This window comes from Vitis riparia, chromosome 19 (assembly GCF_004353265.1).
Source record: "Vitis riparia cultivar Riparia Gloire de Montpellier isolate 1030 chromosome 19, EGFV_Vit.rip_1.0, whole genome shotgun sequence".
Lineage (NCBI taxonomy): Eukaryota > Viridiplantae > Streptophyta > Magnoliopsida > Vitales > Vitaceae > Vitis > Vitis riparia.
The window spans coordinates 5,878,218-6,166,575 of record NC_048449.1 but is presented as its reverse complement, the minus strand read 5'-3'; the positions used below and the strand labels follow the sequence as shown (position 1 = coordinate 6,166,575).

At 34.0% G+C, this 288,358-nt stretch overlaps 17 protein-coding genes across 26 annotated transcripts; 11 read left to right on the top strand and 6 right to left on the bottom strand.

Moving 5' to 3' along the window:
* The first annotated feature begins 2,846 nt into the window (after window positions 1–2,846).
* LOC117908103 (protein ACCELERATED CELL DEATH 6-like) lies at window positions 2,847–4,258 on the top strand. Its single transcript, XM_034821778.1, has 2 exons — window positions 2,847–3,489; window positions 3,744–4,258. Exons 1-2 carry the CDS (start codon window positions 2,847–2,849, stop codon window positions 4,256–4,258), a joined length of 1,158 nt encoding a protein of 385 aa, XP_034677669.1.
* An 8,837-nt stretch (window positions 4,259–13,095) lies between these two features.
* LOC117908516 (protein ACCELERATED CELL DEATH 6-like) lies at window positions 13,096–50,500 on the top strand. 2 transcript variants are annotated; one of them, XM_034822146.1, is made up of 5 exons: window positions 13,096–13,791; window positions 14,113–14,618; window positions 15,145–15,306; window positions 48,102–48,170; window positions 49,862–50,500. In XM_034822146.1, the coding sequence occupies exons 1-5, from the start codon at window positions 13,176–13,178 to the stop codon at window positions 50,411–50,413; spliced, it is 1,905 nt and encodes a 634-aa protein (XP_034678037.1). In that variant the 5' UTR covers window positions 13,096–13,175; the 3' UTR covers window positions 50,414–50,500. The 2 variants fall into 2 exon arrangements, with proteins under 2 accessions (XP_034678037.1, XP_034678036.1); XM_034822145.1 differs by having other exon boundaries at window positions 13,099–13,791; window positions 14,119–14,618; window positions 14,971–15,306.
* A 3,419-nt stretch (window positions 50,501–53,919) lies between these two features.
* Window positions 53,920–55,972, top strand: LOC117908102 (protein ACCELERATED CELL DEATH 6-like). Its single transcript, XM_034821777.1, has 3 exons — window positions 53,920–54,541; window positions 54,775–55,193; window positions 55,739–55,972. Exons 1-3 carry the CDS (start codon window positions 53,920–53,922, stop codon window positions 55,970–55,972), a joined length of 1,275 nt encoding a protein of 424 aa, XP_034677668.1.
* Window positions 55,973–56,467: 495 nt separating this feature from the next.
* Window positions 56,468–59,683, top strand: LOC117908101 (protein ACCELERATED CELL DEATH 6-like). The gene is made up of 4 exons (XM_034821776.1): window positions 56,468–56,950; window positions 57,060–57,167; window positions 57,406–57,870; window positions 59,075–59,683. Exons 1-4 carry the CDS (start codon window positions 56,468–56,470, stop codon window positions 59,681–59,683), a joined length of 1,665 nt encoding a protein of 554 aa, XP_034677667.1.
* A 4,544-nt stretch (window positions 59,684–64,227) lies between these two features.
* On the top strand, window positions 64,228–65,936 carry LOC117908100. Its single transcript, XM_034821775.1, has 3 exons — window positions 64,228–64,575; window positions 65,286–65,401; window positions 65,804–65,936. Exons 1-3 carry the CDS (start codon window positions 64,228–64,230, stop codon window positions 65,934–65,936), a joined length of 597 nt encoding a protein of 198 aa, XP_034677666.1.
* A 2,193-nt stretch (window positions 65,937–68,129) lies between these two features.
* LOC117908916 (protein transport protein Sec24-like At4g32640) lies at window positions 68,130–112,476 on the top strand. 2 transcript variants are annotated; one of them, XM_034822766.1, is made up of 25 exons: window positions 68,130–68,270; window positions 68,733–69,764; window positions 77,959–78,189; window positions 78,422–78,496; window positions 78,603–78,701; window positions 80,370–80,481; window positions 81,035–81,162; window positions 84,514–84,633; window positions 90,710–90,790; window positions 92,224–92,301; window positions 92,928–93,020; window positions 101,531–101,585; window positions 103,777–103,853; window positions 104,573–104,644; window positions 104,737–104,820; window positions 106,649–106,768; window positions 106,886–106,954; window positions 108,346–108,423; window positions 108,558–108,696; window positions 108,892–109,056; window positions 109,561–109,706; window positions 109,788–109,967; window positions 110,729–110,817; window positions 110,946–110,977; window positions 111,946–112,476. In XM_034822766.1, exons 2-25 carry the CDS (start codon window positions 68,820–68,822, stop codon window positions 112,050–112,052), a joined length of 3,375 nt encoding a protein of 1,124 aa, XP_034678657.1. In that variant the 5' UTR covers window positions 68,130–68,270; window positions 68,733–68,819; the 3' UTR covers window positions 112,053–112,476. The 2 variants fall into 2 exon arrangements, with proteins under 2 accessions (XP_034678657.1, XP_034678658.1); XM_034822767.1 differs by lacking the exon at window positions 68,130–68,270 and adding an exon at window positions 68,414–68,583.
* A 9,069-nt stretch (window positions 112,477–121,545) lies between these two features.
* On the top strand, window positions 121,546–122,340 carry LOC117908056. The gene is made up of 2 exons (XM_034821708.1): window positions 121,546–121,865; window positions 121,945–122,340. Exons 1-2 carry the CDS (start codon window positions 121,553–121,555, stop codon window positions 122,259–122,261), a joined length of 630 nt encoding a protein of 209 aa, XP_034677599.1. The 5' UTR covers window positions 121,546–121,552; the 3' UTR covers window positions 122,262–122,340.
* Window positions 122,341–125,682: 3,342 nt separating this feature from the next.
* Window positions 125,683–127,240, top strand: LOC117908099 (putative F-box protein At1g32420). The gene is made up of 2 exons (XM_034821774.1): window positions 125,683–125,788; window positions 126,114–127,240. Exons 1-2 carry the CDS (start codon window positions 125,683–125,685, stop codon window positions 127,238–127,240), a joined length of 1,233 nt encoding a protein of 410 aa, XP_034677665.1.
* Window positions 127,241–141,948: 14,708 nt separating this feature from the next.
* Window positions 141,949–144,116, bottom strand: LOC117909593 (putative F-box protein At5g52610). 4 transcript variants are annotated; one of them, XM_034823657.1, is made up of 3 exons: window positions 143,802–144,116; window positions 142,309–143,700; window positions 141,949–142,072 (listed from the first exon to the last, which is right to left on the bottom strand). In XM_034823657.1, exons 2-3 carry the CDS (start codon window positions 143,381–143,383, stop codon window positions 142,050–142,052), a joined length of 1,098 nt encoding a protein of 365 aa, XP_034679548.1. In that variant the 5' UTR covers window positions 143,384–143,700; window positions 143,802–144,116; the 3' UTR covers window positions 141,949–142,049. The 4 variants fall into 4 exon arrangements, with proteins under 4 accessions (XP_034679548.1, XP_034679547.1, XP_034679550.1 ...); XM_034823656.1 differs by having other exon boundaries at window positions 143,894–144,116; XM_034823659.1 differs by having other exon boundaries at window positions 144,024–144,112.
* Window positions 144,117–147,625: 3,509 nt separating this feature from the next.
* On the bottom strand, window positions 147,626–149,395 carry LOC117909604 (F-box protein DOR-like). Its single transcript, XM_034823672.1, has 2 exons — window positions 148,029–149,395; window positions 147,626–147,782 (listed from the first exon to the last, which is right to left on the bottom strand). The coding sequence occupies exons 1-2, from the start codon at window positions 149,116–149,118 to the stop codon at window positions 147,760–147,762; spliced, it is 1,113 nt and encodes a 370-aa protein (XP_034679563.1). The 5' UTR covers window positions 149,119–149,395; the 3' UTR covers window positions 147,626–147,759.
* A 2,267-nt stretch (window positions 149,396–151,662) lies between these two features.
* On the bottom strand, window positions 151,663–159,808 carry LOC117909318 (calcium homeostasis endoplasmic reticulum protein-like). 3 transcript variants are annotated; one of them, XM_034823313.1, is made up of 5 exons: window positions 159,654–159,808; window positions 154,651–155,254; window positions 154,176–154,554; window positions 152,950–153,233; window positions 151,663–152,743 (listed from the first exon to the last, which is right to left on the bottom strand). In XM_034823313.1, exons 2-5 carry the CDS (start codon window positions 155,192–155,194, stop codon window positions 151,974–151,976), a joined length of 1,977 nt encoding a protein of 658 aa, XP_034679204.1. In that variant the 5' UTR covers window positions 155,195–155,254; window positions 159,654–159,808; the 3' UTR covers window positions 151,663–151,973. The 3 variants fall into 3 exon arrangements, with proteins under 3 accessions (XP_034679204.1, XP_034679201.1, XP_034679202.1); XM_034823310.1 differs by having other exon boundaries at window positions 154,176–155,254; window positions 159,654–159,807; XM_034823311.1 differs by having other exon boundaries at window positions 154,176–155,243; window positions 159,654–159,807.
* Window positions 159,809–164,243: 4,435 nt separating this feature from the next.
* LOC117908487 (pentatricopeptide repeat-containing protein At4g04790, mitochondrial-like) lies at window positions 164,244–213,353 on the top strand. Its single transcript, XM_034822093.1, has 16 exons — window positions 164,244–164,494; window positions 164,629–164,676; window positions 165,631–166,245; window positions 181,135–181,314; window positions 181,725–181,789; window positions 185,552–185,659; window positions 185,829–185,942; window positions 198,461–198,556; window positions 198,687–198,785; window positions 207,507–207,626; window positions 207,960–208,064; window positions 211,490–211,654; window positions 211,727–211,854; window positions 211,937–212,015; window positions 212,311–212,528; window positions 212,983–213,353. The coding sequence occupies exons 1-16, from the start codon at window positions 164,290–164,292 to the stop codon at window positions 213,164–213,166; spliced, it is 2,529 nt and encodes an 842-aa protein (XP_034677984.1). The 5' UTR covers window positions 164,244–164,289; the 3' UTR covers window positions 213,167–213,353.
* Window positions 213,354–213,751: 398 nt separating this feature from the next.
* LOC117908488 lies at window positions 213,752–214,678 on the bottom strand. Its single transcript, XM_034822095.1, has one exon. It carries the CDS (start codon window positions 214,599–214,601, stop codon window positions 213,945–213,947), a length of 657 nt encoding a protein of 218 aa, XP_034677986.1. The 5' UTR covers window positions 214,602–214,678; the 3' UTR covers window positions 213,752–213,944.
* Window positions 214,679–215,236: 558 nt separating this feature from the next.
* On the top strand, window positions 215,237–228,520 carry LOC117909504 (polycomb group protein FIE1). The gene is made up of 13 exons (XM_034823545.1): window positions 215,237–215,485; window positions 224,645–224,710; window positions 224,829–224,951; window positions 225,209–225,289; window positions 225,362–225,454; window positions 225,595–225,670; window positions 226,627–226,706; window positions 226,788–226,859; window positions 227,027–227,086; window positions 227,229–227,325; window positions 227,606–227,669; window positions 227,780–227,839; window positions 228,143–228,520. The coding sequence occupies exons 1-13, from the start codon at window positions 215,309–215,311 to the stop codon at window positions 228,204–228,206; spliced, it is 1,113 nt and encodes a 370-aa protein (XP_034679436.1). The 5' UTR covers window positions 215,237–215,308; the 3' UTR covers window positions 228,207–228,520.
* A 1,927-nt stretch (window positions 228,521–230,447) lies between these two features.
* On the bottom strand, window positions 230,448–245,246 carry LOC117909503. The gene is made up of 20 exons (XM_034823543.1): window positions 244,914–245,246; window positions 244,641–244,729; window positions 244,092–244,201; window positions 243,918–243,972; window positions 239,712–239,800; window positions 238,216–238,282; window positions 238,074–238,136; window positions 237,726–237,896; window positions 237,498–237,591; window positions 237,338–237,417; window positions 237,127–237,202; window positions 236,882–236,925; window positions 236,060–236,127; window positions 234,535–234,620; window positions 234,258–234,415; window positions 232,831–234,169; window positions 232,399–232,685; window positions 231,731–231,937; window positions 231,487–231,643; window positions 230,448–231,044 (listed from the first exon to the last, which is right to left on the bottom strand). Exons 1-20 carry the CDS (start codon window positions 245,023–245,025, stop codon window positions 230,749–230,751), a joined length of 3,648 nt encoding a protein of 1,215 aa, XP_034679434.1. The 5' UTR covers window positions 245,026–245,246; the 3' UTR covers window positions 230,448–230,748.
* An 18,653-nt stretch (window positions 245,247–263,899) lies between these two features.
* LOC117908777 (autophagy-related protein 18f) lies at window positions 263,900–273,180 on the top strand. 3 transcript variants are annotated; one of them, XM_034822508.1, is made up of 8 exons: window positions 263,900–264,670; window positions 268,983–269,447; window positions 269,529–269,966; window positions 270,626–270,862; window positions 270,959–271,798; window positions 271,907–272,064; window positions 272,453–272,731; window positions 272,904–273,180. In XM_034822508.1, exons 1-7 carry the CDS (start codon window positions 264,401–264,403, stop codon window positions 272,727–272,729), a joined length of 2,685 nt encoding a protein of 894 aa, XP_034678399.1. In that variant the 5' UTR covers window positions 263,900–264,400; the 3' UTR covers window positions 272,730–272,731; window positions 272,904–273,180. The 3 variants fall into 3 exon arrangements, with proteins under 3 accessions (XP_034678399.1, XP_034678398.1, XP_034678397.1); XM_034822507.1 differs by having other exon boundaries at window positions 272,441–272,731; XM_034822506.1 differs by having other exon boundaries at window positions 272,369–272,731.
* A 2,703-nt stretch (window positions 273,181–275,883) lies between these two features.
* LOC117908454 (disease resistance protein At4g27190-like) lies at window positions 275,884–280,651 on the bottom strand. Its single transcript, XM_034822047.1, has 2 exons — window positions 277,459–280,651; window positions 275,884–276,129 (listed from the first exon to the last, which is right to left on the bottom strand). The coding sequence occupies exon 1, from the start codon at window positions 280,551–280,553 to the stop codon at window positions 277,533–277,535; it is 3,021 nt and encodes a 1,006-aa protein (XP_034677938.1). The 5' UTR covers window positions 280,554–280,651; the 3' UTR covers window positions 275,884–276,129; window positions 277,459–277,532.
* Window positions 280,652–288,358: the final 7,707 nt, after the last annotated feature.

Genomic DNA, 288,358 nt, shown 5'->3' with positions numbered 1-288,358 from the left:
TGAAAAAATAATTCTAATATTTATCTAAAAAAATGATAATTGAAGATTTTTTTATAAAAATAAAATATAAAGAAATGAAAAAAAAAAAAAAAAAAACAAGAATATGAGTGTATTTAACAAGATAAATGAATAGTAAAGATATAAAAACAACAAGAAAATAGTTGTATTTAGTATGATGGATCAATCTGTAAAATAGATAAGAAGGATAACCTTACCCTCTAGGACTTGTAGAATTGATTATTTTTTCAAAACCAATCAAGAGGTAAAAAGTGGGATATCATTTGATCATTATTTGTCTAGAAAAGGTTTGAGGCATAATTTTATGCCTTTGATTCCCCTCTTACCTCCGCGCTAGGAAAATGTTGTTAATGAGATACCAATCATACTTGGAATTGAACAATTGAAAACATAGGGTAAAATTTGTATTATTGAATGAATGTATAATAAGTGAAATCTATATCATTAAACAAATGTATAAACGAATGGGATAAATTATTATCAATCGAGTAATTAAAAATATATGGGGAAATTTACGTCATTAAACAGATATATAAAGAAATGGGACAAAGGTAAAAATAAAGTCAAATCTATTCCATTGAATAAATATTTAAACAAAAGGGATAAGAGTATAAACAATTAAAACTCATCAATCCAATGAGACAATACAAAATATGACAAGTCAATTTAGACCAAGATTCAAACCAATACCACCCATATATAACTAAAAGGAATATTAAATAAGTAATATGATTGATATATAGTAATGACACACTAGAGGTCGAGACCTCCTTAATTGATAGTAATTTTTGGATGTTATTGACATAATACATTTGGATGTTGTAGTAAGACTTCCTCTTTAATCAAAGGTAATATGAATTTATGAGTTGACAACACAAATTGACTCAAACGATGTTTGGTAAAACCTAGTATTTATTACTTAATGACATAAGTTAACTTAAAACTTACTACTTAATTTTTACTTTAAATAGTAAGATTGATTGATAAAGTTAATTAAAATTTATTCTCCATCATCAAAGTGACATAGCTACCTTTGTTAATTTTAATTAATATTTATCCTTTCATTAATCTTAAAAAATAAATTTATTTCTTAAAAATTCTTATTTAAAGTATCATAGATGAATAAGATAACAAACAAAAATATTTATTATAAAAGATAAATTATAACCGTAAAGTTATGGTTGTAAAATATATTTTCACTAAATATGGACAAATGAGACAAAAAAATATTTAAGATTAAAAATAAGTTAATTATTTTAAGTTAATACTTAAAATTATTTTTAACTTTAGGAGAGTGTTTTATAAATTAACTTAATTAAATCATTAAATAAATTAAACATACTTAGTAAAATAACTTAAAATATCACAACTTAAAGTTAAACATAACTTTTAAATATTAAGTCAAAATAGTTACTTTATTTTAATCTTAATATTTTTTTATCTTATTTACCCACATATTATAAGAGTTTATGTTATAACTATGACTCTACACATATGACTAATTTTTTATAGTAAATATTTTGTAACTATTTCATGTATCTATAATATTTTACCTATGAATATTTAATCTTTAATAAATAAATGTCTTATTTAAGATTAAAAAAATCAATATTAGTTAATATCAAAATATTAGTCAAAATATTAGTTAATAAAAATAAATATCTTAATTGGTACAATTGGTTGTTATAAATACTATTTTTGGTGGGTCACAATAAATTTGAAAGCTTAATAAATGAAAATTCATTTGTAATGAGTACAACATCATCCATCATACTATTTTCATTTATATTTTATAGAAATATTGGACAAAATATTTTCACTTACATTTTGTTAATTTTCTTTTGTTTTTTTGTTTTTAAGTTGAAATACGAATAAAATAGTTTACATTTTACATTTTCTATAATTTTAAGATTAATTTTGTAAACTTCAAATACAATATATATATATATATATGTAAATACTATTTTCAATTAGAATTGACATAAATTATGAAAAAAAATAAAATGGAAATAAATTCCCGGAATGATCACCAATTGGAATTCCATATACTTTGGAGTGTCAAATAAGTAAGCATTGGGATATACCTCTTTCTTTTGCTTTAATTTCCTTTCTTTCGATTCTTGTCCGTTTCCTTAAACCACAAGAATTCTGTTCTTTTTTCTAAGATCAATTAAGGTAATAGTACCTAAGGTATAATCAGCAAAATACCAAAGGTGAACCAATTGATTATACTAATTAAATTATTAAGTAAATTAAACATACTTAATAAAATAACTTAAAATATCATAACTTAAAATTAAAAATAACTTTTAAATATTAAGTCAAAATAGTTACTTTATTTTTAATCTTAATAGTTTTTTATCTTATTTACCCATGTATTATAAGAGTGTATGTTATAACTATGACTACATGGATGGCTAATTTTTTATTGTAAATATTTTGTAATTATTTCATGTATCTATAATATTTTACCTACGAAGATTTGATATTTAATAAATAAATAGTTGCAATAATTTCTTTTTTTTCATCGAGATTGGGTTGGTGTTTTTCGTATCGAAATTGGATCGCCCTTTCTCGTACTGTATCGTATCATACGATTCTTTCAGACGAATCTATTCATTTTTTCTAGGTGGAAAACCTTAGACTCTGGCTTCTCCGCCTTCCTTAAGTCAGGAATTGTCTTATTTAAGATTAATAAAAATAAATATTAGTCAAGATTTAACAATGACTTGGTTTTCTACGTCATTCTAAATTTAACAGTGACTTGGTTTTTCTAGGTCATTCTAAACGTATGTGAGAGAGGGCATGTAGCAGAGAGCCCTGAGACAATGGCCGATGCTTTGCTTCCAGTGGCTTTCGACTTGTTGATCCAGAGCGTGGAGTGGGCGATAGCCCGAGCCCGAGCCCGAGCCCTAGCCGTAGATGACGATGAGATCTGTAACCTGAACTTACACGTCGGCTTTGACTCAAGTCACAGGAAGAACACACCGCTTCATATTGCTGCAAGAGTAGGGAACAAGAAAATGCTGGAAGCGTTACTCAGCGAGGGTACGCCAGCTTGGCTTCTCACTGAGAACTCTAAACATGAAACCCCACTTCACATTGCAGCTAGATCTGGCCATGTTCATGTGGTAAAATTTCTTATTAATTGGGCGACCGAGTCCACAGATGTCGAAACTGGAGGGATACAACAGGTACTGAGAAAGAGAAACATGGAAGGCAACACGCCATTACATGAAGCTGTTAGAAATGGTCACCATTCTACTGTGCTAGTATTCATGGAAGCAAAGGACTCAGATCTGTTTGTTTCACTCAACAATGCTGGGGAGTCTCCACTTTTAATGGCTGTTGATACTAGGGCAAGTGAAATTGTGAAAACTATATTACCAAATTCAAAGCCCTTTTCTCTTCTCCATAGAAGTTCAGACGGCCAGACAATTCTCCACAGGGCCATTCTGAGAGCTGATTTGAGTAAGATTCTTTTTCCATTTTTTTTTTTGCCTTTTCCAGGCTTTGATCCTCTTGGTAATTCTAATATTAAAACAACTGCTGATTCGAGTTTGGTTGGCTTCATCCAACGTTTTCATTTATATCACTCAACCACAATTCCCCAATTGTTTGTTAGGACACAAGTAGAAATTTGTGTGATCTAAGAAATTTCTATTTTTCTCTTTATATCTATTTAACACGTGTCTTTCTTTTGTCTCCTAATTGAAACTTTTAAGCGACTATGAAAATTATACTCCAAAATTTGTCGTACCTGGTGAATGAAAAAAATAGCAGCGGAAGAAGTCCTCTTCACTATGCTGCAGCCTCCGGTGCCTTAGCCTTGGTCGATCATTTACTACAACAAAAACCTTCCAATGGATCTTTCCTCGATGGCAATTTAGCAACACCGGCTCATATGGCTGCAGAAAATAGGCATCTGAATGTATTGAAATTGTTTGTCAAGCGCTGCCGCTATTGGGTCGAATTCCTCAACAATCACCACCAAAATATCCTTCATGTAGCAGCCCAAAATGGACATCTTAAAGTTGTTCGATATATTCAAAATATGTTCATGGTGAATGATCTATTGAATGAGACCGATGAGGACGGAAACACCCCTTTGCATCTTGCAGCAGCAAAATTGCACAGCAGCATCGTAAGTACTCTTATCCAAACAGGAAATGTGGATACTACGGCAATCAATAAAAAAGGTGAAACAGCCCTCGATATTGCTAGGAAATTTCAGGTGTGAATAAATGGATAAGCATTCTGCTTTCTCTCAGTCTCACAAATGCCTTCGAATTTTTTCTTTTCTTTTCCATTTCTCAATGCAATCAAATAGTAGAAATTAACATTGTCTCTAACTTTTGGCAGTTTGTTTCACCAAGTAATGAAGGAAATGAAGTCACGGATGGGAATCAAGCCCAAGCAACTCCAAACAAGACTGGTTGTGCCGGTGATGAAAAGATAGAAGCAAAAAAGGTGCATATAATTCTTTTCTATTTTAAAGAAAAGACAAATAAATAAAAATATAGAAAAAGTCATCCCTTCCAAGGGACAGTTTGAGACAATTACATCTTTTAGTTGTTTACTATAAAAATGAAATGTGTTTGATGTGTTAAAAGGTTTTCAAACTACTTTTAGTATACTCTTCTATAATAATAGTTCACTACTAACCTTACCACAAAAGAGCTTTCAGTTATGGCCTCCTCTGTTGCAGCAACGGACCATAGAAATTCTGAAGGCGGTAAGTGCAAAGCAAGCTAAAAAGTTAGAGGGAATCATAGAGCAAGAAGATCTTATAATAGAATCAATACGGGACAAGAGGCGTAAAGAAATGGCTGGCACCCTCATAGTAATGGCAACATTAGTTGCAACAGTCTCATTCACAGCCGCATTCACCCTTCCAGGGGGCGTCCAAAGTGAAGGTCCACATGAAGGGATGGCAGTGCTAACAAGGAAAGCAGCATTCAAAGCTTTTATTGTCACTGATACAGTAGCTATGACTACATCCATGACTGCTGCAGTGATTCTTTTCACATCATCTTGGAATGATGAGAAAAATAAATGGAATTTGCACTTCATTGCCTTGCAGTTGTTATGGATGTCACTTGCCTCAATGGGACTGGCATTCCTTACTGGACTGTTCACTGTTCTATCACACTCAATGGAGCTTGCTATCATGGTTTGTTTTATTGGTTGTCTCTTCCCAAGTCTCCTCTACTTGCTGGGGCCTCTTATTCTCCCAGAGGAATTTGTTTGCTCACTCATGGATATTGTAGAGAAAATCAAAACCAAAATACACTCATTCCGGATATTGCACAACTAATAAATAGGGTGACACAAGAGTGTCCCTTTTCATGGATTTGAACCTATCTAGTGCAAATGGAACTCCAAATTATCACACTAATTTCCTGAGTCTGGAGGAGACAGAATCAGAATTTTAGGTATTTTGGGATATTATTAATCTAGTTGATGTAACATTGGAAGTCCTCTGAGTCAAGGTGGTTATTTATTTTATGGAACTTTACATCATTTCTCACTATTCAGAGATGGCCTTGCTTGACTGACTATGGTTATGTGAAAAAAAGGCTCACTTTTTTTCTTAGTTTGAGCTTTGCTATATGCATTTTAACTCTCACTATGATTGTCATTTACCATTAGTTTATTTATTTAAAGGGTCTTAAAGTAGCATTTACTTTCGTATTAAAAATGTAGTGTGTGGTTTTGGAGCTCATACTGAGGATTGTGGAACACACACATATATATATATATGGGGTGTAACTCTGACAGTTGTTAACTATGGCTTCTGATGGGTATGATCTCATAGAGGTTTTAGAGGTTTCAGAGGCTGATTGAAGCAAAGATTTGATTACTCTGGTTTGCTCTTCCCTGTGTTCAGCTAAAAGGTGGGATGGAGGAACCTCGTTGCTTGGGAATAACAAAGCTTGCAAGGTCATTGGTATTGGGTCAATTAGAATCAGAATGTTTGATGTCTTTGAAAGAGTTCTGCAAGAGGTGAGCTATGCTCCCCAGCTAAAGAGAAACCGTATCTCTCTTGTAATGCTTGATCAAAGGGGTTGTACATTTAAAGCTGAAAATTAATGAAACTTTGGAATAAAAAAAAGGGTTTGCACTCATTGATCGGAGAAACAGCAGTTGGTAAGGTTGATCCCGTAATGAAGAATGATCTTAACAAAATTAAGTTGTAGCATGTGAGTGAAAGAGGATTGTATCAATTACAGAGGCAGGGTTTATTTTGTAGGGAAAGGATTGAAAAACTTGAGTTTTGTGAGCATTGTGTGCTTAGAAAATCATGGAGAATCAAGTTTTACCTGTTTTGGTGCAATAAAATGGATTAGTTCATCATATGAATAGACCAATTTCAGAAAGAGTCAGCTCTCTGTTGTTGAATGCAGGTTTGCCAAGTACTTCCCGGGCGAAAGCAGTGATGGCTTAGTTTACTTGATCAACAGGTGCCCTACATCAGCCATTGGGTTCAAAACACCCCAAGAATTATGGACAGGTACAAAAGTAGACTCTCAATTGAAAGATGTTTTGTTGAATACCTTATGCCCATATTAGGTAAACACAAGACAGAATTGAGAGCCAGAAAATGCATTTTTCTAGGATATCCAGAGAGAATTAAGGGCAGTAGGTTATGGTGTATAGAACCTGGAAATTTGTCACATATGGACAGCTGATCTGTGGCTGTCCAAAATGTCCATATTATATGCCTTTTTTAAAAAAAATTTTGTGGACAAAGATACAATTAAATCATGCCCAACATGGAAATATATCAAATTGATGTTAATACTCTGATTAATGTGAGAAAATTTAAATTATTTGACTAATTAGAATACTTTTCTGGAAAAAAATTCCCAACCAAGGGCTGGACCATGCCCCGCCTTATTCTAAGAATCGGGAGAGTTGGGTCATGCGTGTTTAGGTAATTTAATGGGCTTGGGCTTTATTCCATTCTTAAATGGGGCCTGGCCCTGAACTCAGCCCAAAATATTTTTCTATTAGTGCTTTGGTTTGGAGCAAATGGGGGCTACCTGCTTAAGTCTTTAAAAAGATAGAATAGGCTAGGAAACATGCGATACCCACAGCAGACCCAGTAGCAAGCCCAGAAGTAGGGGTAAGGCCCAATGGCGAGCATGTGGTGGCCGGCCTTCCACTGAACTCTGATGTGCAGCTTATCTGGCACCTTTAGAATCTGTTTGCTAGGGTGATTTTAGGAAGCAATTCTAAAATTCGTGACATTAAAAATTTGTATTTTTCAAGTATTATAAATATTAAAACACTTCTTAAAATTATCATCAAACACATTTTTTTATTTGATTTGACAATATTTTTACTTGAAGTGTTTTTAGTAAAATGTTTTCCATAAAAGTGTTTTCAGAAAAATTATTTATCAAATGTTTCTTTATAAAATACTACAAGTGATTTTTCAAATTTTTAAAAGTACATTTGGTAGTGATTTTAAAAAACATTTCTAACATTTTTAATACTTGAATGATGCAAATTTTTAATTGTTAAAAAAGTTAGAAATACTTCCTAAAATCATTGTCAAACCAACTCAATGGTGCATTGATAGTGTTTTTAAAGCATTTTCTCTAAAAAAAAATGTTTTTAGAAAACCCACCAATCAAATGTTTCTTCAAAAAACATTGCAAGTGATTTTTCATATTTTTAAAAGTGTTTTATAAATTTTGTTAAATATCTAATTCTTTTCCAAAAACAATTTTTAAGTTAAAAAGTGTTTCCTATAATTTGCCAAACAAACTCTAAAAATATTTCCCAAATTTTTTCAAATTCTCATAAAATGTTAAGAAAAGAAAAAAAAAATGTTAAAGAAAATTATTTTTATCATATTTGGTTGTCCCATGAAATTTTTTTTAAAAAAAATCAAATATAATTAAAATTAGTGAACAACTTACACATTTTCAAATTATTTAATATTGATATGGAAGAGTCAAAACAAGTGAAACAAATTTGAAGTAGCGAATAAAAATAATTTATTAATTTAAAATTTTTTTTATTTTTTTTTCTATTTTTTCTTTTCTTTGCATTTTCTCTCAAATTTTATGAAAACTAAATATGGCTATATTTTCTTTTAAAAAAATACTTTTCAACCTAAAAGTATTTCCTATAATTAGGACCAAATGGATTCTTTAATTAATTTAACGTATTTCCATATCCATAGCAAAATTTTTTTATGAGAATAAATTTTTTATAATAATTAATTATGTAATTAATAATAAATTGGTAATGGGTGATTATTAGGATTTTTAATTATGCTTTCTTGTTAAAACTAAGCTAGAAAACCTTTGAATTTATAAATTTGTGATTGAAATATGTGTTCAATTATTGGGATTAATAAATTATTTTTTAAAATTTTAATTTAGGGATGATTATCATATTCTAAATTTTTATTTTTTAAATTAATTAAAATGGTTAATTCGAGTGGATAATTACGTAAATGTAAATTATATTTTGAGGCTCTAATTAAAAATTTTCCATTGAAATTGATTATTATTAGTTTATATTTGTTTTCCTCTATGGTAATAAATTAAAATTTGAAAATTTGTGAAAAATAATATTATTTTTCAAGAAGATCTTATTCAATGCATGACCTCAAAAATTTTACTTTACAGCGAAGTGAATCTTTTCTGCTATTGTTATTCAATGCATGACCTCAAAAATTTTAACTTCACAGCAAAGTGAAATCAATAGGATCACATTTGAAATGACATCGATTTGGACTTGGAATGGTGCCATTTCAAATTTTGTTTCAAATCCTAGGATCACAAGTCCTCTGTAGGGATTTTTAGTTGCTTCTAAACAAATTATTGCATCACTTCTCCATGTTATTCAATGACAATCTGCTTCCAACCATGAAAATATTGTTTACTTTAAATGCAACAGTCACGTACGGTTTTAAAAATACATTTATAAGATTAAACAGAATTCATATATATGGATGGTCCAATAACCCTTGTGAAGGACCCACTCCCAACCGTGTAAATGTTGTTCACTCTGAACCCAATAAGCCCTCACAAGAGAAACTCATATATATATATATATATATATATAGCTCCAGAGAGCAAGCATTTCTTAAAGGGCCTAGCCCACCGATCTTTCTTTTCTCTTTCGTTACAAGGAAAACCAAGAGCAGCTTGCCCTATGTTAATGAACCAACGAGTCCTTGTGTGTTAAAAGAAATGGAGGAAAATGTCAGAACTCTTCAATTCTTAAAGCCCAACACATACCGAAATGCACCAAATGACTGTTGCTCGCTGGGTTAAAATTAAAATTAAAAAAGATATACACGTAATGAAAATATCAATCATTGCTGAAATTATGAGATTTAACACCAGTCCGCAGATTTGCAGGATGAGGAGGGGTCTCTGTGAATGCAAGTGCTCAAGGATATATTCCCCTCAAAACATCACCCAAGTTAAGTACTCTTCAAGTCCGGTTTCACATGTTATAGGCACGTTTCGAAGAGGATAAGTATTTGAAACTTACCTGTTCTACCACCATAATGCAATACGTCTTCCGATCCCTCCTTTTAGGATTAGTCAAGCAAAGACACTGACTTTCAATATGATTTTATGGGCCTCTAAATAGGTCAATTTCCATGAATTTGAATAACATAGTTTCTTCCCTAACTTCGGGCGACTTCATATCAATATATTATACCTACTATTGTTAATTCTCAACCAAGAAAACATAAGAGCAAATTTCTATTAGGCCAAGAGGGCAAATCATAAGGATGAGTCCAGCGTCGGTTGCTTGCTACAAAAGCTTCTGTAGGGGTCCAAGACTATACCAATCTGCAAAAACAACCAATATAAATCTCCCTCAATGAAAATCCAAGCTTCATCCTTAAACTAGCCCTTGCAAGAAATAAGATTTCCATTTAGCTCATCCATGTAGGCACAAAGGCATGCCTGCAGAGGTATGTGGTCAGCTGCAGTTCCTGCTAATATGTTGTTTGTTGTTTTCTTGTTTTTGATTTTTCCTTAGCTGTCCCTGCATACCTTGTTTGTTGTTTTCAATATTGGACTATTGTAGATTGTAGTCTTAAAAGCCTGACAGATTATTAACAGAAAAGAACTGGGATAACACAAAAAGAAGAGAACAAGGAAACTTAATAGAATATTAGTTTATCTGAAACCACAAATAAATCTTACAAACAAAAATTAATCACTAGAAAACAATTACATATTCTTATTTGAGGGTTTGCTTCACCTTAAGTATCAAAACCTTTCAAGTATTGCATATTCATATACATGATGGTAAATGCATCTCTACTATCAATTTGAATTTCAAAATTTCCAATTATTTGTAGTACAAAGCTGCTTAATTAAGGCCCTTAAGTGAAGTTAGGAAAAAGTCGTGGTATAGTGTATTCAACTTTTAACAAATAGAGGAAGGAATAAAAGTTTTAGGAAGGGCCATAGGCTATGGGGTTTTGTCACTTCTATCACCATCAATATGACGTCATCCAACCAAATGCATTTTTGCTTTCACAATAACATTGCCAAAACTTTATCCACAACATTTGAAGAAGCAACATACTATCTTATCCCTAGACTTAATAGTAACATATGTGGCAAAAAAGCCACAACATTTGAAGAAGCCAATCAAAGAGCAAGATGTGAACAATATCTTATCCCTAGAATTAATAGTAACATATGTGATAAAAAAAAACAATCACAACATATAAAGAAGAGCAAGATACAAACAATATCTTATCCCTAGAATTGATAGTAACATATGTGATTAAAATAAGCCACAACATGTCAATCAAAGAGCAAGATGCAAATTAATATCTTATTCCTAGAATTAATAGTAAAATATGTAATGAAAAAGCAGAAAGGTGATGAGTGTAATGACTTATCCTCAACATAAGATAAAAGGTGTCATCCCTTCCAAGGGACAGTTTGAGACAATTACATCTTTCAGTTGTTTACTATAAAAATGAAATGTGTTTGATGTGTTAAAAGGTTTTCAAACTACTTTTAGTATACTCTTCTGTAATAATATTTCACTACTAACCTTACCAGAAAAGAGCTTTCATTTATGGCCTCCTCTGTTGCAGCAACGGACCATAGAAATTCTGAAGGCGGCAAGTGCAAAGCAAGCTAAAAAGTTAGAGGGAATCCTTGAACAAGAAGATTTTATAATAGAATCAATACAGGACAAGAAGCGTAAAGAAATGGTTGGCACCCTTATGGCAACATTAGTTGCAACAGTCGCATTCACCCTTCCAGGGGGCGTCCATAGTGAAAGTTCACATAAACAGATGGTAGTGCTAACAAGGAAAGCAGCATTCAAAGCTTTTATTATCACTAATACAGTAGCTATGACTACATCCATAACTGCTACAATGATTCTTTTCACATCATCTTGGAATGATGAGAAAAATAAATGGAATCTGCACTTGATTGCCTTGCAGATGTTATGGATGTCACTTGCCTCAATGGGATTGGCATTCCTTACTGGACTGTTCACTGTTCTATCACACTCAATGGAGCTTGCTATCATGGTTTCTTTTATTGGCTATCTCTTCCCAAGTCTCCTCTGCTTGTTGGGGCCTCTTATTCTCCCAGAGGAATTTGTTTGGTCACTCGTGGATATCATAGAGAAAATCAAAACCAAAATACACTCATTCTGTATATTGCACAACTAATAAATAGGGTGACAGAAGAGTGTCCCTTTTCATGGATTTGAACCAAGCTGGTGCAAATGGAACTCCAAATTATTACACTAATTTCCCGAGTCTGGGGGAGACAAAACCAGAATTTCAGGTATTTTGGGATATTATTAATATAGTTGATGTACTGTGTGTCATAGATACCATTGGAAGTCCTCTGACTCAAGGTCATTGGTATTGGGTCAATTCTTTGTGTAAACGCATTTCAAAATTTTATTTAAATAAAAAATATATATTTTTAGTTTTTTTTAACAATATATATATACTTTTGAAAAGTTTTTTTTTTCATCATACTATTTTCTTTTTATAATTAAAATTACATGTCTTTTTTGGTAATTTATTAATATTAAAAGTGTTTTTATACTCATACAACATATTATCAAAAACATTATTAAAATCATTTTTTTCTGATTCTTATAAAAGAGTTTTTCTTAAAAACATTACAGAAAGAAACATTTTTATTAAAATCAGTGTCAAATGGGCTCGAGTGTTATACACATTCCTGAAAAGTGTTTTTAGTCTTTTTAACACTTGAAAATTTTTATTTTTCAAGTATTAGAAATATTAAAAACACTTCTCAAAATCACTGTCAAATTTACTATTAATTGAAATGTTTTTCTAAAAGTGTTTTTATGAGAATTACTTATCAAATGCATTTCAAGGAATCACTACAAGTTATTTTCAAATATTCAAAAAAAATTCTAAATTTTGTCAAATTAATGCCTCTCTCCATGAAGACCTTTCACGTTTGAAGTATTTTATAAAAATACTAAAGAAGTGTTTTTTTTACTTAATTCTAAATAGAATTTTAATATTTAATAGTATTAAATATTATATTATTTGTTTTTTTTAATATTTTATTTCTATTAAACATTAAAAAGTAAAGAAAAATCAATATGTTACTTTTTCCATTTAAAAAAAGTCAAATATTTTAATTTTTTCTATTAAGTAAAAAGTTTATGATAAGTTTTGAAAAAATAGAAAAATAAACATTTTAAAGTCTGAAAATAAATTATTTTTAATAAATAGCTGAAAAAACAAATGGAGTCTAAGAAACGGACTTCAGGTTATTAAGTTGATCTACACAAGAAACTCAAATTGAAAATGGGAGTACCATTTGCTGTTTTGATGGTCCCAGACCCATGTCATTCAAAGTTAATATGCTTTTGAATGAGGGTGCAAGAGAGTGACCACTCATTAAAGTTACCGTTGGAGCCATGTGCACGATAGTTACGCACATTGCAAAAAATTTTGTTAGTTTGCATCCGTGCAATTCAGAGCGGATCATCAATAATAGTTCTTTCAAAAATATACACATTCACTCACCTAGTGGTAGATATGTAAGATACAAATAGTTGAAACAGAAACTATATATGATGCTCTCTCTGATTCTCCCGAATCCAATTAAGCATAGATGAAGTATATTACTTGAAAGCTCAATATGGATGCCCTTCCAGGACCGTTAACGACTCTCTTGACGTTGTTTGGATTCCAAATACCAATTGTAAAGCATAGTCTCACGAAATTGGTAAAGGACAGCCATTTCGTTAGTCCCGGGAAGAACACTGCCCTTCATTTGGCTGCAAGAATTGGAGACAAGAGGGCTGTGGAAGAGTTACTGAATCTTGACAGGTCCCTTCTCACTGAAAAGAACATCAAAGGCAACACCCCACTGCACTTGGCAGCTCGTTTTGGCCATGTTGATGTTGTAGAATTTCTCATCTTCCGTGCTCAGAATTTAGACGTGGAAAATGGAGGAGTATATGAGGTAATTAGTATGAGAAATATGAAAGACGACACGCCATTGCATGAAGCTGTTAGAGGTGGTCACCACTCGGTCACCAGACTACTTGTGAAAAAAGTAGTCGAGGCAAATCGCTCTGATTTGTTAGCTTCACGGAACAATGCTGGGGAGTCTCCATTCTCTATGGCCATTGATGTAAATTACTTTGGAGATATTGTGAGAACAATCCTAGATGCAGAGTCCTCCTGTCTTCTGCACAGAGGTCCCAATGACGAGACACCTCTCCACAGGGCCGTTTTAAGGGATGATTTAGGTAAGATTGCATTTTCCATGGTTTCTTTTTCCTCCGCATTGACCATTAGGCAGTCCTGATATGAGAATTGCTGAGGACCTGAATCTGATTTATCCAGGCCAAACCCTTTTTAATGATATAAATTGTGGTCAAATGGCATGCGAATATCCATGAATTGCTATTTTATGCCAATCAAGAATAACTTTTACTGCAATAGTTTCCGATCTGAAACAAGCACATTGTGTATAAATATTTCTAATTTTGTTTCAGGACACCTCTAATTTTCATTGATCTACTTCTATTTTAATTTATATCTGCCTTTTTTTTCTCCCTTAAAATTAGACTTAGGTACTATAGCAATTCTACTGGAGAAAAGGCGAGAACTGATCTCTGAGACAGATGGCTACGGGAGAACTCCCCTTCACTGTGCTGCAGCCTCCGGTGCCCTTCGGGCAGTCGGCCGTTTGCTACAAGAAGACGCCTCCATTGCGCTTCTCCAAGATCGCTATCAAGCAACCCCTGCCCACTTAGCTGCGAAAAGTGACGAAACACATTCTTTGATCACAATTCTCATCGCCTGCCCTAATTCAGTAGAGCTACTCAACCAACACAGCCAAAATATCCTTCATGTAGCAGCTCAAAATGGGTCCGTTAACGTGGTTAATTATATTCTGAGTTTACTGGAGGCGGATGACATGATCAACGAGCCGGATAAGGATGGAAACACACCCTTGCATCTTGCGGTCATGAACTTCCATTCCCGTGTGGTACGTGATCTTGTCAAGACAAATGAGGTGGACATCGGGCCCATCAACAATGATGGTAAAACAGCTCTCGAGATAGCTCAGGTACGAAACATTCCTATAATGTGTTACACAAACTTCTGCTCATGGCTTTCCTCCCTTTTTACTTGACAATAGAAAGTTACTAATTCAATTAAATTTGGTTAAACAATTATCGAGCTTAAAATCTCCTCCCAAGATTGAATTTGAATCATAATAAAATTCCTTGTCATTAGATTGAATAGTTGAAGTAGAGCTTAATTATCAATATCCACTACTTATCATCATATAAATATATAGATAAATTATTCACATCTATTATAATTCAGTACAATTTTTTTTCAAATTCCGTAAGATTATTGGATTTTTTATTCTCTATCCTAATTAATTATTTTTTTACTCCAACAATTCCTCTAAAGACTACAAGAGAAATATGACAACTAAGAAGTCTCTTTTTAAAGTCTTTCAACTCAAAGAAGACAACTTTGAAAATTGGAGCATTCAGATGAAGACTCTGCTTGATTCCAAAAATTTATGGGAAGTCATAGAAAAAGGCTACCAAGTGCCTGAAGATGAATGTAATCTATCGCAGACTCAAAGGGATTATATTAGAGATGCAAGAAAGAAAGATAAGCAAGCTCTCAGCTACATCTATCAAGCTATAGATGAAAATGCTTTTGAGAAGATATCGTGTGCAAATACTGCCAAAGAAGCATGGGAGATACTGAAAGACTCTTACAAAACAGTTGACAAGGTAAGAAAAATTGTCTTCAAATTCTTTTAGAATAATTTTGAAATTTTCTTCTTAAAGAGTTTATATTAATTTCTAAAGTTAGTTTTATAATGACATTGCCCATTAGAAAAGTCATAGCTCATAGCATGTCCAAGGCCAATAGATAACTGTAGGGCTGGAAAGAGAAATTGGATTAGTAGCAAAAGACAAAAATCCAATGGCCTAGACTGTGAGCCAAAATGCTCAACTATTCCCAACGTTGCCTTCGACACTTAAAAAGACTATATTGTCCATTTTGATTTTGCGCCCAATGACTAAGATGATGAAATAAGTACTGACATTGTTAATCCAATTAAATCATTATGAAAGCATAACATAATTAAGAACAATAATTTTCTAACTATATAGTTAAAATAAGTACTTCATGTTATCATAATTCAAATCAAAATCATCATTAAGATTTTTATAGATATTGGTTTGTAAAAAAACAGATTTAGATACGGCAGTTAGTCATAATCCAACTGTCCCAATGCTACATATGTTTCAAGCCCCCTTATCAAAACAATAGTAAATAGAAAATTGTCTTTCCCACATTGAAGACTAATATCTAGAATCAGTAGAGATCGATTATCCAATGGCAACAAGTCATTCCTTCAAGGCATCTTAGTATCATATCAACATTCTACAATATTGGGAGTATACATATTGGAACTCCCAATATCTAGAACCAATGATGTATATGTGTCTAAGTCTTTGAGGTCACTTTTTAAGCAAAGAAAATACAATAGAAGTATTACCACACTTAAATACTAAAATTATGAAGACCCTATTTGATAACTGTTTTCAAGAACAATTTTATATTCTTTAAAATAAAAAAAATAGGAAAACATGTTTGACAACTCAAAAACATTTTTTGTTTTTAATTTTTTATTTTCTGTTCTTAAAAACAAAAAATAGAGTGTTTTTGGATAATATTTTTTAGTTGTTTTCACATGTTTTTTTATGGTTGTTTTAAAAAATACTAATACAAATGTGTTTCATGGTTATGCTCCACACAAAAGGATACAAGTATTATAATCCTCAAACTAGACAAACTCATGTAAGTATGGATGCCTCCTTTTGGGAAAATCAATCTTACTTTAGCATAAGTCATCTTCAGAGAAAGAAAGAAAGAGAAGAAGATAATTTTTAGGACATTTGTGTTTCTCAATATAATATAATTCTTTCCAAATTCCACTTATCTAATTTTTTTTCTCCTATTTTTCCAAAATACTAACTCAAGAAAAATCCATTCAAGATATTATAAATAAAGGAAATCTTAATCAACCATTGCTAAGTATAGATGTATCACAAACATGAGGAGAAACACTACAAAAGGACCAAAACAAACTAAATTCTAAGCTTCTAATTTATACTAGAACTCATGAAAAAGGAAAAATTTTGCTTATTACTCTAGTACAGAATCAACCAAAATCTCTTAGAGATGGTCCTTTCTTCTAGATAGATTTGTCTATCACTCTAGCACAAAAACTACCAAAATCTCCGAGAGACAGTCCTTTGAATATTCCAAGTAATTATGTTCCTATTTTCCCTCTAATTCCCTCTTATATTATGCCATATCTAGCAATGAACTCTTAGATCTTGTTGTTCCTATAGCCATCAAGAAAGGAGTCAAAACATGTACCAATCATCCTATTACTAAGTATTTATCTTATCAAAGACTTTCTAATAACTATAGTGCATTTACCTCTAAAATTTCTCACTTGTTTGTTCCAAGAAACATTGAAGAAGCTCTAAATGATCCACATTGGAAGTTAGCAATTATGAAATAGATGAATGCTCTTAGAAAAAGTGGTGCTTGGGACATAATTGACTTGAAAATTGATAAAAGGACAATAGGGTGCAAATGGGTATTAACTGTAAAGTGCAAGGCTAATGATGGTAGCATAGAAAGGTACAAGGCAAGGCTCATGGCGAAAGGATTTACTTAAACCTACAAGATAATTACTAGGAAACATTAGCATCAATAAATTGGTTTTATTGGCTTTGATAGTGAATTCCAACTAGTCCTTACATCAATTGGATGTAAAAAAAAATGGCTTCTTAAATAGATATTTGGAAGAGGTTTTTTATAGGTCTACCACCTAGCTTCAAGGAAAGGTTTGGTAAAGATAAAGTCTATAGATTAAAGAAGTCTTTGTATGGCCTTAAACACCCTAGAGCATGGTTTGAATGTTTTAGGAAGGTTATAAGAATTCATGGTTACTGTCAAAGTCAAGCAAATCATACTATGTTTCATAACCATTTGACAGACGGGAAAGTTGCAATCTTGATTGTTTACATGGATGATACAATCCTAATAGATAAGGATAATGTTAAACTAGAAAAATTGAATGAGAAACTTGTACATGATTTTGAGATCAAAGACTTGGGTATGTTAAAATATTTCCTTGGGATGGAGTTTGCTAAGTCTAAGGAAGATATATTTGTTAATCCACACAAATATGTACTCAATTTGCTTGGTGAAACAAGTTTGCTTGGTTGCAAAGCGACTAAAACATTTATTGAGCCCAACTTAAATCTATAGTCTACCAAAACTAAAAATGTGGTGAACAAGGAATAATACCAAACGCTTGTTGGAAGACTAATTTATTTGTCTCGTGCATGTTCAAATATAACTTTTTCAATAAGCATAGTAGGCTAATTCATGCATTCACCAGGACTAGAAAACTTTGATGTTGTGTATAGAATCTTGAGATACTTGAAAGAGACTCATGGAAGAGGTCTGTTGTTTAAGAAATATGAACAACTACAAATCAGAGTCTACACTAATGCAAATTGAGCTGAGAATATAAATATAGAAGGTCAACTTGCAACTATTGTACCTTTGCTAGAGGAAACCTTGTTACTTGGTGAAGTAAGAAACAAAATGTTGTGGCTAGGAGTAGTGCAAAAGTTGAATTTAGATCGATTGTTCATGGGATTTGTGAAATGTTGCGGATAAAGAGATTGTTAGAAGAGTTGAAGATTTTTTACCCTTCATTTATGAATGTATATCCAGATAATGGTAACAATCTTAATTGCTCACAATTTGGTCCTTCATGACAAAATAAACATGTGAAAGTAGATAAGTACTTTATTAAAGAAAAAGATGATAATGGACTGATTTTCATGTTATACATTTGAACTACCGGATAGATTGTTGATATATTTACAAAAGGGCTACACAAGAAGCAATTTGACAATTTCATTGGCAAGTTGTCAATGGAAAATATCTTCAAGCCAACTTGAGAGGGAGTATTGGAAAATAGAAAATATAGTTGAGATATTACCGGATCCTTACATATTTTCTAGCTATTAGAGATTTTCTAACTAGCCATTATAGTCAATACCTCTAAACTAGGAAAGCTTGCTAATATACGTAGCTAGATAGTTATTTTGTTCCTATTTTATATCTTATAATTCATATAAGAAGAAAGTGTGTAAAACAGGTAAAGAATGAGTCAATATATAGAATTTCATTTTCTCCACAAGATATATATCTTTGTCTTCATCTACATTATGTCACATGTTAGAACTATTAGCCTTTCCCAAACCTTTCTATGCTTACTTGTGTTATTCTTGGTTGATCATGTCACAGCCTTGAGTCTTTAATGGAGTGTAAAACCCAAAAAACTAAAAATTTCCTAAGCCAAAATAAGTGAAACAAAATCTTCAACTTAAAATAAGCAACCTAATGCACTTACAAGACTAAAAAGCTAGAAATCTTACTCCTCATCTTCTCTTGTTATCATTTCCCATTTTGTTCTTAACTATAGTAGCAGGGACACTAGTTGCAATTATTTGATAGTACTTGGGCATTCCCTTCATTATTAGAACTAATTATTTAATCCAAGAGGATATAATGCTAATTACTTTTTGCATTAAGACATTATGGAATAGAGTAGATTTAGGGTTTCTCCATGATTGAACCAATAAATTGCAAAATGTTTTTAGTTTCAAGATTTTTCCCATTTCTTTTAGTTTAATCAAGGATGATTTCATTTACCACTTTAGACTCTCTAAAGCTTTTATATTCTAATTCTAAATATGACTTAAAGCATGTTAGAAAGTAAGAAAGGGCTAAAAACTATGGGTCAAAGTTATTAGTTTGTGGTTTACTTGTCAAATCTTAATTAAATGTCTAGAGTAAATTATTACAAGAAGCATAAAATTTAAGAAAGCTAGGTATCTTATACTTTTGAGTGTTTAGGATCTTTGCATATGTTCATTTCCTAGAGCAAAAGTAGTTGAAGTGAGATGATAGAGTATATATCGATTATTCATCATCCTACAAAGGTTATCATTTATATGATTGAAGAATTGAAAAAATCATTATTAGACGCAAAGAAAAAAATATTGCTTTTCATGGAAATATTGGTGGTTAAATCTTACGAAAATAATGAAAAATATAGATAGAAAGTTTGATAAAAAAATATTTGTGAAACGAAAATTGTTTAAAACTCATAAAAATATCAAGAAAAACTCTAAAAAGATGATAAAAGAAGCAATAATACACATATTGAAGTTGTTTTATAAAAAATAACATATCTATGATGTAATTTATAATACTCGATAATAATATGCAAAATTTGAAAACATATTAATACTAAAATAATAATGTGTTTAGTTTCAACATTATAATAGATGCATGTATTTTTATATTTAAAAATGTTAATAATTTTATTTACAAGTTTATACTTTTCTCATATTTAATTACTATATAAAATATATTTTTTTTTAAAAAGACTCAATAGAAATATTATTGTGATTTTTTTTTTATATTGTAGATAATATGTTAAATGGAATTTGAAAAATAAAATAATTAAAATCAATTTAATCAAAAATAAAGTTTAGGCGGGACATATAAAAAATATATAATTATATCAACATATATAATAAATTGCCAAGTTGCCTGGTTGGTTAACTACTATTTCATGCACCCTTGAGGCTATGATAATATATATATTAGGTAATTCAATTCAATAATTTAACAAAGAAGCTTAATTTGATTCAAGAGGAAAGCAACACCTATCTATGTATTCCTATAAATCACCATTTACATTAGCAAAAATTATGGTGTTCTATGGATGAAGCAAATGCATCCATAGGTAATATAAATATATTAGAGTATGCACAATAAAAAAGAAGGTGTAGTTGTAATATGTCACAACTTGGGATCAAATTGTCCAAACCTTTATAAAGTCTCTCGAGGGACATGCTCGGAATTAATTGTTATTAATTTAGTTATAACTAGTAAAAAGTTTTATAAATATAGTTAATTTTCATTTGAAATCCTTTTGCCAAGTTATTTAATGTAATTCAAGTTGTTGAAGAAGTAGTCAAATAAAATGAGACAATGGAGGTGAGTCAAGTTTTAGTAATCTTTAATGATTAGATATATAAATCATGATGGTTTTAATAATATAAGAAATTATCATATTATTCTCTTTCAAATTGTTTAATGGATTGTATTTAACGTTCAAAACCAATGCCTATTTCATTCTCTATTTTTAATTGTACTAAACTAATAAAAGTTGATTTTCATTTTTGTTTTTATGCAGTCTCTTTTATCAGATGATGATGATAAGAATGATGAAGAGGATAAAATAAATGAAAATCAGGTACATATCTCTCTGTTTGAATATACATATTTTTTATATATTTTTTAAAATAAAAATAATATTTTTTATATAAAATATAAAAACTCTAACTCTTACTATTAGAAAGGTAATAGTTTTAAAAAACTATTTTAAAATTTGAGCTATCAAAAATTTTTTGCTAAATTCTAAAATTTTTCAAAGCAAATTATAAAAGAGATAAGATAAATCTATACTTTTTTATATAAAAGTTTTTGTTTGTTATATAAGTACTATATTTTGTTTTTAACAACAAATAATAAGAAGTGTATATAAATGGGACTTGTATTTTTTTCTATTTCAAAAAAAAAAAAAAAGATAAAGAGAACATGAAGATAAAGAATTGAATTTTCTATGAGCCCCTATGGTCTTGATGTTATTGCAACTAATTTTGATGAAATTTTTAAAATACTATTATTAACTATGTAGAAAAGCGCTACCTTTAAGAAAAATTTTAAATTCTCAAACTGTTTAGATAACATCATGACGACCTTCAATATGCCTTAAACCAAGCATATTAGGAGGCTTTGTTTAACAGCTAAGAGTGCCTTCTCCAAAAATTTATATAAGAATGGAAGTTGTGTTATTTTGAGGCACAATATACCTATAGGAAGTGAACTTTTGAATATTCATATATGATATATGGTCTTTCTTGCAGTACATTATAGATATTTTGAAGGAGGTCTATGCAAACAAGGATAGAAACCCAGAGGATATCCTGTATAGAAAGAAATATTCTTTTATACATAGCAAAGATTCGCAGACGCGCAAAGAATTGTCCGGCGCCCTTATGTTAATGGCAACCCTGATTACAACGGTCACATTTGCTGCGGCATTCACCATTCCTGGGGGCTTCCAAGCTGAAGATCCACATAAAGGCATGGTGGTGTTAGGTAGTAATCAAGCTTTTAGATCCTTCATCATCGCCGACACAATATCTATGACTTTATCCATGATAGCTGCAGTGATCCTAATCACCACGCCGTTTCAGATTGATACGGAAATTAGAGATCGTTCGCTTGTATGGTCCGCAGTCCTGTTAGCGTACGCACTTATGTTAATGGGAATTGCATTCGCGACGGGTCTCTATGCTGTTTTGTCAGAGCAGTTGCCTCTTGCTATCATAGTTTGTTGCATTGGTAGTAGTTTATCGGTTGTATTCTACTTCTATTCTAGCTTCATTGTGGCTGTTGTGGCTAACTAGGTCTTCCAGGTCAAAGATTTGTTGGCCCCGCTCTTTTGATTTGACCCTTGCTCTTTTCCAAGCTGCAATGAACCCATAACCGAATAAATTAATATCTATTATCAAATAAATTTATTAAGCTCAGATTTTTTATTTTTTCTTATTTTTTCCTTTTGTCCAAAAGTTCACAAATATAATAAATTCATCAATTATGTCACCACCTAATATTTACGATAATCTCAAAGTCAAAAACATTTTCAAAAATATTTTACCAAATAACAAAATATAATTTAAGTTACAAAATTTCATATAACTTAAATTAATACATGTCAAAAAGGTAATATAAATTAAAAACAACCATTATTTTTATTCTTTTATTTTATTGGTCTTTCTAAAACACTTTTTGATATTCATATGATTCCTCATAAGTATAATTGCATCTAAATTTTTTTAAAAATAAAAAGGTAGGCACTTCCACATTACTTAACAGGATGTCTTACACCTAAATGGATTAAAAATTTTAGGTCAATAGAACACAATTATATACCAAAATATAACATTATATTCATTAAATGAAACATCAACCATACAAATTAAATCAATCAAAATTATCATTTTTTTATTCAATTATATATATAGCATATTAAACAATTCTAAATTTACAAAATAAATAAATCATTTTTGCTTCTAATAATATACTCAAAACATATAATGGATGTCATTTAAGTAATTAATCCATATCCTTCTTCCAAATGCAAACATGATGCAAATACTTATATGCAATCAAGTAATGTACTGTTGTTCTTGGGTTTTCATCGAAGATACACGTCTATACTTAAATACACCCCTCATTCGAAGTCTTCTAAAAATAAATTTTTGTTTCTTTCTCACTAGGAATCTAACTCTTTAATTCACCTCTCACATGTCTTTACTTTTCATTAACATTTTTTTTTATATTTTTTTCCTTTTTCCATTTCATGCAACCTTTCATCAATTTTTTTTTCCTTTACATAACCATAATGCAAATGAAACGCAATAAACTCACATGTTATCATCCACAATTTTTCGGGACATAATTTTTATTTACTCCAAATATGCTCAATAATTCCAACAACCTACACAACAATTTTTCTTCCATTAAATCATAACAAATATTTAAGAAAATTCATAATAATTTATATATCATCAAAACATAATTTAAACTCTAAGCATACAAAATTTATTTATTTTCAACATGTTCAATAATTTCCAATAACCAATACAATAATTTTTCTTTCATTAAATCATCACAAACATTAAAAAAATAAAAAATAAAAATATGTACATCACAAATAAATAAATAAATAAATAACCCTAACAATAACCATATTCCAAATAACATGAATAACACAAATTTATCTCACAATTTTTTTAATAATAAAAATATTAAATAAAAGTTTTAGAGTCAAACCATCTACCAAAATCTAAAAATTCAAATGTTGAACTTGAAACATGACTTCGCAGCCAAGTTGATTTCGACGAATTGAACTCCATTCAAAATTTGATATAAATCAGGGCACGTTTAGTGGCTCAAAATGAGGGATTACAGTCATGGAGAACCCACGGCAATGAGGGATTACAGTCATGGAGAGCCCACGGCCCTCCAATGCATCTCCCTCTATTATTCTCTTCTTTTTCTTTTTGTTGTTTTGTGGCAGTGGCTTTTCACCTCACTCTCTCTCTCTCTCTCTCTCTGTCTCTCTCTGTCTCTGACACACACACACACACGTAAAAGTCAAAACCTAATTAGATGTCATATTATAATAAAAATATATTTCCCATCATACTCGCAAGTCACAATTTAATATTTTATTTTTTCAAATATCTCAATTTTACTCCATAAAATTACCACCTCTATTATTTAATTATTCAACTTACAACTATTAATTTTTTTAACCCTTTTTAATTACACTAATAAATCTATTAAATGATAATATTCACATTTAATTAATTTTCATTTTGTATCATTTTAATATTTTATTCATATAAAATATTTGATCTTAACTTAACTTAAGTTCAATTTTGTTTCATATTTTATAATTTTATAGGTCCTAATTATAAAAATTAAATTGATTCGTTATAATATTAAATTCAATTTTTTTAATAATATATTATAACATTTCGATATAATATAAATTTTACCAAGTTTTTGTGACTAAAATTTTCTTAAATTTACCTAGGAATAATTAAATTATTTTTTACAATATATTTAATATTAAAACTTTCAAAATCTTTGACAGTTAAAATTTTCTTCAAATTTAAATTTAATTCCTAGAATTCACACTTTTTGATCTAACGTGGCAAAAATAGCAAGTTATTGACTTTTGATTGATTTTCTAACATTTATTCTAATTAAATATTAATACATATACCTTCACCACTCTTTTTTACCATTTGATCAATAATTTTATGAAAGCTTTTCTATTTCACGAATCTTCCATATCCATAAAAACTCGGGTATCACAGTGGTCATGCTCTCATGAAAGTGGTTCTTCAATCCAAAGAATCTTAGAAATGTTAAATTTTCAAAAAAAGAATAAATCACTTATTTTGCGTATTTTGTTGAAATAGTGAATAAATGACTATATTTTGTTTGTTTCATTTCCTGCAAAAAAAAATTACGTTTTTAAAACTTTTTTCTAGCCAATATTTTTCATTGTTGTTAAATAAATAAAATTTGGGTAGCTGGTCATGAAGCAACACACTAGGCCTATATTATGTTGGGTCTTGTCGCACTAGGAATATTGCTTGGATGGGCCGGCCTGGCTCGGCCCAATTTTTATCTGGGAGGGGACAAAAACAGGATGGGCCACCAAGCCTGCTGAAAATCAAAACACTCCTCTAGGATATAGGCTTTCACTGTTGGATTCACAATATGATATCATAAGATATACAGATCTTATAAACATAATATTTTAAAACAACATATTAAATGGGATAAATTACGTTATATTATGTTTATAATTTATTTGTAAAATGAATAAAAAAAAATATTAAATATAATTTATTTTCAATATTTAAAATAAAAATTATATCATATTTCAATATTTTTTTCATTTAAAAAAATTAAAATTTCTCTTATATTTAACAATATTTATTATTAAATATTTTAAACTTTATAGATAAAAAATTTTATATTATATTATTTAATATATAAAAATATAATATATTGTATATCCGATCATATCCGACTAACCAAATATGGTCTAAAATAATATATTGTACCCCCATACATAGTGAAGCAATATCACATTGGTCCAATAATAAGCTACAAATAAAACAAATGATAAGAGTCCCCAAAGGGGAGTATGTGGGTCTTTAGACAATGTCATTTAACCTAGCTAAAAATGCGAGGGAGCCCTAGCCTCATTTTCTAACATAGAATTTGTCTATATTTCATTAAATGGGCCATTTAAAAAATAAATAAAATATTAATCATATTTAGCAATGGTTTCTAAAATTAGTTTTATGTTCTCTAAAATAAAAATATAAGAAAACATATACGACAGTCAAAAAAACAAAAAATATGGTGTTTTCAAAATATATTTTTAAATTATTTTCAATAATTTATTTATTGTATGGGAGTTGTTTTTAAAAAATAATTATATAAATATAAAAAATAATTAATAAAACAACACTACAACTAAAAATTTGTTTTTAAAACAAATTTAAAAATATAAAAAATAGCTTAAAAACATTCCAAGTTATCAAATAGACTTAAATTATTCTCAAAATATATTTTTAAAAACAAATACAATTTATAATAATATAATTCACACTTTTTTTTTGTTTATTTCATTTTCTATCTCAAAATTTTATCCTTTTTTAAACTTTTTTTCTAAACAATATTTTGTATTGTTTTTAAACAAATAAAAATTGGGTGACTCGACATGACCAGGCACCAGGAATATTTCTTGGATGGGCCAGCCTGGCTTAGCCCACTTTGTAGCTATTAGGGTATAACATAGAAGGGTGGCCCAACATAGAAGGGTGGCCCACCAAGCCCGTTGAAAATTAGGACGGTACTTAAATAGGGTTATACGCTTTTAATATTGAATTTACAATTTAAAATAATTTAATTAGCATCCTCTTGAGTATGTTTGGTTATAGAAAACTTAAAAGAAAATGTAACATAAAATATATATATATAAAAGAAAAGAAAAAATAAAGAAATATAAAAAGATATATTAAAGTTAATAAATTATTTTTATATTATATTTAATTCATTTTACTTATTTTTATTTCTTTATGTAAAGATTAAATAATTTTAATTTTAAAATATATAAATTTTTAACTTATTTTATTTTATTTTATTTTTTTGCTTTTAAAATAAAATCAAATATGAAAAAAAATCATTTTTTTATTTTATTTCCTTATTGTTTTTTAAGATCCAAACATAAACTTAGCATAATATGTCTTGTCACATATACAATCTAACAATATCACATCAATTAAAGCGAAAATAACATATCGTAATAAACTACAAATAAAACAATCCTTAAAAATATAAAAGGGAGTAGGTTGGTCTTTAAATATTGCTATTTGAAAAATACAAAATCTTCTTGACTCCATGATCAAGCTAGCTTTACTTTTTGACTTGATTTGGCAATAGTTTAATGTTATTTGATCAAATTTGTCAAGAAATTCAAGTGTCATTACTCAAATACCAAACTACCTCCATCTTCATTTTGACTTGTATGACTTGTTTTGGTCATAGTTTAATGTTATTTGTTTTTATTATAGTTTAAGTACTACAAATGAAACAATCCATAAGAATACAAAAAGAGAGAAGGTCGGTCTTTAAATATTGCTATTTGAAAAAATCAATATATTCATAGCTCCATGATCAAGCCACCTTTACATTATGACTTATTTTGGTCATAGTTTAATGTTATTTGATCAAATCTATTAAGAAATTCAAGTAGCACTATTTAAAGACTAAACTACCTCCCTTTTGAATTTGTATGACTTGTTTTGGTCAAGGTTTAATGTCATTTGTTTTGGTCATAGTTAGCAAAATAAATAACATTAAACCATGTCCTAAACAAGTGATACTATTTAAACTATGATCAAAACAAGTCATACAATTCAAAACAAAGGTTGTTTGATCTTTGAATAATGCCATTTGAATTTCTTAGTAGATTTAATCAAATAACATTACACTAAAACGAACATAAGTTATACAATTCAAAATAGAGTTAATTCGGTCTTTAAATAATGTCACCTGAATTTCTTGGCAAATTTGATCAAATAATATTAAACTATGACTGAAACCAAGTCATACAATTCAAAATGAAGCTAGTTTGATCTCTGAATAATGTCATGTGAATTTTTAGCAAATTTGTTCAAATAACATTAAACTATAACCAAAACAAGTTATACAATTCAAAATGGAGGTAGTTTGGTCTTTGAATAATGTCACGTGAATTTTTAGCAAAATTGTTCAAATAACATTAAACTATGACCAAAACAAGTTATACAATTCAAAATGCAGGTAGTTTGGTCTTTGAATAATGTCACCAAAGGTTTCCTAGTAAATTTGATCAAATAACATTAAATTATGACCAAAACAAGTCAAACAATGCAAAATGGAGGTAGTTTGATCTTTGAATAATGCCACTTGAATTTCTTGGAGATTTGTTTACATTTCCTAACCTAGCTAATATTGCAATTGTGGGACCCCTACCGACTTTCTTAATATGGAATTTGCCTACATTTCATTAAATGGGTTAATCTAAAAAACTAAAATGCTACTTTCCATGTTTTCAAAAATCCAAATATTTCCATAATTGATTTCCATCTATACATGGATTGGATAATTTTAGCGAAGAAAATGGTAACATCCTAATAATAACGCAGAGACAGAAGAAACGTTTGAGAAATCTTAATATTGGGCAACCCACAATTTAAGTTTGTTCATAATCTTTGCAAATGAGTAATATCTGGGCATCTCTTGAATGGTCGATCAGTAACAAATGATAAGAAGAAGGAGAAGAGAAAACCAAAGAGATATCTGTTTACTTTTTCACCTGATTGTATAACAGCAATTATCATTGTAGAATCTATAAAGTTGACATTTACGAAACAAACACACAAAAGAAAGGATCAAGGCTCAAGCACAAAGATTAATCATGCCATCTCGTAAGGAAACAACACATCGGTTCACAAACAAGACAATGAATACCACCAAAGTATACTAGGAGAAAGGCATGGTTGTCCCTGTCCTAGAGATGTTGTCCTCCATTTGAGAGTCCAGTGTGTGTCAATGAAAGGGAAAACTTCTTTCAAAAACCATGAGGTGAACTCAAATATCTTCTTACCATTAAAGATTTTTCTGGAATTGACAATGAGTGATGCAGTCACCACTTTCTGTTTCACTTTCCAATCCTTGTGGAGAAAGTTTTTACAAGGAATATTGTGCGAGAAGAAGGGATATTGGCCATATGGCTAAGGTGCTCTTTGTGAAGTGAAACTACTTTGAATTCCCTTGCCCACCCAATATAAGAAGTTGTTTTCTAACCAATATTTTATATTGTTTTTAAATAAATAAAACAAAGTATTTTTGGACACTCTCTTTTAATCGTTTTCACTTTTTTTTTAAAGATTGTTTTTAAAAAATAATTATTTAAATACAAAAAATGATTAAAAATAAAATATCACAGATATAAGTTATTTTGACAACATATAGAAAATAAGTTAAAAAAATTTCAATTTTTAAAACAAACTTTTGTTCTACAAAAACTAGAAGCTTTGTTTAAGAAGTGTTTTCGAAAGTAGGTCTCAAAAGCAATTTTTAATAATAATTTAAATTTGTTTTAAATTTTGAAATTCTTCTAACCTGTTTTTTATATGTTTTAAAAATAACTTTTATTTTTAATCATTCTTCATGTTTGTATAATTATTTTTTTAAATGATCCTTAAAAAAAACTTAAAATGATTATAAAATTTTCCCAAAAAATAACATTTTAAAAAATGGAAAATTGTTTTCAATTTTCTAGTTGTAAAATATATATATATCCTAAAGAAGAAAAAACTATTTTAAAAACATATACCAAAGAGGCCTTGGTGCTTAAGCAGTATTTGTTACTTTTAGGATTGAGCAACCCACCAATTAGTTTTTTTTCATAATGTTTTCAAGTGACTAATATCTAAGCATCTTTTGAATGGTTGGTCAGTGACAAACTCAAACTGAAAATGGGAAATATGATTTGCTGGTTTGGTGGTCCCAGAGCCATGTTATCCAAAATTAGTTTGTATCCGTACAATTCAGAGCGAGCCATCAAGTTCCTTCAAATAAAACTAATGTGCATTATTTTGAGCCGCTCTGTGTGAAAGACAAACATGTGATTCCGAGTTCACAGTAGATATGGGACCGAGCCATTGCCAATAGTAGTCTTATCATATAATCTGTCTTGGTAGGCCATATTCATTCACCCAGTAGTCTATATGAATGACATAAACAGCTAAAACACAAACCAAATATGAGCCTCTAATTCTCCCCAGTCCAATTAAACATCGGTGAAGTATTACTGGAAAGCTCAATATGGAAGACGTTGCTCTAGGAACAATGAATCTAGTCCAGAGGAGGTTGGGACTCTATAGGGAAAGGATGGATCTATTATTCTGGTGGAAGTTTGAATTCCCAGAACCAGAAGTAAAGTATAGATTGATTTGGTCTACCGTTGGGATTAGCATTTTAATATTGGTCTTGTAATTATTACTTTATTATAGTATTACACATGACTCTCCTCCATCGTTGTCACTAGTATTTAAAAACCAAAAATAATTAGAATCGGTCTTGCAATGAGAGAGACGAGAAGGGACGGTGTACAGTGACATGTTGAGGTGCTGATAGAATTTAATTTCAATAAATTATGTAAACGGATAATACCACGACTCGTCAGGCTGAGGATGGAACAAGGGTTGATCGGCAAGATTATGAAATATGCTCAACTATTCCTAACTCTAGAAAGATGGTGGATGTTTGGAGTTTTTAGCCTACTTTACTTTAAAAAAAAAAAAAACCAAAGTAGTGCATCTTCCAAAATAATGGTCAAACTAGTCTTTGAATCCACATCAACAAGCTATTTTTGACTTTATTTTCTATTCAATATACTTTTATTCTGAAGACCCATTTTATCTAAACCCAAACTATTATTTCCTCTTCTCACGTCTACTCCCACCATCTGCGGCTTCCACTAACAACTCCCATCAGCAATGTCTTGCAGTGGCTAGGTAAGTTTTTGAAGCATTTTAATTTTTAGTAAAATAATAGGCAAATATTTGGGTAAGTGGGTTTAGGACAGAGAGCTTCATGAGTTTTTCTCTCATCATTTTCCTTAGCTTTCTCACTAACCAAACAGAGGAAAACGAAACATTAAAAACAACCTTTGAAATTTTTAAAAATTTAAGGGCTTGTTTGGTTTCTGTTTCCGAATATTGTTTTTTGTTCTTGAGAAAGTTGTTTTGAAACATTAAAAACAACTTTTGAAATTTTTAAAAAACTCAAGTTGTTTTTCGTGTTTTCTACACTATGAATGGAAGAAAAAAAACACAAAAAAAAATCATGAAGAAAAAAAGAAACACTTGTGGAGAACAAAAAAACTATTCACAAAAAAAAAAAAAAAACCACCTGCAAAGAACAAAAAAAACCAGAGAACAAATCACAAACCTCAAACAATGTATCTTATAACAAATTCAATCAAATCCCAAATCCACAAATAAAGAACAAATCCACAAGCCCTCAAATCAAATTTGTGTTCTCAAAATTTTTTTTTCCAATTTCTTTCTCCAAAAATTGATCAGTTGTGGCAATACTGCAATATGAACGGAGGTAGGTGAATATATGTATGTGAGAGAGATAAGAGCACTGGGGAAATTGAGGTGAAGCTTGAGCTCTGTTTGCATTCGGAGGTTAAGCCTCGCGGCTTGAACCATTTCGCGGTTGGTTTTTATTGGTTTCTGCACTTTGGGGGTTTGGCTAGATTTTGAATTTGGGCGGTGGAATGGTTGGCTTCTGCATTTTGAGGGTTTGGGTAGATTTTGAATTTGGGCGATGGTGGGTTTAGGTTCGGAGTGGACTGATCCAATTAGATGATTTGATGGAACAATGAAAGAGGAAGAGAGGAGTGTGGAACAAGAGGGGGAGATGGTGAGATGAGAGACAAATGAGAGAGATTTGAAGAGAAAGAAGAAGTGCTGGTGAAAAATTAGGGTAAGGGGTTTTTTTTCATAAAAAGAAATAATGATTAATTTTTAATTTTTTTATTAAAAAAGGAAAATAAAAAATGATTAAACAAATAATTTTTATATTAAAAATGCATACAATTTTTAAAATTTTAAAATTATAAAAATTAATTGAAAAATGGATATAATTTATTTTATCTTTAAAATGTTAAGTTAATCAAAGAAAATATATTTTTTTTTAAAAAAATAAATTAACATGTTGAAAAGGCTTTATATTTATAGATTAATTTAATTATCAAATTATTTTTATGTTTAAAACAAATTTATTTTTTTTATTTTAAAAATTAGAATAATTGGAAAGGATGTTGGAGAGATAAGATTTAGTAAAAAATTGGAGATAAAAAAGGCAAATAGTTAAGAAATTTTCAAATAAATATATCTGATTAAGAAATATCCTTATAAATCATAAATCCTTTAATTAATAATATTTTTTACCAATATTTAAATAATAAAATATGTCTGATTTTACATAATTGTCAATATTTCCTGTAAATATTTGTATCCAATGTTTCTATAATCAATTTAGAGTGGTAACAAAAGTTTTAAATTTGAATTATAACATTTTATTTATTTTTATTTTTATTAAAAAATCTAACCATTTATTGAAATTATTACCTTATCGTTAATCCTCATTTAGTATGATATTTACTTTTTTATTATTAAAATATTTCATCTTCTTATTTATTGTAATTAAAATATAAAAAATTATATGACCAAAATTTAAAATAAAATAAAAACTAAAAACATAATTTGATTTCCCATTCAAATCCATCACCCTCTTATTATTATATTTTGTTGAATTTTTTTTATTTATATCTTTTTCTATAAATAGAGAAGAGTTATGAAGAAAACATTAAATTTTAAAAAAAGAAAAAAAAAGAAAAAAAACCAACTTCTAAACATGTTTTTTGTTTTATTTGTTATAAAAAAATTGTTTATTAACTCAACCAAACATGTGTTTTCTATTTTTAAGAACAAAAATTGTTTTCTAGACTTCAGTTTCCAAACACAATTTTATTTCTGAAAAAACCAAAAATTGTTCTTAAAAACTATTTTTCAAAACAGTTTTCAAAAACAGCAACCAAACATGTTGTAAATTTCATTTATTTTCAATCTATAAATGTTATTGCTAAGTATGTGACAAATTTTTTATTTTTTCTTTTAGCACACCCATTATTTAATATGTATATTTCATTAATATTTATTTTAAATTTATTTATATTCCATTAATATTTATTTTAGATTTCTCATTGTGGCCAACTAAATAATTCAAAAGTGAAATTGGTTAAATTACTACTTAATAATGGATAATATATTTGTACATAAATCCTACAAATGTTATAATATTTAATAGGAAGAAGAAATAACTTATTATTTTAATTACTATTTTTGGACTTATTAAATTCTATAAAAGTCAAGGATGTAAATGATAAAAATGTCCTTATTGGGTATATTTGAATTTATTTTTTCAAGTATTTTGAATTTATTAAATTGGTAATAAATCTTAAAAATGGACTTTGGAATGATATTGTATGAAAATGTTAAATATTTGCAAAAAAAAAAAAATCTAAAAAAACACTTAGTCCTCCATTTTAAGCAAATCAAAATTATATTTTAAAAATGTTATTATTAATGTTACATTTTATAAAACTTTCATTAATTACATGTAAAACCATTATCAAAATGTTAAATTATTAACAAAAAGATAAAAATAATAATAATAATAATAACACTAAAAACAAATTTAATATATAGAAAATATTAGTTTTTACTTAAAATTTAACTTATTAAATTATAAATTGTAAAAATTGAATTAAATTAGAAAAATTAAAAAATTAACCAAATATAAGCAAAAATGTATTAATATGTCTATTCCGTATGTACACTTTACATTCATTTTTGAAACTTATAGAGTCTATATCATTGGATGCACCCCCACCTATTACAAAGTCTATTGCAGCCCCACCTGTTACAGAGTCTATTACACCTCCACCTGTTACAAAGTCCATTGTACCTCTACTCTTTCTTCAAAGGATAGGTCACATCGCACGATTACATGTACGGGTACCTAGAGGACATCAAGTTCCACATGTATGTCGAGTTCTACCTCCATCAGTTCCATCTAACTCGAAAACTCATGTAGATGACGTGTCACAATCTATAGAGATGGAGATTTTTAAGATAGCACAGATGGATACAACAAATATGGTCATCTACCGTAGATGTTTACAACGAAAGAGAAAGATTCCATCATATGGGACACATTGAGAGTTTTTTTCATGTTTGTAAAACTATAATACTTTGGTTCACACATTTAGGGGGTGTTTGGTACACGGGAATGGGGAATGGAAATGAATATTTCGTTTCCATTCCTATTTCTTAGTGAATAGAAATGAATTTGATGATTCCATTTCTAGCATTTGGATGAACTTAGGAATGAAAGATTGGAATGATTATTTGTTTCCATTCCAATGTTTGATAATAATAGGAATGAAAATAAAAAAGAAATAAATTTACAATAATATCCTTATATATAATTTAAAATAATTTTTTTATTTAAAAATAAATAAATTTTGAGAATTTTTTTGTTATTAAATAATAAGACTAAAAAAATATATATGCTCAATAAATAAAAAATTAACCATAAAAAATCATATAACCCTAATGTACAAATATTCAATTATTATTTTTATTAAAAAATTGAATAATTTGTCATGCTTATGTAGTTATAAAATTCTATTTTACCAAAAAAAAAAATATTTATTATAATATTTAAATTCTCAAAGCTAGCAAACGTTTTTTCTATTTCCAAAAGAGGAAATAAAAGAATTCAAATTTCATTCTAATTTTCAACAAGTATCATAATCCGTAACATTAAAAAATTTTAAACATTCGTTTTTTTTTAATCAAAATTTTAAATAATTTTTCATGCAAAAAAAAAGCTATAGAATTATATTTTACAAAGAAAAAAATGAGAAAAAAAATATAAGAACATATAAATTGTCAAAGCTACCAAATACTTATTTCTTATTTGCAAAAAAGAAAATAAAAAAAAAAACATAAACTTCATTCTAGTTCTCAATATAAGTACCATATCTACTAAAATCTACAACTAGTATATCCTCCAAAATTAAGCCATCAAATCAATAAAAAAGTTCATGGGAAATTGATGAAACAAAATCCAACCTAAAATTTCTATCAATCCAACCTAAAGACAATAAATCAACAAGGATGCAACATGGAGATTCATGGGGTTTGAAGAAGTTGTTTCACCCATTCGACCTTGAAATCTTCATCTAAATTGAACAAAAGTTTGACTGTCATCGGGTCATTCATAATAATTTGACCTAACTTCAATATGTCCAACCTATTAAGATTAGGAAGTTTCTCCAATTCACCAACCACTCTATTTTCCTTTTTCGTCTGTTGGTTGAAATTACCAACAAGGCTCTCTAATGCATTGCATGTTCTTGTCATCACATTAATTAAAGTTGTGTCATCATTCTTTACTCTTTTCCTACAAGATTGTGATGAACATTCCATTCTACTTGGAATGGATGCAACTATATTAGTATGAGAGGCATCGACTTTGGCTTCTAAGTCATCAACTCCAATGTCATTGCTTGCTTCACCTTGATCTAACTCTTCCAAAATATCAACAACTAACATTGCTCCTTTTCCATTAGCACGATCTTTACCAAAAACAAGACTTAGATCATCAAAATGTGGAAATGGTTTGAGTCTCAAACCATTAGCATCTTTATGCCCCTGTACAATATACAAAAAATAATTAGCATCTTCAAAATAAAAGTTACTAACTTAAAGAAATATTAATCTCATGCCACATTGGTTTGAAAACAAGATAAATGATTAAGAATATATATCATTTCTTTTCTTTGATGAAATGAATTATAAAATAGGGTCTATTTGAATTTTTATGATCACTTCCAACTATAACTTCTAATTATTTTCCTAAAAGCATCAATGGTAGATACTCAAAAAGAAAGAATATATCATGCATTAAAATGTAATTCATATAAAATACATAATATATTGAAAGCAAAAGAATATACCAATGTATCAAATAAATTAACAAGATGTGTGTGGAATAAAAATACAAGATAGGAAGTATTGTAAATATATTTACCTTGACCCAACCTTCAAATACATCTTGATCACATAAAACCATTTTCTTTGCATTGTCCCAAGAAAACCCGCTACCATGGGTTAACATATCCATTTATGGCATTGAATTGTTTTTTTTAAAGTCTTCATACGTGATTCAATATGTGGACTTGCTTTAAGTCCACTGTTTGGAAGGCTTTCCTCTAACATCTTCTCCACTTGTAAAAATACTCTTGGTTTAAACCCATTATCACATTTTACCTTCCCTGAAACACACAACTCAACAAGACACTCAACCAATTTTTCATCCTCACTGGGAGTCCACACTCGTTTGTTTCTTCCACGCCCCCTTATTTGACCACTTGATGTAAAATTCATCCTATGTTTCAAAAATATCAAATTATATAACTATATTTTAAGAAAAAATATAATATGAAGACAATTATAATAAATACATGTCTAACTATATCTCAAATGTAACAATAGAAAAACATTATCAAATTCAATTCAAATTAGTTCATCATATAATAATCCATACAAACCATTCAAAATTTGCAAATGATAAGTTTAAAACATCAAACATAATTTTTCTCCTAAAATAAACAACATACTATAATGTCCTTCATTCATTAAACATTTGAATTGCTAAATTTTTTCGCCAAGCGCTCCATTGATCCGATGGTTCAATTATAGTTATTGGTTCACCTACAACTTGGTGGTCTTGCACATCCAACTCTTGTTCCAATGGGTCCATAGGTATCTCTCTTTTAATGAGATTATGAAAAAGACAACAAGCAAGAATGATTTTGCATTGTGTCTTTATTGGATAGAAACAAGGGCTCCTAAGTATAGCCCAACGTAGTTAAGCAAACCAAAACTTCTCTCGATAACATTTCTTGCTGCAGAATGCTTCATGTTGAAAAACTCTTCATGGGTTGTTGGCATGTGTCCCTCTCTCCAATCATTGAGATGATATCTTTGCCCTCTATATGGGGCAAGAAACCCTTTTCCATTTGTATAACCAGCATCAAAAAGATAGTAATAACCTAAAATGAATATTCCAAAACATATTTTAAAAAATATATCATATATTAAAATGAAATCAATTGTTTCTAAAAACCACATATTTACCATGTGGAACTGTCAATCCATTTCTCCTACTAACTGCATCTCGAAGCACTCGAGAATCAAAGGTCGATCCCTCCCAACCTGGCAATACATAAATAAACCGCATGTCTTGAGAACAAACTCCTAAGACATTTGTTGCAATTTCGTTCTTCCTTGTTCGATATCTAGGCTTGTCTCCCTTATGTACATTCACTCTAATGTAAGTTCCATCTAAAGCTCTTAGACAATTCTATTTAAATAAAAGCGTTAGTATTGCTATAATATGAATTAATTAAACCTATATAAACTTAATTTATAATTTATATACCTTAAACTATTTCCATCTCTCATCTGTGGAGTCCTCAGAGACTGGTTCTAGTTTTTTTAGTAATACTCCTTATAGGCGAATGACTGCATTCAATACTGCATTGAAATGTCTAATAACAGTTTCTCCAGACCTTAAGAATCGAAATTTTATAACTCGATTCTTTACATGATGTGCAAGAATATGCAAGAATAATGCAATCATTTCTTCTACATCAACATATTTTGAATTCTTTAGTTTACCAATAGTACGAAGCATAGAACATAACGTGGTGAAAGTATGTCTATCCATCCTAAGTTGCTCCATACATGCTATATCACTCCCATAAATCAATCGATTAAGATTTTCAACTCGCAAGAATTCTCTATGTACAGGTCGTTCCATCAATGTTTGTCTCTAATAACGTTTCCTTGTAGTCGTACAAAATGCAGTAAGCATATTAAGTATGTTCACTATAATATATAGAATGAGGATAAGTTGTTATCTTCTTTCCATCTCAATAAGGTTCATGGTTGTGCAAGAGTCCTCATCATAAAGGAGGAAAAAAAAAACATTCTGTGTTTTTAATAAGAACAAAAAAAGATTAAATATTTTATGTTTGACCTCATTATTAATTTTCTATAAGCAAAGAAAAAATAATATATGCAAATTCATTTGTACCAAACTAATACTAATTTTCATACCTTTTAAGAAAGTTAGTAGCTTAACAAAATCAAAAGACTAATTTAAATATAAAAATACACTAGGTTCAAGGTAAGGATGTGATAATATAGCAATATCCTTCTAGTGCAAGTGGGGCACATACAAATAGGAAAATTTATCATTACAATACTCTTGCATGGGAAATCTAGAAAAAATTAAATTAATCTGTTTAACATAACCATCTGTTATGTTGACATTTTTGTACATGGTCAGAATCATGGTAGTCCTCACAATCATGGTAGGCATTACTTTTAAATTTATTGTTACTTAAATCATTAATCCCAAATTTTGGTCCGTTTTTTCTGGCTACTGTTTCAATGTAGGCAAATATGTCATTTGTACTAGTGGGCTTAGGTGCATTCTGCAGCAGATTGTTGTAAGTGTTTGCAGTTATTGGGTTTTCTGTAAAGATTAACATGTCTTAAATGGTTATGAAGCATGATGGGAGCCCTTTAATTTATAAAGGTTGTGAGATTGACATTTCCTAATTATTTTATGTTGTATCTTAATATGACTGTTGTATCAGTGTAGTTTTGTTACATGATCTTTAATAGGCTTGTGAGATTGGCATTTCTTGATTTATTTTATGTTGTATCTTAATGTGACTCTGTTTCACTAGTGTAGCTCTGTTACATGATCTTTAATGTTGGTGGTTCAGCTAATCTTGCCATTGTTACTGGATTCAGTGTTATGTTTTCCTTCCCTCGACTTGGGGACCGGTTGCTGCTATTTTTCGCAATATCAGTTGGTGTAGTAGGTGCAGTGTGGATGAAGGAGGTTGGGTCTGATCTCTATGAGTATATTATGTTAGCAAGGTATCTTTTTTTTTTTTTTTTTTTTTTTCCCCCGAAAAAAGGGTTGAAGAGAAAGCACCCATGAGCCCTCTTGCAGGTTGCACAATAGGGTTCAAAGCCTTTTTTTGTTTTTAAAATTTTTTTCCCACTAAAAGAAGATTTCTTTTTGAAGCCCTGGTTCGCTTCTTGGAGTTTCGGACCACGTTGGTTTGATCAAAGAGCAGTGAAGCAGATGAAGCACGTCCACCATTTTCATGGACTGACATCATCCTCGTGGAAGATGAAGTTAAGAATTGGCCCTAACTGGGTCCTTGAACCCCTAACATAGATTGGCCTGATGATGATGTTGAGGAAGAAACAAGCCTGTAAGGTTTCCAAAGTCAGTGCAATTCGGCTCAGATCTTAGACTTTTGGACCAAACCGTGTCGAGATTTAACAAGGAGTTTGCATTTGGGTTTGCTGATGATTGAGAGAAAGCATTCACATAATTTGATCAAGGATCAAACAAAATAGATGGGTGGTTTTGGTGGTGAGGAAAAGGTGGTGGTTGTGGGTTTGATGAGACTGAACCAAAGTGGCCACAAGGATTCAAGAAAGTCGGGATCGACTCGGGCCTTGAATCATACTCTTCATCCCCACTACTCACAGATTGCATACTACTATTGTTGCCAGAATCCATAGCTTTAACTAGGAAAGGAGGACGACGATAATAATAAACAAAAGGGAAAAAAAAAGGGTTAAAGAGAGGATGAAACAAAAATTTCCAATATCACAAATACATGCAATCCAAAAGTTTTGTTTCTGTTTGTTTTTTTCTTTTTCTTTTTTTCTTAACAATTTCAATTTTCCTCTCCAGTCTCCATTCATGTATGAAACAAAAATTTCAATATCGCAAACACATGAAATCAAAAAATCTTTTTCCAATCATTTCAATTTTTCTCTCCAGTTTCCATTAATACAAGATAAAGAAACATTAAATACAAGATTCTAAACACAAATTAATAATAATAAAAAAAAACAATCAATTTATAGAGAAGAAGAAAGACAGATAAAAAAGTAGAAGAAGAAAGAAAGAAGAAAGTAAACCTGATTGGAGACGTAGAAGGGAGTTTTCAGAACCTAGTTGCAGCGAACAATGACGAATCCTGGATCCAACCATCAAAATGAATATCCAAAACCTTAGAAATTAGAAATTGAATTTTTTTTATATATATATAAATGTCGTGAAAGGTTTGATTGATTCAGTTTGAGAGAATCACTTGTTGCAGAAAAGTGGATGATGAATGAATCTCTAGCTTGACAAAGAAGATAAGCATCGGGCTTGAAGAATGAGACAAGAGGGTAAAATAGTAAATTTAGGTTATTTTATATTATCAGATGGGTTTAATGAATCATAATACCACCTACTTTTGATAAATCCAAATCCGACTTATAAGTTGGATTTGATTTCTACCTGAATAATTTTTTTATTTCATTTCTACCTTCTTAACATTTATCCAAACATAGGAATAAGGGAGAAGATGAATGAGATGTCTATTCTCACTCCCCATTCCCATGTACCAAACACCCCCTTAAGGTTATATAAAGTGTTAATTCAAATGAGTGATGTTATGTTATTCACCTATTTCCTTGATAATTTAAACAAATAAAACTCAAATGCATCCTAAAGTATAAATGAAAGAAATTCTAAATAAACAAATTGTTGCAACCATTACCTATTTTTTCTTCATATAATTAAAAATTATACATTTTAACCAAGACATAAGTTCAAATCATACTTAATAAGGAATAACCTAAAATCATAATCATTAGTATTAATTTTCATATGAAAATATAAAATTTTAAACTAATATAAACAATTTTTTTGGTTATTTTAAAATTTTAAAATAATATAAATAAATAATTTTCTTTAATTCATATGTGAAATATTCATAAAACAAATAAATATTTTATTTACCATAAATATATAAATTTGTATGGGAATGCATGTAAGCCAAATTATTTTCTCAAATTTAAGGAAAATATGAAAAAATAAAGATAAAAAATATATGTAATTTTAAAACAGTCATAACGAAAAATTTATTAAGGATAATTTGTAAAAAAATAATAATTTTCAACTGATAATAGAAAATTGTAAGAAATTTTCCCCACTCCGAAAAGAATTTTAAGGAAATTTGGTACAGCGTTAAGAAATTTTTGTACATCTATTATTTACACTAAAATAAAAAATAAAAAAACAAAGTTCTAAAATTTCATATTTTTTTTTAATTATAGTTACATGAGTTCCCCTTAAAAATATTTGTGAAACCACAATTAGTAACTGTAGTTTGAAAGAAAACTATAAAACCATAGTGTATGACTGTGGTTTTAAAGAAAGTTGTAAAACCATAATCCGTGACTGTGGTTTTAAAGAAAATTATAAAACCACCATCTATGGATTTTATGATATTTTTAAAACCACAGTTACTAATTGTGGTTTTATGGTTATTATGATAAAAATATTTTAAAAATAATATTAAAATCACAATACCATTAAAACGAACGTGAATTAAAAATAATTTTAAGAATATATATTTGTAACTTTTAAAATCACAATCATCAACAGTGATTTTTTACACTAAATATATATATATATATATATTTATATATATATATATATATATATATATATATATATATATATATGTGGATACTGTTGGGATACAAAAGATTAATTTTACAAATATTTTGGGTATTAAACGAACGTGAATTAAAAATAATTTTAAGAATATATATTTGTAACTTTTAAAATCATAATCATTAATAGTGATTTTTTACACTAAAAGAAAAAAAAAATATATATATATATATATATATACTTATGGGATACAAAGATTAATTTTACAAATATTTTGAAATTGGTAGTATTCTTACCATTTTTTCAATGGATTATTTTGTACTTAAAACTCTCAATATTACAGTGGTTTGTCTTGTTGCCTCTGAAGGTGTTCAATGTTAGAAATTAGAATATGTGTGGAATCTTTTTATTTGTCTTTGTAATCCTCGATCATGTGTCTCTGAATCTGTGCGGTGATAAAAGTCAGAAGAGTCACATGGGTACAGTATTGTTTTACCTGGTGCCTGTACGGCGGTATCTGTATGTGAGTAATCTGGAGTGAACACATTAAGTTATCATCCACTTGGCCCTATGACGGGTCAAAGACGTGTTTCCAGACCATCCCATCCCAATCTCGATGTGAGAGATGGATGGCCCCAGGCTCTTCGATTATGAAGACAAATCCACAGCTGGGCATCTCCTTGGGGTAAGAAACCTCTCCATAGTCAACAGTATACAACACATGGAAGAAGGGGACTGAGTGGTGGTCTATTCTGTCTTATCATTGAAGCCAAGTGGCGAGCGTGGGTTGCTTCATACCATGGTTAATAATTTTTTTTTCTATCTTTTGAATTATTTTATTCATGTTGACATGATGTAATTTTGTTTGTCCTTTTCATTTCTGAGATAAGAAAGTGATATGTACGTAAGACATAAACTGCTGAAACACAAACCATATATGACGCTCTGATTCTCCCGAATCCAATTAAGCATCGGTGAAGTATTACTTGAAAGCTCAATATGAAAGACGATATTCTAGAACGGAGGAATCTATTGCTGGCAAGGCATGGACTCGCAGAGCCAAAAATAAAGTATAGTCTCAAGGAATTGAACTTAAACAACGACACCAGTTTCCTAAGTCCCGGGAAGAACACAGCCCTTCATTTGGCTGCAAGAATGGGAGACACGAGTGCTGTGGAAGAGTTACTGAATCGAAACACGTCCCTTCTCACTGAGAAGAACATCAAAGGCAACACCCCACTGCACTTGGCAGCTCGTATTGGCCATGTTGATGTTGTAGAATTTCTCATCTGCCATGCTGAGAAGTTAGACGTTGAAAATGGAGGAGTATATGAGGTAATTAGTATGACAAATATGAAAGACGACACGCCATTGCATGAAGCTGTTAGAGGTGGTCACCACTCGGTCACCTGTCTACTTGTGAAAAAAGTAGTCGAGGCAAATCACTCTGATTTGTTAGCTTCACGGAACAAAGCTGGGGAGTCTCCATTCTCTATGGCTATTAATGTAAATATTGTGAGAATGATCCTAGAAGCAGAGCCCTCCTGTCTCCTGTTCAGAGGTCCCAATCACGAGACACCTCTCCACAGGGCCGTTTTTAGGGCTGACTTAGGTAAGATTGCATTTTCCTTGGTTTCTTTTTCCTCCGCATTGACCATTAGGCAGTCCTGATATGAGAATTGCTGAGGCTCTGAATCTGATTTATCGAGGCCAAATCTTTTTCATGATATAAATTATGATCAAATGGCATTCGAATATCCATGTATTGCTTTTTTTATGCCAATCAAAAATAACTTTTACGTCAATAGTTCCTGATCTGAACAAGCATATGGTGGATAAATGTTTCTAATTTTGTTTCAAGACATATCCAATTTTCATTGATCTACTTCTATTTTAATTTATATCTGTCTTTTTTTTTCTCCCTTAACTTAGATACTGTACAAATTCTACTGGAGAAAAAGCCACGACTGATCTTTGAGAAAGACAGCTATGGGAGAACTCCCCTTCACTATGCTGCAGCCTCCTCCGATTTCCTTGTGTGGATAGTCTGCGGTCATTTGCTAAAACGAGACTCTTCCATTGCGCTTCTCCAAGATCACTATCAAGCAACCCCTGCCCACTTGGCTGCGGAATGTGGCAGTAGAAAGGCTTGATCACAATTCTCAACGCCTGCCCTCATTCAGTTGAGCTACTCAACCAACAGAGACAAAATATCCTTCATGTAGCAGCACAAAATGGGTCCGTTATCGTGGTTAAATGTATTCTGAGTTTGCGGGAGGCGGATGACCTGATCAATGAGCCGGATAAGGATGGAAACACACCCTTGCATCTTGCTGCCATGAACTTCCATTCCAGTGTGGTACGTTGTCTTACTTTGACAAGAAAGGTGGACATCAGGGCCATCAACAATGATGGTAAAACCGCTCTCGACGTAGCTCAGGTATGAAAGCATTCCTATTATGTGTTACTTGAAGGTTTGCCCATGGCTTTCCTCCTTTTTACTTGATAATAGATGGCTATTAGTTCAATTAAATTTGGTTAAACAATTATCAAGCTCAAAATCTCCTCCCAAGATTGAATTTGAATCACAATTGTTGAGCCCTTCTTCTGTGTGACCTCCCGGGTAGCTGCTCTAACTTCTCCTCCTTTGAATACCCTTGAACACCCTGCAAAAGAGTGCCCGGATGGGTTTTGGGCAGACTTCTCCGATGGTTAAGTTAGTTGAAGCCATTTTGCCTTAAGAAGAAAGAAATGTAGAAAAACCACTTACCTTCCATTCTCGTCATTTTAAACTTTCCTTTTAATGTAGTAACATCTCATTGATGTTGCATAACAGTAGAGTGAGCATAACGGACGTGTATTTATGGAGCCTACCCGGTTAGGTTTTGTATGTACGGGATTCAGTGCTCGTTTATGGAAGGAGTCCGGATCCCCACAATAATAAAATTCCTTGTCATTAGATTTGATAGTTAAATTAGAGTTAAACCCTTAATTATCAATATCTACTACTTATCATCATATAAATATATATATCAATTATCCACATCTACTATAATTCATTACAATTTTTTTCAAAGTCAGTAAGATTATTGGATTTTTTTTCTCTATCCTTATTAATTATCAATATCTACTACTCATATGTTCACACTCTTGTCAAGTTTCCAAAAGGCTCTCTCTCTCTCTCTCTCTCTCTCTCTCTCTCTCTCTCTCTCTCTCTCAGCACTTGACACTTTCTACCAATTTGAAAATTTCCCTTCTCCAAACTGTTTTATAGGTCATCATATTTCATTAATAATATTCTAATTTACTCCAACAATTCCTATTAGGATTACAAGAGAAATATGACTACTAAGAAGTCTTTTTTTAAAGCCCTTCTACTCAAAGAAGACAACTTCGAAAATTGGAGCATTCAGATGAAGACTTTGCTTGATTCCAAAAGTGTAAGGGAAGTCACAAAAAAAGGCTCTCAAGTGCCTGAAGATGAATGTAAGCCATCGCAGACTCAAAGGGATTATATTAGTGATGCAAGCAAGAAAGATAAGCAAGCTCTTAGCTTCATCTATCAAGCTATAGATGAAAATACTTTTGAGAAGATATCGCGCGCAAATACTGCCAAAGAAGCATGGGAGAAACAGGAAGACAACTCTTACAAAACAGCTGACAAGGTAAGAAAAATGTTGCCTTCAAATTCATTTGGAATAATTTGAAATTTTTCTTCTTAAATAGTTTATATTATTTTTCCTTTTAGGAGTAGAGTAAATTAATTCTTTTCTTTTTTATTTAACATATTTAAACTCTATTTGTCTTGTGCCTTTTTTTTAAGGTGTTTGAATAAGAAACCCTAAATTTTCTTTCCTCTTTCTCTTTATAATTCTTGAATCTCACATGGCATCAAAGCACAATTAATTTTAATGGAACTCCTAATTTATTCTTTCATTGAGGAGAGTTTAATCCCATACATAGTTTCTGCACCAAAAAAATTAAAAAAAAAAAAAATCTTCATTTTTTATTATAGGGTGTTGCATTTGTTTTTCATACCTAATCATGATATTTGATTTTATATTTGTTTTCAATAGTTTTTATTGTTTTCGTTTGTTTAGTGATTATTTGTTGTTTATCCGCCATGGCTATTGAAAGAGATGATTCTCTTCGATCTATTAGTGTGAGATTGGATGGAAAAAATTATTCATAGTGAAGTGTGTGATGAAAAATTTGTTGGAATCAAACGTTATTAATTTAGTTATAATCAGTAAAAGAATTTTATAAACATAGTTAAATTTCATTTGAAATCATTTTATAAGTTATTTAATATAATTCAAACTCTTGAAGAAGCAGTCAAATAAAACGAGACAATGGAAGTCAGTTAGGTTTTAGTACTCTTTAGTGATTAGATATGTTAAATAAAATAAGAAATTATCATAGTATTCTCTTCCACTTGTTTAATGGATTATGTTTAAATTTCAAAACCAATACTTATTACATTCACTATTTTGAATTGTACTTAAATAATAAAAATTGATATTCCTTCTTGTTTTTGTGCAGTCTCTTTTACAAGAGAGAGCAGTGGACACAAGCTCTAACGAGAAAGATGATGATAAAATAAAAGAAAATCAGGTAAATATGCGTGGTTAGGATATACTTTTTTGTTTTCTATTTTTAAAAATAAAAAATAATAATTTTATATAAAATATAAAAACTTTTAAAATTTACATTAGAAAGCTAATAAATTTTTAAAACTACTTAAAATTTTGATGTCTCAATAAATTTGTATTAAATTTTTTTTAAAAAAAAATTGAAATTTAATCTTAAATAGATAAGGTAAGTCTATACTTCTTTGTATAAGAGTTTTTTCTTGTTACATATAAATTATTACTATATTTTGTTTTTGTTTTTTCTTGTTATATATAAATTATTGATATGTTTTATTTTTAAAAACCAAAAACAAGAAGTGTATTCAAACTAGATTTACATTGTTTCTATATCAAAAAAAAAAAAAAAAGTTAAAGGGAACATGAAGATAAAGAATTGAATTTTCTATGAGTGCCTATGGTCTTGGTGTTATTGCAACTAATTATGATGATTTTTTTTTAAAATATTATCATTAACCATGTAGAAAGAAGCTTCCTTTATGAAAAGTTTTAAATTCTTAAACTATTTTGATAACATCATATCACCTGCAATATGCCTTAAACAAGCATATTATGAGGCTTTGTTTAATAACTTAAGTGTCTTCTCCAAAAATTTATATAAGAATGGAAGTAGTATTGTGAAACAAAGCTAATCTAAATAAGCAAATCACCTAAGAAGGAGGGTGCATTGAGTTTTAAAAAATAAAAATTGAAAAACCTTTAAATAAACAAGTAATAGTTCAATAAATGTAAAGAGATTGAGATAGAGAAATGCAAACACTGATTTATAGTGGTTTATTGCCTATCTCTACTCTTCTCAAGTTCCTTCCAAGTGAAAGTTCCACTAATCTGAAGCTTTCACCCAAGTTTTCAAGTCTTTACAATTGGATTCATCGGCTCCATTGGGCTCTACAAATCTTTCTTCAAGTTCAATCCTAACTTGAAACTGTAACACTTAACCTTACTCAAATAAATGAGAGTTTAAGCACACTTAACCTAACTCAATAAATGAAAAAATATAAAGAAGTTATGATGAATCACAAAGGTGCACTAGGATTGAATTTGAAAGTGAATGGTCAATGCACCAAAGAGAGTTTTTAATAAGAGAAGCAGGTAAGTAAAGAGTTTAATATAAGTGTTCTCAGGGTAATAAATAAATGAGAGTTCTCTATTTATAAGTTTACAACCTCGGACACTAAAAATTACACCAAGTGGCATTCTCGATTGAGCTCTAGTTCAATTAGTTGACTAGCTGTTGGACAACTAATGCCCCACAAATGATTGTTAGGGTTTCACTAAACCTCGACCGAGAAAGGCGTACCCTCGACCAGGAAAGGGTTTCTCTCGACCAAGAACACTAACCTTCTAGAAAAGAGAGAAAAACTTTACACCTTTTGACTAGTCCTCAACCAAGAAAAGGTAACCAGTTGAACCGGTTCCCTATTGATTGAGCCGAATTAATCCACCCTTGACTAGCTAGAGAAAGATGAATTTTGTTTGTTTGTTTGTATATAGATGATTTAATTGTCCAAGGAAATAATCTAAATATGTATGGTGTTTGATTTTCTCCATGAGTTCAACAATATTCAAGGGTTTCATAAGTAGCCTACAAAAGTACAGGCCTTATTTTCTCTATGGAGTTTAAGTTGCTGCCTGTTTCATGAAAACCTTAATAGGGACCACCATATGAAGACTGCCAGAAGAAAAACTCGAAAAATGTTATTTTTTATTACATGAAAGATGCAGTATGTTATATATTATTTATCCATCAACAACTCATACTCATTGAATTAAGTGCTAGTTATTGGGTTAAAGAGTTGAATGATGGAAAGAGCACTATTAGGTTCATGATTTTCTAGTGAGGCATCGCATTCACTTAAATCTAAAATAAGTAGCCTATTGTGATACTTTCATCTTGTGAATTTGAGTTCCTTCAAACTTTTTTGTTGATTAAGTATTTAATTTTGTGTTTGTTAGGTAATTCAATTCAATAATTTAACAAGTTTTAAAAACATATTTAAGGGGCATGCTTGGAATTAATGGCTATTAATTTAGTTATAACTAATAAAAGTTTTTATAAATATAGTTAATTTTCATTTGAAATCCTTTTGTAAGTTATTTAATATAATTCAAGCTCTTGAAGAAGTCGTCAAATAAAATGAGACAATGGAGGTGAGTAGGTTTTAGTAGTCTTTAGTGATTAGATATAAAAATTATGATAGTTTAAATAATATAAGAAATTATCATAGTATTCTCTTCCAATTGTTTAATGGATTGTGTTTAACTTTCAAAACCAACAACACCTATTTCATTCTCTATTTTTAATTGTACTTATATTCATTCTTGTTTTTGTGCAACCTCTTTCGCCAAAGAGAGCGATGGACAGAAGTTCTTTGAATGATGATGAGGAAGAGGAGGAGGATAAAATAAATGAAACTCAGGTACATACATGTATATTATGATACATTTTTATATTTCTATTTTATCAATAAATAATAATAACTTTTATATAAAATAGAAGAAAAAAAGGTAATAGTTTTTAAAAACTATTTTAAAATTTAAGCTATCAAAATTTTTTTACTAAATTTTAAATTTTTTTTTAAAATAAATTATAAAAGAGATAAGGTAAGTCTATACTATTTTATATAAAAGTTTTTTTTTTTTTTAATTATATAGAAAAAAAAAAGTTAAAGGGTACATGAAGATAAAGAATTGAATTATTCCTTACGGTCATGGTGTTATTGCAACTAATTTTGATGAATTTTTGTAAATATTATTATTAACTAGGGCTTATTTGCACTGTACCCCCTAACCTATAACATATTTTGCACATTATCCCATCGAGTTTAAAATCAAACATATACCCTCTAAGCTTTATAATTGCATGCAATGTGCATTTTTGGAGTGACAATGTTACATATTTGGACGAAAGACACATGTGCTCCCCACATGACCTATTTAAGTGAGGGCAAAAGGGTAATTTTGCAACCAAAACAAAACCCCTCCAGCCCTGTCCTCTTCCTCGTTCATTCTCCTCTTATTGTTGTTCCTCTTGCTGAATCTCCAAATTGGAGTTGAAACCCTAAAATCTCATGCAAGCATTGAAAAACTAACATTGAAGATAAGACATGGAGTTCAACAATATGTTTTTTGTTTTGTTATCAGTTTGGTGGCTAGAAAAATCTTTGGCAAAGAGGGTTAGGGTTTCATTTTGATGTTTCAGAAAATTTGAAGAAAAATTGGGGAAATTATTTTTTAAAAATCGATGAAGAAGATAGATGAAAATTTTGATATAATGCTTCAGTTTGTTGTTTTAGAATAGGGTTTCGTTTTGATGTTTCAAAAAAGTTAAGGAAATTTTGGGGAAACTTATTTACAGTTTGTTATGGCATTTTTTTCCCCTTTGTTTATGATGGACATCTTTGTTTTTCATTCATTACTTCTCCACAGTCTATTACAATTTTGATATCTCTCAGATTCATTTGGATTTATGCTTGTTTTAATAGAAAATGTTTTTGGACATACATTCCATGGATTTTTCTTCTTTTTTTTTTAGTTTTTTCTTTTTCTTTTTGGTTAAGGGCCCAAGTTCTAGATTGTGAAAGGTTTTCTGAGAAAGTATTTTGGTCAAGCTTGTTTGGTTGCCAAGAAAATGTGGTTTCTGGAAAATGAAGGAAGGAAAAAGGAGGGTTGGGTTAGGGTTTTGGGGTTTTAAAATGAAATGACTTTTTCGCCCTCATTTATTAAAAATTACCATTTTGCCCTTGGTCACAGCACATCGCATGCAATTTTAAAGCTTGGAGGGTACATTGCTCGATTTTAAACTCGATGGGGTAATGTGCAAAACACAATATATATAGGTTGGGGGAAAAGTGTAATAAATCCTATTAACTTTGTAGAAATTAAAAAGCTTCCTCTAAGACAAATTTTAAATTCTCAAACTGTTTAGATAACATCCTCACAACCTTCAATATGCCTTAAACCAAGCATATTAGGAGGCTTTGTTTAACGGCTTAGAGAGCCCTCTGCAAAAATTTATATAAGAATGGAAGTGGTGTTACTTTGAGGCACAATATACCTATAAGAAGTCAACTTTTGAATATTCATACATGATATATGGTCTCTTTTGCAGTTCATTATAGATATTTTGAAGGCGGCCTATGCAAAGAGTGCTAGAAACCCAAAGGATATCCTGGATAGAAAGAAACGTGCTTCTAAACAAATCAACGGTTTCAAGACGCGTAAAGAAATGGCCGGCGCTCTTATCTTAATGGCAACCCTGATTGCAACGGTCACATTTGCTGCGGCATTCACCATTCCTGGGGGCTTCCAAGCTGAAGATCCACATAAAGGCATGGTGGTGTTAGGTAGGAATGTGGCTTTTAGAACCTTCATCATCACCGACACAATAGCTATGACTTCATCCATGATGGCTGCACTGATCCTAATCATCATGCCGTTCCAGACTGATGAGGAAATTATAAAGAGTTTTCTTGGATACTCCTTAGCACTGTTATGGCTGGCACTTATGGCAATGGGAATAGCATTCGTGACAGGGTTGTATGCTGTTTTGTCAGAGCAGTTGCCTCTTGCTATCGTGGTTTGTTGCATTGGCTGTATTTTACCGCTCATAATCTATTATGGCCCTAGTCTTCTTATGGCCCCTCTATTGAAAGAACCTTAGAAATGTTAAATCTTCAGAAGAAGCAAATCACTTACTTTGTGTATTTTATTGAAATATTGAATAAAGGATTATATTTTGTTTGTTTCATTTCCTGCAAAAAAAAAAAAAAAAAAAAAACGTTTTTTAAACTTTTTTCTAACCAATATTTTGTATTGTTTCTAAATAAATAAAATTTGGGTAGCTGGTCATGACGCAACACCCTGGGCCTGTGTCATGCTGGGTCTTGTCGCACTAGGAATATTGCTTGCATGGGCCGGCCTGGCTCGGCCCAGTTCTTAGCTGGTAGAGGATAACCTAACAGGATGGCCTACCAAGCCTGCTGAAAATGGGGACACTACTCTAGGATATAGGCTTTCAATGTTGAATTCACAATATGAAATAATTCAATTGCATACTTTAAGGATCCGTTTGGTTGCCATGATAGGATAAAACATATATATAGAGAAAGAGGGTACATATCATAAGATATTATATCCTTGGATATACATATGTTATAAATAATCTTTTAAGGTAACATATTAAATATAATATGTCATGTTATGTTATGTTATATTATATTTATATTTAATTTTTAAAATAATTTGTTTTTAAAAATAAAATATATATTATTTTTAATATTTTAAATAAAAATTATATCATATTCCAATATTTTTATTTTAAAAAATTGAGATATTTAATAATATTTATGATTAAAATGTTTAAACTTTATAAATAAAATTTTTTTATATTATGTTATTCAATATATAAAAATATTTCATATAAACCCCTTACTTGGTGAAGCGATATCACATCAGTCCAAGGGAATAAAACAAGTAATAAACAAGCCTAGCCACATTTTCTCACATAGAATTTTAAAATATTATTATTTATTTTAATGAAAAAATAATTCTAATATTTATCTAAAAAATTAATAATTGAAGATTTTTTTATAAAAATAAAATATAAAGAAATGAAAAAAAAAAAAAAACAAACAAAAACAAAACAAGAATATGAGTGTATTTAAAAAGATAAATGAATAGTAAAGATATAAAAACAACAAGAAAATAGTTGTATTTAGTATGATGGATCAATTTGTAAAATAGATAAGAAGGATAAACTTACCCTCTAGGACTTGTAGAATTGATTACTTTTTCAAAACCAATCAAGAGGTAAAAAGTGGGATATCATTTGATCATTATTTGTCTAGAAAAGGTTTGAGGCATAAATTTATCCCTTTGATTCCCCTCTTACCTCCTCGCTAGGAAAATGTTATTAATGAGATACCAATATTGAAAACATAGGGTAAAATTTGTATTATTGAATGAATGTATAATAAGTGAAATCTATATCATTAAACAAATGTATAAACGAATGGGATAAATTATTATCAATCGAGTAATTAAAAATATATGGGGAAATTTACGTCACTAAACAAATATATAAAGAAATGGGTCACTAAACAAATATATAAAGAAATGGGGCAAAGGTAAAAATAAAGTCAAATCTATTCCATTGAATAAATATTTAAACAAAAGGGATAAGAGTATAAACAATTAAAACTCATCAATCCAATGAGACAATACAAAATATGACAAGTCAATTTAGACCAAGATTCAAAACAATACCACCCATATATAACTGAAAGGAATATTAGATAAGTAATATGATTGATATATAGTAATGACACACCGGAGGTTGAGACCTCCTTAATTGATAGTAATTTTTGGATGGTATTGACATAATACATTTGGATGTTGTAGTAAGACCTCCTCTTTAATCAAATGTGATATGAACTTATGAGTTGACAACACAAATTGACTCGAACGATGTTTGGTAAAACCTAGTATTTATTATTTAATGATATAAGTTAACTTAAAACTTATTACTTAATTTTTACTTTAAATAGTAAGATTGATTGATAAACTTAATTAAAATTTATTCTCCATCATCAAAGTGACATAGCTACCTTTGTTAATTTTAATTAATATTTATCCTTTCATTAATCTTAAAAAATAAATTTATTTCTTAAAAATTCTTATTTAAAGTATCATAGATGAATAAGATAACAAACAAAAACATTTATTATAAAAGATAAGTTATGACTGTAAAGTCATGATTGTAAAATATATTTTCACTAAATATGGACAAATGAGACAAAAAAAAATATTTAAGATTAAAAATAAGTTAATTATTTTAAGTTAATACTTAAAATTATTTTTAACTTTAGGAGCGTGTTTTATAAATCATTAAATAAATTAAACATACTTAGTAAAATAACTTAAAATATCACAACTTAAAGTTAAAAATAACTTTTAAATATTAAGTCAAAATAGTTACTTTATTTTTAATCTTAATATTTTTTTATCTTATTTACCCACATATTATAAGAGTTTGTATTATAACTATGACTCTACATAGATGGCTAATTTTTTATAGTAAATATTTTGTAACTATTTCATGTATCTATAATATTTTACCTATGAATATTTAACATTTAATAAATAAATGTCTTATTTAAGATTCATAAAAATAAATATTAGTTAATATCAAAATATTAGTCAAAATATTAGTTAATAAAAATAAATATCTTAATTGGTACAATTGGTTGTTATAAATACTATTTTTGGTGGGTCACAATAAATTTGAAAGCTTAATAAATGAAAATTCATTTGTAAGGAGTACAACATCATCCATCATATTATTTTCATTTATATTTTATAGAAATATTGGACAAAATATTTTCACTTACATTTTGTTAATTTTCTTTTGTTTTTTTTTTTTTTAAGTTGAAATACGAATGAAATAGTTTACATTTTACATTTTCTATAATTTTAAGATTAATTTTGTAAACTTCAAATACAAAAAAAAAAAAGTATGTAAATACTATTTTCAATTAGAATTGACATAAATTATGAAAAAAACAATTAAAATGGAAAGAAATTCCCAGAATCATCACCGATCGAAATTCCATGTACTTTGGAGTGTCAAACAAGTAAACATCGGGATAAACCTCTTTCTTTTGCTTTAATTCCCTTTCCTTTGACTCTTATCCATTTCTTTAAACCACAAGAAATTCTTTTTTTTTTTCTAAGGTCAATTAAGGTAATAGTACCTAAGGTATAATCAGCAAAATACCAAAGGTTAACCAATTGATCACACTAATTAAATTATTAAGTAAATTAAACATACTTAATAAAATAACTTAAAATATCACAACTTAAAGTTAAAAATAACTTTTAAATATTAAGTCAAAATAGTTACTTTATTTTTAATCTTAATAGTTTTTTATCTTATTTACCTAGAGTGTATGTTATAACTATGACCCTACATAGATGACTAATTTTTTATAGTAAATATTTTGTAATTATTTTATTTATCTATAATATTTTACCTATGAAGATTTAATATTTAATAAATAAATGTCTTATTTAAGATTAATAAAAATAAGTATTAGTCAAGATTTAACAATGACTTGGTTTTTCTAGGTCATTCTAAATGTATGTGAGAGAGGGCATGTGGTAGAGACAATGACCGATGCTTTGGTTTCAGTGGTTTTCGACATCTTGATCCAGCGCGTGCATCAGGCGATAGCCGTAGCCGTAGCCGTAGATCACGATGAGATCAATAACCTGAACTTACACGTCAGCTTTGACTCAAGTCACAGGAAGAACACAACGCTTCATATTGCTGCAAAAGTAGGGAACAAGAAAATGGTGGAAGCGTTACTCAGTAAGGGTACGCCAGCTTCACTTCTCACTGAGAACTCTAAACATGAAACCCCACTTCACATTGCAGCTAGATCTGGCCATGTTCATGTGGTAAAATTTCTTATTGATTGGGTGACCGAGTCCACAGACGTTGAAACTGGAGGGATACAACAGGTACTGAGAATGAGAAACATGGAAGGCAACACGCCATTACATGAAGCTGTTAGAAATGGTCACCATTCTACTCTGCTTGTATTAGTAGAAGCAAATAACTCAGATCTGCTTGTTTCACTCAACAATGCTGGGGAGTCTCCACTTTTTATGGTTGTTGATGCAAAGGCAAGTGAAATTGTGAAAACTATCTTACCAAATTCAAATCCCTATTCTCTTCTCCATAGAAGTTCCGATGGCCAGACGATTCTCCACAGGGCCATTCTGATAGGTGATTTGAGTAAGATTCTTTCTCTTTTTTTTTTTTTTTTTCCTTTTTTAGGCTTTGATCCTCTTGGTTGGTTTCATCCGACGTTTTCATTTATATCACTCAACCACAATTCCCCAATTGTTTGTTAGCACACAAGTAGAAATTTGTGTGATCTAGGAAATTTCTAATTTTTTTCGTAATATCTATTTAACACGTGTCCTTTTGTCTCCTAATTGAACTTTTTACCTTCTCAGACACTATGAAAATTATACTCGAAGAAATGCAAAAACTGGTGAATGAACAAGATAACTGCGGAAGAAGTCCTCTTCACTATGTTGCAGCCTCCGGTGCCTTAGCCTTGGTCGACCATTTACTACAACTAAAACCTTCCAATGGATCTTTCCTCGATGGTAATTTAGCAACACCGGCTCATATGACTGCAAAAAATGGGCATCTGAATGTATTGAAATTGTTTGTCAAGCGCTGCCGCTATTGGATCAAATTACTCAACAATCACCACCAAAATATCCTTCATGTAGCAGCCCAAAATGGACATCTTAAAGTTGTTCGATATATTCAAAATATGTTCATGGTGAATGATCTATTGAATGAGACCGATGAGGACGGAAACACCCCTTTGCATCTTGCAGCAGCAAAATTACACAGCAGCATCGTAAGTACTCTTATCCAAACAGGAAATATGGATACTACGACAATCAATAAAAAATGTGAAACAGCCCTGGGTATCACTAGGAAATTTCAAGTATGAATAAATGGATAAGCATTCTGCTTTCTCTCCGTCTCACAAATGCCTTTCCATTTCTCATTGCAATCAAATAGTATAAATGAACATTGTCTCTAACTTTTGGCAGCTTGTTTCACCAAGTAATGAAGGAAATGAAGGCACGAATGGGAATCAAGCCTAAGCAACTCCAAACGAGACTGGTTGTGCTTGTGATGAAAAGATAGAAGCAAAAAAGGTACATATAATTCTTTTCTATTTTAAAGGAAATACAAATAACTAAAAATATAGAAAAAGTCATCCCTTCCAAGGGACAGTTTAAGACAATTACATCTTTTAGTTGTTTACTATAAAAATGAAATGTGGTTGATATGTTAAAAGGTTTTCAAACTACTTTTAGTATACTCTTCTGTAATAATAGTTCACTACTAACCTTAACAGAAAAGAGCTTTCATTTATGGCCTCCTCTGTTGCAGCAACGGACCATTGAAATTCTGAAGGCAGCAAGTGCAAGGCAAGCTAAAAAGTTAGAGGGAATCCTAGAACAAGAAGATCTTATAATAGAATCAATACGGGACAAGAGGCGTAAAGAAATGGCCGGCACCCTCATAGTAATGGCAACATTAGTTGCAACAGTCACATTACAGCGGCATTCACCCTTCCAGGGGGAATCCAAAGTGAAGGTCCACATCAAGGGATGGCAGTGCTAACAAGGAAAGCAGCATTCAAAGCTTTTATTGTCACTGATACAGTAGCTATGACTACATCCATGACCGCTGCAGTGGTTCTTTTCACATCATCTTGGAATGATGAGAGAAATAAATGGAATCTGCACTTCATTGCCTTGCAGTTGTTATGGATGTCACTTGCCTCAATGGGACTGGCATTCCTTACTGAACTGTTCACTGTTCTATCAAACTCAATGGAGCTTGCTATCGTGGTTTGTTTTATTGGTTGTCTCTTCCCAAGACTCCTCTACTTGCTGGGGCCTCTTATTCTCCCAGAGGAATTTGTTTGGTCACTCGTGGATATCGTAGAGAAAATCAAAACCAAAATACACTCATTCTGGATATTGCACAACTAATAAATTTGTGTGATCTAGGAAATTTCTAATTTTTTTCTTTATATCTATTTAACACGTGACCTTTTGTCTTCTAATTGAACTTTTTACCTTTTAAGGGACTATGAAAATTATACTCCAAGATATGCCGAAACTGGTGAATGAACAAGATAGCTGCGGAAGAAGTCCTCTTCACTATGTTGCAGCCTCCGGTGCCTTAGCCTTGGTCGATCATTTACTACAACTAAAACCTTCCAATGGATCTTTCCTCGATGGCAATTTAGCAACACCGGCTCATATGGCTGCAGAAAATGGGCATCTGAATGTATTGAAATTGTTTGTCAAGCGCTGCCGCTATTGGATCGAATTACTCAACAATCACCACCAAAATATCCTTCATGTAGCAGCCCAAAATGGACATCTTAAAGTTGTTCGATATATTCAAAATATGTTCATGGTGAATGATCTATTGAATGAGACCGATGAGGACAGAAACACCCCTTTGCATCTTGCAGCAGCAAAATTGCACAGCAGCATCGTAAGTACTCTTGTCCAAACAGGAAATATGGATACTTCGGCAATCAATAAAAAAGGTGAAACATCCCTGGGTGTCGCTAGGAAATTTCAGGTATGAATAAATGGATAAGCATTCTGCTTTCTCTCCGTCTCACAAATGCCTTTCCATTTCTCATTGCAATCAACTAGTAGAAATGAACATTGTCTCTAACTTTTGGCAGCTTGTTTCACCAAGTAATAAACGAAATGAATGCACGAATGGGAATCAAGCCCAAGCAACTCCAAACGAGACTGGTTGTGCTCGTGATGAAAAGATAGAAGCAAAAAAGGTACATATAATTATTTTCTATTTTAAAGGAAATACAAATAACTAAAAATATAGAAAAAGTCATCCCTTCCAAGGGACAGTTTGAGATAATTACATCTTTTAGTTGCTTATTATAAAAATGAAATGTGTTTGATGTGTTAAAAGGTTTTCAAACTACTTTTAGTATACTCTTCTGTAATAATAGTTCACTACTAACCTTAACAGAAAAGAGCTTTCATTTATGGCCTCCTCTGTTGTAGCAACGGACCATTGAAATTCTGAATGCAGCAAGTGCAAGGCAAGCTAAAAAGTTAGAGGGAATCCTAGAACAAAAAGATCTTATAATAGAATCAATACGGTACAAGAGGCGTAAAGAAATGGTCGGCACCCTCATAGTAATGGCAACATTAGTTGCAACAGTCACATTTACAGCGGCATTCACCCTTCCAGGGGGGATCCAAAGTGAAGGTCCACATCAAGGGATGGCAGTGCTAACAAGGAAAGCAGCATTCAAAGCTTTTATTGTCACTGATACAGTAGCTATGACTACATCCATGACCGCTGCAGTGATTCTTTTCACATCATCTTTGAATGATGAGACAAATAAATGGAATCTGCACTTCATTTCCTTGCAGTTGTTATGGATGTCACTTGCCTCAATGGGAATGGCATTCCTTACTGGACTGTTCATTGTTCTATCAAACTCAATGGAGCTTGCTATCGTGGTTTGTTTTATTGGTTGTCTTTTCCCAAGTCTCCTCTACTTGCTGGGGCCGCTTATTCTCCCAAAGGAATTTGTTTGGTCACTCGTGGATATTGTAGAGAAAATCAAAACCAAATTACACTCATTCTGGATATTGCACAACTAATAAATTTGTGTGATCTAGGAAATTTCTAATTTTTTTTCTTAATATCTATTTAACACGTGACCTTTTGTCTCCTAATTGAACTTTTTACCTTTTAAGGGACTATGAAAATTATACTCCAAGATATGTCGAAACTGGTGAATGAACAAGATAGCTGCGAAAGAAGTCTTCTTTACTATGTTGCAGTCTCCGGTGCTTTAGCCTTGGTCGATCATTTACTAACACTAAAACCTTCCAATAGATATTTCCTCGATGGCAATTTAGCAACACCGGCTCATATGGCTGCAGAAAATTGGCATCTGAATGTATTGAAATTGTTTATCAAGTGCTGCCGCTATTGGGTCGAATTACTCAACAATCACCACCAAAATATCCTTCATGTAGCATCCCAAAATGGACATCTTAAAGTTGTTCGATATATTCAAAATATGTTCATGGTGAATGATCTATTGAATGAGACCGATGAGGACGGAAACACCCCTTTGCATCTTGCAGCAGCAAAATTGCACAGCAACATCATAAGTACTATTGTCCAAACAGGAAATATGGATACTACGGCAATCAATAAAAAAGGTGAAACAGCCCTGGGTGTCGCTAGGAAATTTCATGTATGAATAAATGGATAAGCATTCTGCTTTCTCTCAGTCTCACAAATGCCTTTCCATTTCTCATTGCAATCAAATAGTAGAAATGAACATTGTCTCTAACTTTTGGCAGCTTGTTTCACCAAGTAATGAAGGAAATGAAGGCACGAATGGGAATCAAGCCTAAGCAACTCCAAACGAGACTGGTTGTGCTTGTGATGAAAAGATAGAAGCAAAAAAGGTACATATAATTCTTTTCTATTTTAAAGGAAATACAAATAACTAAAAATATAGAAAAAGTCATCCCTTCCAAGGGACAGTTTAAGACAATTACATCTTTTAGTTGTTTACTATAAAAATGAAATGTGGTTGATATGTTAAAAGGTTTTCAAACTACTTTTAGTATACTCTTCTGTAATAATAGTTCACTACTAACCTTAACAGAAAAGAGCTTTCATTTATGGCCTCCTCTGTTGCAGCAACGGACCATTGAAATTCTGAAGGCAGCAAGTGCAAGGCAAGCTAAAAAGTTAGAGGGAATCCTAGAACAAGAAGATCTTATAATAGAATCAATACGGGACAAGAGGCGTAAAGAAATGGCCGGCACCCTCATAGTAATGGCAACATTAGTTGCAACAGTCACATTTACAGCGGCATTCACCCTTCCAGGGGGAATCCAAAGTGAAGGTCCACATCAAGGGATGGCAGTGCTAACAAGGAAAGCAGCATTCAAAGCTTTTATTGTCACTGATACAGTAGCTATGACTACATCCATGACCGCTGCAGTGGTTCTTTTCACATCATCTTGGAATGATGAGAGAAATAAATGGAATCTGCACTTCATTGCCTTGCAGTTGTTATGGATGTCACTTGCCTCAATGGGACTGGCATTCCTTACTGGACTGTTCACTGTTCTATCAAACTCAATGGAGCTTGCTATCGTGGTTTGTTTTATTGGTTGTCTCTTCCCAAGTTTCCTCTACTTGCTGGGGCCTCTTATTCTCCCAGAGGAATTTGTTTGGTCACTCGTGGATATCATAGAGAAAATCAAAACCAAAATACACTCATTCTGGATATTGCACAACTAATAAATTTGTGTGATCTAGGAAATTTCTAATTTTTTTCTTTATATCTATTTAACACGTGTCAACTCTTCTCCTAATTGAACTTTTTACCTTTTAAGAGACTATGAAAATTATACTCCAAGATATGCCGAAACTGGTGAATGAACAAGATAGCTGCGGAAGAAGTCCTCTTCACTATGTTGTAGCCTCCGGTGTCTTAGCCTTGGTCGATCATTTACTACAACTAAAACCTTCCAATGGATCTTTCCTCGATGGCAATTTAGCAACACCGGCTCATATGGCTGCAGAAAATGGGCATCTAAATGTATTGAAATTGTTTGTCAAGCGCTGCCGCTATTGGGTCGAATTACTCAACAATCACCACCAAAATATCCTTCATGTAACAGCCCAAAATGGACATCTTGAAGTTGTTCGATATATTCAAAATATGTTCGTGGTGAATGATCTATTGATTACTACCAAAAAGTGTTATTTTGTAGACCTAATTATAATGGTTTTAAGCACCTTTGAGTAGTAATCATATTCATTTAACCCAATTAATTCATTAAGGTCCTTAGTAAATTGTTTTAACCATTTTGTGGCAAGTTTACATGTTTATATCAGCTTATGAATCAATTCAAGCATGCCAAATGATGGAGGAGCTACTTGGAAAAGTTAAAGCAAGCTTTTAGCTACACCAAAGCAAGCCAACAAAAGGAGAGAAGCAAAGAGAAGCAAAGAGACGCAAAGAGAAGCAAAGAGGAAAATAGAGGACAACAGCTACAGTCTTCTTTCACACTTTTGGAGCACTTCCCGAAGGCCATTTTCTACATGCTATATACCATTTCAAAGCTCAGGAAGTCAAGAATTCAACGCTTCAAACCGTGTACGATTTGGAGCTAAAACAAGGAAGATATGGCCTTCGGAAGACAACTGCTCCAGGTGTGCGAATGGTGTGCGAATGGTGTGCGAAACTCGCACACCACTCGCACACCCCCTCAGCTGTGCGAAAATTTCGCACACCCCTTGCATGGTGCGAATTTTCCCCTGTTTCTGCCGACTCCACACGAGATCTTTTCTTTTGGATATTTTTGTATAAATTTTCATTCTTCTCCTTGTAATCCACCAATCATAAGATTTCTTAGCTAGGAAGGTTGGAAAAACTTCTCTATATATACTCCCTTGCATCCGTTGAAACATATATGTAATATAGATATAGAAATATATAAAGCTTTGTTTTTCTCTCTTCTCTGGTTCTTCCCCATTTCTATTTTCTTAGTAGCCAACATCCTTGGTGGATGAAATCCCCAAGGATGAGAAGCTAAAACCTTTTAAGTTTCTCAAAGTATGGATGTTATGTGATGGCTTGGATGCAATCCCATGGAAATTTCTCACACCCGGAAGGTAAGATAGTCGTTTTTCATTAATGGTTCATTAATGCAAAGTTTGGTTTTTATTTCCTTTGGACAACTTCCAACGGCCAATACTTGATAAGCTTTTGGATTTCTATCCATTAGTTATCTCCTACGAGCTATTGGAAGGTGAGGTTTTCAATTCCAAGTTTTGCATTAATCCGTTAGAACCAATTTCAATGGCCATTGAAAGGTGAGTTTATCACTTGGAATGACTTTGAGTTGCCAATATTTGGTAAGCTTTTGGCTTTAGACCATTAGTTATCTCTTACAAGCCATTCAAAAGAAGTCTAAGGTGAATAACCATTGATGAAATTCACTACCATCTGTTTTGCCATTTTAAAGGATTAAAACTTGATTTGCTAAATCCATACCGGTTCGGGAAGCAAGCATCACCATAGTTGCAACCCCAACGCGAGGAGCCTATCCTGAGATTTCCAATTTGCATAAGAGCCAGAGCATAGCTATCCTATCTTTGAGAAACTTGTTTTTACACCCTTTCATTTTAGTCTTTAATGTTAGCTTAAATTAGTTTAAATCTTTTTAAAACATTTACATCTTCTTTTAAAGCTAACATCCATAAAAAAATCACCTATTTTCCTAATTTGAATATCACTTGTGTTTGCGAAAACCCTTCCCAGTGAACGATCCTAGAACCACTATGCTATAGTAGCTTGGCTACTTTAGTAATAGTATCTAAGGTATAAATTTTGTTGATACGCCTTTAAAGCTAAGCTACCATGAGTCGCATCATCTATTGAATGAGACCGATGAGGACGGAAACACCCCTTTGCATCTTGCAGCAGCAAAATTGCACAGCAGCATCGTAAGTACTCTTGTCCAAACAGGAAATATGGATACTACGACAATCAATAAAAAATGTGAAACAACCCTGGGTATCGCTAGGAAATTTCAGGTATGAATAAATGGATAAGCATTCTGCTTTCTCTCAGTCTCACAAATGCCTTTCCATTTCTCATTGCAATCAAATAGTAGAAATGAACACTGTCTCTAACTTTTGGCAGCTTGTTTCACCAAGTAATGAAGGAAATGAAGGCACGGATGGGAATCAAGCCCAAGCAACTCCAAACGAGACTGGTTGTGCTCGTGATGAAAAGATAGAAGCAAAAAAGGTACATATAATTCTTTTCTATTTTAAAGGAAAGACAAATAACTAAAAATATAGAAAAAGTCATCCCTTCCAAGGGACAGTTTGAGACAATTACATCTTTTAGTTGTTTACTATAAAAATGAAATGTGTTTGATGTGTTAAAAGGTTTTCAAACTACTTTTAGTATACTCTTCTGTAATAATAGTTCACTACTAACCTTACCAGAAAAGAGCTTTCATTTATGGCCTCCTCTGTTGCAGCAACGGACCATTGAAATTCTGAAGGCAGCAAGTGCAAGGCAAGCTAAAAAGTTAGAGGGAATCCTATAACAAGAAGATCTTATAATAGAATCAATACGGGAAAAGAGGCGTAAAGAAATGGTCGGCACCCTCATAGTAATGGCAACATTAGTTGCAACAGTCACATTTACAGCGGCATTCACCCTTCTAGGGGGATCTAAAGTGAAGGTCCACATCAAGGGATGGCAGTGCTAACAAGGAAAGCAGCATTCAAAGCTTTTATTGTCACTGATACAGTAGCTATGACTACATCCATGACCGCTGCAGTGATTCTTTTCACATCATCTTTGAATGATGAGAAAAATAAATGGAATCTGCACTTCATTGCCTTGCAATTGTTATGGATGTCACTTGCCTCAATGGGACTGGCATTCCTTACTGGACTGTTCACTGTTCTATCAAACTCAATGGAGCTTGCTATCGTGGTTTGTTTTATTGGTTGTCTCTTCCCAAGTCTCCTCTACTTGCTGGGGCCTCTTATTCTCCCAAAGGAATTTGTTTGGTCACTCGTGGATATCATAGAGAAAATCAAAACCAAAATACACTCATTCTGGATATTGCACAACTAATAAATTTGTGTGATCTAGGAAATTTCTAATTTTTTTCTTTATATCTATTTAACACGTGACCTTTTGTCTCCTAATTGAACTTTTTACCTTTTAAGGGACTATGAAAATTATACTCCAAGATATGCCGAAACTGGTGAATGAACAAGATAGCTGCGGAAGAAGTCCTCTTCACTATGTTGCAGCCTCCGGTGCCTTAGCCTTGGTCGATCATTTACTACAACTAAAACCTTCCAATGGATCTTTCCTCGATGGCAATTTAGCAACACCGGCTCATATGGCTGCAGAAAATGTGCATCTGAATGTATTGAAATTGTTTGTCAAGCGCTGCCGCTATTGGGTCGAATTACTCAACAATCACCACCAAAATATCCTTCATGTAGCAGCCCAAAATGGACATCTTAAAGTTGTTTGATATATTCAAAATATGTGTCATGGTGAATGATCTATTGAATGAGACCGATGAGGATGGAAACACCCCTTTGCATCTTGCAGCAGCAAAATTGCACAGCAGCATCGTAAGTACTCTTGTCCAAACAGGAAATATGGATACTACGACAATCAATAAAAAAGGTGAAACAGCCCTGGGTATCGCTAGGAAATTTCAGGTATGAATAAATGGATAAGCATTCTGCTTTCTCTCAGTCTCACAAATGCCTTTCCATTTCTCATTGCAATCAAATAGTAGAAATGAACATTGTCTCTAACTTTTGGCAACTTGTTTCACCAAGTAATGAAGGAAATGAAGGCACGGATGGGAATCAAGCCCAAGCAACTCCAAACGAGACTAGTTGTGCTCGTGATGAAAAGATAGAAGCAAAAAAGGTACATATAATTCTTTTCTATTTCAAAGGAAAGACAAATAACTAAAAATATAGAAAAAGTCATCCCTTCCAAGGGACAATTTGAGACAATTACATCTTTTAGTTGTTTACTATAAAAAGGAAATGTGTTTGATGTGTTAAAAGGTTTTCAAACTACTTTTAGTATACTCTTCTGTAATAATAGTTCACTACTAACCTTACCAGAAAAGAGCTTTCATTTATGGCCTCCTCTGTTGCAGCAACGGACCATTGAAATTCTGAAGGCGGTTAGTGCAAAGCAAGCTAAAAAGTTAGAGGGAATCCTATAACAAGAAGATCTTATAATAGAATCAATACGGGACAAAAGGCGTAAAGAAATGGTCGGCACCCTCATAGTAATGGCAACATTAGTTGCAACAGTCACATTTATAGCGACATTCACCCTTCTAGGGGGGATCCAAAGTGAAGGTCCACATCAAGGGATGGTAGTGCTAACAAGGAAAGCAGCATTCAAAGCTTTTATTGTCACTGATGCAGTAGCTATGACTACATCCATGACTGCTGCAGTGATTCTTTTCACATCATCTTGGAATGATGAGAAAAGTAAATGGAATCTGCACTTCATTGCCTTGCAGTTGTTATGGATGTCACTTGCCTCAATGGGACTGGCATTCCTTACTGGATTGTTCACTGTTCTATCACACTCAATGGAGCTTGCTATCATGGTTTGTTTTATTGGCTGTCTCTTCCCAAGTCTCCTCTACTTGTTGGGGCCTCTTATTCTCCCAGAGGAATTTGTTTGGTCACTCGTGGATATCGTGGAGAAAATCAAAACCAGAATACACTCATTCTGGATATTGCACAACTAATAAATAGGGTGACACAAGAGTGTCCCTTTTCATGGATTTGAACCTAGCTAGTGCAAATGGAACTCCAAATTATCACACTAATTTCCCGAGTCTGGAGGAGACAGAACCAGAATTTTAGGTATTTTGAAATATTATTAATCTAGTTGATGTAACATTGGAAGTCCTCTAAGTCAAGGTGGTTATTTATTTTATGGAACTTTACATCATTTCTCACTATTCAGAGATGGCCTTGCTTGACTGACTATGGTTATGTGAAAAAAAGGCTCACTTTTTTTCTTAGTTTGAGCTTTGCTATATGCATTTTAACTCTCACTATGATTGTCATTTACCATTAGTTTATTTATTTAAAGGGTCTTAAAGTAGCATTTACTTTCGTATTAAAAATGTAGTGTGGTTTTGGAGCTCATACTGAGGATTGTGGAACACATGTATATATATATGGGGTGTAACTCTGACAGTTGTTAACTATGGCTTTTGATGGGTATGATCTCATAGAGGTTTTAGAGGTTTCAGAGGTTGATTGAAGCAAAGATTTGATTACTCTGGTTGCTTTTCCCTGTGTTCAGCTAAAAGGTGGGATGGAGGAACCTCGTTGCTTGGGAATAACAAAGCTTGCAAGGTCATTGGTATTGGGTCAATTAGAATCAGAATATTTGATGTCTTTGAAAGAGTTCTGCAAGAGGTGAGCTATGTTCCCCAGCTAAAGAGAAACGTTCTCTCTTGTAATGCTTGATCAAAGTGGTTGTACATTTAAAGCTGAAAATTAATGAAACTTTGGAATAAAAAAAAAAAGGGTTTGCACTCATTGATCGGAGAAACAGCAGTTGGTAAGGTTGATCCCGTAATGAAGAATGATCTTAACAAAATTAAGTTGTAGCATGTGAGTGAAAGGGGATTGTATCAATTACAGAGGCAGGGTTTATTTTGTAGGGAAAGGATTGAAAAACTTGAGTTTTGTGAGCATTGTGTGCTTAGAAAATCAAGGAGAATCAAGTTTTACCTGTTTTGGCGCAATAAAATGGATTAGTTCATGATATGAATAGACCAATTTCAGAAAGAGTCAGCTCTCTGTTGTTGAATGCAGGTTTGCCAAGTACTTCCCGGGCGAAAGCAGTGATGACTTAGTTTACTTGATCAACAGGTGCCCTACATCAGCCATTGGGTTCAAAACACCCCAAGAATTACGGACAGATACAAAAGTAGACTGTAGCAATTGAAAGATGCTTCGTTGTACACCTTATGCCCACATTAGGTAAAGACAAGACAGAATTGAGAGCTAGAAAATACATTTTTCTAGGATATCCAGAGAGAATTAAGGGCAGTAGGTTATGGTGTATAGAACCTGGAAATTTGTCACATATGGACAGCTGATCTGTGGCTGTCCAAAATGTCCATATTATATGCCTTTGTTAAAAAAAAATTTGTGGACAAAGATACAATTACATCATGCCCAACATGGAAATATATCAAATTGATGTTAATACTCTGATTAATGTGAGAAAATTTAAATTATTTGACTAATTAGAATACTTTTCTGGAAAAAATTTCCCAACCAAGGGCTGGACCATGCCCCATCTTATTCTAAGAATCGGGAGAGTTGGGTCAGGCGTGTTTAAGTAATTTAATGGGCTTCGGCTTTAATCCATTCGTAAATGGGGCTTGGCCCTGAACTCAGCCCAAAATATTTTTCTATTAGTGTTTGGGTTTGGAGCAAATGGGGGCTACTTGTTTAAGTCTTTAAAAAGTTAGTATAGGCTAGGAAAACATGCGATCCCCACAGCAGACCCAGTAGCAAGCCCAGAAGCAGTGGTAAGGCCCAATGGCGAGCATGTGGTGGCCGGCCTTCCACTGAACTCTGATGTGCAGCTTATCTGGCACCTTTAAAATCCGTTTGGTAAAGCGATTTTAGGAAGCAATTCTAAAATTCGTAACATTAATAAATTGTATTTTTTAAATATTAAAAAAATTAAAAACATTTCTTATAATTATTATCAAACACATTTTTTTGAATGAATTTGATAGTATTTTTACTTGAAGTATTTTTAGTAAAATGTTTTCTATAAAAGTGTTTTTAGAAAAATCATTTACAAGTGATTTTTCAAATTTTTAAAAGTTTATTTCGTAGTAATTTAAAAAAATGTTTATAGTCTTTCTAATACTTTAATGATACAAAATTTTAATTGTTAAAAAAGTTAAAAACTCTTCTTAAAATCACCGTCAAACGGGCTCAAGAGTGCATTGATAGTGTTTTTATTTGAAATGTTTTTAAAATATTTTCTTTAAAAGTGTTTTTATAAAAAGCACCAATCAACTGTTTCTCCAAAAAATATTGTAAGTGTTTTTTTTACTATTTCAAGTGATTTTTTTTATATTTTTAAAAGTATTTTATAAATTAGGTTAAATATATAATTATTTTTTAAAACATTTTTTAAGTTAAAAAGTGTTTTCTATAATTTGCCAAATGGACTCTAAAAAATTTTATAAATTTTTTCAAATTCCCGGAAAATATTAAAAAGAGAAAATGATTTTATTATAATTGGTTATCCCATGGATTTTTTTTTTTTAAATCAAATATAATTAAAATTAGTGAGCAACTTACATATTTTCAAATTATTTAATATTAATACGAAAGATTCAAAACAAGTGAAATAAATTTGAAGTAGCGAATAAAAATACTTTATTAATTTAAAATTTATTTTTAATTTTTTTCTACTTTTTATTTTCTTTACATTTTCTCTTTGATTTTATGAAAACCAAATATCACTATTATTATTATTTTAAAAAAAAAACTCTTTTCAACCTAAAATATTTCCTATAATTACTATCAAATATATTCTTTAATTAATTTAATATGTTTCCATATCCATAGCAATTTTTTTTTATGAGAATAAATTTTTTATAATAATTAATTATGTAATTAATAATAAATTGATAATGGATAATAATTAAGATTTCTAATTATGTTTTCTTGTTAAAACTATGTTTGAAAACCTTTGAATTTATAAATTTGTGATTGAAATATGTGTTCGATTAATCAATTATTTTCTAAAATTTTAATTTAGGGATGATTATCATATTCTAATTTTTTATTTTTTAAATTAATTAAAATGGTTAATTCGAGTGGATATTTAGGTAAGTGTAAATTATATTTCGAGGCTCTAATTAAAAATTTTCAATTTTCAATTGATTATTATTAGTTTATATTTGTTTTCCTCTATGGTAATAAATTAAAATTTGAAAATTTATGAAAAATAATTTTTCTAATATTAATTGTTTTTCGGTAAAAAATTGAAATTTTAAATTTAAAAATAAATAAATTTAATATTAATTTTATAATTTTGAGTAACAATTATTAAAAAATATATATAAATATAATATATATTTTTTTTGGAAAAAAAGAGAAACGGAGAAAGACACAGTTATGTCAGTAATGTCTGGAGAGAGAAGGGAGAGTTTTTCTGGACCTATTTGAAGTCTGATCGTAACTCTCAAGCGGCAAAGAGATTTCCAGAGTTAGCAATCAGATTTTCTCTTTTTTCTATCGTTATTAGGTAATTTTCCGTTAATTGGGATTTTATTCTGTTATGTATTTTTTTTTTTTTGCCTGTTTGATTCCTTAGAAAATGCAGGGAGAAACCATTCGTTCTGTACTTTTATATACATACATATAGATATCTACATAACCCCCTGCCATCTTCTTCTTTCTTCCCCGATCTCATTTCCGCACTCTTCCCCTCTCCTGCAAAACCCTAATTTATTCGGAGATCTCCCTCCGCAAAACCCTTATCGCGATCGGCCCCGATCCAAACCCTAATTGTTGTTGGATTGATGTTCGATTGACAGATCCGATCTGTCCGATTCTAGGTTCTTTTTTCTGATTTTATTTAAATTCGTTTATTGATTTGATTGTACATGGGGATGAAATCTTGATGGTATCTATATTGTTTGTTTATTGATTGTGATTTTTGTTAGGTTTATTGGAAATTTTATTTGTTTTGTTTCTCGATTTGTAGATTTGGATCGCATGTTGTTAGAGTCTTTTCGGCGAATTTAGTGTGATTTATTGAAGAAGGAATCTGTTGGTTCGATTTGATTTAACAATGGCAGCTCCTGTCCCCCCAGGGGCACCTAGAGCCACGAATACACCGCCACCACCACCTAATTACAATCCTAATTATCAAAGAACCCCTGATTTGTTAGCTGAAAATATGCAAAACCTGCAAATTAATCGGCCACCTTCTGTGCCCAATTCTACCCCTAGACCTCCTCCCTCTTATATTCAATCCCCACCTTCCCATTCATCAGCCCCTTATTCAGCTCCTCAGCACTCTGCTCCTTTTCCTAGAGGGGCGCCTGTTTCTAGGCCCGGGCCATCTCCAGGGCCACAGTCAGGTGTTCTGGCAAGGCCAGGAATGGCTCCATCTGGACCTCCACAATCCACATTCCCTCCGAATATGGCTCCAGGAAGGCCCTCTGGTTATCCTATCAGTCAGGCTCTGCCCTTTGGGTCGAGACCGTCTACTGGGTCCTTTCCCTCTCCTATGGGTGGTCAAGTTACCACCTCTTCTGGGGCACCTCCCAGCGCATTCGCTTCCTCTTCTGCCGCACCTCCTAGTGCATTCCCAGCTTCTGGTTTCTCAGCTGGCCCAGTTATTCCCCCGGTGGCTGCCCGACCTGGTGTGTTTGCATCTTCTCCTTTGTCCACAGGTCCGATAATTCCCCCTTCAAGTGCACCTGGTGGGCCCACTAGTAATGGGCCACCTATGTTTGCATCAGCAGCATTGCAAGGTGGACCTCGGTATCCCTCGGCTGACAATACAATGCAAACACCAGTTGGCCCTCCCCCTACAATGATGTCAACTCAGGCACCTTCCCAGCCTCCAACCATGCGAACTCTCCTTGGAAGTACAGCTCCCAATGTTCCACCAGGTCCTCCAGTGCAAACGGCCCCAACAGCCATGCCATTTTCAGCTGCACCCCAAGGTGTGCCACCGCCTTCTGGTTCTCCATATGGCCTGCAGACATGGCCAATGCAACCTCGGCAGGTAAGCTTTGAGTGTTTTTTTCTTTCACAAGGATGATTGTGAATTTATGTTTCTTTGAATTGTATGGCGAAATAGTTCATTTTTATAAACATGCTGCAACCTAGGATGCAGAAAGCATACAATGTATGCCAAGGCCAACCAAAGGTCAAAATATATATATATATATATATATATATATATATATATATATATATATATATATATATATATAATTGACTGACCCAACATTTCGGACTTCTTTCCTTCAAAATATGGAGCAATCCAAAGTATAGAAAACCGATTTGCAGAAAAAAATGGGTGAGAGAGAGAGAGCGAGAGGAGGCGAGAGAGACTGCGTAGGAGAGTGCGATGGTGAGGAGGGGGAGGAGGGGCCGGCGCCGCGAAGCAGACGGAAGGAGTATAGCTTCACGGTGGAATCAAAGGCTTTTGAGATTATCGGGGAAGATAGAAAAGGAAAAATCCAGGTTATCATTGTGGAGAAGAAGGGAGGGGTTTCGTCATGGGTGCGTTTGGGAGCGCACGGACTAGGGCTTTTCCTGGAAGGCCTGAATCTATGTATAATGGATGAGAAAGAAGCAAGATGGGGAAGGGAATGGAAGGAGCAGGGCCGACTGTACTCCATGTCGCGAGGAAAAAACGAAGCGGGGGGATTTATCCGGCTAGGGGTCTCTGACCTAGAGAAGAAATGGTTCTGCGTCTTCATCCCGAGAGGCAAAAGGGATAAAAGGGGATGGGTGACCATGGCGGAGAAGCTTACCCAGATGGTAGGCTCCTTTGGTAGTAGTTCAAATACCCAGGTTGTAAAGGATACGGGTAAGATTGTTGGGGGGAGTTCGTATGCTTCAATAGCAAAACGAGCTCTTTTGGGTAAAACAAACGTAATCACAGTGAAGGCGAAAAGGGAGGAATCAGTGGATCTGCTCAAGAAGTTGGAGTATTGTGTGGTGGCGAGTAAAATAGACAACTCAGGGGAAGACGATGACCTTGAGAAGGTGGGACGACGCTGGGCAGAATCGTGGGAGCTTAAGGGTAGTTTAGGGCTGGCTAGGTTGGGTAAGGGAAGGGTTTTGCTGGACTTTGAAGACTTGGAAGAGGCCCGTCGTGTGGTATCCTCTGGAAATCGCAGGATGGATGGGATTCAGTTAGGGCTGGATTTTTGGAGTCCAAGGAGTGGATGTTGGACAGAGGAGGAAGAGCCCGAGGATATTTGGGTGAGATTATTTGGTCTCCCTGTCTCGCTTTGGAGTTCGGAGATCTTCAAGAAGGTGGGGGATGAATGTGGGGGCTTTATCACAGTCGACGACCAAACGAGAACGATGGGCGAGCTCCAGTGGGCTAGAATATTGGTGAGAGGAAGAGGCGAAGCTAAACCGAACGTCCTAGAAGTTGAAGTGGAGGACGAGGTCTATGCTGTATCGTTGTGGTGGGAATGTCGGCCGGTGATAAGGAGGAGTTGCAGACATAGTGATGGTCGTCACAGCAGTGAGGACAGGGGTAAGGAGATCTCACGCGCGGAGAAGCGAGTGAGGAAGGGGTGGGTGAGTGTGGGTCTCGAGACCCTGCAGACGTCAGAAGATGGGACGGGTGGGCAGAGGAGTGGTTCGGGTCGGGTTTCTCAAAGCCCGACTTCCAGCTCTTGGGCCCCAAATGGAGCTTCCTTAAGCCCATCTGTCAACCCAAAGCAGCTAAGAGGGGGAGAAGGGCCTGGGCTGAAGAGTGGTGTGTTGGGCCTGAAGCTGAAAGGTGTGGCGGTTAGCCCAGAAGCTGGCCCATCCCATAGACGTGATGAAGTGGGCTGCTCTTATGAAGGCCCAATGTCGCCAAAGGCCCAGTTTCCTCAGTTAGTTATAAAGCAAAGGGAAGGCCCAAATTCCTCAGCAGTCCAAGACCGAAATAGCCCTCAGAAGAAGGATCCTCTGCAGAAGGGAACAGCTCCAGGTAATCCTCATGTGCCTGAACCTTTTGTTGCACGGGAGACTGAAGATTTGAGGAAACTATATGGCGTGGCTGGGATTTCAGAAACGGATAAGGCGCTTAAAGAGGAGGCAATGAGGTATGGAATGGGATTGTGCTCTTGGGGGAAAAGGGATTTGGGGACCTCTCTTCTCAACTCTTCTAATTTTGATCGGACTCCCGGGGGGGAGTTTTTCGATCATTCTGGGGACTGGAATGAGGAGGATCGGGATGATAATACCATGTGGCTAACGGTGTATGAGGGCTGTAATGAAGGAAGAAGTGGGGGTAAGGAACTGGGAGCAAAGATAAGCCACAGTGATAAGGGCAAGGGGATTGCTGGGATAGGAGATATTTGTGATTCCCAAACAGAGAGAGGTGAGCAGGAGGATAAATGGGAGGAGAATGGCTTGGTGAAATTCAGCCAATTCCTGGGCTTCTCCACGGAGGGGTTGGAGAAGGAAATTCTGAATTTCCTGACCAAAATCAGAAAAAGAAGGGAGAAAATCCATAGTAAAGAGCTACTGGACAAATCTAAATTTGAAAGGGAGTTAAAAAGATTGGAATGCTCCATTAATTATGAGGGAGGAATTAAACAGAAAGGCTCGGTACAGGGCAAAGGGCGTCAGATTGTGATTGCCCAATGAAGTTGAAAATTCTGAGTTGGAATGTGAGGGGAGCAAATGATAGCTCTAAACGGAAAGTTATTAAGACGTTCATAAGGAACCAGAGGGTGGATGTAATTTGTATTCAGGAGACAAAAATCCAAGCTATGTCGGACAGCATTGCAAGAAGCCTAGGATCCGGAAGATTCCTAGCTTGGAAAGCTGTGAATGCGGAAGGGGCTTCAGGAGGAATCTTGATATGTTGGGATACAAGGACCTTGAATATGATAGATTGGGAAGAGGGTCAGTTCACGCTATCTTGCAGATTTCGGAACGTAGAGAATGGGGCTATATGGACTTTTACGGGAGTGTATGGTTTGTTTTCCAAAGTGGAAAGGGATGCCTTATGGGATGAGCTTGGGGCGATAAGAGGGCTGTGGGAAGACCCCTGGTGTATAGGGGGGGATTTTAATATTACCCTGTTTCCACGGGAAAGGAGTAGTCAGAGGGGAATAAATTCAGCAATGAGGAAATTTGCTGAAATTGTTGATGAGCTGGGGCTGGTGGACCTTCCTCTTCAGGGGGGTGATTTCACTTGGAGTGGGGGACTGAACAATCAGGCCTGGGCAAGATTGGACAGGTTCCTAGTATCCCCTTGTTGGATAGATCAATTCAATGGGATTAATCAGTGTAGGCTGCCCCGTCCGGTGTCCGATCATTTTCCAATTTCGTTAGTGGGGGGGGGATAAGACGGGGCCCAACCCCCTTCAGATTTGAAAATATGTGGCTGAAGGTAGAGGGCTTCAATGATCTAGTTCACAGCTGGTGGCAAGGAATTGAGGTTAGGGGCAGTGCTAGCTACAGATTGGCTACCAAGATGAAGGAAATAAAACAGAAATTGAAAGTCTGGAATAGAGAAGTTTTTGGGCAGCTGGAGAGCAACAAATCCTTAGCCTTACAGCAGGTGGAATTCTGGGATAGGGAGGAAAATGAAAGAATTCTGACTGTGGAGGAAATTGAGCTTAAGAAAGAGGCAAAGGATAATTATAGAAAATGGGTGATAATGGAGGAAACGCATTGGAGACAGCTCTCTAGGGAAATATGGCTGAAGGAGGGGGATAGAAACACGGGTTTCTTTCACCGCATGGCAAGTGCTCACCGTAGATATAGCTCTTTGGAGAGAATAAAGATCAATGGAGTGTGGTTGGTGGAGGAGAAGGATATCAGGGAAGGAATTGCTAATGAGTTCCAAAGCTTGCTTTCAGAAGATACGGGGTGGAAGGCGGACATAGGGAATCTTCAATTTGACCAGATCAGTCCACAAGAGGCTGAGTACGTGGAGAGGCCCTTTACAGAAGATGAAATTCATGCGGCCTTGATGGAGATGAATGGGGATAAAGCCCCCGGTCCGGACGGCTTTACTATGGCATTTTGGCAAAGCTGTTGGGAATTCATTAAAGAGGAGCTTTTAGAAATGTTCAAAGACTTTTATGATCACAGCTCTTTCCTTAAGAGCCTCAACAATACCTTCTTGGTATTGATCCCTAAGAAATGTGGGGCTGAGGATCTTAGAGATTTCAGACCTATAAGTCTCTTGGGGGGGCTTTACAAGCTGTTGGCTAAAGTGCTAGCTAATAGACTGAAGAAAGTAGTAGGCAAGGTGGTTTCCATTTCTCAGAATGCCTTTGTGAGGGGAAGACAAATCCTTGATGCGTCTCTAATTGCAAATGAAGTGATAGACACGTGGCAGAAACAAAAAGGAAGGGGTATTATATGCAAATTGGATATAGAGAAAGCCTACGACAGCATTAATTGGAAGTTCTTGTTGAAGGTGTTACAAAAGATGGGCTTTGGGTCTAAGTGGGTGGGGTGGATGTGGAGTTGTATATCCTCAGCTAAATTCTCAGTGTTGGTCAATGGAGTGCCTGCAGGTTTCTTCCCTAGCTCTAAAGGTCTTAGACAAGGGGATCCTTTGTCTCCTTATCTTTTCATTATGGGGATGGAAGTGCTAGATGTTCTTATCAGGAGAGCTGTGGAGGGGGGATTTTTATCAGGATGCAACATCAGGGGTGGAAGTGGTCCTCCAATGAACATTTCTCACTTGTTTTTTGCTGATGACACAATTATATTTTGTGAGGCTAGAAAGGATCACCTCACTCACTTAAGTTGGATTTTATTCTGGTTTGAGGCGGCTTCAGGGCTAAGGATTAATTTAGCCAAGAGCGAAATCATTCCAGTTGGAGAGGTGATGGAGATGGAGGAGTTGGCGGTTGAGCTTGGTTGCAGGGTGGGGGCTTTACCATCTCAGTACTTGGGTCTCCCTCTAGGGGCTCCAAACAGAGCGCCTTATATATGGGATGGGGTGGAGGAGAGAGTTAGGAGGCGACTAGCTCTTTGGAAACGACAATATATTTCTAAAGGTGGAAGAGTCACCTTAATAAAAAGTACTCTGGCTAGCATGCCAATCTACCAAATGTCCCTGTTCAGAATGCCTAAGATAGTGGTTAGAAGGATTGAGAAACTACAAAGGGATTTTTTGTGGGGAGGGGGACATATGGAGGGAAAAGCTCATCTGGTCAAATGGGGGGTGGTTTGTACAGACAAGGATAAAGGTGGGCTAGGTCTTAGAAAGCTAGCTCTGTTGAACAAAGCTTTGCTTGGCAAGTGGATATGGAGGTATGCTTGTGACAAAGATAATTTGTGGAGACAAGTGATCAAGGTGAAGTATGGGCAGGAGGGGCTTGATTGGAGGCCCAAAACGGCAAATGGGGCGGTTGGAGTAGGGGTTTGGAAGGAGATTTGGAAAGAATCAGAGTGGTGTTGGGATAACATGACATTCCGAGTAGGGAAAGGCAACAGGATCAGATTTTGGACAGATGTGTGGTGTTCAGAAGCTCCATTGTCTCAGTGTTTCCCTCATCTCTTTGGTATGGCTGCGCAAAGGAACTCAACGGTTGAGGAAATGTGGGATCAGGAATTGGGTCAAGGAAATTGGAACTTTCACTTTGTGAGGGATTTCAATGATTGGGAGTTGGAGTTGGTGGGGGACTTTCTCCACTCTTTGAGGGGTTTCAAACCCTCCTTGGAGGAAGACTCAGTTATGTGGAGGAAAGGAAAGAGTGTTCAATTCAGGGTAAAGGAAGCTTATAGTTTGTTGGCGAAGTCTGATGATATAGGTTTTCCTGCAAGAAGTATTTGGGTGGCAAGGGTGCCAACTAAGGTTTGTTTTTTTGCCTGGGAGGCGACATGGGAGAAGGTGCTAACATTGGATAGGCTCCAAAGAAGAGGATTTCAACTGCCAAACCGTTGCTTTTTGTGTGGTAGTGAGGAAGAAAGTGTAAATCATATCCTTATACATTGTACAGTGGTTAGAGCATTATGGGAGATTATTTTTGGTTTAGTTGATGTGAATTGGGTTTTCCCAGAAACTGTAAAGGAGGTTTTAGCTAGTTGGAGGGGTCCGTTTGTGGGAAAGAAAAGGAAAAAGATATGGGCTGCCATTCCGTTGTGTATTTTTTGGACGGTGTGGAAGGAGAGGAATAGATTAGCTTTTAGGGGGGGGATATTGAATATTCAAAAGTTAAAGAATTTTTTTGTTTGTAATTTATGGAGTTGGGCCAAATTGTATGTAGGAGAGGAGGCGTTCTCCCTTATAGGCTTTTTAGAGTGGATAGCTTCCACTTAGAGGGAGGTAATCCTTTTGTCTTTGTTTTTTGAGGCTTATGTTGCCTTGTATACTTCCTGTATGCTTTGCGGCGTTTTGCCTTTTTAATGCATATCCTTACTTATCAAAAAAAAAAAAATATAATTGACTGACCCAAAATATTTGGATAATCTGTTAGAAAAATTCATTAACTCTCGTGTTATAAATTTCCATTCTCAATATCTTAAGAGTGAGAAATCAACAAAAAAGAACAGTTGGTTAATCGAAGTTATTGAAAATAATCACGAGCAATATAGTATTTTAGTTTGGTGATAGATTCTATAGCCACATGAGGATAGTGATTTAGAATGAGAACGGGGGACCTTTATTGCCTTTATCATCGAAACCTAATTGATATTAAATATATGAAAAATCATATTCTAATTCATTGCACCAAGGCAAGAGCTTTATGGGAGTTATTGTTTGCTCTTTTTGGAGTGATGTGGGTCCTTCATTATTCGGTTAAAGATACCCTTCTTGGTTGGCATGGTATCAACATGGGCAAGAAGCGTAGTAAGGTGTGGATGACAGCCCCTTTATGTCTTTTTTGTGCGGTTTGAAAGGAAAGAAATAGAATTGCTTTTGAAAATGAGGAGCTTTCGATTCGTAGGATGAAAAATTATTTTGTATGTAATTTTTGGTTTTGGACTAAGTCTATTATAGATGAAAGACCTCTTCCTTTAATAAACTTTTTTGATTGGTTGGGTTCTAGATGAGGGTTGATGATTTTTTGTATCCCCTCTTTTTTTGTTCTTGCTTTTTGGTGCCTTTTGTATACCCCATGTATGATTCGGGTCAGCCTTAAGGTACCCTTTCTTTATATATATATATATATTTTCTATGCGTTTACTTATAAAAAAAAAGAAGAAAAAAAAAAAAAGAAATAACTGTTACTTTGAATGTAAAAATTAAAATATAATGTGTCACGTATTTTGGGATGCAAATGAGGCAAAAACTAACTCTAATTAGTTATTGGGTTACCACTTTTTTTCTTTAAATTTATTTTGAGCTTTTCAGCTAATTTCTAAATCGATGTGAGCAAGTAAGAGACATTTTGGAACTAGAGTGCTTGCATTTATTTAAACACCAACATTTTAAATAAATGCTAGCACTCTTGTTTCAAAATGTCTCTCTCTTGCTTGCATATATGTTTATTTATTTTATTTTATTTTATAGATAAAGAAGTATATATGTTAAAAAGAGTAACCCAAAATATACAGGACGTATACATCAACCACCAAGAGGCACAACCGATAAAAGGGGCTACAAAACAGGAAGGGCTACAACAATACTACCCACCCTCAATGAATGCCCAACCAATCAAAGAAGCTAACTAGAGTAAAAGGACCATCTTCTATAAACATCTTAGTCCGCGACACAAAATACAAACAAAAGAGTTTTTTAACCTTTGGATTGGATATGCTTGATAAGAAATTGAAACAGTGCATAATCTATATTTTAGCATTGCAGATAATCTTTCATTGGTGCCTTTTGTACACTACCTGCAGATGCAGGGTGCGCCCCCTTTTTTTTGTTATAGACTACTTAATATATTCTTTGTTTGCTTATACACGCATGCACATATTTTTGTTTTTTTGAGGATTTTTTTGAATACTTGCCTTCTTATAAATAAAACTCAGATTCTTATTAAACCTGAGTTTGATTTCCAATAACGGTTGAAATTTGAGAAAATTCTTATGGGACTAAAAAATACATTTCAACAAGCACATGGGCATTCAGGGGTAATAGCTTCCCCCATATGATTGTTTGATTTATATTTGCTTTGTAATGTGGGTTGAACTAAACATCTTCTTGTTTGAGGACATGAGTACTATTCGTGGTAATTGTTGAATGAGTCCTCATCACATGCATTGTCTTTCAGTTTCATATTTCTCTGAGAGTCTGGCTTTTGTGATTCTGTGATTTTGTTTAGGTGGCTCCACCACCAACAATTCCTGGTTCTGTGCAACCACCTAGAATGTTTGGAATGCCACCACCACCGCCAAATCAATCTATGGCTGCTATGCCACCTGCTATGAGTCAAACTGGAGCACCGTTGGCAGGTCCATCAAAGATTGATCCTAATCAAATTCCTCGGCCCATTCCAAATACCTCTGTGATTCTGCATGAAACTCGTCAGGGCAATCAGGCTAACCCTCCTCCGGTATTCCACTTAACCAGTGAGCTAAAAATGCTGGAAATTTTTTATTTGATCAGAGATATGTGACATCTAGTTTTATGTTCTGGATCTTTTTATGTTCTAATCTGTTGTTTAACTCCTGGTTTTAGTTGCATTTGTGCCTACCCTGATGTGATGTAGAGTGACAGCTATAGGACTTATTATTGTTGTTTATCTTTGCTCTTTCTGATTCATCATTACTTGTATTTTTGTGAAGCCCGCCACAAGTGATTACATTGTTAGGGATACTGGGAATTGCAGTCCACGATACATGAGGTGCACCATCAATCAGGTAATAATAAACTATTTAAAATGCTCGAATATACTACTGTGATCTGTTTGCTTAAAATGATCGAGACCATTGATATTATTATCAATTTCTTATGTTGCTTCAACAGATCCCATGCACTGCTGATCTTTTGACTACATCAGGAATGCAGTTAGCCTTGTTGGTCCAACCTTTGGCCCTTCCTCATCCATCCGAGGAGCCCATCCAAGTAATGAATTGATTGCTTTATTTTCCTATCTTTCTTTAAGGTTTTGGTGAATGATTTTGTTTTCACTTTCATGTTTGTATATGCTAGGTTTATTTATTCTTATGCCTTTCTCTAAAAATGGGTTTTGGTTGTTCACTAGTTAATGAAGCATGATTTGGAATTTGAAAAGCTTATAAGTGGACCATTACCGTTTGCCTTAGGGATTTGAGCAAGGAGGAATGTAATAGTTTTTTTATTGAGAGGGTGTGTAGATATGTCTAGAAGTAAGCATGGAGAAGAAATAGATCTTCCTTTTTTTTCAATAGGCTTCTTTGTTTGAGGGTTTAGTCATAGTTTTAAAAGGCTTAAGGTGCATCAAGGTGCAAAGTAGTCCCGGAGCCTGAGGCGCACCGTAATTTACATATATTTTTCCTCTATTTTTCTCCTATTTGTCCTCTATTTTTCCTCCTCTTCTTCACTTCTCCACTACACGGCTGAGGCTAAGGCAAAATTTGGCAGAGTTGTCGGGTTGAAAACAACCAGAAAAGGGGGCTGGAAGAGAAAACAGGGCCAAAACGGCGTCGTTTTGGCCTGTTTTTTATTTTAAAGGAACAGGCTTCAAAACGGCGTCGTTTTGGTTCCAAAAAATAAAAAAAGAAATTAGGGCTTCTCTTTGCCCTCTACAACCTGACGCTGGAGAAGAAGAGAAGGAGAAGAAGAAGAATAAGAAGAAGAAGAAGGAGGAGAAGGAGAAGAAGGAGGTAGGGGGTTGAGGCGCACCTGTGGACCGTGTTGCGCCTTGCGCGCCTAAGTGGTGTCTTTGTGAAGGGGCGTCGCGCCACCCAGAGCAAGGCGCGCCTTTCACAACTATGGGTTTAGTGAATTGGTAAAGGTATGTTTCATAATCTAGGAGGGTGTTACTTCAATTTACTTTTGAGTTCCATATGGACGGGAATAAATAACAAGTTTGAAGGAGAAATACAATTGTAGCGATTTTTTCTTTATGGTATTCAAAAAAGTAACTCGCCTGTGAAAAAACAAATAATTGCACACAAATTAAGAATGTTTGAATATTAAGTAGGCTATTCAGTGGCAGAACATGTTACAAATATTCATTTGGCTTTTAGTTTTGAGAAAATGCCTAATTTTCCGATTGAAAGAGGGGATCATTGAGCACTTGGGTTAAAATGAAATCAGATGCTCTTGGGGATACTTGCATACTTGTAGACAGATTGATGACCTGACTTGCTTTTTGGGGGGCGTATTTCACTTCGATCCATGCTGAGGGACATCTAATTCCTTGGATTTTTGTCATGGGACCACCTGTTTGCTTAGTATTGCTTTTCTGGTTGGTTACTCTGTCTTGTTCCTGACTTGCTTGTTTCTAGGTTGAAGACCTTTTCTGGCCCTTTTTGATCTCCTTTTTTGAATTGCTTTACATATTCTTTCTCCTTCAATATGGTTCTACTTATAACATAAAATAATGTCTGAATATGCGATCTTTGCTTCACAGGAAAATGGGAAATTTTCTCTTTTTGTGGGAAGTAGTTCTGAATTTGCCAAAAAATGCACAATGTATTGGGAAGATAAAATCCCAATAGTTTATTGCATTGGCTATATAAAATAAGATATTCAATCATGCAGTGTAGTTCTCATTTGAGTCATTTTACATTAACTTTCTTCTTTTAGGTTGTGGATTTTGGAGAAAGTGGTCCTGTTCGATGCTCCCGTTGCAAAGGTTACATTAATCCCTTCATGAAGTTTATTGATCAGGGAAGGCGTTTCATCTGTAACTTATGTGGTGAGTATAAGCTGTTTCTGTATTCTATTTATTTATTTATTTCTTTTATATTTTATCCATTCTGGAATTTTTTTTTCTTTTATTTCCATTTTTGTAATTTAATCTATTTGATTGTTTTTAAGTTTCCTGAAATATATTACATTTAGGCTTTATTGTTGTCAAGATTTTCTTTTGTTGTTATAGTTACATTTTTTATTTGAAGATTAGTAGCCGTGATCTATTCACCAATCATTGTTAAATTTTGCTTAAAAAGTTATTGGACTTGTCATCTTGATTCAATTGTAGTGATGTGTTATGGAAATGTCTCTAAATCTTGGTTATTTCTTTTGGGAATGCATAGATCCCTATTGTCATATGCACACTGCCATAATTGTGTGGAGCTTTTCCAATTCTATGTTCCTTGTTATTGACATACAAAAAAAGCCCTATATTTTCAAATAAATCCTATCACTCATTAGGATCATTAGAACTTTTCTTTGAAAATAATTTGCACTTCTCTTACTCAACAGTTATTAAGGTTGTATTTTTATGATACCTACCATTTTCTTTGCAGGATTTACTGATGAAACACCTCGTGACTACCATTGCAATTTGGGGCCAGATGGTAGGCGTAGAGATGCTGAGGAAAGGCCTGAGCTATGTAGAGGAACAGTGGAATTTGTTGCTTCAAAGGAATACATGGTTAGTTAAATTTTAAAGTTTGCGGGTTTTATATTAATTACCATTGTCTTTTTCTATCATGTGAAAAGAGAATTTTTCTCTCTGTTGGGTTGGAGGTTGGGGTTTATTGAATGCCAACCATAGTCATGGGAAATAGAGTTTGAGGGTAGAAACCAATGAAACCAAACTACACTGACCCCACAACACTGCACCTGTCTAAATTTTTTAAAAGAAGTCTAATTCCAGACATGTGGCTGAAACTGGTGGGATATATTGTAGACGTATTCTAGGATGGCTTTTTTTTCCTTAGTGTGGAAAGATTAAAACTGTTCAGATAAAATTTAATTTGTAAAAATTGTGAATAAGAAAACCTTGTTTTAGGGTAGCTTTTTGCTTTTGGCTTTCTAGGGGTCAATGGATTCCTTGAGTGGGGCTTAGTGGAAGCTAGGGGAGTAGTTGTTTTATGGGATAGTTGGGTTTTAGAGGTTATCGAGATGGAGAGGTGTGTGCCTTTTCCATTTCTTGCCAATTCATGAGCTATGAGGATAATTTTGTATGGATTTTTACTAAGGTGTATGGGCCTTTTCTTAGGGGGCAGAGAGAGGACTTTTGGGAAGAATTGACTGACATTTGAGGGTTTTGAACTGATCCTTGGTGTGTCCATGAAGCTGTCAATATGCTAAGATTCTGAGGGAAAAGAGGAAGTGTCCCAAGTGTTCATCTACTATGAGGTGATTCTTGGACAGAACTGAGGAGCTTAATTTGCATGATCTATTGTGGAAAGCCTTGCTTTTTTCTAGGCTTTTTCTTTATTTTTTGGTGCTTGGGTTGGTTTTTTTGTGTATACTGCCTGTATACGTTGGGTACGCCCCCTTTTTTTGGTGCTTCTTAATACAAGCTTTTGTCTATATAAAAAAAAGGACTCCATTTCTCCCATCTCCCAATCATTAAGATGTCTTGAGAAGCTAGGACTCCAACTACCCATCTCCCCACCCTCCTCCCAAGCTTTTGACACCCAACCATCTTTATCAACTGCCAAAAGGAATTAATTAGGGAAAGCTTCTTTCAACGTTTGGTCCTCATACCACAAGTCCTTCCAAAACTTAACCCTCGTCTCATTCCCTACTATGAAGCGAGATCTACATCGTATGCCCTCCCATTCACTTCTAATGGTTTTCCACACCCCCACACCATAGCCTCCTCTCACTTCTCTCGGACACCACCCCTCTTCCTTCTAAACCAAACTAGCCGATGATGACTTGTTTCCAAAGGGACTCCTTTTCTTTAGCAAATCTCCAACTCCACTTCCTAAGCAAAGCTTTGTTAAGGGCCACAAGACTACGAATTCCTAGGTCTCTCTCCTTCTTATTAGCACAAACTATTTTCCAATTCACCAAATGAAGCCTTTTCTCTAAGGCACCACTGCCCCATAAATATTCTCTTTGGATCTTTTTGAGTCTTGCACACACTTTTTGAGGAATGATAAAAAGAGACATGAAATAAATCGGAAGACTTGATAGGGTGCTTTTGATCAAGGTAAGCCTTCGGCCCTTAAAGAGATATTGTCTCTTCCACATTGTTAATATTTTGCTTCCTTATTGATAATTAAGCAAAAATTTCTATAAATAAAATTACCTAATTAAATAGAAAAGCTCTTATTTGGCTTAAAAAAGAGCTTTTGATTTCCCATAACTCATTCCAAATGGGACATTTGGGGTTTCCAATTAGTGTAGAGGTTGAAGCATAATTGTGTCCTTCTCCTATTTGTTCTATTTTAATTTTTTTTATTTATTTTGAAGATTTTGCATGCCAACGTGTTCATATTGTGTGAAATCCATTCCCCATATCAATTTAGGTGCAATATAGGCTGTCATACCATTTTCTTGAGGATCATTTTTTTTTTTTTTGGACAGGCAAAGATACAGAAAAAATATATATTAATAAGAAGAGGGCGCCTAACGATTGACCCAAAGCATATAGGAAGTATGCAACAAGTGCCTAAAGGCAAAAGCAAAAGAGAGAGGGGATAAAAAAACACAGCCGCCCTCAACTAGAGCCCAACCAATCAAAAAAGTTGATTAAAGAATTAGACCCTTCATCTATACACGACTTAGCCCACTACCAAAAGTTACTAACTAAAGAATATTTCAACCTTTGAATTGAGAACTCCTCATTTTCAAAAGTAATCCTATTTCTTTCCTTCTAAACCGTCCAAAAGAGACACAAAGGGGCTGCTCTCCAAACCTTTCTTCTCTTCTTGCTCACAAACGAGCCATGCCACCCAAGAAGGACCTCTTTAACTGACGAATGAAGAACCCACGACACACTAAAAAGGGTAAACAACAAGTCCCACAAAACCTTAGCCTTGATGCAGTGAATTAGAAGGTGATCAATGATCTTTTCAGCAGTACAACACAACAAATGAGCCATTTTCTTGAGGATCATGTTCCCCTTTCTAAAAGAAATCAGACAAACGTTAACCCTTTACTGATACTGGCAATAAGATGTGAGAATAATCCTCAGTTACAAGCCAATTCAACATAGAATAAAGACTAACATATACCAAGAATGCTATTTAGTGGGCAATGTTCTGCATTACTTAGATTATTAAAGACAAAAGAATAGAATAAAGAAAATGTTGAGGTTTTCCTTCCTGTTGGTTGGAGATAAGGCTATGGCCTGTAATGAGAGTCCAAAATAATGGTGCAACATGCTGGCCTATGTTTTTGGTTTTTTGTTTTCTATTGTTTAGTGTCCAGAATAATGGGTGCAACATGCTGCCTTATGCTCTTGGATTTTTCTTTGCATTTTGTTACTTATTGAAGGTTGCTTTGTATGATATCACTAGCCCAAAATGAATTGAGGAAATGATTTTCTATTTTGCTCTTTTCTGTCATAGGACATTTTCTGTTTATTTTAACTCTTCCACCTATTTTGGAAGCTATATTGGGTCACCCATATGCAAATCGGTACTCTGTTAAAGAGTTCGAAATGGAAACCAAAAGAATAATATTTTTGGAACTGAACTTGTTGGCAGTGACATGCTGCGTAAATTTTCTATTTAAAACCAGTTTGTTTTTAGGAAGGGAAGCCCCTTGAACATTTTCTCTAACTTGTGGAAAGTTTATATCGTGTTCAAATCTTGTTGTGGGGATTCATTATCACAAGAACATCTATAGCCTAACTTTTATATTCTGTGTTATATGGTCATTCAATCTTACCTAATGTTGTATTAACTGGTGGAGAATGGCTGCCTATTGTTTTGTTGGGAAATCATTCCTCCTGTTCTTGTTTCATTGAAGTTGTTCTTTGGTATGGTGGTTTTTGGGTCTAAAGATAAGTAATTCTTTGCATGCTTTGTCTTATTTCCAGGTGCGTGAGCCAATGCCTGCTGTGTTTTTCTTTCTGATCGATGTATCAATGAATGCAATACAGACTGGTGCAACTGCAGCAGCTTGCAGTGCAATCACTCAAGTTATCACTGATCTTCCTGTGAGTTCTATATCTGTTTGTGGAAATTGTACCGTTTGATTTTGCTTTCTTATAAGTGTGTTAGACAGCCATCATCTATTTAGTGTTCCTGCTCTAAAATTGTCAATTTTTTATTTTGGATCCTTTATTTTTTCTACTCAAGTAATTGTCAGAAAAGTGTTATTTATTTCATTATTGAAGGAAGAAAACCAATTTGAGTTAATTGCAAGGTGAAGGGCTAGCAATTACTCTCTCTTGGGAGCCAAAAACCTGCACAGATGGTGAAACATCTTGTCCTAATATCCTGAATGAAGTATAAGCTAGGTTTTTGAAGTCATACAGGGCAGACAACTGATAGAACAGCAGCTCCTATGTTTCACTGCCAAGTACTCAAATCGTATTTTGCATCTCCCCTTGATTCATCAGTGGATTTGTTAAACAAAAGGACCCTGAATTGATTTAGTATACCACAAAAAGATGGAGAGGGGCAGTATGATCTATTGTACTGTTGGTTAACTAGGTTTCAGTAATGTAATCTCTAGGACTACAACCCCTGCTAGGAAGTGGTTATGGAGATTCCCTAAAGAGCAGCACTTGTTTTAACATACCATGATCCAAAGAAATCATGGTCTAGATAATTATGGTTGGAATGCAAAGAAATGCATAAAGCTAATGTAGACCTTGGAAGTTCATTTGAAATGCTAAAGGGTGTAACGAGTTGTCTCCTTTTGTCTAATTGCTGTGAGCAATGGGTATTGGATTAGATTTGGGGAGCAACCTTAGTGGTAAAGGGGAGGGATGTACCTTTGTCTACCTCTTTTGTCATCTCTATTGTCTATAGATACCATGTCCATACAAGTACTTTAAACCTTAGATATTCAACTTGGATTTAGTTTTCTGCCTTTGAATTCACATCCACTAATTTTACTGAGAATTCTGCTTCTTCCTTTGGGCCAATGCTTTTTCTTCGAGGCATTTATTCCCTCTTATTCTCCATTTGGTTGGTGAAAGATGGATGAAAAGAAAGTCAATTTCAAAGCACCAACGCTACCTTCATTGCTTTGGTGCCAGAAAAGAGTCAAACCAATATAATCTCACACTTTAGAACTATCAATCTGGTTACCAGTCTGTACAAGATCATAGCCGAGGTACTATTAGGGCAGTTGTATAAAGTTCTCCAAGATACCATTTTCATGTCTCAAGGAGCTTTTGTTGAGGGGAGGCAAATTTTGGATGCTGTATTAATCGCAAATGAGTTGGTGTATGAGAAAAGGAGATCAAGAGAGGAAGGGGTAGTTTTCAAAATTGATTTTGAAAAGGCCTATGATCATGTTGATTGGGGCTTTTTGGACCATGTACTTGAAAGAAAAGGTTTCAATTCAAGATGGAGATCTTGGATAAGGGAATGTTTATCTTCAACAACTTTTGTGGTCTTAGTGAATGGAAATGCCAAGGGTTGGGTTAAGGCACATAAAGGCTTAAGACAAGGAGATCCTCTTTCCTCTTTTCTTTTTACCATTGTGGCTGATGTTTTAAGTAGGTTGATAGTGAGAGCGGAGGAGAGAGACTTATTTGAGGGGTTTCTAATGGGCAGAAATAGGACTAGAGGGTCTCATTTACAATTTGTTGACGACACTATCTTTTTTTCTAGAGCTTCCTTGGAAGAGCTACAAACTTTTAAGCTAATTTTGTTTGTTTTTGGGCGCTTGTTAGGGCTAAGAATCAATCTAAATAAGAACACTCTTTCTGGAATCAACATGAGTCAAGATCAAACCTTTAGAATGGCTTTGATGCTTCATTGTGCAATATCTGTTGACCTATAATGTATTTGGGTCTCCCTTTTTTTTTGGGGGGGGGGGTTGGGGGAGGATCCAAAATCAAGCTCATTTTGGGATCCAGTGGTTGATAGAGTCTTTAGGAGGTTGGATGGGTGGAAAAAAGTCTTTTTGTTCTCAGGAAGTAGAATTACCTTAATTTAGTCTTGTTTGTTGCACATCCTAAGCCACTTTTTATCCCTTTTTCAGATTCCAACATCAATAGCTTCAAGGATTTAAAAAATGCAAAGAGATTTCTTATGATTGGGTTTTGGGGAGGGTAAAAGGGATCATTTGGTCGGGTGGGATCTAATGTGTAGGCCTAAGGAGTTTGGTGGTTTAGGATTTGGGAAAATTGCCTTGAGGAATCAAGCTTTATTAGGTAAGTGGCTTTGGAGATATCTTTTTGGGCTTCTTTCATTTCAACTTTCAAGGGCATTCCCCTTAATTTGGTTCAACTAGATTGGCTAGTGGTGTGTAGCTCCAAGGGTGTGGGTTAGTAAGGAGAGGTTGCTTTTTGTAATTACTATATAGCTTTTTACTCTTGGTATTCAATTTGTTTAGCTTTCATTTATGGGAGGATTCCTCATCTATTTTTTTTTTTTTTTGTATTTCTTATTTTCTAATTCAATTTAATTCATTGTTGTTTCCTATTAAAAAAAAAAAGGTGGCTTTGGAGATATCCTAAGGACGGTTTTAGTCTTTTGCATCAAGTTATTTTGAGTATCTACGAGATACATCCTAATGGTTGGGATGCCAATGACATAGTTAGATGGTCATATCGTTTCCCTTAGAAGACTATTGCACTTATTTTCCAAGTCTTTTCTACACACATCGGCTTTGTGGTGGGTGATGAGATCAAATTTTTTTTTTTTTTTGGAAAAATTTATGGTGGGGAGGACCAACCTTTGTGTTCACAATTTCCAAGACTTTTTAGAGTCACCACAAATAGAAATCAATCGATTTAAGCTATTTTAGGTAATGATGCCTTTTTGTTTTGGGATCTTATTTTCTATTGTAACCTAACTGATTTGGAGAGGTTTTTTATTTTTTATTTTTATTTATTTTATAAGTAAGAAATAGAGAGTATTAAAAAATGTAAAGAGCGCACAAAAGTACACAGGTAGTATATAAAGAGCACCAAAAAATGATAAAGAAGGTACAAAAAATACTCCTTTCCTCAACAAATGCCCAACCATTCTAAGAAATCAACCAAAGGCATATAGCCTCCACCAATGTACACCTTAACCCACGTAGAGAAGTTGTTAAGAAAGATGTTTTTTTATCCTTTGAGAAGACAATTCCTCACTTTCAAAACATCTTCTATTCCTTTCCTTCCAGATCGTCCAAAAAATACATGAAGTAGCAACTCTCCAAGTCTTAATATGCCTTTTGCCAACAAAAGAACCATGTTACCCTAGAAGAGTCTCCCTAATCGACTTTTAGATAATCCACTGAATACCGAAAATGGAGAACACCAACTGCCATAAACTCCTCGCCATATCACATGTAGGAGAATAAGATCAATAGACTCTAACTCCTCTTTGCACAAGGCACACCTTGACCAACGTCCACCCTTTTCTTTGTAGTTGATCCAAAGTCAACGCCTTTCCCCAACATGCCTCTCAAGTGAAAAAACTCACATTTGAAGGAATCCAAGAGTTCCAAATAATCTGTAATGGGAAAGGGATGACACATCCTGTCTTCAACAAAGAATAAAGCTCTCTCATAGAAAAGACCCCTTTACTATCTCCTTTCCAAACCATTGTGTCCTCCTCCGCCCTTTTCATTGTTTGTCCTTGGAGTTTGAGTAAAAACTGCTCCATGACAACCAACTCCCAATCATTTAGATTCTTTACAAAACGGATGTTCCAACTACCTCCTTTCCCTATGTGCTCCCACAAATAAGCTACCCATGCCTCTTTCGAATTAGATAAGGCAAACAAGGACGGGAAGGTCTCACATAAGGGTTCCTCGTTGCACCACCTATCTTTCCAAAACTTCACCCTACTCCTGCTTCCCACTGCAAAGGAAGCCTTTGAATTGAACATATCCCATTGCTTCCCTATCGCTTTCCTAACCCTAACCCCATAGGGTTCTCTCAATACACCCAACCTGTAACCCCTTTCTTCCTCCTCAAACTTTCCCTTAATGATATTCTTCCACAAAGGCTCCTTTTCAGTGGAGAACCGCCAACACCACTTGCAAAGGAAGGCCTTATTCAGCAAAGAAAGGGAACGAACACCTAGGCCTCTTTTCAATTTAGCTTTGCAAACTGTTGACCACTTCACTAAGTGTAATTTGTTTTCTAAGGCCTAACCTCCCTATAGAAAATCCCTTTAGATCTGCTCTAATCTTGATCGAACAATTCTTGGGATGGTGAACAGTGACATAAAGTAGATTAGCAAGCTGGCTAGAATATTACAAAGGAAAGTGAGTCTTCCCTTTTTTGAGGTGTTGTCTCTTCCATCACATCCCAAATCACCAAAGACTTGTGCGGGGCCCCTAGGGGAAGCCCTAGGTAAGAAGTCGGCCGTTTTCCCACCTTGCAACCAATATCACAAGTTAACTCTTCCGAATTGTCCACCTCCCCCATTGAGATCATCTCACTCTTTTCCAAATTCATCTTCAACCCTGAAATAGCCTCAAATAACATGAGAAGCCAACTTAAGTGAGTGACCTACTCTTGAGAGGCCTCACCGAAAACAATTGTATCATTAGCAAAAAGGAGGAGAGAGACTTCTTCACCCCCATCCCCTTTTCCCCCAACTTTGAACCCCAAAATAAAACCTTATTCCCAGGCTTTCAAAACCAATCTACTGAGAGCTTCCATAGCAGTCACAAACAAAAAGGGGGAAAGAGGGTCCCCTTGTCTCAATCCCTTAGAGCTTCGAAAGAGTCCAGTAGGAGATCCATTAACCAAAACAAAGAGGGTGGTTGAAGAGATACACCGCTTAATCCATTATATCCATTTTTGACCAAACTCCATTTTGCCAAGAATTGCTACTAAAAAACCTCAATTCACATTATCATAAGCCTTCTTAATGTTGAGTTTACACAACCCACAAGCCCTCTTTTTTAGCATTGAGTCAACAACCTCATTTGCTATCAACATTGCATCCAAAATTTGTCTTCCCTCCACAAGGGATTCTAAAACTTGGAAACCACTTTACCAACCACTCTCTTCAGTCTATTGGGGCCAACACTTTTGCCCACAAATTATAAAGGCTTCCTACTAAACTTATTGGCCTAAAATCTTTAAGCTCATTTGCACCATTCTTCTTTGGTTTAAGCACCAAAAAAGTTGCATTTAGGCTTCAAAAAAACCTACCATGCTCATGGTACTCATTTAAAAAATTTAGCACTTCGGTTTTCACAAACTCCCAAATGAAATGCCAAAAGGCCATAAAAAAACCGTTTGGACCTGGAGCTTTGTCACCATTCGGCTCTGACAACGCGCCCAACACCTCATCCTTTGAGAAGACCCCCTCTAACTTCTTGGCCTCACCCTCCAATAACTCAAAAGGCCAAAGCAACAACTCCAGGCCTCCAATCCCCTTCTTCGGATGGAAGGGTTTGGCAGAACCCTTTGGATCACCCCTCTAAAGTGACTTTCCCTCCCCTGATCTAACCTAGACAAAGAGATTTTTTTTTGCCCTCCACACCAAGTGAATGGGCCCCCTCCCGGTGGGAGATCCCTCAGCTCTAACTCATTAATGATATCAGAAAATCTCCTCATTGGAACATTCAACCTTGAGGCACTGTTACATTCTAAAGGAAATCTTCTCATGTTTCATTTATCTTAATTAGTACATTTTTTGTTTTTGATAAAAAAAAATGTCGCATCTTTATATAGCTTGTTACTTTGTTTACAAGCTTTCATTCCTTTGCTCAATTGTTTCAGTAATGAAATTGAGCACATGAAGAAAACAGTTTTAAGGTGCATTGAGGGTTGTCGTGGAAGACCCCCAATTCTTGAGGTGCATACATCTCTTCTTAGTTCTTAGGGAACTTCCAAATTGATGGAGGTATTTATAATCCAGTTTGTTCTAAAGAGTACAGACGAAAACCTAGCCAAACAGGTATCTTGAGAGGCTGTCTTCAATATGGATGGGTATGTTTTGTATGTTTTTTTCATCCTTTCATGGTATTGATGAAACGACATGCAACTGTACCTATGGCTGGTCCATTACTGTGCTGTATCTAGGGGTTATATACTTGTACATATATAAAATAGAAGGGAGTTTTAATGGCTGACATAGTTATTACTTTTTTTGTTGCAGGAAGGTCCTCGAACAATGGTGGGAATAGCAACATTTGATTCTACAATTCATTTTTATAATCTGAAACGTGCATTACAGCAGGTAAAACGTCAAGTTGCAATTGAATCAGATTATGGCTTTGATAAATAAGGGAAAATTTATTGAATAATTAAAAAGTGAATTCATGCTAATTCTGTTCTAGTTTTTGGTTGCTGGTTAGTTGTGTCATGCATCTGTACACTCTTCAGCAATCGCAAATTATTGGTATCATCAATGGGATGCTGATTTCTGACAGGGAAGTTTGGTGTCTGATGTTAGCTGTCTGATCATGCTATGTGTAAAAATATGTCAAGGATGATAATACGATAATCTAACATTAGGATAGCCAGTGTTCCTCCCCTGACAAGGGGTGATGGTCTTTGGACAGGGGAAGGGCCTTACCTCTTCAAAATCTTTCAGTTCTTCTCCAGGTTAAGTATCCAGAGGTTATATATTTGGATGCTTAGGGGGAGCACTTTCTTGCTGTCATTTCACCTATGTCTTTTATTTATTTATTTTTGATAGGCTTCAGGTATGTCTTTTATATCCTCCTTTGTCATTAGGTTTTTGAGGGTTGAGGGGACACAAATGTTCCTATTGTCTTGAGAATTGGCTCAAGGTGCTTCCCTCTATGGTTGTAAGTGTGTAGCTTCAAGGAAGGATTAATGTTGTTGATTTCTAAAAATAGAGGTGACAATGATGTTAGGGGTAGGGTTGGCAATTGTGTTGTGTTGGGTTCATATTGTATTGAGCTAAAAAATGATAAAATTTGCTCAATGAACACAACTTGTTTAATGGTCGTGGACTTGTCTATTATATAGCTAACACAACGTTACTGTGTGACCCAGTTAGTAAATATGTTGAATTTGATTGAATTGAGTTATATTAAATTAACATGAAATTGGCACACATAATTCATTTACCCATATATTACCCTAACACGATTATGACTCAATATATTCAAGACTTCTAATTTACATAAATTATAAATTAACTTATTTTTTTAAATGATTTATTGAAAATCTGACAGTTTATAAATTAATAAAAGCCCTGTTCTATTTTTTGAAAAGAAAAAAAAATTAAAAATTAAAATCTACAACTATGCAAATAAGTTGGTCATATATAGGTTGGGTCATATTTGTGTTAACATGACATGATAATTAGATGGGTTATTTATGGATCCAATCATGATTGTTAACACGGCACGATAAGTTAATCAGGTCAAGGGTTGTGTTTGGATTGATGACTTCTACTCAAATACGACCCATTTAACAAAGTATGAATATGGCACGGACACTATTCTCTTCAATCCAGAACTATTAATTTTGTGTCATTTTTAAGTTGTATTTGTGGGTAATTCAAAAATTGTCATTTTAATGATCCCATCTTTAGCAATTTAATGATTTGATTATAACTTAACATTAATGTTCTGTGATTGAACGACACAAGCATTCATAAATTTTCTGATCAATTTGTGTTCCAATGTATGTTTGCAGCCTCTAATGCTCATTGTTCCTGATGTACAAGATGTTTACACTCCCCTCCAGACTGATGTAATTGTTCAGCTTTCTGAGGTTAGCTTTACTTTAGACTGCAAGTTTTTCAATTTTTTTTAAAATATATATGTTTCAAGTGTATTAGACTATGTTTTAGCACACACTTATGAATAATTCCCATTGGATGAACATTTGTTTTTTGCTGTTTCTGAAACAGAAAGCACAAACGCTTTTTATTTTATATATATTAGAACACTTTCTATTATATTTTCAAAATTTTGAAACAGGCAAGGCAGTACCACTTATTAACTGTACTTGCAAAACAAAAGACAAGCACGCACATTTCATCATCACATGACAGGAAAATTTTAAGAAATTGTATAAAATTGTCTTTTATAATGTCGAAAAAACATGTGTGAATCACTTTTTCTTTTTTGAAATCTCTCTCTCCTCTCTCTCTCTCTCTCTCTCTCTCTCTCTCTCTCCCAAATATGAGAAAACACCATAATCCAACATCATGTTGCCGAGTTTGACAAATAAAAAGTGAAAATGTAAGAACCAAACAAGGTTCTTTAAGATTTTCTTAAATTCTGTTTTTAAAAACAATAAACAGAAAATAGAACTCTATCCAATAGTCTATTTCCTTTTTTAAGGAAACTGCAAATGGTTCTAATTAAATTTGTTGTTTTGTTTCGAGGATTTAGTGTCGTCAACATTTAGAGCTGTTACTGGAAAACATACCAACCATGTTTCAGAATAATAGAACTGCTGAATCAGCCTTCGGTGCGGCAATCCAGGTATGCTATTCTGTAGTAGGTAATTATATATTCTAGTGGTGCATGATGCATGCAATGCAAATTAAAATGTGAAACATATCATTTTGGGTATAGAAATGTCTTAAAAATGTATCATGGAGTGTAAACCAGATTTGGCATTTAATAATAATCACACTTTCACATAAAATGCAACTGAACCATATACCAAGGTGCAAAAATCTCTGTACAAACTGGTGCGACTCAGTTGAGTCGTATCATTGTATCTTCCTAGGCCATGCTTGGTATTGGACTGATAACTGAGTTCAATATCAGTAGTCTTGGCACGATTCCCTTGAAGATTGGGAGAGCACTCTGAGATGATGCAAAGACTGAGCTATTTGGGCAATGGAGAAGACAATGATGTCAGTGCTCCTGGAGAAATAAACAGTGAAGAAGAGGAGAAGATCAAAAGCCATGAAAATGAAGATTTGAAGGAGAGAGAGTACGTTTGGTACCCTTTGTTTGCATCTTTATCCTTCAATTTAGACTTGAGCTTTTGCATCTTCATGGCTGATTCATCTTCACTGAAGAGCTTTCAGACCTTAGAGAGGAAATTGAGCGTATTTGGAAGTGAAAATGGCTATTTGTGCAGATAATGGGGATGGGTATTTGATGGGCTATTTGAGTTTAAATGGTAACAGGTATTTGATGGGTATTTGGGTTTAAATGGTGAGGGGTATTTGATGGGAATTTGGGTATGGACGATGGATATTTTTTTTTGGATAATTAGTATTTGAAGGTATTTATGATTTAATGGATAATGTCAATTTGATTGAAATTGAGACTAAATAAAATGGATAATGGATGTCTTGGTTTATATGAAAAAAATAGGATATGAATATTGATATAGAAATTGGCAATTAATGGATTGGGGTATTAAAAAATATATTAAATTTTTATGTTTATTCAAATAAAAATAAAATTAATAAAATTCTTAATTTTATAGTTGTTTTATTTTGAATATGGTTGATAAGAAAAATAAAGTTTATTTTTTTAAAGATGATTCATGGTTTTAAAATGGTTGTATTTTTTAATGGTTGAAAATGTATGTTAAAATTTTGAAAATAATTATTTTAAATGAATTTCTTATATTGAAAACAAATTCCTTTTTATTATTTACATCTTTTATTTTTTGAAGATAAGAAAAAAATATTTAGCATGAGGTCACTAAATAAAAAAGTTTGAAATTCTTAATATTGTTATAGATCATTCCAAGGCATTCTGCTATTACCATTTGAATAATGTTACATATAAGAGGAATTTATCTTATTAAATTTTTTGTCTATCTAATTGTATTTATTTTTGTGATAATTTTCGAAACTCTTTTTAGAACTTCTTTGATCTTTTAAATGGTATATTTTGCATATTGCCCAATACCAATTCGAGATGCCAAGACCAATGTGCCTTAGAACTTTCTAACTCAATGATCGATACCATGACTTTGAACCTTGCTGCATACCATCTTGTTGGATACTTGTCAATGTCAATAAAGTATTTAAGATATGCCAGAGTATCTTTGGGAATCCCTATAGTTATATTGATATTTCCACTATGAATTTGAACCTTACCATTCTTGTTAATATCAATATTTTGTTCCTTGGTCCAACTGCTTCGAGTTAGCTTTATGAACCTTTTTTTTAGCTATTCCTTGCTATCTAGGAAATGAATTGTGTAACACTTCTTATATCTGGTGGGTCCAACTCAAGTCAGGAAATCCTGGTAAGCCAATATGTGGAAAAATGAAATCTTAAAAAAAGACAAAAAAAAAAAAGAAAAGAAAAAAAAAAGAAGAAAATAAAAACCTAATGAAAGTATAAAATTCTTTTTTTTTTTATATAAGTGAGCGCAAATATATTAAGAGGCAAAAAGCCACAAAGCATACAGAAAGTATACATAGTAGCCTAAGCAAAAACAAAAGAACAAACACTCACCACCCCTTAAGGAACGGCAAGCCATTCCAAAAAACCTAAAAGTGAAGAGGACTTCTCTCCCATATACACCCTAGCCCAACTCCACAAGTTACAAACAAAAGAATTTTTCAACTTTCGAATAGCTAGAGAGCCCCCTCTGAAAGCTAATCTATTTCTTTCCTTCCAGACCGTTCAAAAAATAAACAACGGAATGGAAGTCCAAATCATTTTCCTCTTTTTCCCCACAAAAGGGCCCTTCCAACTAAATAACATCTCTTTGACCGTCTTTGGGAACACCCAATTAGCCCCAAACAAGGCCAAGACAATCTACCAGAGAACCCTTACAACTATACAGTGTAAAAGAATATGATTTACATTTTCCTCTTCACAACCACACAAAAAACACCGATTTGGAAGATGCCAGCCCCTTCTTTGAAGCCTATCCAAAGTTAGGACCTTCTCCCAAGCAGCCTCCCAAGCAAAAAAAACAACTTTGGTTGGGACCTTGTCCACCCAAATGCTCTTTTTCGGGAAGGTAATGACATTAGGGCCTGTCAACAGCTTGTAAGCATCTCTAATCCGAAAAAGGCCGTGTCCCCCTCCTTTCTATATCATCGAGTCCTCTTCAGGAGAAATCTTCAAATCCCTCAGCATATGAAACAACTCTCCTAAAGCGTCCAGCTCCCAATCATTAGAGTTTCTAGAGAGTCTTATGTTCCAACCTCCTTGGCCAAGGCTAGAATCCCACATCTCATTTACCGAGGCATTTATTTTGGCCGTCAAGGCAAACAACTGGGGAAAAGTTTGGGACAACGCCTCATTGCCGCACCACTGGTTAGTCCAAAAATGAACCTTGGTCCCCTTTCCCACTTTGAACTCTATATTATCCCAACACCAATACGACTCCTTCAAGATATCCTTCCAAACCCCCACCCCAAACGTTCCGCGAGCCTCATTAGTTCTCCAACCAAAACCCTCATGGCCATACTTCACCCCTATCACCTTCTTCCAAAGGATTTCTTTTTCAAAGGCGAATCTCCAAATCCATTTGCCCAACAAGGCCTTATTCAGAAGATCAATCTTCCGAATACCTAGACCCCCTCTCTCTTTTTGGGTGCACACCACCTCCCAATTGATTAAATGGATTTTTCTTTCCAGGCTTCCCCCTCCCCAAAGAAAATTCCTTTGTAATTTTTCGAGCCTTTTTGCAACTAGCTTGGGCATACGAAAGAGAGACAATTGGTAAATAGGTATACTGGCCAGAGTGCTCTTAATGAGAGTAATCCTCCCGCCCTTTGACAAATATTGTCTTTTCCAAAGGGCTAGCCTTCTTCTCATTCTTACTTCAACCCTGTCCCACATAGTCGTGGTCTTGTGATTGGCTCCCAGGGGCAGCCCCAAATAAACAGAAGAAAGGGCCCCCACTTTATGCCCTATCTCCACAGCCAACTCGTCAATGTCTTCAACCTCCCCAATCGGAATTACTTCACTCTTAGCTAGGTTTATTTTAAGACCAGAGGCTGCCTCAAACCACGCCAAAATCCAGCTTAGATAGGTAAGGCGATCTTGCCTTGCTTCACAAAAGATAATAGTGTCATCAGCAAATAATAAGTGGGATACATTCATCTCCATCCGCCCCCCTCCCCTTCTCCCCCCTCGAAGACTACAGTCGGAAATGAATCCCCCATCAACAGCCCTTCTTAAAAGCGCACTTAGCACTTCCATACCCAACACAAAGAGTTAGGGGGAGAGTGGATCTCCTTGGCATAACCCCCTGGAATTGGAAAAATAACCTGCTGGCACCCCATTAGCCAGAATAGAAAAATTTGCAGTTGAAATACACCATCATATCCACTCCATCCACCGAACCCCAAAACCCATCTTGTGCATGACCTTCATGAGGAATTTCCAATTAATGCTATCATAGGCTTTTTCAATATCCAATTTACAAATCAGCCCGTTCTCTTTACGTTTATGCCAAAAGTCAATCACCTCATTGGCTATGAGTGAGGCATCCAAAATCTGTCTTCCCTTCACAAAAGCATTTTGGTCCGCAGAAACCACATTGTCTAAAACCTCCTTAAGTCTATTGGCTAACACTTTGGCCAAGAGCTTATACAATCCCCCAAGCAGACTAATGAGCCTGAAATCCCCCAGGTCATCAGCCCTCCCTTTCTTAGGAATGAGGACTAGGAAAGTAGAATTGAGACTCTTAGCAAAGGACTTCTCATCAAAAAACTCCTTGAACAAATCCACAATCTCCTCCTTCACGAAATCCCAATAAGATTGCTAAAAGGCCATTGTGAATCCATCCGGGCCTGGAGCCTTATCTCCATTCATTCCCATCAGAGCCGCATGAATATCTTCCTCAGTGAATGACTGTCCCAAGCCTTCAGATTCAACATGGTTTAACCTTTGAAGATGCAATCCCCTCAATATCAGCTTTCCAAGTTGGCTCCTCTGACAACAGCTGCTGAAAAGCATTCACAACCCCCTCTCTTACCTCTTGCTCCTCCTCCAGCCACCTCCCATTGATTTTAATCTTTTCCATGGAATTATTTCTTCTATGGGCATTAGCCATCCGGTGAAAGAACCCAGTGTTCTTATCTCCTTCCTTAAGCCACAGCTCCCTAGACAATTGTCTCCAATGCGTTTCTTCCAAAAGCACCCATTTTTTGAAGACATCCTTAGCTTCTTTTTTCAACTCCGTCTCTCTTTCAGTTAGGCTCCTATCACTCTCCACCCCATCCCAAAATTTTACTTGTTGCAGTGCTAAGTTTTTATTGACTTCCAACCTTCCAAACACATCCCTGTTCCATACTTTGATTTTATCCTTCAAGACCTTCAACTTTGTAGCCAATCTAAAGTTGGCCCTCCCTCTCCCCCCCGCCTCCTACCACCAACCCTGAAGAAGCTCCTTAAACCCATCAACTTTGAGCCACATATTTTCGAACCTAAACGGGGAATGGCCCCTTCTGATCCCTCCACTTTTCAGCAAGATGGGAAAATGGTCAGAGGTGGGTTTGGGAAGCCTACATTGTATAACCTCACTGAAGCAGTCAAGCCATTCTTGGGTCACTAGAAAACGGTCCAGTCTAGCCCAAGATTGATTATTCCTGCCCTCACTCCAAGAAGCCACCCCCCCTTGCATAGGAAGATCCAGGAGCTCTAATTCGTCCACCACCTGAGCAAATCTTCTCATGGCGTTAGTCAGCCTCCCCTGATTACTCCTTTCCCATTGGGATAGGGTAACATTGAAATCGCCCCCTAAGCACCAAGGGTCATCCCAGATGCCCCTTATAGCCCCTAGCTCCCCCCAAAGAGTCTCCCTTTCATCTTTGGAAAACGGCCCATACACTCCTGTGAAGATCCAGGCCTTCCCATCTTCTACATTCCTAAGTCTGCAAGAGATTGAGTATTGCCCCATCTCCATCTCAAGGACCTCCAGGGTTCTTTTGTCTCAGCATATCAGAATCCCCCCCGCGGCTCCCTGAGCACCCATGGCACCCCAATCAAGGAACCTCCTCCCGGAGCCCAAACTCCTCACTAGACCCTCTGTCATTGACTGAATTTTCGTTTCCTGGACACAAAACAAATCAACCTTCTGGCTTCTAATCATGGCCTTAATCACTTTCCTTTTAGAGCTATCATTGGCTCCGCGCACGTTCCAACTCAAAAGCCTTATCTTCATTGGACTTCCATAATCTGGCACCCTCTTCCTTGCATAGTACACTTTTTCTTCTTCCCCCCTCATAATTGACTGAACATTCAAGTCTTTTCAACTCTCTTTCAAATCTCGATTTCTCTAACAGGACTTTGCTGTGAACTCTTTCCCTCTTCCTAATTTTAACTAGGAACTCCAAGATATCTTTCTCTAGTCCCTCTGTCGAGAATCCCAGAAACTGACTGAATCTAGCCAAATCACTTTCCTCCCAGCTTGCTTCCACCCATCCTTTCTTCTTGAGGCATAGATCGGGCAAGGCACAAAGCCTCTCTGCTCTCTTCCATACTATCATTACTGATCTCTATCATTTCCCAACACTTCCCTTCGACCTGCTCTGTAGACCCAAATCCATTGCGCGGTATATGAGTAGCCCCCTGGGTTATGTCCAGTAGAGCCCCAGAAGGGTCGAAAAACTCCCCCAAGGGAGTCCAACCAAAAATAGAAGAGGGGAAAGAAGGAGGGTCAAAAACCACCATTCCAGACGAGGAAAGGGCGTTATCATACCTTGCAACTTCCTCCAGCAGGGCACAATCGGTCCTAGAGGTCCCCTCCGGCTAAGTCTCGTCCTCAGAAAGCCCCCACAATCCATCCCTCACCCAGAAAGGGGAAATAGCCGCGTTTGTGCCCCTCATTGGGCTTTGGCCACTCTCCACAACTGAACGGCCCTCCTCTGCCTGGGCCTTAACCATAACTAAAGAAAATGGGGCTTGGTTGTCTAGCCCAGCCGTCTGAAGAAGCCCCGAAGACTTGGCCCGCTCAGTGGGCTTCCAAATCCCAGGATCGACCGGCCCATTAACATTTGGGAGGTTCGATAAAGGAGCGAGCCCAGTGGGTTTAGAAGCCTTAAACCGCCGAGAGGGCTCTGCTTGGCCCAACTATGCAAGCCCACCCGAGACTTGTGGCCCACCTGGAAGCCCGTCGCCGCTCCAAACAGGGTCCGTGACTTGCCCCGACCCGTTGGACTGACCCCGCGTCCCATCGGCAGTCAGCAGGAGGGCCTCGAGCCTCAAGCCTTCCTTCGCCTCCCTCACACGCTCGCTCGCGCGTGTACATGCTTCACCCCCAACCTCCTCTCCCGTTGCGACGACCTTCCCTCTCTTGCCAGTCGTCGTCACTTTCATAACTGGTCTGACTTCCCACCATAGAGTTACCGAATAGCATAACTCTTCAACCCAGACCTCCACTGCATTGGGAAGTGCCTCACCGTTCTGCTTCACCAAAAGCCGAGTCCACTGTAACTCCTCCATTTTCTCCGTTTGAGAGTCAATCGCGAGAAATCCCCCACACGCCTCCCCTATCCTCCTCAAGATGTCCCGCTCCCACAGGGAAACGGGTAAACCTACCACCCACACCCAGGCTTCACTGTTGTTCTCCCCTGCCCTCAGGCATCCCGTCTCTGGCCTCCATTTCTCCAATTGAAGAAATATCCCCCCAACCCAGATACTTCCAAGTTTAGAGGCTTGCTCAGCTTTTGTCAAAAGTTCAAACTCCATTAATACCTTGCCCCTCTCCATTTTTGCTAACCCTAGGTTTCCCTTCAGACTCCAGATTCTCGCTAACTGGATTCCCCACCCTCTGAGATCGTCCCCCTTTGCCGCGCTAGGGTTCCATGTCCCAACCACACAGTGGTCTAGTTTGTTTAAATTCCGACCCACTTCCTTCTTTGTGACCTCTACCCTTACTGCTACTCTCTCTTTGCCCCTCGACATGTTTGTCACTTCCGCAAATGTTTTCGCCATGTTTGGCTTCGAGCGTGGCTCTTCTTCCTTCTGACTTTTCATACCTCTGTCTGCACATCCTGAACACCGTAATGTCTCCACCATTGAGGCCCAACCACCCTTTGCTCCTCTTCCTTTGGGGATGAAGATGCTAAACCTCTTTCTCTCCGAATCCACAACACCCAGATGGAGAAAGCAACCCCCTCTATTATAGTCGCGCATCAGAGAGTAATCCCTCCCATTTTCCTACCACTTTCTTACCCATTTAACCATCCTCACATCCTCACTGCTCAGAATCAGGCACTCGAGGACTATCCCAAGGCTCGCCGGTCCCAGCCTAACCCACGATGAAATCCCTCCTTTCCTTTCCATGATTGTGGCTTGCAATCTACCTCTCCTCTCCTCCACCTCAACCTCGAACGTTTTCAATTCCATTCCGAAGCCACCCTTCCTGACATTCTTCCCAGGCCTCGCATGGCCCTCGCCCTCCACAATCTCGGTCACTCTCAGGGGGTCACGCACTTCGCCGACGCTCTCACTCTCTCTTGCGCTCTCACTCTCTCTAACCCTCTCTCTCTCCTCCATTAAAGTATAAAATTCTTCTAACACAACTAATTCAAATCAATCTTTGAGTTTACTTACTTTGTACTTGGGTACCATTCTCCTTATCTTTGAGCGCCTTCAAACATATTTGCTTTTCCTATGAAAAAAAAAAGAATTGCTGTGCAAGTTAGTATATTAGATGTACATGAGCATTTGAAAATTGATGGTTTCAAAGGCCCAGATAGCTCGATTTGATGATTGATTGACCTCAGTTTTAACACAATGAGCTTTAAAAAATGAGCTGAGATGAAGGCAGTAATGCAGTGTATGGTGCTTGGTGCAGTGAAAAATGCTAAAATGATAGTTTCTGAGGTTTATTATTATCTGATGAAAATGGGCTTGATAAATAAAATATATTTCTTTGCATTCATTCGATTACACGAGTTTCTTCTTGCTGTAGTCTGTAGATGTCAGCCAGTGCAGTGAAAATTGTGAAACTTAGTCAGTATATCTTGTTCGCACGTGCATATAGGTTGATGGATATTTAAATATTCATACATGTTTTTTGATAGTCACATTATTCTGTTCATACTTCAGGCTGCTTTCTTAGCGATGAAGAGTACTGGAGGAAAACTTCTGGTGTTTCAGTCAGGCAAGCTTGCAAACTTATATTAAATCTGTGTCTTGTGTAATTAAATCATAAATTTGTATGCCATACTTATTTTGTGTTGATGAATTAGTATCGGTTACATCTCTAGTTGTCTTTTTTATCAGACATCGAAGTTTTCTATCTAACTTCATTAGGTCTGTAGCTGCAAACATCATATGTTTCAACTAGGTGCCTATCACATTCTGATGTTGCAGTCGCATGCTGAATCAGATACACAAAGATCATGTTGATGGATGGTCTTGGGGGAAAATTTTGAAGGGGTTCAATCTTTGTTGTTGCTGTCTTCCCTCCTAATTCATAGGCAAGAGGTATCAACTAAAATATGTCTAGGGCGAGCAACCATAATGCCTAAAGAGTATACAAAGAACTTCACAAGGCAGAACGAACTCGGGAAAATTGAGAAAAGGAATCTTTTCCACCTTCAATGAATCCATGGACCATGCAAACAAAGAATTTAGACTTTTTTAAAGGCCTGCTTAGAACCTTTATTTTTTATAACTAAAGAACCTTCTAAGGCCAAGCCCTTAGGACTTTCTATGGGGACCCAAATCTTAGGGTACTGACTACGCCAACAACCAACACCAGGTAAATTAGGGTATTTAACCAGTGGCAGGATTCAAACCAGAACCACACGCCTCTACCACACATCTTAGCATTCACCCTAACCAACTGGGCCACCTTGGCGGGCTTTAGAGTTTGTAATATCTTAAAAAATCCTTCTGTTCTGCTTTCCACAAGTCCCACATCAAACATGAAATTGTTGTCCTCCGTGTCATTAAGTGCCTTTTGCTGAAAAAACTGTCATGCCTACTAAACATAAGTTGTAGGCCCTATGATAATGGATGAGAAATGTGGTTGGCTGACTCCTCCATATATACGAACAATACCAATTAGCCAATTGCCAACTCCCTTGGAATTGGACTAGTCATCAAAATCTTCTTCCAAACCCACCCACCACCCCAATCCACCTCTCCTCTCTACAGAAAGCTAGGAGACTGACCTTCAAAGGGCCCTGGAACCCGAAACTTCTTTGTCAGAAAGGTGTTTGATCCTCCTGGAGACAATGGCTTACAAAAGGACTTTGCATAGCTCTGCACCAATCTCTGTTGTTGGTTGTCTTGTTAATGAATTGCTTTGAACTTTACAGCCAAGATCCCTAATGGCAATCTGTTGGTGAACAGATCACCAAATCATATCTTCCAATGTAGAAGAACTAGGCATTGTTTTGGAATTGGAAAATAGTGTGTATATGTTCACACACAGATAAATATTTATAGAGAAGCATCTGACCTAAGAATGCCTTGACACTGACTATTCTCACAGTCCTTCACAACCTTAGACTATTCTCACAGTCCTTCACACCAATCTCTGTTTTTTATGCTTCTGATTAGTTGCTTTTAACCTTAGAACCAAGAAACTAATGGGAATTTGATGGTGAAGAGATCATCAAATCATATCTTTCAAATATTGATCTAGACATTCTTTTGGAATTATAAAACAGCATGTGTATGTGTGTGCATGCATGCATGTATGTATGTATGATACTAAAAGGATTGCATAACCAAGAAAGGTCAGACTTGCTAAAAATTTCTAGATGAAAGGAATAGATTCAACTTAGATGGGTTGTATATTGTTCTCTTAATAATAGATCATCTTCTGGAAATTTAAGCCATGGGATTAATATGAAATAAAATATTATTGAATACACCAACATCACAGGTTTAAATTGATCTAGGAAATCCATATTGGTAGATAAGCTGATTAGCAATGTCATATTTCAAACTTTAATAATGATGTTGTTTTGAGGATATTATCATTACCCGTGTTTTGGATTTTATTTAATGCAACAAAAGTTGCTGTCATTTGAATAGTTCATACTAATTCTACAGTTTCTTCTTTGCAGTATTTTGAGTTATTTATTTGTAACGTATTCTTACTAGATTCCCTAAACTCGAATACTTTCCACATCCCAATAACCAAGGTTCCTTTTGAATTTAAGAACCTAAACAACATCATCTTGAATTTTGACATGTTTTTTCACAGTATTATGTTAAAGCTAGCATTTCAAATGAATTTGTCTGTTCTCTTTTATTTCATCTTTTAGCTCCATAGTATGCTATTGAAATTTATTTATTGAAGTATTCTGATGATTATACCACTATGTTGTGTACAGTCTTGCCTTCAGTTGGCATTGGAGCCCTTTCTGCCAGAGAGGCTGAAGGAAGAACTAATATCACTGCAGGGGAGAAGGTATGCATTTCTTGTATAATCAGTCCCTCCTCCCATCTGTTTCCGTTGGGAATTATGAAACTGCACCAATCCTCATTTTACTGCATGAGATGGTCATTTGCCTACACATCAGTCCCTATACCCTAATTTGTGCACATCTGAGGAAGAGAACTGCTATACTAGATTGGTCCTCACGAAATGTTCTTCTCAAAGGACTTAGTTACTTCACTGTAATGAAGTATAAACTTTGTAAATACCCTGGATGGATCTAACTACCCTAAATTTCGTAAATAAAAAGTGATTTTCCTTCTTATCTAATATTGTTCTGTTTTAAGGAGGCAATGTTTTTAATTTCCACAAACTTCTTCTGTCCATTTCTTTTATCTAGTTTTATGTGTATCTTCTATAATTAGCAGGTTTAATTTTTTCCCTTGTTTTCAGTTGTTGCAGTTCCATGTCAATTTGCTTAGCGCATGGAGGGGCATGATATATTCGTTATGTTATCATGCTGTGTTTTTCCCTGAATATATGTGTGTGTGTTATTAAATTTTATATTTTTAATCTCTATAATCAATTGTTCAGCTGGTTCTTCTTGTTCTTTTGCCTCCACTGTGATAGTTCTCAGTTTCCTATCAAGTTTTGTGGGTTCATTTGTCTCTTTCAACATAAATCATTTGGTATTATGAAAATTTTATATTGTGGTTTCAGAATGAAGTTTTTTGTTTATTACTTTATTTCAGGAGGCCCATAAATTACTCCAACCAGCAGACAAAACTCTGAAAACAATGGCAATTGAATTTGCTGAGTATCAGGTAAAGCAATTAGTTTTATTATGATTCTGATTGGGTTATGATTTGAGTACTCATAGATTTATGTAAATCTTTATGTCTTAAACATTTTTCAGGTCTGTGTTGATGTATTTATTACTACCCAAACCTATGTAGATATTGCATCTATCGCTGTCATCCCAAGAACTACAGGAGGACAGGTACCGTTGAGTGACTCATATCTTATGCCATACTGTGTTGTCAAATAAGTTGATGTAACTGTGGGTACTTGATGGTCCCATGTTTTAACAGATCTTGAGTGCTAGCTAGTTACAGCTGTCTATTTTGTTTCTTGAAAGTGTATATTTCAGATATGTGTTGACAAAAGCAGGACAGATAATTGTAATCGTTCTGTTTTACTCTGTTACACATTTTTTTATTTGTCTTTCTTTGATATGCAAAGAATATGTATCAAACAGGCACCTAAGGAAAAAAGGGGAGGTGCAACTCAATTGCTGAATGTATGCAAAGTATCAATTTTTTTGCACAATTTCTTAGAAGAGTCAGCAAGATGGAATATACCAATTATAATACCTGAACTGAAAACCTATTCCTAGTTAGCTCACTGAATGCTGGAGTAGCCCAGTCTGTTTCAGAACTGGATATAGTCAAAACATGCAACATAGATCATGGTAACTTAGCACTGTTTTCTTCTTGAAAATGTGATTTTGGGGAAGTATGTGCCCTTTAAACGTTGTAAACTTCTTTTCTAGATGCATACATGGTTTTCCAAACTACATGATGACATTGAACATCAAGTTTGCATTTATGATCTGCCTGTCCTATTTCACTTTCTCTGGCCTGGATGTCCTTTCACCTATCTCAAGGCCACAAGTAATTTGCATCCTTCCTTGCCTGTTTATACTCTGCTGGACATCAAAGGAATGATAAACCTTAATATTAAAAGAAGTTCATGGAGCTTGTGTCCTAGATGTGTGGATTCCTAATTTTGAGTATTTGAAGGAAAAAAAGTAAAACATCTAAAGTAAAACATCTCTCTTTGATATTTCAAATCACATATAGGTGGAATTTGGCCATGAACTCCATAAAAGGGGAAAACATTTGCATTCACTTGCACATCCCTAGTCCTTTGGCTCCAAATCCTTTTCTTCCTCCAGCACTCCCTAGTTTTGTGGTTTCCATCTTCCGTATGTGTTATCCTGCTCTGGACTTTTGTCTCATCTCTCAATTTGTGGTTTGCAATTTTCTTGTGCTCTATCTTGCTCTCAACTTCTATCATATCTTAATTCTTGCCTTTGTAGATTGGTTGGGTTCTTGTTGAGGGAGGGAGTAGTTTTTTTTTTTCCCCTCTTTTTTGTTTTGCCTTTTGACACTCATTGTGTATGTCCTGTGTACTCTCTTGCGTTAATTGCTCTTTTAATGCCTTCTTTTATTTATCAAAAAAAAAAAAAAATCATCATCTCTCTCTCTCTCTCTCTCTCTCTCTCTCTCTATATATATATATATATATATATATATATATTTGTGTGTGTGTGTGCGCACACACACACACACACTTGAATTGCCACTTTGAGGGCCCTTTTGGCATTGAATTGGTGCTGAAATACGTTCTTATGGAAAAGGGCAACATATTTTGCCAAAGTTAAGATATTTGTAAAGATGCGAGAAGTACTCTATTCTATCTTGTATGAGAATGTTAATGACAGTTTTCTTAAAACACATGGGGATTCTTCACAGGTCATGTTTGCTCCAAACACTGGTAATCCTCCCAAACCAATCCAATTGGAGTTGTGTATACTTTTTTCTCCATTTCATTTCTTTTTTTGTGGCTCTTTATCATCCATCCATGGTTGAAATTGTACAATCAGATGCAAAATTTTCAACATTCCAATTTTATAGAACTTGGATATATCCAAACCAAGACTTAATCTTTTATGGTCCTAAGGTTCTATTTTTAAGACTTGCTCCATTTTTAGAACTTGCTCTCATAGATAAGAGGTTAATGCAAACTGTTGCCCTCACTTTCAGGTGTATTATTATTACCCCTTCTCAGCCCTTTCTGATCCTGCTAAGCTTTACAATGACCTTAGATGGAACATCACAAAGCCCCAAGGTTTTGAGGCAGTGATGCGTGTCAGATGCAGCCAGGTAATTTCTTTTGTTGTATGAACTTTAGTTGCTTGATTCCTTTCTTTTGTATGATAATTAGCTTTTTTTATCTTTGATCTGAGCTATACAAATTAATTTCTTTTCCATCTTTTACAGGGTCTTCAAGTTCAAGAGTACTCTGGAAACTTTTGCAGACGCATTCCAACAGATGTTGACTTACCTGGGGTTTGTATATCTCTTACAGAATATTTGGTTATTCTTATGCAACCTAGTGGTGCTTTTCATTCTTTTTCATAGTTGAGTTTTATTGAACCATAGTGTAATGTTAGCCAGACTTGAGTGTGATCATGGTTTTATTTTCTAATATAATTTGAGGGGATTTTGTTAGCTGGCGTTTTATTATTGAGCTATGTAACCTTATTCCCCCCATTTCATGGGTTTTAGTATTATATGACATTCGAGGCATGGACACAAGAAGCAATGTGTGCTACTTGCTAAGACACACTGTTTCTTTCTTTTTTTCCTTTTATTTTTTATCCCATAATACACAATAAAGGTAAATTTCACTGACCTCCCCTTTGATTTAAAAATAAGGGAGGTATTCGATAAAATTTCAAACTAATGGTGGCTAGGTGTATTTAGCCCAAACCTCATGGGAGGTGAATGAAATTAGTCTAATATAATAATATATTAGATATAACACACTAACAAAATGTATTAGTGTGACCTATATGATGCATTCACAGTTTGCCAAAATTTATAAAAACATTAGAATATTACTTTAAAGTATGATTGGAATGATATGTTGACTGTGTGAAATCATTAGAGTATTAACCTAAAGCAATATCCTATAAAAAATTTCTCAATCTATGCAACACAATGCATGATACAGAATATAGAGAAATCAGTACAATATGATAATGATACACAACACGATTCAAGACTGAGAGTTAGGATACAATATGATACATGTTTTGATTACCATCTGTGGTTTTCCATTTGAGTTGTCTCAAAATTGTGCTAGACCAAATCTCAAGCCAAAAATGATGGCCCTAATGCCATTGTAGACTAAAACTTTTTCTTAGTGCTTTTGTCAAAGAAGTTTATGTCCACAATAGCTGATTTTATTGAAGAAGTTTCTGCGTCATTCAAGTTAAGATAATATGTATACTACTTGTAGTTTAGCTTTGTCCTTTTGTGTCTTCTTTAGGTGATCCACTGAATGTTTAGTTTGTTATGGTGGTTAACTTTGGTTGATTTGCTGCAGAAATGTCTGAATCCTAGTTTATTGGTCATTTGATTGATTTCATGACCATTCTTGTATATTAAAATTTTCTCCCTTGCATAGCTCAATTTTCAAGTAGGGGCAGCCTATCAAAATGAAAATTTCAATCAGAGATCAGTACAGATCACATTTTCTTTGTTGTAAAGCTTTATGGATGCTTTTTGAGAACAGTTCTGGTGTTGACTTAATTGTTTCTGTGTTACCTTTGCTCTCTTCTTCCATTTTCTTGTTTTCTTCTCCTATTGCTACTAATTTATTTGATTTGAAAAATTGGAGTTTGCTTGTTTATATAGATCTGTGATGTCTCTAACCGAGCCTTCCTGTTGTGCAGATTGACTGTGACAAAGCTATCATGGTAACATTAAAACATGACGATAAGTTGCAGGATGGCTCTGAATGTGCTTTTCAGGTACAAACTACTTTTCTCTGCAATCTCTGCCAAGTTTTGAATCCTCATGTTGCTTATTACCTTGTTAAGCTTGTTAGTATAGAGTAAATTATCACTCTTAACCATTTAATTATATTATGTTTGTCTTTGTCCAGTGTGCCCTTCTTTACACCACTGTTTATGGCCAAAGAAGAATTCGAGTTACTACTCTCTCTCTACCATGTACAAGTATGCTAAGTAATTTGTTCCGCTCAGCCGACTTGGATACTCAATTTGCATGTTTTCTGAAGCAAGGTATCTGATTCTATGTTGTATTTCTGCCCTTGCTCTGTGGATCTTACTGCCTTTATGATGTGCATTTACCCAGTTTATGATGATTAATTTTCTCATTCAACATCCAATGCTAGTGGGAATGATATCTTCTTTCTTCTGTAATTTCAGAATACAATACATAGTTCATAATTCTAATTTTTATGTGAACCTGTGCAGCGGCAAGTGAAATTCCTTCAACACCACTCTCACAAGTTAGGGAGCAAGTGACGAACCTTTGCATCAACATTCTGCATTCATATCGTAAATTTTGTGCAACAGTATCATCATCTGGACAACTAATTCTTCCTGAGGCACTTAAACTTCTGCCTTTATACACCCTTGGTATGTCCCTTGCTGCTTATAATTTTGGTGATAGAACTTCCATTTTAGTCTAAGAAGTGTGTGAAATACATATTCTATTGAAGGCACCTTTTTTAGAGTTGGCTAGGATAACATATTGTCTTAAAAGATGGATCAGTTGGTGATGCTGAACCATCACCACATGTCCTTTAAGTGATCTTAGTGTGACTGAAGCTTAATTCCTTTTTCCCCGTCTTTTGTTACTTCCATACAACATCAAATCTTTGGAGCTTATTTTTAAAATTGCGATGCTTAATTAAATGCTTGTTGACAACCTAAAATTAGATGAGTTTTTTTTTTTTTCTTCTCAGAACTTTATTCCCCTTCCCCTCAACCCCCCTCCCTTTTTTTTCTTTGTAATCATGTTATTTATCAAAGCTTGGCATCGCCCTTTATTGACCAAAAACTGTAGAAGATATATAACATAAGTCTTCTCAGAAAAGATGTTCTACAGGAATTGATTATTATTCTTCTCTCGCTTTTTAGCATTGATCAAAAGTATTGGACTGCGAACTGATGGGAGAATAGATGATCGGTCATTTTGGATCAATTATGTTTCCCCACTTTCTACTCCTCTGGCAATACCTCTGGTGTACCCAAGGATGATGGCTATCCATGACCTTAATTCACATGTAAGGGTGTTGTATCGTTTTATGCTTGTTTCTGTTTTAATATGCTCTAAAACCATTGTCGTCTTTCTTCTGAACTGACAGGAAGGGGACAGGCCTCTTATTCCTCCTACAATTCCACTTTCCAGTGAGCATGTTAGTGATGATGGAATCTATCTACTGGAGAATGGTGATGATTGTTTGATTTATATTGGGAATTCGGTGAATCCAGATATCATGCAACAACTGTTTGGCATTTCCTCGGTTGACGTAATTCCTAGTCAGGTAGTTTATTTCATTTATTTATTTATTTATTTGAAGTAATTGTTGGACAGATATTATTAATTATTGTTTTGAACATTTTGAATATTACCCTAAGAATCATAGCATTGAGCACTTGAACTTGACACATGATGAGGTTCAGGAATTTCTTAAGATGATCTAGAATTTAAATCACTCAATCTAACAATCTTGATTATCAGATGAATTTGTTAACTCTGATCTGAAAACCTCATGTAGCCTTTTACTTTGTCTTTCTGAGAACTTTCCAATCTAAAGGCATGAAATAAGATGGTCCCAGAATCATGTGAGGATTTTGATCCTTTACCGTATCTTTTTTCTTTTTCCTTCAATCGGTAAAATATTTTTTTGCCCTTGGTAGGAGTCAAACTTGAAATCTCCTATAACCCTGCTGCAACCCATACCACAATTGCAGCCGTAAGGATGAACTATTTACTACATTTTAATAATAAATAAGCTACGTTGATTATTGGCTTACAATTTCGATTATTAAGTATACTGCTAAAAGAGTGCTTATGGATGTCCATATTCATATTTTCCTTTCTTCCTAATGATGAAATGTTAAGGTTCCTTCTATGATTTAGCTTAGAATTGTAGAGGATCAGAATTTCTAACAAGTGATAGTATGTAGCCACAAGATTCATTTTCTGGGGGACCTGGCTGTCCAACTTGTCTTTTTTAACTTCCTCATATTCATGTATTGTTGGTGTTGTGTCATTTTTAACCTCTTTTCTTTTCTTGTTTAGTTTGTGCTGCAGCAGTATGACAATCCCTTATCAAAGAAACTAAATGAACTGGTAAATGAGATAAGGCGCCAAAGATGTTCATACCTCCGGTACGAATGATATTGTTTAAAGAAGGATCTTACAGCATTTTCATAATTAAATATAATTTCCTATTTGGTTTAGGTTTGTTGATTGTAAATTATTTATGTTTCTAAATTTTATTTTTATTTTCTTGCAGCATAAAATTATGCAGAAAAGGAGATGCGTCAGGTCAGTCAATTAAAACAACCCTCTACGAAAATTACAATGAAATTAAGACTGGTGTGTTTGTGTGTCTATACACAGTGAACCAAAATATCATCAGATTATTCCACTCAATGTGACCTGTGTCATCCACTATTCTCTTTCATCCAAAATTATTTGAAAAGAAATCTTTAGTGCTGTCTGCATGTCCCATGAAAATTAAACCTTCCCATTTAAATTATGCACATTATTTGAGATGAGTCTGTCATGTTTCTCCGTGGATTTAAAAGGGGAAAAAGCTTTTTCTGTTATTTTATTGTTGATCACAATAGGGTGTTTTAATGATTACAAGGAGGGTCTCAATGTCATTGCACTAGAACAGGCTTCATGCAAACTAGGGCTCAACTGCATTGACAGTTGGACAAAGCACAATAGATTGAACCTGAAGATTCGGTTGTTTTTAAGCATTATTAGCATTACTATGATCATTTAGTGTTTATTCTGGTGATCTAATTTTCACTACCAATTTGAATGTTCAGTTGCCATATGAGGCAGAATGGAAAATTTTCATTTTCATGGATGCCCAGATTCTGACTCCCACTAATAAAAATATAAGGGGGACTTGCAAGACATTCAGATTGTTTTAATTAGCAAATTATAGTCTGGATTGCTTACTTTAGTCACTTGGGACCAACGTCTGGTCTTTCATGGAGCAGTAGGTAGTGGAATTGGGATATGGATCAAACTACCTGATGTTAAAGACACTTTCCTGTTTCATGCCTGCAGAACTTCTCTTACATTATCTTTTTATATGTAAAACTGAAGTGCCTTTTTTATTTTTATTTTTTATTATAGTATATGAACTTGTTTCATATCCAAGTAGGGGTGTGGGAGGTAAATGTGTGATCAAGTGCCATGTCATTTTGAATTGTATGAAAATGTGATTTTGTTATGACTAACTTAATTCAACCTGTGTTTGTCCTTTCTGTACAAAGGGATGCTCTTCTTCTCATTTATGGTCGAAGACAAGACTGCAATTGGACTCTCCTATGTTGAATTTCTAGTACATATCCATCGGCAAATCCAGATCAAAATGTCTTGATCAATTTATGCGTCTTTGGCGGGTTTACAAGCTGTGATGGCCCACACATATAGTTTGAAATGAAAGAGAGAAAAATGAGGCTGTGTTCTAGGAAATGTGCTTGAAGAGTCGACACCTCATCATGCATTGTTTTGTTGTGGAAGCAAAGCTGAGCTTGAGTTTTGATGTAATGGGTTGGAGTTAAATAGGTGTAGCTGTATTTACAGTTGTCAGTGGTGGTTAATAAATAAGTACAGGACATACATTTATCCTTCTAGATTCTGCTGGCTGTTTCTGGCCATTTTTCCCATTTTGTTTTCTTGCCATTGCTTGTGTACTGTTATTCTGTTGAAGACACACAGAAACCATAAACAACAAAAAGAAAAAAATTATAGACCGATTGGGTGTTATTCAAATAGATGGCCTGTAATTTTATTTTATTTTATTCCATTTCTTTTGTAACTGTGGCCTGCAGTCGATATGGTCAACAAATATTTAAATCCTTAAGTCTTAAGTGAAATGCGAAGGCACTAACTAGGAGTAGCAGCTACTACTATTGTAGTGAAAAGATATGGAATGCTACTTTTTACCTGCCGGGCAATTGCAGATGTTTGCAGATGTTGATCCAACAACTGTGAGCCACGGATCTTCCAGGTAATTAGTTCTTGTAACTTCAAATATTAAGCATATGTAGAATTAATTACTACTATATTCCGTTAAAGGTCTACAATTCGACCACTTCTACATCTGAAAGAACACTTTTCAGATTTTGCATTCCTAGAAGGAAGTAATACACTTGTTGATTAATTACCTGACTAAAGGATGATAAAATGTACCAATGGTTTGGTCATTTCTTGTGAAAAAAATAGGCATGTACTTATAGGGGTGAGAAAGTTTGATACGATTGGTTAAAATGCCTCAAATCCTCAAATCCAACACCCTTTTAAAATGTTACTTATCTCTCCCTTAATTTAAACTCCACATTTACCCATTAAGAAAATTTATAAAATTTTAAGTCATGACTATATGTTTAATCAATCTTTTATTTTGTAGTGTTTCGATTAATGGTATATTATTCTTTGTAGTGATTATATATATTTTTTGAGTTTTAAATTATTTTTAAAAATCATTAGTGATAATTTAAAAATTATTAGTCTCACTAATAAATTCTTGATTTAAAATTCATCTGTCTTGTAAAAAAACTTGGAAAAATATGATTTTATGAGAAAGAAAAATAATAAAGTCATTTTAAACTAATTTTTATTCATAATTTTTTTGTATTTATTGGATCCTTATTTAAGTTCTAAATGGGATTAGCCAACCGTTCCTAATATAAATTTTAGTTTTCATAATTTCTACATTAATCTCTTATCAAGCCCTTATATTAAATGATATTTTATTGCTAAATATAAAAAATTTATATACATTTGTTCTTTAATTGCTTATATAATATAGGAATATTATTGCAAACATACATATTAAAATTTTTTAGTTTAAAGTTATAGATGTCAAGAAAAAAAAAAACAAAAAAAAATGTATTTATTTATTTAAAAAATATCACAAGGGACAAATTAATATTTGAAAATAATTAAAATAACTATTCTGATCGGATTTCAAAATTGCAATTCCTTTAGTATTATATTTCTTAATTAAAAAATCTTAAAATTATTTTATATGACAAAATATCTAAGAAGAAGAAAATAAAAGACAAAAAGAAAGGGAAAGTAGATATCTATGGAATAATGGGTTTTTTGTTTTAGTTCTTCCATTTTATTTGATTTTCATATTTGGGATTTATATAATTGTGGATTTTGAATAAAAATCAATAATGTTTATCTTTTTAATTAATTATTTTATTCAACAACCAGACATGATATTAATTCAGAATATTTTGTGCATGAGCACATTTGAGGAATAAAACATAGTAAAAGTTTTCTTTGTGATTTTTTTCTCCACACAACTTTGATTGAGAGTTGATTTTGAAAAATGTGGAGTTATATTCACTGTTAGGAATTTGAGGCTAATCCAAACTATGGTAATCACCCTGGGGGAGTAAATAGGATAATGGTCTCTTTTTACAAATTTAAACTATGCATAAATAAGAGACAATTATATGCAAATATATGATAAACAAAATAAACACAATTGCATATAATTTAAAAGAGTTAGGGAAGAGAGAGTGCAAACACGAGAGTTTATAGTGGTTCGGCACTTCCTTACCTACGTCCACTCTCCTCAACCTCCTAACCGAGTGAGGGTTCCACTATCTTGAATCTTCAACCAAGCTTCCAATCTCTTTACAATTGGATTATGGTTCCAATTCACCCTCTTGGACTTTTGGCTCCAAGCACCCTTTACACTTCTCAAGAGTTATCCCACTCTTGAACAACCTCTCAAGTGATACCCCTCACTTGAGAAAATTCCTCTCAAAGATATATAAAGATTGATCTCACAAAAATCCTAGTAATAGAACTTTAGGCTCAAAGATACAAGAAAAACTAGGATTGAATGGTGCACTAAAGATATGCAAGTTATGAAACAATGGTGCACTCAAAAACACTCTTCCAAGGCTCAAATATAATCAAGAATGATTTGGGAAGGTTAAGCTCATGAAACAATGAAGTTTGGAGCCTTTTTATAAAAGAAAAAAGTCAAACTAGCCGTTGGGGGTTCGTCCGGTCGAGTTAGGGGTCGACCGGTTGACTAGCCATTAGGAAAAGTGACCATTGGGCCTCAACCGAACCTTAACCGGACCTCAACCGGTTGAGGTTCAACCTTGACCAGGAAGAGAAGGCCACTGGGAGAAAGAGAAACTTTTTGGCCTCCCTCAACCGATCCTCGACCGAACGAGCACAACCGGTCGACCGGTTGAGCCATTTTTTTCGGCTTAACACTCAACCTTTTTCAACTTAAAACCTTTTAACACAAGTTTGAAAATCATTTAACACAAGGTTTTAGTTGAAAACATAAAATCATCCAATTCTTAAGATATTTAAAACAATATTACTCTTAGATGATTTTGGTGCGTAAATAAAGAATGAAATGCATGAAAGTACTAGTGCACCAACAACCTTACAAAGAGATCTTAAGAAGCTTTGGTCTTGAAAAACTCTTCTCTTTGAGGTGGTCTTCTTCTTCATGATTTCTCTTTGGCTTGATTTGTCTTTGGATTACCACTTTGGAAGTCGTCTTGCCTAATCATACTTGAAATATGATCATTAGTTCTAAACCTTGTTTTATTATCATCAAAATCAAGATTAACCAAGCCTTGGTTTCACATTCACTAATAGTTTTAAAATCCTACAACCTCATGTGCATCCAATCATATCGAACTTTTGGGAGAATCACAGTTTTCTGGTGGTCATATCTTTCCTTCAAATTACTCCATAAAGTAAAAGGATCTTTTACCGTTAGATACTCATTTTTTAAACGTTCATGGAGGTGATGACGAAGGAAAATCAGTGTTTTTGCACGATCCTACAGGGATGCTTGATTTCCTTCTTTGATCGTAACTCCAAGATTCATTGCATGGATCTAAGATAGATAGTTCTTTCCCGAAATGTCAAGTGCCACAAATTCGAGTTTTGTGAGATTCGACATTGTCAAATAACTTCATACATATGACAAAACAATATTATTAGAATTAGTTATAATAAATAGCATTGGTATCACTTTTGATTATAAACAAAATCAAATAATTTGTTTATTTTAACAATATATAACAAAACAAAATCAACAATAATATAAATATATAAAATTTTATTCTATATAAATAATTTCAAGTTTAAGATATGGGAATTACCTTCAGAGCAATTCATGTTAATAACTTGTTGTAAAACAAGGATAAATGCAATGTAAATAAAATAGTAGAAATCAAATATATCTTACTTTAATAATATATATAATGGGAAGAAGGAATCATATAAGAGGGTTGAGAAAGTCGAGAGAATGAAAGACAGAGAGAATAAGAGTAAATAAAAAAATTCTTTCTTGCTTTGGGATACATATTACAGGGATGGGAAACCTTTTATAGGCTTTCCAAATGGCTTACATTAATATTTTCATTAATGAATATTAATGAAACTCATAAATAATATTAATGATTTCCATTAATGAGTATTAATGGAAGTCATAAATAATACTTAATTAACATTTATTATAATTAATGTGATGACATTCATTACATGTGCTACTTTATTTGCTTTTTATTATTATTTCTAGTTTCTTTAGGTTTTCTTTTTGCTTTTGAAAATAGATGAAACAAAATTTAGTTGTTCTCAAAAAACTTTTTCTATATTTCACTTTATTTTTTAAACTGTGTTTTGGAGAATAACAACCAAATAGTGTTATAAATTTTTAAAAATAATAATTTTTTTATTTTAGAAAATGAAACATTGTTTTTAAATCATATGACCAAATAAGTTTTTATTATTTAGCAAAAAAATCAGAAGATGTTTTATTTAAATGAAAGAAAAAAAATATTTAAAACTATGTATAATTTGAAAGTTTTTTAAAAATAAAAATAAAAATTATTTTAAACTATATATAAAAATATTATCATCCATTTATTACCTTTTTCATTCTTATTTCCATTGTTACAAAATATTGGATAAAAACAAATAATAATTTGAATTTTACATTTTTATATTTATCATAACGTAAAAATTGGTACCACCAAATTGATTTATATTAATGAAAATAAATTTTTATTCCCATTTTTATCACCAAATTCATTCATATTCTAAGAGAAATAATAATAGAAATAAAATATTTATTCTTATTTTTTATAACCAACCTAAATAATTACTTTATTAAATGATATAAGTAATACTGAAAGCAATGTCCATAAATATGGTATCTAAGAAGTCATGTACAAATACGGATTTTACTTTATTTTCATATTTGGGATTTACATAATTATGGATTTTGAATAAAAATAAATAATTTTTATCTTTTTAATTAATTTTTATTTTTAATTTGAAATTTATTTTAAATTTTGATTTTTTTTATATATTATTATTGACCAAATGATTATTTTTAAGTATCCTATTATTATATATAACGGAGCCATCACGGGATGCCCCTCAAATCTAAAAAATAAGAATATTCTTTGATTTATTTAAGAATTTTCAAAAGCAAAAATACAACTTTGTCCCTCTTAAAAAATAATTTTGTGTGAAAAAAAAAAACTTTACATAAATATGTACACAAATTATTTTGTTTGACTTTTATTTTATTTTTTAAATGTTTAGGTTTTAAATTTCATCAAGTAGTTACTAATTTAGAAATGATTAGATATTGCATTAAATATTTTTAAATGGTGGGTTCTCTTTTGTTTGATTTAAAATTTTTTTTAATGTTTAGATTTTTAAATTTCATAAAGTAGTTACTAATTTACAGATAATTATATGAAATATATTCTATTTAATTTTATTTAAATATCTTATATATTATTAAATATTTTTTAGTAATGGGTTATTTTTGTTTAACTTAGTTACAAATTTACAATCAATATCTTTCCATGTTATAAATCAGTTTTAAATATAAAAAATCTCTCAAATAATTTATATTTAGTTATTTCCAAAAATTCTATAAAAAATTAACTTTTTAAAAGTTGTAACAAAAAAATTCTAAAATTATTATTATTTTTTAAAATTCTAGTCAAATTTCTGTTTTGCAAATAGTATTTGAATTTTTTGATAAAATTTTAGTCAAATTCACTTTTTTTTTAATACCATGTTTTTAGTGTTTTTTCCTTTCATAACCAATGTAAATAATTACTTACTTTATTAAATAATACAGGTAATATGGGAAGCAATGTCCATAAATATGGTATCTATGAAGTTGTATGCAAATACAATTATGGTTTCTTTTGGCCTTGGAACTACCTAATATATATAGTGATCTTAATGACTCCCTTCTTGAGATTAAAATTCTATTTGCCATATTTTTGTTTCTCTATTGAATGTTACAGGTGGATACAAGAGAGAAAGAGGTCCAGAAAGATCAAATATTAAAAATGGCTGATTTTGGGAGCAAGTTGATGTGGGTAACCCAGAATGAGAAAGTGTTTGAAGTGGAAGAAATCCTCACCAATATTCTCTCAAGGCTTCCTGTTAAATCCCTCTTGGTATGCAAGTCCGTTTGTAAATACTGGCAAGGTTTGATTTGCAGTCCTAGTTTCATGCATTTGCATCTAATCCAATCTCAAGAAAATCCAAGTTATGTTTTCTATCCTTCCTATGTCTTCTGGGACAACAACATACATAGGGTGATCAAAACTGATGGAGAAACCACTCAAAGTTTCCCTAGTTATGATGGGTTTTACTTTAGAGATATGATTTGTTCCTTCAATGGTTTGATATGTTGCACTACCCCTCGTAAGTCTCGTTCATTTATTATTAGACGTAGTCCCCGTCGTCACATGGACATAATTATCTATAACCCCGCCACTCGAGAAGTCCTATTACTCCCACCAACCCCCAAATCAAAATGTGCACTTAAGCTCGGGGTTTCCTTTGGCCCTACAATCAATGGATATGAAATATTTCAATTTTTCTACATAGAAGAGCAACTTTATGAATGTTTGGTATATTCTTCCATCACTGGATCCTGGAAATTCATAGGTACTGTTGCACACGCACCCTCTACTTCTTTGAACCATGTGTGTATTAATGGAACAGTGTACTGGTTCAGCAGATCAAGAATAGACGGACGGCTGGTTGGCCACATCCTTGCAGTTGATAGGGAGGAAAAATTTAGCATAATTAGGATTCCAGAGGAAGAAACTCTATACCCTCTCTTGGTCAATCTTGAAGGTTGTTTGTGTCTAGTGGCTGAAAATGGAGTTGACGAAAACAGATTTGATATATGGGCTTTACAAAACAGCAAGGAGTCCGTTTGGGTCAAGAGATGGAGTGATTATATACCCATTTGTAAAATTGAACAATTTCAATATGTAGTTGTGCAAAAAAATGAAATTCTGTTTGGAAGTTGGAAACAGTATTTATTCTATAACATCGGGACTAGAACTTGGAGAGAATTTAACTGGGAATATGGTCGTGAAGGCTGGTTTTCTCCTCCATTGGCATACACAGAAAGCCTCCTCCCTTGTAAGTATTGAAATGTAAATTATGTTGTACTTTTCTTGCAAGTATGGAGGGATTTTTCCTGATTAAGAATCATAGAGTGTCTGATATTCTTTCTCTTCTTTTAACAGGCCATGGACTCATTGATTCATAAATGAAGGACAACATGTCTGATGCTGCAGATTGTTGTGATCTTTTTGACTTGTTTTGGAGTATTGTTTTTCATCATTCCTTGCTTCTTGTTTAGTTTATCTCATCAACTTCTTTGTAGACCATCAAAGTATTGTGGCAAATACTAATTGCTTTGCTCATCTATGGATTACAAATATTTTCCTTTGATTTTTTTTTTTTTACTTTAGTTAGAGTGCATTTGATAATGATTTTAGGAAATATTTCTAACATTTTTAATACTTGAATAATAAAACTTTTTAAGTGCTCAAAAAATTAGAAACGCTTCCTAGAATCATTACCAAATGGACTCTTAGTTGTAGACGTTTTTCTTTGATTTTTATTTACTTTAATTAGTTGCCTTTGATTATTCTTCGCTTGAGGCTCCAAAATTTTTACATGCCGTGCTAACCTCTTTTCATCTCAATAGAAGAAAATAAAAGACGAAAAAAAGGAAAGTAGATATCTATCGAATAATGGGCTTTTAGTTTTTTTTTTCTATTTTTATTTTATTTTAATATTTACTATTCCACATAACAATGGATTTGAATTGAAATCAATAGTTTTTATCTTTTCAATTTATTTTTATATTTATTTTCATTTTTTCTAAATTTTATTTTATTTTTATATTTTTGCTATTGATTTAATGATAAAGTTTGGGCAAAAATAAATATTTTATATAGTTTGAATTTATTTTAAATTTATTTTTATATTAATTTTTTAGACATCTTGTTGACCATAAGCTGAAATTTTATTAAATTTTTATATGAAAATATAAGCATTCAAATGGGGGATTCCATCATGGGATGCCCCTGAAATCTTCAAAAAAATAAAAAGATTCTTTCATGTATTTAAGAATTTTATAAATCAAAATTACAAATTTGTCCCTCCTAAAAAAATAATTTTATATGGGAAAACACTTTATATAATTATGGACAGTAAATTAATTTTACAATTTTTTATATTTTAGATTTTATTTAAATTTCATTTTTTTAAAATCGATTTTATTTAAATACTAATATACATTATAAAATAAATTTTGATAATTTTATATTTAATAATTTTCATATATATGTTCGCGGAGCCATCATGGGATGCCCCTCAAATTTCAAAAATATTCTTTGATTTATTTAAGAATTCTAAAAGCGAAAATACAAGTTTGTCACTCCTAAAAAAATAATTGTATGTGAAAAAAAAAAAAACTTTACATTAGTGTGGACGCTGAATAAATTTTATAAAGTTTTTTTGTATTTATTTTAAAATTTATTTCGTGTTGATAAAATTAATTTTATTTAAATACTAATATAAATTATAAAATAGTTATTAATCTTTTTTAAATGTTTAGATTTTTAAATCTCATCAAGTAGTAATTAATTTTAAAATGATTACATAATTATATGATGTATATGCTATTTAATTTTTAATAAAATCTAATATTATTTAAATACCTTATGTTTTATTAAACATTTTTTAAGTAATGGTTTTTTTTTTTTTTGTAACTTTGAGATTTTTAGGTTTAATAAAGCCGTTACAAATTTACAATGAAGTACATCTTTTTATGTTATAAATAAGTTTCAAATAAAATAAAAAATTCACTCTAAAATTATTTATATTTAGGTGGTATTATTTTAACTTTTTCTATTCAATTAAAAGTAACTCATTAATATCCACCAACACAATTAAAATGAACCTATTAATAACAAGTCCACTTTAATTATATTAATCGATATCAACAAGTTACTTGTAGTTGAATAAATAAAATAAAATATTTTTTATTTGTTTTTATTCAACCAAAAAATAAATATGTATTTTCAAAATTTCTAAAATGTTATTATTAAATTTATTAACTTTTTAAAAGGTGTAGCAAAAAACCTCTAAAACTATTAAAAATTTTCTATTTTGAAAATATTATTTGAATTTTTTTTTGATAAAATTTCAATCAAATTTATTTTTTATCAATGTTTTTAGTATTTTTCCGTTAAATTTGATGCATTATTATATATTTTTTTTTCCTTTGATAAGGAATGTAAATAATTACTTCTTTTATTAAATGATATAGATAATACCTAAAGGAAAGTCCATAAATATGGTATCTAAGAAGTCGCCTACAAATTTGGAGTTTCTTTTGGCCTTGGAACTATTGAATATATTACATCTCAAGATAATATAAATTGTATAGTGAAGGTAGGTTTATTGGATTCTTTTATTTTCTGTTGCGATTTGTTTTGCCTCTCTCTGCTGAAGGTGGGGTAGAGGAAGATAAGGATGGATGATTACGGGAGTAAGTTGAAGTATACCCAGAATGAGAATGTGTTTGAAGTGGAAGAAATCTTCACCAACATTCTCTTGAGGCTTCCTGTTAAATCCCTCTTGATATGCAAGTCCGTTTGTAAATATTGGTGGAGTTTAATTTGCAGTCGTAGTTTCATGAATTTGCATCTAATCCAATCTCAAGAAAATCCCACTTATGTTTTCCATCGTTATACCCTCCGAGGCGGCAACATACATTTGTTGACCAAAGCTGATGAAGAAACCACTGAAAGTTTTCTTCCTGCATGTCCTGGGTTTTACTCTAAAGGTATGATCTGTTCCTTTAATGGTTTGATCTGTTGCATTGACATCCAAACCCATTTCTTACGTAAATGGATTCAACGTAGAACCCCGGACACACATATCTACAACCCTGTCATCGGAAAAGGCCTTAGACGTAGTACCTTGGACATACTGGTCTGCAACCCTGCCACCCAACAAGCCTTGTTACTCCCACCAACCCCCGAATCAAAATATCCAGGTGCGGTTGGTGTTTCTTTTGGCCCTACGATCAATGAATATAAGGTATTTCAGTTTTTCTACAGAGAAATGCATCTTTATGAATGTTGGGTATATTCTTCCATCACTGGATCATGGAAATCCATTGGTACTATTGCACACTGTCCCTCTGGTTCTTTCAACCATGTATGTATTAATGGAATAGTGTATTGGTTCAGTATATCAATAATAGACGGACGACTAGTTGGTCACATCCTTGCGGTTGATAGGGAGGAAAAATTTAGCATAATTAGGATTCCGGAGGAAGAAACTCTAAACCCTTTCTTGGTCAATCTTGAAGGTTGTTTGTGTCTAGTGACTCCAGATAAACTTGATCAAAATAGATTTGATATATGGGCTTTACAAGACAGCAAGGAGTCTGTTTGGATCAAGAAATGGAATGATTATATACCCACTATTTTTGATAGTGAACCAGTTAGATCTGTAGCTGTGCGAAAGAATGAAATTCTTTTTGCGAATTCCAAACTTTATGTTTTCTATAACATGAGGACCAAATCTTGGAGAAACTTCAACCGGGATCCGAAACATGGTTTGGAAGAGCTGTTTTCTTTACCAATGGCATACACAGAGAGTCTCCTCCCTTGTAAGTATTGAAACCTATATCATGTTCTACCTCCCCGGCAAGTAGGGAGAGATTTTTCAAGTTGATTAAATTATTACAGTTCTGCTTCATATTTTTAAAAATTAAGAAAATTAATCAGTTTCTGCGTAGTGTTTTAATGAAGGAATCAAAGAGTTGCTGATATACATTGTCCCTTTTCTTTTTACAGGCAATGGACGGATCGATTCTTAAATCAAGGACATCAATCTATTTGACTCTCATGGCCTTCATGTGCTCAATCCTTGCTGCTATTATTATCATCATCTCGGCAGATGAGGAGAACAACGCCATATAATACTAATTGCTTAGGACACCTACAGATTATAGGCAATTTTCTTTGATTTGTTTCTGACTGCTCAAGAGGTGGCTCCAATATTTCTTTGACTTGCTTTTAGACCAGTCTTTTCTACATGGCTTGCTATTGCTAGATGAAATATTTGGTTAGAGAACATCGCTCTCCCTACTGTAAAAGCTATAAAAAGGCTGATTAGGGTATAAGCTTTCTCACATCTTTTAGTTCCTGCTTTGTTATATTGTTGAAGGCTTGGCTTCTTCCTGTGCCATTTTTCTCGATTTTCTCATGGAGGTCTTGGACACCCAATCAAATTAGTAAATTACACATAGCTTTAGATGAATTTTATACAATTTTTTATCATAAATTTTATTTAATGTTTGTAAAATTAATTTTATTTATAATTTCTCATGTTATAAATAGGTTTTAAATAATATTTAAAAAAAAAATCACTCTCAAATGATTTACATTTAGTTATTTCCAAAAAGAGGTAGAGGAAGATAAGAATGGATGATTATGGGAGTAACTCCAAGTGTACCCTGAGAATGTGTTTGAAATGGAAGAAAGAGTCAATTTACTAATTTTAAATAAAATTAAATTAAATTAAAAATACAATCTAAATTTTATAAATAAAAAAAACTAAATTTGATTTTTGTTTATTAAAACTTATCACCAATTTACACTTATCTTGTTTTTTTTTTTTTTTTTTCTAAATCTTAGTTTTAAAAAAAATAAAATCTGAAAACCACTATTTTAATTTAACTCTCATTTTTTTATATTGAAAAAACCATAAAATCAAACCACTATCTTAGTTTGAAGTGGAATAATGAGTTTTAGTTTTTATTTTTCTTATTTTATTTTATTTTCATACTTAGGACTTACATAATGACGGACTTAGATTAGAAATCAATATTTTTTATCCTTTTAATTTATTTTTATTTGTATTTCAAATTTATTTTTAAATTTTCAAATTGTATTTTATATATTTTTTTAATCATCATGGTTAATGAAAGTTCTATTAAACTTTAATATGAAGAGATATATATATATATATATATATATATATATAATGATTTTATGTAAGAAATATCCACACTAAATAAATTTTATAAATTTTTTTGTTATTATTTTAAATCCTATTTAATGTTTAAAAAATTATTTTTATATCAATACCAATATAAATTATAAAATATTTTTTTGATATTTTTTATTTGATATTTTATTAAATATTTTTTTAGTGGCGGGTTACTTTTGTTTGATTTTCATAATTTTAAAATGATTTAAATTAAAAAAATTTATCAAATTGTTATTAATTTACAAATGATTAATTATGAATTATATGCTATTTAATTTTTAATAAAATTTAATGTTATTTAAATATCTAATATTTTCTTAAATAGTATTTTTTAGTATGTAAATCAATTAGTATATTTGGAGTCTTGAAATGAAGAGTTTATTATCATATTAGAACTTAGAAATTATACAAACGTCATATCTGTAACTCCAAACCATTAAAGTAAGGACTGCAAATCAAGCTTAAGCCAAAATTTACAAATTGAATTACATACATTGATGAAAATATTGGTAATTATCGAAGAAATATCTACGGATATTTTGGAAAAAAATTTTGATAAGTAAAAAATTGATCAAAACTCATGGAAATGTAAAAAAAAAAACTCGTGGTAATGTAATTAGAAATATAATAGACAATTTAAAGTTGTTTTATTAAAAATTTGATATATATATATATATATATATATATATATATATATATATATATATATATATATATATATATATATATATATATATTGATCGATAAGAAATATGTATTTTTTAATTGTACACCTATTCTAAAAGCTTAATGAAAGATTTGATTTTATAAAATATCAATAATTTGTACATATTATCACATAGCTTAAGGTTCAATTCTCACTGTTCGATCACATCTAACTTCAATTTGGACCATAAGATGCATAGGAGTCATAATTTGTTTTTGTTTTTTTTTTTTTTTATCTCTACTAAATCTAAAAATCAAAATGGTCACCCTCTTCCACTCTCAATCCTCGCAGGTTCTAATCTAATATTTTTTTTTTTGCAACCCCCGTTTGATTCCCAAGTAAATCCATCCCCCATTCGATTTTCGGGAAAATTCATTCTCGTTTGATTTTCGAGAAAATCCATGCAAAACCCCCAAGAAAACCAAAAAGATTGTTTTTTTTTTTGCTTCCTGTGTTTTCTGGATCTGTTCTAGGGGTCGCTTTGCTTTTGTGCCATTGGATTAAAATTCCACAAACCCTAAATCCACGATTTTTGAGCCAGGCTGAAAAACACAACCTTTGCCTGCAAATCATGATCAGATTACCAAATAACATCTTATATTTAAAAAAATAAAATAAAAAAATTGGACAGATTTTGTATCCTGTGCGTGGGCTGGACTGGTAGGAAATATCGGGAAATTTCCCGAAAAATCGGTAAACAAGTCTACCATGCAAACCGAAATTTCGCCGATAAATTGCAGCGGCCGGCGATGATTTGAAGATTTCGCCGATTTTTCGCCTGCAGCCATTTTTCAGCGATTTTAACCGAAATTTGGCTAAATTTCTCCCGTCGACATTTCGCCCCCCCTCTTTCGTATAGCAGGCCACCGAAACCCGAAATTTCGGCGAAAAAATGGAAACTTTCATCCATGCTTGCATACAATCAGGGACTTCACAGGAAGCCTCGAGAGAGTATCGCTCACTTGCAGATCAACGTTCTGCCTTCGTCTTCCATTTGGGTATTTTCATATTAGGGGTTTGGCAGGGTTTAAGTGTTCCTCTTGGATAAATCTTCCAAATTTTTAATAATCCTATTTCCGTACGTCTCATAAACTCTCCATTTTTATACTACTTTCTATTAATAATTACCTACTTTATTGAATGATAAAGATATTGAAAGGAAAGTCCATAGCATCTAAGAAGTCGTTAACAAATAGAATTGGAGTTTCTTTTGGCTGTGGAACTACTAAATACATTATATCTCAAGTATATATAAATTGCATAGTGAAGGTAGGTTTATTGGATTCTTTTCTTTTGCCATATTTTTGTTTCTCTCTACTGAAGGTGGGGGCAGGCTCAGGCTCATGGATGATTTTGGGAGTAAGTTGATACAGGTAACCCAGAATGACAACGTGTTTGAAGTGGAAGACATCCTCACTACCATTCTCTCAAGGCTTCCTGTTAAATCCCTCTTGATATGCAAGTCCGTTTCTAAATATTGGCGGGATTTAATTTGCAGTCCTAGTTTCATGCATTCGCATCTACTCCAATCTCAAGAAAATTCAAGTGATGCTTTCTATCCTTCTTATCCTTCTTATCCCTCTTGGGACGACAACATCCCTTTGCTCACCAAAACTGATGGAGAAACCACTCAAAGTTTCCTTGATTGTGATGGGTTTTACTTTGAAGGTATGGTTTGTTCCTTTAATGGTTTGATCTGTTGCACTAACTTCCACGGCCCTATTGTTTATGAAAGGATTGAAGATAGTAATACCTTTGACATACATATTTGTAACCCTGCCACCCGAGAAGTCCTGTTACTCCCACCAACCCCCACATCAGAATATATACCCAAGATTGGTGTTTCTTTTGGCCCCACACTCAATGAATATAAAGTATTTCAGTTTCACTACAGAGACGAGCAACTTTATGAATGCAAGGTATATTCTTCCATCGTTGGATCCTGGAAATCTATGGGTACTGTTCCATACAGTCCCTATACTTCTTCCAATCATGTATGTATTAATGAAACGGTGTTCTGGTTTAGCATGTCAATGATAGACGGGCGGCTGGTCGGCCACATCCTTGCAGTTGATAGGGAGGAAAATTTTAGCATAATTAGGATTCCAGAGGAAGAAACTATGCGCCCTTTCTTGGTGAATCTTGAAGGTTGTTTGTGTCTGGTGCCTCGACATGGACTTGGCCAACTTGATATATGGGCTTTACAGGATAGTAAGGAGTCAGTTTGGATGAAGAAATGGAGTGATAATATCCCCCAAAATTTTAATATTCAAGGACTTAGCTATGTAACTGTGCAAAAGAATGAAATTCTTCTTGCAAATTGGGTACGTTCTGTTTTCTATAACATGGAGACCAGAACTTGGAGAGAATTCAACTGGGAACATGCTCATGAAGACAAGTTTTCTCTTCCAATGGCATACACAGAGAGCCTCGTCCCATGTAAGTATTGAAATGTAAATTATGGTGTACCTCCCCTCCAAGTATGGAGGGATTTTTCCTGATTTTAGATACAATTTAGTTTTATGTATTAAAATTAAAAAAAATAAAATGGAAGAGTTTTTTTTTCTTTTATTTTCCTTTTTATGGAGCACGGGCTGAAAGTTGAATCAATGATCATAAAATTTTTCAAATATTATGGTATTAGAATTTAAGGAAGACCCAATTAACTAAAGTTAAATGAAATAAAATGAAAAAAAAAAAAAAATAGAAACTAAAGTTTTTTAAATTTGATCTCTATTTATTAAAACTTATCACCAATTTATGTTATATTTATATAAATATATATATTGTTGGTTAAAAATAAAGTGTAAGAAGAGTTACACTTTTGAAAAAATAACCTTTGAAAATAAAAGTGTAAGAAGGGTTACACTTTTAAAGTGTGAATTAAACACATGATTAAGTTTTGAAATGTTACAAAACTTGAAAGGTTAAGGAAGACAATGAGTCTTCTCATCTTTGTAACTTTACAAAACTTAAGAGGTATTTACACATATGATTAAGTTTTGAAATGTTACAAAACTTGAAAGGTTAAGGAAGACAATGAGTCTTCTCATCTTTGTAACTTTACAAAGCTTAAGAGGTTAAGTGTAAGAGAGTTACACATTTGAGATTAAATCATGTTTAATGTGTGAATTAAACATATGATTTAATTTTTGAATGTTACAAAGATGAAGAGATTGAGGAAGACAATGGGTTTTTTCTCATCCTTGTAACCTTTTTTTCAACCCTAAGAGTGCTATATATATGACTTTTCTTCTTTTGAAATCTTATGCAGAAAAGTGAAAAGGCTTGATCAATCCCAAGACTATTTCCATTAGTTCCCTAAAGATTTCTAGAGGTGGGAGGAAATAGAGTCTTTGGACAAAGTTCCAAGAACTTGTTTGAGCCTTTCTTGTGTTCTTCTTCTTGTTCTTCTTATTTTGTATCTTTGAGAGTTTCATTGTATCAAAGTGAGTGTGTGAGAGTGTTTCTTTTCTCCATTGTATCCAATTTTCGTCAACAATCAAAGACTCTATTCACAATGGAAGGAGAGACTATCAAGATTATGAACCAAGACCTTGTGAGGTTGGATCGTTTTGATGGTTCCAACTTCACTAGGTGGCAAGACAAGGTGAGATTCCTTCTCACAGCACTCAAGATTTTCTACATCCTTGATCCTACCTTGGCACCGTTACCGGAACCAAAGGAAATGACACACCTCAAGTGGTGGCGGCAAGGAAGAAGAGGGAGGAGGATGAGCTCATATGTAGGGGTCATATTTTGAACGCCTTATCCGATAGGCTATATGATCTCTACACCAACACCAATTCCGCGAGGGAGATTTGGGAGGCTCTTGAAAACAAGTACAAAGCCGAGGAAGAAGGTACCAAAAAGTTTCTTATTTCTCAATACATAGATTTCAAATTTTTTGATGAAAAGCCTCTCTTACCACAAATTCATGAGTTGCAAGTAATTGTGAATAAGTTGAAAGTTCTCAAAATTGAACTTCCGGAGGCCTTCCAAGTTGGTGCTATTGTGGCTAAATTACCATCAAGTTGGAAAGGTTACCGGAAGAGGATTCTCCACAAGAGCGAAGATTACTCCTTGGAGGAGATTCAAAAACATCTTCGCATTGAGGAAGAATCGAGATCAAGAGACAAAATGGTGGAAGAGTCCAATGGTGGGACTAACAAAGCCAATGCGGTTTCAAAGGCCAATCATCCTAGAGGTAAAAATAACAACGTCAAAAGGAATTCCGGAAATTATATGAGCCCCAAGAAAAATCAAGAGCAATTTAAGGGCAAGAAAGGTCCTTGTTTTGTGTGTGGAAAACCCGGGCATTATGCTAGGGAGTGTAGGTTCCGAAAGGACCAAAAAGGGGCTGTGGTGAATGCAATTGATGAGGAGATCATTGCAACACTAAGCGAAGTGTGCGTTGTCCAAGGAAAGGTGCAAGGATGGTGGTATGATACTTGTGCCACAATTCATGTTACCTATGACAAATCTCTTTTCAAGACCTTTGAAGATGCAAAGGGAGATCAAGAGGTTCAAATGGGCAATGAAGGAAGATCCAAGGTGTTTGGCAAGGGCACTATTGAAGTTGTTTTTACCTCCGGCAAAAAGGTTACCCTTACAAATGTATTGTATGTCCCCGATATGAATAAAAATTTGGTTAGTGGGGATTTGCTTGGCAAACCGGGTATCAAAGCGGTGTTTGAATCCGGTAAGCTAATTTTATCCAAATCGGGGAACTTTGTGGGAAAGGGGTATTCTTGTGATGGGATGATCAAACTTTGTACCAATGACAATACCTATAAAATGGCTTCTACTTCCGCTTATATGTGTGATTCAAATTCTTTACTTTTGTGGCATAATAGGCTTGCACATGTTGGTTTAAGCACTATTAAAAGGATTGTGAAATGTGGTTTGATTGCTTGTGATACCAAGAAATTTGAAAAGTGTGAAATATGTGTTAAATCAAAGATGATTAAAAAGCCTTTTCATAGTGTTGAGAGATCATCTAATTTGCTTGATTTAATACATAGTGATCTTTGTGAACTTAATGGCATGTTAACAAGAGGTGGAAATAGGTATTTTCTTACATTCATAGATGATTGTTCTAGATTTACCTATGTGTTTTTGTTGAAAAACAAAAGTGAAACTTTCAATGCCTTTAAAGTTTACAAAGCCGAAGTTGAAAATCAACTAGGAAAAAATATTAAGGTGCTTAGAAGTGATAGAGGTGGTGAATATTTCTCTAGTGAATTCAATTCTTTTTGTGAAGAATATGGCATAATACATGAGTGCACCGCACCCTATACACCTCAACACAATGGCATAGCGGAGAGAAAGAATAGAACATTCTTGGAAATGGTGAATGCTATGTTATTGCATGCTAAATTGAATTTCAATTTGTGGGGTGAAGCTTTATTGACTGCTTGCCATATTTTGAATAGAATTCCTATGAAGAAAAATGAGATATCTCCATATGAGTTATGGAAAGGAAGGAAGCCTAATATAGGTTACTTCAAAGTGTGGGGGTGTCTTGCTTATTGCAAGAAACGGATCCAAATAAAACAAAATTGGGTCCAAGAGCCATTAAGTGTGCATTTGTAGGCTATGCCTCAAATAGCAAAGCTTATAGGCTATTAGACTTGGAGTCTAATGTGATAATTGAATCAAGAGAAGTAGAGTTCTTTGAGAATTTGTTGAGTGATAGCAATTCTCAAGTGCCTACTAGTGTTGGAGAGTCTCAAGAGGAGACACCTTCAAAGGTTGTTGAGCAACCCATTGTGCCTCGGAAAAGCCAAAGAGCTAGAAAAGAGAAAGTGTTGGGATCGGATGAGATTGATTCTCAAAGAATTTCCTTTTACTTAGTAGAAGGAAATAGAGAAGATATTATAAGAAAAATTCCTATAGTACTTCAAATAGAGGAGGATCCCAAAACATACAAAGAAGCTATGGCTTCTAGAGATGTTGCTTTTTGGAAAGAGGCCATCAATGATGAAATGGATTCAATTATGTCCAACCAAACATGGGAATTGGTAGACCTTCCACCAGGATCTAAACCAATAGGGTGCAAGTGGGTATTTCGAAGGAAATATCACACTGATGGTATGATTCAAACCTTTAAGGCTAGATTAGTAGCTAAGGGGTTTAAACAAAGAGAAGGTATTGATTATTTTGATACCTATGCGCCGGTGGCTAGAACAACATCGATTAGGATATTGTTTGCTTTGGCATCAATTCATAATCTATTTGTTCATCAAATGGATGTCAAAACGGCATTCTTGAATGGGAATCTCAATGAGGAGGTCTACATGGAACAACCGGAAGGTTTTGTTCTACTAGGGAATGAAAACAAAGTGTGTAAGCTTGTCAAATCATTATATGGTTTAAAACAAGCTCCCAAACAATGGCACGAAAAATTTGATCATGCTATTCTTTCGGATGGATTTAGACACAACAATGCGGACAAGTGCTTATATTCTAAGACTTGTGATGACTATATGGTCATAGTGTGTCTATATGTGGATGACATGTTAATCTTGAGTGATGACATGAAAGGAATAATAGAAACGAAAAGGTTTCTATCCTCAACCTTCAAGATGAAAGATCTTGGAGAAGTTGATACTATATTGGGTATCAAAGTGAAAAGAAATAGTGTGGGTTATGCTTTGAACCAAACCCACTATATTGAGAAAGTAGTTAGCAAATTTAGTCATCTCAAGATTAAAAATGCTAATACTCCATTTGATTCAAGTATAAAACTTGAAAAGAATGATGGTAGATCGGTGGCTCAACTTGAGTATGCAAGTGCAATTGGAAGTCTTATGTATGCTGCTCAGTGTACTAGGGCTGACATTTCATTTGCAGTTAGTAAACTAAGTAGGTTTACTAGCAATCCAAGCGTGGAACATTGGAAAGCTATTGGTAGAGTTCTTGGTTACCTAAAGAATACCAAAGAACTAAGCCTCCAATATTCAAAGTTTCCTGCTATACTTGAAGGGTATTCAGATGCAAGCTGGATATCGAGTGTGGGAGATAATTTATCTACCACAGGTTGGGTTTTACACTTGGTGGTGGGGCTGTCTCTTGGGGATCCAAGAAACAGACTTGTATATCACACTCAACCATGGAGGCAGAGTTTATAGCTCTAGCTGCAACTGGAAAAGAAGCTGAGTGGCTTAGGGATCTCATGATGGACATCCCTTTTACTGCAAATAATGTGTCAACAGTGTCGATACATTGTGACAGTCAAGCCACTCTAGCTCGTGCGTACAGTGGAGTGTACAATGGGAAGTCTAGACATATAAGCATTAGACATGATTATGTGAGACAATTGATTCAAAATGGAATCATCTCAATCTCATTTGTGAGGTCAAGTGGAAACTTGGCGGATCCTTTTACTAAACCTCTTACAAGAGATTTAGTAAGGATAACATCTAGAGGGATGGGACTAAAACTCCTTAAATAAAACTCACCAATGATGGTAACCCAACTTAATACTAAGAAATGACTAGTCTTAAGTTCAATGGGTAAAAACAAGTCATTGATAAGTGGGTTGTGGCAGCATTAGAACATGTGAGTTCCATCCGTGATGATTAATGCTGGTTGTTACCGTTGGAGGGTTAAGCTTAAAGCTTTTAATGAAATTCAGTCTATGTGTGACAAGCATCTTAAAGGTAACAAGGATGCTGGAAGAATTTCACCTATGTGAACTTAGGGGTGGTGCCGCCTCTCATGAGAGTTAGAGTTTCTTTCAAGAAAGTTCATGAATGGATTGAGCACATGGCCATAAAAGTGCTAAGCAAGAAAATAATGGGCACTCGTGTGGTTAGTGGAAGTGTGTGTGTTGTTACCGGTTTCGTTACAAGGAATAACTGGTTCAATGCTACAAGCAACCTGGGATTTCAACGGAGCTTTGTGACAATTACACTAAGGTAAAATTCAAATCGAAAGATATTTTATTTTATGCATTTTCACTGTTAAGGTTATAAGGGTTGATGTTTATTTTTAACCAAGTGGGGGATTGTTATATTTATATAAATATATATATTGTTGGTTAAAAATAAAGTGTAAGAAGAGTTACACTTTTGAAAAAATAACCTTTGAAAATAAAAGTGTAAGAAGGGTTACACTTTTAAAGTGTGAATTAAACACATGATTAAGTTTTGAAATGTTACAAAACTTGAAAGGTTAAGGAAGACAATGAGTCTTCTCATCTTTGTAACTTTACAAAACTTAAGAGGTATTTACACATATGATTAAGTTTTGAAATGTTACAAAACTTGAAAGGTTAAGGAAGACAATGAGTCTTCTCATCTTTGTAACTTTACAAAGCTTAAGAGGTTAAGTGTAAGAGAGTTACACATTTGAGATTAAATCATGTTTAATGTGTGAATTAAACATATGATTTAATTTTTGAATGTTACAAAGATGAAGAGATTGAGGAAGACAATGGGTTTTTTCTCATCCTTGTAACCTTTTTTCAACCCTAAGAGTGCTATATATATGACTTTTCTTCTTTTGAAATCTTATGCAGAAAAGTGAAAAGGCTTGATCAATCCCAAGACTATTTCCATTAGTTCCCTAAAGATTTCTAGAGGTGGGAGGAAATAGAGTCTTTGGACAAAGTTCCAAGAACTTGTTTGAGCCTTTCTTGTGTTCTTCTTCTTGTTCTTCTTATTTTGTATCTTTGAGAGTTTCATTGTATCAAAGTGAGTGTGTGAGAGTGTTTCTTTTCTCCATTGTATCCAATTTTCGTCAACAATTTATGCTCACCTTGTTTTTTTCCATATCTTAGTTATTTTTAAAATTTTCATAGAACCACTATCTTAATTTAACTCTCATTTTTTTAATATTTATAAATAATTTTTTGTTTTAACTTTTTTATATAAATTTTAGATTTCATAATTTCTAAATTACTATATTGTTTTTGTTGATTTTCTTATAGATTCTAAGTTTAATAATTTTTTTAATATTGAAAATTTATTATTAAACATAAAAAAAAATTACATACAATTGTGTTTAACTACTAAAATAATATAGGATTATTACAAACATATATATTAAAGCTTGTTTAGTTTAAAGTTATAGACCTTATGAAAAATTAAACAAAAAATGAAGAAAAGCAAAAAAAAAAAAAATATATTTATTTATTAAAAAAAATCATAAAAGACAAATTAATATTTGAAAAGAACTAAAATAACTATTATTATTGAATTTCAAAAGTGTAAACTCTTTTCCGAACTATATTTATTAATTAAAAAAAATATGTTTTTATGGATACATGAATAAATCATTATTTTGACATAAAATATTAGTGAGACAGAATTAATCAAAACTAAAAAAATAATAGAAAAAGAAGTAATATGCAAGTAGGGGTTGTTTTATTGAACAAATTGATATATATGTCAAAATTAATGATATTAATAACCCTAAAAGAATCTTTATTTTATTTCATTGAAAACATATTTTATTCTATATTTAAGAATTAAACTACATTATATTTATATTTTTGAAATAATTATGTTAAAAGATATTGACAGTATTTTGTTAAAATAAATAATGATTTTTAATGTTTATTCAATTTTTAAAATTCTTCAATTCTGACTTTAAATCAGATTATTAATTTCAAAAAAATTAAATTTTATAAAAAAAATCTATATTAAAATTTCTAATAACAATATTTATCAATTTTTTTAGAAAAAATATCTTAAATTTCTTTAATATATTTATATTCATTTATTTTAACTTTTATTAAAACATGTTTGATCACATTTTAAATAAAAATTAAATCATTTTCAAGGTTTATATAAAATATTTTATTTCAGATTAAATTTCTAAAATTTTATTAAAAATTTGTTGTGACAATTTTTTGCTATTGACATTAATTTATTAAATTATTAAAAATTATATTAAAAATTTATCTTATCAAATTAATTATAATTTTATAAAATATTAGAACTTCATTAATTATTTTGATAATTGAGTAATTTTGAATAAATATATATTTTTAATATTTTAAAATAAAAATATTAAAAATTTAGGAAAATTAAAGGATAAATATTAAAAAATTAAAAGTGAAAGTGATAATAATTTTTAAAATAGGATTAACGTGATAAATATGAAAATTAATTTTAAAAAATGGATAATATAAAATAAAAGAGTAATGTAAATTTAAAATAGTATGTGGGATTCCTTTTAAAAAAACATGGGTGAAATCTTAGCCCTTGGATCAGCTTCAACTTCTGTGAAATTTTCGGGAAAATTAAAAATCTTAGCCCTTGCATATAAACGCAATTGTATATAATTTTTTATATATAATAATAAATTTTTAATATTTAAAAAAATTATTAAAGGTAACTTTAAATCAATCATCAAATCTTACAAATATTTCAAATCCTTCAATTGATAAAGGTAACTGCTAAATTAATCTTTAATACCCTAAATTAAATTCTTGTCTTTATCCTCGATAAGCTCCAAATCCTTAAACTAACTTTAAATAAATAATTGGCGGAGCCATCATTAAGATGCCCTCAAATTTTAAAAATAAAAATATTCTTTGATTTGTTTAAGAATTCCAAAAAGCAAAACTACAAGTTTGTCCCACCTAAACAAATAATTTTATGTGGAAAAAAAAAACTTTAGATAAGTATGGACACTTAGTGAATTTTATAAAGTTTTTTTTTATATTTATTTGAAATTTTTTGTAGTGTTTATAAAATTAATTTTATTTAAATACTAATATACATTACAAAATAAATGTTTATAAAAAATTTTGAGTAATTTTATAATTGATATTTTATAAGATATTTTTTAGTAGTGGGTTATCTTTTGTTTGATTTTCATTTTTTTTTAAATTCATCATGTAGTTAATAATTTACAAAAGATTACATAATTATATGAAGTATATGCTATTTAATTTTTAATAAAATTTAATATTATTTAAATACCTTATATTTTATTAAATATGTTTTAAGTATATGTTTTTTTTTTAATTAAAGAAACAAAGAGTTCCTGATATTTTCTGCTTTCTTTAACAGGCAGTGGACGATTCATAAATCAAGGACAACATGTTTAGTGCTGCAGATTGTTGTGGTCCTCTTGGCTTGTTTTGTAGTATTTCCTTTCATCATAGTGCAACTAGATGAACTGCTTAATGTTTCTGCTCAATCCTTGCTTCTTACCTTGTGTTTGGTTTGGTGGATGCCTTTTAACATTTCCCCTAATTGTATTAATCGATAGGATTTTCGTTGGGTAGGTAATTTGTGTTAGGATTTATCAAATCAATTAGATATTGGGCTGGATATATCATATAACAAAAAAGTTTTATTTCTATCAAAATTTTACCGCACTTTAAAAAATTCTTTCTAAAGAAAAAGAATATAGAGTTATAAAGATATATCTTAGTCGATCTTATAGTGCAAACATAGTATCTATTTTGGATCACTAAAGATTGATATATTCTTCGTACATAATATCTGCTTAAATAAGAAAAAAAAGGTTTTTTATCGATTAGATTGAAGGGGGAAGTATATATTGATTCAGAGAAATAATAATTTCGAAAGTTACCAAATAAATTTGAAACTTAATAAATGAGTTTCAACAACAACGGCAAAGTGAAAGGAATAAAATAAAAAATAATAATAATAATTCAAGTAAATTTGAGATAAGCAATATTTTTTCTTATTGATCTTCGGAATCATTATTTCGAAAATATAAAAAGCAAAACTACACCAGAAGGAGGTATAAGAAAGCCAGTTTCAATACTTACAAGGGAGGAGGCTCTCTGTGTATGTCATTGGAAAAGAAAACCTATCTCGACTACTATGTTCCCAGTTCAGTTCTCTCCAAGTTCTGGTCACCATGTTATAGAAAAGATGATGTTTGACACTTCCAAATAGAATTTCGTTCTTTCGTCCTGCTACATAGTTAACTCACTTAATATTTTGCAAACAATGAGACAGTAGATAGCAACTAAGGCTGCTCTGAAAGCATCATTTTTCCAACGAAAAAGTTAACTTAACTTTAGGAAAGTTGAAAGGAAGGAATAGTAAAAGCATTGCAAGTTAAACTCCAAAAAGTGGCAGGCCTGTGTCAATGTCAGCTAGCACTATGTTCCTTAATTTCCTCAAGCAGGGATTCTAGAAATTCTTAACATCTATTACTCATATATAGGCATTCTATGATTGATGTTATATATCTCTCCATTTCAACCATGGATTTGAAATTTCTGGGTCTGCATACAGCATTTTGCAACAGAAAAACTGGGGAAAATGCAGTGTATACTGGAAGAAAACCAAATTTGAAAACCTAATCAAGTGGCAACTGAAAGATTTGAGAAAATTTTCTGCCTATCTAGGTTTTATTACTTCTATTTCATTTGGCAATATTAATACCATCACAAATGATCAATCTAAAAGCAAATTTCTATGACTAATATCCAAGCCACATCTTGAATGGTCTGTTACTAATTTCATGAGAAATAGAGAGTACACCTCTGATTCATGGCCATCCAAACCATCTAATATTTACTTTATCCCAAGTCATTAATCACTTCTTTCATCAGAACCCATTAGAGTACTTGCTCTGGTAGAGTGTAGAAAAATAAACTTATGCTAAAATGAGCGCAAAGATTAAGCACTTCAGCTACTTCTTGAACATTCACAAGTTCCATAAAGAAGATGCTTTAGCAAGCCAATGAAGACCACTAGAGACGTTGGCCTTCGTTTAAGAATCAACAAATCCACTGCCTGTCAAAAAAAGAGGAGAAATGTCAAGAACTCTTTGATTTCCTAATTGGAAGTGCACTACTCAGAAACTTCTTACATTAGTGGTAAAGTCGTTTGGTTAACATTAAAACGAAAACTTTTTCAGTTTATTTGTTTAAATATGAAGCAGCACTGTGGTGTAACAAAACTTTTATCCCATTAGGAAACATTTGTTTAAGTCACTATAACAAAACTTGTATCCAAAATCAGGAAAACATCCCAGAATACAAGGTAGAACATAATTGTATGATAGAAAACCAGTTTCAACACTTACAAAGGAGGAGGCTTTCTGTGTATGCCATTGGAAAAGAAAACCTCTCTCGACAAACATGTTCCCAGCTCAGTTCTCTCCAAGTTCTGGTCACCATGTTATATTAAAAATAATGTTTCACACTTCCAAATAGAATTTCATTCTTTCGTACAGCTACATGATTAACTTGCTTAATATTAAAGGGCATGTAATCACTCCATTTTCAGCCACTAGAGATAAGCAGCCTTCAAGATTAACCAAGCAAGGGTATAGAGTTTTTTCCTCTGGAATGTTAATTACACTAAAATTTTCTTCCATATCAACCGCAAGGATGGAGCCAACAATCAACCCATCTTTTTCTGATCTAACAAACCAATACCCTATTCCATTAATACAAACATGCTCTGAAGAACCCCAGGGACTGTGTGCAACTCTACCTATGCCTTTCCAAGATCCAGTGATTGATGAATATACCTCACATTCATTATGTTTGTCTTGAGATTCTCCTATTGTGCAGAAAAACCGAAATACTCTATACTCATTTATTCCAGGGCCAAAGGCAACACCAATCTTAGGCACATTTTCTGATTTACGGCCTTGCGGAAGCAACAGAACTTCTCTAGTGGCAGGGTATTCGTACGTCCTGGCGACCCGATCTTTGAACCCATTTACAAAAGGAGCGACTTTCATAGTTAACACAACAGATCAAACCATTAAAGGAACAAATCATACCTCTAAACTAATATCTATCACAACCAGAAAGAATTTCAGTAGTTTCTCCATCAGTTTTGGTCAGAAAATGTATATTGCGGTTCCAACAGGCATAAGGATAGAAAACATAGCATGGATTTTCTTGAGACCGGTTTAGCTGCATTCGCATGAAACTAGGACTGCAAATTAACCTCCACCAGTATTTAGAAACAGACTTGCATATCATAAGGGACTTAACAGGAAGCCTTGAGAGAATGTTGGTGATGATGTCTTCCATTTCAAACACATTCTCATTCTGCATACACTATACAGATCAGCTTACTGCCAAAATCATCCACTGTTATCTTTCCTTTACCTCGGTTGTACTACGAGATGATGACTTCTATAGTTCAATGGATACAGAAAATCAGCCCCTAGCATAGAATATGTTCAAAATCAACAACAATCCAATAGAAAATTTCCCTGACCTCAAAGGCATAGCTTTAATCAATAAAGGTTGATGTTGAGAGCAAAATAGAGCAAAATAAGAAAACTAGGGAATTCACTGAGTTCAATCAGCAACTTTTCTGTCAATATCAAGAGAGAAACATAAAAATAGCATATGGAATTTGAATTTTAAGGTGATTTTTCCATGACACGTCTGAAATTTGAAAAGAACCATATCCTATATTAGTTACCAGGAAAGTTGTGTAAGGTTCAGCACTTCCAAGGAAATTCTATTTTGCTTCCCACCCTGATTCAATTACTAAATATAGGGAAAATGATAGAAAACAAGTCAAAGAATGTCCTTAAGTCTGGGAGAGGGCTGATTAAAACAAGTTAGGTAATGTAGCAGAAATTATGATCAAAATGACCAGTGAAGCAAGCATCAGGCACAGAAGAAGTTGAAAATTAAAATTCTTCCAACTAGAAGCCTCTTATCAACCAACAACCAGTTTCATCCATGGTGAGATTTATGAGTGGAGGATATTTTTATCCTATTTGTCAACTCCAGACAGAAAAATTAAACAATAAAAATAAAAGGAAAATCATTGCATAACTTCAACACTATAAGAGACTTACTTAACACAGCCCATATTCCCTCTGTTCTAGGCCTGCATGATCACAATCATCTTGGATGAATAAAAAGCTGTAAAGAAAGGAAATTGGATAAAAAAAAAAGCCTATGAAAGTCACCAGATATAAACATCAGCCTCCCTCCCCATATGAAAAAAACCAGAAAAAAACAAGATGGAAATTGTTTCTTGAAGGAGTAAAAAAGTGACCAACATTGATTTGGCAAGATCTGAAATAAAATAATGAGAAGTTGTTCTCAACTATATTATTACCCTCTTTGAGGGAAAACCTTTAAGAGATGGTTCCCACAAACTTCTAGCCAACAACAACCATCTGACCTGGTCAGACCTTGTGAAAAAACCTATTGAAGTGCTGAGTTGGATCTTTTACATAACAAACCCTCAGAATTCAGCTTCCAAAAATTGGAATCCCTACCACTCTGACTAATCCATATAACTTTGTCTTGCACCTAAACCTAATACTCTTTAAGATACCATCCAAATGTTTAAGATTTTGTTAGTATATAATTTTCTGTGCCGAAATATTTGAAATATTTTCTCTTTCTTAAAAAAATGTGAGTGAGGCTTCTTAAGGTTCTGTATTATATAGTGGCATTGCCATATTATATCGCAAATGTCCTTTACCCTGTTTTCATCTCATAAGTGATCAGCCAAACTTGGGCAAAAAGCACTCCAATTCTGAAATCTAATATGAAAATGACAGGTCTCAAAAGAGAACTATTTGCAGTTCTATGATCGCAATTTAACAAAGGCTTTCAATGTTTGATATTATCTATAGTCTTAAAATAAGTCAATTTGCTGTGGTTTTAACAAAAACCTTTGTGCCTCATGTTGGGGCCAATATCACAACTTAATAAACCCGCAAGTAAATAGAAGGTGAACCAAATAATAATGAACCATCAAATTAAAATCATAAGAGCAATTCAAATTAAGAGCATCTTGGATGTTGGATAACACCAAATTGAAATTCAGAGACCATTTAGAGCCCAAAAGGATGAATTCAATAGCCTTCAAACATAAGCCGTATTTTGAATTCAAAGCCACTGGGTTGCTACGAAAGACTTCTGCATGTGTTCAAGATTGTATCAATCTGCAACTGGTCATATCAATCCCTGAAGCAACTTTTTGATGAAAATACAGCCCCACTCCTTGAAATAACTTTCTATGAAAACTCAGCCTTCTTTTAAGTTTTGAATGAATTAGTCTTTATATGCTCTAATCATGACTACTACTTCCAGGCCAAGAAACCTCTTTCTTGTAAAAATATTCTTGTTACTAGATTTTGAATAAATTATCTCAATGGTTAATTTCTCTCAATGAAGTTTCCGTAAATGCTTTTGATTTTGCATATTAGCCACCAAGCATATCCATAGAGCAATTCTGAGAGCATCAGTTCTCAGACTAGTAGGTTTTAGTTAAGTCATAACGAAGTTGAAAGGTAGAATTGCCAAACAGATATCAGTTTAACTCACAGAGATGGCAGGCTAGTGTCACAATTTTCTGGCCTCATTTTCATTCTATACTCTGGTATTATATTCAGTATACCATTTTTCTCAATTTCTTCAACCAGGATTTTAGAAATTACTTAAGTCTATAGTCTATAGTCCCTGTCCCTGATTAATATTATATATGATAGGGAGTCTGTATAAAATCAACTTGGATTAAAAGTTCTGGTATCCAAGACCTTACTAAGAAAACCAAAAAAACTGGCATGGGAAGAATCCAAGCCTTTACATAATAAAACAGGGAGGAAAAGATCTGAGGAAGCTTATTGCCTAAGCATCTTTTGTACTTCTATAGTTGGAGGCAATGTTCTCCAACCAAATATTTCATTTGGTTATAAGACTGCCGTAAAATTGTGTAAAACATTTGGAAATAGCCATTCTAAGCAAGTCTTACAACTGATTATGGATCAACTCTTGGACAGTCAGTAACTAATGTGATGTAAAACCAGAGAAGACACCCACAATTGGTAAGAGCACATGTCATTATAAATTTTACGAAGATAATAAACAAGGGGCGTGCACATGGTAAAAAGTAAGGATCAACAATAAAGAATAAGCATTCAGCTACAATCTTAGGTGGTGTTTGTTTTTTTACTTAATTTTAAATAGAACTTTAATATTTAATAGTGTTAAGTATTAGGTTATTTATTTTTGTGATATTTTATTTCTATTAAGTATTAAAAGGTAAAAAAAATCAACATGTTACTTTTTCCATTTAGAAAAGAATAAATATTTTGACTTTTTTTATTCAACAAAAAGTTTATAATAAATCATAAAAAAGTTTTAAAAAAAAAATAATCTAAAGTCTAAAAGCAGAAAAAAAAACTAAAAAAACAAACACCCTCTTATTATGATGAAACAATACATAAGCACAAGTTGGGAGAAGGAAATGTAAACAACACAATGAAGATCATGAGACTGAAAGAGATTGTTGTTCCAGTAGTGGTAAAGTTGTCCTTGATCTAAGAACCAATTAATCCATTGCCTGTTGAAAGAAAAGGAAAAATTGTCAGGAACTCACTTTATTAAAACATTATGGTAAAGTCACTGCATTAAAACTAAAACAAAGAACTCCTTCATCTTACATTTTTTAATATGAAGCAGCAAGAAGTCACTATAAGGAAGATAAAACATGTATACATAATAAGCACAAAATCCCATCGCTATTACAATGGAAGTTGAAAAAAATTATATGATGAAAAAACAAGTTTCAGAACTTACAAGGAAGGAGGCTTTCTGTGTACACTAATGGACTGGAAACCCTCTTTTGAAAATCACGTCCCCAGTCAAATTCTCTCCAAGTTTTGCTGCACATGTTATAGAAAAAATATCGTCGCCCACTTGCAAATAGAATTTCATTTTTAAGTGCAGTAACATGGTTGGCTTCCTTAATGTTAAAAGCGTGCATATAAGCAGTGCATTTCTTGACCCATATGAACTTCTTGCTGTCCTGTAAAATCCATATATCAAATATGTTGTCACATACATTTTTAGCCACTAGAGATAAGCAACCTTCTATGCTAACTAAGAAAGGGTATAGAGTAGCTTCCACTGGAATGCCAATTACACTAAAGTTTTCCTCCATATCAACTGCAAGGATGGAGCCAATAATCAACCCATTTCTTACAGATTTGATGAACCAATACACCGTTCCATCAATACATATATGCTGTGAACTCGAGGGATTGTATGCAACACTACCTATTCCTTTCCAGGATCCAGTGATTGATGAATATATCTCACATTCATGATGTTTATCCTGAGATTTTCCAGATGGGTTGAAAAACCGAAATACTTTATAGCCATTCATTCTACTGCCAAAAGCAACACCAATCTTAGGTGCCTCTGCTGATAAACGACTTTGTGGAAGTAACAGGACTTCCTGAGTAATGGGATTGAAGACAACAATGCCCATGTGTACCTTCTTCTCAAAGAAGCTTTTGTAGCTAATGCTACAGATCAGACCATTAAAGGAACATATCATGTGTTTACACCAATGTCTACGGCAACCTGGAATAGTTTCAGTGGTTTCTCCATGAACCTTAGTCAGAAAAAGTTCACTGCAGCACAAACAAACATAAGGGTAGAAAACATAACTAGGATTTTCTTGGGACTGAAGTAGCTGCAAACGCTTGAAATTTGGACTGCTAATTAATCTCCTCCAATTTTTAGCAACAGACTTGCATAACATAAGGGACTTAATAGGAAGCCCTAAGAGAATGTCAGTGATGATATCCTCCAGTTCAAACAAATTTTTATTCCGGGCACAGACCAATTTATTGCAAGAATCATCCATTTCTATCTTCTCTTTACGTCATTTGTGTCAAAGAGATGACAACTTCTCTAGCAGTTTGTTCTGAATCAGCAATAAAGTCAGCAACAGTACCCTGCATTCATGCTTCCTTCACTGCTTTGGAAATTTGTCATCTGGAGGGCCATATGGATGATGAGTTCTCTAGCAGTTTGTTCTGAATTTCAATCAAGCAGCAATAAAGCCAGCAACAGTACCCTGCATTCATGCTTCCTTCCCTGCTTTGGAATTTGTCATCTGGAGGGCCACATGGATAGCGCTTGTTTAGTTCACGTTCAGCATCAATACTTCTACTGCATAAACTGCATGACATCAGTGCACAATCCAATGAAAATTTCAGTCAATTCAAAGCATAATTTTAATGAACAAAGATTGAAGTTGGTTGCAAAAAGAAAGAGCATACAAAGGAAATTTGCAGATACAACAAAGCCTAGGGAATTCAGCAAATAGGATGGTCAAACGTTTCTGTCACCATTAAGATAGAGATAAAAATACCAGATGGAATCTGTATCTTAAGGGAGTAAGAAAGTTGGGGCTGGGGTTGAGTTGGAGAGATTGGAATAGAATAGTTGCTGTCCTCAATCATTTCTTTAGGAGTACGGAAAGTACAAGGGAGGGTTCTCACAGTAAATGCAAAGGCCTCAGAACAAATGCCTCTAGAAGTGCCAGTCCAGACATTTTCCCTTCAAGTCCATTGTTCAGATTATAGACGAGATACCCTTGCATAAGTATGAATAAGATTTCATTCTTCCTTTCAGCTATGGGCATATTATCATTTGATTTCTTGACCCAAATTTCACTCAAAATAAGTAACTGAAAATCTATTTATCTGTAAAGATCAAGCTTCAAAATAGGTTAGGTGCACAAAAAGTGCTCCTTGCTCGATCCAAAACTGCTCCCTTCCTTTTCGAAAGTGTTTTCTCTCTATTTTGTTTCACTATATTAATAATATTTTTAGTATTAAAATTATTAATAATATAATCATAAATATTTTAAATCAAAATAAATAAACTATCATAACGGATGATATTACCAACGATCTATCATTCTATTTATTTATGTTTATTATTTAACAGATAAATAAAGAATTAATGTTGAACGGATAAAAAGTAAAAGTAAATAACCTATATAAACAAATTAGTTTAATAAAGATAAGTTTTTTTTTTATAAAAAAAATGATGTATCTTTTTTAAAATATGAAATTAAAACAAAATTTTATATTTTATCATAATAAAAAAATTAATAATTTGATCAAAACAATTAGCATCAGACTCAAAAAAAAATTGTAACAAAAGTTAACATTTTTTATTAATGAATAAAAAAATTAAAAAACAAAATAAAACCATATAAATATAATACAATATATAAGCGTTAGTATTGCCGTATTCTCCTGAAATTTGTTTTTAATTATTGTAAATGATTTAATTATTTATATACAATTACAAATAAAGATGGATTCATTTTAAAATTCAAATAATTATTTTAATTTAAAATTTAATTTTTAACAACTTAAATTTTAATTATTTTGTAATTATGATAGTATTATAAAATTGGGGTTTACCTTATAAACGTCTCTACTTTCATGCCTAAGAAATTGTGATTAAAATATAATTTATTTTTATTTTAATTTGATGATAATTAGATTTCTCATTAAGATTATTTATTTTAGTTTGTACAAGTTTAAAAAATATTGTTTCTAAAAAATACTACTTAAATAAAATTATTAAATTTTTTTATTTGATAAGATTTTAGTAAAACAATTTCTCAAACAAACCCTATTTAATCACAAGTCACCTAACTGCTCACGTGTCTTAGAAGGTGAAACCAACATAGTATTTAAGAAAAAAAACATAGAGGATAAATTCAATCGAAACCCCCATCATAAACTCTGTTCCACCGGGCTTGCTACAACTCGCTTCTGCATGAATGCAAGACCATACCAAGCTTCATAAGCAGGAAATATCAATCTACTTAAGAAAATTGTCGACAAGAATCCACGTCTACTTCTTCAATTAATTCTCTATCACAACTTAGCTTTCCATGTAGTTGGAATCAATTGGAGCTAGTAGTTGTTGTAATGGACTCTATTATTTTTATAAGTATATTTGGCAATTCTTGTTAGCTTTTTTCCTATAATATGTGGTCATATATAATTACATTTGTGTAAATATTATTTAAGGGTATCAATTGATAGATAAGTGAATCAATTGATTGAGCATCCAAGGGTCTTATGTATGGAAAACTCAAATTATAAATGGGGAGTTAAAAATTTAACTCATATGAATGTAGTATTACAACTTTTGTAACCCCATCATTATGAAATTTATTTGGTACATTATATTTATGAATAATGGATGAAAATGGAAAAGTATAACCGCAATTATAGAGATGCATTCAAGTTCATAACCCACCATTACCCATTAATTTGTACATAATGGGTGTAAATAATGAGTATAACTCTCATATAGTCTTTGATGGGAAGACTAAGAGATTTACAATTTTTTATAAGTTGAAGTCCTAAGTCACACTCTTATTCTTATGTCTTTTTGTTATTTTATTTTCAACAACATACACCATACAAGTGACCCATCCACTATATGAGAGTAGTGAGTTGAAGACCTTGATAATCCAATTCACAAGATAACTCAATCTCAGTTCAAAAGTGTTACTAGTATCATAGATCAAGGTAAGAATATGATCATTATTTTAGTACTTCATTTATTTTGTTTTATGTATCCAAAATTGATTTTAAAAATAATTATTTCCGCATAAAGTTTATAAAAGTTGGGTTAACAATTCTAGGTCAAAATTCTCATTGTGTTTCTTAATTTATACTCTTCAAATCCTCTATTGGACGCTTGCCTTTTTCAAATTGTTCGTATTTAAAGATGGTTAGAAGAGTTGGTATCTACATTTGTGGTGGATGATACAAACATTGACCAATAGTATTTTAAATTTTTATCATTTTATGAAAAATAAAATTAAAGCTTAAGAATATAAAACATTGTGTTTTAAATATTTGAGTCGATTTATGATCAATCAAATTAAAGGGTAACAATTTATGTTGAACCCAAATTTTTTCAGTTTTGTCTTATCAATTAAATTTCAATCACATTTGTGAATTTTCATGATTTTTCAAACAAATTTCAAGCATTAATGAGTTTCAAAACCTTAATACTTAAGCCCTCTATCCAAAAGTGGTAAGTGCTGCTATAAGATAGAAAACTCTGGGTTTTTTAGCTTCAAGTTTCTCTTACCATATCAGAAAGTGTTTGCCTTGTGAAAAATTGTTGGTTTTAAATTGAAAATCAATTTTTGAGTGAAAAATTTATATTCCAAATGGGTTCACTTAATTCTTCATCCTATCCCTCATAGTGGTCTCATATTCAAGTTATTGGAGTAAAACCCAATATTCTTCTTATGTGAATTCAAGAAGAGGCCGAGATCAAAGCTTGGAGTGGATTTCAAGTGCTTTCCTGAAGAAGAAAGGTGGTAGCTGAAGCTTGCATGTGCAGAAATAGGATCATCGGCCTTCCTCCCTCAATATGAAAAACCAGAAAAATAGAAGATGAAAATTGTTCCTTGGAGGAATAAAAAAATGACCAACATTGATTTTTCCATCAACCTTCTCTTTTATGGTTGCATGCACAGCACAACAACAATGCAAATAAAATAATAACAAACTGCTGTCAACCATATTTTAACCTTCTGTGAGGATATAAACTCTAACAGGCAGTTCCCACAAACTTCTAGCCAGCAACAACCATCTGAACTGTTCCTCCCTTGTAGCAAAACCTACTGAACCTGAGCCAGATTGTTCAAGCAACAAACCATCAAAATCCAGCTTCCAGAAGCTGAATACTCTTTAAGATACCATCAAATTATATATGTTATGGTTTCCTTATTTATCAACATGGATAAAAAATTCTGGTATCCAAGACCTCAGTAAGAAAACTGAAAAAAAAAATGCCATGGGGAGAAGCCTAGGCTTTAAGAACATAATACAGCAGGAAGGAAAAGATTTGAGAAAGCTTGTTGTCTAAGTGGCATTGGGACTTCTACAGTAGAAAGCAATGCTCTCCAAAAGCAAAGTATTAGCACTGCTATCAGATCACATATTGAACGGTTCATGGAAAAACAGAGAAGATATCTGTAATCAGCAAGAACACTTCTACAAAGATAATGAGCAAATACATGGTAAAACGCAAGGGTTGAGCACAAAGATTATTCACTTCAGTGACAATTTTATTATGATGAAACAACACATCGGTTCACAAGTTTTGGAAAGAAAATGCAAACAAGCCAATAAAGACCATTGCAGTGACAGAGATTGTTGCCCTTGTACTGGAGAAGTCCTTGATTCAAGAACCAATGAGTCCATTGCCTGTTAAAAGAAAAAGGAAAACATCAGCAACTCTTTGATTTCTAAGTAGAACATCACTCAGAATCTCCTCACATCAATGTTAAAATCATGTAGTTCAAACTAAAAGAGAAAACTCTTGCATTTTTCAACTTTAAATATGGAGAGGAGGTATGGGAAAACATGTATCCATAATCAGGGAAAAATCCCACCATTCTTACAAAGTAAGTTAACAAAATTATATGATGGAAAACCAGTTTCAGCACTTACAAGGAAGGAGGCTTTCTGTGTATGCCAATGGAATAGAAAGCCTCTTTCTGAAATCATGTACCCAGTTGAATTCTCTCCAAGTTCTGCTGCACATGTTATAGAAAAAGTACTGCTTCAAACTTGCAAATAGAATTTCATTCTTTTGTACAGCTACATGTTTAACTTGCTTAATATTTAAAGTGGGTATGTAATCACTGCATTTCCTGACCCAAGTAGACTTCTTACTGTCTTGTAAAATCCACATATCAAATCTGCTTTTGTCAAATACATTTTCAGCCACTAGGGATAAGCAACCTTCAAAACTAGCTAAGAAAGTGTGTAGAGTTGCTTCCTCTGGAATGCCAATTACACTAAAGTTTTCCTCCATATCCACTGCAAGGATGGAGACGATAATCAATCCATCTTTTACTGATCTGATGAACCAATATACTGTCCCGTTAATGCATATATGGTTCGAACTCCGAGGACTGTGTGCAACACAACCTATTCCTTTCCAGCATCCAGTGATTGATGAATATACCTCACATTCACTATGCTTATCATGAGATTTGCCTGCTGGGTTGAAAAACCGAAATACTTTATATTCATTGGTTCTAGGGTAAAAAGCAACACCTATCTTAGGTGACCCTTTTGATCCACGGCTTTGTGGAAGTAACAGGACTTCTCGAGTAGCAGGGTTGCAGATATGTATGTCCAGGCGAAGACTTGTTCGAATACTTCTATAACGGATGCCTTCAGTATTAATGCAACAAATCAGACCATTAAAGGAACAAATCATACCTCTAAAGTAAGGTCTATTGCAGCCTGGAAGAGTTTCAGTGGTTTCTCCATCAATTTTGGTCAGAAAATGTTCACTGTGACACCGACAAGAATAAGGATAGAAAACATAAATTGGATTTTCTTGGGACCGGATTAGCTGCAAACGCATGAAATTTGGGCTAGAAATCAACCTCCACCACTGTTTAGAAACAGACTTGCATATCATGAGGGACTTAACAGGAAGCCTTGAGAGAATGTTGATGACAATGTCTTCCACGTCAAACAAATTCTCATTTCGAGTACAGATCAACTTATTGCAAAGATCATCCATGTTTATCTTCTCTTTATCTCATTTGCATCAATAGATGACAACTTCTCTAGCTCAATGGGTTACCACTTGCTGCATATAAAATGATCACAGTTTTAGTTCTGAATTTTGATTTTGCAGCAATAGAGCCAACAACAGTACTCTGCATTGGGGCTTCCTTTCACTGCTTTGGAAACTTGATATCCAGATGGTTACAAGGATACAGCAAGCCAGACCCTAGTTTAGAATATGCTCAGCATCAACCATTCTGCTGCATAGATTACATCGAGTCAAGACACCATCCAATGAAAATTTCCCTAAATCCAAGGATTAATTTTAATCAACAAATATTGATCTGGTTGCATAAGAAAAGAACATGGAAAAGAAATTTGTGGAAACAACAATGCCTAGGGAACTCAGCAAATAGAATCATCAAACTCTTCTGCAATTATTAAGAAAGAAAAACAAAATTGCAGATGGAAACCATATCTTAAGAGAGTGAGAAAGTGACTGTCATTGATTTTTCCATCAGCTTTGTTTTTATTGTTGTCATGCACAACAAGCCAACAAGTGGAAGGTGTGTTGGGGTTGAGTTGGAGAGATTGCAATAGAATAATAGTAATGTCTTCTGTCATATTTAGCCCCATTCTCTAAAAGAAATGCCTTCAAGTACAATGATTGGAGCATTTCCCAATTCCCACCAACTCTGAGCCAGCAACCACCAGTCTGTCCTGGTTCTATCTTATTGCAGGGCTTATTGAAGTAAGAAGGATTCATTTGGGTAAGAACCATCAAAATTATCTTCAGAATAATTCTATTTGAAGCACTCTAAACAATCAACAAAGGCTCTCTCTGCAGTACACACTTCAGCTATTATCCAAATTCTTAAGGTTTACAACCTCTATAAATTGCTCATGTAATATAGGAATATCTCCCTCTCCCTCAAGTTTGAGGACATTTATTGAGGTTATGTCCTGGACCAACCTCCATTCAGAGAATTGGTGGTTCAAATATGAGAATATCATGTACTATATATGAACCAAAAAGTCCTTTGATTAACAGATACATATCTTGAACTCATGAGCCTAGTTAGTCTGATATACACCATGGGCTCATATCGTAAGACCTTAAGCTTTTAAAAAGGCTGGTAGTCCAACATGGTATCAAAGTACCGCTTAACATTATCTATTATTTAAAGTTGCTCAGATGGAGTAGTCTTGTGAAGTATCGAGACTTCTTTTGTACTCAAATTGCAAATAACATATACTAGAGGATTCTTTCAAATGCCTCTAAAGCATAACTTTGATCAATAAAAATCGATATTATTAATAGATGGAAAAAAAAAGTCTAGGGAATTCACCAAGAAGGCAGCAATTTCTGTCATCATTAAGAGACAGAAACATAAAATAACATTAGGAATTTGTATCTTAAGGGTGTAAGAAATAAATCGACATTGGTTTTGCCATTGGCATTGTTTTTATCACCATCAAACATATTGTTCTTAATCGACATAACCTTAATGTTTAGAAGTTCCAAGAACAAAGGCCATAATGGTGAGTAATACTACAAATGTTGTCCCCCAGTTTTGAATAAAAAGAAGAGGGGAAATGTGACATACTTTTTGATTTCTTAATTGAAAGATACTCAAACTCTTTGCATGAATAGAAAAGTAGCTCTATTAAAACTAAAGCAAAACCTCTTTCATTTTATTTGCTAAATATGAAGCAGAATTTTGATAATTTGCTAGGAGAAACTATAACAGAACAATATCCATAATCAGAAAAAATAAATAAATAGATTTAAAAATGTTAGTATGATTGTAACGGTAAAATTAAAAATTCATGATGAAGAGCGGTTAATGTTTTATAAAAATGACTGAAAAACAATTAAGAAGAATGTATATATGATTTAAAATGATAAGTCATCAAAAGTTGTTATGTAAATGGAAAAAAATTGAAACTCATGGTGTCCAATCCTAGAAGGCCAAACATAATTAGATGTTTGAGATGTCCAGTCCTTTGGTTCAGGACATCTTAACTATGTTCGGTCCTTAAGAGAGCCCAGAGTGTTGTTTCAATCACTTGCTGCAAAAGTTTCTTCATGGATCCAAGAGTGTACTAGTCTGCGAAAACATGCAAATATCAATCTGCTCCAGCAGCTTGTCAATGAAAATTCGAGCCCACTCCTCAAGCTAACTTCCCATCAGAACTCAAGTCTTCCATGTAGCTGTGAGATGTGGACATAAACAGATAGTTGCTGAGCTTTAAAGCCAGCATAAGGCTCTCATCAAAGATCTTAAGAAATTTGTCGTCTTTAACACCATTACCATGACCTGCTTCATATCTGCAGTTTGCATCTTATTCTAGGGAACTATTAGTAGTAGAGAAACCTAGGTATACCACGATGCAAGTGCCAAGGTACCAACATATATTGTACTACAGTCAACTGCAATAGCATTCAATACTGGAATGAATGCTGTTTTACCCAATCAGCCTTTCATCCATGTTATGAGTTTTCATGGTAGGGGATACCTGTTTTCTTATTATCCAGTTGCTGCAAATTTTCCCATTCATGAAGTAAGCTCAAGTACAAATTTATTAAGTAGAATGTCTTGGCACATAGTTGAAAAATTAGGTATTGTAATTAGCTTTTACGTCTGATAAAAAAGATTACAACACTCAAAATCCTAACTCCATGCATGCTCCAACATTCAGCTGAATCAACTTTTAATTGGCACCAAATAACTACTTATTGATGCTGCTGCTACATAGTCATTAGATCAGCACACAACCAAAAAGGAAAGGAAAAAATTTGAAGAACAGAAGAAAAACTGTCAGTTGGAAATTCTGTGGGCAATTAGCAATACATTGAAGTGGTTTTCACCTTGTACCCACTCTAGCACTCATTGATGAATGGTAGGTGGTGCTTCTCTGTTTCCTATAAGAAGTGTAAACATCATCGTATTGGCTCACTTCATTTGGATTAGCTGTGGCCCCAAGTCCCAACCGTGCTGAGCCACTGGATCCTGGTTTCCGCTCTACACTTCCATCAGCATATGTCCCTGTTTCAGGATCCACCTGCAGGTTAGGAGGGGGAGGAATGCAAGCTCCTCCCTTGCGAACAGGAGGGTCTCTTTCATACTCATCATCTTCATCTTTTGAATCAGATGGTTCCATCGGTCCTTCAGAAGGATTGACCTCTCCAATCTCTTTAAAGAATTTTGATACTCTCTCAAGAATTTCAGATGGTGATACATTGGATGGAGGTATAACTGTTGGGATGTCCAAAGGGCTCATGGGGGAGTAGGGCACACCACTACCAATCTGCATCTTTCTTACCATTCCAGGAATAAGACCAGGTGGGAATAAAGGATATGGAGGTAATTTTTCACCAAGACCAGTGGCTGTAGGCAAATGGAGTGCAGGTTGTTGGTTTGCTGGTTGAACAGAAGATGGTATGGGCATTGATCCTAGGAAAGGACCAGCAGGAACCGCATTCGGAAGAAATTGCTGTGTAGCCAAGGACGGCGGCATGGCTGCAAGGGAAGGCATTTGTTTATCAGGTTGTTCTTGCTCTAGTAAACTTGGCATAGAACTTGGCTTATCAGGCTGCCACTGTGGGACATTATGGTGTGCTGTTTGTGGCAATCCTGCATGAAGCGAACAGTGAGTAAACATTGTACAGCCATAAACTTAATTGTTTCTTTCATGCAAATCCAAAGAAGCATGAGTATAATTGTATAAAATACCCAACAATCAGATAACTCAGGTTTCAACCCACTATTCCGTATGTCATGAATGAAATGTCAATGAGAGAGATGTGAGGTTGGTTTTGCAGGGGGGAGGATGGCACCACCTGAAACAGCTGAGGGATCCGCAGGAACAGCAGATAACTCCTTAAGAAGGCCTGAAAAAGAATTGCTTGGGGGTCCACCAATCATGTCACCCTCAAGCCCATAAATTGTATCATGATCATAAACTTCCTTGGAAGCCCAGAACTGTAGAATTTTCTGTAATCGTGATTGATTTTCCTCCTTGTTTTGAGGGTTGTGGTAAATCCTTGCAAGCATGGAACCTAAGACAGGTTTAAATGCTAGGGCCTCATTATCAAGTTCATGCGGATTGATCCGCCTTTGCAAGCTGCAAATTCCAAATGGTAAAGATCAATGAAAATCCAAAGGAAATTGCACAGCAGCATCAGAATGCAGTATATATTTAGAAATCTTTTTTCTTCAAGAAAAAAATCAGATGTATTTAAGCAGGAAAATTTATCTCCCGATGATTGGATTACACAATTACAATACATCCTGGCCCAGGGTCCAGGCCCCATAACCATATTATTTCAATCGGTCAATTTGACGATCCTGCCAGAAAACATTGGAGAAGCATAAAAGAAAACCCCTGATTACAGGAGTCCAACCATAAACCCATATGGTTAGAACGTTCAAACAAGCCAAGGCAGTTAAATTCTGAGTTTTCAAGCTTGGCTTGGTTGAATTTGAATTAAGATCCATATCCCTGTTTCAACATGGTGTTTGTTTGTTTGGCTTATCAAAAAAACATGGTGATTGTTTGGTTCTAGTTGAGTTCAACCTTGTTCAAATTTTGGGCTTTCAAGCTCCACATCTCTGTTTAATCATAGTGTTTGCTTATAGATATCTTTGATATGCAAAAAGAGATATATTAAATAGGGGTACCACATGTAAACTCGAAGTTTACGGTGTTTGCTTAAACTTGGTCAAGTTCAACCTTTTTCAAATTTTGGGTTTCCAAGCTTGGCTTGGATGGACTTGAGTTAAGCTCTAGTATCCCTGTTTAAGCATGGCACATTCAGACTTTGTTTGAGCTCAACCTTGTTCATTGCTCTAACCATGCATTTCTCCTCAAAAACCAAAATTATCAAGAGAAAATATGCTTTATGGGTACAAAAGTGTGAGATCCAAGCTATCAAGTTAAAAAGATGGGGGGCAGGCATGGGCCATCAGGGGCTAACCACAAGCGACTAGAGAAAATAAGATTGTTTCAGGAAATGCAATCAGAACTATGATGAAATAGTAATCAGTGCAGGACTAGATGAAGTACCTGTCAAAAAGAATGTCATTGGCAAGGTAAATTATATGCAATTGTCTCTCAGAATCGTCCAAAGCAAAGACCCTATCTCTAAGTGCCTCAGCCAAAGCTGGTGCAAATGGAGACCTCTGCATAAACCAAATTTTGGCACCTTTAATGGACTCTTTGGTACCACTGAGATTGTTCAGAACATTACTCAGCTCCATAGCGACATCAGATGGAAGTGGTCCAGACAGACCTTTGAAAGATTTGGATGAGGGGTCAAAATCTGGTCGACCATGTCCTAGGAAAGGCTGAGGATGCTGCTGCTGCTGGTCATAAAATGGTAGATATGAAGGTTGTTGATGCATTTGAGGCGTGCCCAACATTGAAGCTGAAGCCCCAGCAGCAGCTGGAGGAGCATTTAAAGATGGGTTCATCATGGGATTCATAGGAGAATGCATCGTAGGTATAGAAGAGGGAGGGAAAGGAGAGTTGAAGGGGCCACCTGAGGAACGTGTAGATAACCAAAGCTTATATCGATAATAATTATGCCCCTCACCACCAAAGAGGAAACTGTATGCTGGGTTGTCTTGTTGTTTTTCACGGATCATGACTTCAAATTCTGGGCCATTCTTGGCAGCATACTCAACAAGCTTATCTATCCGCTTGTGAAGTTCAGGATCAGAAGGAGGGGCAGATGGGGGTGGGCCAGATTCATAAGGACCATGAAAAGGTGAAGGAACAAGGTGAGAGGGTAAATGAGGAGGGAAAGCAGATGGAGGCTGCTGTTGCTGCTGGAGATGAAGGAGGTGGGGATGTGGTGGAGGATGAGGATGGAGTTGCTGTGGTTGTGGTGGCATGTGGCGATGAAAAGGATACTGTTGGAGAGAAGGATGAGGGGGTAGAAAAGGAGGACCATGCACTGATGGAGGGAACTGTTGGTGTTGTGGATGAAACCCAAAAGGTTGCTGCTGTTGAACATTGGCTGCTTGTTGCTGCTGCTGAGCAAATGCCATAGCAGCAGCATAATCATGAGCCTGTCGATCCATCGACCTTACTGTTGAATGCTTGAGGAAGATGATACAACCTTTTCAAAACCTTTAATATACCTATAAAAAACATTAGTTAGTGTACCAAAAGGAATAAAGCATCATGTTAATTCAGTATCCTGATAAAGAATGACATTATCAGCAGCTGATACATTTCCTAAGTAATAGAAATCTTTTTACTGTAAACTTTAATTTTTTAACAGGCAAGCAAAGAAATGCATTAATAGAGAGCACTGAAGTACACAAGACATATACAGAGAAGGTAAAGGACAAGAAGAGGGAAACAGGAGAAAAGAAAAAAGACTCCCTTCCCTTGCTTAGATTGTACCCGATTGTACCCAATCAACAAAATCTAACATAAACATTAATGCCTCATCTAAATCCACTCTAACAAATTACGCATAAAAATGGATTTGACACTTAATCTGATTGTTCTATACAGTCGAACAATCTTTGATTTCTCACCTTCCAAATAGTGCAAAATACACACAAAAAAAAATGGTTCCCAAACTTTCTTCCACTTTTTCCCAACAAAGAATCCATTTTTTTTTATAGGTAAATAAGAGTTGTATTAAAAGAAAGAAAGCATACACGTCGTATATGGAAAAAAAAAAGACAAAAAGGCGCGAAGACACAAAAACCCGCTACCACACCCATCATGAGCCTACCCAATCCACAAAGTCTAACAACAAAGAATCTATGCCAACTTAAAAGGGTCACACCTACAAATGTGTCACCCAAGAAATCCCAAATGAGAAGATAAGCTTCCACAATTCTTGCTTTGTCATAGTGCAGGAAGATGTTATCAATGGATTCTTTTTTGTCTTTATACATAAAAAATTTGTACACCAATGTCCACCCTCTCCTTTTTTAACTCATCCAAAGTCAAAATCTTTTTCCAAGTTACTTCCCAAGCAAAGAAACATCAGTGCATCAAAGCATAGTAGGCTTTCATCAAGAAGTTGCCACTCTCTCTTCCAGCCCCTCTAGACCACCTTATCCTCTTCACCCACATCCCTTGCAATATCAATGGAAATTCTTCAATCCTATCCAGCTTCCAAACATGGAGTTGCCTAAGAAACAAGAAGTCCAATGCCACCCCTCCCCAGGGTGCTCTCAGACATTTGATACCAGGCATGCTTCACAGAAGTCATGGCAGAAAACAAAGGGAAAGTAACAGTCGGGGTTGTGTCATATAGTGCTATCAAAGGCGATTGTTTAGGTCACCTAGGCCATCAGGCCAAGCAAGGCAAATAAAAGTCGCCTCTTGAAGACCCAAGCAAGGCGGCTTCAAAGAGGCAATGCCTAGGTAATCACCTTGGGATAAGGCGCATGGCATAAAGGCAGTCACCTTTGATAATAAGTTAAGATTAAACATACATAGATTATATTTTCATTCAATCTAACATCGAATTAAACAAAGTATAAGATGAAATATTATATTATCAATCATAGAGATAATAAAATGGAGGGCTATCAATCTAATCTTCATGGAAATAATGACAATTTTAATTTCAATGATGACTATGATGATGATACCAAAAGCTTCTCTAGGGTGTTCATTTTCTTATTTTGTTTTTTATTTTGATTTTTAGATGTTTGAAAAATTAGAATATGCATTTAGACAAGATTATTATTATTTTTTTTTTTTTTGATAGGTAAAGAGAAGTATATTAAAAAGAAAGAGGAGACACCAAACTAGTGTCCTCTAGGTATACAGGAAGTATACAAAAGCAGCCCCTCGACTCTAAACCAAGGTAGCGGGCCGAAACCCCTACCTATAACTAAAGCCTAGCCACTCAAAAAAGCTAACAAGAGACCGCGGGCTCAAAACTATAAACACCCTCACCCATGACCACAGATTACATACAAAAGAATGTTTCAACCTTTGGATTGACAACACCTCATTCCCAAAAGCCAACAGATTAAGGTACCGATCGTCCGGTTGACCCTTCTGGGTCGAGGTCCAACCGAGAGATGCAAAAATTTTCTCTCTCTTCCAATAGCTTTTCTTTCCCAGTCGAGGGATATGTATTCCCAGCCGAGGTCAAACGGTCACCTATCACGCATTTAATGGCCAACGGTTAGTGAACCGATCGACCCCAAGCTCGACCGATCAAAGCTGTCTTTTTGGCATTTTGGTTCCCAAGGCTAGAAACCTATAAATTGAGAGTTCTACTTCATTTATGAGGAAAAAAACACCTGCATTTATTTGTTTACCTACTTGTTCTTGCCTTAAAAGCTCTCATTCTTTTCTTGGTGCATTAAATCTCTATTTGCATATTCTTTAGTGCACCCTTGTGATTCTTCCTAGCATTTAAATTGCATTTGAGCTAGGTTGAGAGTTTCAAACTTGTTATTTAAGTGTTAGAACCTTCAAGTGAGTAGAGACTTGAAGAGAAATGTGTAAGAGCTCATTAGAGTCAGAATCCAAGTGTAAAGGTGATTAGAAGTTTGGTTGAAACTTCAAGTATAGTGGAACCCTCACTCGGTTAGGAGTTTGAGGAGAGTGAACGTAGGTAAAGGAAGTGTCAAACCACTATAAAACTGGAGTTTACTTTCTCTAACCTTATCTCTTTATATTTATGATTTTTGTGCTTAAATTTATCATGTTTGAAAAAAAAAAAAAATTTAAACCCCAATTCACCTCCTCCTCCCCCCCCCCCCCCCCCCCCCCCCTCCCCTCTTAGGTGTTTTTCTCTATTAAGATTAGCCTTTACTTTCTCAAAGAACAACCTAAAAATCAATACAATTTAAGGCTTCAACTTTCTAGACTGAAACATTCTTAAAGACCTCCTTATTCTAAGCCTTTAAGTCCATCTTCAAGGCCTTCAACTTAGAGGTCAGGATATAACCGAAAAAAAACTATAAACCCATGGCCCATCCACCAAGTCTTAAGCAGGTCTTTGAAGCCTTCCACTTTAAGCCACATGTTTTTAATCTAAAGGGAGTTTTGCCATTCCTCACAACCCCTCCATCTTACTGTAAACTTTACAAAATATGTATACATAGTCCACAAATTTTTCCCACTAGAAAATATAAATACATACTATGCCTTCCAAACATCGGCTCTAAACCACTGGTATTCCATGCAGGAAAAAAGAAAATAAAAAATAAAAAAATTGTGCAAGAGACCCAACATCCATGGAAATCTAATAATTGAACCCCGGAAATTTTTTTCATGCAGTATCTCAAAAAAAACCACTCAAATTTTTGGTGGGGTCAACCAATCGGCTAAACATACCTTCCTTCCAATTTCTTTTTCTTCCAAAAAGAGCCCAATATAACAAAGGGATACATGGGTTGCGCACCCTTTTCTGATAAGTGCCTACCTAATAAATCTCTAATTTGCCTAAAAAAATGCAGCTTCAATATATACGATTCTCTCCTATTTTTTTCATCATATTTTCCTTCCCTCCTATTTCTGTTACAACCAAACAATACAGATTGATATTTCTTCTAACTTTTACTCTTTCCTCATGTCCTAGATCCAAAGAGACCTTAAAGAGTTTCAAGACAAAAGAAGTTACCTGCTTGTATGAAAATTTTGAAAAAGCTTAAGTTTTTTACTATTATCATTATATTTCTCTTTCTCTCTAACAAGCCCCCCCTTTTCCTTGGTTTGAACTCTCGATGGCAAACGAACTAAGAAAATTTAAGATTCTCTGTTTAAAAAAAAAAAAAATTCTTTCCCCTGTTGCTTTATCCAAACAAAGTTAAGGAGTATACATACAGGAGAACTTACCTTCAAAGCTTAAGATTTTTAGCTTAAATATCTGACTCTACTAATTTTCTTCACATAAACCCCAGTCTTTTGGTCATAAACCTCACTCTAAATCTCAACACCTCACCTCAGCAACCAACCCACACCTTTGATGCCTGTTTAGAAGTTTAACAACCTATTTCCTTAATCCTGGAAACCCACTTTATTTAAATTCTAACATATTCAAACCCTGAACTTCAATTTTGATGCTAGTGGGTCTTCCCCTTAAACTACTTCATTAGCTACCATAGACATCATTAATTAATGTACAAAATCCAAAAAAAAATGCAAACGATTTGTTAAAAATAGAAAACCCGACAGTTTCTGATTATAAAAAAAAAAAAAAAAAAAACGTAATCCAAACAAGAAGGTTCGGTTTGGTTGGTTGATGAGAAAAGACAAAAAAACAGAGTGAATTAAAGTTTCAAATCCGAAATTTCTTTTGTTATCATAGACCTAAAAAACCCCACTCGCCTGAGAGCACTACAACTATTGGAGCTTTTCTGACAAAAACAAAATATAACATCATTCAGAATTAAGTTTATTTTGTCCCTCGGTTCTCTCGGTAACCAAACAGATGGAAAGTGCTCTACTTCTCCAGTTTAATTTACGCAAAAGCTACAAATTTCAATAGACAGATGTAATACTCAATGCAGTACGAAGAGCACTTCTGAGGAGCTAAAAAATGAGCTTTACCTGGAGCCGAAACCACCGGAGATGGCACCGGAGAAGCATGAATCGGCCAACCGGCGATTGAAGACTAAGACCGTAGAAATGCCAGGGTTTGGATTCTATCGGAGACCCTTCCTTCCTTGCCCCTTTTGCATCATCATTTTCTCTCTAGGTATTGTTTATAAACAAAATTAGGAAACATGTAACCCCAGTCGTTTCTGTAGTTGTGTACAGTTTACAAATACGTGAAAAAACATTGTTCAATGTGATAAATTACTCGGAGCCCGTTTAAGGATAAATTTGTAATTTTATAATAATTACAAATTTTTATTATTTAAGTATTAAAAAAATTAAAAACGTTTATAGAATCGATTTCAAATATGCTTTAAAATTGACAATGTAAATAAAGCCTTAATTTTTATATATACTCGTGTAATTGTCGAAAAACTATATATCATAAAAAAAATATATATATATTATATATATATATATATATATATATATATATATATATATTTTATTATAGTAAATTTCTTAGTGATACGACAATAAATTTCTATCAATAAAAAAAGTCACTTTTTTAATGAATTAATCAAATTTATTACATAATTTATATTAATAGAAAAATAAATAATGAAATACAAATTTTTGAAAATTTAAGCGTCCATTTTACCCTATTTTCTGAAACTTATTTTTAAAATCTATTTTGAATTATTTAACTTTAAAATATTTTTTAAAAATAAGTTTTAGAAAACAAAGCAAATAGGCTCATGGTTTCCTTTTATTTTAAAATTTTAATGAAAACTATTTCTATTTGTTCTTTAAAAATTATTATTCATTTCACTTTATTTTTAAAAATTATTTATAGACAATGGTCAAACAGTATTAAAAAATTTTAAAAATAATTTTTAAATTATATGACCAAACAAATTCTTGTGCTTATTGCTTTTCGCCATAGACCCCAAAAAGAAAAAACATTTAGGTGTTGTTTACTTTTAAAAATTTTTATGGAAAACAACTTCCTTTGGTTTTTTTTATTGTTACTTATTTCTTAACTTATTTTATTCAATAATAATTTAAAATATTTGAATTTTTATAAATATTAAAATCAATTATCATAAGTAAAATGGATATATTTATTACTTAGTAATATTTAATAAAAATATAACATTAAAAATCAAACAACTTAATATTTAATACTATTAAATAATATTTAGTCTTAAACTCCATAATTAAATAAAGAATAAACACGGCCTTATAGTGTTGTTATATCTTTTGTCACAAATAATTTCTAATATTATTAGAAGCGATATATAAATACAAAGTATAATCATTTCCCATTTCTATATTGTCTATCCTTTTTCTTTCCAAAGTATCATTGTTTATTTTTTCTTTATTTTTAATATTCATTCATTTCAATGCATAACCAACTCTCAATCATATTATCCATATCTAAAGATTATATCTTTAATAAAATTTGATATTTATAATTTAATAATTTAAATTGATTTTAAATTAAATAATTCTTATTAACATAAAATTTTAAAAATAAAATTTAATATATCTAAACTTATTAATTTCAACTAATATCTACCTTCATCAATTTTAAATAACAAATTTATTTACTAAACATTCCTATTAAAATAGCGTAAACACATAAAATTTTATAAAATAATTGTGGAATATTTACTGTAAAAAATAGTTTACCACAAAATAAATACATGACATATTATATTAAAGTTACCATTAAAAACCAAATAATATTTATAATGTAACTTACATAAATCAAGTAAAATTTGTAATTTTCCTACATTTTATTAAAAGCTAAAAGTCAATATGATCAAGTAATTTCATTTACAATATAGTCTTACAAAATTCATTAAATATAACTCAAATAAATCGTCTTTCTCCTACAATGAATATTGATTACTACTTATATATCTTAGCTTTAAATTTTTATTAATAAACCTAGCAAACAATTCATCACTAATTGCAAGCAGTTGAATAAAATTATGTAATGCAATACATGTAGACCAAATACGAGTTTAAATAAGTGAAATGACATCCTCTGTGTTATTTGAAAGCATGTGTCGAGGATGTGAAATGTTTGCTCCGTAAAGTGTCGAAGCCTAGCATAAATCATCTCGCATGTGAAAAGTGACATCTACTATATATTATTGTAAAACTAAACTTGGTTAATCAGTTAGAAAATAAAATAAAAATAAATAATAATAATAAATAAATGAACAAGTAGATATAAAATCGGGTATTGTGAAGCCACGATTTTTTTAAAACAGATTCGCCTTCTCCGTTGATGTTTTGAGAATTGCAAAACATTTATCTTTTATGATAAAACGGTATTTGAGTGGCAACGATAGCACCATACAGTCACTTCTCGTAAACTGAACAGTGGACCCTATCACCATGGAATGGCGGAATGAATGTTTTATTTTTTCTTTTTTTTAGAAACTTTAACGCCATAATTCAAAAACTTAGGGTCTGTTTGGTTATTGTTTTTTGTTATTGAAAACAAAAAACACTGAAAACGTGTTTGGGAAAGGAGGTGATTTTTGTTTTTGGTGTTTTCCGAGTTATTGAGAGGCCTCGTTTCAGATAACAAAAAAAAGTTGTTTTGGTTGTTTTCTTCACTGTTAAAGGAAAAGTTGTTCTCCGTGTTTTCTTATCCTGTTTTTTGTGTTTCCCTACATGTGTTTCTCCTTCAATAGTAATAAATGAAGGTCATGGAGGATGAAGATGACAACCATGTTGGTTGACTATGGTGGTCTTGGCGTGAGTGAATGGTTGTGGGTGTGAAAGGCGTCGGCGAGTCCGATGGTGGTCCGATACAACTCAACCGAGCCTTACCCGCCTTGACACTGATAGCACCAAATCCGATGCCAGGTACAACCACTCCGATTATGAGATTCTCAAATCCCAATTTCAAACCATCAATCTTGTCCATCATGAAGATTAAAGAAGAAGAAGAAAAATTATTCTCATTTAACCCAACCGTTGCCTCTCTATTAAGATGAGAGATCAGGGGATGAGGACTCCCTTACCTCACTACAATTAACGAACCGCGAGAGCTTCAATGCCAGTGGATGGTGACTCATTGTCACCGACGCCGAGACTGAACTTAAGCTTTTTCTCCAGCTCCAACGACCCTTGACTGTGATTGAGATTTGGGGGAGAGCTTTGAGTTTGGGATATGCCGGTGGTTGTTGGGATAGGGAGAGAACCTATTTGGTAAAGTTGTAATTTTATAATTTATAATGTAACATCAAATTTAATATTTGGTAAAGTTGTAATTTTATAATTTATATGTAGCATCAGATTTAATAGTTGGTAAAGTAATATTTAGTAATTGATAATTTATACATAATAAAAAAACTTGTAAATTTTATAATTTATATGCAACATCAAATTTAATATTTGGTAATTTATATGCAATATCATATTTAATAAATAATATGGTTAGTATAAGATACATTTACATGTTGATTAACTCCTAATATGTATTTATATGGTAAATAGATTATATTTACATTTGAATCATTTTTAATTTATTATATCATGTAATTTTTTTTATCTTATAATATTTTAAATTGCATTAGGAAATCAATAATTATTTTTAAATGGTATAAAAATTATATTTGTATTTGAATTATTTTTATTTTATTAATTTTCTTACCTTATTTATCTATATCATATTCAATGTTCATATTTATCTATTAAAAATTAACAAAAATTATATTTGGTGTAAATAAATTTAAGAATAATTTTTAAAATTTTAATAAAATGTGAATTTAAAATTTATTTATATGCTTATGATATCAAGTTAATCGAAGAAAAAAAAACATTTATATATATATATATATATATATATATATATTTATTTATTTATTTTAGTTGTTATAAAAAACTTTTTTTATTAACTCAATTAAATATGTTTTTTTTTGTTTTTGAAAACAAAAACTGTTTTTCAGGATCCAATTCCTAAACACAATTTTGTTTTTGAAAATACTAAAAGCCATTCTTAAAAATTAGTCTCAAAAATAATTTTCGAAAAGAGCAACCAAACAACGCTTAACGTCCTTTAAAAAGAGTTAAAGTCTCTCTTTATATAGACTTCAAAGGAGGTGGAAAAGACTTGATATTGCATATAAATACAAAGGAAAATTAGAAGGAAAGAAAATATAAAGGAAAAGTAGAGGGAAAGAAAAAGTGAAGGAAAATAAAAAAATAGATTAAAAGTAGATAAATTATTTTTTTTGTTACTTCAAACTCATTTTATTTATTTTAACTCATCAAAGATTAAATAATTTAAAAATACATAAGTTTTTAATTAGTTTTAATTATATTTGATTTTCTTTGATATTTTTCATAGGATAACCAAATATAAAAAAATCATTTTGCTTTTCATTTTTTTTCTTTCCATAGTATTTTTCGGAACCAAACATAACCTTATATTTCAAGAAACCAAAACGATGGTGAGAGTCGTGAGACAGCTTTTCTGAGTTGAATATTTATAGAGCTCTTTAAAAATATTTTTTTTAAAAATATCGTTTAAATAAAAAATCCCTCGTTCGAACCCATACCTAAGCACAAAGAAGACGCTAAAACCCAAACCTCCCAAAACCCCAGGTACCTCTGCTCCCAAATGCCACATCCCAAATCTAAAGCACTCAGCTCACTCTTCCGCTCCGCCGTCAAAGCCCGCTCCAAACCCTCCTCCTCACCCGCAGACGACGCAACTCTAAAGCACTTCGTCTCTTCTCTCGACACCTCCTCCTCCGAATTCCCCAAAATATCACCCAAGACGAGCATCTCCTTGGGCATTGGCTCTGAAACGACGTCGCATCCAGGTAGGGGCTTGTTGAGCCACTTGGACTGCAATTTTCTTTTGGATGTTAGGGTTGAGTGAGTCATGCGATCAGTTGGAAATGTTTCAAGTTAGCTGATTGAATTTGTTTGTGCGTTTTTGTGACGTTGCTTGCAGAGGATTCGACGAAGCAGCTGTCTCAGACGTTGTCGTCAATATTGTGCGGTATTTTCCTTCTGTAAATCGGGGATTTTTTTGAAATGGCGGGAAATCAAGGGAAGGACTTGTAAAAGAATTTTGCAACCGTTATTTGCAAAAGCCACGGATATTTGGAAATTTGCAACTGTTTTTTGAAACCAAGTAGCTTCAAGACTGCATTCTTATTTTTCTTTTAGCTGCCCATGTTTTCTTGGCAACCAAATGACTATTGTTTGGCTATTCAGCGTGCGGACATTAGGATGGGAAATGTTTTTCATTTTTTTTTTATTAGGAAAGGGAAAAATAAAAATGAAGCAGAACAAAGCATGTTTGGTGGGGCGGTTAAAGTTTCTTGACCACGAAAGTGAGAATTTGGTGGGCCTATAGGGTAGGGGAAATGAAAATGCTTTTCTTAGATTTTTTTTTTTCCCTTATGAAGAATGAGAATAATAAATATCTTCCGTGTTTATCGTCTTCAACTGTTAAGGGCGTGCACTTTGGAAAAAAATGGAAGATAATATTTCAATGTTTTGGAAAGAACATGTATGGAAAGTAGATGTTTTCTGTGCTCATGTTTAGAAAACGGCTCTCTTTTTGTGATCCAACAGCCTCATATTATGTCCCTCCTTAACTTCTCCAACGACAAAAGTTTCAAACATTTCTTTCAGAAGTACTTTTTTCATTTCTGCCCATCAATGGCCTGTCTCACCGAAAGCAGTTTCCATTTTTGTTACCCAAAGCGGTTCTCATTTTTTGTTACCAAACAGGTACCATGTGTTCCATTTCCTACTCTAACAGTAACAACTAAAAATGACTGATTTATTTTGGAGATAGGAAGGAATTTTTGAAAAACTAACTGCTAAATTGCCCCTGTTCTCATGTGATGTATTTTTTTACTTGCATCTGTATAGTAAGTGAGTGCAAGAGTATTAGAGCCAATTTTCCTTTGTGTCATTATCTGTCTGCTGTTTCCATTTCCAGGTGGTTCACCTGATTCACAACTGACTAATGATGAAAAACCTCTGGAAAAGGTACTGGATGTACCATGGTTTCCGACTTTGTCACACAACAATATATCACTACGCCGGAAAGAAGTATCGCGTGAAAGGAAGCAAAAATGGGTTTTCAAGAATACCCAGGGTGGTCGTCTTGATCGGTTAGTTAAGACGTGTGCACAGAAACTAGGTACAGAAGCTACTATTCAGGTATTTGGTAAATTGGGACGAGAAACAGGTGTGAAGGAATACAAGGCATTATTAGGAATTTGCATAGAGAAGGCTAGAACAAGTGATGATGAAGAAGCTTCATTAGAACAGATCTACAAGGCTTTTCAACTTTTTGAAGAAATGAAAGAACAGGGTTTTCAGATAGAAGAGGAAACCTATGGTCCATTTTTTATGTATTTAATTGATATGGGTATGATAGAAGAATTCCATTTTTTCCGTGGAGTTATTACAGACAAGAATTCTAGATCACTTTCAAGGTTAGGTTATTATGAGATGCTGCTCTGGGTAAGAGTTAATAATGAAGAAAAGATTCAGGAGCTCTGTAATGGCATTGCAGCTGATGATGGTGCAGACAAACCCGATTTAACAGGTATATAATTTGGCACCTTATTATATCCTTGTTCTTTAGCTTATGCGTTATATGAAACCTTCTTGGCATGTTGCTTTACATGCTTTTTGGTTCCTGGTTAAATTAGCTTTACTGAAACAGAGCCAAAAGTTGCATATTACATATAAAAAAAAACTATCTGATAAGTAATGTTTTAGAAACTAAAACCGTTGATTGGCTGATGTTTCACCATGATGTGCCTTTGCTGGTAGGGAGTCACCTTTTCAACCTTGTTTCAATGAAGTCCTTGGGTGGTAGTTACAGTTAGCACCCTTAAGACCATTACTCTTGATATTAACCTGATACAGTTTATATCTCTTCTATTAGAGTGGAAATTTTACTTAATGTACTAAGTGGAGGTCCAAGGATATGATTGGGCAATTGCTCCAATATTTTTTAATTGAGAGATTATATTGATAAACGCCTAGCAAAAAGAAGGAACAACCCAAGTATATCAGAAGGCTAACCGGTAGTGGTTAGCCAAAAGGGTAAAAGAGAAAGAAAGCTGAATAGACAGCTCTAAAAGAGCCTATGTCCTGCCAAGCCCACCAATGAACTCTAAAAAAGAGAGATTTGGCTATGCTTTGGTACTAACATGATGTAATTTACATTGCTCAATTAAGTTGGTTTATGAGAGTGATTTCTTTTTTTTAACTAGGATTAGAATGGTGGTTTTCCATGTTAGTTTTTTATGATTTGTTATTTTTTTATTTACAATTAAATGCTTTGAACACATCGGTGGTGTACAACATACCATTCTCTCATTCAGAAAACAGGCACTTGAGGACCATGCTTAGGTGAAAATATGACCTCAGATAAAGCTGATGGGAAAAAGAAAGGAAATTCATCTAGCTGACCTGAATTTTTTTTTTTTTTTTGATAGATAAAAGCAATTTTAATTAATAACACCTAAAGAAGGGCACACAAAAGTACACACGATGTTGACAAGGCGTGCAAGGCCAAAAAAGATACTTAGAAAAACAACACACTTGCCTCACTTGCGCTTGAACCAATCAATAAAATCAAATAAAGACAATATGCTAAAACCTAAATGCTGCATGACCCAATCTAGCATGTACGTAAAGGACCATAAAATAGCTTGGTCCACCAAATTAGAATCATCAAAGGCTCTCCTATTCTCTCCTTCCATAAGGTCCAAAATAAGCATGAAGGAGCTGTTCTCCACGCCTTTTTCCTTTTCTTCCCTATAAAGGTACTGTGCTAGCTAAGAAGCTTGAGTTTTTAAGAAAATTGTCTATTCAGCATGGTATCGATGCCTTGTTTGGTAGGAGGTCAAGTGTTTGAACGTCACCATTGCATGTTTATTTATCTAATTTGTTAAGTCCACTTGTAAGCCTAAAAATGGAGGCTACACATGAGGGAGGGTGTTAAAATGCATGATATACAATGTGAACCTTAAGCTTGCAGGAAAATCGGTTGCTCAAGCCTTACCACCAAATGTTTATTTCCCTAATTTATTAAGCCCACATGTAAGCATGAAAAATGGAGGCTACATGTGAGAGAGGGTGTTGGAGAGCATGATATACATTATGAGCCCAAATCCTATAAGCTTAAGCTTTTAAGAAAATTGGTAATTCAATAGCTCCAAAGAGTTACAATTTCTTAGTTAAATCCTATTGCTCTTGGATGGTGTTGGGGAAGTAGCTTTGATTTTTTTGTTTGACTATGGATCGATAAAAAAAAGGGAGGATGGACTTTTGGTAAATAGATGTTTGTTGTGGAAAAGTGAGGAAGAATCTATTGAGAACATCCTTCTTCATTGTGCTTAATCAAGAATCGTATGGCAATTGGTCTTGTCCTTGTTTAGAATGGTATTGGTACCAAATTCTTCAATAAGAAAGATCCTTCTAAGTTAGTAGATTTTTTTTCATTGAGAAGTAGTGGAAGAAATTGTGAAAAGCTAATCCTTTATGTTTGTTTTGGACTCTTTGGAATGAAAAAAATCAAAAGTTGTTCCCCCCCCCCCTCCTTTTTCTTGCTCTTTGCTTTTGGCTCTCTTGTAAACATCTCGTGTACTTTAGTGTGCCCCTTTGCTAGGCACTTGAACATATTTCTTTGTTTGTGTATGAAAGGAAAAAAAAAAAAAAACGTCTAGTGAGTTTATTCCCTTGGTTGAGTGACTTCTAATCTTTATCAACCCTTACAGTTGTTGTTGTGCTTGCATTAGTATGACCATTATGAGTTTTCACAAGGCTAAGTGAATTTACTTTGTGTTTTCGTTTAGAATCATTAAATCTCTTGTTTCTTGAAGTTTCTTAGTAACTAACATATACATTTTAAAGAAGTAATTATTTACAAATTTCTTAACTTATTTCAAGCTTCAAACCTTGAATTTTAAAAATTTTTTTGTTTGAATCCACAAACGTGGGTAAGATTCCCTTGTTCATTTTCCTTGCTTGTTGTATACTTCATGTACTTTGGTGCACAATGGCAGAGCCAACGATTTACTTCAGGGGGCAACCTTTAATACATATACAAATTTTGCCAATTGAATATAACTGTAGGCCTTAACCCAATGGTCCAACTTGGTCATTTTTGAGAGCGGGCATAGGTGGTCTTGGGTTTGAGTCCCTATTGGTAAGAAGTGGAGTTTTTATTTTTTAACATTTTCAAGGGGGGCAACTGCCCCACCCCCCCTAGCCCTAGCTGGCTCTGCCCTTGTTGGTGCATCCTTTCTTGAGATACTATTAATATAAGTGTACTTTTTTCCTATAAAAAAAAAGGAAAAAAAATCCTTACTCTTTCAGAATTGTGAGATTGAGAGGCTTTTCTCTTTCATTTGCTTTTGATTTTTCTTCTTCTTTGGATTGGAACTTTAGGACTTGTTTGGTAATGTTTTCGAAAACAATTCTAAAAAAATAGCTTTTGAGAATAGTTTTTAAAAATAGTTTTCAATTGTCTATAAGAATAAAATTCTATTTGGAAACTCAAATATGCAAAAAGGGTTTTGTGAAGGTATGTATAATGCAAAAATTCCAAAAGTATTCTTCATATTTTCAATTGTTTCTTTGAATACTTTATAGAAAACACGTGAAGGTACATTTGATTTGTTCTAAAAAATAGGTTTTTAGAACAAATTATCAAAAAACCTCCTTTAGTAAAAAAATTATCAAATGAGTTTTTTGAATTAGAAAATTGTTTTAAAAAATGGTTCCTAAATAGACTCTTATTGATCTAGAAATTGAAAAGCTCGAACTTCTCATCTCATTTCTTACCTTTTTGTATTTATTGCCTTCCTTCTTAGATAAAGTTTTCAAAGGTGTCTTTGAGGCATGCTTCAAGGTGCGTCCATGAGTGAGGCATTCAAAAAACACACCAAGGTGTTGGGAAAAAAGCAAGACTTCCAAAAGTTGTAAGCTAATGCTTACTTAGGGTTCCAATAAAAATAAAATAAAATGCTTACTTAGGGTGCGCTTCCATGCTCTGATGTTTAAGGCATAAGCTTAAGAGGATATTGGTGTGAGGGGGTTGTTGGGATATGCTCTAATTTAATTGTCCATGTTAAAAGTGGAGTGGGGCCTCATGAAATTAAAAAGTGGAGCAAACAAAAGAAAAAGCTATTGAAACTTGAGTGGTTGACATTTGAAAGTGGAGTAGGGCGGCATGAAAATGGAAAATGGTTGTTGACGACTTGACTTTTGAAAATTGGGGCCCACCACTTTACATTTTGGGGAAAAAAGAAGGGAGTGCAAACCAATGGTTCAATTGGCTAGTTTTCGCTTTGACTATTCGATTCGTTGGTTCGACAACGATTTGATGTTAGAAGCGGCTAAAAGGTGAATCAAATCACTCTTCTTTATTGAGAAGATTCATAAAGCCATTTTTTAGTTAGATAGGGACAAGACACTTGGGTTGCTATGTTTTAAGAGTGTTGGAATGTGATCAAAGAGGATTTAGTGAGGGTGTTCTCAAAATTCCACAGAAGTGGGGTAATTAATTAGAGCACCAATGCCACTTTCATGGCTCTAGTGCCTAAAAAGAGTCAAACTGAAAAGATATCCGACTTTAGACCTATTAACTTGACCACAAGTTTGTATAAGGTCATAGCTAAAATCTTATCAAGACGGTTACGAGGTGTCCTTCATGAAACCATCCATGCTACACAATGAGCTTTTGTTCAAGGGAGACAAATATTGGATGCAATGCTGATTGCTAATGAAATATTGGATGAGAAAAGACGCTCAAGAGAGGAAGGCTTAGTTTTCAAATTTGATCTTGAAAAGACTTATGATCATGTGGATTAGGGTTTTCTGGACCATGTACTGGAAATGAAGGGTTTGGTCCTAGATGGAGGACTTGAATGAGAAGTTGTTTGTCATTGGTAACTTTTGCAATCCTAGTAAACGGAAATGCCAAAGGTTGGGTCAAAACATCTAGAGGAATAAGACTAGGAGATCCATTGTCCTTTTTTCTCTTTACCATTGTAGTTGATGTGTTAAGTAGGATGATGTTGAGAGTTAAGGAGAGTAGGTTATTGGACGACTTCTTGTAGGAAGAGGTAGAACTAGAGTGTCTCATTTGCAATTTGTAGATTATACCATCTTCTTTTCGAGAGCCTATTTGAAAGAATTTTTTTTGATAAACCAAGAGAAGAAATCATATTAGACCACCCCAAAACAGGGGGCGCTCCCTAAGTACACCGACAGTATACAAAGAAGGCCTCACCCAAGGCAACAAAGGAGAAGCAAAAACCTAGAAAAGCCAAAGATGACCAACAAAGTCATCCACCCAACATATTCATAAAAGAGAGATAGTCTACATCCATGAACTGTTGAGACCATTCAAGAAGAGCCCGAAGGAAGAGATTCTTCAAACTCATATCTGACTTCTCTTCTTCTTGAAACATTCTTCTATTTCGCTTTCCCCAAATACACCAAAACAAACAAATAGACGCCATTTTCCAAACTACACTCTTCTTTTCTAAGCCTTTGATTTTCCATTCAAGAAGCAAATTTCTCACTGAGTTCGGGAACACCCACACCACCCTAAAAGAAGAGAGCACCACAGTCCAAAGCTCCCTTGTCTTGCCACAATGAATTAGAATATGATCCGCCGATTCCTCATTCTCTTTACAAAGAATGCATCTGTTAACCATAGACCAACCCCTCCTCATTAACATATCAACAGTAGAAATTTTGTTTGTGTTAGGCAAATATTTGGACTTAAGGTCAATCTTGGCAAGAGTACCCTCTCTGGCATCAACATTATTCAGGTTCAACTCACTAGATTGGCATTGTTGCTTGATTGCAAGGCTCTTGACTAGCCTCTTCCCTATCTGAGTTTCCTATAGGTGGGGAACCCAAAGACTTGTGTTTTTTGGGATCTGGTGATTAAGAAAATTTCGTGAAGGTTACATAGGCGGAAAAAAGCTTATTTGTCATTAGGTGGAAGGATAACTCTTATCCAATAATGTCTATCCCATATTCCTAGTTATTTGCTCTCCATGTTCAAGATCCCTTTTTTAGTGACCGAAAAAATTGAGAAATTGTAAAGTGATTTTCTTTGGTCAGGGATTGGGGAAAGCAAGAGAGACCATCTTATTAGTTGGGATTTAGTGTGTAAGTCTAAGGTGGAAGGGGGTTTGGGAAGATCTTCTTAAGGAATCATACTCTATTAGGGAAATGGCTATGGAGATTTCCGAGGGAAAGTTTTGCTCTATGGCATCAAATTATTCTAAGCATTTGTGGGACACGTGCTAATGGGTGGGATGCCAATGCTATAGTCAAGTGGTCACATCGTTGCCCATGGAAGACCATGGCATAGGTTTTTTAGGATTTTACTAAGTACACTCGGTTTGTGGTGGGAAATAGGGCAAGCGAGAATCTGTTTTTAGGAAGAATTGCGATGGGAGGATCAACCTTTGGATGCTCAATTCCCAGGTCCATTCAAAATTGTCACACTTAAAAACCTTCCTATCTCATCGATTCTTAGGTCTTCTTATCCTTTCTCTTGGAACTTTAACTTTCGTCATAAGCTCTCTAATTTTGAGATAGAAGATCTAGAAAGACTAATGACCTCTCTTACTCATTTGCACTTATCTCCATTCGCTCCAAATGCGAGAGTTTGGTTTTTATTTTCTTTAGGTTTATTTACAGTAAAGCCTTTCTTTCTAGCCTTGTTCAATCATTCTGACTCAGTTCCTTTCTTCTCTACTAATTTTGTTTGGAAATTGGAAGTCCCTTTTATGGTTAAGTCCTTTGCTTGGTTAGTGGTACACAATAAGGTAAACACTAATGACATGCTATAATTGAGAAGATCTTATAAAACCCTCAGTCCTGATGTTTGTGTGCTGTGCATTGAACTTGGAGAATTTGTATATAATATTTTTTTACATTGTTCTTTGACTTTAGGGCTATGATATAGATGATTTTGATTGACTAAGCTGGATTGGGTTCCTCCTAGAAGTATTTGTGACTTGATGACCATTGCATATAAGGGATTGAGAAGCTCTAGTAGAGGCTTAGCACTATGGAAAATTGCTTTTTTGACTTTGATTTGGGTTGTGTGGTATGAAAGAAACGCATAAATTTTTGAGGATAAGGTGAGGACTTCAGAGGTTTTTTGGAATACCATTCATTTCCTTGCTTCTTTTTGGGCCTTTTGCACCACAACTTTTAAGGGCATTCTTCTTAATGTGATTTAACTTGATTGGTTGTCGGTATGTAGATCCAAAGGTGTGGGCTAGTAAGGAGTGATTGTTTTGTGTACTTTCCATATGATGTATAGGTTTACTTAGTATTTTGGAGGTTCCAATTGTTTAGTTCTTTGTTTGGGGTGGATTTCTCATCTTTCATTTGTACCTTTTAAATCCTTATTTAATATATTACATTGTTGTTTCTCATAAAAAAAGAAAAAAAGTGAACTGAATCAAACACATGATTGGTCAATGATTAAAAGTTAGAAACATATTTTTTTAAAAATATATCTATTTTACCCTTTTCTATTTTTATTTTTTAAAAATTATGGTTTTTTTTAATTAAATATTTTTAATAATATTTTTTTCCTTTTTGCAATTTGTGTTATGCATGCCCTTTTTTTTTTTCATTTTTTTTTATCCTTTTTTGAGGCTCTTATATATATATATGACAAATTACCAAATGAAATAAAATCAATTAGTTTGATTTTAATTAGATATTTATATTTATCCTTGATAAAATTTATTATAGGTTAACATTTAATTTTGAAAATATTCCTTTTGTTAAGAAATTTTGATAACTTGGTATCTATAAAATTTCAATTCCATTATATCTTTTTTTTTTTGTTTACTTTTTCAAATACTAAAAATATTATATAATTGAATTTTTAGGTTATGGTATTTATAAAATTTCATGTCCATTATGTCTCATTTTTTTTCCAAAAAAAAAAAATAATAATAATTGATTTTAAAAAATTCCATAGTTGATATTTTTTTGGATGAAAGTGTGGAACTTTTTTTTTGATAAGTAAATATTCATTGTATGAATAACATTTTTTGATAAAGAAAAAATTGTATGAATAACGTTTAACAAAAGAGTGCATTGAAGCATACAAAAACTTGGTCTTTATCATCATCAGACTTGTTTTCAGTGAAATATTTTTTCTTAGCCTTGTCAAAAGTCTCAAATCCTATCTTGTTCCTTCCGGCCAAGTTTTTGTGGAGTTCAAAAGCCCCCTCAAAGGTTAAGGCCCTCGCTTGTTTAGTAGTACATGGGAAGGTAAACACCAATGACAAGTTGCAATTGAGAAGACCCTACAAATCCCTCTTGTCCTCAATGGTGCATTCTTTGCAAAGGAAATGGAGAATTGATCGACCACCTTTTTCTTCATTGTCCTGTTACCATTGGACTCTGGCATAAGTTGTTCAATCTAGCAGGTTTGGCTTGGGTCCCTCCAAGGAGTATTGTGGACATGATGGTTATTGCTTTTAAAGGTTTGGGGAATTCATTAAGAGGCAAGACACCTTGGCAAATCGCTTGCCTCACTTTGTTATGGATGGTGTGGTAAGAGAGAAACAATAGGATTTTTGAGGATAAAGGGAGAACGGAAGAGATGTTATGGGACTTGCTTCTTTTCTATTCCTCTCTTTGGGCCTCTTGTACTGCAGCTTTTAGCGGAGTTCCTCTTAGTGTTTTACAACTCAACTGGACTGCGGTTTGCGTTTCAAAAGTTTGAGAGTGTTGGGGTTTTTCTTTGTATTTAGTTTTCTAAAGTTGGGTGTTTTCTCTTTTGTTTGGTTTTTGTTTTTGTGGGAAGGACCTCTCATCCTTCTCTTGTATCTTTTCTTCTTTTAATATATTTTTCTTCGTTTCTGATAAAAAAAAAAAGAAAAAAAAAAAGCATACATGATGTATATGAAGACACCCTATAACCAATTGAATGGGTGCACAAAACAATCCCCATCCACTATATAGAACTCAACTAGTTAATGAAGTCCAACATCGACTAGGAATCAACTCCTATGTATGCTCTAGCCCATTCTAAAAAATTATACAAAAAGGATTGTTTGAGTGCTTGATCTACTTTTTCGGTATTCTCAAAACTCGCCTAGTTCTCTCCTTCTAGAATCCTTATGGTCCAAAAAAGGCATAAGGGAGCAGTTCTCCAAGCTTTCTTTCTCTTTCCTCTTATGAAAGTTCCATGCCAAGTGCCAACTCAAAAGGACCTTCTTTATGGAGGAGTAATACCCACTTTATTCTAAATAGAGCGAAAATCAGCTAGCACAAGATTATTGCTTTCAAGTAGTGAAGGAGGATATGGTCCACCATTTCTTCTTCTTCTTTACACATATAATATCTATTCAAAATCATATGCCCCCTCTTTTTAAGCTGGTCTAAAGTCAATATCCTACCCCAAGTGGCTTTTCTAAGTGAAGAATTTGACTTTCACTAGAGCCCAAGAATTCCAAATAATGATTAAAGGAAAGGTTTTTGTGCTTCCAATGGACAAGGAGGAATAAAGAGACTTAACTTAAAAAAAGCCATCCTTTCGGATTTGCCATACCATTTTATCCTCAATTTCACTATCAATAGTTTGTGATTGCAATTGCTTGAGAAAAGCCTCCACCTCTTCTAATTCCCAATCATGGAGTTGCCTTGAGAATCGAGGGTTCCAACATCCCCTTTCCCCCTCTTGGTTCCACACCTTAGCTACCCAAGTGTCTTTGGCGATGGCTAACAAAAAGAAAGTGTGGAATTAATGGTGTGGTTTTTTATGGCTTAAATTAACTTGTTATGAGGTTTTTCATTTGTTTTATATTTTATTTTTTGTGTATTTTAAATTATTTTAAAATATTTATTAATTATAAATATTAGGGTCTCACATGGCATATGCTTTAATGCTTTGATGGTTACACCTTGCCTCATGGGAATAGAAATGCCTCACCTTTAAAAACTTTGTTCCTTGACGATAGAGTTTGGTCATTGAATTCCTTAAGCTTTTTTTCAGTGAAGTTTTTCCTTTTTGCTCTTTCTAAGCCCCCAATTTCAAGCCCCCCTCTTTTTGCCAAGTTCATTTGGAGCTCTAAAGGCCCCATATAAGGTTAAGGCCTTAGCATGGCTGGCGCCCAATAAGAAAATCGACATCAATGATTTATTATAGTTAAGGAAGCCTTACAAAGCCGCCTGTAATGACGATGTCGTCCACATAAACTACCAGATAAATACACTACCCCGAAGAGTTATGATGATAGAAAACAGAATGGTCTGCTGTATTACAGAACATGCCAAACTCCTGAACAACAGAACTCAAACGGCTAAACCATGCTCGAGGAGATTGTTTCAAGCCATATAGAGAACGACGTAACCTGCACACTAAACCAGACTCCCCCTGAGCAACAAAACCAGGTGGTTGTTCCATATAAAATTCCTCAGTAAGATCCCCATGAAGGAAAACATTTTTAATATCTAATTGATAAAGAAGCCAAGAACGCATAGCAACCATGGAGAGCAATAGACGAACATAAGCTATCTTGGCAACAGGAGAGAAACTGTCATCATAATCAGAATCATAAATCTGAGTATAGCCTTTAGCAACTAAGCGGGCCTTAAGGTGATCAACTTGACCATCAGGGCCAACCTTAACTGTGTAGACCCAACGACAACCAACTGTAGATTTACCAGAGGATAAAACAATAAGATCCCAAGTGCCATTGGAATGTAAAGCAGTCATTTCATCTACCATTGCCTATCGCCAGCCTGGATGGGAAAGAGCCTCAGGGGTGCTCTTGGGAAGAGAAACATAAGATATAACAGAAACAAATGCAGAATAGGGTGAAGATAATCGATGGTAACTCAAAAAATTGTAAATGGGATGAGGATTACGAGTAGATCAATTACCTTTCCAAAGAGCAATGAGTAAGTCAGCAGAAAGAGGCAGAGCCGAGGTAGGAGAAGCCGAAGGGATAGGAAGTGAGTCAGCAGGTACCTCGACCAAAGAAGGAGGAACAATGACACGATGATGGCGATGATAAACTTGAAGTGGGCGAGAAGGCACTGCATCAGGTGGGGAGATAATGGGAAGGGGTAAGACTTTAGAAACAGGAAGAGACTCAGAGGTGGAGAAGAATGGTGAGTCCTCAAAGAAAGTGATATCAGCGGAGAGAAAGTAGCGATGAGTCTCAGATGAATAACAACGATAACCCTTTTGAAGTCTGGAATATCCCAAGAAGATGCATTTTGTGGCTTTGGCAGAAAGTTTATCCTGTCCAGGAGTGAGAATATGAACAAAGCAAGTACAACCAAAAACACGAGAAGGAAGGAAATAAAGTGGTTGGTTAGGGAAAAGAAGGGAATGAGGAATCTGATCGTGTAATACAGATGAGGGCATACGATTAATCAAATAACATGTTGTAAGAACAACGTCCCCCCAAAAACGAAACGGAACATTACTATGGAGAAGAAGAGTACGAGCTGTCTCAACAAGATGTCGATTCTTATGTTCAACTACCCCATTTTGTTAAGGAGTATGAGCACAAGAAAACTGATGAAGGATCCCATATTGGGACATAAATGAAGTAAATGGTGTAGAAAAATATTCTCTGGCATTGTCACTGCGTAACACACGAATAGAAATATTGAATTGGGTTTGGATTTTAGCATAAAATTTCTGGAAAATAGAGAATAACTCAGCTTGATTTTTTTATTAAAAATAACTAAGTACATCGAGAATAGTCATCAATGAAAGTGACAAAATACTGGAATGCTAAAGTAGACGCGGTCCGACAAGGACCCCAAACATCAGTGTGGACAAGTTCAAAAAGAGACTTTGCCCGATTATTCAAAAGCTTTGGGAACGAGACACAAGTATGTTTCCCAAGTTGACAGGACTCACACGCAAGAGACGACAAAGATGAAAAACAATGGACCATTTTCTGGAACTTAGATAGACTAGGGTGGCCCAGACGACTGTGGAAGAGGATGGGAGCATCAATGGAAATGCAAGCTGCAGGAGTTGAAGGCGAGATGAGGTGATAGAGGCCTTGAGACTCACGTCCTATGCTAATCGTCTTCCCCGTACTCCGGTTCTGCAAGGTCACAAATTTATCAGAGAAAGTGATAGAATAGTTAAGAGTGCGAGTTATTTTGTTGATGGAAATGGGATTAAGAGGACACTCAGGGGCATAAAGAACATAATGAAGAGGTAGGGAAGGGATATGATGAGCTAAACCAAAACCTTTAGCCATAGTTTGGGAACCAGTAGCTAAAGTAATAGTAGGTAAGGTAGAGGTAGTAGTAATAGAAGAGAAAAGATCCTTATTAACAGATATGTGATCAGAAGCGCCAGAATCTAGAATCCAAGGTCCAAGAGAAGATGTGTGGGTAAGATAAGCGGAAGCATTACCAGTCTGGGCAACAGAAGCTGACTTGGTGGCCTGATAGCGGAGATAATCATCATACTCACTGTCAGTAAGGGAAATACCTTGACATGTGGAGGAACTGGGAGGCTGAGGCGGCTGAGGCGGCTGAGGATCAGATGACTGGGCCACGTGGGCAGTGCGGGGAGGCCGCCCATGTAACTGATAACACCGATCACGAGTGTGGCCAAGCTTATTGCAATAGGTGCAATGAGGACGTTGGCCTCTACCTCGGTTACCACTGCGTCCTCCTCGAGAGTTAGTTTGAGAAACTAACACAGTAGAATCTGAAGTGTTATCAGATGACAAAGTCTGAGTGGAGGAGAGACGGAGGAGGCGAGCAAACACATCATCCAAGGATGGAACGGAGGAACTGCTAAGAATCTGATCGCGGATGGTCTTAAGATCTGGATGGAGGCTAATAAGCGTAAGAACCATGAAGAACTTGTCAATCTGTGTTCGTTGATCCCCAACATCAGTAGTAAGAGGCATCACGGTCAAGAATTCCTCCTTAAGAGAGGCAATCTGGCCAATATAAGTAGATAAATCCATGTCTTGTTGTCTGACATTGACAATAGATGAAGCCATCTTATAAAGACGTTGGATATCATTTGTGTATAGCCTTTTCGCCTGATTCCAAAATTTAAAGCATGTTTTGTAGGCTTGAAGATGGAGCAGAATCTTAGGATCAATTGATTGCCATAACACACTACATACTGTGCATCTATCTTCCTCCATTGTACTCTGTCAACCTCATGGATATCCGCCTCTTGCGTAACAAGGTGATCCTCATAACCTTGATCCATAAACCAAAGCTCCACAGAGGCAGATCAGGACAAATAATTTTCACTGCCAACCAATTTCTCCGAAGTAATCATAGGAGATCCAGATATGACAGAGGAAAAAATGGAACTTTTAGTAGCCATATTTACTTATCTGGAGAACGAAATATGTTTGGATCAAAGAGAGCCCTAATATGGATTCAGATCGCGGCTGAACGAAGAAAAACCGAGGATCCGCGGCTATAAGAGACCAAATAGTAAAGAAAAACAAATGTGGTACTACTGGAAGGGTAGAAGAACACTTCCTAAGACACGTGTAGGGCTCGGGGTGGAGAGGAAGTCACCGGAGGTCGCCGGAAAGGCCGTTTAGAGGGCCAGCGGAGACAAAAAACCCCAAAAAATGCACTTTTAGGGCTCGGATGGCACAAGCATAGATGGAGGGTGGCTAGACAGCATCAGGCGAGGCTGGAGGTGGAAGCGCGTGGCCTAAAAGTGCTCCACGCGCCCTCACGCACCGGCACGTGGCTTAGAATCTGCCTCCGGTGCTTTGACAAAACTTGAAGATCTCCTCCTTGCGCACCTGATGGTATGGTCGGTGTCGGAAAAGGACTTTGTCGGAAAAAGTTGCCGGAAAAGTTGCCTGCGGTGAGGGTTTTTTGACGGCGGTGAGAGTTTTCTGACGGCGATACAATTGATCGGAAAGCTTTAGGAGATGGGAAAGGTTACCGGAATGAAACACGGTCACTGAAAGGTTTCCCAGAATTGATTCACAGATAAATTGGAAATAATTAGGGTTTTTTTTTTCTCCCTAGGTTCTGATACCATGTGAAAAGAGAGAAAAGGGAGAATCCCTAATTTTTGTTATTGAAAAATAGTTAATAATACACATTGGACTTGGGTATATATATATACATGTTAGTGGGACCCACAATACATTAAGGAAAGAAAAGGAAAAGGAAAAGTAAATAACCTAAACAACTGTACACTATCTAACAACCTCCATTAGGTTCAATTAAGTTAAATTTTGTTGGGTGTGCTCTAGGTAACCTAGGTTAGTTAGGAATTGGAGGTGTGATTAGGGATCACCATGGTATAGTACTGAGAGCTTTCTCTAAATCGATAGGAGTGGGTCAGCTATTAAGGATGAGACCTTAGCTCTATTGGAGGGCCTATTGCAAGTGAAGGATTTGGATCTTTCAAATTTTTTGGTGGAGGGAGATTTTGCCATAGTTGTCTCATGGGTGTCTAAGTTGGGGAGAGGTCCATGGAAATACAACATATGGCTTCGTAAAATTCCAGATCTGGCTAGCAGCTTGGATTATTCCCTTACTTGGTTCCCTTATTCAGCTAACGAGATTGCTGATCATTTAGCTAAGCATGGAGTCAAGCAGGTTGCTTCTTTTGTAGGGGATTTTTTTACCCCTTTGAATTGTACATTACTGCATCTTTCATACATGTTCTTGTCTCATACTTGTTCAATCTAGTTATTTTGCTGTTCTTGTTAGATTTTCTCTTTTGATCGTCCTTTGTATTTTGAAAGGATATCTCATCCTTCACTTGTATCTAAAATTGATATCCATGAATGGTTAGTTTTTTATCAAAAGAAAAAAAAGGAAAGCAAAGCACATGGTATAAGTATGCTGCAAATACTTTTCTTACTTAGGAAAAAAAATGCTACAAATACTGCAGACTGACAAGTACTAATAACATATCCAGTTGTATAGTATCATTCATATTGTAATTCTAATAATCCATACTTTTTTTTTTTTTTTTAAGAAACAAACTATTCATTGATATGAGTTTTAATACTTATGTCTTTATTTTCCAGCCAAGTCTTACTTATATCTTAAAAGGCTGATACTTGTTAGTTTGTCAACTTTTGCTCGCTATCATCTGAATAGTTTAGTCATTCGCTTTGGTGATATGCAATATTAATTTTGGATTTTTGTTCTATTCTATATTGTCACTGTTAACTTGTTTATATCAATTGCCATTTATCTAAAACAATTCAAGATTCTTGATCTTCATAGGGCCTTGCTGCTGTCAATATCATTATAATTTTTATTACTTTTAGATCCTCTTAAAATTGAACAGATTCCTGAAGACAAAGTTATTTTATGACACCTCTTTTTCATTTTTTTTTTGATAAGGTTATGACACCTCTTTTTCATAATAATAGTCAATCAGTTTTTCCCATTTTGAATTACAATATCTTACCAGATACTGTTTATATTGCAGAAAATTATGTCTTAGCACTTTGTGAAAGTGGCCGGAAGGAGGAGCTTTTGAAAGTGTTAGAAATTATAGACATAACGAAAGTTTCATCAGTGGACTATGTGGCAAGTATCTTTAAATCTTTGGGGAGGCTGTCTCTGGCGTCCTTTATGGAGAAGTTTGTTTCGGCATTCAAAGCTTGCGGTACACTCATGATCATGTGTTTATAACAAAATTGTCAATTTGATTTTATTTTAGTGCGTTCAGGTTTCTAAAAGATTCAGTAGTTTTAACTTTTTAAGTAATTAAATTAGAGATCTGGGTTTCTGATGAAGGTCCGTGTCACCCTAAAGTTCATGTTCCCTTGTATGTGCTCTAATTCTAGTATCTTCCTCTCCAATAAATGTTATCTACAATTTTAATGAAGCTATTTTCTGAACAAATTTTAAATTTTATCTCTGACAATTTTTTAATCATTTTATGGATAAGCTACCGAGGTTCTGGAACCTGTTGTACTTTATGAACATCAGAATTTGACTGCAGACTGAGGTTGTATTTGCTTTTGTGGTTCCTTGTCTTATATATTATAATGTGGTGATCTTGATAAAATCCAGATTATGGAGCAGAAGAGATCTCAGATTTCATCTTTTATTATGCTAGTAATATGCCAAATTTAGCGGTGAGGAACTTCTCATGAATGCTGGTAATGTCCTTGATGCCATGATTTTCTGAGGCTTTTTTGCTTCAAATGCAATCGGAACTTCATTATGTTTTTATGTATAAGATGCTTAAACCTTTGCTTACATTAAGGCCCTGTTTGGTAATTGTTTTCGAAAATAGTTTTAAAAAACAGTATTTAAGAATAGTTTTCAAAAATTGTTTTTTGATGTTTTGTAGAACAAATGTCTATTTGGGTGAAATGTTTTTAATTATAAAAAAGTAAGTAAAAACAACTAAAAGATGTTATTTGAAAACATCTTGTTTCTTGTTTTTAAAAACAGGAAATTGTTTTATGTTTTTTGATTGTCAAACGTACTTTCTTGTTTTTTGTTTGTTTTATAGAATAGAAAACAGTTTTCAAAAACAGTTACCAAATAGATCATAAGTTTTTGTTTTTGATGGTCGTATGGTACTTGATATCTTAGGGATATTCTCAACTTAGTGATGTTTTTTGACAATGGTATTGATGTCTTCCCTAGTGAACTGGTGAGAGTTTCTTTGTTGTTTGGTTGTTTGTTATGATTCCAACCAAATTTCATTCCTTTTTTGATGGGCTAAGAGTTAATAACCAATCCTTATAGATATGCATTTTATATTAATATACAATGAGTTTAGGAGATGACAGAGGAATGCTACTACTGGATTTGAAAATTGAAATGATGCTAGAAAGTTGTGCAACTCATGGTTGTTTGGTCAACTACTTAGTAAAGTGAACCCCTTGTTATCAGTTTTGGAAGAAGGTTGTTAGAGTGAAGTCCTTTTTGAACGTCAGGGCTAAGAGGTGCGATGGCTACATATCTTTTTTATCATTCATTGAAAGGGAAGGAAAAGTTTTGCATGATGACCATTGGAACTACATTTATGTGGCTAGCTTTTTGTATGGATCAATTCCGGCATCTTTGATGTGGACAAGAGGCTTTGATGGGGGATTATGTGGTGTGGGTTGAAGATGGCTTGTTTTGGAATGTGGTCTTTATTGTGAAATTTCCATGACACACAGCTAAAGGTAATGGTTTCTTTGTTATGGTATTAGCTCATCATGCAAACATGACAATACTGGAATATTAGTAACAAAAAGGAAAATAACTTTAATATAGTAGAAAAACATGTTAAGACTTATTTAATTCAAAAGACAAAATCACACACAGGCAGACACACATTTTGCTTGGAAACTTGTCTATTTTGAATTTCCAGCCCCACTACAAGCCCTTGTCACCTGGGTTGGGGTTTGTGGGCAACAGAGAAGGTTAAATTGTAAGGGTAGAAGGGGCTAGACTGTAAAATATTTGGTTTCACATGATCGTTGGGCTTTCTAGTGGTGTAGACATTCTTTCTGTTGAAAAGCTAACTTGGCTAACTAGTTAGTGGTTCATGTGGATCAGCAATTTATCATGAAATGATAAATATGCATGGACAATATTAATATTAGTAGTTTGTACTGGTCATGTTCTCATGCTATTAGCATGAGGCATTTGGTGCAGGAATGCGGAAATATATTAGAAGATTATGGGAGAGGGTTTTTTGTGCTTTCATAGTGGCTTGGGTTCTTTTGTAAGGGGGTGAGTTGTTCTATACTGTAACTATTTGAGTCACTTCTTTAGCGCCTCTTTTGAATATACATATTACTTACTGATCAAAAAACAAAATATTAGAAGATTATGGGAACAGTTCAGCCTTAAAAACTCTATTCTGGTCAGGAATGGGCTGATGACTTATTTCTAGTTGGTAGATGGCTAGGGGACTGCCCTTTGAAAGTAGCCTTCTCTATGCTTTACAGTTTCAGTTTGTCCAAAAATGCTGAAGTGTCAGATGTAGAAGGTTGGGGAGGCTGGAGGACACTCATCCCTTGATTTCATACGACACTTTTAGGATTAGGAGATGAAGAAGGTGGATGAGTTCTTGGATCTCATTCAGGCTGTTAGGCTCCAAGAAAAGATTCCAGTAGAAATCTTTTTATAATTTCTTATGTATTCAAGAAGTCTGGAGTACTTGTGTTCCTTTAAAGACTAATTTTTTTTTGCTTGGTAGGCAAGTGTGGGAAATATACTAACCATTGATCTCCTTACGAGGAGACGGTGGGCAATTGTAAACAAATATGATCTTTTGTGAATTTAAAGAAGAATCAGCAAATCACATTCGTATCCATTGTAAAAAAACCAGACAGCTATGGGACATGTTATGGACTATGTATGAGCTACAGTGGGTACTTTCTGGTTTCTGTAAAAATCTTCTGTTGGGGATGGAAGAATCTAGGATTGGACCAACATTAGTGGAAGGTATGACAAATGGCTTACCTTTGTTGTTTTGGTGCAATTGGAGAGCATGATGCCTGGATTCTCAAGGAGAAAGTGCTTTCTGATAAAAAATTGAAGGAGACTGTGTTAAGATGCTGTGGAATGTTCTGGAGTCCCTTTGCAGTTGGAGTATTGTACACTGTTGGATTTCATAAATAGTCTGAGTTGTAGTTGAGAAGACCCTGTGAATCCCTTTGTCCTTAGTGGTGCATGCTATGCAAAGGAGATGGAGAATTGATTGACCACCTTTTTCTACATTGCCCTTTAACTATTGGGCTTTGGCACAAGCTCTTCAATCTAGCAAGGTTGGATTGGGTTCCACTATCGAGGACATGATGATTATTGCATTTAGAGGTTTGGGGAATTCAATTAGAGGCAAGACACTTTGGCAAATCACTTGCCTCACTTTGTTGTGGATTGTGTGGCAATAGAGAAACGCTAGGATTTTTGAGGATGAGGGGAGATCGGAGGGGATGTTATGGGATTTACTTCATTTCTATTCCTCTCTATGGGCCTCTAGTTTTGTTGCTTTTAGAGGAGTTCCTCTTAGTGTTTTATAACTCAACTGGACTACAGTTTGTGATTCAAAACTTTGAGATAGTTGGGGATTATCTTTGTATATAATTTTCTTTAGAGGGGTGTATTTTTACTTTGATCAAATTCTGTATTTTGAGGGAAGGACCTCTCATCCTTCTCTTGTATCTTTACTACTATTAATACAATATTCTTCGTTTCTGATAAAAAAAATAAAAATAGTCTGAGTTGTGGATAGTTGGTTTTAGTTTTTACCCCTTTTTTGGATGGGTGATTCGATTTATTCTCTCTTTTGGGCACTCCTATAAACCCCCATGTACATAGGTTGTCCCCTCTTTTGGTTAGGTGTCCTTTAATATATCCTTTGTTTGCTTATCGAAAACCTGATGCTCAAACTACAAAAACTGCTAGCATGCGTTCATGCAAGGGCAGTCAATTATATCTGAGATTTAAAAAAATTAGTATATTTCCTATGGATTTCCAAAATGTTCTCATTTTAGCAGGATGTGTGTGCAGATATGCAAGCTGTGTCTCTGTTTGTCTTTTGAACATAAAACTGAAATTGGATTGATATCCAAATGAAAATTCTGGAATTTCATGGATTTTATTCATTTTCAAATGCTTTATCAAAAGTTGGAAATTGTTACGAGTTTATTTTGTCTATTCAATTTGTCAAAGAGTGTTGGAATTATTTTTTTCTGGACTGCGATGGTATATGCATTTTGTATCAGTCTATCTGCCTTCTCCATGCTATTTGAAGTTGTAATATTGATTTCATTAACTGGAAGATGCTGGGTGTTTAGAAATTCCCCATACTAGTATTTTTGGTTTCATTTATGCTGTTTATCTGAAGGCTTTTATATCTCATTACAAGTGACTGCTGGATATTGAAGGTTGAAGATGTTATTTTAAAATTCAAAGACTTGCATGCGCAACTGGTTGTGACACCTTCATCCACATCATATAATAAGCTTGTTACATATTGTTGCGATTCCTTCAAGGTATGAATTTATCAGAGTTTTTTCCTTCCCCTCACCTTCTCTTCCTTCCTTCTTCCTCCCCTCTCTATTCCAATGACTTAAACGAGTAGAATTTTCAGGTTCCTTATTACTATTTGTTCATTAGAAGATTCTGTTGAAATTTGTTATATTTTTAATTATTTCAATGTAGGTGCATGCAGCTCTTGATATAGTTGACCAAATGTGTGAAGCAGGTTTAACCTTATCAATAGAGATGTTCCATTCTATACTACGTGCAAGTGAGGAGAACTTTGAGTTTAACTTGGTACGTTGAATTCTTTCTACTTCTCCCACTCTCCTTTATATCATATGATAATTATGTCTTGTGTCCTTGTCATGTTGATATAAATTTAGGAGTGTTATATACTTCAAATCTTGGCATATACCATGTTTTCTAATTTCTTGATGGAAAAGTAAAAATATTATTAACAATGCCTAACAAAAGTTTACAAATGTCACCAAATGACAAGGAAATAGAAGGGATAACAAAAAAAATAGCTCTCTTCTGTTAACTAGAACCCAACCAACCAACCAACAAGATCTAATGGATATGAAAAAAAAAGGGTCATTGAAGTCTCATCTTAGAACCTTCTTGCCCAAAGCAAAGAGATTGCAGGAACAGGATTTTGAGAAGCTATTCTAATTGTTCCATTTTTTAAAACAATTTGTGAATTCTCTCCTTCCAAATGATTCAGAACAAGTAGAAAGGGGCAACCTTGTATGCATTCCTATGGTTCTTCTCATAAGAGTTCCATGCTAACTTGTAGATTAGAATCAATTTGGGATGAAGTGGAAGAGAAGTTTTGTAGAAGACTATCATTGTGGAAAAAACATTATATTTCAAAAAGAGGGAAGCTTATGTTGATTAGAAGTATTTTATTGAGCTTGCCAATTTACTACATATCTTTATTTGTAATCCTTAGAAAGGTTAGATTGAGATTAGAGAAGATTCAAAGTAGCTTTCCTTGGGGAGGTGAGACTTTGGAGAAAAAGACTCATTTGGTTAGTTGGTCAATTGTTTGTACATATAAGAGAAAGGAGGGGTTGGGAGTTAGAAGTCTCTCTCTCCTGAATCAGGCCCTCCTTGGTAAGTGGAGCTAGGGATATATTTCTGATGGGGATGCTTTTTGGAAGCAGATTATAGAGTTGAAGTATGAGAAAGAAGGAGCGGGTTGGCACCCTTGTGAAGTTTAGGGGTGGTTATGGGGTTGGTGTTTGTAAAGCCATTAGGAAGAAGATCTTGTTTTTAGTAGAACCTCCTTTGAAGTGGGTAATGATAGAAGGGTTAAGTTTTGGATGGAAAGATGGTGTGAGGAGGAGCTCTTGTGTATTTCCTTTCTTTCTTTGTGTGCATTGGCTTTGTCGAAAGAGGCCTAGGTAGTGGAGTTGTGGGATGACATAGGAGGGCTGGGACATTGGATCCTGAGCTTCACTAGGCACTTTAATGATTAGGAGTTAGACATTGTTGAGACTTTTCTCTCCATGCTGAGAGGGAAGTTGGTTAGAAGGGATGATAATGACAAGGTGGTTTGGAAAGATTCTACAAATGGATTGTTTTAGTTGAATCTTTCTATGTGGTTTTGGAAGTGGGGAGACCGGTCCTTTTTCCAATAAACATTATTTAGAATTTGTGGCTTTTATCCAAAGTGAACTTTTTTGCATGGGAAACTAGTTGAGGAAGAGTTTTGACTTTAGATAATCTCTAAAAGAGAGGATGACCATTGGTGAATAGATGTTATCTGTGCAAACAAGAGGGAGAGTCTATTGATCACTTCTTCATTGCTTTAAAGCAAGTATTCTATAACACCTATTGTTTTTCTTAGTTAGTGTAGATTAGGTGATCCTTTCTTTGGTGTAAGTTACGCTTTCGGCATGACTCATGTAGGGAGGAGAAGGAAAAAGGTGTAGAAAGTTGCTCTTCTTTGCATTTTTTTGACAATTTGGAGAGAATGCACTTGAGAAATTGCTGAATGAACATTCTCATATATCTCAAGGGTATTTTTTACAACGTACACAAGACTATTTTAGGATAGCCAATTATACAAAATAATCGACAACTATACAAAATAAATTATAACTAATTGACAATTACACAACCAACTATGCACAGATGTACGCACAACTGTATCCAGAGCTGAACACAATTGTACCTACAACTGTACAGAGCTGACTCTCTCCCTCAAGTTGGTGCATAGATATCGCACATGCCTAACTTGGATAATGATGCATGGAATGGACCATTAGTAACAACATGAGCCATCATATCCATCGACCGATCTGCACTCTTGATGTAGGGGACCTTTATCATGCCAGAATCAGGTTATCCTTGATGTAGTTCCTGTCAAGTTCAATATGCTTAGTTCGATTGTGTTGTATCGGATTATTTGCAATCTCAATTGTTGTCGTGTTATCACAAAAGAGCACCATAGGTTTCTTGGGACCAAACCCAAGCTCGCTTAAGAGAATTCTTAGTTAAGTAAGTTCTGTAGTTGCATGATGGAGTGCACATTATTTAGCTTCTGCACTAGACAATGAGACCACATTTTGTTTCTTACTACTCTAAGTCACCAAATTTCCTCCTGCAAATGACACATACCTTGAGGTAGACTTTTTATCTAATCTAGGTCTAACAAAGTCAAAGTTTGTGCAACTCTCAATAGCTAGATGTTTGTGTTTGAGGAACATAATACCTTTTACGTGGAGAGGACTTCAGATGGGTCAAGATACGATTTACTGCATTCATGTGTCGGTCACTTGGATTATACATGCATTGACTTATAACAATAATTGCATATGACAAGTCAGGTCTAGTATGGGTTAGATAGATTAATTTCCCCACTAGTCTCTGATATTTTTCTTTGTTTGTTGGAATCTGATCATGGTAGACAGACAAGCCATGATTTATTTCAATGGGAGTATCTATAGGTTCGCAAGCAGAGTTACCGGTTCCAACCAAAAGATCTAATGTATACTTCTGTTGTGAGAGGAAGAGTGGACCGAGACCACCTCAATACCCAAGAAGTATTTTAGAGCACCCAAGTCCTTTATTTCTAATTCCTTGGCTAGATAGCTTCGAAGCTTCTCTATTTTTGTAGAGTTACTACTTGTAACAATTATGTTATCATTGTATTAATAAGCAAAGTAATGCCATCACCATCTCTCTTAGAGAAGAGAGTGTGACCTGCCATCGATTGTTTAAAACCATACTCCATCAAGTAGCTCACCCAACCAAACCATGCCCTTGATGATTGCTTCAATCCATACAAAGTCTTTTTTAGTTTACATACCTTGCCTCCTATTGGTGTAAACCTCGGAGGGGGGGCCATGTACACCTCCTTTAACAGATCACTATGGAGAAAGACATTTTTTACATTAAATTGTCACAATGGCTAGTCCAGATTGACCGCAAGAGAGAATGACTCTAATAGTGTTCATTTTGGCTACAAGAGCAAAGTTCTCTTGAGAGTCAATTTCATAAGTCTAGGTGTATTCCTTGGCAATTGGTCTAGCTTTCTACTTGTTAGTTGTCCCATTTGACTTGTACTTTACTGAAAACAGCCACTTAGATCCTACTGTCTTCTTTTCTTGAGGGAGCTTGACCATCTCTCAAGTAGAGTTCCTATGGAGAGCCTTCATTTCTTCTACCATAGTAGACTTCTACTTGGGATCTTCAAGGGCTTCTTGAAAATTACTAGGAATAAACCCAGAGGATGACTGAAGGGCAAAAGCAAGGTGGGTCTTAGATAGGTGATGATAAGAGACAAAATAAAAAAACATTCATTCTCGAAGGTGTCATTTCTTGTTTTCTTTGCTGCCTCTCGTCTCTCTAGAATCCTTAGATGAACAATGCCGGTAGCATCCCCTGTTGGTAGGTGCTGGTTTGGTGTGGAGTTGAAGACTTTTGAGATTAGCATAGAAGAACACAAAGGAAAAGTGAGCGGTAAGATCTGTGAAAGAGGCCCTAAGTTTTCTTCATGGGTCAAATTTGGAGGGAAAAGTTTAGCTCTGCTGCTTGAAGGGGTTGAGGCATGTTGTGGGCTAAAGGAAAGAATCCCCTTCAGGAAGCTATGGTCGGAAGGAGATAGAGAATACAGCCTGGAGATCCGGAATAATAGAGCAGGGAGATTCTTGTTTTGCATTGTAAGAGACGCGGGGAACAAAAGATTTTCATTGGCTTTTCCTGAAGGGAGAGGATTTGTAGGAGGCTGGAAAATTCTCGCTAGCAAACTGAGAAGTTTGGGAGTCTCTCCCCTTCAATGGAAAGGAGCCCTGCTGAAAAACCTCTTACCTTCTCAGGTTTCACCCAGCAGTAGTGTAGTCAGAGACACATCTCCTCCTAGGGATTGCCCCGCGCCTCGCGATGCCATCTGGCTAGAAATGGAGAAAGAAACTCTGGACAGGAACAAGGAATTGTTGGGCAGATGCCTCGTGGGCTCTTGGGAAGGTGACTCTGATCGTCTTCCGGACCCTGTTGCTTTCGGGTCGTGGGCGAAGAACTCATGGTTCTTGGAAGGGAATCTTTGGATGTCAAATATGAGAGCAAATCTCTTGCTTCTGGAGTTTGAATTTGAGGACGAAGCAGAGAGAGTGTTTAACTCAGGGTCGAGATGCTTCAGAGGTAGAAGCTTCTGCCTAGAAAAATGGAAACCATCCGTGGGATGCCTTGAGGGAGTTAGAGGGGAAGTGCGCCTCGTATGGGTCAGAATCTTAGGTCTTCCTCTGCACCTCTGGGGCAGAAGTCTCTTCAAGAAATTTGGAGACTCTTGTGGGAGGTTCGTGGCCGTGGACGAAAACACTGCTGATCGTCGGAACCTCAAGTGGGCCAGAGTCCTCGTCGAAACCAGAGGATGGCAACACCCAAGTTCGCTGCAGGTGGTTGCTGGAACCTCATGTTTTGCTTTGCAACTATGGTGGGAAGATGAGCCCTGCTTCTCCCCTGTGATCCCCTCCCACGGGTCTGGTGTTTGGAAGATTGGGGAAGACGAGGTGAGCCCTTCACGCGCTAAGGGGAGCGTGGACTCCCGGCCCTCTTCCTCTGTCCTCCCGCAGTCTGAAAAGCTGCCCTCGCCGGTCATGGGAAGTGGTGCCCCTACCACGGACAAGACTGATGCAGCTGCTACCCCTTCCCCAGCCCACGAAGATGAGACGGGCCGGCTGCCCCCTGGCCGTGATGTGGAGACGGGCCAATGTTTGGACGCCCTGGTCCATTCGGGCCTGACTCGTGGCGCCTCCTTTGGGCCTGGGCTAGGGAAGGCCCAAGACTCAGCCTCTTTGGGGTCTTCCCCTAAGCCCCTCGATCCAGCCCATCTTAATGACTTTGGGCGAGGAAGCCCTAAGTGTTCGTCGAGCCGGTGGAGAGAAGCCCCCGCTCCGACTCCTACCTTCGCAGTTCCTCCCCAGATGGAAGCATGGCCCCGCTTGGACATGCCGACGCCAGCGGCTGAGCCTTCCCTCCTCGCCGAAGCTTGCAAATCTCCCCAGAGACAGGCGTCGCCCCTTTTGGATGCGTCGACGTCAGCGATGGAGCCCTCCCTCGCCGTCGAAGATCGCAAATCACCCCAAAGGCAAGCGTCGCCCCTTTCGGATGAGTCGCCGCCTGTGAAGGAGCCTTCCTCTCCTGCCCAACCTCGAGATCCACAAGGTACCCTGTCTCTACCCCTGATCTCCTCGAGAGGGGAGCCATCCTCTTCTTCTACTCCATTCTGGGATTCGGGGCTTGAGAGGGGTAAGGGTCGATGCTCTAGTCAGCGGAAATTGACGACAAGGGAAGAGGAAGCGACGCCGAGCCCTCTGTCCATGATGCTCAGAGACGGGTCGACAGTGGTTCTGACGGAAGCACCGAGCTCTGATCCGGAAACTGACGTGGCAAAGCAGAGAGACACGTCGGTTGCTCATCCAAGTGAAGAAGGATGGTCAGATGAGGAGATCTCCAAGCTTTTTCATTTTAGCAGTGTATTGGGAATGCCTGTTGAAGGGCATGAAGTAGAAATTCTGGCCTTGCTTAAGAAACTGAAGCTGAGGACTGGAAATAATTCCCTCTGCAAGAGAAGGAAGAAGAAAAAATCTTGCACCACCCGCTTTGAAAGAGAGTTAAAAAGATTGGAATGCTCTGTTAGTTATGGGGAGACATCCGGGATAACCAAAAGATCCGGTCATAGCTCCTGGGATTTGATTCCAGTTGATTAATGAGAATTAAAATTCTCTGTTGGAACGTCCGAGGGATTAATGATGGTGCAAAAAGAAATCTGATTAAGGGAGTGGTGAGGAATCAAAAACCAGATTTGGTTTGCCTCTTGGAGACGAAGGTGAAAGAAGTTTCTCCGCAATTGGTTAAAAGTGTGGGAGTAGGAAGATTTCTCAATTGGGCTTCAGTGGACGCTAGGGGTGCGGCAGGAGGTCTCCTTCTCTTCTGGGATAACAGAGTCTTGGAGAAGTTAGAGATTGAAAGAGGGGGGTACTCCATCTCTGTTCGCTTTAGAAACTGCGCTGATGGATTCTCTTGGATTTTCTCTGGAGTTTATGGGCCAGTGATAGGCAGTGAAAAGGAAGATTTTTGGGAGGAGCTTGGAGCCATCCGTGGCCTCTGGGAAGACCCCTGGTGCATAGGGGGGGACTTTAATGCTGTAAGATTTCCAGAGGAAAGAAGAAATGCCCCTAGATTCACAGCGGAAATGAGGAGATTTACTGAAGTGATTGAGGAGCTGGGGCTGAGGGATTTCCATCTGGCTGGAGGTCCTTTCACTTGGATAGGGGGTTTGAACTCCCAAGCTGCCTCTAGATTGGATCGCTTCCTAATCTCAGAACCTTGGGAGGACCACTTCTCTGCCATCACTCAATCTGCTCTCCCTCGCTTGGTCTCGGATCACAGCCCCATAGTTCTAGAAGCTGGTGGATTCTCGTCAGGCAAAAGTCCCTTCCGTTTCGAAAATATGTGGCTGAAATTAGATGGTTTCAAAGACCTAGTAAGAAGCTGGTGGAATGGCTATTCAGTCGAAGGCTATAGTAGCCATTGCATCGCTGTGAAGATCAAAGCTCTTAAGAAGGACCTTAAAATCTGGAACAAAGAGGTGGTAGACAACGTTTCTTCTAATAGAGCAGAGGCCTTCTCTCGCCTGCAGCAGTGGGAGGCCAAGGAGAATGAGAACCCTCTGTCTCCTGGAGAAGTGGAGGCCAAAAACAAGGCTCTTGAGGACTATAAGAAATGGGCTCTGTTGGAAGAAACATCTTGGAGACAAAAGTCAAGAGAAATCTGGTTAAAAGAAGGCGATAAAAACACCAAATATTTCCACAAAATGGCTAATGCTAAGGCAAGAAGAAACTTCATGTCTAAGATCAAAGTGAATGGTGTGAATCTCTCTTCCTTGGATGATATAAAAGAAGGTGTATGTAGGGCCTACCAGGCCTTACTCTCAGATTCAGGGGATTGGAGGCCTAGTATCAATGGCCTTAACTTCAAGGAGCTGGGAGAAGGTTCGGCCAGCAGCCTAGAAGTTATGTTTTCAGAGGAAGAAATTTTTGCAGCCCTAAGCAGCTTCTGTGGTGACAAAGCCCCAGGACCGGATGGGTTCACAATGGCTTTCTGGTTGTTTTGTTGGGACGTTATTAAACCAGAGATTTTGGGCCTCTTTAGAGAGTTCTACCTCCATGGGACTTTCCAAAGAAGCTTAAATTCCACGTTCCTCTTGCTCATCCCTAAGAAAGAGGGGGCCGAAGACCTAAGAGATTTCAGACCAATCAGCTTAGTAGGGAGTGTCTACAAATTGCTTGCCAAAGTCCTTGCCAATAGACTAAAATCAGTGATGGGGGAGGTGATTTCAGATACACAGCATGCTTTCGTTCATGGGAGACAGATTTTGGACGCTGTTCTCATCGCTAATGAAGCCCTTGATTCTAGATTGAAAGGCAACAATCCGGGCCTCCTTCTCAAGATGGACATTGAGAAGGCTTTTGACCATGTCAAGTGGGACTTTCTCATGGATGTGATGACTAAGATGGGATTTGGGCATAGATGGAAAAAGTGGATGAATTGGTGCTACTCTACGGCTACCTTCTCAATCCTCATCAATGGAAGTCCCACGGGTTTCTTTCGTAGCTCTAGGGGATTGAGACAAGGAGACCCCCTATCCCCCTATCTTTTCCTTTTTGCCATGGAAGCCCTTAGCCAATTGCTGTCTTGTGCAAGAAATGGGGGCTTTATCTCGGGTTTCAGAGTGGGAGGAAGAGGAAGAGAGGGGCTGCTTGTGTCCCATCTCCTGTTTGCCGATGACACCTTAATCTTTTGTGACGCCGAAGCAGATCAGTTGCATTATCTTAGTTGGACATTCATGTGGTTTGAGGCGATTTCAGGATTAAAAGTCAATCTGAGCAAAACGGAGGCCATCCCAGTGGGGGAAGGCATCCCTATGGAGACTCTTGCGTCGGTCTTGGGATGTAAGATAGGGAGTTTACCTACCTCCTACTTGGGTCTTCCCCTTGGAGCCCCTTACAAATCTACTAGGGTGTGGGATGCAGTGGAAGAAAGATTCAGGAAAAGGTTGTCTCTCTGGAAAAGGCAATACCTCTCCAAAGGTGGCCGCCTCACATTGCTAAAAAGCACCCTCTCTAGTCTCCCAACCTATTTCCTTTCCCTCTTTGTGATCCCCAAGAAAGTGTGCGCAAGGCTTGAAAAGATCCAAAGGGATTTCTTATGGGGCGGTGGTGCCTTAGAGAATAAACCCCACTTGGTGAGTTGGAAGGCTATTTGTGCTACTAAAAAGAAAGGAGGCCTGGGCATTCGCAGTCTATCTACTTTTAATAAGGCCCTCCTTGGGAAGTGGTTGTGGAGATTAGCTAATGAGAATGAGTCCCTTTGGAAGCAAATTATCTCTAGTAAGTATGACCTCCAAGAGGGGGGTTGGTGCTCCAAAGGAGTGAGAGACCGCTATGGGGTGGGAGTTTGGAAGGCTATCAGAAATGGTTGGGAGAACTTTCGCTCTCATTCCCGCTTCACCATAGGGGATGGCACTAGAGTGAAATTTTGGAAGGACTTGTGGTGCGGAAATCAAGCTTTGGAAGAAGCTTTCCCCATCTTGTTTAATCTTTCCGTCAACAAAGAAGGCTGGGTAGCTGAGGCTTGGGAGGAAGATGAAGTTGGGGGAAGCTGGGGACTTCGTTTTAACAGGCACCTTAATGATTGGGAGGTGGGAGAAGTAGAAAGCTTATTATGTAAGCTTCATCCTTTGACCATTAGAAGAGGTGTAGAGGACTTACTCCGGTGGAAAGAGAACAAGAATGGGACGTTTTCTGTCAAGTCTTTTTACAGTTCACTTTCAAGGGACACCAAGCCCCCCTTCCCGGCTAGAACTATTTGGACGCCTTGGGTTCCAATTAGGGCTAGCTTCTTTGGGTGGGAGGCGGCTTGGAACAGGCTCCTCACCACTGACCGCCTGAAGAGATTTGGTTGGAGCATTCCCAACAGATGTTTTCTGTGTAAACAAGAGGAGGAAACCACAGATCACCTTCTTCTATTCTGTGAAAAAGCTAGAATGTTATGGCTTTTGATTTTCTCCCTTTTTGGGGTGCAATGGGTGATGCACTCCTCTGTGAAAAGAAACCTCCTGGGTTGGCATGGTTCTTTTGTGGGCAAGAAAAGAGAGAAAGCTTGGAGAGCTGCCCCCCTCTGCCTAATGTGGACCATTTGGAAAGAAAGGAATAGAAGGGCTTTCGACGATATTGAGAGGAACGATCAAGATATTAAATCCATTTTTTTGTACACTTTTGTGAATTGGGTTAGGGTATACATAGAGGATCATACATTGTCTTTGATAGATTTCGTTGACTGGCTAGCCACCAAGTAAGGGTCAGGCTTGCTCGTCCTTTTGTTTTTTGCTGATTTGTACTTGGTATACTACGTGTATACCCTTTCTCTAGCCTTTTGGCTCTTAATGAATTTTCTTTACCTATCAAAAAAAGAGACAAAATAAAAAATGGGATAGACAACATTAGAGGATGATTTTTAGAAACCCAACCTATCAGGTTCTTTATGATCACGAAGATGATATCTCCTACCTTATTCACCATTGTGTGGATTCAAGGTAGCAGTTTCAAATGTTAAAGGTGAAGAAACATGTACCTTAGGATTAGTCTCATAAGAGTCATCCGATGGCATGGTAGTATCATCAAGAAGAGTATTGGAACCTGGAAGGGGTATGACAGTTGCATCTTTGTTCTTCCTTGTATAACCTTGTTGAAATAATTTGGCTGGTCTTTCATTCCTTCTTTCCTCAAATGCAAAGACAACCGCCTTAGGGTTGGGTGTGTCAAAAGACTCCCCCTTTCCCAAATCAATTGAATCCTCCCCTTGTCCTGAAATTCATAACCTCTTCTCTTCTAACCATAACCTTTCCTTTTCTTTACTAGTAATCTCCCCCTGAAGAGGAACCAGAGACACATTCCTAGAAAAAATAACTCCCCTTCATAGAATTGAACATCCATGGAGACATAGTATTTGCGTGTAGGAGGATGAAAGCATTTATAACCCTTTTCTGAATTAGAGTAACTAAGAAAGACACATTTAAAAGCATGGGGATCAAACTTATCCCTTTGATGAGAGTGTATATGAATATAACATATACAACAAAAAACTTTGGGACAAAGATTCAAAACAGAAGGAATAGAATGAAACTGTGATAACATTCACAAAGAAGTTTGATAATCAATGGCACAAGCAGACATTCGGTTGATGAGAAAGACAACAATCATGACAACCTCAGCCCATAAACATTTTGCAACACACATAGTAAAGCATAAAGCCCAGGCCACCTCTAGAATATTGCTGTTTTTACGTTCTGCTATGCCGTTTTGTTGTAGCCCATGTATGTACATGTTGTTTGGTGGAGGATTCCATTTTCTTTGAATAAATTAGTATGGGATTGATTCACAAACTCATAACCATTGCCAGAGTGAAAAACCTTGAGTATTAAATTGCGTGGCAATCATTTTTAAAAATTGAGGAATAACATGTAGAACATCATTCTTAAACTTAAGCAAATAAACCCAGCTCACCCTAGTACAGGGTACACAAGGCTATTTTAGGATAGCCAACTATTCAAAATAATCAACAACTATACAGAATAAATCACAACTAATCGACAACCACACAACCGGCTATACACAACTATACATCACAGCTGTGCCCACAGCTGTACATAGCTGAACTGGGTACAGCTATGCACAACTGAACCCATAGCTAACTAACACAATCAAAAAGCTTTTGAAGATAAAGAATAAAATGACCAAATGTTAAAACTTCTGTTCCTTTATAATCTTTTTTCTTGGGTTAGATTGTACTTAAGTGAAGGTTCGATGATTGATTTTATAGAGTGGGTGAAGTCTTGTTGAGTGTCAAGAGTGTTTTTTGTGCTCTTTTTGTTGAGGCCTTGCTTTAGGTGCTCCTTGTATACGTCCTGTATACTTTGGTGTACCTTTTTCTTTCACTAATTTATACATACCTATTTTTAACTATATTAAAAAAAAATAACAAACTTCACAGGGTCCTTGTTTTAGCATAGTGGAAAAGGATGTGATCAATTGATTTTTTTCACCCTTTGATTTACCATGCTCCATCACTGCCTTTTTTTAATTGATCTAAAATCAAAATCCTCCATAAGTTGTTTCCTAAGCAAAGAACCCCACTTTTGTTAGTATCCATGAGTTCTAAATTACTTTCATAGGACAAGTCCCTCTTTTTTCTAGCTCCAAATAAAAATAAAAGGTTTGAATTTTCTTTTCTTCAAACAATCAAAACAACCTATCCTCCCCTTTCCTCTTCACTGACCTCTCTTGAAGCCTCATAAGAATTGCCTAGGTTCTCCAATGCACTCCCTCACTTGACTCTCCCGGCAAATCCGCAACCAAAGCATCTTTTGAAGTAACTATAGAAAACTTCAAGGGAAAGGAGACTTTCAAGGATGATTTACCGCACCAAGTATTCTTTCAGAACTTCACTCTCCTTTGCATATAGCAAATTAAGTGCTACTTTTAAGGTCTTCCCAGTTTCTCCTTATTGCCTTCCACTACCCCACCCCAACCCTATTCCTCACACCACTAGAACACCAGCCAACCATTTCATCAGTGTTGCATATAAAAAATTTCACAATCATGATCATGAAATAATGCTAAATGTTGTTTTGTGCTTAATTTTTGTTTTCCCCCCTAGCAGTTGACTTATGAATGCTATGGACTTCACATTTTGACTCATATCATGTTGGAAAACAGTGTATTAATTCACATGATTTGCATACACAAATTTTCACGACCATGATCCTAAATCAATGCTGGATATCCTTTTGTGCTTTTTTTTTTGGTTTTCTGTCTCTAGCTTTTGGTAACAGTCATCCAGTGTGGTGGCAAATCAAGTATGGAAATAGTTGAGAGGGAGACTGTTATTCTTACACTCTTTGCAGGATGGATGATATCCCAGTGTAGTTATGATCTAACTGAGAAGCCCTGATTTCTAGCTGTTAGTTTTTTGTTATTCATATATTTTGGGTTAGGATTTCATTTGTAAAGTCGTGAATGAAACTTGGGTTATGTTTCACAAAATTCTGTGTGTTGAGGGATATTGTATTCATTTAAATGTATCTAATAGTTTAGTATATTTGTGTCGACTAAAAAAGTTGCAGGAAGACAACTTATGTTATTATTTCTCACATTACTAATTTTTACTCCTGTTTGAAGCCTTTTTTCATTGTATTTGAATGTTCTAATGTGAGAGCTCTTTCTTTTGCTGCATTCAATCTTAAGGTCCATCGAATCTATTCAGTGATCTGTCATCAGAGCTTGGAACCAAATTGTGAAACCTTCAGAATCATGATAAATTTGCATGTGAAAATGAAAGATGTAAGTAGAAATCTGGTTCGTGGATGCATGCATGTGCATGTACCCATTTCTTTTTCGGTATTTTGATAGACCATGTAGTTCCAAAATTGAAATGTACCAGCTCATATTTGTTTTTACTCCTTTGATGCAGTTTGATGGTGCATATGACCTTCTCAAAGATATGAAGAAAATAAATTTGACACCTACAGCTGGCATTTACAATGCAATAATGGGCGGGTACTTTCGGGAGGTGACTTCCTTGGTTTATTGAAAACTTTGTTGCTCTATTTTTCTCCTTTTATTATATTTTCTTATCATGAAGGGTAGCAAATGGATAGTTTTCTGTATGAGGTACAACACTGTTCTATTGCATTTTATGGTTTTCTGATGCATTTTAAAGCTGACATTCTTATATATATATTCTTTTTCTGGTTTAAATTTATATATTGAAAATTTGAAGCTTGTTCCTTGTCATCCATTCCTAGGGCACCTGGCATTTAGGAATTTTAACATTCAAAGTTGTATACACAGAACAGACATACATAAGCATGCATCTAAAGTGCATCTATGTGGAGGAGACCAAGTTTTTGCCTTAATTGTGGTAATAGTGTTTGTCAATGATGTTTTGACCATGTAAAGCTAGTGTTAATGATTTGAAAAATTGAAGAATGAGTTTTGGTTTTTTATCAAACATTCTGTTAAGATGTGATTTTGACGTAGATTATGAGAGACATTAAGAACCCACCTAATTGAAATTGGATTCAAAGCCCACAAGGTACGCTTTCAACAAATATAGCAGTTAGAATTTGCCTGAGTGACAATTTATATTGGGCTGCGACAAGAGAAATTCACCCACTTCTAATCTTGGCCCTTCCTATACAACCAATGTTCAAGTTTATGACTGTTATAGAGTGATTTGATCATAGATTGGCCACCTTTTTTTTTTTTTTGATGAGAAACAAGAAGTAATATGTTAAATTAGGATTTAAGAATTTTCCTTTTTTTATATATATACTCTGTTTTTACCTATTGAAAAAATAATAATAATTATAAATTAGGATTTAAGAAGTACAATAGGAGGATGAGGAAGTACATAGATTGGTCACTTGGAAGTGTCATTATTTATCTAAAGGAGGTAGACCTATGTTGATCTAATGCTCTTTGTTGAAATTACCTGTTTATTTCATGACTTTCTGATTCTGGTTTTGGTGTATAATAGATTGTGGAAGCCTCAGCATCCTTCCTGTTAGATGAGTTTGAAGGGGTGAAAGATTTATCTTGTTTATTGGGGGTGGTTTCTTGTACTTGGGATTGGGAGTTTGGGTTGTAGAAGTTGAAACTCCTTAACAAAGCCCCTTTTGGAAAATAGCTTGTGGAGTGTGGGACACAAATATGGGGTTGAGAGCGGAGATTGGCGATTTTCAGTGAGCGGTGCAGATGGTAAAGGATTATGGAAGAATGTTAGGAGCTAATATCTCCCTAGTTTTGTTCCGTACATAGTGGGCTAAAAGATGAGTTTAAGGTTTTGGAATGATGGTCATTTTGTGGAAGAATATTAGTTGGGGGAGATACTTACCCTTCTTCAGTTGTTGTTAAGAGAACTGTGACAGTAACTTCTTGCAGTACCATTACCATGAATAGAACTGCTACAGTAACATTGAGAACAAAAAACCGTTTACCTATTTAGGTTCAAATTGAGGCTTTGTTTTATATTGGCTATCAAGTAACATATTTTACTCTTTATTTAGTCACTTCCATTCAGTATAAGAAATAGGTGTTAACTGGAAAAGTTACCGATTCATGGTTCATTGGTCGTACCAATGGTTGAATCGTGGTTAAATCGGTGGTTGAACTACGGTCGAACTGATAATGTAATAAATATATAATTTATATATTATTAACATAATTATAAAAAAGTTTAAGATACATATAAATATATTAAAAATTAATAATATTTATTTTTTATTGCTGATATTATCAAATTAAATCAATGTATTAGTATTTTTAATTTTATTAAATGAAATATGTATAATGTTTAAATGTAAATATATTGAAAATGAAAGAAAATTTAATTATTTAATTTTAACTATATATTAAAAGTTATTTATATTCTAATTTTATATTTTTAGAAAATATTATATTATTTTATTTATATTATTTAGATAAGAATATTACAAAATATTTGTAAAGGATATATTTTTATATTTGTTTGCATCATTGAATAATAAAATGTAAGTAGTGGAGTAGCATGCACTTCATGCTTTGAATTTGAGGTCCAAAGTTCAACACCCATGATTTGTTCTTTTAAAAATTTTTCTTAGACTCAAAATGATGCATCCCACATCAAAATAAGTGAGACTAATGAGACCTTTAAATTCCTTCTTCATCACAATGTGTTTATGGTGACGAGTGGGCTTATAGCGAAAGACACCCAATGTGTCATTGGGTTGGGCCCAGTTGTTTTGGTTGGAAAGAACTAAGGGACAATGAGCCTAAAATCGGCAAACTAGTTTGTCAATTCAACAGTTCAAACCACTGATTAGCCCGGTTTGAAGCTTGTTCAATACGTACTCTGGTTCAATACCCAAGCTAGACTGGATGCTAGGCTTCGATCAGTGGTCCAACTAGTCAAACTGGCCGATCTGGTCCGGTTTTTAAAACATTGGTTCTGATCCCAACCATAAATGTGTTCCTCATTTTTGTTTATGACCTCCAACATAAGCAAAGCACTTGATCACTTACTTGCATGGCTTAGTTGTGGTTATGCTTTATTTTATATTTTGTTAAAAGAAAAGAAATAAATAAATAAGAACATAAGTTTATCTTATATGAAGAAAGTATAATGGGGATTTACTTATTTGTTTGTTTTTGGTGTGATTGTTGTTTGCTTCATGTATAGATTGCCTTACCTTAGGTGCCTGCATAGTTGTTAACTCCTACCTTGACCGATTGAACCCCCAACGGTTAATTTGGTCGTTTTCCTCTATAAAAAGGCTCCAATCTTCATTGTTTCAAGAGTTTAACCTTCCTAAACCTTTCTTGAATATATTTGAGCCTTAGGAGTGTTTTTGAGTGCACCATTGTTTTAAAACTTACGTATCATTAGTGCACCTTTCAATCATAGTTTTTCTTGTACATTTGAGCCTAAAGTTTTGTACTAGGATTTTGTGAGAATATTTCCTATCTTCATTTGTAAATCTTTGAGAAGAAAAGTCTAAGTGTGTGATATCACTTAGGAATTCTCAAGTGTGGGGTATCACTTGAGGGGTTGTTCAAGAGTGGGGTATCTCTTGAGAATTGTAAAGGGTGCTTGGAGCCAAAAGTCCAAGAGGGTAGATTGAAACCATAACCCGATTGTATTGCTTGAAATCTTGTGTTGGAAGCCTTGAATTAGTGGAACCTCAAGCTTGGAATTGAAGCTAAAGGAAAGTGGACATAGGCCGAGTTGTGCCGAATCACTATAAAATCTTCTGTTTGCATTCTCTCTTCCCTACTCTCTTACTTTATATGCAATTGTTTTTATATTATTTTATTATATATTTGCATATAATTGTCTTTTACATTCACATAATTTAAATTTGCAAAAAGAGACCACCATCACCCTATTCACCCCCCCTATAAGGTGGATTACCTTTGGTTGAATTAGCCTAATTTTTCTAACAAGTGGTATCAGAGTCGAGGTCACGGGTTCGAACCTCAGGGGTGTCGCTGGGGGGAATATTGTTGGCAGATCGAAGGGTTGGCCGTGTCCATTAACTCCCCTTGTGTTCGTTGTGGGCGTTTGGGTGAATGCACTATAAGATTAGGGTATACGTCTTACTTAACAGCAATTGCTTTTAGGAGAGTTGGTAGCACCTGAGGTTCTACAAAATATATTTGACCATCTAAACAAAAATGAAGAACCATGAAATCCTAAGGATCCTCCTTATGAATGGGAAAGAATATTACTTTCTCAACACCACTCGAGCTGGTTAAAAAATAACCATCATTTGTAGCTTGTTGATCATAGAATGAAATAGTTACCATGGAAGTCCATCGGCTAGAACATTAGCTAATTGTTTTTCTGGGTGATAAGCAACATATAAATTAAGCTACTCTCTAGCTTTTCTTTAATGAAGTGTTTGTCTACCTCAATGTGTGTAGCTCTATCATGTTGGGCAGGGTCGTAAGCAGTATTGATAGTTCCTATATTATTACAATATAGCCTTATAGAATTATCATCAACCGCCTTAAGTCTTTCATTAGCAACTTTAGCTAGTTCACAAATTCCTCATGCCATAGACTTGAATTCTGTTGGAGAATGCATAAATTGATTAACCACACTCACAACAAAAGCAATATTATGTGTAGTATGATAGAAATATATTAGCTTGCTGACTAACCTTTGATAGCTCCCTTAACTCACGATAGTACTCTCTAATGCTACTCCAAGTTTATGTTTTGTATCTAGTGAAGTGTCTCCCAATTTGCCTTCCAACATACTTGTGTTCTTTAGTAGGTCTAAGGTATACTTTCGTTATCATAGAAAATTTTCTGTTTTTGATCTAGGCCCCAGGGAAATATCTAAGATCATCAAATTCTTACTCTCAAATTCCTTGGCTAGTAATCACTTTAAACTTTCCATTTGAATAACATCGGTACTAGTTAATGTCATCAATGTAAACAATAAGAATAGTTGCTTTACCTCCCTCAGCATGTTTATAGAACCTAGTATGATCATCTTGGCATTGCACATATCCCAACTTGTGGACAGATTTTGTAAACTTTTCAAACCAAGTCCTAGGGGATTGTTTCAAACCATTGAGTGATTTTTTCAGCTTACATAACCTTATTCCTTCCGAGTGTTTCTTCAAAACCTAGAGGTAATTACATGTACACCTCCTCCTCTAGATCATCGTGGAGGAATGTATTCTTTATATCTAATGGGTATTTCTATTGATCAAATAAGAGGCTGTCAAAATGACTTCCCCTCAATATTGTTTTGAAACCCCCTATTTACAACATCAAAGCCCTAGCAACTACTAGTAAATCTGTTTTTTCTCAATTATCCCATTTGTTAGGATGTGCCAACACAATAAGTTCGATGGATAATCTCATGTTCTCTAAGATAAGTTCCAAAATTTTTTTGAAAGTTGCTTTTTTCCATTATTAGTCCTTAGGATATGAAATTATGAATTGGGCTTGATTTGAGCTATCTTATAAAAATTTTGAAAGGTCTTAGTAGCCTCGGATATATCTTTATGGAGATATGCTCAACACACACGAGTGTGGTCATCAATGAGAGTAATAAACCATTTAGCACCTATGATATTGTTGACATGAGGACCCCACAATCACTATGCACAATAGAAAAAGGACTTGATTGTTTATTTGTGATGTTTGGAAAGTTCAGAAAATTCAAATTAAAAATCTGAAGTACTTTTATTCTTGAATAATAAGGGAAACAACTTCTTTGGGAAGCAAAACAAGGATGTCTGAACCTAAAGTGCTACAATATGACTTCATCCTTAGAAGGCAAAGAAGTCTCACTTTGGTGAACACCCAAGATGATATATTCCTCATGGCTTTGGGTTCCTCCTCAAGGATATATAGGCTGTCCACCTCTTTAGCACTGCCAATCCTCCTCCACATACACAATTCCATTGTAAAAGAGGAAATTTTGGATTCCCTGAGTAGCAAGTGGCCTGATTCTTTGGTAGTTCAGCCGTGGCTTGAAGTCCTTGACTATTGTTTTCCAGAAAACTTGTTTCCTTTGCTCCAACCCTGAGGCTTTCCCTGCAACTTCCTGCATATGTCTATTGTATGACATGATTTGTTATAGGGATCGCACCATAACTAATCTTTGTCATCATTTTTCTTTCTAACATTCCTTTGCCCATTTAATGAGGAAGCCTGGGGTTTGACGATGACTAAGACAGCCTCAGTTATTTTGCTGGGATTTGGCCATGAACCTGATCTAGTTCTGCATTCAGGCCTGCAAAAATCAAATGTTTGTTCCTTTCTAGCACTCGTTTATACTTAGCACTATTTGTTGCACACTTTCACTCACGAGTCTTGGTAAAGATCTCTTGCTTGCCATTATCAATTCATGGCGTTCTGATATGCAGTCATTGTCATGTTGCCTTGCTTGGTCTTATGAACTTGGCACTTCAGATCTTAAATCTGAGGATCATTCTCAATATTGCAGTAGGTAAGTATCATAACTTACTATTAATCTCTAGCAGTAGGGGGAAAACATATAGCCTTGATTGATATCTGGTTCCATGAAGTTGATGAGCTGAGACATGAATATGGAGTTATCTACATCCTAAGCCAAAAAAAGTTGAGTCCTCTGGATCTGGTACCTTCCTTGAGTCATTTAGCAGCTCCATCTTCTTGCCACCCTTGAAAAAAACTTCACGAATTGGAACCATTGTAGGAAGTTTTGGCCGTTTTTAGCTTATGTATAGGAAGGATTCTCACAAAGGGCTAGATGAATGGCTACTCATCTATCAAAATTTTCAGATTGTAGGAAGTTTTGGCTGTTTTTAGCTTATGTATAGTAATTTGAAGTGAAGGATTCTCACAAGGGCTAGATGATTGCCCTACTCATCTATCAAAATTTTAAGATGTTACATCAAACATTTGGATAGATTAAGAGGGAACACGCTAGCAATGAAGGCCAATAAAAAAAAACCCTTAGCCTTTAACCCTAAATTGTTTTGATACCTTGGGTAAAATTGGAATCGATATTCCTTGATTCATTTAGAAAAGAAAAAAGGTTTTACAACATGTATAAACAAAGTGTTACAAGAAAAGGAAACTACAATAATATACAATCGAAACAAAAGGAAAGTTAATGCTAGGAGGTAGACAAAATCCATAAAATCTTCCTATAATTAGAGTAGAATATATTTAACTTTCTGAGAAGGAGCCATAGAATCTCTAGGATTGTCCTTATGGATAAGAAAAAAAATTACTTTCTCAGCACATAAGAACCATAAAATGAATCTTTTAAATTTTTAATTATAATTTTTAGTTCCAAATTTCAGCAAGTCATCATTCCCACAAAGGCAAAAACTTCCAAAAGAAAGATCCATATATTTGGCCAAGCATCCAAAAATTAATTCAAATAAAAAAGGTGCGCCAACGTACACCATATTCATGTAGGATTATGTTATCTCATCATTTCCCTTTTGTCTCTAACCTTGAGTTACTTTTTATTCAATTAATATGCTTATCTTTTATTTTGTTTCCAAATTGATTTTCTTAGAAACTATTAAATAGCCAAAGGTAAATGTATTGTTGTATTGTGCATTAAATTATCTATTGTATCTGTACCTCAAGATACATGTAAGATAAGATATTGATGATGATTATAGTTTTATATAAAAAAAGTCATGTATAATATATCTTATCATGCATTGTAAATATTTAAAAGCTATGAGTGAAAATAGTATTTTTAAAATTTTAAAACATTTAGTTTAAAAATTTGTGGAGGACATCATGATTTGGTGAGTATCAAAGAGTAGCAATTTTGCAGTTAAATCCTTTAACTCCTCAACAAATTGTAGAATGGAGGTGTCTCTAGCATGAATCATCGTGTGGAACCATTGGGTCTTGATGAAGGTAAGGTTTTTTTTGCTTGGGAAGCTTCATGGGAAAAAACTCTTAACTCTGGATCCAGCTCAAAAGGAGGGGGTTGGTGACTACTGAGTAGATGTGATTTGTGTAAAAGGGAGGAAGAAACAACGGATCATATCCTCTCTCATTGTTTCAGAGTAGCCATACTATGACAATTAATTTTTGCTCTATTTGGTGTTATTGAGTGATGCTCTACTTAGTCAATCATGTCCTTCTTAGTTGGTATGGATCCTTTGTAGGGAAGAAGAGGAAAAAAGTATGAAACACTGCTCCTTTGTACTTATCTCAGATCTTTTGGAAGGAGAGAAATAGGAGAGCCTTTGAAGACATTGAAATAATGGACCAAGCAATTAAACTATCTTTTATGTGCTGCTCCTGGAATGGGTTAGGGTGCATATAGGAGATAACTCCTTGTCATTAGTTGACTTTATTGTTTGGTTGAGCTGTAAGTAAGGTGAGTGAGTTGGTTTTTGTGTTTTCATTTGCTATTTTGGCCTCAAGCGGCTTGTATACATCATGTAAACCTTTGCATGTTCTTTTTGTCACTGCTGTTAATATAATTGATATTACCCATCAATAAAACTCTAATCATCTTTGCATCCTTGCATTATTCTCCTACCATAAAACTCTAATCAGAGCAAGGGCTATACATGTCCATAGGATCCTACTCCTTTTGTCCTAACTTTAACCTTAAAAGAAATTATTAACATACTCTAAATTGCTGAAGGATCAGCTTGCGAATACTGATCAATGGGAAAGGTGCACAACTAGTAAGCAAGAGAGTCGTAAACAAACAAATGGTCTAGTAACTACCCACTAACTATACACATAATATGCCTATTAGAAGTGGCGGCTTCATAAGCCTCAAGATTAATTGTTATTATAACCTTGTTGTGGGCCATTATCCATGGCTAGACTTTGATTTTTTGAGGGGTCTTAGTTTTACATTTGTTGTTTAGGATTAATTATTGTTAACAGTTCTGTTTATTTTTATGACGTTTGTTTGATTTGCTTCTTAGAAGTACTGTAGTTAATTAATATTTTATTCAAATGTTTTAACTGCCACTTGAGATTTCATGAAAATATATTTTGATTCCAAATATTTTGCTTAGATTTCCCAATGTTTAAAGTTATTGTTTTTATTTGTAAGCTTGAATCCTTTGAAAAGTAATTTCTCTACCTTAAAGGATTCTTTCCCCTTGAAGAAGGAATGAAAGTTTGAGAAGTAAATTTTCACAAGTAACGTAGACCAAATTTGAGAAATGATTTACACTTCTTTGACCAAAGAAAAACCATCTTATGCTTCTGATTTTTCATTTATTTTGTATCGATCTACTTGTCTCTGCAGAAAAACATTTATGGCGGTTTAATGGTCCTGAAGCAAATGGGAGATGCAGATGTAAAACCAGATTCTCAGACCTTCTGCTATCTACTAAACAACTGTGAATGTGAGGAGGATATTATTAAGGTAGTTAGAGACTTATGTTTTGATAAATCTGTGTCTGACCTACATGCAATCTTGAAGAGCATGAGCCTCACAATTTTAGACAAGTGGTCTAATTTATACCACATTCACTGTTTTGGTTTTTACCCTTCTCTTCATTCTCTACTTCTCACAAGTGAGTGAAAATTCTTTGGTTTGGTGCTCAGGCCATTGACAAAATGATGTTCTTAAGATTACACATCTCTGCAATGATTTTATAGTAGTGTAATGTTCTCTTTTGATGTTGGTATATTTTCTGAGAGCATTACATGCAAGCATTTTACAACCAAAGATGCTAATGCAGTGGTCTGCTTGTAGTATTATGAAAAATTGAAGTGTGCTGGAGTTCAAGTGACGAAGCATGTTTTCATGGCACTTATAAATGCATATGCAAGTTGTGGACAGTTTGAGAAGGCAAAACAGGTATGCTTTCATGTGTTCTGTATCTAAATAAGTTTCCCTATTTCTTAACAACATAAGTAGATGGCAGCATCAGACCTAAGAAATACTCGTCTTTGTCTTCTATGTGAAAGATGTATGCATTCATGGCACAGGTTTCTCCAAAATTGAAAAAAAAATTGAAAATTGATATGAATAATAGCCACCAAATTTTTGGGTCTAAGTTGAATGATGCTAGGTTTTTAAGGCTATAAATAAATACAAAAAGACCACGATAAAGTGCAGATCATAGAAATTTAGTTGAAGCTATTGGTTTATCATTTATTCTACTCCTACATTGAAATTTTTTTTGGTTACCCAATTGGAAGCTTGAAGAGTGGCGTGTGTTGGCTAGGGGTGCAAGTTGGGTGGGTTGGCCTGACCCAACTCAAACCCAACCCGGTGTGTAGGTGGGCTTGGGCAATCAATTTCAATATTTGAGTTGGGCTTGAGTTAGGTGTTTTCAACCCAAGCTCAGTTTAGAATTTTGCCCTCTTCACTATTTAAATTTTCATATAAATATAGATTTTTTTTTTTTTAAAAAAAAAAGACATTATGGATGAATTTTGAATTATGCAACCCAACCAACTCGAGTCCAACTCGACCAACTCAAATTCAACCTGAGCTTAGAGAAATGAGGTTGGGTTGAATACCTCGGGTTAGGGATTGAGTTGGGTTGGACTTGGGTTGATAGTTTTTTAATTCGGGTTGCGTTTGGAGTTAGCCATCAACCTGCTCAAGTTGCAGCCCTAGTGTTTGCATTCACAGGCACATGCATATAAGAGAAGGGGAGGCAACCAAGTGGGGATGGGTTTACCTCCTGTCCAGAGAATCACCTCTATGATCAGTTGATCAGCAATAGCACATGATGGGGAATAACATAGGAAGCCCACTTCGAAAACTTACGAAAGAGAAAGGAAAAAATATTTCTGCAAAGTCAATTTAGTAATTTCTATGTTGTTGGCATGGGTAGTAAGACTAGCAATCTGTTATTCTAATTGGAATCTATTTATTCTAATAGTTTATTCATTTGTCAAATTTTTATTTGTTTTATCTAATTTGATCACAAAAGGAAGTCATATTTCTATTATGAAATGGAGTCTTAGTCGTATTAGGTAATTGAGTTCTATCAGTCTATGTAAACTTACATAACTTCTTAAATTTGCTAATAGAATTTGTTGAGACTTTAAAATTGCTACCCGGTTTCTCTGAAAGGTGCGCTTGCTTTCTTCTAAGTAACATTGCCCCTTTCCCTTCTTTTGTTTTTCTCTTTTCCTGTTGGCATCCTCTATATATGTTGTGTGTACTTTGGTGTGTATTTTTTGCTAGGTGCTGTTAATGTAATTTTTGCTTGCTTATTAAAAAAAGAACCTTGGTTGATTGCCAAGAATTTTTTTTTTTTGTTTGTCTTCCTTGACTTCTTTTATATCACACTGCAAGTAAATAAACTTCTATAGTGCTGAAAATTTAATCATCCTCCATTAGCATCCTTTCTTAGAACAGGATAAGGAATTAATGTATTTATATATATATATATATTGTACTAAAAAGTCTTAAAATAAAATTCCTATGAAGAACTCTTTAAAATGTTTTGAAGAAGATGATGCAAATTGATAGTTAAACTCATCCAACCAACCCCCCTTTTTCTTGTGTAGTTGACTTGAAAATTATTATTTTTTGATTTGAAACAACAAATTAATTGATATGAATTGATAAGTACAATCAAGGATGCAGAGTCCTTCCAAAATATACAAAACATTGACTGAAAACAAGAAAAGTACATGTAACTTTAAGATATAAATGAATAAGCTGCATAATTAAACTTGGAGTGAAAGATATTTACAAATCCTGAAAAACTCTATACTGTTTTAGGAGAAAAAAAGTCCCCTATAAAAGAAACTAGCTGCCAAGTTCCCTCTTGGCTAACATAATCAGTGATGTCATTAGTAAGGCATGGAAATGACAAGCAAAAACATCTTAACTATCTAACAACCAATCTGCATTGCTATTAGTTGACTTGCAAAATGAGAACCATAAGATGTTACAGCCCAATCTTTTCTCTTAATGCTAACATTGTACATGTAAATAGAGGTGGGCTGTAGCTTATTGTAACATATGGATAATTTCTCTTTTTCCAATCTATCACTGGCCTTGTGGTTTTTGCTATCTATCTGCCACCCCGTTAGGGGAGTTTAGAGAGTCAAGTGTTCAGATTTTCACTAGCTGATAATCCCTTGCTAGGTGGGAGTGCTTCATAATACCACATTCTGGGCACCTTGCATGTCCTAACAAGTAGATCTAGTGAAGGATATGCCCCAAATCGAACCAATTGGTGGAAAAGGATTCATTTAACTGAGCCAAGAAGTGGGGATTAATGCATTTTTAAGTTGCGTTTTGCCATTCATCTAGAGACCTCTCGATGACAAGAATGTTATTTCTTGGTTGCCTGCAATTCTAGATGACTAATTTTGTTGCTCTCTTATGAGGTCCTAGCTTCAGTTTACTGGTGTCTTTTTGCCATCTGTTCCTAATTTCTTGCGAAACACATCATACCTATGCATGCCCTTGAGGAAGTTGTCTCACTGATATGCATTTTTGAGGTGGCTTAAATATTTATATTCAAAATTTTTATGGGTCTCTTTTTACACTGCTCTCATTTGTCAGCATTACCTAGGATGCAAACATCTTATGTCGTCTCTATTCTCTTCAATTGCGATAGCTTCCTCTATGATTGATGCTATTAAAATGTCATATATATTATTGATAAGCAAAAGGGTAATAGATTTAAGTGCTAAAATGTCTTTAGAAATATTGATCACATGTAATATTTGGAAGGCACTACCTTTCAGGCTTCCTCAACAATCTATCATACATGTTAGAGCATGGTATACATTGTGGTCTCAGGTTCAACTTGTATTTGCAGCTAATGTTGTCTGTACCTCTCATGGTTCAAGCTATGGTGTCATGTATGAGGGGGCAGGGGGTGTTAGAACTTGATGCGCATTGTAGTCTTAAATCCTAACAAAGCTTTTAGGAATATTGGTTGTTCAACAATGCAATTAAATCTTATTCTGAAAGAATGTGCTATGCTATGCTGTTGTTTCTTTTATATGCTCTTATATGTTATCTTTTTTGCTATGTCATTTTCCCTTTGGGAATTTTGTAAGCATTTGCGTATTCAGGCATGGATGAAATTTCTGGTGTATATATTTAGACACATTGGCCCCTTGCTAGTTCTGTTTCTTGTTGTTACATAATACTTTACCTTTTGATAATCATTGCTGTACCATAATGCATTTAACTAGGTCTCTTTTACAGGAAGCATATTCTGTTGATGTATGCTTGGTCATTGTACTGCTTGATATGTAAATAAATATTCTAATGATCTAACATATCATTTTCTGTTTTAGGTAGTCTTGGATAAAGGAGTGCCAATTAAGAGCTTGAATGAAATTAAAAGTGTGCTTGTCTCAGCTCTTGCATTACATGGGCAAATCTCTGATGCCTTTGACATATATGAAGAAATAAAAAATTCTGGATTCAATCTTGAGCCTAAAGCCATTATACTTCTTATTGTAAGTACCTATCTTTAGTCCTTCACATGTTTTTCTTTGTATGCACTATAACATTTCTTTCTCATTCCTCAGGAATACCACCAATCTGAAGGAGACTTGACTAGATTGCTTCAGCTACTTGAGGAATTGAATGATCCTGATTATCGTGTTGAGGGTAGCTGCAGGATCCTTTTATATTGTGTTAGATACAACCATTTGAGGTTTGAAAACACTATCAGTACACTTTCTTGTCAGAATTTTTTACATCATCCAGTTTGATTATATCTTACTTTCTTGGATTAGTTCTGCCATTGATTTACTCAAGCAACTCAAGGACACATTCCATGATAATGAATTGGCTATGGAAGCAATTCTTGATGAGGTATTGCTTTTCTCCTGTCCCTCATTTGCTAAAAAAATTTAGTTTGAAGCTAATCCATTATAATTTTGGTTACTTGTCTTTACCTGGGGACTCAAACTTTGTCTTATATGAATTGTCATTTTGCAAAACTTGCATACTTTTTCTTCCATCATGATCTGTGAATTAGTATTCCTCATATATGTTGTCTTAGTGTGCTGAAATAGATCATTCTTTATTATGATGCTGTGGCATATTTTCTGGACTGGCATAATGACCTTCCAGCCTTTGGTTTCATTATTATAAACTCATGGTGTAGGTATTTTCCCTAATTGCGGAGATAGAGCCTGTGAATTTGAAGATTGGCCTGGATTTACTTACTGCCATAAAGGAAGAGCTTGGCCTTAGGCCTTCACGAAAAAGTCTTGATTTTCTCCTTGCTGCTTGTGTTAATGGTAAAGATTTGGATAATTCTCGTTTGATTTGGAGAGAGTATCAGACTGCTGGCTTTACTCACAATGTTTTAAGTTTCTTAAGGTAAGTTATCCCTGGTATTCTTGTTTTCCAGCCTTGCTCTCCAGCACCTTATATCTGTGAATTGGTAGAGTGAATGACGGCCTCATTACCAGATAGATGGTGGAAATGTTAAAACTAGTTGAGTGATAGGTTACAAGGCATCAAATAATTGTTGGCTTAATTAGCATAACAAAAAGGGGAAATGATATGATATACGTGGGAAAGAGCATGTGGTTATGGACAAGTTTAGAAAGTTACAACATGAGCATGTTAAGACAGATTTTAGAGTTGTGCTCTTGCAAATTTGTGTGCAGGGGCTGAATGACCATTATTGCTTAAGGGAATAGTCTTGTTCAGTTGTTGCTGATTTTCTTATGTATCACCATTTCATTTACCATGATATTTTGTGAGAGATTGGGATATAAGATATGCAAATTGATATTTTGGTTTTATTTTTTTTGGAATCCTTGTGCAGAATGTATCAGGCCTGTTTGGCTTGTGGAGACCACAAGTCTGCTGCAAACATACTACATAAAATACCAAAAGATGATCCCCATGTTTGCTGTGTCATCAAGGCATGTCAAACAACTTATGCGAAGTCCTCTGTAAAGGGCAAGAAGAAGAAGGAGGGGGATGCTTCAAATGATCTGAAGATTTGAGAAGGAAGGAGTGAGTTGAACACTCTCCAACATTTGTTCCTGCAATAAGAAATCCATGTCATTAAGGGTCCTCTATTGGATCCTTTTTCTTATTCAGCATACTGTAAGAGAATTAAGAGATCCTCTTTTTGTATGTATGAATGGGCTGTTCTTTCTTAATTAAATAACATTTGTGTACTTTCATCAACTGTGATTGCAAAATCTGGCATGGACTTATCACTGCCTTTTCTTTGACCCTGGCTCTGTTTTTTTATCCAGGAGATGGTACCACGTTATTTGGGGGGTTTTAGATGTTAGTTTTACGGTTTTACCAACCTCTTCAAACCCTTTCCAACCCTTTACCTCTTGGGTCAGGCCTCAACGGCGGGGTATTTTATGAATATGGGAAAGAGTTCATAAAATTTAGTGTGAATAGTTCTTAACTCTAGGATTATGGTTTATTTATCTTTCACCATTGGTAAGTGAATGTGGGTAACTTTCCCTTCCACATATTTGAGTAAAAAATATCATTAAAACAGTATCATGCATTTTCAAATTGTCTTGTTTTTATTTTTATTTTTTTGGTGGCTTTGATGGTCAATACACTGTCAAAAATTGGACTGAACCAATGCTTTGAGGCCAATCCCTTGTGAAAATGGAATCCGCATCTCTCCCAGTACATGATATCTAACTGGCCTTCTAGTTTTCCATATTCAAACGTTATTTGAAAAAAGAAAGAAAGAAAGAAAGGGAAAGAATCTAGCATTTCTGGGACTTAAATTACAGTAACAATCAAAATTCAGAAAGAATTAGCAACAAGTATAGCTTGTCTGCACCTTGCCTTGGCTTGCTCAAGCCTCTCACTCAGTGTCTCCTCCTTCACAGCAGCTTTCACCATAGCCAAATCCATCTCCATCAACCTCAACACCCTAAACAGCTCCGTCACCAGTCTCTCGTCCACCTCTCCCTCATCCCTCAGCACTTCTGCCTCCTCTCTAGCCCTGTCAGCCACTATCTCTCCTGTCTTTGCCAACAGCTCAGTTGATCCAAATTCTCTCCCCATCAACTCCTCCAACTTCTCCAAAAAGTCCGCAATCACATACCCTTTTGGCTTCTCCAGCTCTATCACCTTGCTCCTCTTCCACCCCACTTCAAAGTTAGGCGGCTCTGGCTTTTCAAGCTTGGTCCTAGCCTTCCTGTCACGGATTATCTCAGATTTTCTTCGCTTCTCGATGGGGAAGGTTTCTGCGTTGTTGGTAGTATCCGAGTTCGGATAAGGGTTTGGGAAATCTGGAGGGTCGGGGGAGGAGGGTGGAGTAGTGCAGTTAACAATGAAAGATTTAGGGGTGGGAAGGTGATGGATGCGGAGAAGTGAGTTTGATGTTTGGGAAGGTTGGTTATGGTGGAGAAGAAGAGGGTTTACATGGGTTATGAATCGGAGGAAGGTGGATGCCATGGGACTTTGGAGTTTGGTGAGAGGAAGAGGATAAGACACTTATGTCACTCTGTGTTTTATCCTTCTTGGATGGACGGTAGCATAACATTAGGATGCATGATGGATCCTCTCTCAAATTCTCAATGTACATGTTCAATGAAGGGCTTCAGATGTTCTATATTTTAAGTTCAATTATTCAATTATACCATAAAGTAGCTATCTCTTTACAAAATTATTATACTAATAAATTATTTGTTTATTGTACCAAAAAAATAAAATCAGAATTTTATTTTTCTCCATTGAAATTTTGGTTAAATACACCTGACCTCTTAATTTGAAATTTCTTTAAATATTTTTTATATTATTCTTATTTTTAATTTTCATTTATCTCATTGTTTATTAAAAATAAGAAAAATATTTGATAAAAATTTAAATTTTTAGGATTAAATATATTTAATTAAAACTTTAATATAATACTTGTTGAACACAATGCAAATATATAATAATAATAATAATAATAATAATAAAAAGTTTCTCGAATGATTTTAATAGAAATATATATTTTTTATGTTTTTAAATTTTAATTTTAAAATAATAAAATCATCCCAATTCTTCAGCTTTTTTCAAACCTGAAAATTAAGAAATCTGAACCAAAGGTACGGCCAGGTGGCGCACAATACAGACATATATAGCCGCTTTGCAGAGCGGTGGGTGCCATTGTGCGCAGAATGGCGAAGATCACACTTGGGTGCGAACCAGTGGTGGGTTCGTTGACGCCGTCGAAGAAGAGAGATTACAGAGTCACCAATCGTCTTCAGGAGGGCAAACGTCCCATATACGCCGTCGCTTTCAACTTCATCGACTCTCGCTACTTCAATGTCTTCGCTACTGTCGGCGGCAATCGAGTACTTCTCCCGTTTATCTCTCCAACCATACACATTTTTCGTTTCTTGCTTTGTTAGATGCTTGCCTGGAACTTAGGGTTTTCGTTTTGGTGTTGTCTATTTGCTGTCAAGTTTTTATTTTGTTAAGCTATTCGTGGAGATTTTTTTTATAAACCGAGCTTAAGATCGACCTTGGGGCAGTTTGGTTATTGGCGGATGTAGAAGCATAAACCCTACAGGTTGTGAAAAGAGAGTGATTTGAGAGAGGTGGATTGGATGCCACTTGGGTAACTGAGAAATGGGCAAGCTTTTGGAGAATTGAGAGAAGTTGACTTGAAATTGCTGAGTTGAGCTCAACAGTTGGACCTTTTTAAATTGATTTTTTTAGTTGGTGCAGCTTCAAACATGCGTGCTTGAGGAAGAATTTACGACTGTTTGATTTCTTGATGGGATTTTATTTTGGCAATATACTGATTATTGAGTGCTTATACAACTTTGTATCATTACTTAGCTGCTTCTTGATTTCAAGTGCTGATAGATGCTCTAATGTTAGATACAACTAGGGTTTCATTTTTAGATGTGTTTTGGAGGTTCTAGTATTATTGCTGATATGGGGTCACTGTTGATCCTTTCTTTCGGAAGTATTGGTATGCATGCTAGTTGGCCCTACCCATAAAGGATGCACGTTTGTTTTTTTGCTTATAGAATTCCTTATAATCAATGTTTTTAAAGGTTAAAGTGGTATTGGGGCGTTTTCCCCAATGTTTCAAAAGGTTAAGGGCAGTCTTGAGGCATTTTGCCTAAATGAGATGAAGCGTAGGCCTCCACTTTAATAACAATAAAATGAATTTTTTTTAAAACATTAGAGAAATACTAATAAAATCACTTGAAAATTAAATAATAAGAAAACGATACAGTGCCTTTGACTTTAATAACAATAAAATGAAAAAAAAAATTAAAAATCAGAGAAATACTAATAAAATCACTAGAGAATTAAATAATAAGAAAACCATACGGTATATAACAATCAAATTAATCGTATGTCATTTTTAATACTTCTAATTTATACTTATAAAAAAAAGACAAAAAAAACTTCTAATTTAGTTTTTTTTATCTCATCTATAATCTAACTCTCTCTCATATATTTATCAAATAATCTTTAAAACTACCACTACTATCATTAGTAGGATCCTCTAATGAATCATGATTATATCCAAGTGCTCTATTATTCTCTCTATCAATGTTAATGTCAATCCATTTTTCTTCGTTATATACAATGATTATCCTATCCAAGCGCTATATTATTCACTCTATTTTCCTATCCAAGTGCTTGATTATCCTCTCTATTTTTTCTTCTCAATCTCTCTTTTTCCGTCTCATTTAAAAGGTTAATTGGAAGTCAACTAAGCTCTCATTTCATAAATGGTTTAACCAAGTTAGTACCCAATACAAACTCATAAAATCTATATCAAAGACCTACAAAAGTATGGATGATAGAGCCCATTAAAACTTATTGAATGTTGAGGCTTAAACCTCTTATAAAATTTATATTAAAAGCCTACAAAGGCCAAAAACCCTTTGGATATTTGAGGCTCAGGATTCAACAGTTTTGAGGCTATAATCTCAAAACTGTAAGCCTCAATTACCATAACTTTAGCTATAATCTCAAGGCTAATTCGCAGAGTGTCACTTTGAGGTGAGCCTTAAGGTGTAAGTCTCAATAGCCATTTACTTATAATATAATTGTCACAATGAAATGGATATTCTAGCTGATTTTTTACTTTTGTTTTTGGCTGGATTTGGAACATTTGTTGGAACACGTCCTTATTCCTAATAAGGAAACCATGTACAACTGTATTTGGTTAGCAGTATATTTAGGAGATTTGATTAGCTTGTATATTCCTATTTAATAGGAATCTTGATTTAGGGTAGTTACTTATTTTTTAGCTTCCTTATTTTGTAATTAGCCATGTATGTTATTTAGCCTTGTACTCTTGTTATTTCAGCATCAATAATATTTTAGAAAATCATTCCATTTAACATGGTATTAGAGCTTTAGGCTCTTTGGGATTCTTTTGATCGCTGGTATTGATTGCTCTGCAATTTCAAGCTTTTCTTGTCATCATTTTTCTGCTTGAACATCTTTTTGTTATTCAATCGGCCTGTGTTGCCCTAGAAATCGGTGTGTTATTTGATCCCACTTCTTTTCCCTCAATTTCATTCCTTTCATAGAAGATATGTCAGAAACTGCCGAAGTCACCAGTGCCTTTGAAACGAATGTAACAGAACAAACATCCAACCATTCTACAGGAGATCTACGAAACATCCAGGCTGCCTATCGATTGAATGGTAAGAATTATCTAAAGTGGTCTCAACTTGTCCATACATTCTTGAAAGGAAGAGGCAATTTGAGTCATCTAAATGGTATTGGACCAAGTCAAAAAGATCCTAAATTCGAGGCATGGGATGAAGAAGATTCAAAGGTAATGTCCTAGTTGTGGAACAACCTGGTGCCAAAGATCAACGACACCTGTATGTTTCTTGACACCACCAAGGATGTTTGACTCAAATTATTTGAAGGGACTGTTGCAGGAGATGGACCTCTATCAAGACATACAAATGAGGTGCAGTGATGATTCATCTCTCCTGAAGAGATTTGTCAAGAAGGATAGAATCCATGATCTTCTTATTAGGTTGAATATGGAATTTGATCCTATTTGAGTGCAAATATTGGGAAAAGGAAACCTTCCTTCATTAAATGAGACTATTGCTCTACTAAGGGCAGAAGAAGGCAGACGTGATGTAATGATTGAGACTCTAGGGACTTTGAGCTCGGCTTTGGTGACAAAGAATTCAAACCTGAAGATGCAAATCTGATCAACAGCCTGGCGGAGAAAATGGCCAATTAAAGCTGTCCAGAGCCATTAATAAGGATTCCTTATGGTGCACATATTGCAAAAAGCCTCAACATACTAAAAAAAGTGTTGGAAACTTCATGGAAGGGCACAACAGCAGCAAAATAGTAGAAACTGATCCATGAGGGGTGGATCATCAAAGGGACAGGCTCATGTGTCTCAAACACAACCCGATGGTGAAGGTAATCCTCAAGAACAAGCTGAGTTGAATAGGGAGGAAGTAGGAAAGCTAAGGAACTTCTTGGGGACATTGGAGAAGCCTAGAGCTACAAGTACTTGTTCTCTGGCACTCTCAAGCATAGTTTTAAAAGGAGTAAGGCGCACTTAAAGCGTAGAAGTCTCCTATAGCTTAGGCGCAAGGTGTAACACAAGGCATGAGGTTGAGTGAAGTGAAACCTGACCTGGGATGCGTATCAATTTTATAAAATATGATTTTAAATTTAATCCAATCAATAAAAGATTTAAGATTCGAAGCATTTAAAAGAAACATTCAATATCAATTTTATAAATTATGATTCAAAATTTAATCAAATCAATGAAAAATTTAATATTCCAAACATTTAAAAGAAACATTCAACAAAAAAAATAATGAAATTATATAAATTTTAAATTAGAAATTTCAAGAATAAAGGTGTTTAAAAAAAGGAAAAGTAAAGTAAATAAGGTGCGCCTTTTTAACAAGATGCATGTCTTGGCAAGCAAGGCACTATAGCTAGGGAGTGGTTGCGCCTTAAGCACCTTTTAAAACTATGCTCTTAGGTAAGACTCTTATCTTATGCTCTAAATGTTTGATAAAATCCACCCCGGTTTCTGGGTCACTAATTCAGGGGCTTTCGACCACAGGACCTATAACTCTCAACAATTTATCTCCTTCACCCTAAGTCCTAATAACTGAAAAATCATCATAGCCAATGAAAGTTCAACAACCGTAGCTAGCCAAGGTGATATTCATGTTAATCAATATCTCACCCTCAAAAAGGCCCTCCACGTGTCTAAGTTATATACAAATCTTGTATGAATACAGAAACTTGCTAAGTATTTGAATTGCTTTGTGGTATTTTATCCTTCATGTTGTGCATTTTAGGACTAAGATTTGAGGAAGAGGATTGGATGTGCTAGGGAGAAAGATGGACTTTACTATCTTGAAGAGTCGAGTGGACAGTCTAGAAACGAGAATAGTGTATCTTTGTCATTATTTTCTGAGTCTTCCATGTCAAATAAAGACAAAATCTGAATTTATCACCATTGTCTCGGTCATTCTTTGTTTAGTGTTCTTAAAGTAAATTTTCCTCTATTGTTCAAAGAAATGAGTGTCAAACATTTGCATTGTGTTGTTTGTGAATTGGCAAAACACAAACATGCTTATTTTCAAATAAGCAATAAAAGAACCAATGTTCCTTTTTCTGTAATTCATAGTGACATTTGGGGTCCTTCAACAATCTCAAATATTTTTGGGGCTCATTGGTTTGTTTCCTTTATTGATGATTGTACTTGAGTGACATGACTTTATCGTTTAAAAAAACAAATCAAGTTGAGTTTATTGATGTTTGTACTTTGTAGCTTCTTGTTTTCGTTTTCTTGTTGTTTAGTTTTACTTTGGTGGGAGGATTCCTCATCCTTCTCTTGTACTTCTTATTTTTATCAATGTATCTCTTTGTCGTTTCCTATCAAAAAATAAAATAAATAAAAAAAGGTTAAAAATTAGCTTGAGGTTGAAATCAAAAGGTTTGGTCTGATAATGCAAGGGATTGCTTTAATCAACTTCTGTCTCCATCCTTCCCAAAGGAAGACATAATTCATGAATCATCTTGTGTCAACACACCCCAACAAAATGGGGTTGCAGAGAGGAAAAAATGATCATCCTTTAGCAGCCACAAGAGCCTTTCTTATTCAAAATAATGTTCCCAAAAATCATTTGGGAGAGCCTTTCTTTTTAACTACTGCACATATTATAAACATATTGTCTTCCCGAGTGCTTGACTTTAAAAGTCCCATGCAAGTCTTGTCTACATTCTTTTTAGATTTCAACACTTCAAACAATTTTGTCCCCAGAATCTTTGATTGTGTTGCCTTTGTCTACATTCATTCTCAAAACAGGGGTAAATTAGACCCTAGAGCTCTTTGGCGTGTCTTTGTGAGGTATTTTTCTATTCAAAAAGGGCAAAAGTGTTGTGGGTAGACCCAAGTGTTAACTTTGGATCACATCCAAAGGAGAGGGTGGGTTGTGGCAAATAAAGGCTTCCTTTATTGCAAAGAAAAGGAATCAGTTGATCACATTCTCATCCATTGCGACAAGACTAGAGCTGTTTGAAACCTCATTTTTTCGCTCTTTGGCTTGTCTTGGGTCTTTCCCTCCTCAGTGAGAGAGACGCTTACAAGTTGGCATAGGTTTGGTGTGGGTAGAAAAAAGAGAAAGGTGTGGAGATCTGCTCCCTTGTATCTTTTTGGACAATCTAGAAGGAAAAGAATAGTAAGGCATTTGAAAATATTGTGCATTATGTTCATAGAATTAAACTGGATTTTTTTGTGTAATCTTTGGGCTTGGTCCAATTTGTTATAGATCTTGACTCTTCTTCAATTGTAGATTTTGTGGATTGGATAGGGCCTTGTTGAGGGGTGCCTTTTTGGTGTTTTTTCTTTGTTTTTTGTGGTGTTGTTGGCGCTCGTTGTATACTCCCTATATACCTTGAAGCGCTTTTCTGGCACTTTGTTTTTAATACTCTTTATTTACTTATGAAAAAGGGTACAAGTGTTATCATCCTTCCACAAGAAATTCTATATCTCTGCATATGTCACTTCTGTGGAGAAAGATAACTATTTCATTGATCCTTATCTTTAAGTGGAGAAATCATTTGTGGAGGATAAGGATAGAGACTCATTCTTACTTGATCTCCCTATGTCTTCTAGACATTATTCTTCGCCTATTTGTGAGTCAAGTATTGTGACAAATTTGCCCTCAAGTCAAGTATTGGTCACCCCTTTTGAGTCCATTTTGGTCACCAAGCCTGTTTTTGAACCTTCGGCCCCTATTCTAAATGAGTCTGAACTGTGTGCATCTCTTGTTGTAAGAGTAATGGCAAAGGAAAAACAACTTCAAAGTTCTACTCATCCATGGCAAGTTTGATTAAGAAGGAAAGCTTCCATCATTCAACCTATTCGCGTTCAAGAGTCTGAACTGGTTTCTGGTAATGAAGTATCCACTTCTCCCTTTGCTGTTTCTAACCCTAAATTACTATAGAAAGCCGTACCTAACACAAATTACCATGATTTACCCATAGCTCTCCACAACTAGGACATGCACCCAACACCTCATATACTTTTTTATGTCCTACAATAAATCGTCTACTGCCCATAAAGCCTTCCTCACTCACCTAAACACCATGTCTATACCTAAAACATTATATGAGACACTTGGTCATGAGAAATGGAGGAAAGCTATGAGAGTTGAAGTGGATGCTTTTGAGAAGAATGCAACATGGGATTTGGTGGTCTTACCATGAGGGAAAACTCTAGTGGGTTGTAGCTGAGTCTTTACAATCTAATATAGGGCTACAATTTGGCGGGTTGGGCCAAGTTGAGAGCCAATCCAAGACTAACCCAAACTTGAAATGCATCAACCTAAGGTATGACCCAACCCAAGCTCATTCTGAATTAAAATTATTAAATTCGAGTTGAAAATAAAGCAAGCTCAATTCCATTACATTGTTCCATTCCCATTACAACCCATTTTGAAATTGAACCCTTGAATTTCCAAATCCTCAATTCAAAACACCAAAAACAAAAGAAAAAGAGAGAATGACAATGAATGAATGAACCAATGGTGGGGAAGAGGTGTTTGAACATATGAATCTTGGTCCTCAAGACCCAAAGATCTATTCACCAAAAATATGCAAAGTTTGAGATTAAAATGAAAAGCATACGTATCCACAACCATAGTCAAAGAGTTGAATGACGATGACATTGAATGATGTCGACAACTATGAATGTTGGGGGCAACATTGAACTAACAATCGGGAACTAGGGTCTACAACTCGTGTAATGGGTATTTTCAATTTTGGGAGTAAATGATGAAGAATGGAATGGCCCGAATGGGAAGAAGCAAATAGGTAAAGTTGTAAAGGGTTTTTTTATTTTTTTTAATTTTTAAAGTTATATATATATATAGTTAGGTTCGGGTTAATTTGGGTTGCCCTTGCCCAATCCCGAAATTTAAATTGGGTTGATAAAAATGAACCCAAGCCCAAATTGACTTACATAAGAGAGTGCCCAAGCTCGCATAAAAATCGGGTTAGATTTGGATTATGTCGGGTTAACCTGCCTAGGTTGAAGCCCTAGTCAAATACAAGGTGGATGAATTGCTTGAAAGGTACAAGGCTATATTAGTAGCAAAGGGTTATACTCAGACTTATGGAATTGACTACCTTGAGACATTTGCTTCTATTGCGAAAATGAATATAGTTCGGGTGTTATTGTCAGTGGCGGCTAATCTTGGTTGGAGTTTACAACAATTTGATGTTAAAAATGCCTTCTTGCATGGTGATCTTGAAGAGAAGATATATATGGAAATTCTTTATGGTTTCGACTTGTAGCTAGGAAATATCTATATGGTTTGATACAGTCACCATAGGCTTGGTTTGGGAGGTTTACCAAGGTTATGCTCTTTATGGGGTACAAGCAAAGCCAAGGTGGCCATACCTTATTTGTTAAACACTTGGGTTCAGGGAAAGTGACAACATTGCTTGTGTATGTGGACAACATAATTGTGACTGGAAACAATACAAAAAGGAGAGAAGCCTTGAAGAAGTGCCTTGTGAAAGAATTTGAAATTAAAGATCTTGGCAAATTGAAGTATTTCCTTGGCATTGAAGTTGCTCATTCTCGGCATAGAATTTTTATCTCTCAACAAAAATGTGTTGGACTTGTTAAAGGAGCTAAGCAAATTGGGATGCAAGCCGGTTGAGACACCGATAAAGTAGGATCATAGACGTGGAGGGGCATTGGAAGATATGGTGGTAGATAGAGGTACTTATCAAAGGCTTGTAGGAAGGCTCATTTACTTGTCCCACACTAGACTTGACATAGCCTATGCGGTTAGTGTGGTGAGTTAGTTTATGCATGATCCTAAGGAAATTCATCTCTAGATTGTGTATTGGATTCTACAGTACTTGAAAGGAACTTTAGGAAAGGGAATTTTATTTAAGAAGGGAAAGAAGTTGACCCTTGAAGCTTATATCAATGCAGTCTATGCTGGGTTTGTGGTGGACAGGAGATTAACATCAGGCTATTGCACGTACTTGGGTGGTAATCTAGTGACATGGAGAAGTAAAAAACAAAATGTTATGGCTAGATCAAGTGCGGAAGCCGAGTTTAGGTCCATGACGCTTAGAATTTGTGAATTATTGTGGTTGAAGATAATCCTAGATGACTTGAAGATCATGTGGGAGACACCTATGAGGCTTTATTGCAACAACATGTCCGCTATCAATATAGCACATAACCCTGTACAATATGATCGGACCAAACACATTGAGGTTGATGGACACTTCATAAAAGAAAAGTTAGATAGTGGACTGATTTGCTCTCCATTTGTCTCTATTGGTGGACAACTAGCTGATGTTCTAACAAAAGGACTGTCTATTGCAACATTTATGATAGTTGGCAAGCTGGGAATGGAAAACATCCATTCACCAGCTTGAGGGGGAGTTTTGGAAAACGTTCTTATTCCTAATAAGGAAACTTTGTACAATTGTATTTGGTTAGAAGTATATTTAGGAGATTTGGTTAGCTTGTATATTCCTGATTTATAGGAATCTGATTTAGGGAAGTTACCTATTTTTTAGCTTCCTTATTTTGTAATTAGCTGTGTATATTATTTAGCTCTGTACTCCTGTTATTTCAACATTAATAATATTTCAGAAAATTCTCCCAATTGACAACATTGATGTTGAAAATGGTTATAGACTTATTGGTGCTTGAAGATTAGCATTTTCATGCTAGAAGACGAACACTTTTTTTTTCACAATTTATTCTATGCATTTCCAAAATGAATTCACATAGCTTTCTAAGTGCTTTAAACAATTGTCTCTCACATATGTCATGTTATTCTAATAAATATTTCAATTCACCATAGTCAAAAGCACCGTTAATCTACCTCATTTTCCATGATTTCATTTTCTAGCAAAATAAACACACCTACAATTTCCACATTTTCCCCTCCCTTTTCCTCTTGTATCCAGTGTAATGGAAATATTAAATCTTTCCTCAGGTAACTGTTTACCAATGTCTTGAAGGGGGCGTCATTGCTGTCTTGCAGTCTTACATTGATGAAGATGTAAGGAAAAAGAACCTTCATCAAATGACTTCTCATTGTTATGCTTGTATACTGTCTAATGCAAAAGTATAAGTGTTCTTGAAGAAATTTTGGGATTTCCATGTGCTTTGTAGATCAGAAGGATGAGTCTTTTTACACTTTGAGTTGGGCATGCAGTATTGATGGCATCCCATTCTTGGTGGCTGGAGGAATCAATGGTATAATTCGTATCATTGATACTGGCAATGAGAAGATACACAAGGTACTATTTTTGGGACTAGCATTCTTATTTTATATAGCAGTTGCAGTACCTGGTCCAGTCTACTAGCAAGAGGTATAAACCCAATGCTGCTGCTTCACTGGTGGTATTCAAGTGGCATTTACCCCACTTTTAGGGGTGTGTACACTTTTATGTGGAAGACTCATATAATGCATTGTATATAGCATGCTTTTTAAAATAAAAGGTGTTTTTTCCAATTGTTTTCTCTTCTACCCCCTAACATCCTTATGTACATGCAGAGTTTTGTTGGCCATGGGGACTCGATTAATGAAATCAGGACTCAGGCACTGAAACCATCACTTGTGGTGTCTGCAAGCAAAGTAGGTGTCAAATATTTTTTTAAAGTTTTTAATTTATAATGGTGGTTAAATCTACGGAAAAAAATCAACCAGGATGAGTCAGTGCGGTTATGGAATGTTCACACGGGAATATGCATTTTGATATTTGCTGGAGCTGGGGGTCATCGCAATGAAGTCTTGAGTGTGGTAGGTGTTGACTACAAAAGCCTTTGACTAGCCTTTGTTGCTTTTAGTTGTTTTTCACCATCTGGTTTTGTTACTGTTTCCTTTGTGCCTTATATTAAGGAATTTAATCTCTAACCGTTAGTTTATGATGACTATTGTAGGACTTTCACCCTTCAGACATATATCGCATTGCGAGTTGTGGTATGGACAACACCGTTAAGATTTGGTCAATGAAAGGTAGCACATGTTATTTTTCTAGTGTTATTATTGTATTTTTAAGAGTTATGTGGATTGTTCCAATGAATCTGACCCATTGTTTAGATTGGTTTTGCTATAAGTAGTATGAAAGTTTGAAGAATAAAGAAAAATACGAGATAGAAAGTGACTGGAGAGAGAAGAAAATGAAGAATTGAAATTCATCTATGCTAAAATCTACGTAGTTAATATTCTGATAAAAAAAATATACGTAGTGAGACTTTATCGATCAGAATTATTATTTTTTTCTTATTTATTTTTGGGTGGGGGTTTCGTTTTTCCTTTCCCCCTAGGTTATGTGGTCACAGCAATCACATTCTACCTGATGTAATTGTTATCTAAATTTGATGTGATTGTTATCTAAATTCACACTATAAAATAGATGCACTAGTATATATGGTAGTTAATATATGAATTAATTTATCTTGAAATAAAGCTAATATGTATAGTTTTATGTGGTACTATATTGAGGTAGATGTCTTGTTGGTATATTGGAGAAAAGGTACTCATCTGTTCTTTTGATCAGAGTTTGTATAACTGGGAAGGATTGTACTATAAAATCTATTTCAATGAATATTTTGTTTTTGATAAAAATAAAGCTAAAATGTATACAAAGAGCAGAGTCAGTATGAATCTTAAAATACAAATTTTTGTATGAAAAATATATTCAATAAATCAAGTGTAATACCAATTATATTACCTCTTGCTGACATTTCTGGGCTTTTGCTTTTTCTGTAAATGGCCTCTTCTCTTTTACTATTTAAAAGTTTTTCCTCTTATCAATTTTTGATTTGTTTGATTTTTGAGCCTTTTTTTTAGAGGGGGGCTAGTTGCTTAAATCGTTGGACATGAATTGTGGCTAGCTACTTGGTTGATTATTTAGTAAATATCAGTTTGTTCATCACAATCCCTTTGTCATGTTTATGAGGCTGTTGCAGAATTCTGGACATATGTGGAGAAATCTTTCACATGGACGGATCTTCCATCTAAATTTCCGACAAAATATGTACAGTTTCCTGTGAGTAGCTGTCATTTTTATTTTACATGTCATGTGAGTGTGTGTTCCTATTTGTCTCTGAGGTTACTTTTATTATTGCAGATATTCATAGCATCCGTTCATTCAAACTATGTTGACTGTAATAGGTGGCTGGGTGATTTTATCCTGTCCAAGGTAATGTGTTGCTTAATTCTCTATTTGTGGGTCTAAAACTGAAAGTGGAGTTACATAGTGGAAGAAGTATTATATGTTGACTAAACATACCCTAGATAGCTTTTTCGTCATAAGCTAGATACTGATATAATTCTTACGTCAGTGCATACCTTTTGTGCTTTTTTCAGAGTGTTGATAATGAAATTGTGTTATGGGAACCCAAAACCAAGGAGCAGTCTCCTGGCGAGGTTAGTTTTTCTCTCTCTTTCCTTGCAACTTTATGATCTATCTCAGTTTATTTTGCATCTTTATTTTCTGTTAATTTATTCTCCTGTGTAAGGTCCCAGTTATGGAACTCTACTACTAAATTCTATAATGTTTTCTGTTTAGGGTTCCGTTGACATTCTTCAGAAATATCCTGTGCCAGAGTGTGATATTTGGTTTATCAAATTCTCCTGTGATTTCCATTATAATGCAGCGGCTATAGGTAAGGCAGATTATGCTAGCTAAAATGGGAACTTAGTTTTCTCCATTTTTTGGTTCCAATACAATTTTCTCTTAATTTTTTATTTTCTAGTTTTTCCGGATGTTAAGTTTTTCTTTTATATTTGTTTTTATTTTTTGTGTATATGTCTCTTTTAACATTCATCCTGTAGTGGGTTTTCAATAACACTGTTTCTTGCAAGTTCCAGCTAATTACTGCATCCATTAAAGTTATGTTTTCAAGGGTTTTGACACAATTAGTTGTGGATTCTTGTGTTTAACAGGGAATAGAGAAGGGAAGATCTATGTCTGGGAACTGCAGTCCAGCCCCCCTGTTCTCATTGCAAGGTTTATTTTGTTTGCTGTTCTTCATTGATATGACTTGGCCCGGATTTCCCACCAATTTCACAGTTTTTTATTGTCTGTTTATTTTTATTTTTATTTTTTTTCTGTGTCAGGTTGTCTCATATTCAATCAAAATCTCCAATCAGGCAGACTGCCATGTCCTTTGACGGAAGGTGACTCTCATATTGCACCTTAGGGCATATCTTGAATGCAAAATGCTAACCATCAATGCTAAAGTAAAAAATATTAAATATTTGCCCAGCACCCAAACATCCCAATGCACAATATGAAACATAATACTAGTTTTATTTCAGCATATGAAATGGCATTGCCAAGATACTGCCAAATTTAGCACATGGAATAGCCTATCCTCTTTAGCATCCCAACTTAAGATGCTCTTAGTATCCTGATGTTGTATACAAATGCTAACCTATAAATCTGCCATCTCTCGCCGCCTTTGTCTGTCTATGTTCCAGCACCATTCTAAGCTGCTGCGAGGATGGGACAATCTGGCGATGGGATGCTGTTGCAACACCCTGAGCTATTCGTAAGGGTCTCGTCACAGGGCTTCACCAGATTCACTGCCCAAGCATGCTGTTTCATTCTGAAATATATGCTGGTTAAGTTTGTAGTCTCTAAGACTCTTGAATACTATTTTTTTTTTTTCTTTTGATTATAAACATCAAATGAGCTCTTATTTAATTCCAAAGCTCTGTTAGATTATGTGTGACTTGTAGTCAGCATCTTGACTTGCTCATTACTTGAGTCAAGCCTGCTAAAACTCTTTAAATTCCATGTTTGAAGGCTTGAATATTCTAGTTTGTCACATAATGCCAATAAATCTAAGGACCAAATCTCAAACTAATTTAGGATTATGGTTGGTATGATAGGATAGGATATGCGTATTATATAATATCATTTTCACCAGCATTCATCATTTCTGGTGGTTACAATGAAACCGGGGATAGATGGGTTTTTCGTTCCTTGTGAAAGAGGCAGCGCGTAAGGCATGCATGCATTTTGTCAGATACATCGGTGATGTGCTTCTTTCTCCTTGCCTGTGATGTTTATGTTCTTACAGGCAGCATTTGATTCGACTGAGCAACAATTGACATTGGTGGACTTGAGCCTGGGATTGCTGAAAATCTCTCTATTTGTGCAATTTCTATGGGTTTTAGGCGTGGTCTTTATGTTGTGATATCCCCAAAGTGGTTGGTCGTCTATACCTGCATCTTTTGCTTCACTGTTCCCATGGTGACTTGAGAGTCTGCGCGAAAAACTTATTGGCCAGTCGAGGATTTTCTGACACAAGTTCGAGTTCACCGTAGAAGAGAGCAAGGAGGAGACATTGTTTATTGTATAAAATGTGGGACACGGTTAGGAGTAAATTTGGGCTTTGGGTGGAGTTGGATAGATGGTTTCGGGCTGGGTCAGTCCCAGTCCATCCACCCTCCCAAAACTAAGGTTCAAAACCTGACCCCATGGGCCTCGGGTTCAGTATGTGGACCCCAGCTTTGGGTCTAATCATAAGTCTAAATTCTATTTCTTAATTTTAAGTTTCATTTTGATATTACTTAATAAAACTTAAAATTAAATTATACATAATGAAAACTATAAAATAAATTGAGGTTATGTTTGGTTTCAAAAAATGCGAGGGAAAATATGAGTGAAAATGAAAGGAGAGGAAATATAAGTAAAGAAAAAGTGAAGGAATGATTTTCAAATTTTTTTAAGTATGTATCAATTCTTTTTAAGAATGTATTTGGGGTTTTAAAATCCATTCCAAAGTAGGGAACGGTCTCTAATCACTTCCCGAGGGTTTTCAAATGAATGTTTAAACCATGAAAGGGGAAATATGGAGCTTGGTACTCATAAGAATGAATGTATTTATTTTTTATAAGGATGTACTTAGAGTTTCAAAGTTCATTCCGAGTTAGGAGAGGGTCTCCAATTACTTCTTGAAGGTTCTTAAAGAAACTATATAGATCATGATAAGAGAGATGAGATGTGTGAGAGAGTTCATGAGAAAAAAAAAAAAAGTAGTAGATGTGTTTATCAACAACTTTTGAAGTAATAGGTGTACTTGTTCTTAACTTTTGAAGTGATAGATGCACTTCTCAAAAGTTAAGGGTGATTTTGAAACAAATTCAAAAGCATTATTAGAATGCATGAATACATAATATTTTTTCTTACTTTTTACTAAAGAAACAGGTAAAAACAAAGTTTCAAGAAACCTCCCTTATTTATTTATTTTTTTAATATATGATTGCATAATTCCCCCCAAAAAAGTTCCCTACAATAGAAATCATCCGCTTAGCTCCTCTCATGGCTAGCAAATCAGCATTGGTATTCGTAAGTGGAGACCAAGAGAAACAACATCTAGATTCTCTAGCAATAAATCAATGCCATTAATTGACTTTCATAAGATCCAATTTTCCATAATAAATGCATATGATGAACAAATCAAGAAATGAACATGGTCATGCAAGCATAAGATTAACAAATCATGTAATCAATTTCACTTGTCATCAAGCATCATTCACATTTGATTTGATCCCTGTCCATCTGAAGTTCTAGACCAGAAAAGGCATGAATTCCATAAAAATCAAGCCATCATCCCTCCACCAGCCCCTTTCTCATCAATGGACCCCTATCCTATACGGAATAAGGTTCGACAAAATCCCTACCTCTTATCTATGAGATGTTTGGATATGCCGTGGAAAACTAGATTATATAACTTGGATATGACGTATTAGGTGTTTAAAAAAGGGGATGGATATATGAAAAGAAATCCACAAATATTATACATCATAATGTGTTAAGATCAATTATTGGAACTAATGGTAGGTAAAGCAAACGCACCGTCATTCTTGAAAACAATACATAGAGAAGCTGCCATCTTTAAAGATACAAAATTTCCAATTGGATTGATGAACATCTCTTATTTCTGCCTCGTTGCTACATACACTCTACATGTATCTATATGTGTGAATATATACACATACAAGATTCCATTTAGAAAAAATGACCAAACCCTATCATTGGGATCCTTCTATCCCAATAAATCTACACGAAAATTGTATCAAACTTGGGTCCGCAATTTTGCCAACAAACTCTGCATACTTTCAAGTTTCTGACTTAGCTGTTTAACACTAGCAAGATGGTGTCGGGAAGATTCTGAACTCCGTAGCTCAGCAATAAGAGCAGTACACTTAGCCTGTGAATCCAAGACCGCCTCCTCAAGTGAAAACACGGTTGATTCCAAGGATGGATGTGGGCTTTGACCATTACCATTCGCAGGAGTGAACCCAATATTGCTAGCATAACTATGGGGGCTAAGAATTTCTGGGGAAAAAATCTTGTCAAATCCCTCAGTTCCTGCAAGTCATCAATTTAACAACTGTGTAAGAAAATCCCTCAAATCCACATATGACTCGTCTGGACTCAAATTGACAAACATATACACCAGAAATAAACATGCAACTCCTTCTTAAACAGAAGATGACAGAAGATCTTCTCTTTCTTAATACATGTGAGCGATTGACCTAAATCCCAAATCTATAAAGCACAAACTTATGCTCAAGTGCTCCTAGCATATTTCTAAATTTTGAATTTGAGTTTTTAAAGATGCAAATATAGCATCACTTATTATCATTTCCAGTTTTAAGAATTTAAAATTCTTGAGTTGACACAGAACACCCTCGGCTTAACAAATGTAGAAACCTGACTCTGGCAACCCGTCCAAAAAATAGAATTTCCAATTTTTTAATTCTTGTTTCAATGAGAATTTCATTAATTGAATCAAAGTTTTTGAGTTTACCAAGGTTGCTCAGTTGATCTATGGCTGCCTGGCCAACCGATCCCTCCAACTTGAGCACCCGTAGAATTCCAGCAGCTATTCGGCCCATTGAATCAACTTCTGACTTGCATAGAAAAGCAAGATATTGCAGCTCATCTTTGGTCACAATTGCCTCAATCTACAGAGTAAAAATCATCATAAGACAGAACCTTCTAATAAAATAAAATATAATTTAAAAATTGTTCAGAAAGTTTAAATCTCTTACCGGTTGCTTAACAGAAAACTTCAAGTTTTCCACCATCCATTTGCCAATTTCATCATGAGCATTGTCCTCAGAGACTAGGATGCTAACTTCACAATTTATTCCCCCAGAGGTCTCAACAGTTTCCTTGATTCCTTCTACAGGAAAGCCAGCTTGAAGAATGCCCTTTGCAGCGTTGGGCTTCAAGATCTGCAATCCTTCAATACCAACCTGCAAGCACTCTTACAGCATATGAGATCTTAAATAAAGGACCCATTAATTTATAAAAGAATAAGAGAAAGGGGAAGGTAACTAGGGTCATTAGCAAATCCACACAAAACAGAAATCAGCAAGGAGTAGGGGTGAGGGGTACACTTCTTTATACCTAGAACCAACCAAATACGAGCAAAACCAAAAAATAATCGGCCTCTGCTGAGTCATTTGTGATTTACTTTCAATCTACCAAATCACATCCTGAAATAGAAAACATCTACTAGGCCACAAATTATCCTTTAATCCTCAGAAAAGTGGTCTTTAAAAAAGGGGCATAGAAGTTCACTCAATGGCTAGTATTTCCCAAGACTTTGAATTGTACTGAAAATGCTTCATATCAGCTTTAACTAATGAAATCATCTAAAAGCTGAAAAAAGAAAATGTGTGTGTATATACTTATATGCATATAAAGTACTTACAGTCATTAATTCCACAGGATATTTCTGTGTTTCCTGTGATTTTCCTTTTCCATTCAGCAACCGCTTTGGACTACCTTTTGCTTTCACTTGCAAACTCTGGAAAGTTGTGTGCCAACACCTCTCTTCTCTGCCAATATTTTCATCATTGTAAAACCACCATCTTTCTGCTGTCTCCTGTGCACCCTCAAGAGCAAATAACCAATCTTTTAATTCTATAGACACATCCACATCATCAGGCTTTCCCAAATTCAAGAAACCATTGTCTTTCCCATCTCTGTAACTTCCATCTACCAAAAAACAAAAAAAAAACAATTTAAGACACTGCAGTGAGATTAAAGTAACAGAAAATCTTCATAAAAGAGAAAACCATAGCAGCATATATATGAAGGTGTGACCAATTAAACAAAATTTCTAAATTCTACTGGTACATACTCTCTTCCAGATTATCCACAAGAAGAGGTGATGCCTTGAAAAGTTTTGACAATGGTCCAGCTGATAAATTCTCTAACCCTTTGGAGAGCCCCTCCCCAGGACCACCATCAGCCCCAAGGATTCCAAATCGATGCAGCAGGGTTTCGGCATAATTCATTCCTCCACCAAGACGAACACCAGCAATACAAGCTGCCACACTCAAACTATGACACTCAATATCCCGTGCATTATATGGAATCACATGCACGACACTTATGTCTAGCAATGGAATTGCACGAGCAATACCATTTGATCGATGCTTCCATTTGTTTTGAACCCAAAAAACTGGTCTTAGTTGAGGGGACCCACTCCCAGCTGACAGAAGACCATTTTCAGTAGAAGTTAAAGTTGTACCATTCTCATGCAACAAGTTTCCCTCAGTATCTACACAGTCAATTTCAACACTCCCCCAATGTAAAGTAGATGAAATGGCGATGGCACCACCAAGGGTTCTATGAGTGACTTTGATGAACAGATCGTCTCCCACAAACTGAACCAGAGGCATCTCATGAATATCCATGGATGAAGATTCCAGAAACCGAAGCTGGAGGTCCTTCACTGCCAAACTTACTGCAGTATCACTAGGAACTTTTTCCATCAGGCTCCCAGCCAAAGCTTCATTTTCACTTGTCTTTGGTCTGTTATTTTTTCCAACAATAGCTATCTTTTCACTGACTCTACCAAAGTGCGCATAGAGATCAAGGACAAAAAATAATTGCTCAACTGAAGTGTTGGATAAATATTGTTGAAAAGCAACACCTACCCTGACAACACCTCCTGGAGGAGGAATACTTATTAATGGCCTCCCATCTGCAGTTGCCATAGCTACCTCAATGCAAGCATCTTTCAGCTCAACACATCTCCATGAACCTGAAGACCGCTCAAGAGGAATTTGAAGTCCAGTTAAGTCACTACATGTTTCTAGAGACAGAATAAGTTGAGAAGCTCCAGTGGTCCATTTCTTTTGACTGGCATCAATCGGTTGACCTGCCCAGAGACTGAAGCAAGCAGGATCCTTCTCCAGGTTCAGTAGCCTGAGCTTTAGTTTTGGAGATTCTGAGAAGAACAAGTTCTCAATATGGAGCCTTGCTCCAGCAAAGGAGCTCTGATGAGTAGAGTTACTGTCTCCAGCAGAGATATTGGATTCTCCAGTGTTCATAGGAATAGTGATGTCCAATTCTTTGAGGGTGAATACAAGGGAGTCAACGGAGAAATCTGGTAACACAGCACCAGGATTGACTACAATTCCATCAGCTAAGAAGGAAGATATCCTTAAACAGGATTCTTCCTGAAGATGAATCTGTATAAGGAAAGGAAAACGATAATTAAAAAAAAGCATCTTACAAATGGTTAGAGAGAGGAATCACATCAATGTAGTTGATTCATACCATAAGTGGCCGACAATCAATCACTGTTTGTGAAGCGAAACATGGTGGAGCTGGGGAGGGCTTAACCTGAAGAGAATGGAGGCATATTAGAGGAATACCTTCATGTAACTGCCACTGCTGTTCACCCAGAGGATATATTGCCGGACAAAAGTTCTGACCTGTTCAAGGAAACAGATGGAAGCCCCAACTCTGAATGACATATATCCAATTTTAACATAATCAAAGGCTACAAAATGGTTATAATTTTCTACAGAATAAATGATAAACCAACTGATACCAAATTCAGGAATATGCAGAACATCTTTTGTGACAGCCTGCATTGACGGTTGCACTAAGGTGCATGGAGGGTGTGAAAAGGTATCCCTGCATTCAAGCCATCCACATATAAACCAAACCTTTCCTTTGAAAATTACAATGAAGTGGAATCAACTAAAAAAGAACAGCCATGAAAAAACAAAGGGAGAAACTTAAAAGCCTTATCCTAACAATCTGTTTCTGCTAAATCACAGGATATTATATTCTGAATTAATTGGTCCCACCAAATGCATTGCAAGCATAATTAGAAATAGAATGTGTCAACTTTTATACAAATCCAAAAAGTTACCCTTAAGTCAAATTTATATAGATCCAAAAAGCTAACCTTAAGTCAACTTTTATATAGATCCAAAATTTTACCCTTAATAGAACCAAGACTCAGGAGGAGTTGTTTTTTTTTTAACTTTTTGCTAAAAGCAACTTGCTTTAAGATTTCAAATGGTTTATTTTTTGTTGACCTATTACTTATTTCTTAATTTTTTAATTGAATAGAAAAAGTCAAAAGATTTAGTTTTCTAAATGCTAAAAATAACATGTTGGTTTTTCTTTACTTCTTAATATTTAATTGAAATAAAATATTTAAAAAAAAAAAAACAAACAACTTAATACTTAATACTATTAAACACTGTTTAGTTTTAAGTTCTATTTAGAATTAAGTAAAAAAAAAACACTGCCTAAAAGAAATAGAATAAAAACAAAAATCAAATTATCATAAATAACTACAACTGATAAAGCTTGATTGCATTCGTATCATAGAAAAGTACTTACAAAGCATACAAGGCAAAAATGGAAAATTAAAAGTTGGAAATTTACAAAGAATAGAATAGAAATAAAATTAACCTATTCTAATCAACTCCAATTCAGAGAGTCTAGCTGCAGTGGTACAACAAAAAGGAGGGGCAGAAACCAATACATGTGAAATATACGAGGAAAAGAAGAGAAAAGAGAAGGCCACATTTAAAGAGGTATCTTACAAAGGGAATATGATAAAAAACTTCAATAAAATGCCCTAGAGGCCTCACTCAAGTGGCAAAGGGTTGGGAGGGATGTGGAAGTTTCAGGTTTGATTCCTAGGAGAAAAAGATGCTACCCATCATAAAGGAAACTTCAGTGCAATGAACAGAAAGCAACATAAAACTTAAATGGGAAACCAGATGAAAAGGTCAGTAAAGAATTATTGAAAAGGGAAGAAAGAAAGAAAGAAAATGAGGATGAAGTGGCAAGTATTTTGGAAGTTTCCCATGAGCAGGAGCTTCAGAAAAGTTCCCCAGCATATACAAAAGGTCATCTCTTCTCAAATGTTGTAAAATCTATTCCCTTAAATATCTCAGAAGTTTCTTCTTACCTTCAGAAATGTGTTGTTACTTCTCGAAGAAATGCATGTTCAAAGAAATGTTTCTTCCACTCAAAATGAAGTTTCATGGTGACTAAAAGAAAATATTTGCTGTTACCAACTCTATTTTAAAATAAAATACAAGCAACTATACCTTAGAAACAGTCCACCAATCATAACTCGGTTCAGGTTCTTTGTCTTTTCCCCATCAGAAACACTGGCCTGCAAGAAAAGTATACCCTCACATGAAATGTTGGACTGGAATGAAAAAACACCCATAGACTATTTCAGAACCATGACATGCAAGTTAGCAAGAACCAACACAGAAGCAGACAAAAGAATCTTCAGGGTAAGGAATCTACAGCTGCCATTGATGAAGGTCACTAGTCACTACTATAACTTATTGCAATAGAAATATTTCCATCAATAACAGGATTCCGTGTGTTCTTAATCAAAACAAATCAAGGAGCATGTGAATTGTACCAAAACAAATTCTTATGACTAAAAGCATGTAAATAAAAAGCAGAGAAATATATATTACTTATATACTGTTTCTATCCCTAAGAAACATTGCGTCCGAATCAAACTAGGCACGAAGCATGTGAATTGTACTAAAACAAATTATTATTCTATTACATACAAAATCATGTAAATATCACATGAAGAAACATATACTTAATTATAATTATTTCCATCACCAAGAAACCATGTTATTCTACATATAACTCAGCTTTGACTTCTGAATCTTTCACGTCACTAGTCATCTGATTATAAAACACTTATTAATTTGAGGGGAGCAACATATAAGACATCGTTAATCAAAATACATGATGTATTAAAACACAGCGTTGAGTTGCTCCTGATGTGTTGCATATCTGCTTAGGAATTCATTTATTATTACCTATGAAAATGGATTAAAAAAAAAAAGTTAATGTTAATACAAATCCAAGAATATGGAACTTCAATAAAACAATACCCGAGAGAAGAAGAGTGACTGCATCAAAAGTTCAAGCCGGAACTCTGCAAAAACATTGGAACTGTTCGTAAATGTTCTGAACAAATAGGACTGAGGTCAAATAAAACTGGGGACCGAAGAAAATTATGCACTACCCAATATAAACAAATTATTAAGAATAAGTTTGGACAAAACAATGAAACTAATGGTTCCACTACAAACATAAATGACGACAATTACATACAAGATCAAAAGAAAAGACTAACCAGCATCTTTGATGCAGAGAAATATGTGGTCCACAATAATAGAGACCAGAGAACGTCCTGCTGATTCTGTAGTTCGCTGCCAGGATTCATGAGAGAGAGAGATAGAGAGAGAGAAGGGGGGTTCAGTTAAGATTTGTTCCTAAAAATTAATCATGATGGTGTTTCCACTGTAAGTTTGATCAAAAGAAAAACAATTAAGGTGACAAAAAACCTGTTGAGCTTTTGGATCTACATCTCCTCTATTTAGACAGACATATAATCCGGTCAAGAAGCGTAGAAGAGCACGCAATCCTGCTCATATTATGTTATGTCAAATCCATAATGTAAGTGCCATTTGACTAGGGATATTTGAAAACATTTCCATTGCTTACCTGGTTCACTTAAAGCAGGACAAACAGCTTCTGTAATATGAAGTTGAACCTCCAGCCCCAGTGGACTGTTTAGTTCTGTCCTCTGTACTGTAATCTGATCATGATGAAAGTTAGGAGGCACTGGGCAATTTACATTCTATACAAAAATCTACATAGGCATCTAACACAAAGCAGTTAAGAAAATCAAAGTTCACCAAGAATCAACTTGAAATATCAGGTTTGCATTACATAAGCCTCTCCAGATATTCCTTCAATAAAACGCTCTCCACCAAAGAACACTCGCTTTGCACCATCCTCATCTCTCCTATTTACTTCCTCTTCAGGGTGTGCTATATTAGCATCCATGAACATATCAGGATGAGGCAAGAGGTCAATGGACAAAAATTCCCATTCAAGTTTCTGGTGTAGACAGATTTAGCACCAGTACAGCATTAGTATAAACATCAAGAATAAAAGAAGCAAGAAATAATTATAAAAGAGAACTCATGAGGGCTTAAGCAAAATCAATGCCAATAATGGCTAATAGTTTCAGAATACACACAAACATATAAGTCTAATAAAAGATGGAATTATTACTTTGAATACGTATATAAACTTTTTGTCATTGGAGAAGTCCCTCGCTTCCTTAAGATTCACAACCTGTAACCAGAGGATTGTTCAAATAAGCCGTTCTCTTCAAGAAAGCATCCAAGTAGTATGTGTGGTTCCAATGACTTACATGCCAATTTTCGTTCGTGGTATACAACAAAAGGTTGCGGATAGTTATAGATGCCAGAGGTGATGCCCTGGTGAAAAGAAAAGAATGAAGTGTCCATAACTGGTAAGTAATGCAATATAATAATTTTAACTTTCAAACTTTGCCGAAGCACAGGCTCATAAAGTTTTGTAAATGTAAGCAGCTTCAATAAAATCAAATAAATACTCAATTACTTATTTATACTGCCAGAGAAGACTATGAGTACATGAAAGATAATTTGGCCAATAGAGATCTACAATTGATATGATAGCAAAACAAAACTAAAATGACAGCATCTTTCTCAAGCTAAAGCATTAGAAACAATTGGACAACATTCCATTTAGGTATGTTCTCAGTTCTGAATTGCTTCTATTATTTTCATCTCAACCTGCAAAACAATATCAGGAAGTAACAGAACTAATAAGCAAAACATGAAGACAATAGATAATTGATGAAGAAAATTTGGTGCCGAGCAACCATACTAACACATTCAAATCTGTGTGCAATTTCCAGCAGCAAAGCAACACAGAGGTTTCTTGTCCAAATTAAGGTCTTCAATTTACTGTACCTCATTTTCAACTTTAGTCACCTTCTGCAGGTGGTTTTGAAACTGTCATTTGGAGAGTTTATTATAGTAACTAGAATTTCAACTCAATCATTTATTTTTCAAGGGTTCATTTGATAATTGGTCATATAATGAAATGTTGACTAAGCTTTTTTTTTTTCTTTAGTTTTTTCAAATTTCAAATCATTGTTTGATAAGAACATTATTTTGTGATGTAGCTTTTCTTTTCTTTTCTATTCTTTTTTTTTTTCCTTTTTTTCTCTTTAAGTTTCAAATTGTTGCTTAATAGGAAACAAAGAAAATGAGAAAAAGGAAAACCACTAATAGAAAGTTTATCTTTGGCAGTTGTAACTAACATTGAATTCACAACTATCAAAAAAATTTCATCTAGAGCCCTACACAAGTGGATGAGTAGTGCATGAAAGACAAGGTTCATTCCTAGGGGGAAGGGGGGGAGAGAGAGAGAGAACTGAACATCAAATAATTTTTCATAACTTTAAGAAATAATTTTAATGATCACCAAATATTTAAGAGTTTCTTATATATTGATCTTAACATAGTTTCCCAGTGAAAATTTCCTTTAAGATTGTCATTAGTAGGGAAAACAACTGTTCTTCATGCTGACCAGAAACTGTGTCCATGTAAGGCTGTTGCAGCTGAGAATACCCTTTTCAGTGTTCAATATCCAATTGTCAGTTCTATTAGTAGCTATATGGGAAAGATGATGTTCCAACTCCAAGGAATACTTGCTTGTGAGGAGAATTTACCACTGAATTTAACATCAGTAAGTAGTACATGGCAATAATTCGATATATACCAGGTGAACCATAATCTGAATTAATCCATATGCTAAGACATAAGACAAACATATCATAGATAAATGTACAAATGGCTTGAGGCAACAGTAAATTACCAAGTTGCTCCTCCTTGGCATCGAGCACCCCCACGAGTTTCAAGTAGAAGATTGACAGTGCGCACTTCTAGAGTCATCCCATCAGCAATCTGGCATTATAACAGTAAGAAATGTATCATCCAATCTCAAAGCCACATAAAGGATAGCAGCATCAAGCTGGAAGCACACATATAACATTTACACAAATCCACAGAAAAAAGCATCCTGAAAATGTGATTTACACTAATAACAGCAAAATGGGAAGTGTATGATTGTATAAGTTGAGGCTAGAAAGGGAAGAGCAAGGCTGAAAAAGACATGGATGAAATTAGAATAAGCAAAGTTTGAAATCCCAAGCTCTTAAGGCCCGGCTCAAGTGGCAAGGGGTTGGGTTGGGAATATAGGAGGTTTCAGGTTCAAGTCCTAAGAACAGAAAAAGAATGTTACCTATAAATAAAAAATAGAAAATTAAAAAAGTAATAATAAATAAATAAAGTTTGAAACTCCAAGAATTAACCCAAACCATGGCTTTTGGGAGTTAAATTGGTAAAGCAAGATGCTTGTCACTGGACTTACATGGTTGGATAAGGCATTCTAGACACTATGCATATATACAGATGACTAATATAATATTACAGAAAGCATTATTATTTCCTCTCAATCCACTACATAATTTCAAAGTTAGGTCAAGAAAAATGTCAATTCCCATGGAAAATAATATTTTCTTCCTCAGTCAACATTCACAATGGATGGTCATCAAAATAAATATGATCATAAAAAAGAGAATGCAATTGTTAGCCATTCAAATTAAAAATATGATCATAGATGTGAGAATACAATTGTAGTAATCAAAAAAAGATTAAATACAAGAGAAGCAAAAATAAATATCAAAAATTATTTTGCAGTGAAGATTAAAAGTGGCCATCAATCTTTTTGGCTCTTGGGGGCAGTTTAGCAACTAGGGGCTTGGATGCAAAAGACATGGACTTTTTAGAAAAGCGGGTGAACACCTTCCAACTCAAATCAATGAGAATACAAGGAAGTATCATATATGTTGTAGTTTTCTGGATGTCAACTGGTGCATGAGTGGATAAAAGAGGATGTGAGCTTAAGTGTTTGGTCTTTCTTGGACCTTGTTGATAAAATGGAAATTGGTTAACTAGTTAGGGCTATAGGTTCTACTTTCGTGCTTTTGTTACTTGTATACCTCACGCATACATGGATTGCACCCCATTCTTGTTAGGCACTCATTCTAATACAATTGCACATGATGAATGATCCTGGATTACTCATGAAATAAATATGCAACAAATGATGAAAAAAGGGTAGTTATATTCACTTAGGAATGCAGTGTGTTGGGTTTATCAGTAATCTGGCCAGGCCATCACTGCTGGGACAGGTTTAGGGAAGCCAAATTTGGGTTCAAGGCGAGTTCAGGGAGGCATTTGAAGACACAGAACAGTTTGGGGCAGGATCAGATTCTACACCACCCCATTGCAGTTTACCCTTCAACTTTTACAAATCCCATAGGAATCCCATATAAATAACATGTTCTCCATAAATCTCTCCACTGACACTCTCAAAACGTTTTAAACCCTAACACCCCACTCATCATTTCTCCTGCATCTTCTTGATGTTTTCTCCAGCATCTGCATTGGCCTCATCTTCTGCAGTCTTGGTCACATTATCTTGGGTATTAACTCAAGCCAGTAACATCCTGCTTGGTAGGTTATGCTTCCAAGCCTCTACTTTGTTTTTTTAGCATCTTGGTCCCTGAGGTGTTTTGAATCCTTCGTACGGTTTAACAAGAAGAGATTGGTCTATATTTCAAGATCTGTGTGCTTTAGTATCTGGGCCTTGTTTATCTTCTTGACTTTGCTCTTATCTTGAGGGCTATTTTGGAGAAAATCCATTTTTGTGGAGTTGATCCATATTCTCTATCATTATGTGGGCCTTTAATCCTGCAAATTTCCTTCAAAAAGTTTATTTTTTCCTTGGAAAAAGATTGGCATTTTGAGGTGGATGACTTTGTGACCCAATGCAACCTGTCCCAACACAGCCCAAATTTACCTGCTACCAAAATCTGGGCCTGGTGAAGAGGGAATGCCAATAAACTCAGCTGCCCTAACCCAAGACGAGTTTGGTCTGAGTAGGGGATTTTTCTTTTCTATATTGAAGAAAAAGAAAGTAAACTAAACCTAACCAAGAGGACCCTATTCATGCCTGAACTTATTTTTATAAATGGAATGTAAATAATTATAGTCCACTTGCAAGACAACTTCATAAAAAACCTGACATTATTGCAACCGCAATGGCGAGTTAAACTGGAATGGCACTGCCAGTGTGTGAACTGAAGAATGATATATATAGAAAACAGGCACTCATTTCAAGATTAACAAGAAAAAGCTTATATAAACAAATGCAAGGGCCATGGCAGGGCAAGAGAGAAGATTGAAGGAATTACCATTATACTTTAAATGGGATAGCACTGAAGTGAAAAATGGAACCAAAATCTTGCACCATGCTTACACATAAACATGATAACATTTTCAATTTCCAAAAAAAAAAAAAAACAGAACACTTGGATTCAAGGGTGTACATGATCCCACAATGACTTTAAGTGAGCAACAATGATTTATCAATTTCCTAAGCTCTCTTGCTATGTGGATTCAAGTGTGCATAGATGGAAGTACTTTGTCTTTGATTGATATTGTACATTGGTCAGGTTCTTGTTGAGGGAGGGTGTGGTTTTTTGTGTCCCCTCCTTTTTGTTTCGCTTGCTTCATTCTTTGTAAACTTTTTGTGTACTCTTGTGTGTTTTTTGCATTCTCTTACTTATCAAAACAATGATATAATCAATTTTTAGTCTTTCTAGAGCAATTGGACCACATAATTGAATGGAGCCTTCTATTCCCAAACATCATTTGTAGCTATGTTGCTTGGACTTGTGTGCAAATAAATATCTAGGACTCAAATTATTTTGACTCCAAAATTTAGGATACAGACAACCAACTAAAAAAGATCCAAATCCCCTATAAAAAAAAAATAATAATAATAATAATAAATAAAATAAATAAAAAATAAAAAAATAAAACACCTGACTAAAAAAGATCCAAATTTTAGATATGGATACAAGGGTACAACATAATAAAAGGGGTATTTGTATTTATATCCTTGACTTCTTTAACAGTCCTAGGTTTCTTCACTAGATATTTTTAATAATTCTCAATGGAAACCTAGACGTAACAACAAAAGGAAGAGGTTTCAGTGAAAGAGCATTTTCTTGGTTTCCCTTCAGGGTAACTGGGAGCACAGGTCTAGATGGGCTTTCAAAGTTTTATCTCATTCCATGGGTTGTATCCAGAAAAGCTCAAACAATTCCCAATAGCTTTCCACATTTAGAAAATTCAGAAGGGCAACAGTACGAAACTGGAAACACTGGAGTCCCTCCACATCAAGGGAAAGAGAGTGATGGTTGTAGTTTCAATAAATAGAAGTTTGAAGGGGGCCACTCAAATGGATATTATAGGAAGAAGAAATCCAAAATGCAAATGCAGAGTAGAGGGTTGAGCCCATACTGCCTAGGTTTTGCTTCACCAGTAGTTGGGATAAATGCCCTGCCATCAGGGAGGATTCCCCATTATCCAAAAAAAACTTGTTACAGGTTACACTTTACTATTAGTCTCCCTTCACAAAGTTTCCAAAGAAAGCTTAAAGTAGACATTAGGAGAAACTTTTGAAAAATAGTCTAATCCTAAGGGAATCCGTGTTTTGGTATGTATAGCGAACATTTTGTTACTTGTAGCTACCTCCTGAGTCTGATGGCTGAGAAATTGATAGATTCTCTAATGAAGAAAGAATTTATGTATTTTTGGGACAAACTTCCATTGGGAATTTTTTTTAGATAAGTATTCCATTGGGATTATTTGCCACTTGTGCCATCTCTCTGTATCCTCTTGTTCCATGCTAATTTTCTTAGTTAGGCAAAAATACCTTTCTGCACAACTCTTTCTTCCATTCTATAATTTTATGGTGAACAATCATAAAAATTTATGAAATCAAAAGAATAAAGGAACAACAAAAAAGAGAGAGAATAGAGAAAAGAACAACAGCAACAGAACAATACACGTGCAAGCAGTTATTAACTGTCTGGTTCCACTAGACAAACAACACATAATTGAAATGCATAGAAAATGCATAATTCAACTGCACACAAGACAGACTAACCTTATCAGCAAATCCATAACCACTTCCTTTTCCTGAGCTGGTGGACGACTGAGTACTACAAGTGTGGTAACAAAAAGACAAGTATTTACTAGTGAAAATCCAACTGTACCAATAATAAGCCTAAAACAATCCAATCATAAAACTTAAGCTAAACCAAGACCTCAGTGGCATTACCTGCTTGAGCTCCTGCATGCATCCACATCTGAATTCTCCTCCAAAACCAAATCAAGTCTATCTATTTGAACAACAACTGGCTCTATTTGTACATTACTCACATATGGCAGCTAAAAACCACCAATAGAAATTAAAAAAATAATTAGAACAGCAAAAAAAATAAAAAAATAAAAAGATAGTTGGAGAGAGAACGAACTGCTAAGTAAAACCACCCTGACTTCGTAATACTTAGTAAAACAAAGAACAACCCACTGTTTGCTCCAGAGGAAATGCAACAAAACCTCAAATTCAATATCTTGGAATTTTCAATATTTGTAAAATAATAAAAACAATAATAAACCAAAACAAAACAAAAATCTTTAGTTAACAAACCTAACACAAAATTTGTTTAGTATATATAAGCTTTTTCGTTAACCAACACAAACGATTATAATTTTAAAATAAATAAAAATAAAAACCTCCTCTTTTTTTTTTCCCATTTCCCCCAAATTTATCAACAGTCACATACAAGAACAATAATAGATGATAAATGAACTATAAAAAACGAACCAATATCTCCAATTTCCCGACTTTCGCTGTCGTGACATTCAAAGCAGGCGGCAATCCAAGACTCGAATGAAGAGCATCTCCATTTATATCTACCAACCACAAAAACAAATCACCAATCAAATCTCACGTCTTTCCCTAATCAAAACATAAAACCCTAAAATCCCAACCAATCCACCACGCAAACCGCCTCCAATTCACATTCAAAAAACAAACTCCCCCGATCAAACACATCAAAGCGTCCAAAATTCTAGAAATCAAAACACAAAAAAGTACCCAAATTGGAGAGCTGTACGGTACGACCCTGCAACTTGAACTGATCTCTGGAGAAGGATTTGAGCCAATACTTGAGAGTGTACTCCAAGGCGAGGGCGACTATGGACTCCATGAGGTGCCCCCTTCAGAAGCTTCGGCTACCTTCTGGAATCTTCTAGATCTGGAACGGAGGGCGGCAGAATTCGGGGAATTCGGATCCTGAGAAACGAGGCTGGGTTTCAGGTGTACTATAGGGGAGGGAGAAGTGGAGGGGACGTCACGTGCCAGAGATCGCAGCGGGAGGAGGTGGCACGTGCGAAGAAAGTTGAGAGGGCGTTGGATCTGGAGTGTGTCAGGAGTTGATTTGTCGGTTTGTTTGTGTGCTTTGTAGGAAAATGAGAGTGTGGAAACTAATAAATAATTTGCCAACTCCACACCAAGTTTTTTAATTAATAAAAATTTTAAAATTTATAATATTTAAAAGTTTATTGACACCTCAAAATGAGTGGGTAAGTGAATTTTATGAAAATTTATATAAAAAAATTAATTTAAAATAATTTAAAATGCATATAATTTTCAACCGGTCATATATTTATTTTCTAAAATATTATTTTTACTTATTATTAACAATCATTTAACAATTAGACTTCTTTACGTAAATATTACTTTTTATTTTAGATATTTTTTAATTAAAAATAAGTAAGTAAAAGTAAAAAAATATATATAAATAAATAAATTACTAATTTATACTTTAGCAAATTTTGTTAAATATTTTTTATGATGTAATTATTTATGAAGTTTAATATATTTAATTTATTAGTTTATTTTAAAAAGATTTTATATGAATAAAATAATTGAAAAAAAAAATCATTATCCTTTCCATTTCAATTTTTAATATAAGAGAATAATTTTCTACAGATAATTTTTTTTTATGGCTTAAGAAGAATTTTTTAATATTAAGATAACTTTTTAAATAAACTAAACAATTAGGATAATCATAATTTAAAAAAAAAAAGTCAAAAATCCAATCCCTAAATTGATTTGTGGGACCAAAATTGATTCCAAACTTAAAGTAAACACTTGGAATATGAGCATTTCTAAGGAATGAAGTAAACAAGCCACTAAAATTCTCTTTAAAATCGTTTTTTATTTTTAGTTTTAAAAAATTCTTAGCTAAATTTTTTTAAATATGATAAAAAAATTATATAAATAAAATTTGAACTTATTAGAGTAAATTATTTAACGTTTAGAGTGTGTTGGATAATAATATATTTACTCAAAATATTTTTAATAAAAAATTTATTAATTTATTGGGTAAAAATTCATTCTTAAAAATAATTAATAATAATGAATTATGGCCGTAAACCTTGATAATTTTGCTGCTTGGCAGGACCTCTTTGGTGAGACGATGGGACCGGTGTGTTAATGAAGAAATGACTAAAGGAACGGGTACTTGAGATTGAAGCACAGATCCAAATGAGATCCGAAGCCCTTTGGGAAAGAGCTGAGAAAGGTGACGTGGAGCACATGAAATGGTAACATGCGTTCCAAGTTTGATTACGTGTGGGAATCCATTTCTCTGTTTGGGGGTTTGCTGGTCTGATCTGAAAAATGCCAAAATGGGAGAAGATGGAAATTACAAGAGAAGGGTATTGTTGTGTGCTTGTTGTTATTGGACCGACCCGAACATGCTTTCTAAAACAGCCCCAAGTTAAGAGATGACTATTGCCTTTGTCTCTTATGTTAACATAAGGGACTTTTTGTAGTTCCAAAGCTTTGCATGTATGTTTTTAGAAAGATAGGAAGCAAAATAGTTTTTTATGTGATTTGTTTGGAGTATTTTTTGTTTTCTATTTTTAAATATATAAATTTACCTTCAATTTTTTAAAATTTGAAGTAGATAACTATGAAATTATAAATTTAGAACGACTATAATCTACACCTTGTTTTCTATTTTTAAAAATATAAATTTACCTTAAATTTTTAAAAATTTGAAATAAATAATTATGAAATTATAAATTTAGAACGACTGCAATCTACACCTTATTTTCTATTTTTTAAAATACAAATTTAAGGTAAATTTTGAAAATTTCGAAATAGATAACTATGAAATTATAAATTTTGAACCATACTAGACTGTAATCTACACTCTAGCCTGACCAAAAAGATATTACAAAATCTTTAGCCTCAACAAGTTCTCAAAAACTAGCAAAAAGGAAATAAACAATAGATTAAATGAGTGTTTGGTAAATCAAATTAATTAAGGTTAATTCAAGTCAATATTTGGTAAAAATAACTTTTAATAATAAATAAAAATAATTAACTTATTTTTAAAATCATATTTTTATTTTGTCTTTTTACCCCTAATTGCCCTAATTACCTATATGGTCTTCTTTACTATTCCACAACCTTTACTATTACTCGAACTCCTCTACTTTAGTTATAATTTATGAAAATAGATATGTCAATTTAATGACTTAGAATAAACTTTTAGTTAATTTTATCAAATAACCTTAATACTTAAAGTAAAAATTAAATAATAAGTTTTAAGTCAATAATTTAAGTATAATTTAACTTAAAGTTGACTTAAGTTATTAAATAATAAATATTAAATTTTATCCAATATCCTTAAGATAATGTTTAAACTTAAAACTAAATAACGTTTGATAGTGATCAGTATTAAATTGTTTGTTTTTTTTAATATTTTATTTTTATAAAATATAAACTTAAACTAAATGGAGTTTAGTATTAAGTTATTTGGTTTTTTTTAATATTTTATTTATATTAAGGATTAAGAAGTAAAAAAATCAATAGATTATTTTTAGTATTAAAAAAATCAAATATATTCAATAAAAAATTTAAGAAATAAATAATAAATTAATAAAAATGTAAAAAGTAAATGATATGAAATTTGAAAAAAAAAAAAGTTGTTTTTAGTAAAAAGTAAAAAAAAACAAACATTTGAGGTATGTTTTGCCAAAGCAAACTAAACAAGTGATGATTGTCTTTGTAAGTCTTCCTTTGTAAAAGTTACTATTATATTTTTTTTGGATTTAAAAGTAAAATTTTTAAAATATTAATATTATCTTTATTTAAAAAAATAATTCCCAAATAATAATATTTATTACATTACAGAATTTGTTCCTTTTCGTTTTGAATTTACTATTAGGACTTATTTGGGAGAACATTTAATTTTAAATTTTAAATAAAAATTGAAATCGAAACTAAAATTTTTATTTTTAAACATATTCTTTCTAATAAAATTATCCAATTAATTGCAGAAACTTTTATTAAACTTATAAAAAGGCTTTTAATTTATGAGAATTAAAAACTATCTCAAATACACCCAATATCAATGTGATAAAAGAAGCCACAGGTGATGGTAGAATGGGCCAATCAGTCATTGGAATGGACCACCAAAGTTGGGAATGTGTTTGGGCCAGCCCAAACTTCACATGCATTTGTATGTTTGGGGGCCTTTACTCCTTTTAGAGGAGGTCAAACTTAAATATCTTAGTTGGAGACTTTACGAATAAGCCAAATAACATATTGAATTAGCACACCAACTTGGTAATTGTTGTGGGTCTGAATAACAGATCCTGTATTGCAGTTTATGTACCAAGTTTTTCTATGTATTACAAAATAACCTTAAAATTTGCTTAGACTGACCCTCACCCACTTAGAAAATGAGGAAAAATTGGAAGGGATATTGATTATAACCGACGCTCTAATATATCATGCTTTCTAATACCCTCGTCTCAAACGGGGTTTCTTTGTAAGCTCAACGTATTAGAAAAAAGGTTCAAAGATATGATTTGAAAACCAATTCTATTAGCATATTGAACTATCAATTTTTTTTTGTTTAAAGTTTAAACTCGTAGAATTTGAATCCACAATATATATCATGATCTCCAATACGGAGCTCTCCAAATTATTGGGTTTAAATAAAGGAAACCCAGGGTGGCAGGGAGGCCCATATGATTAAGCTGAAAAACCCACTACTGCATATTTGGGGATGTCTACATTAAGTCCTGCAGTTAAGCTGTCATTCCCAGAAATGCTAAAAGGGGACTACATCTCTTAGCCTCATTCTGCAGTGGTCCAACATGAATTGCCATGACTTGTCACTACTCCCCTTGGCTTGTACCTCCTATTTGTATTGCTGGGCTCTTTTCTTCTCATCATACTTGTATTTTCTTCCTCCTTTTGGGTATTAGTTTGTGGATGGTGTAAATGCATAGTAGCTGGCAAATCACAAATGGCAGTGGTAGTTGCAAAATATCAAAGTGGGAGTTGTGGCCACAAAGGGGATTTAAATATATATATATAAATATTTCGAAAAAAGGCTATTTAAAAAATAAATGAAAATAGGGTACTTTTAAAATAACAAATTATTATAATTTTAAAGAATCAACTTTTGTAAACATTTTTAAAATTTTTTAAAAATGAATGATAAAAAAAAATTAATTAAACATTATTGACATTTTCTTAGGTTCCTAAACGAGTAAAAGTTTTGATGGTAGTATTTCAACTTAAAGTGTTTTTTAATAAAAATATTTTCTCTAAAAGTATTTTCAATGAAATTGCTTTTCTAAAAGTGTTTTAAGAAAAATCAGATATCAAGTAGATGATTTTTCATATTTTTTAAAATATTTTTTAAAATTTGTCAAATACCTAATTTAAAAAAAAATACCGTTTAAACTTAAAACGTTTTCTAAAATGATATTCTCCATCAAGTGAGTTTTGTTTTGAATACTTAGTGATATTATGATTTTAAAAACATTATTTTTAATTATCTCGAAATTGTACTTTACAAGTAAATCAAGGAACTTTTAAGTATTTGATAATTCATATTATTAAATTATTATAGTCAAATGCAATGATTAGATACCTTAACAACAAAATTCAACCTTCAATTAAATAAATCATTGAATATTTAAAAATTAATGATTAAGTTGGTTTAAATTAAATTATTCTTAAATTTTTAATATAAAACTTATCATTTATTTTTTATTTTAAGTATTAATGTTGTGGAATAAAATTAATTTTTTTATTTTAAATTATTAAATTGACATATTTACCTTCATTATAATTAATGTTTATTATTAAAACTTTTAACTAATATTTAGTTTTATAAAAAATGAGTCATGAATGTGGAATTATAGTTATTAAATATTTTCTTATTAAATATGCAAATAAGATAAAAAAAAATGATATTAATAATAAGTGAACTATTTTGATTTAATATTAAAAAGTCATTTTTAATTCTAAATTTGTGATATTAAATCATTAAGTAGATTTACCAAATACCTCTTATTGATATTATCATATAAAATGATTAGCTTTTAGTAGCTATACCCAATTTTAAAAAAATAAAAGTGTTAATAAATAAAAAATTTTAAAAGTGCAATTAATGGAGTGATAGTAACGTTGCCACTAAATGGGTCTTTCAAATATGACTTAAGCATAAAAACAATACAATTTATATTAATTTTTTATTTTATTTTTTATGGAAAGATATCTATAAATTTGATTGAAAGATAAGATGAAATAACAGTGTGGACCCCGCATTTCGGCTCAATGCGTTCCCCACTCAAAGGCGAGTTCGACCTTTGTCTTGAAAAATTATGATTTTCATTTATTAAGAAAATGACTTGGAGTCGCCACTTATTTTTGTTTTATTTTTACAAGGGTAAATAAAATAAGAAAGAATGCTTAAAGCGAGTCTGCGAAAAACCGGTTCGGGTTCGGGGGTCAGGTTACTTATTGGGAAGGTACGGTAAAGACCGCAACACCCTTCTAAATCCCTAAAGTCGAGTCTCTACTAATAGAGTGAAGCTGACATGACAATAGATGAATAAATCAATGAATGCTCAAAGCAAAACATGCACATACGAGAGTCGGAAAATGCATATAACTAGCCAGAGTGGGAATGAGTGTGTACCTGAGCAGCGAACCACTATGCGCTATCAAGAGAGAGGGTTAATGCAAAATAAAGAACAATCTCATGCATATCCTAAAACGGAATGGATCTACCAAGTGTGATATTCAAGTCAGTCAATCAACCCATCAATCATCAAAATCATGTATGTAGGGCTCTCACCAAAACCCATTTATTTTGTATGAATTAATATCACATATTCCATCATTTCGGAATTATGAAAGAAACATTCATGCTTATTAAAGTCAAGAGGAGCAGAAGATCGCGGGCGGAAATGGATCCGGCGAATCGCGAGTGGCTGACGAGCCAAGTTGTCCGGGGAACCTAAATTGTCGGCTGTGGATGCTCTCCGGGTGAGCGCTATTAGAGGATCCGGACATGTCTAACTAGGGAAGTTGAATCGCCTCCTCTCCCATCCGGCGCTAGGCGCCAGATGCAAAATATCCAGGGAAGACGAAAACGTCATGGGGGACAGAATTCTGGATGTGAGACATCCGGAGAAGGTGGAGCGTCGGCGGACAGAATTCCGAATGTAAGACATCCGGATAAGGTGGGAATGACGGCGGACAGAATTCCGGATGTAAGACATCCAGATAAAGTGGTAGGAATGGCGGCGAACGGAATTCCGGATGTAAAACATCCGGATAAGGTGGGAATGACGGCGGACAGAATTCCGGATGTGAGACATCTAGATAAGATAGGAATGGCGGCGGACGGAATTCCGGATGTAAGACATTCGGATAAGGTGGGAATGACGGCGGACAGAATTCCGGATGTGAGACATCCGGATAAGGAGAGTTGCGTGACATTTTTTAAGGAGGATCCCACAGGTAGGTGAAGGTTTAGAGAGGGAAACAGGTTTGGTGGTATGGTCAAATGGGTGTACACGTGGGTACGGTAGAACATGGTTATGAGTAGCATGAAGGATGGGTATGAGTTGTATGGTTATGGAAGCTTGGGCAAGTGGTTTCAATGGGTATGTGACGGAGTGAAGGATAGGATGCACCCGTGAGACTCCATGTAAGTGAGGGAGTGAGATGGAGAATGAATGAGAGGAAAATGGGTGTGGTGGAGGATGCTTGATTCCTGCAAGCTCAAGTGTGGAAATGGGTATGCCGACCTAGAGAGAGAGGTGGATAGATGAACGACGGGTATGGTGGTAAAGGAAAAAAAACATGGAGATGAGATGACGACACGCTTGCATGGGAATAGAGATAAGGGTCATGCAGAGTGAAGACGTGTGCCTGGACATAAACACAATGGGCAGGCCACCAGCAGGTGTGCCCTTACGTCTAACCGACGAATAGGTCTGGTAGTATGCACTCAGGGAGGAAAAGGAAACAAGGAGATAACAGGATAACAACAAGAAGAAGAACATGAAGACTTTAACCAACACATCGGACCCATTTCATCATTTCATCCATGGGTCCAACATCTAGTGAGTTAAGATGGAAAACACTCGTCAGAATAGGGCATAAAACACAGCAAACTCTTCCAACATTTAATCAGTAATCACCAAAACAGGGCAAACCAACAAGCAGAAATGAAAAATCATTGAGAACCAGACCTGGACAGTATGAAAAGAAATGGAAAATATCCAGGAAAAACGAATGGTCATACTTGGAAGTCTCCCTTCTCAGCTCCGTGTCCTGGATTCCCCCCCAGCAACTCTACGCTCCTCTCTTCTTGGCTCCCTCCTCAAGCTTTCAACCGATACTTCTCTTTTTTTCCCCCAAACTCTCAAAAAAAAAAAACCCTTCTCCCCTATCATCCTGTCCCCTCAACCCTTTTCCCCCCAAAAACCTCTTCTCGTTTCCCGGGTTTTGCCTTCCCAACGATCTCTGCCACAGCCACCTTTCTTTCTACAGCCACCTTTTCTTTTGTAGCTACCTTTCTTTCTCTCTCATCCGCGCCCCCTAACGGCCTGTGGGACCCCATTTCAGAAAGTTCCTCCATGTGTCAAAGTCCTACTGCAACTTCAAAAAGCGAGGTTGATTCCTTATGGCCACTAAGGATGTGACACGTGGCCCGCCGGGATAGTGACACCTGGCTAAAAAATGTGATATGCAAAAACAAATAGAGAAAAAGTGACCCATGCCTAAATGGGGGTCTACAAATAGCCAAAATCAAATTTTATAATATTTCTAGAAAAATCTAAATTTTACATTTAATTTTCAAACTTGGGTCTTGCATGGTTAGATTTGTGTTAATTAAATTAAATTGACATGTTTACAATTTTTTTAAAAAATTTATTATATATTAATATCAAATTTTAAATAAAAAATTATAATAAAAAATAGAAAAATTATATTTTTTTATTTAATCACATCAAGTATTAAATAAATCTCCCTAAAATAAAAAATTGATTTGACACTCCACACACGTTGAAAACTTGTACGAAAGTCACTCCGTGGATTAGAACATTTAGGAAAGTTTTGTGTCAATCACTTTCATTCTTCTTATTAGACTATGTGGAGCACTTATAACCACAGCTCCAAATCAATTATTTCCTAATAATTATTATATCTCATAAATCTTATTAATTTATTTATAAATAATATTTCGATCCTTAACTACCAATATATTGTAAATATTAAACATCTTGTGTAACACGTTATAGGCCAAAGTCCCATTATTAAAACCTGAAGACCAAACATATATAATATAAAAGTATAAGAAGAATAAAAAAAAAATAATAATAAAAAAAAAAGGCCGAGTTTGGTATGTGGCTATGATTACGTGGAACGCAAGAAGGAAGAATGGGCCACGAGTGAATGATACAGGAGTACACGTGGTAGGCTAATCAGAAGATGCTCATTTTTTTAATGCACTTTTTTTTTTTTTTTTTTTTTTTTCGCGTATTCTGTGGCGTGACTTGTGAGCTTATCCACTCACTTCTTTAAATGACGGCGCAGATTTCTTGTTCCCAAGCATGCCAGCCGGACTTTGGTCTCAGGCGGCGCTCAACTCATTCCGGCTCCTCTCGGCTCGGCTCCACTATTTCTTTGGTGGCTTCATTATTTCATTTTGTATCCCTGCTAACCATGGCCGAATTCAACGATTTTTTTAGTATAATTAATTTAATAAATAAATAAATTATTTTTAGGCTAATTTATGTAAATTAATTAATTAAATAAATGTGTTATTTAACTTATTACAATTATAACCTATTTTAACTCCTATTTGATCCAATTAGAATTTAGAATTTAATTTTGAATAAAGAGATTAATTAAATTATAATATTCCAAGTTTGGAGGGATATAAATATCAAGTGAGAATTTGTTATTAAATAAATTATAGGTAATGCTAGTTATTTAATTACTAAATCCTATTTAGATTTATACTTTTTTATTTATTTATTTTAATTTGATTATTATTTATATCAAACAATTGACATATTTGATCAAATACACAGGAATTATTACCATTTTTTTAACAAATATATTTAAAATATTATTAAAGTTGTTAATTGAAGGAGGCAAACCCTGTGAAATGATAAAGGTATCTATTGAGTACAATAATATCACTCTTAAGCTTGAGAATGAGTTACTCAAGTTATTACTCTTAAAATAGACTTATGGGATATAATATCAAATGTCATAGAACGTTGAGTTTACCTTGTTTAATAAAAAAAATCACCATTAATGTCATGAATTCTAATCAATCATGAAAGCTCCATGTTGAAAGAGAGATTATTGGGGTATAATAATGTTTTTTTTTTAAAAGTTGGGGATGAATTATTCAATGTCAAATGAAATGAAAAGTTTAATCTATTCTCGTTGAATATAAATTAAAACTTAAGAAGTAAGAAGATTAGAAAGAATGATAAAGAAATCAAATAGAAATTTTGTCAAACACAAATTAAAACTTAAGAAGTGAGGAGGTCAAAAAAATGATACGAGATCAAATAGAAAATTTTTATGATAGTCAAAATTTATTCATTTTTTATATAAAAAAGATCGAATTTGAGACTTTTTAGAATTATTTAAAACAATAATTCTCTTATTAATCATAACATAATGATATTGAAGACCCTACCAATGATACATGTTACAAAGACACAATACCCTCCTCCTTTTCACTTCAACCAAAATGAGTTTGATGTACATCAATCTCATCACAAGACTTTATCTCCAACCATCAAACCAAAACTTTGGAGTGAGTCCCAAAATGCTAGTGGGAATCATCTAGATGCATAAGTCCATTTTGGGTCCCTTATGCCATATACCTTTTGATTAGATAGAATTATTAGCATTATAGTATTATATCAAACACTATGTCTGAGGTGATACCTTTGAACGATATAGAAAGATAATTAGTTACAATTATCTTGGAGGAAATATTTGTCCTTTTCTTAGAATATGATTAAGCAACCATCTTGGGTGTATGTGTTATTTCCTTCACTAAGAGATAGAGTAGAGGAAACCCTCTTGATATATGTTAATGTCATGTTTGAATTGTAAAATGTGTACATCAATAATACATACCCTATTTTATTTACTTATCCTAATAAGGAGGTTATATTGATGAAATAATACTATAATAATGCTCTTGTTATAATATAAAATAAAAGACAACGAAAAGTATAAGGGGTAATAAAGAGAAACATAAAAAATACTCTCTTAGGAATGCTCCTTTCACAAGGTTGCCATTTATAGGCTTGTAAGGAAAATTTTATATTTACGACTTTAAATAAGAGCAATAGAGGGAGAGATAATAACAATTTATTTTATTAATGCAAATGGCAAGGAATAGGTTAAAATTTGAAAGATGGTTATTTATTAAGAATATGACATTTATATCATTCCTCCTTGGATGTCCACCATAGTTTGGAGAGAACAGTCTTGTTGAAACCTTATAAGAAAAATGGGAGAAAAACCAAATGAAGTAAAAGAAGTTCAATATTCTTGTAATTCATTGTTATGATATTGATTTGTTAAGATCATTTTATTAACAACCTTGTCAATAAAATCCAATGAGACAAATAGATGAACAAAAAAAAAGTGTGATACACTAACTTCCTTTTATGAACATGCTTTCCCTCGTGTTGATATAAGCATCTCCACTAATTTTATTTTGAAAGATTATTGAGTTGAAACCTTTTAATCTTATGTATTAACTTCTTAAATGTTGTAGTAATTATTATTTGAATGTATTTGCTTCTAAATTATTACTTGAATGTACTTGCTAAACATCAATTTTATTACTCTCTACTTTTTTGTATATATTGATTGATGAACATTCTTATAAGCTATTTAGGGTTCTAATAAAATTCAAGTCATTATGATATACTATAATAATTGTAATCGGTTTCTAACCTCTTAAGAAACCCGCATAGACCAATTGAATTATTTATCTATTTCTTTTACTAGGTGTTAGCTAAGATGATTGTACCATATGCATCTGGGTTGTTTCAATCCATATAAGGATCATTGTTGTTTAATAAAGTATAAACTAGAAATTTTTTTGATAAATGTTTCAAGTTAAGCTTTTTAAATTCAAAAGAGATTTTACATATATGTCATTATCTATAGATGCTTATAGATAAGTTGTGATTATATCAATGAGTAGCATATCTAGTTTATTTATTTTTAAAAAAAATTATTAAACTTATTAGGTAATAAAATGTAACTGTGTTCATTATAGAAGAATTTGTTTTCTTGTAGTCAAATTCAATACTAAGGTGGTGTTTGTTTTTTTTACTTAATTATAAATAGAACTTTAATACTTAATAGTGTTAAGTATTAAATTGTTTTTTTTTAATATTTTATATATGTTAAACATTAAAAAGTAAAGAAAAACCAACATAATACTTTTTCTATACAACAAAAAGTTTATAATAAGTTATGAAAAAATAGAAAAACAAATAACCTAAAGTTTGAAAGTAAATTACTTGCAACAAAATATTGAAAAAACAAATGCCCTTTTAAGTCTTTGTGAGAAACCTTGTACTACAAATCATGCTTTATACCTTAAGTTGGGGTGCAACAATGTCATTCTTAAGCTTGAAGATGGGTTACCTAAATGATGATTCTTAGTACAAGCCTACGTGGTGTGATGTCAAATGTCATAAAAGATTTGGTTTACTCTCACTAAACATCAATTGGTTTTTAAACAAGATGATTAAAACCTTATTCAACAATTGACATCAAAATCAAGAGTTATGGATTCGAGTCATGAGAGCGTCATGTTAAGAGAAGGATTGTTGGGGTGCAACAATGCCGCTCTTAAACTTGATAATGGGTCACTGAAATGATGCCTCTTAGAAAAAGCTCATGTGATGTAACATTAAATGCCATAAAAGATTTGATTTATCCTTATTGAACACTAATTGGTTTTTGGATTGTCAACATTGATTCAATAATATAATTGAAAGTTATTTGATTTAGTATGGAAAATACCTAAAAGGGCGAATAGATGTTTAAATCTTTTGAGTGCAAAATTAAATATCTTCAATTATTTAATCACCTATTTTTAATTTAGAGAAGCCCAAAGAACAATCAATATAATAAAGATAAAAAAATTTTACATAGAAAACCATCCACACAATGTGTGGATGTAAAATCCTTGGGGTCAAGGATCTCTAATCACAAATCCATTATTAGAAAATACAATACACAAATTTGTTTAGTGGATGCTATTACTAATCTACAACATAGCATCACATGTGCTCTTAGTGGGTCTTCCCTTAACATTTGAGGAGATGCATATCTTCTTCTCAACCTAGAGCATGTAAAGACAAACGTCTTAATAGTTTGGATTGCAAAAAAAACTAATTAGGTTTTTCCAATATTTGCATTTTTGGTATGTTATTGATATGAGGGTTATTTAATTAAAAGGTAATTGAAAACTCAAATTTTAAAATATAATCTTTTATCATTTTTTGGTCTCATTTTGAGAAAAATGTCTTTATTGTTTTCTTATAAAAATAACATTTTTTTTTTAAAATGTATTATAAATACTTGAAATGGTTAAAGATATTTATGTCAAAGATGAGTTATTCTTCAAACAAAAATGTGAGAAATGATAAATTTAAAAATATGAGAAGTATTTCATCCCTTTTAACAAATTATTTCTTTATATAATACAAATACCTAGTAAATTCAAATTAAGATATTCAAAATAAATCCAATTACAATCATAAAATTATTCCAATTATAATTGTAAATTTAATCCAATTGTGCAAAATTAAAGATCTATTATGAGTGTTTGAGCGCCCTTAAAAGTTTTTAAACTTACTTTTAAAATGTTTTTGTTCAATTTAAAAATCCTTCAGTCCACTACACATTTTATATAAATCCTATTAGTCTCTATTGGACTTTTTTGTGCTTCCATTATTTTGGCTAATCACATAGCAACCTCATATCTTCAATGGAGAATAAGACAATCTTAAAAAGTCATATGTAAAAAGAAATTGAACAAAATTATCAACTTAAATTAGATAGTATAATGTATTCACACCTTTTGATCTCATTTTTCTTGTTTCGTTTTAGCATAAAAATCCATGTATATTCAATAGATTTTGTGCTTTTAAATGGTTGAACTATAGGTCTAAGTATTTCCCCCTTTTTTTTTAATGAGTTTAGCTTTGTGCATATATATATATATATAGTGACTTTCTTTTTTAAACTAGAAACTATTGCATGAAATGCATGAACACTAATACAAAAAGTAAATATTTATCTTATTTGACAACATAAGATATATCTTACTTTTTATGTAGGAGTTCTTTAAGTCTTTATTTTTAGAAATAAAGCAGAAAATATATTCAAACACAACCAACAACTTAATTAAGATTTATTATTATTTTGAATTCAAGTTTAGAAGTATTTTCTTTTACTTTAAAAATAAAAGTGTGAATTACAAAAGTTTACTTGAGTGTTTATTAAGAGGAAGCTTGTTTTTTTAACTTATCCTGAAAGCAATTTATTCTTAAATTTTAAATATTTATTTTTAATTTTTTATTTACCTTATTACTAATTCTTCAATGTTTTTTAAATAGATAAAAAAATTCAAAATATTTAACTTTTTCTATATATATTTTCTTTTAAATCCATAAAAAATCTCAACTCTCAAATCATACTGAATACCCGTTTTTATCACTTCCCTGTTCTATCACTTTACCTTCTAGAACCTTGTTTGTTTTTTCTTCCATAACTTTAATTTCAACAACTTAAAAATAATTTATATTATCTTAAAACTTCTAGAAATACATGAATTTTTTTTGGTCAAATAAGAATTAATTTAAAAATTATTTTTCTTAACACTTAATATAATAAATTAATTATTTTTCTTAACACTTAATTGAAAAAACTATTAAAAAAACAAAAAACTTAATACCCAATATTATTAAGAATTATTTAGTCCTAAGTTAAATTAAGTTCTATTTAAAATTAAGTTAAAAAAAAACATCATTTAAGTTTCAATTTATATTCCTTAAACTTTTATTTGAATTAATGTGAAATAGATATTTTGATTAAAATTTTTCTGCAAGACTACCTATCATTAGGCTAAAATTAAATCATTTGTCTAACAATGTTTGTCTTGTCGTCTGTTGATATTATTTGAGTTGGGTTTTTAGGCGGAGAAATGGGTGATCTAAGTATAAAACTTGATATATACTCACTTTTTTGGAATATATAAGGTTTGTTTGATAATTGTTTTTTAAAACAATTTTCTATTTTTTAAAATAAAAAACTAGAAAAGGTAAGAAAACTATTTTCTATTTTTTATTCTCAAAAATAAAAAATATAATATTTTCAAAGTACATGTTTTTATTGTTTTCATTTATTTCTTAGGAAATGTTTCAAAAAATAATTATATAAATATAAATAATGATTAAAAATAAAACTTGAAACATAAAAATTATTTTTAAAACATATTTAAAACATTTCAAACTCTCAAATAAACTTTTATTCTATGAAATAACAAAAAATAATTTTTCATAATTGTTTTTAAAAACATGTACCTGCCCATATCTTTTTCCCGTGACGACCACTTGTTAACCTTGTTTGTTTGCCTCATCTTTTTGGTAACAACATAAACCTAAAGTCGCCATAACATGTGAGGTTGGTAGGTGTTTGGAAAAACAGAAAGTCAAATCACGGGAAACAAGCCCACATATTCTCATTTTACATGCATGGTTGGAAAAGGTGAACCAAAATTTTCCTAATCTTTCACATTTTTTTTTTCTTTTTAATTTTTAATTTTTTTAAAGTCTATTCTCAAATTTGGCCTCTTAAGAGTTACCATGAAATAACACAAAAGAGTCCCGAGTAGGAATAGCAACCGAAGAGTCATTCCGATGGGATCCTTTCCTATGATTTAAACTTATTTTTATTCTTATTATAAGACTATGTTTGGTCACCCAAAAATTTGGAAAAAAATGTAAAAGGAATGAAGGGAAATAAAAAATATATTTATAATAAATAATTGTTTTTATATTTTTCTTTCAATCCATTTCACTTATTTTTTTTATTATATAAAGTTAAATAATTTTAAAATATAATTTTTTTAATTAATTTTAATTATATTTGATTTTCTTTCATAATTTTTATAGTGAAATCAATCAAGAAAAAACCTTTTCCTTAATAATATTTTTCTTCTTTTTGCATTTTTCGAAAGCCAAATAAACTAGGACACATGCATGAGAATTTCTCATTGATTTAATTTTAAATCTTAACTACATTAAAAATAAATATAATTTATACATAAATAAATAATGTAATTTTTTATAATTTACTTTTTTTTATTAATTACATATATAATCGGGATAGAAAGAAACAATTCACTATCAATGCATTCTTTCACCTTACCTTATCCAAGGTTCTCTCATATGATTTTGATATTAATTTATTATAGCAATAATGTTATTGATTGTGTCATAAATATAAGATTAGGTAAATTAATGAACAAAGGACATGCCATTTTAGTACAATTTTGTACAATTATACCATGATTCTCGAATATAAGAGTAGATACAAATTTTGATTTGTATTCCCGTCCAAATTTTAAATTTTCCTTTTTAATATAAAATATTTAGAAATATATTCTAACAACTTTCATTCTTCTATAAGAAAACTTTATTTTATAAAAAAAAATATCAATATAAATATTCTAAGTAACATTCTTTACCAAAATAAATACATACCAAATTTTTTTCCAACCCATACAATCAAATAGACAACTTAGCTTCTTTTGTATGACATCAAATTATTTGGCATATGTTAAGTCTTTCAATCAATCATGATCCATATTAAAACACATCAAATATGTGATTACACGTCACCAATGCAAAAAATAAATTATTATTCAATAATTGATAGAAAAAACTAAATTGATAACTCCATTTGTAATTTTTTTTTAACAAAACAAGTGAAAATTCTTCTTCAATTTCCAAGCAATTACCTTAAGGTGATGTTTGTTTTTTGACTGAATAGAAAAAGTTAAAATATTTGACTTTTTCGATTTAATTAAAAATAACATGTTGACATTATTGAATATAATTAAATTGAACTATTGATAACAAATTTATTTTAGTTATATTGGATGATGTCAACAAATTATTTTTACCTGAAAAGAAAAAGCCAAATATCACCAAAAAAACAAACATCACCTAAAACTTTATTTGGTTTATTAAAAGCACTAAAAAAAGAAAAAAATATTAAAAAAAATATTTTTTAAAAATTTAAAATTAATTCAAAATTTATGCAATTTGAAATTATTTAATCTTAATATAATAGATAAAAATAAGTTAAATAAATTGAAAGACATTTATACAAATAATTTATTATTTTTTAATTTATTACATTTTTCCTCTATTTTTTCGGAAAAAATGTCATAAATAGTTTATTCGTGCCTTCAAATAATTAAATCACAATCATAATTCATCAGTGCTATAAATTGTTCATTAAATTCTTCACAACCATAACCGCGTTTACATTTTGACGGCCATTATGAAGATGAGCCTTAGAGGCATAATTAGGCCAACTCACCAACCAAGCCGTTGTCGGCGCCGATTCTTGTCCCTCAAGCTTCATGCGGAGTTTCTTCTCGCGTCCACGTGATTTCTCCCTCTCGTATATCTTGCCGTGAGATTTCGACATCCTGTGCTCATTTATGAATTATGTTCACATCTTTTTTTCTTGATTGACTATTATGCCCATCCCTCTAAATCATTGTCTGTAGAGCTCGCCCAAAATTTTAACATGGGCCTTTCGTTGATGACCCATTTAGCAAATTGGGCTACGTACTTAAGCCCAAATCTTAGCCTATTTATGAGTTTGTGGCATGAGATGTGGACATTATATTTGACGTGAATGCCTACCTAGTCCCGACTCTCGAATGAATCGAAAATTAACCGAAACTATTGTTAACAACCTTCAAAATAGTCTCTTTCGTCTCCTAGTCCTAAATTTGATCGAACATAGAGCGATTTAATTAGCTTAGTGGTCTACTTTTATAGGTCCACCATTTATTAAATGATCGTGTATGGGTAGTCGGAAGTTGACATAAATTTGGTAAAGCCTACTTCCATTGAAGTGGGAATGGATCGGGATTTTCTTTTCTTTGCTTTAAAGAGGTAAAGAAATGTAAATCCCCTATAAAGTAAAAAATATGGTATGTTCCAAACTAGGGAATAATAAAAAAAGGCATAAATGTCGACTCGAACAAATTAAATTTATCTTAAAAGATAATAAATTTGACTAATTTTGCATTTAAAGTTGATTTGTATATTGTTAGTTTTGCTTTTGAATTAGTCAAAAGTGACGGTGAAGCAAAATGACAATTTTATTCAACCCGTTATTATTTCATTAATATTTGAATAATTATTATTAATATTATTATTTTCATTTTTATTATGCTGGATCAAGATTATTATTGTCAAAGTTTCCTCTGAGTGCTTCATTTCAAAATCACAACAAAAAATAAAATAAAATTTAAAAACATTATAGGTTTATTAAATTGATAAAAACATGACAAAAAAACTCAAATCTAAAATCATTATGAATTTATTAAATTGATAAAAGTAAAATTAACATGTGATGTCATGTAATTTTTAAAAACCCGATTCAAATACCACATTATGTAGCATAATTATGTATGAGATCATTATAATGAAGAATTTAAAATCTAAATATTACAACCAGACGAATCAATTATTTTTTCGTGAAAAAAAAAAAAAGACTTTCTTAGCAAGTAACTAAAAATATTATTAATAAATAAAATCCCAAAATCTCGTGAGATAATGAATAGATGATTGCTTGGGAAGAGGCCGTACCATTTCATTGGATTCCTTCTCCGTTTGATATGGTGTCCATCATTTCAACAATTATACAGTGCTACTCACCACATTTAAGTTCATGTACTCCCAACATATGTGCCGTTGGATCAGAATTCCTCAATTTCAGTGCCGGCCATTAAACTCCCATCGCAATAATTTCGAAAATATGTTTGTCAAAGATGTTTTCATCACATTTTATTAAATTCTAGAACACATTAATTTGCATACTTTTAAATAAAATTATTAATATTATTTTTTTCATATTAAAACTAAATTATTTTTATAGATTTTATTTGATAATGACTTTATTTTGTTGTTTTTGGATTTTTAGATAAAAATAAAAAATATTATAAAATTGTTTTGAAAACTGTTTTATAAAAACGTTTTTAAAAATACCCAAAACCTCCTATATTTTCTTTTAATTAATTTAGGTTTAAAAATGATTAGTATACATAAAGTTTTATTAAGTGCATGATAAAAATAAAAGTTTATTAAAAGGATAAAATTAAAATATTTGGAAAAAATGTAAAAAATTACTCTTAAAAATATAATTATTAAAATAAAATTAAAATTTTGAAATAAAATTAATTAATTAATTAACTTGATAGTGTAGGATAAAAATGATAATGAGAATAATAATAATGATAATAATAATGATGATGATGATGATGATGAAAGGGTACAAGGGGAATTTTGGTATGAAGGTGGTGAAGAGATGGAGACAAGACGTGTGGATGTTTTGGTGAAGTAGGAAGGCAAAGGCAATTCGAAAAAAGGAGAGAGAGACGTAAACGTAGACTCCTTCATTTCTTCTTTCCATCTCTTCATTATCTCAATCTCCTTTCTCTCTCTACTTTTTTTTTTGCTCTTTTCCGGCCAGTCTGCCACCTTTTTCCGGCCAACTAATCGCTATTAATTCCAATCTTTGATTATAAATTTCCATTCCATTAATTCAAAAAAATTTCATTTTTTTTTTAATTTCTTGATTGTTTTTGTTATGTTTTTGAGTGGAATTCAATTATTTGTTCCATATAGAGCAGCAAAAATTTAAAGCTTTGAAATTTGTTGTTTTCTCAAGCTATTCGGTGGAAATTGAGGGCGAAACGCGACGGAATCGAAGCGGTTTGTTTCGTTTTGTTTTGTTTTGATTGGAGTCAGTTGGTTCGTTTTGGGGCTTTTCTGAATTTTTTTTGGATTTTTATGAGGATGGAGAAACTTGTGACTTGAGATTGCTAATTGGGGCTGTTTCTTTTTGTGGGTTTCTCAAAGAAACAGCCTGGGGTTATGATAAGAGGTCTAGGGTTTGGAGAATCACAAGTTTTCCATTTCCTTCTGGGTGTGCTTGTTTATCTCTTTCTCTGCGTTTTGGGGATGAGGAATAATGATGGCCCTAAGCCTCATTCGGGTCGGACCAACGGGTTCATTCCCACTTCGTTTCGGGCGATTTCGGGTTATTTGAGGATCGTGTCGTCCGGTGCTTCCACTGTTGCGTCGACGGTGCGTTCGGCAGCGTCTTCAATTGTGGATAGAGATGATGATGCCAACCATGATCAGGTACTGGGTTTCCCAACATTCAAAACTGTTAAATATGGTGTAATTTTTTTATTTTTTATTTAGAAAATAAAACATTTTTAATTTTTAGTTGGTTCCTAAACATCATATGTTGTTTCATGATGGGAAATTGTGATTTCTGTGCGTTTGGAGAGTGTAAAACGTTCTAATATTCTGAATTTATTCAGTCCATTTCGTGGTTTGTGTAACACCAATTTGTTGCTGGCATGATTGATGCCTGCGACGTGGTATAATTTTAATTGCAATTTCAGAGATATTGAGGATTCTAGAGTACCAGTTGATTCATTTGTAAATTTATGGATAAATCTGTAATTTGTTGCTCCCACGAATTGTGAATCTGACACACTTTTGAGTGGGATTAGGGCGTTTTTGAAGATTTAGTTGTGATGCCGAATTGAAATGTTTATCTGAAACTTGATATATTATTGTCTGTCTGATGGTTTTATAGAGATTTGTTGGAGGAAAAGCAATTGAATTGTTTAATTAGGAACCTATCAAAAAAATTGAATTGTTTAATTAGGAGTAAACATGTTCAGTAAGATTAGGTATGTCATGAAGACAGTTCTGAGTTGGGGGGTGGAGAATTGTAAGTGGCAAGCCACCCCAATTTTAGAAATTTTAACTGTGGATTTCTTTCATGCAAGATTGAGAACATGAAAGTACAATGCTCGCATGTTGTTTAATGAAAAATAAGGGGCATGGAAATTTCAGTTATGTGATTGTAATCATCTCATGCAAAGTTGTAAAAATGTTTTTAAATGATTGGTCGTGAGATCTTTAGAAGGAAATTACATTTATGATAGTGCTCATTTGTGGTTTGTGGATTGGAATCCTTAAAGGGAAATTAAATTAATGAAACAGCTCATGTTTGGATTATAGCAATACATTTTTGCATGTCTGATTTGAGTTAATATTCTTCTTTAGTGATCCTTCATGTGTGGAAAATTAATATTCTTCTTTATTGCTCCTAACCAGGAAATCTATAAATAATGGTTGGATTTTGTATGTTACATGGGTCAAAGGGATATTGTGCTATAAAGGTCTAAGTCACCTGAATTTTAAGAATGAATATTTTGCATGCACAATTTTTTATAGGAAAACTGAAAATGTGAAAATTTTATCAAGAAAATACATTTTCAATCAAGTTCCATTATCGGAAAATACGATCATTTGATTTGATCAAGCCAATCTAAGTGGGTACAGCAGGTTGGAGGGCTACTGTTGCAAATAATGAAAAGATAATATTTTGGCTAAGGTGGTAATGCATGTTATGGTTATTAATTTCAGCTTGTGATCCTTCTTTGGCCTTATTATTGGGAGGAACATAATCCACTCCATGTGCCATATCAGCAATATGGTGGAGTTGTTAAGGATCTACTTTATTAGATCTCTTAGAGGGACCTACCCCAGTTTGGCGTTTCTCAGCAGTTTGGTTGTGTTATTAACGGTTCACTCTTTTATATTTGTAAGGGACTCATCATGTGGCGTGATCAAGCAATCCGACAATTTGGAGTTGTCAGTTGTTGGGTTGAGTGAGGTGGATTTGTAGGAGTCGCCATGTGGTTTGACCAAAAATAATTTAAGATTGGCGGCTATCAGCTTTATACTCTTAGATTTTGAGAAGACTTCTCATGGTTAAAGATTGGTTTTAGCTGTTTGTTGAATTATGGCTGGCCAACCATATATTTGTAATATGACTTAACATGTGTCTGGTCCTGCAAAATGAAGAATTTGTGCCTTCTCAGCAGCAGTTTGGATTAAGTTGTAAATGACCCATTATATATATTGTATTTGTAAGAGGATTTATCACGTGCTTTGATTCCATGATTGGACAATATGGGGTCCTCTTTTGATAGGTGGACAAAAAATATATAGAAAGCAATGTCTAACAAAAATAGGCTGCATCCATGGTGTATAGGAAGTATGTAAGGAGCACTGGAAGTCAAAAGGACAAAGGAAACCAAACCACAGTAGGGACAAAATTATGGGGTTATTAGATGTTTGGTCCAGTAGTTTAAGTTCTTTTTTGTAAAAGGATTTTCAGTGCATTTTGATCCATAATCAGAAATTTTAGAGATTATCAGTTTTTTAATTAAATATTAAAGATCTACAGTGTTGGAATTGTACAAGAAAATAAGATACACTTTTCTATCTAGCAAATTGATGATTGGTTGATATTCAGCATAGGCTACATATTGATTAAGCTTTAACATTTTCAGTTCGTTACATTAAGTTACAGAAGTTAACTTTGCTAGATTATTGTGTCAGTGTTTCTCATCAATGCAGTTGGTTTTTAATTTCAAAGTTTTTCCCCTTTAGTTTATTTCGAAGGATTGTGGTTGACATTGCTCCTTGTTCAGGTTTCTTACTGGATTTAATCCTCATGTCATCATTATAATCATTCTAATCTTAATCAGCGACAACATGATCGTTACTATAATTATCTATTTTATTACCATAAATATTTGGCAAAATATTTTTGTCAAGTCTAATGATTTGAGTTTTGGATGAGTGCTTTGTAATTTGTAATTCTATCATCTTCATTATGAAACCATAATCAAACACATGACAATTCGTACCACAATATCCAATCTGTATTCTGATTATTTCAAGGTCAGATCCTTGGATGCTATCTTGCTGCTCCCTCTGCACGGTGCACTATTTTAATTAGATTGTGAAGTGTAATTATTCACCTTTAAAGTCTCAACCTTGCTTGTTGCTGTTGGCCTTTTGTGCACTTTTCAAGCTTGCTATGCTTAATCTTTGAATATGTTGCTGCTTTATTCTTGTAATATGAGTAGGGTTTAAAGAAAGCAAACATAAAAATGCCAACAGATCTTGACTTGAGTTAGATTGTATAACTTCATGAATTGGGCTAGCTTGTATATAGACGATTGTGCTACATTAAATGTAGGCTTTGTAAACTGGCTGAGCTTGAAGTAAGGAGAGGGAGATTGTTTTTTTGTTTTCTCTTTTCCTTTATGCTTGCCTGTTATGGCGCTTTTTTATACATTGTGTATACCTTGTGGCACCTTTTTCTGGTGCTTTCTATTATCAAAAAAAGAAAAAAATGCAGATGTTGATTTGAGTGAGAAGGCATAATGTTGGATGCTTTCTTGTAACATTTGATGCATCTTGGGCCTTTTGAAGGTGCAAAATGACCAACTCTGTGACAGTGCTTCTAAGATATTGTTTAACAGATGTAAATCTGAATTGTGGTTTTATATGCACTATTTGGTTCATGTTTTGAAAGATTTGATGCAGATAGACTAAAAGTGATATATGCGTAAATATGAGTATGATTTTCAGATGATCATTAAATGTGTGAAGTTGTTCTAAATTGAGGATTATGGGCTTGGATCTATTTGTCGTTTTTGAAGTGATCTGTGTAGAGGTTGTTTGTATCATTACTGATAAGAGGAAATTTTGTGATGCATTGTTAATCATAAACCAAATCTAAATTCTTGGGAAATAAGAGATGTTCCTTAGACCGCTTCATTATAATTTGAAACTATTTGAAGTGGTTCTTGTGATCGTCATAATGTGAAGTGAACTTAGAATCAAGTAAAAGAGTTCCATAATTAATGCACACGCCTCCTCCATATGCACCCTGTTTACGGTTGTGATAGATGCAACATCCCTCGTGTCACCTTTACATGCCATAAGTAAAGGAGGTGTTAAGGAAGCTATTTCTTAACACCTTTTGCTAAAAAATTCTATTTCTGATTTTAAGGAAACTAAAAGTATCTGGTTTGGGAACTGATTTATATCAACCTACATTGAGACAATCTATTGATTACCTAGAATTTTTCCCTTTCATTGCTCTTTGTGTCATTTTATTGATTTCTTTTGACTTGGTTATTTTGTCCTGGGTGTGTAATAAAGTTGTACAATTTTATACTTTCTGTTTGCTGCATGCTTAAGTCAAGATTCAGACTTACATATATTATTTTTCTGTTGTGACAAACTTATCAAAAACAGATTTAGCTGGAATGACAAGTGATAAATTTGTTGACTGTGGTCCTTGTTTCACAGTTTTTATTGGATTTATGCTACTTCCTTTCTCTAGTTCATTAAGTACATGTTTAATAATATTTTTCTTATTTGAAGTGCTTCAATTTTAAAGCTGGGAGTGAAGGTGATGCATTTCATATTTTCAATTAGACAATGGACTACTTTCTCATGCTAATTACTAATTCATGTTGGATAGATTCTTTTTCATTTAGAGTTCTTCCGTTTTAAAGCTGATAGTGGTGGTTATTACCTTTTTTGTATTTTCTTTTATGAAATAAAGGTGCAATGGGCTGGGTTTGACAAGTTAGAATGTGATGGAAACATCAATCGGCAAGTTCTCTTGCTTGGATATCGATCTGGATTCCAGGTCTGGGATGTTGAAGAAGCAGATAATGTGCGTGATCTAGTGTCCAGACATGATGGTCCTGTTTCATTTTTGCAAATGCTACCAAACCCAGTTGCATCAAAGGGATCCAAAGACAAGTTTGCAGACAGCCGCCCATTACTGGTAGTTTGTTCAGATGGATCTCTTTCTGGAGGTGGTAACATACAGGATGGATTTGGCACTCCTTACAAGGAGGGCATCCCAAATAGCCATGATACAGTGAATGGCAGTGCTATGCCTACTGTAGTTCGTTTTTATTCCTTGAAATCTCAGTCTTTCGTGCATTTTCTGAAGTTCAGGTCAGTAGTTTATTCTGTAAGATGCAGCTCCCGAGTGGTTGCTATTTCTCAAGCAGCTCAGGTATGTTCACGTTATACATATCTCAATATCCCATATTTATTGCCTGCTCAGAGTGTGAGAAGTGGGTTCTATATATTGCAGATACACTGTTTTGATGTTGCAACATTGGAGAGGGAATATACTATTCTCACAAATCCGATAGTAACTGGTTCTCTTAGCTCAGGGAGTATAGGCTATGGACCTCTTGCAGTGGGTCCCAGGTGGCTGGCTTATAGTGGCAGTCCTGTTGTAGTCTCAAATTATGGGCGCGTTAGTCCTCAACATTTAACAACTTCTGGAAGTTTCTCTGGTTCTGCTTCAAATGGGAGTCTGGTTGCACACTATGCGAAAGCATCGAGCAAGCAACTTGCAGCTGGAATTGTGTCCTTAGGAGACATTGGATATAAGAAGCTGTCCAGATACTGCTCTGAGCTCCTACCTGATTCCAATAATTTGCCACATTCTGGGAGTCCTGGTCCTGGGTGGAAGGGAAATGGAGCTGTCAATGCCCATTTTCCAGATGCAGACAATGTTGGAATGGTATATATTGTTTTGCTCAAGTCTGGTTTTACACATAATACTGAAAACAACTATTTTGCATGCTGCATTTCATTTTTTTTTCTTCTAATACATGTTTTAGATTTCTCTTAGGTGGTGTTTGTTTTTTTACTTAATTCTAAATAGAACTTTAATGCTTAATAGTATTAAGTATTAGGTTGTTTATTTTTATAATATTTTGAAAATTAAAAAGTAAGGAAAAATCAACATTTTGCTTTTTCCATCTAGAAAAGGCCAAATATTTTGGCTTTTTCTATTCAGCAAAAAGTTTATAATGAGTCATGAAAAAGTAAAAAAACAAAATACCTAAAGTCTGAAAGCAAATTGCTTTCAATAAAAAGCTAAAAAAACAAACACCCTCATAGTTTTACCTTAATTTTCCTTGGAATACATGATTTTATGTCCCAAATTTTTTACTGTCTGGTGAGTGTTATTAGTTTTCACGACTTATCTTTCATTTGAATCAAATACATCCTTGAGGAGGCAAAAGTTTTGCATTTGTAAACAAGCCTCTGCTTCTGTGCCAATAATGCTCTTTTGGTTTCCCAAATCTCAGGGGCATCTAATGAATGCTTTTTCCGTCTTAATGTTCATCTTCTCTCCCATTCTAGTTCCACTCACTGTTTCCTTTGATTTAACAGGTTATTGTCAGAGATATTGTCACTAAATCTGTTATTACTCAGTTTAAAGCACATAAAAGTCCTATTTCAGCATTATGCTTTGATCCTAGTGGGACCCTTTTGGTGACAGCCTCGGTTCAGGGTCACAACATAAATGTCTTCCGAATAATGCCCGGGGTAGCTGGAAGTTCATCTGGATCAGATACTTGTGCATCTTATGCACATCTTTACAGGCTGCAACGTGGTTTCACAAATGCAGTAAGGGCAATATATTTGTTTAATCCTTTCTTATTTACTGGTCACTGTTAGCATGGAGCACTACTATGACATTGTTAATTTTTGGTTATATTTCAGGTCATACAGGACATCAGTTTCAGTGATGACAGCAATTGGATTATGATAAGCTCCTCAAGGGGGACAAGCCATCTGTTTGCTATATCCCCTTCGGGAGGATCAGTAAATCTTCAGCCTTCAGACTCTTCTCCTACTGCTAAAAATAGTGGATTGGGTGTACCAACTAAGCCAGCTGTTCGCTGGCCACCTAATTCTGGGCTACAAATGCTTAGTCAACAAAACTTTTGTGCATCTGGTCCCCCGGTTACTCTTTCTGTTGTTAGCAGAATAAGAAGTGGAAATAATGGATGGAGAGGCACTGTAACTGGTGCTGCAGCAGCTGCAGCAGCTGCAACCGGAAGGATGAGTTCCCTTTCTGGGGCTATTGCTTCGTCTTTCCACAACTGCAAAGCTAATGATTTATTTTCCAATAGCAGCTCCTTGAAGGAAAAATACCACCTTCTGGTTTTCTCTCCTTCCGGTTGTGTAATACAATATGCTTTGCGAATTTCAACTGGAATAGATTCTACCACTGTTGTTTCTGGGTTGTCCACTGGATATGAATCAACTCCTGATGGTGATGCGAGATTAGTGGTTGAGGCTGTCCAGAAATGGAATGTTTGTCAAAAACAACATCGAAGAGAGCGTGAAGATAATACTGACATATATGGTGAAAATGGAAATACAGATAGCAGCAAAATATTTCCTGAAGGAATTAAAAAGGAAAATGCTTTCCACCCAGAGACTAGGAGTGGAGTTTCAAAAAGTAAGATCAGTCCTGAGGAAAGGCATCATTTGTATATTTCAGAAGCAGAACTGCAGATGCATCAAGCTCAAAACCCATTGTGGGCAAAACCTGAGGTATTTAAATGTTATGCAGGAAACTTGAAAAAGATATTTGTTTACTGATCATTCAGCTTTCTTGTTAAAGTTATAACATGCACTTTGTTCCTGTAAACTGCTTGCCAGATATACTTCCAGACGATGATGGTTGATGGATTGGAAGAAAATGTTTTGGGAGGGGAAATTGAGGTCGAAAGGTTTCCAACACGCATGATTGAAGCAAGGTCAAAAGATCTAGTTCCAGTTTTTGACTATCTTCAAACTCCCAAATTTCAAAAAGCAAGGTGTGCTGAAGTTCTATTTGTCCATTTATTTTGCTGATGGACCTAAGTGTTGCTTCTTTTGAATGCACTTGTTCATTTGTTGGAAATAGTTTGGATACTTGATCTCGCTTCATATTATTGTTCAGAGAAATGGCTGATATTGCCATTTTCTTGTCCTATCTATCAACATTTTCTTGTTTAATGTGCACACGAAATATTTTGGCATTGTTTTCTTCTTTTATGCTTTGCTAATTGCTGTTTTGGTGCACGACTTCAACAGTGAGAACTTTGTACTCATGTTTTTGAATTACAATTTCTTATTCAGGGTTCCTGTTTTAGATAGTAATATAAATGGGCATCTACTTCATCATAAGTCTGGACCATCTGAAAATGGCAGGCTATCTCGCAGGAGCAGCTCTGGCTCTCTTGACTTAGTAGCTGATGGTGGTGTAGCAGTAGCTGAACATCCCACTGGTATCGAAGAAACTGGTTGGAACGGTCTTCGGATGCCAGAAACAGACAAGGGCTTTGTAAATAGCAATGACAGGCCTAAAACAAAGACGCTCGAGACTGTAAATAATAGAGAGAGCTTTAAGATGGAGGCTCAACACAAGTTTGTAAATAATAACAAAGATGGCCTGAACGTGGAGAATCAATTAGAAGATGCGGATGATGAGTTTGATTAGAGGTAACCATTTTGATTACTTTTTAGGAGTGCCAGTGTTTACTTGTTCTACGTATGATTCACCTTTTGATTTTCTTTCTTTTCCTTCATAATTTGAAATGCATATTTCATTTAATAACGTGTTTGCATGCAGTATCATTGATTTAACTTTACTTCTTTTTTCACATTTTTTCAGGTGTGCAGAAATTCTTTTATTCTCCAGGGAGGTTAATTAACGGTGTCATGGTGGAAATTGTAAAGAGTGAGGCATAGGTGGGGTTGACTGGAAACTGAAATTATGGGATACTAAGTTGCTGGGGTTTTCATGTTCTGTTGACTATGTAAATAACAGACTTAACAGACTTCAGAATATGTTCCGAATAATCAGTTGTATTATGTAAATAATAGCATGACTTTATAAACCCTTGGTTGCTTAGTCTTTTATTCCATTAATTTAATTTTATTTGTTCCCATTCTTATCTTTCTTTATTTTTTTATTTTTTTACCTGAACACAAGCAGTTGCATTTTCTTGTGAATGCCAACATTTTTCTGTGTAGAATTAGGGACAAAAAAATTCATGGTTTATTTTTATTTTTTTATTTTTTAATTTTTGAAGCAACATTTGACGTTATGAGACATTAACTTGCGGACATCATCCAAGGCATCCTTTGAGACCTCCAGCTCATCCTTGGCCTTCATAGATGTCCTCCTCATCTATGAAGGGGGTGGTATTCCAAGGGGTATGGGTTTGAGTTATGAAAAACCGTAAGGAAATTGTGGGTGATTGTCAACATTGGAGTCTCATTTATTTAGGATAATGGAAAGAGGGTTAAGTTTTGGAAATATAAGTAATGTGGTAATGAGTCATCTTGTGTCTTTTTTTCCCTCTTTATATGCCTTAACTAACTTAAAGGAGGAGTGGATGGTAGATTTGTGGAATCAGTCTAATCTTAGTGGCTGGTGCACTCGTAGCTTCTCTAGACATCTAAATGATTGAGAGATTTAAATTGTGAAGTGTTTTGCGGTGAATGGGGGAGGAGAAAATAAGGTGATTTGATTGGAGACAAAGTGTTATTCCTTCTCTATGAAGTACCTTCATGCTTGCTTAGAAACTGGTAATTCAACCACTTGACCAAAAGTAGTTGTTTGGAACTCTTAAATTCGACTTAAGTTGAGTTTTTTTGCTTGAGAGTTATCGTGAAATAAGGTTTTGACGTTAGATCAATTCTGGAGGAGAGAGTAGTCCATGGCTAATAGATGCTTTATTTGTCATATTTAGGAGGACTCGATTAACCACATTATATGACAATGTGGTATAGTAATTAGATCTCTGTGATAGCTTTTGTTCTCTCACTTTGGTGTATCCTTGGTGTTATCTTCGTTAGTAAGAGAGACTTTGTTAGGTTGGTATAGCTTCTTTGTTAGAACGAAATTGAAAAAAGTGTAGGAAGTAGCTCATTTGTGCTTTTTTTTTTTAGACAATTTGGAAGGAGAGAAATAGAAGATTGTATGAAAAGAAGGAGGTCTCCATCCTAAAACTAAAAAAATTGTTCCTTTGTAACATGTTCTCTAGGACCAAGTTGTACATAGTTGAAGACCTAATGTCTTTGCGTGATTTTATTGATTGGTTGGGTTGTCACTTGGGGATGACAATAAGACGGGTTCGGGATGACTTACCCTTATCCTAACCTCGACCTATTTAATTTTTTTTCTATTTAAAATTTTTCAAAATTTTATTTTTAAAATTTTGAATTTTATTATAAATTAATATAATTTATAAATATATAAATATTATAAATATTTATATTTTATTTTTATGAGAACTAATATTTTATACATGTTAAACAAGTTGAAAATAAAAAAAAATTGATTAAAATAGTTTTTTTTATTTAACATTATATATAATTGAGATAGGACAAAGTCATATCTGAATCTATCTCTGGTATTAAAAAATTTCTTAAAGCTGCACTGAACTCATTTATCTTTAACCCAAACATTCTTATTAGGAGTGAATATTCGAAAAAACCTGTCCCATTGTTATTATTATTCTCAATAAAGAAAAGAGTAGTTTCTTGTTTTCCTTCTTGTTATTTGTTAGCCATCTTTGACAAACATTATATACGTTTTGTGTACTTTGGTGCACTATTTTTAACTTTTTTTTAATGCATTCTTGTTTACAAGGTTATCATGATCACCACTTTAAATGTCTCCCAAACATCATCAATAATGAGGGGGTTCTTTTGGTCATGTTTACTTCCATGTTTGATCTTTGACCAATTTGTGCTTGGATCCTTTTCAAGTTAGAGTCCTTGGGCACAAGGATCCATGTGATAATCCTATAATGTTGGTTTGAAGAAGAATCCTTGAGCTTCTTGTTCAAATATCATCCCACAAGCCTTCCCTTTGTTATCACATGTTTGTAGGGAGATTTTAGCTGCAAGTGCTCTTGTATTTGGATGCAACCAAATTTCCTTTTTCTTTTTTTTCTTACAAGTTGTCCACAATGGTGTCTTTGTCCTAATGAAGATGACAAATTCAGATTTCAGCTATAAGCATGTCTTGAAATGTTCTTTTTTCTTCTCTCCTACAACAAAAAGCCCATGTTCTATATCATATTTTTGGAAATGAAAATTAATGTGATTCAGAGTTTAGGATCAAGGTGACTCACATTTAGTCTTGGCAATTTGTCTTCAAAGAGTTTTTTTGAAGGCTAAATTCTTAGACATTCTATCTCATACCATAATGTCAAAAGACTGTGTACCAAATAAACACCCTCCACCTTATCCTACTTCTTTGGTTAGGTAATTTTCCTTCTGACCTTAAACTCGGATTGCCTATCTATCCAACTAATTAATCATTTATCAGATCCATGCATTTGACTCAACTTTTTGGTAGAATAGAAGCCAGAGGTTTGAATTTCTTGGTTAATTACTATTTAAGTATATATGAAGGGAATAATTTTATACTTTATACTTCTCACATGAACTATGAAAGTTGAAATTCCAAAAAGTTCCATTTCTTTTTTAATTGGTGTATGATTCTATGGGGAATTACAAGTGGTCTTTTCTTTTGTCTATTGTTGTAGTCTTGTACTCAAGTTGAACTATGAAAGAGTATTATTACATACCAACTCTTGTACTAAAGTATTATTAGGAGAGCTCTAACATGTCAGAAATTTTCAAATTTAATAGCTTCAAACTTGTTATGGTATTATTACCCAAGGCTTTTATCACACCATGATACTCACACACCAATTTCTTCAAGCTTAAGCACAATACAATATTCAACTTTTCACACCCAAAATACATCAAAATAACAACTCAAAACTCTAATATACATATAGTAATAAAGAACATCTCTCAAACATTATATCAAACACCATGTTCTTGTTCTTTGTCATAAGAAGCCATATCAACTGAATCTGGAAAAAGAAATAAAAAAAAATGTTGAGGTGAGTTAGTAGATCTAAGTGGAGAATGACTACTATAAAGATTAAGTTAAAAGTCATTGAATAATGTGGATTACAGAAAATGATAAATAATTTAACATATAGTCCAATGTCAAATGGTCACATGCACCTTTTAAGTATGTTAGCCCTTTAACTCCTAAAGCACATTATCATTAGTAAAATTGACAAACATACCATTTAGATTAAAAAATAAGTAAAAAAAGAAAAACTCACAAATTGAATTCAAACACAACAAGCATTGATTAATATGAAACAAAATAAAACTACGATGTACAAGGTGTTAATTTTGTTTTCTCAATCTTCTAGCTTCTAATATCGTTCACCAATTATCACACCAAATTTGTTCAAATTAATAAATCAGAAGCAAATATCTATTTCATAAAAGAAAGAAATAACACGTTTAGGTCCAATATTTCGATTCTAACTTAGTTGGAATTAAGGGTCCAAGGCAATTGGTTAAACAACTTGTAGGATATATTGAGATAACCTTAAAGGATTGAGCATGCAAGTGAGTTAATTAACCCTGAGTTTCATTCTTAAAAAATTTGAAGGAAATAAAATAAAGAGAGAAAATAAATTTACAATTAAGAAATTATTTTTATCTGTTGTTTCAAACTCATTAGTTTCACTTATTTTTTCTTTTTAATATAACGAATAAATAATTTGAAAAAGCATAAGTTTTTAACTTATTTGATTATCTTTTGTATTTTTCATGGTAAACCAAACTTACCAAAATTATACTCCTCAACATATTTTTTTTTTTAGTAATTTCTTAGAACCATAGTATCAGATTTATCATATGTTTATATAACCTTTGTTTACGTATTGTGTTAAAAGAGAAGCACATACCGAAGCTTTTTGTTTGAGTTTCCTAGTTTTTATAGCTTAAACTAAGTAGAGGTAATAAAAAGTAAAAACTAATTATTGGTCTCAATAAGTCAGGATCTAATCAACTCCTTAGAAATATTTAATGTACAAAGTGCAAGTTTGGACCTACTTCATACTATTAGGTTTAAAGCAGCTGACAAACTTAACATTAGCAGTCTCAATTTTTAAGTGTTGTAAGAAATCATTAAGCTAAATAATCATTCCAGTCAACAAAATTATATTGATTTTAGTTGAATAACCACTTTAATTTATTTAACATACATATTTAAATGTCTTTGGCTAAGTATATAGTGGAACTAAGAAGGAGAAATCTACAGCACTTCATGCGGCAGAATAAACTACGTGTTAAAGAAAATGAAATAGAAAAGTGAAGTGGGTGACGGAAGAGCTCACATGATCAGTGCCTGGGTTTATTCCCCGTAAGAGGAAGCTGTTTGAACTCTCCTCTCCGAGTTGTCTTCAGATGATCAGTGCCACCACTCTGGACCTTTGAAAAGAGGCTGGAGAGAGGAGCTGGTAACAAGATCATCCCACTCCAATTGCTTCCACCACTCCTGCTCTCCTCTTATCTCTTTCAAAGTATTTGCACTTTGCTCATTCAAAGGTAGCTTCTTCAGACTTGTACAATCTCTCACAAAAATATGCTCTAAATGTTGCCATGTTTCTTCTTGTCTGCTTAAAGTCTTCAAGTTGGGAAGCTCTCTTAACATTATTTTCTGCAAGTTTGGAGCAACGGGATATGGCATTGAGGTCTGCCCTGAACTGTAAATGAACATATCACTCAAATCGGAACAGTCGGCTAAGTAAATTAGTTTCAGCTTTTCCAAAGGTTGAGTAAAATCATCACAAGAGAGAAGATATTTTAGTTTCGGACAAAAGAGCACCATAATTACTTTTAGCCTTGAGAATTTGAGTCCAAGACTCCCAACTAATTCTGAAATGCTCTCTAGGCTATCGAGACGCATGAGGATAAGTTCCTCTAGATTTGGAAGTAGGTCATTTGGGGAACGACATCCTCCTGTTGGCTTAAACCTGACGTTGGAAGACGAAATAGAAAGTGACTTGAGATAAACAAAGCCACCAACACTATCAAACAGATTATTTAACCCCATGCAATCTTCCAGTTCAAGAACGGCTGCACATGTTAACAAGCATCCGTTCAATTTGCCTGACAGATCCAATCCCGAAAGTAAAAGCTCTCTTTCCTCAAATTTTCCATCTTCATTCCTTAAACGATCCGTGATTAGACTTTTTTCAAACAGTGCCCAAAACTCCTGATTATGAAGGGCCACAAGAGAATGAGAAATTCGGCCATGAACTCCAGATACCCTAATTCTGAACCGTTTCAACCTTTCCATCCAAGGAGCATATTCCGAAAAGGGATGTGTGGTGCCATTCAAGTCCACCATTAAAACAATTAATCGCTCCAGACATCCTAGCTCCTCAACTAGTCCTGCGTTTCCCTCGTTTGTCTCTGTCTTCAGACACCATCTACAGTTACGGTTACTCATGTCCAGAATCTCTAAACCAGACAGCCTTGATACCAATCCAGCTCGGTAGGTTTTCAACTCCTGAGTGCCTGACAAGTTTAATTCCCTTAAGTTGCTCAACTGCTCCATCCCTTCTGGCAATTTCAGGATACCACTATTACTGCAATCCAGCACTTGTAGTTTACTAAGCCGCCCCACAGGGGGTAATTCGTTGAGGCTACGACAATGGCTTAATAAAAGGGCACGTAGTTCACCAAGGTGGATGAGGGAAAGAGGCAATCGCTGGATGTTGGTATTACTTAGATTCAAGACCCTGAGTGCTTGAAATCCGAGCAGGAATGCCTCAGGAACTATCTCAAGTTTGTTATTATTTTGTAAAAGCAAAGTGGAGGCCTCCGAGCAAGGTATCTGACTATCTGGCAGCCATGTTAATGCATTACGCATGAAAGAAATTCTCTTTAAAGATGGTGTCAATCTGGACTCTGGGAATTTGCTCAATCCAATTCCGGATTGAACAAGAGATTTACATTCATCCTCTGAGGAGGATGCAATCCAAATCGCGACATCACGAACTACATCATGCATCTTCACAGTGCCGCTTCTGTCATCATCTCCATTTTCCAGCAAACAACAATCCTTGAGATTTTCTACTAAAGCAACTCCACTATTGTAGATATCCTCATAGCTTTGTTGTTCATCTACATCTAAAAGACCTTCCGCCAGCCAGCATTGTACAAGTTCGTTTACAACAATTGAGAAATCCTCAGGATATAAAGAGCAGAACAAAAAGCAGGATCGGATATTATTACCTTGCAAGGAATCATAACTCCACTTTAAAGGCTTGTAAACCCTATCCTCTACCCCGTAGATGTTATGCGGCACTGACCTTTGCAGCTCCTTCAATGCATACTCCCACAGGTGTTTACTAGTCTTCTTTCTCATGGATGTTCCCATCATATTTATTGCCAAGGGCAATCCTCCACACTCCTTAGTTATTGCCCTCGCAACTGGTTCAACATCTTCTAAAATGGCTGCCTCCCCTGCATTTTTGCAGAACAATTTCCAAGCTTCATCATCTTTTAGGACATGAATGGGAATCTCTCTGTCTGTTTTCATCCCTCGGCAAACATTTAAAAATCTGGTTGTCAATATGATTTTACAAGCCGCGTGGTCTTCAGGTCGGGGAATACCCAAAGCATCCAAATCAATTTCCTTCCAAACATCATCTAGAAGGAGGAGAAACTTTTCTTCCCTCTTCAGTCTTTCACAGATTCTGGCAGCCAGACTCTCGGGGCTTTCTTTGGTTTTCTCTTCCATTTTCAGTCTCTGAGCGATTTGTACCTGGATGCTTTTGTGGTCCCACTCCCTGGACACGGTGATCCATATGACAATGCTAAAAGGTGGAGTAGTTGAAGAAGCATCCTTAAGCATGTTGTTCAAATTCTTAACCAGAGTAGTTTTGCCTATTCCTGCCTGACCCCAAACCCCAATTGTTCTAACTTCATCGTCCTTCAGCAGATCCATAATTGTGGCTAAATTTTTGGATGCTGCTGGTTGACGATCAATTGATTCCACAGGCATATGCTCCACTGCTCTTGCTTGACGATTGGCAGCCAGCAAATTGGCAAGGCAATTTCCACGTACCTCAAGTCCTCGCACCTCCTTCAGTGCCTCTGCCACTTCCCTGCTTTGCAGAAAGAGATTTTTGAAGCCACCACAACACCTCTTTTTGTTGGCTTCTATCTTTGCGTGCATCGGGCTCATTTTACAGCCAGTTTGTTCAACGTTAATCCACCAGTCATTTACTCCTGGAACCGATTCATCGTGGTTCCTATCCACTCTGGATTTCAGATCGTTTAGACGTTCCAGCCCCTGTTGCAGATGACTATAATTAGACTCGAATGCGAGGGGATTCCCAAATGCGGAGCAGATGAAGCCGCAAAGATGTTGGGAAAATGATGATACTGCTGAACTCAGGCATGCACTCAGAAATTCCATTTGCCCAATTTGGTAAAAGAGAAGCAAGAAATTAAAATATTGAAGGCAAGGATTTGTAGAGTGAATGCAACTTTTCAATTCCCAGATCTTTTTAACGGTCCTTTCTTACAGCATGTTCTGTGTTTGGATTTCAAAATTACAGAAAGTGACATATGCCTTTTCTCTTCCAAGTTAAAATCTTAATCTCAACCCTAATATATTTTTCTTTCACAAACAATATTGGAAACACTTACCATAATTCTAATCTTTTCCTTTTCAAATAATTTCCAAAAATCTTTCCCTAAATGTGACTTGGTGTACTAATAACATGGTTTATCTAAAACTAAATCTAAATTAGTTTGTAATTTTTTGTTACTTTAATTTTCCCTGTGCTTTCTGTGTCTCCATGAATTTGATTAAAAGACTGATTTTATAAAAGACAAACAAGCCATGCCATTTTCTAAACCTAACCCAAGACTACCATTTAGGATATTTTAATCATTAATTTCCAGCCTAAGGGATTCCCTTAAATAATAATAAAATATGTTGAAGTCGGCAGCAGCCAAAGGGATTCCTTAAAAGATAACAAAATATGTTGAAGTCGGCAGCCACTCCTTCAGAATGCCTATGCATCCACTTTTGTATTTTCTTCATGGACCCAAACCGTGTTTTATTTTTTATTATCTCATAACTATGATTTGATATATCAATAAATATGGATTTATCCGTATTTGTATTTTACGGATATATAAAAAATATCAATAAAATATTGGTAAATATTTTAATAAAAATATTAATGAGGTAAAAATTATTTAAAACTTATGAAAATATTTGAAAAAAAAACTAAAAAAATGATAAAATAAGTAAGAATATACATGTTAAAATTATTTTATAAATATAATTAATATAAGTATGGTTAAAGAAAAAAATAGTACATAGGTCTTAATAATTTATTATTTTTTTAAATTTTAGCAATTTTTTGAATAAATTTATATTTTTAATATTTAAAATAAAAAAATTAAGATTAAATAAAATTAAAAGGATAAATATAAAAAATTTAAAAATGAAGTGATAGTAATTTTTTAAAATAACATTAATAAGATAAATGATGATATATTTAATATTAAAAGTATAGTTTATTTAATTCAAATGCATTCAATAATGTAAAATAAACGATGATTCATATATGATTTTTTTAATATTTGTAGTTTTTATATTTAATTATCATATAAATGATATAAAAAAAACTTATTAAGAAAATTATAATAATAGATTTTATGCTTTTATTAATCAATTAAACAAAATAATTGGAATTAATTTATTTATTCTTTTAATAATGAACCTTAATATATTTACTGTAAATGTATACTTGCAAATGTGGGCTTGCTTTTATGGTAGACCAGCTTCAACCTAAAATTTTTTGGCCTGGGTTCAAATCCCCTCGTTGTAACAACAACATTTCAAACCCTTACACTACTTGTGCCAATTCCAAAGCTCTTCTTCCTCTTTCAAATCTAAAGGAATTTTTCTTCACAAAATAATAATAATAATAATCATTTATCATTCATGCCAAATGGATATACAAATGTCTATGAACCTTTTTATTATTAAAAAGGTTATATCTATGTGTTTTAAAAAAAGGATTATTATTCCAATGGGAAATTAAATATACATCCACTTTTTTTCTTTTTTCTTTTTTTTTTTCCTTTTCTCATCTACCTTATTGCTCCCATGTTTGAACTTTTTTCTTACCTACTTAAATTTTTAATCCCAAGATGATCTGGACACCTTTGTTTGGACAAGGGGATGCAGTAACAATAGTCAGTGATAACACACGAAGTTGGGGGATATTTAACTATGGTGGGGGATGGCAAATGCAGGGGGGTAAGCAACACCAATTGGGAAAGTTAACAGCATGGGCAGACTAGATAATTTTTCCCTTATATCAGTCCAATTTGAGTTCTATCCCAACCAGCAACACGACCAAAACAACAATAAACCAAGGATATATCATTTAAGTTGACATCATATTTGACATGGAAAAACATCAAAAAGAAAGTTTTTCCCATTTAAACCAAAATAGAAATACAAGTTCTTCTAATTTATTTAACAATGAAACCATTGGAAATACAATAACAATTTATTTAATTCTAATGCATTCAGTAATATAAAATAAATGATGATGCATATATGATTTTTTTTTAATATTTATAGATTTTATATTTAATTATCATATAAGTACATTTTTGGTATTAATTAGTTCACTATTTTAGTTTTAAGTTATTTTTAAAAATTATTAGAGTCATTGATGAATTTAACGCATTAGGTCTTGTTAATTTAGAATTTATTTGCCTAGTGAAAAAAAATGGAAAATAATGATTCTATGTATAAAAGAAATAATAGAGTCGTTTTAAATCAATTTTTATTCACAAATTTTTTGTATTAATTGATTTACTATTCGAATTTTAAGTTATTTTTAAAAATTACTAAACTCGTTAGTTGATTCAACGTATTAAATCCTATTTAATTTGGAGTTCATTTGCTTAGTGAAAAAAAAAATGATTGTATAAGAAAAACAATAGAGTCATTTTAAACCAATTTTGTCCATAAATTTATGGTATTAATTGGATCACTACGTGAGTTTTAAGTTATTTTAAAAAATTACTAAACTTGGTAATGAATTCAACTCGTTAAGTTTTATTTAATTTGAAGTTTGTTTGTTTAGTAAAAAAAAGAAAAAAAAGAAAATAATGATTCTATATAGAAAAAAATAATTGTCATTCTAGACCAATTTTATCCATAAATTTTTTGTATTAATTGGATCACTATTTGAATTTTAAATTATTTTTCAAAATTATCATATTTGTTAATAAATCTAACACATTAAATCTTGTTTAATTTAGAGTTTATTTGCCTAATAAAAAAAAATTGGAAAATAATAATTTTATGTAAAAGAGATATAATAGAGTTGTTTCACATTAATTTTTATCTATAAATTTTTGGAATTAATTGAATTATTATTTGAGTTTTAATTTATTTTAAAAAATTATTAAACTTGTTAATGAATCCAACATGTTGATTTTTGTTTAATTTGGACTTTATTTGCCTAGTAAAAAAAACGAAAAATAATGATTCTATGTAGAAAATGAACAATAGAGTCATTCTAAACTAATTTTTGTCCATAAATTTTTAATATTAATTTGATTACTACTTAAATATTAAATTATTTAAAAAAATTATTAGACTTGTTAATAAATTCAATGCATTAAATCTTCTTAATTTGAAGTTTATTTGTATAGTGACAAATATATATTAATATATATAAAAGAAACTAACCAAGTTATTTAAAATAAATTTTTGTCGATGACTTTCTAATGCTATTAAGGTCCATGACTTTTTAATACCAGTTAAATAGTCTTTTGAGTTTCAAATTATTTTTGAAAATGAATAAATTTTATGGTTTGATTTAAAATTTATTTGCTTAATGAAAAATTTTAGAAAAATCAAAAGAAATTTAGAAAAGCAAGTGTAATTTAGAGGAAGATTATATTTGAAGATTTTGGGCATTGGTATTACATGGTGAAGAGAGAAAAAAAAATTATATCATATTCAATTTTACTTGGTTTTTTAATTTTATTTTTATGTTTTCTTTTTATTTTAAAAATATGTAAAAATAACTTCTATTTGTTCTTTAAAAACTTATTTCTATTTCACTTTGCTTCTAAAAACTATTTACAGAGAATAACGAGCCAAATATTTTTATAAATTTTTAAAAACAATTTTTATTTTTAACAAAAAACTATTTTTTAATCACACGATCAAACAAGCTTCAAGACTACCTGAAATTTTCATTTTCACTTATTTGTTATTGCCTTTATCAACTAGTAAAATAAACGCCCACTCTTAGAGAAATCCAATCGCGTGAATCCCAAGAGGCTATGATAAAATATTGTAGGAAGAATAGTAAACTCAGACTTCTTAGAAATTTTGTGTCCTCTTGTTATTGTCTTTTATGAGTTTTCAATTATCTTCTCTTTGTGGGGTTTGATTAAATAAATGTCCACTATGTCAAGAAATACATATTTTTATGAGGTTTTGCCTTATTTAAATTCCACTTGCCTCCTAATAATTCCAAAAGCAAAGGTTAAGGTCATAATCTCGTATTTGAAATTTCAAAGCATCTTTGAGAAAATTAAATATATTTTTATGAAGTTTGCCTTAATTAAGCTCCGACTTGCCTCCTACCAATATTGAACGAAAGTTACAGAAAGTGACATATGCCTTTTCTCTTTCTAGTTAAAATCCTAATCTCAACCCTAATCTATTTTTCTTTCACAAACAATATCATAAACACTTACCATAATTCTATCTTATCCTTTTCAAATAATTTCAAAATTCTTTCCCTAAATGCGATTTAGTGTACAAATAACATGACTTATCTAAAAAGAAATCTAAATTAGTTTGTAATTTCTTATTGCTTTAATTTTCCTGTGCTTTCTATTTCTCCATGAATTTGATTAAAAGACTGATTTTATAAAAGACAAACAAGCCAGGCCATTTTCTAAACCGAACCCAAGACCACCATTTAGGATATTTTACTCGTTGATTTCCAGCCTAAGGGACTCCCTTAAATGATAATAGAATAAGTTGAAGTCGGCAGCAGCCTGAGGGATTCCCTTAAAAGATAATAAAATATGATGAAGTCGGCAGCCATTCCTTCAAATTGCATATCTTCATGGACCCAACACCTACTTAATCAAATCTATTATGATAATCCTTATGAAGAAGAATCCTTAGGCGGATCCATATGATAATCCCATAATGTTGGTTTGAAAAAGAATCCTTGAGCATTCTTGTTCAAATACCATCCCATAAGTCTTCCCCTTCGATATCGCATGTTTGCAGGGAGATTTTATATCACGCCCCAAGACCCACTCCAAGGGCATGATGGTCATTTCACACTTCAAACCTGAAGGCTTACAGTGTAACCTGACCTAAACAATTATCTTGTAATCGGAAGTTACCAATTACCAAATACCTGTTCAGAGTAGCGGAACAAAATCTAAAATCCTCAAAATTCAATTTCAACACTAAAACATCCACCATCCAAAATCCATTGTCCAAATATTTGCAAACTTAAACAATTCAAGTACTAAAACAAATCTCAAAATCTTCAAAACTCAACTTTGAACTAACAAAAAATTTAAAGGATCAATATCCAAATAACTTCCAAATACCAAAAGATCCAAATGAACATAACTAACAGTTAAACAAAATCCAACATAAAATCCTAAGTCAAATCCTAATGATGACCATTCCTCAACCTAGCCATCACTCCTCACCCGAACTAAGGGTACCTGAAAAGTAGTCAACAAATAGGAATGAGCTCACAACCCAATAAGGAACATTAATGCAGTCAATGGATCAAATATTTCAAATTCACTTGCAAAATATGAGACATTGTAATAAATCATTTTCATAAACATGTGAGTTAATTTTTTAATTTTTTAATTTTTTTTTGCCAATACATTCAAAATTTTTAACTGTATGCATTTATTTCTGATTCAAACATTTTCATATCAAATTCAGTCAAAACATTTCAATAATTTATTTACTCTGGTCATCAAACATCAAAGGATGCCCAATTAGGTGAGACTTTTCAAATGGGTGGCTAGCCTTAAATTGTTCCTTTAAGGTGGACGGAACCAAACACTACTAGTACTAGTAACCTCTAACTGAAACCCCTAGAGGCTGTGGTTCAAATCAATTACATTCCCCACCAAGAAATGTAAAGGTCAACTATTATATCCCATTGACAAGGGTCAAAAGTCAAAAGTCAACTATTATATCTCGTTGACAAAGGCTAAACAAACCAAAGTCAAATATTTATTTCATTTATTCAAATTTACAACATATAATATCTCCACATTTATTTGTCAAAAACAAAATATAAAATTCTAACATACTTTTCATGCAAAACAGGTTTGATCCATGTATAAAACGGAATATAACTCAAACGTTTTCAAATACTGTATATATATATATATATATATAAAATTATTTCAAAAAAAATTTAACAACTGCATTAATTTCCCTTACCTCAAAAGAAGTTCTCAAAAACTTTGGAGATAAATAATCTTGAAAATCTACTCTTCACCTAACCAAATATAAGAGGAATAATTATTACTATTTATCTAAAATTATAGGTTTGACAATCCTAAAATTTTAGGTATTCAAATTATTATTGTTTTTTTAATTGTGAAAGGTAATTTAATCTATTCATATTTTAAAAATTAATAAATTTCTAATTCATATAAAACTGAATTTATTTATTATTATTATTTTTTTAATTTATTTATTGGGACACAACTTAATTAAACTATAATTTATTTCAATAATTAATTTATATGTTATTTATTAACTTATGCTCATAATTATAATATCAAAAAAACTTTACTTCTTTTTTATTTAAAACTTCTATTCTCTCATATATATATATATATATATTTAAACATAAACTTTATTCCCAACAATACTCCATTATTGCCAACAAAATAATAGACATATATATATACAAACACCCCCCATCCGTACACACACACACACACACATTTTTCCCTTATATCAGTCCAATTTGAGTTCTGTCCTAACCAGCAACACGACCAAAACAACAACAAACCAAGGATATATCATTTAAGTTGACATCATATTTGACATGGAAAAACCCTCCTAAAGGAGTAAAACATCATAAAGAAAGTTTTTCCCATTTAAACCAAAATAGAAATACAAGTTCTTCTAATTTATTTAACAATGAAACCATTGGAAATACAATAACAATTTATTTAATTCTAATGCATTCAGTAATGTAAAATAAATGATGATGCATATATGATTTTTTTAATATTTATAGATTTTATATTTAATTATCATATAAATACATTTTTGGTATTAATTGATTCACTATTTTAGTTTTAAGTTATTTTTAAAAATTATTAGACTCATTGATGAATCTAACGCATTAGGTCTTGTTAATTTAGAATTCATTTGCCTAGTGAAAAAAATTGGAAAATAATGATTCTATGTACAAAAGAAATAATAGAGTCGTTTAAAACCAATTTTTATTCACAAATTTTTAGTATTAATTGATTTACTATTCGAATTTTAAGTTATTTTTAAAAATTACTAAACTCATTAGTTGATTCAACGTATTTGTTAGGAATTTGAGGCTAATCCAAGCTATGGTAATCACCCTAAAGGGGGGAGGGGGGGGGGGGGGGGGGGTGTAAATAGGGTGATGGTCTCTTTTTTCACAAATTTAAACTATGCAAAAATAAGAGACAATTATATACAAGTATATAATAAACAAAATAAAGACAATTGCATATAATTTAAAAGAGTTAGGGAAGAGAGAGTTCAAACACGAGAGTTTATAGTGGTTCGACACTTCTTTGCCTACGTCCACTCTCCTCAACCTCCTAACCGAGTGAGGGTTCCACTATCTTGAAACTTCAACCAAGCTTCCAATCTCTTTACAATTGGATTATGGTTCCAATTAACCCTTTTGGACTTTTGGCTCCAAGCACCCTTTACACTTCTTCAAGAGATATCTCTCTCTTGAAAAACCTCTCAAGTGATACCCCTCTCTTGAGAAAATTCCTCACAAAAGTATACAAATAATGATCTCACAAAAATCCTAGTAATAGAACTTTAGGCTCAAAGATACAAGAAAAACTAGGATTGAATGGTGTACTAAAGATATGTAAGTTATGAAACAATGGTCCTCTCAAAAACACTCTTCCAAGGCTCAAATATAATCAAGAATGATT

Bases quoted from the DNA above. Each gene is read 5' to 3' on its own strand.
- LOC117908487 (XM_034822093.1), top strand. From the start codon at position 164,290: ATGCCACATCCCAAATCTAAAGCACTCAGCTCACTCTTCCGCTCCGCC. The intron at 185,660-185,828 runs GTATGAATTTAT...ATTTCAATGTAG, and splicing joins ATTGTTGCGATTCCTTCAAG to GTGCATGCAGCTCTTGATAT. The intron at 198,557-198,686 runs GTAAGTAGAAAT...CCTTTGATGCAG, and splicing joins TGCATGTGAAAATGAAAGAT to TTTGATGGTGCATATGACCT.
- LOC117908516 (XM_034822145.1), top strand. From the start codon at position 13,176: ATGGATGCCCTTCCAGGACCGTTAACGACTCTCTTGACGTTGTTTGGA. The intron at 15,307-48,101 runs GTAAGAAAAATT...CTTTCGCCAAAG, and splicing joins CTTACAAAACAGTTGACAAG to AGAGCGATGGACAGAAGTTC. The intron at 48,171-49,861 runs GTACATACATGT...TCTCTTTTGCAG, and splicing joins ATAAAATAAATGAAACTCAG to TTCATTATAGATATTTTGAA.
- LOC117908454 (XM_034822047.1), bottom strand. From the start codon at position 280,553: ATGGAATTTCTGAGTGCATGCCTGAGTTCAGCAGTATCATCATTTTCC.
- LOC117909604 (XM_034823672.1), bottom strand. From the start codon at position 149,118: ATGGATGATCTTTGCAATAAGTTGATCTGTACTCGAAATGAGAATTTG. The intron at 147,783-148,028 runs GTAAGTGCTGAA...TTCTTTTAACAG, and splicing joins CACAGAAAGCCTCCTTCCTT to GCAATGGACTCATTGGTTCT.
- LOC117909504 (XM_034823545.1), top strand. From the start codon at position 215,309: ATGGCGAAGATCACACTTGGGTGCGAACCAGTGGTGGGTTCGTTGACG. The intron at 225,290-225,361 runs GTAGGTGTCAAA...AAAATCAACCAG, and splicing joins TTGTGGTGTCTGCAAGCAAA to GATGAGTCAGTGCGGTTATG. The intron at 227,087-227,228 runs GTTAGTTTTTCT...TTTTCTGTTTAG, and splicing joins AGGAGCAGTCTCCTGGCGAG to GGTTCCGTTGACATTCTTCA.
- LOC117909318 (XM_034823310.1), bottom strand. From the start codon at position 155,194: ATGGATCGACAGGCTCATGATTATGCTGCTGCTATGGCATTTGCTCAG. The intron at 153,234-154,175 runs GTACTTCATCTA...TGGAATTTGCAG, and splicing joins AATGACATTCTTTTTGACAG to CTTGCAAAGGCGGATCAATC. The intron at 152,744-152,949 runs GTGGTGCCATCC...CGCTTCATGCAG, and splicing joins GGATCCCTCAGCTGTTTCAG to GATTGCCACAAACAGCACAC.
- LOC117909503 (XM_034823543.1), bottom strand. From the start codon at position 245,025: ATGGAGTCCATAGTCGCCCTCGCCTTGGAGTACACTCTCAAGTATTGG. The intron at 236,128-236,881 runs GTATTGTTTTAT...CTTTTCTTGCAG, and splicing joins AGTCACTCTTCTTCTCTCGG to GCCAGTGTTTCTGATGGGGA. The intron at 234,621-236,059 runs GTATAGTTGCTT...GCTTGAATGCAG, and splicing joins ATTGGTGGACTGTTTCTAAG to GGATACCTTTTCACACCCTC.
- LOC117908102 (XM_034821777.1), top strand. From the start codon at position 53,920: ATGACCGATGCTTTGGTTTCAGTGGTTTTCGACATCTTGATCCAGCGC. The intron at 54,542-54,774 runs GTGATTTGAGTA...TTACCTTCTCAG, and splicing joins CCACAGGGCCATTCTGATAG to ACACTATGAAAATTATACTC. The intron at 55,194-55,738 runs GTAAGTACTCTT...CCTCTGTTGCAG, and splicing joins CAAAATTACACAGCAGCATC to CAACGGACCATTGAAATTCT.
- LOC117908103 (XM_034821778.1), top strand. From the start codon at position 2,847: ATGGCCGATGCTTTGCTTCCAGTGGCTTTCGACTTGTTGATCCAGAGC. The intron at 3,490-3,743 runs GTAAGATTCTTT...GAAACTTTTAAG, and splicing joins CATTCTGAGAGCTGATTTGA to CGACTATGAAAATTATACTC.
- LOC117908488 (XM_034822095.1), bottom strand. From the start codon at position 214,601: ATGGCATCCACCTTCCTCCGATTCATAACCCATGTAAACCCTCTTCTT.
- LOC117908100 (XM_034821775.1), top strand. From the start codon at position 64,228: ATGGTCGGCACCCTCATAGTAATGGCAACATTAGTTGCAACAGTCACA. The intron at 64,576-65,285 runs GTTTGTTTTATT...CCCTGTGTTCAG, and splicing joins CAATGGAGCTTGCTATCATG to CTAAAAGGTGGGATGGAGGA. The intron at 65,402-65,803 runs GTGAGCTATGTT...TGTTGAATGCAG, and splicing joins TTGAAAGAGTTCTGCAAGAG to GTTTGCCAAGTACTTCCCGG.
- LOC117909593 (XM_034823657.1), bottom strand. From the start codon at position 143,383: ATGGATGATTCTTGCAATAAATTGGTCTGTGCCCGGAATAAAAATTTG. The intron at 142,073-142,308 runs GTAAGTTCTGAA...TTCTTTCAACAG, and splicing joins CACAGAAAGCCTCCTTCCTT to GCAATGGATTAATTGGTTCT.
- LOC117908916 (XM_034822766.1), top strand. From the start codon at position 68,820: ATGGCAGCTCCTGTCCCCCCAGGGGCACCTAGAGCCACGAATACACCG. The intron at 108,697-108,891 runs GTATCTGATTCT...GAACCTGTGCAG, and splicing joins TGCATGTTTTCTGAAGCAAG to CGGCAAGTGAAATTCCTTCA. The intron at 110,978-111,945 runs GTCAGTCAATTA...TTCTGTACAAAG, and splicing joins CAGAAAAGGAGATGCGTCAG to GGATGCTCTTCTTCTCATTT.
- LOC117908056 (XM_034821708.1), top strand. From the start codon at position 121,553: ATGGATGATTACGGGAGTAAGTTGAAGTATACCCAGAATGAGAATGTG. The intron at 121,866-121,944 runs GTATGATCTGTT...GATTCAACGTAG, and splicing joins TCCTGGGTTTTACTCTAAAG to AACCCCGGACACACATATCT.
- LOC117908101 (XM_034821776.1), top strand. From the start codon at position 56,468: ATGCCGAAACTGGTGAATGAACAAGATAGCTGCGGAAGAAGTCCTCTT. The intron at 56,951-57,059 runs GTATGAATAAAT...AACTTTTGGCAG, and splicing joins GTGTCGCTAGGAAATTTCAG to CTTGTTTCACCAAGTAATAA. The intron at 57,168-57,405 runs GTACATATAATT...CCTCTGTTGTAG, and splicing joins AAAAGATAGAAGCAAAAAAG to CAACGGACCATTGAAATTCT.
- LOC117908099 (XM_034821774.1), top strand. From the start codon at position 125,683: ATGGAAACTTTCATCCATGCTTGCATACAATCAGGGACTTCACAGGAA. The intron at 125,789-126,113 runs GTATTTTCATAT...TCTCTACTGAAG, and splicing joins TGCCTTCGTCTTCCATTTGG to GTGGGGGCAGGCTCAGGCTC.
- LOC117908777 (XM_034822506.1), top strand. From the start codon at position 264,401: ATGATAAGAGGTCTAGGGTTTGGAGAATCACAAGTTTTCCATTTCCTT. The intron at 264,671-268,982 runs GTACTGGGTTTC...TATGAAATAAAG, and splicing joins ATGATGCCAACCATGATCAG to GTGCAATGGGCTGGGTTTGA. The intron at 269,448-269,528 runs GTATGTTCACGT...TATATATTGCAG, and splicing joins CTATTTCTCAAGCAGCTCAG to ATACACTGTTTTGATGTTGC.